Source organism: Dermatophagoides pteronyssinus, unplaced genomic scaffold (genome assembly GCF_027571235.1).
Source record: "Dermatophagoides pteronyssinus isolate colony J.1.1.1.1 unplaced genomic scaffold, Derpt_VIB-CSIC_2022.12 sq0001, whole genome shotgun sequence".
NCBI classification, from domain to species: Eukaryota; Metazoa; Arthropoda; class Arachnida; order Sarcoptiformes; family Pyroglyphidae; genus Dermatophagoides; species Dermatophagoides pteronyssinus.
In genome coordinates this window covers 2,218,260-2,422,430 of record NW_027461525.1, presented here as the reverse complement: position 1 = coordinate 2,422,430, position 204,171 = coordinate 2,218,260, and the positions used below count along the sequence as shown (strand labels likewise).

At 27.7% G+C, this 204,171-nt stretch overlaps 13 protein-coding genes across 22 annotated transcripts; 9 read left to right on the top strand and 4 right to left on the bottom strand.

Moving 5' to 3' along the window:
- The first annotated feature begins 33,638 nt into the window (after positions 1–33,638).
- LOC113793354 (uncharacterized) lies at positions 33,639–101,501 on the top strand. 3 transcript variants are annotated; one of them, XM_075823469.1, is made up of 10 exons: positions 33,639–34,389; positions 42,763–43,125; positions 79,521–80,474; positions 94,959–97,586; positions 97,654–98,204; positions 98,267–99,099; positions 99,176–99,602; positions 99,660–99,743; positions 99,809–100,127; positions 100,184–101,501. In XM_075823469.1, exons 2-10 carry the CDS (start codon positions 42,915–42,917, stop codon positions 100,732–100,734), a joined length of 6,558 nt encoding a protein of 2,185 aa, XP_075679584.1. In that variant the 5' UTR covers positions 33,639–34,389; positions 42,763–42,914; the 3' UTR covers positions 100,735–101,501. The 3 variants fall into 3 exon arrangements, with proteins under 3 accessions (XP_075679584.1, XP_075679579.1, XP_075679581.1); XM_075823464.1 differs by having other exon boundaries at positions 33,640–34,389; positions 100,181–101,499; XM_075823466.1 differs by lacking the exon at positions 33,639–34,389 and adding an exon at positions 41,009–41,150 and having other exon boundaries at positions 100,181–101,499.
- A 534-nt stretch (positions 101,502–102,035) lies between these two features.
- On the bottom strand, positions 102,036–103,864 carry LOC113793356 (uncharacterized). Its single transcript, XM_027343375.2, has 2 exons — positions 103,578–103,864; positions 102,036–103,526 (listed from the first exon to the last, which is right to left on the bottom strand). Exons 1-2 carry the CDS (start codon positions 103,744–103,746, stop codon positions 102,091–102,093), a joined length of 1,605 nt encoding a protein of 534 aa, XP_027199176.2. The 5' UTR covers positions 103,747–103,864; the 3' UTR covers positions 102,036–102,090.
- A 1,592-nt stretch (positions 103,865–105,456) lies between these two features.
- Positions 105,457–107,890, bottom strand: l(2)34Fd (nucleolar protein 10 lethal (2) 34Fd). The gene has a single exon (XM_027343284.2). The coding sequence runs from the start codon at positions 107,764–107,766 to the stop codon at positions 105,583–105,585; it is 2,184 nt and encodes a 727-aa protein (XP_027199085.2). The 5' UTR covers positions 107,767–107,890; the 3' UTR covers positions 105,457–105,582.
- A 3,335-nt stretch (positions 107,891–111,225) lies between these two features.
- On the top strand, positions 111,226–149,736 carry LOC113793122 (uncharacterized). 5 transcript variants are annotated; one of them, XM_027343096.2, is made up of 11 exons: positions 111,226–111,912; positions 113,558–113,601; positions 120,413–120,956; positions 137,886–138,244; positions 142,887–143,618; positions 145,241–145,390; positions 145,488–145,598; positions 145,797–145,946; positions 146,070–146,207; positions 146,272–148,676; positions 148,741–149,736. In XM_027343096.2, the coding sequence occupies exons 1-11, from the start codon at positions 111,819–111,821 to the stop codon at positions 148,748–148,750; spliced, it is 4,737 nt and encodes a 1,578-aa protein (XP_027198897.2). In that variant the 5' UTR covers positions 111,226–111,818; the 3' UTR covers positions 148,751–149,736. The 5 variants fall into 5 exon arrangements, with proteins under 5 accessions (XP_027198897.2, XP_075680713.1, XP_027198898.2 ...); XM_075824598.1 differs by lacking the exons at positions 111,226–111,912; positions 113,558–113,601 and adding an exon at positions 117,649–117,956 and having other exon boundaries at positions 148,741–149,735; XM_027343097.2 differs by lacking the exons at positions 111,226–111,912; positions 113,558–113,601; positions 120,413–120,956 and adding an exon at positions 122,239–122,641 and having other exon boundaries at positions 148,741–149,735.
- A 2,311-nt stretch (positions 149,737–152,047) lies between these two features.
- On the top strand, positions 152,048–157,751 carry LOC113793306 (putative ferric-chelate reductase 1 homolog). 4 transcript variants are annotated; one of them, XM_075823586.1, is made up of 8 exons: positions 152,048–152,196; positions 154,766–154,904; positions 154,965–155,385; positions 155,457–156,498; positions 156,557–156,672; positions 156,730–156,816; positions 156,878–157,172; positions 157,229–157,751. In XM_075823586.1, coding segments are annotated over exons 2-8 (2,127 nt in total). In that variant the 5' UTR covers positions 152,048–152,196; positions 154,766–154,902; the 3' UTR covers positions 157,393–157,751. The 4 variants fall into 4 exon arrangements, with proteins under 4 accessions (XP_075679701.1, XP_075679707.1, XP_075679706.1 ...); XM_075823592.1 differs by having other exon boundaries at positions 152,053–152,196; positions 154,995–155,385; positions 157,229–157,750; XM_075823591.1 differs by lacking the exon at positions 152,048–152,196 and adding an exon at positions 154,367–154,479.
- A 152-nt stretch (positions 157,752–157,903) lies between these two features.
- LOC113793132 (uncharacterized) lies at positions 157,904–159,827 on the top strand. Its single transcript, XM_027343112.2, has 2 exons — positions 157,904–158,526; positions 158,650–159,827. The coding sequence occupies exons 1-2, from the start codon at positions 158,091–158,093 to the stop codon at positions 159,267–159,269; spliced, it is 1,056 nt and encodes a 351-aa protein (XP_027198913.2). The 5' UTR covers positions 157,904–158,090; the 3' UTR covers positions 159,270–159,827.
- Positions 159,828–161,726: 1,899 nt separating this feature from the next.
- LOC113793500 (ABC transporter G family member 20-like) lies at positions 161,727–164,533 on the top strand. The gene is made up of 3 exons (XM_027343548.2): positions 161,727–162,435; positions 162,495–163,257; positions 163,312–164,533. Exons 1-3 carry the CDS (start codon positions 162,098–162,100, stop codon positions 164,326–164,328), a joined length of 2,118 nt encoding a protein of 705 aa, XP_027199349.2. The 5' UTR covers positions 161,727–162,097; the 3' UTR covers positions 164,329–164,533.
- Positions 164,504–180,761, bottom strand: LOC113793531 (uncharacterized). Its single transcript, XM_075823580.1, has 5 exons — positions 179,858–180,761; positions 175,382–178,109; positions 166,325–167,285; positions 165,219–166,240; positions 164,504–165,157 (listed from the first exon to the last, which is right to left on the bottom strand). The coding sequence occupies exons 2-5, from the start codon at positions 177,975–177,977 to the stop codon at positions 164,844–164,846; spliced, it is 4,893 nt and encodes a 1,630-aa protein (XP_075679695.1). The 5' UTR covers positions 177,978–178,109; positions 179,858–180,761; the 3' UTR covers positions 164,504–164,843.
- A 2,454-nt stretch (positions 180,762–183,215) lies between these two features.
- On the top strand, positions 183,216–184,694 carry LOC113793218 (uncharacterized). The gene is made up of 2 exons (XM_027343210.2): positions 183,216–183,934; positions 184,221–184,694. The coding sequence occupies exons 1-2, from the start codon at positions 183,928–183,930 to the stop codon at positions 184,586–184,588; spliced, it is 375 nt and encodes a 124-aa protein (XP_027199011.1). The 5' UTR covers positions 183,216–183,927; the 3' UTR covers positions 184,589–184,694.
- Positions 184,695–185,743: 1,049 nt separating this feature from the next.
- LOC113793563 (uncharacterized) lies at positions 185,744–186,733 on the top strand. The gene is made up of 2 exons (XM_027343612.2): positions 185,744–186,109; positions 186,176–186,733. The coding sequence occupies exons 1-2, from the start codon at positions 185,877–185,879 to the stop codon at positions 186,369–186,371; spliced, it is 429 nt and encodes a 142-aa protein (XP_027199413.2). The 5' UTR covers positions 185,744–185,876; the 3' UTR covers positions 186,372–186,733.
- A 132-nt stretch (positions 186,734–186,865) lies between these two features.
- Positions 186,866–187,814, top strand: LOC113793562 (uncharacterized). The gene is made up of 2 exons (XM_027343610.2): positions 186,866–187,088; positions 187,150–187,814. The coding sequence occupies exons 1-2, from the start codon at positions 186,934–186,936 to the stop codon at positions 187,652–187,654; spliced, it is 660 nt and encodes a 219-aa protein (XP_027199411.2). The 5' UTR covers positions 186,866–186,933; the 3' UTR covers positions 187,655–187,814.
- Positions 187,815–187,886: 72 nt separating this feature from the next.
- LOC113793561 (uncharacterized) lies at positions 187,887–188,954 on the top strand. The gene has a single exon (XM_027343609.2). The coding sequence runs from the start codon at positions 187,948–187,950 to the stop codon at positions 188,881–188,883; it is 936 nt and encodes a 311-aa protein (XP_027199410.2). The 5' UTR covers positions 187,887–187,947; the 3' UTR covers positions 188,884–188,954.
- A 1,181-nt stretch (positions 188,955–190,135) lies between these two features.
- LOC113793560 (vesicular glutamate transporter 1-like) lies at positions 190,136–203,879 on the bottom strand. The gene is made up of 9 exons (XM_027343608.2): positions 202,286–203,879; positions 195,872–195,931; positions 195,548–195,794; positions 193,369–193,484; positions 192,880–193,306; positions 192,653–192,802; positions 192,336–192,579; positions 191,897–192,024; positions 190,136–191,834 (listed from the first exon to the last, which is right to left on the bottom strand). The coding sequence occupies exons 1-9, from the start codon at positions 202,360–202,362 to the stop codon at positions 191,346–191,348; spliced, it is 1,938 nt and encodes a 645-aa protein (XP_027199409.2). The 5' UTR covers positions 202,363–203,879; the 3' UTR covers positions 190,136–191,345.
- Between the last annotated feature and the right edge of the window lie 292 nt (positions 203,880–204,171).

The following is a 204,171-nucleotide window of genomic DNA, read 5'->3' as shown; positions in this document are numbered from 1 at the left end:
GAATGTAGTCTATTAAATGATAACTATTTTCATTGAAAGTGTAAATAATAACTAATTTGCATTCATCATCATCATCATCATAATCATCGGAATTGAATCGAATTTGAAATGACATTTACATTTGACAACATATTGAACAAAATTAATTCAATATCTTCAATTGGAACAAATGAATCCAATTTCAACGTATGGATGTTATGATTGTTAATATAAATTTTGATTATTTATTCTTTTCATATACGGTCTTTTTTGTGTTGTTCGGTGACAATTCGATGAATTATTGATATTTCTACAATGATGATGATGATGAGGATGATGATAATGATGATGACAGCAGGCTATTTCACTGCGGTAGTCCATCCGTTATACCGTTTTATTTGATCGGTGGCAATAGAATAAGGGAAAAAAGTGTCGAATTTCTGTCAGAATATTGAAGAAACAAAACAAAAAAACAAGTGAATAAAAAAAGCCAACAAACACGACCATATTGCAAGAACAATGACAAGCCAAAAATCCAAAAAAAAACAAGAACAAGTTGATTTGATTTGATTTACCATTCGGTCATATATTTGTGTTCCATTTATTCCGATTCATTCGTTTTGATTTTGAGTAGAACCAGAAACAAACGGAAACACGGCAACGAATCATCATCATCATCATCAAACTGGTGTTTGACATCAGATTGATCCAAGTGCAATACAGTACAGTTCATGGAGGATGGTGTTTGTTGTTGTTTTTATATATATTCGATCATTGATCGAATAGAATCGGGAGCATCGACTTTTTGTTTTATTTCCGATCATTCATATTATCATTTAATATGTAGTATGGTGAATGTATGTTGTATTTAAATCATTTTTTTTGTTGGTAACTTGACATAGCCAGGAAAAGACATGTATTCATATATATAGCTAGTGAATGTATAGGAAATTCAAATTAGACAATTGTCTATCTGTAAATTCCTTTTGGGTATATGATGCTTACATCGTTGACAGATGTGTCACAGAAAAAATGAATGTTTGTGTATGTATTTCTGTAAAGTTTGTTAAAATCATTAGTCCATGTTTCAAAATGATTTATTGAATCATTGGTAAATAACTTTCAATATTTGAAAAGTTTGAAACATCATCAATTTTGAACAATCGAACAGTTCATATTACAATGATAAATGTTGAATAAATATGATTAAAAAATAAGATAAAAGTGATTTACTTAGAAATTTCAATTGTTATTCAAACTATCATAAGTTTCAAAAAAAATCTTTCATATTTTTATCATTAATAAAAATGAATATTGTTTGCATTGAAAATATTCATTCACCAAAATAATTTCAATAACAATGTCTTCATCCGACAATGTTCACACATCTATTTTATTTATGTCTTTTATTTTGCTTGACTTATGAACACAATCAGAGCACACAAATCTCATTACACATTTACCAACACAAAAATTGTTTATATTTCGTATTTTATAACGATTTAATGAAGAAACCAAATGCCCAACGAAAACAGATATTTGTTTCGTTATTATACAAGACAACAATTAATGTTTTTTTTTTTAAAAGATCTACTTCAAAAATGGACACCATTATCATTATCATCGTCATAAAACAAAGATCTGAAATTACCTCTTTATTTACTGTAGATGATGAGAATTCCATGAAAATACTATGAGGTTTTTTGTTGTGTGTGTGTGTGTATTAATATAATTTTCACATTTGTGTTTAGTTGATATGAATGAAGAACTAAAAGAAAAAAATAAATATAAAAATAAAATAAAGTCCATCGAGAGCATATTCAGGTTGTCATTACACACGATCCCATGGAGCAAATTTGTTATGTGTATATGCTTTTAGAAACAAATGACTCAATATATTTATATGATTCTACATTGTTCAATTTTAACGAATTCGATATTATCAGGCGAAAAAAACCTAGAAAAATAAATGATTAGAAAACGTACAAAACAAAAACAAAAAATCACCCATAATATGGCTCCTAAGAATTGCATTTGTTCATGTGTTAGTTTCGAAAAACAAATGGATTATAATCATTCCAAGTGTTTTTTATTTATTTATGTTTAGGCTTCATCTTGGCGATTGATCTTCGTTGGTATCAATGTTCATACATACAACCGGGTAGAAGAAAAGAATTGATGAAGAAAAAGAAATGATTACCCATCCCCTACGAACACACTCCATAAGAATTCTGATGGTCATTTTACCAATTGCAATTTTTTCTCATCACCACCATTCATTTACGTTATGATCATGGTATATTGTATAATATAATAAAAAATAATAACTAAACAGAATCAATATGGATCGCTCTATAGGATGCTTTTTTTTTGCTGAAATAAAAAACAAAATTGATGGAATCGATTATTTATAAACCCCAGATAGCCATATTCTTCCTTTTTCTCGTCTTTTATTCCATCATTTTCTTTAGATTTTTTTTTGTATACTATTATTTTTTCTCTATATTTTTTTGTTGTTCTTTGGTTCTGATTAGTTGTAGTTGTATTTTCATCGTTTCATTTTATTTTATTTCCCTACCGAATGCATATCGTTATCATGGTCAGAAAATAAGAATAAAAATGAATAAAAATGCCCGGCTCTATGTGTGGACATCATTTTCTAATATATAAAAATACCATTTCGGTATGGATGCTAATGGTCATTAAGGTCTATACACACACAAATCAACCGATCTGATAGAATTCAGAGCAGAAAGAGAACCAAATGAAAAAACTACTGGACATGAAATGGAAATGGAATAAATGGGCTAAATGACTATCATAAGCAATTCGGCCATTCATTCTATCTATCTCCCTCCCTGCAAATCGCAAACATTTCTTTTGCTAAATGAATATTTGTTGGATGCCATCAAATGAATAAATACAATATGGATGAATAAATAAATAAATAAACTAAACTAATTCAATGGTGATAAAATGACTAGCGGCATCTCTAATTCTTGTTGTTGATGTTTTTTTTGTTGAAAAAAATAACAGAAAAAAAACTTTTGTTTTTATACATTCATTCATATGATTCTTGGACATTCGATAATGATAATGCGGTACGTGTGGGCGTTTTTTTTTCTTCTTCTTGGTATATCGACACCGCCGTCGCCATCATCATCATTATCAACAATAACAACAACATCATCATCGCTTTGATGGCCAAATTTAATTATTCAATAATAATAATAATAATAATAGTAATATGCACGGACCAACGAATTCGACAAAAACAAAATCTACTGTATAAAAAAAACTAACAACAATAACACTAAATGTGAATATTTATAAAAATGGCATGTGTGTGTGTGTGTGGATGTTCAAAAACAAATACACACAAACAAATGTCGAAGCAGAAAATTCCTATTTTTTCTACTATTCTCATTTTTTTCTTTTGGATATTTGGATTCTTTGTTGTTGTTATTGTCGGAACATTTGATGACTAGGACGATTATTAATGAACACAAACGTACACAACAAATACCAACATCAACATACTACGCGACTAAATTACTAAATTAGTGAACGATGGCCACACACACACAAACTAAAAAAAGATAACGGAAGAAAAGGGAAAAATTACAAAAACTGAATCCAAAAATACATCCATAGCTAAGCTTGCAACTTATTGAAGCGAACGAGTTTCAAGTATTTTTGTGAATGCATTTTTTTCATGTATGTTTTATTAAAATTCTTTTAGAATATTCTTTGGCTTGACGAGTTTTTTTTGTTTGTTAGTTTGATTGGATTGACTTTGCCCCTTTATAGCATAAAATGCATTTTTTCCATTCTATCCCAACGGTTCAGTTTGACATGCGGTCATTTGTATGGATTTGTGTTGAAATTTGCTATTGGAGTCTTTTTTTTTGTTGGATTGTGCTGCATGGGTTATTTTTTTCCAAAACTTTGGTGAATCATTTTATTCATCCATTCATTTATTTTTTTGATTCAATTGCATTGAATATTATTATTATAATCATCATTATTGCTATGGTCATGTTGTTGTTGACCAACAATATGAATAAATGGAATTAAAAAAAACTGTGTAGATCAATTTGAATTCTCTTACAGCACAATCATCATAATAATCATTATCTCAGTGTAATGGTACTCGATTGAATCGTAGCTACAAATACAACAACAATTTTAATATGTATTGAATCCATTCAATTCAGAATTCGATAGATTCAATCTTTTTTTTTCGATCAATCTAGTCATCATAGTCATGATCGTTCAAGTTAGTTAGTCAAGCAATGTTGTTTTGTATTTCTGTTTCTGTATATTGGTACGTTCTCTAATATAAAATCGCATTTACACAACAAACAAACAAAAAAATCATCAAATTGAGAGAATGAATATAATTGTTTTATAGCTTAACTCGTTCGTTACTTGAACCACACACACACCATCCAAAACAAAACAAAAAAAACAAATAATCATAGCGAAATGGAAAAAAAGAAGCTTTGATCAGGGATATTCGATTGTTTGAATCTGTATAATAATAATAATAATCTAAAAGAAGTATAGTTATTATCGGATATTGGATATTTTTCTACCCACATTTTTTTGCTTATTTATTTTTCGTTGGCATTTTTTTTTGTTCATTCTTTTTTTTGATGATTATCATTATTTTGGTAAAGTACATTTGAATAGTATTCCAATGGTTTAGCGTTTTTCTTCAAAAGAATTCAAACACAGAAAAAAATGATCAAAAAAAATTGAATAACAAAATATTTTTTCGAAGATAAATTTGTTTGAATTGATTTCTACAAAAGCAATCCATTCATTTATTTATCTCATTATTATTCGATCCATTCATTTATGGTTTCCATTCATATACAAACAAACATTGAAAGCATCAATAATAGTTTTATTCAACCTTTTTTTTCGTACATCAAAACTCAGTTTTTTCTTTCAATTTCAAAAATGAGAACAAAATCAAAAAAAAACAAGGAAAATCATTAGACATACACGCACACATTCGATATTTAATATATATCGAGTGGTCGATTTCAGACATGGCCATCATTATCATCATTGTACGATTCTATGTGTATGTTTGTGTAAGAGAATCATATATATTAATGGTATTTGTACTGGTCGTACAAATGAAAATATTTCCAAATGAGATGCTTCTGAATGACCACATTTACTTTCATATAAACATCAGAATAAATGTGAAGGGTTTGGATAATAATTTGGACAAACATTTCCCAAAAAATAATTTCAGAAAATGGAAATTCATTTAGAAAATGAAACTATGTAATGAAACGCTTTGGAAAATTAATAAATTTTTTCTTTCTTTCTTTTTTGGTTATCGTCGTCGTCATCGTAGTCGATGATGATGATGATAAATCTAATCATTCAATGAAAATTCACAATTCCTTTAGGGCAGAATTTCTATTGTGGTCTGAATTTTCGAACAAATGTATTCTATAATGTTTGAGCAAATAAGAATCAGCTACAATCAGTTCAACAACAACGACAATAGCCAAAAAAACTATATATTAGATTGAATATCAAAAATTTTAATTAAAAATTTGTTTTCTGGATCATCATTTTTTACAATCATTTCTCGCTCTCTCTTTTGTGCCGGGTTTTTTTATCAAATTCATTTGTTCAAATAAGAGAAAAAGAAAAAATGTTGAAAATAATTAATTAATTTCACAAAAATTCATTATGTACACTGTGTGTGTGTGCGTATGGATGCTATATTTAATTTTTTTTTCATTCACTGATTATTCTACCGATTTATTTATTCATTCATAGCTGCTGATGATAACCATGGGCGTCCAAAGGACAAAACTTTGATAATAATCACTGTGAAAAAAAAATTCTCTAAAATGAATTTTTTTTTATATATTGCGACAATCAATTCTGCAAGAGTCAACAACATGGATGGATGAATGGGATAGTGCACAAACGAATAATAATGCAGAAGAAGAAGAAGAAGAAAAAAAATTCAATTTTCCGTTAATTAATTAAAGTCATTTTTCATAAAAAATGCTTGTGATGAAAAAAAAATTTCGAAACTACAGTCATAAAAAAAACAAAAGCATTACCGGATGGCCAAAACTATATTCTTTTTTTTCTATTGCCACTGTGTTTGATTCACTGATTTGATGGCATTTTGTGTCGTCGATGCAAATTTTTCAATGGCAAAGAGTTACTTCGTTTTTTTTCACTGATATTCTATCGAAACCTAAAAAAGTGTAAAAAACCAGCCAAATGTGTATAATAACAAAGGGAAGAGAGAAAAAAAATTCATTGAAAAATTTTGACTATAATCATTTAGGCATTGATTAATACAATTTGAGCGTAAATCAATTCTATCTAGCGAAAGTAAAAAAAAATTGAAAACGAAAATTATCATGTAGAATCATAAAATTCACGGTGTAGGGAATTCATCACTCCATTTATATAATGGCATATATGTTGATGATGTATTTTAATTTCAAATTTTTTTTTGCTTATTTTTTTCATATGTATGCAATGTATAACTCTAGAATTTTGTATACCAGAATGGAAAGAGAAAAAAAGATTCCGTTTAAAACGTAAAGCTAATCAGTCATCATGAATTTTTTCTCTCTTCCTCTCACTCACTCTTGCTATTCAACTTTTTGTTTGTTGGCATTCTTATTAGATATTATACGGTAGAAAGAAAGGGAAAAATTGCAACTATGCTCATAAAGCATTTATTACATTCGATCATCATCATCATCGTTTCAAATATAAATTAATATCATTGAAGCGGAATTCGATTAGGCGCCATTTTTTATGTGTTATGGCCTTTTATTGGCAATTTTTTTTGCTATTGTTCAATGAATGAATGATTTGACTTGTCTTGAATCAAGTTGAGTTGAGTGAAAAAAAGCAATTAATAATATTCAAGACCCGTTCATTCGTTTTATTAGATGTATATATGATGGGATTGATCGAAAGAATGGTTCGTTCGGTTCGATTGATTCTGCAAAACACATTCTTCAATATTAATCGTGTTTATTCGAACAACAAAAAAAATTTTGTTGTTTGATTCTGGATTTTTTTTCGGAAAAACATAAAAATGACACATTGCAATAGGGTCAAATAATGAATATAAAGGGAAAAAATCCATTCATCATCATTTGTTTTGATGTCAAAGATGAAATGAGAGGAAAAAAATCGAGAGAAGAATTTTCTTTTGTTCATATTAACGATGATAACAAGTAATGTTGGAAGAAATGCCTATTTTTTCACCATGGTATTGCAAATGTATCCATCAAAATTTTAAAAGTATACCAAATGATAAACAATGTTTTAATGGAAAAAAAACTACAACCCTTTAGACGATGATGAAATATTAATTCATCATACAATTACATATAATGGATATGATAAGAATATAATGCTATCACTCATTGTGCTAACAAATGATCATGATGTCCTAGAATGATGATGATGGACCGTTAATGTCATTGAAAGAGATGTATTTTTTTCTTCTCTTCATAGTAACTCTTTTTTTTCGATTTTCCAATTGGATTTGTGAGAAATTAGAAAAAAATCTTCCTATGATCCCCATTCTCCATGACATTCATGAATCGTTCATATCGAGTTGTTAAGGGGGTTGATTACGAGTTGTAGTTCATAATATGATTATAACATTTTTTTTCTTCATCTCTATCCATTTATATTTATATGAAAAAGTCCATGTCTTACATTAAGAAAAAATAGAGTCCATTTCATTATCTTTTTATCATCATCATTATTATTATGGTCGTCGTTGTCGTCTAAAACTAGAAACTAATGAAATTATTTTCTATGAAAAAAAAGAAGAAAAAAATGATTATAATCGACTCTGTCCGGTATGTGTAAGCTGTATATTCGGTCAGTCAATTTGAATGGCCATTGGTCTTTGCTGATTTGAAATGATGAATAGAATGGATAGAGTTAAGCTACGAAAATCGATAAAAATAAGAGAAATTTTTCTCTTTCTTATGTTTTCCATTTAGAATTATTTATTCATTTTGATATCATATATGAGGGATGATGAGTCAGTCAATCGCGAATGAATTTAAATGAGTTTACTGTAAGTTTCCATGTCCAATCAATTAATGCCAAACAATTTGGCACACGAGTGTATATATTATGTTTGTATGGTCGTATGATTATGAAACATATTGAATGATTTGAAATAAACAAAAAAATTATTCGCATAAGATTATTATGACCTCATAGATTATGACCGTTCATTCGTTATATATTCGATTGTAATGTAAAACAACCTAAAGCATAAAGATAATGATAACAACAACAACAACAATAACCGGCAACAATTTCACACTCGATATTGTTCCATGATTCCGGACCATTTATTCGCATAAAGAAAATTGAAGAAGGCCATACATAGTTTTTCTGTTTTCTTCATCATCATATTGAATGATGACGCCAAACAACGTGCCACGTGCCCTCAGATGATGATGATGATGATGATGACGCGTGTATTCGTTTTTTTTTTCTTTCTCTATATTCACTCGATTCTTGATTTTGTTGTATTCGTTTATTTTTTTCGAATTCACTATTGATGACACGCGTCGTTATTCGTTATATGTATGCAATGGTACGGGTGTTTGTGTGTGTTGATCAATAATAGTTCACACGTTTCAATATATGTATCAAATTTACAAACATAAATTGTCGTTCAATATTTATATACAAAAAAAATGAATCAACGAAAACAAAATATAAAAATGAACTTCAAAAATATATTTTTGCATTTAGAAATGCATCACATATTAAATTAGAAGGCTCGTCAATAAATGAAAATGAATCAAATTTGAAAAATATAATGTTCGAATATAACGAATGATTTTCTTTCATTTTATTTTATTTTTTTTTTGTCAGGAACCATTATTACCATTATTCGTTATTATTATCCGATTCGTTTATCATTTGATTCGATTAGTGATTCATGAAATGAAAATGAAAATGAATGAATGTTTTTCGTTAATATAAATAAATAAATAAACGATAGTTTATTCCAATGAAATGAAAAAAAGGAGAATTTTTTTTTTTTTTGATGAGAATCCCATAAGGCAAACAACAAAAGAGAACGTGTTTACTATTATTATTATTATTATCATCATCATCATCATCATCATCATCATCATCATCAGAGATAGATCCTTGCAATTCGATAATTTATCCTAAATCATTTATATTTGTTTTCCTGATTGAACCCACTTTTTGTTTATATTTTAGCGCCTAAAATAATACATCTAAAGAAAAAAATCCATAATGATTAAATGACTTTTTTTTCAAAACAAATTCTTATAATAAATATAGAGAAAACTTTTTCTATTCATTATCCATTGAAAAAATAAATTCTGTTAAAAATGCTGTAAATCAATTTGAAATTAAATATAAAAAACACATTGAAATCGGGAAACCAAATTTAGAAATGTGTGGTCATTGCTTTTCTTTTCTTTCTTTTTTTTTGTTGTCGCTTTTGACCACAATTATCATTACAACCAAATCATAGTTTTTTTTATGAAAAAAAACTTTAAATTGAAACCAACCAATCGACATCCGAAGTAGTTTCTTTGTCTATTCTTTGTGTATTTTACAAAGTATGTTTTGTGTGCGGGTCGTCTTTAGTTTTCTGTGGTCAAAATTGTTGTTTTTTTTCAATTTTCATTTGTGTTCTCACTTTTTGTTCAACATTATATAGTAATCAAACATTGTGTTTGAGATGTTAGGATTTTTAAATGATACCATTGTTATGATTGTTGTAGTTGTATATTCTAAAGTGAAGAGGATAAGTAAATTTAATTTTTAAATTGTCACTTACAGTCATCGTAATAGATGAATGGTCGATTTTCTTTCTATATAATATCTATCTTTTATTGTTGATGATGATCACATGTTTTAGTGGATAACAATTCAAAGTTGTCATTTATCGATTCTGTTGTTCGATTTTGAAAATTACAAAAAAAAGATGAGATCGAACTTTTGTTTTTGACATTATACCCTTCTCGGTGTCAAACCAGTAAAGAAAAACAGCCTTATTTTTCTCGAGATTGGTTTTTTTTGTGATTTGAACAATAATTTTTTTCCCTTTCATACTCGATCATTTCGAGATGCCAAATTTATCTGTTTTTGTTTGTTTATATGAAATGATCTTTTTCATTTTCATTTTAGTTTTTGTTGTTGTTGTTGTTGTTAGTTGGATCAATCCAATTTCAATATATAAATATCCTTTTCATAGTATGTGTTAGTGTTCAGTAAACAGTCTATACATCAATAGATTTCAACATATTCCATTGGGAAGATGAAAAGGAATGATGGTCAAGATGAATGATTCTATGGACATAGATGGGTGTGTACATTGTTCAAATGGATCCAGATGGAATTTAGCTAGTGTTGTTTTTTCCCCCAAATTTTTTTTTTCGTTTTGTTTTGTTTCTCGACAATGATGATGATGATGTTTATAGCGGTTGATTGTGATGATGATGATGATAATGATGGAAACTGTATTGACCGATTCCTTTGATTATGTGTTTCTGTGTATGAGTTTGAATATGAAATTGGACGCACCCATAGCTCATGTGTGTTTTTTTTGTGTGTATGATTGGCGCCCAATATATTACTACAAACAAATCTATATCGCATTTTTTGTTGTTGTTGTTGATCTGTTGAAATAAATGAAAGAATTCTAATCAACTTTGCCGATGCGCTATGTATCTATAAATTTACAATATTTATTATTTGTAATATTCAGAATTGATAGGAATACTTGTTTCAAATTGAATGCAACAAAAAAAATTGGTTGGGCAATCATGATCCAGGAAAAAAAAGACAATAATATTGAAGAATATAAAAAAAGCGGAAAAGAATGATGGAAAATGAAAATAAAAATGCCAAATGAAAAAAAAAGAATAAATGAGGAGCATAAAGCAGGAGGAGCCATCATAGTTCCTATGAACATTATGAGAAGGCGGTTTATGTATTTTTAACATCTCAACATCGACGAATAGTGTGCCATATACGGCCTATACAAAGATATGTATTCAGATAGATATGTATTCCTTGTTTAAGTAACATTAATACATAACTTGTTATTACCAGAATAGTAAGTGGGTTGCGTTGGCGCCCGCGAATGCGCTCATGTTTTAAATGTATAAATATTACTTTGAAAAGTATGGTTATTATTTTGAGTATGAAAATTTTACTTTCATACACATACATTTTTGTTTTTTGTCATTCATTGATGTACATAATAGGATTTATGTGAGCCCTGAAAACCAGTTTTCCAATTATAACTACAACCATCATCATCGGTATGATGATGATGATGATGATGAGGATCCTCCTTCTAATATGATATCTGATAAAAGAAAGCCAAAGAATAAAAAAGAGGGAGAAAAATCTGCAACAATAACAACAACAACAACAAAAATGTTTAAATTCCATAGATGGGATGGACCTTATATCTTTTTTTTCACTCAATTTTACGGATTAAAAATGGATGTCAATTAGTTTTTTTTCTAATAAAACAAACAATGGACTATAGTCAAATAGGCAAAATAATTAATTTCAAACAATTCGATAATTCAATGATGACTCTATCCTTTCGATACTCAATTGTTTGATTAGTTTTTTTTGTCATTTTTGTTCCTCGTTTTTTTTAAGGAAGAAATATCGATTCTCAGCAATCACATGATGATTATTTTATTTTATTTTATTTATTTTTTGTTATTTTTTTCATTGTAATTAAATTAATAAATTCCCCAACATTGATGATCAGTGGATTCGATGGACAGGAGAAAAATTCATTGAATAATTTATACATACGGACTTATTATTCACAAACAATCATTATTTCAAAATGAACAATGTTAAAGAAAAAAGAAATTAAGAAAAATTGAATGAATGAATTAATCTCATTCATTTACGATTTTTGTTCTTTAGTTTTTTGTTTTTGTTTTCTATAGTATCTGATAAAATAATGTCTTAAATGTCGAATATTCATCGAATGGATTTATTATTAGAATTGATGTATATTATTATTGCACAATGGAAAAATATCTTTATATTAATCGTATTTTTTTAGCTTTTCTACTGTTTACATTTTATTTTCATTCAGATTGGGTTTCCATATCTTTCAATTCTTATCGCAAAGACAGTTTTTCTTTCATTCATTTATTTTGGTTCGTTTTCATTATTCTTTAATAAATAAATCTAAAGCTAATCTTTTTTCTCTAATTTTTTTCTCTCTCCTTTTTTCCTAGATGTAATATTTGAATTTGATTCAATGTTTGAATTGTATATTCTGTAAGTATATTGGTTTGTGTATCTGTTGTGTGCATGGAACTAGAATGAATGAATGAATGAATAAATGAACGAATGTGTATGTTTGTTTATTTATTTGTGTATGAATCATGTTTTAGTATAGCACAATAAATTCATTCAAAGAATATCATGTTCATTTATTTGAGATTCGATATGTTTGATTTTGGATGCTGTCCAATGTCCACTATTATCATTTTGTGTTTGTGTATCTGTGGATAACCAGATTAGCTCATTTTGTTTTTGTTTTTTTTTCTTTCTTGTACACACACAACAACATAATAATTTTCCCAATTCATTCTTCAAACATTTTCGGTTGGTTTCCCGATCCGGGTTTGTTTGTTTATTTATTTTATTTTTTCGATTTTTATTCTATTTTTGATTCATTCTGATAAAGTTTATTTATATTATTCGAACGTGTCATAAATACAATCATAAACAAACGATATAAAAAAATATTGCAAAAATGAAAAACTTTGAACACTTGAATTGTAGGAAACAACATCCGATTATCTCTTTTTTTTCAATTAATATCATCGTTAATATTATTCATAACCAAAAAAAAAAAAATATTGATTCAGCAAAATAAAATAAGGATTTAATCGAAAAAAACAACAAAAATGGATACGTGTTTGATACCTTATTGGAAGGGATTTTCGTTCAATCATCATTGTGTTATTTAGATATGATTTGTGTTTATTTGTTTATATGATATGATGATTTGATGATTGAAAATAAAATGACAATAAAAACTTTCCACACCACACACACACACACAAAAACCGAAAATCCGACTATGAAAAAATCTGGACATTGTTTGTGTGGTCAAAAAGTGGCTTAAGTATTATAAATAAATCTACATATATAAGCTAGACTTTTAATCACACCATACAAACAAACACACAGACAAACATTAAAATGTTATATGATACAATGATATGAAAAAAATCTGTTCCATACTTTAGAATAAACTAGAAAAATACCAGAAACCAGATTTTAATTGTTTTTTTTCTCTCTCTTTTGCTTGCTTTAATTTCCATGGAATTCATATGGCACAAATTGTTATAATCTATGAATCTAATGGATATCAATGAAAGGATTCTTATTTTTTTCGGCAAAAACCAAGCCACCGTCGTTATTGTTGTTATTATTTTCGGTTGTATCATAAAAAATCGACATAAATGTTCATTTTCATCACCAAAAAGAATATTCTTCACAAATCTTATTTATTCGTTCGTGTGTGTGTGTGTGTGTTATGTAATAAATGAGAATTAATGAAACGAACATTGAAAACATCGATATTTGAGCACTTACAGAATGTTCACGAATGGTCATTTTCTATAAATAAAATTTATGTTATACAACAAAAAGAATTTCATTCTCACTTTTTTCAACAACAACAATAACGTCAACAAAAATCCATTGACCAAAATGCCCCCGGAATTGTGTGTGTGTTGGATGTATGTATCGAATACATTCAGTGGAAATCAAAATGGTGAATATAAGGTCTATTCTCATATATATAGTTTTTATCTAAATTAGTTGGTCGGAAAAAAAATTTACGTTTTTTTTCATTTTTTTCATTGGATCTTTTTTCTTGTCACCAAATTTCTATGTGAAACGTGCTTGTATGTGAATGAATTCGTTTTGTAGTGCATCCATATTCACATCTATTTGAAAATAGTAAGAACAAAAAAGAAAAAAAATAAAAGAATGGAAAATGAAATGTCCAAAAATGTATGAGGGTGGTGTGTGTTGATGGCCATAAATAAGAGGCAATCATTTGACAGTTGTCCAATATTATACACAATTTTGGACAGTGCTATAGACAAACTGTCACATCTTTTACACACACACAAATCGAAACCATTTTTTTTTCTTTGCTCCTTATTCTGTTTTGTTCAAAATATTCGCTACATTTCATTTTGATGACAAATAAAAATTGTTGATCTAATAAATTCATTTATATACTCAGTTTTTATTTGGACATGGATAGCATATATCTACAGAATTTCACAAAATGTACAAACATGTACATTTCCCATATAATAAATGTGTTGTTTGTGTTTGTGTATAACCGATTAGTCCAAAATATCGATTGAAATTGAAAAAATTGAATATTGAATGACTGTTTCGAAATTCTTATTCTGTAGCTTTATTCCTGGATGGATTCGAATGAATCTTCAATTATTCACTCATAGTTTCATGATATAATTGTTAACTAAGATAACAATAATCTATTTGAACTATCTGTTAGTGTTTTAAACTCGGAAAAAAAGAAATTGATCAGAATTTTTTTTCTTTGTATCTTTTAAAGTAATATATGATAGTCTTAATTACGATTCACAAAGAGTTTCACAAACAATGAAAGTAGTTTTTGATGATGTTGAATAAATTTGATTTGTCCTGTTTTTTTCTTATTTTATTTTTATTTTCGTTTTTCTATCACAAATTTTAGTGGACATTTATGTGGATGAAAAATAATTAGTTTTGCATGTCGTTGTTATTATTATTCTGTAAAATGTATTCTTTCGATATATTATATGGCTGACAAAACCATTAATATCATACACACACACAACTGAATGTTACATCCATCTTGTATTAATAATAGATAAATATGTTGATGCTGGTATAAATGTTGCCTTTTTGATGAGATGTGCCTTCGTTGATGATTCAAATAAGTAATAAGGGTTCGAATGCCAGGAATTCATATAACCATCAATGAAAGGGGAGAAATGTACTGAATGAACAACGGGCCAGTAAAAAAAGAGATCAATCCTATATGCATCATTAATCACATTAGGAAAAAAAGGAAGAAAAATAATTCGTATAACTATGATAAAACTATGGTGTTGTCCAGAACATTCTTTCAATGGGATAAATAAATGTCGATAGTATAGTGAAAGTAAGCGTGTGTGTGTGTGCATCAGCAAGAATCCTGATAGCTGATATTCACTATCACTTGTGTTTATAATCGACTACATACATACACAACTGAGACCTTGCAAGTGATTAGAAAACGGACCTAGTTTGGATTATTCTTGTATATTTATGTATGTGTGTGTGTGTTCGTTCTTGACCACTGATCTGCATCGTTTGATTAGAGATAGAAAGAAAAAAACGTTATTATTACTTAGGAAGGATATTTTAAGCGTTTCCAATTAAGTGGACATTGTCCATTTTATCCCTTGAATAAAAGAATAAATAGAAAAGAAACAAAAATCCCCCTCTCTCTCCCCAACAATTTTTTTCTCAGTATTATAACAATGAAATTGATTTTAAAGATGGTTATTGATATTAGTATTTGTATTTGTTTCATGGTAAATGATAACAATAACCGATACATATTATATTCATTGATGGGCGTGTGATGGTACGTGTATATCGCATTGAACATATATACTCGATAATGATAATGATGATGATGATCATCATCATCCTCATCATAAGAATCAGCTTGTTTTACGATTCATTTACGAAACATTCATCTATATGACAAAAACATACATCCTGTATTGTTTTTCTATTCATTGAATTTGAAAATATATGGACTTTGGTTTAATCATCATTGTGTTCGTGATCAATGAATTTCTAATAAATTATTATTTGCAATGGACATTGTCCATTGTAAAGTTTTGTTATTGTTGTTGTTATCTTATATGAACAATAATGAAAACATGACTTAAATATAGAAAGCGACAATTTTTATAATATAACCGAGAAGACCAAAAAAAAAGTTGTGTCGATTTATATTAAGTTGATTGAATCATAGAGAAGAATTTAAGAATCAATGATGATGATGAAGCAAAGATCATTTAATGTTCATGTACTATGAATGTACAGAAATTTTGACCATTAAAACATTGAATAAATGAATTCACAATCAAATATCATCTATGACATTGTGATTGATCAACAGTAGATAAAATAGAATAAAAATATTCATTCCTCTTGTCTATTATTGGTTATGAAATGACCATTCGTTATATTCGCTTTTTTCAATTTGACAATTATTTCAATGAAACATGAAGAACAGCATCAGAAACAAAAATGACGAATCTCCTGAGACAAATGGCAAAAAAGAAAATAATAATAATAATAATAGTTTGTCATGATTTGAACAAATATCCGATTCAAAAATAAAAATCGTTTTTTTACTATTCAAAATTTTGATATAAACTTTTTGATCAATTTTTATCAAAATGAAAATGCATTATTGACTTTTCAAAATGATACACAAAAAATTCTTTGTGTTTTGTATTTACTCTATTGCTTAAAGATAGAGAAACGAATCGATTTGTAATTAGTGGCTCTTTAGCTTTTTTTACTTTCAATTCTTGATGATGATGGCTATGATTGAATAACATATATTAAATGTATTCTTTTTATGTGTCATACACACACGCACAGCAGAGCAGTTTGCAGGGAAAATTGTTCAATTGATCCAAGATATGAATGATATTGGATGACAAAAGTAGAATCTTTTTGTTCTCTCCCTACATTGTTTATAATTAATTTTTTTTGGACACAATAGAAAGGCGTTACAGACCAGATCACATCATTGACAAATAAATCCATCTGTGTTCATTTCGATCGAATCCATACGAATGATTAATAACGCTAAAACGAATATGACAATTTTTTTTATTTTATTCCACATCAATTGGAAATTGAAATTTTCATCTTTGCCGTTTGTCTATTTTTTTGTTTTCGTTATTTCCTATCAGTCAATGATGAGCATCAAATATTGAACGGAAAACACATATGAGCAAATTGAATCCAACGTTGATCCTCGATTTTGTCTCCTCATTTTGTTTCTTGATTTCAATTATGTTATACATCCTTCGGAAAATCATTTTCGGTTTCATCTTCGTGCTGGTGGTAAGCCGTATATTAATTTTTTTTCCTTCTCCCCAATATATTTATACGCATTTGGCTATAATATTGGTTGTTGGTCCCTAAACTCATCATCAATATTAGTATTCGACCATGGCAATATTATTTGTAATGAATAAAATGAAAATAGAAATGTAATGAAATAAATGGCTTCATTAAAGCAGAGCGATGATGATGAAAAAAACACTAAACCATGGAATATCTATTTACTTTCTACAATAATCAATATAATCGGTGATATTCGGTTTTATTTTTTTTTGTTTCGTTTATAAACCAGAATAAAATTGCAAACTAAATTTGCCGTATAATAATAATACCATGAATTGCCATTAAATAGTATTCATTTTTTCCTCTCACTTTCTTTTCCATACAGGGTAATTGTTTAATTTTTTTTCATTGCTTCATCTAACGGCTTATTAGTGAATGTGTTTTTATATAACCGGAAAATTTTCGATTATGAATTTGATAAATATCGTTGATGATTCCCGATGGATAAAGAACAATAACGATGATTTATTGATCAACGTTGAAACAGAAAGAAAAAGAAAATTACAAAGGAAATAGAAATGTATTATATAATCAGTGTCAATACGTGATTATATCTATTGTATGGCAATTTGTGTTAAACCACAATTTCAAAAAAAAACAACTTTAATTAACTTTCTAAATTGATAAATATTTTTCCAAATCCAGTAGATGTCCTCAGTGTCACGTTTATTGTGTAAAATATTCATTCATTCGATATTTTGACCACTGCACCCAAAATGGTGTATGAAATGAAATTTTACATTGTATGGTATTTTTTTGGGTTGAAAAATGCATCTGCCATTAATTTTTCACACACGAAAGTTAGGGAGAAAATGTTTATTAAACCGTTTCATTTATTTCAGAAATATATGGTTTTTTTTGCTAAAGGTGGGATGGGAGGGAGGAAATATGTAGAACCATTGTATGTATGTGTGATTGTAATATTTGATGATGAATCTTGTGTTCAATGTAATCAGACAAAGATAATCCTTTCAAGTTGGATGATTCACAACAATATAATGATTTTCATTGGATTCAAATTTATTTCTCAATTTATTTTTATATGTATGTGATAGTAAAAATAAATCTGGTACAAATATAAAATGTAAAAGGAGGGAACAAGGTTGTAACGCCAATGTAATTTTGTACCATCATCAATATTGTTTGATCACACAAAAACAAATCCCAATGCGGACGAATATAAATCCTGAAACGGTGTTTTTTTTTGTTGTTGATAATATTCGTATGTGTTTTCAAAAATATTCAAACTCAAACGAACATTTGTCATAGAAATATTATTAATTTTAAATTTTAATCTCATACCAAAATCAAACATATTTAGATTATTTATGAATAACATATCAAGGTTATTGTTGATGATTATAATACATATATTTCAAATCATTTGAACCGAAATGAAAATGAAGGATGGACAAATATAAATGGGGGAAAAAATGTGGGGTATTTGGATGGAAAAAAAATTTGTGATCACAGCAAGTGATCTGATATATGGAATGAATGAATGTTTAGTTAAAAATATACAACAGCTATTGATGTTGATCAAGATGGCGCAAATAACAATTTAATAATGATGATAGAATTTTTATTTTTATTTTCTTCTTCTTGTTTTTCTATACTGTGAGATTGAAACCATCTGTGTGTGTGTGTATGTTGATGGTTCACCGGTCGACATTACCACCAACATATTTTTGTCCAATGATCTAATTTGATCACTATTGAACATTATTTATGTTCAATAAGCGAAATCTTGTCATTGTCATTGTTGTCGAGTTTAGGCAAAATATTTTCATGTGTATATCTCCCTCTTTCTCTCTCTCTCTACCGGATTCATACAACAGAATCATTTGAGCATTAATAACCGAAATTATTGTTGTTTGATGGATTTCAGTTTTATATTTGAATTTTTTATTTAAAAAAATGATGATTAATATCGATTACTAAGTGTACTATTTCAAAGAACATTATTTCATCTCAATATAGTTGATTGATTCAAACATTTAAGGATTGTTCATTGGTTATTGATTATGAATGAAAAAGATGAAAATTCTCATGGACAGCACTTTAATTGATTTGTTAGTTTCAAAAAATTCTTTGCTACAATGTTCTAATCATCATAGATCTTTTTTCACTGGTTGGAAATGTAGATCTTTGTTATAAGTTAATAATATTAAAATATACTTTCTTCACTACCAAATCTACTTTGATCGACATTTGAGAAAGGTGGTTAAAAAAATAAATAATAGGCCCGGTGGTTGGTTTGTCTATATTTCAATCTATATTTTTTCCACGCTTCACGCCATAATGAATGATTTTTTCACTAAAATATTTAGTTTTTATTTCATAATGTTTTAATAATAATCTTGATACATAGAAATGGAAAGAAAAAAGAGAAATAGAGATAAATGAGTTAAACTTTTAACTATTTAGTCTAGATTTTTTCTTCTATTTTCCACCTTTTTTTGTATTCTATCAATAATATAGCCATATATACCTGTCAAAAAAATTACAAGAGAAATATCGAAAGAAATAGAGGAAAAATAGAGACTTGCGTCTCCTTGATATCATAAAACTATAATTCATCGCTGGTTGTCTTCACAATTGACTTTTTTTTCGCTTGTTTGTTTGTTTGAATATCGATATTTTTGACGTTCACGTTAATCAACTATTCATTTATTCTATTCGGCATGCAAATGTATTCATAGCAAATAGCATTGGGGTTTTTATATTTCACTATTTTTCATTTCTTTTTTTTTGAACAATATTTGGCCATCTTGCCTGTCAATGTCATCAATTTTCGATATTAGATTTCAGATTTTTTTCATAAAGAAAATAAAAAAAATTCACATGAAAAAATATATAGTCAATATTCATTTTAGGTTATATGTGAATAGAGAAGACATTTTTTTCTCTTCTTCTTCACTGTTGTTATTTCCTCTTTATCTTTCTTCATTCACTACCTTTATTCATTTAGACATTCATAAACTCTGGCATTGTGAACATTTGTCATTTTTCATCCCATATTTTTTTTTCTTTGTTATCGTTGATCACTCTCCCCGTTTTTTCGTGACTTTATTTACATATATTGCAAAGGAATATGGTATTCGGTTGGATTTCTTTGCAGATTTTTTTACTTGTGCTACCTTTGAACGATCGTTTTCCTGTATTTTTTCTTAAACATTCAATTGGTTGTCATATTTTTTTTTCGTATGGTATTCAATCATAACTCTACTTATGCATTATGATTTTTGTTTTCTGAAAGAGAACAAGAAATTTAAAAAAAATGAAAATAAAATATGAAAACGCCTTTTTAAATACAAATGTAACCACCTCGAAAAAAAACCGCAGTTTTTTTTTACTCATTGTACATGATCATATAAAAAAATACTAATCATCATTAATCATAAATTTGTCAAATGTACACTATAATGATTATTATAATAATCAATATATGATATGGTAAAAACCACAACAACAGCTGGTTTTTACTTTAATATCAAAAAAAAAAAAAAAATCAATAAGCACAGCCTTCCTTCAAAACCGCAATATTATTATCGTGAGCTTGCGTGTGTGTATGTTGTTTCTGGTTTTGGGCACTGGTCTAGAATTATTTTTTTCTCTTTTTGATTGTGATAGAGGGAGAGAGAGAGCCTACATTAACTGGATAAAGGCAGTTATTAAAAACCGCAAAAATATTAATATACGGCTCTATATAATACATAAAGTGTATTGATGGAGAGAGAAAAAGAATCATCATTCTACAAGCAACTATTTGAAAGGCGGGAAAAAAGTCATTTTTTCAAAAAAGAAAGAGAGAGAATAAGAGGATGCAAGTTATGAAAAAAAAATTCTAACCATAATGACATGATGATGACTCTTGATATATATGATTGGACGGATGGCCAATTTCGGTTGAATGAAATTTCATAATGATTACTTGTGTGTGTATATGAGTTTGTATGATCGAATGAAATTAAATTGACTGAATGATTAAAATGGCGGCCATCTTATGATCATGATGATGATAATATCGGCGTCAAATTTATCGATACAATTATTGAATACTGTCAAACGTTGAATCAATGATTATTATTTTTTTTTTTTTGACTTAGAATTTTTTTCTTTTACAATAAGACATTCTTTTGTTTTGTTGAAAAAAAAGAAAATTTCCTGAAAGTTAAATCAAGCAAAACTTTTTCATTTCTTACATTGTATGAAATGAAGAGGAAGAGAGAGAGAAAAAAAAATTTAATCGTTATCATCATGTCATGATTCATTTTGATTGATTTTGGATTTTTTTTTGATCTAAAAATAATTACATCAACAACAAAAACAATAATAATGATCATAATAATAGAAAATGACTAACAATCGATAACAATAATGATTAAAAATTATATTATAATTAAAGTTTGTGTTTTTGCGACCTACCTGATGGATCTTATATACATCCATCTACATTCATCTATGTATCTTTACACAATACTTGTCATTTTTTTGATGTTGTTGTTGTTCTTGCTTATTGTGACTAAACTATGTTTGAACTCTAATTCAAAAAGGTTTTCCTCTAGTTCTCTCTCTCTCTCTATGATTTGAAATGAAATTTATGATGATATAATTATGGTATCATTGAACATCAAACTTTTTTGTTGTTGTTGTTATTGTTGTTTATGAAATGATTCAGATTGCGTATATAGAAAATATATCATGCTTGATTTTTCAATGAAAATTAATTCATTATTTGATGATGATGATAATGATAATGGTTCATTTGTGGAGAAAAAATGTTGTTGAATCAAAAAAAAAGAAAAGAAAAAAATAATTTTATAGCCATCAATATGTTGAAAGTTTTCTTTTTGTTTGTTGTTGTTTTCTGGTTGATATTCTTCGTTCACTAATAGATTTTTATGACTTTTTTTCGCTATTTTATTATTATTATTATATGGATAGATAGATGTATTACGTTGACAACATAACGATACATTTTCTGTATTTCTAATTCATACACACATTCCTGATGTTATTTAATTTACGAAATTCTTCTCCACATGAAATTCATTTCTTTTTTTTTGATCGCCATAACTTTGTTGCAATCATCTTTTTATAATACATATATGAGGTTACTATAGGGCAAAAGAATATTATTATTATTATTTTAGTGGTCGATTCTTTGATTTTTTTTTCTCCTATTCGCTCATCATAATCTATACTAGGATGTTTATAACAGAGTTTATATGGCTTATAAATATCAAGAAAGACAGTCGACATCATTCTAAATAGGCTCTTCTAATGTGTTTGATTTGATCATATCGGCTCAGAAGAAAAAAAAATTGAAAAGCGAAAAAAAATAACGATAATCTTTTAGCCTTGTTGTTCATGTTTAATGTTTTTAACAGCTTTCTCATGATTTTGTTTGTTGTTGTCGGCTATATCATGTTATACCTCGGGCAATAATAATGATGCTTATGATCAAAAGTTCAAATTCTTTAAATAATTATTGATCCAAATCAATGAATATAAGAAATTTTGACCTAAAATTTTCAAAATTATGACATTTTTTTCGCCGAATCAATTTTCAATCAATAAAAGATATTTTTCTAGTTGACATTAATTTGTGTTTGACCTATGCGAATTTGGATTGTTGAATAATAAAAAAATCGGTCGGATATCGATAAATGAGAATTGAAAATTGAAAATTTTGTCTATTTCAATTCACATTATTTATATATGGTGTGTTTTTTGGGAAAAAATTGTTGTTGTTGTCGTCCATTATATGAATATACAACCATATTGAAGGCCATATTTTTTTGGGAATATGCGGGGTGTGTGTGATGATCATATGAACAAAATAGTCAATATACGACTATTATTGATTTATTTTTCTTCTTCTATTCAATTGATTTTGTTTCAAACTAAAACATTATACTATCAATCGAGTTTAGAAGAAAAACTTTTAATTTTTTGTTGTTGTTGTTTATCGATTCCAAGTTTCGAAAACTTTTATGGCCAGATATTTATTCATCCAAGTATTGAGCGAGAAAAAAAACGAAAAATTTTTGTTTTTTTTCGCGACCCAAACTTTCTCTGACCATGACCATCATAACAATCCAAGCCAGTGTATATCCCGATTATTTAGCAAGGTTGGAATGAAGGCAGTTTTTTCACTCTGGTTCTTTTCTCATGATGAAAGAGATGAGTGTGTGATAAGCGATAAAGTTGATTTGATTTTTTGTTTGTTTGTTTGTTTGCATGTTTATTTCATAATAAATTTTTACATTAATATATACAGAGTGTATGAAAAGTTTTGAACAATTTTTCCATCACATTATTGATGAAATAATAGCCATTAACTTTTCAAACATCTTTATTTATAGATATAAAAAAAAGATGACGATTCTAACGATGAGCTTCAAAGTAGAAAAAAAACAAGAAAAAAAGACGAAAAGAAAATTCGATGCAATAAACATAAAATCAAAATCAAAATTAAATCAAATGGAACATTCTTTGATTATTTTTTTTCTTGTTCTGCAAATATATTTGCTTTTGATTCATTCGTTTTGTTTGTTTAATATGAACATAAATATAGAAATTCATTCCACTATACTTCTATCAACTTGGAGAGAAAAAAAAAATATGTGATGATAACAAATCAAATTAATTAGAATCAGAAAATGTGGCGCGACAATGATATAATCTGATATAATCTATGATTGAATAGTGAAAAAAACCTGTGAGAAATTTAAAAAATATGTCGCCAATTTGATGTGATAATTTAATTAATTTTTTCTGCTCATACGTTTATTTATTTTTATTTTTTTGTAATAATATTATCGAATGGGTTATTATATATTTCAAATCTTTGATTATCATCTTATACCTTACACTGGACAATCAATATAATCGGTCGTTGTCTCGATCCTGATCATCAACATCATGACGCCGATCATCAAGTTGAATTAAATTTTTTTTTTTTACTTTTCCTTTGTAAATGTTTATATTTTATTGGTCTTTTTTTTCTTATTGAACGACGAAATCTACTTGGGAACCAAAACCAACTTTCGAGGAGAAAGACAAAAAAAAAGAAAAAGAGAGAATATTAAAATCAAATCGGATAGTAAAAAAAAGCAAACGTCAACCAAATGTCTTTATAGTTTGTTGTTGGTTGTCCATCAATTTTGATTTTGAATATTTCTTATTTAACCTTACCTTATGATGATCAATTATCGATGATGGTTACAACTGGCAGCTGTTGTTGTTGTTGTTTAGTAATAAAAAATAAAACAAAAATGCAAACATTTTTCATTACTTTCAGTTTATGAATCTTTTTCTCTTTCTAAAGGGGGAGGATTGCATAGATGGATTGTAGGAATTTCAATCTCAAATCATTTTGTTCATCTCATTTCAATTTATTCAATTTTTCATTCTATTAGGATAGTTTTTTTGCTGGAGATGGAAGGGGTCTAAAAATTCTGTTTATCATTAATTTTAATCGAAAAATAAAATAAAATTTCTTTCGATGAATCTTAACCATCAATGTCACATACATACATTCATCAGTAATTGTATTCAACAAAATAGGCAAACGATTCGGGTAAAAAATTGACAATAATGATGAAGTCTGTTTATCATTATCTTTGGTTTGATTTTTTTTCGTTGTTAAAATCATTTAGTCAATCCATTCATCTAAATATGTTAAATGTTGATTCAGTGATCATATAATGATGTTGATGATTGTAAGGATACTATTGCAACAAAACAAAAGTTAGTAGAAAAAAATGCCGTATCATCATTAGAAGCAAATGGCAATTATTTTTAGTAAATTCATTCTTTTTCATTTTCGATGAAAGTAAAAGAATCGAACACACACGAAAAATTTTTTACCATTTTCAAATGTATTTTTTTCCCGTTAGATTTTGTTTTGTTTAATATGTGAATGTTTGTATAGATTTGAATTCAAAAAAAAAAAAAAATGGGAACAATCGACAAAAAAAAGACTTTAATCAAAATTGATAATGGTGATGAATATTTTAGTCAATGTGATGAAATAAATGTATGAAAGAGTAAAAAATTATTCTTGAAGCAAAAAGAAACAAAAAACTAAAACGGAGGTTTAAAATATTTAAATCGTACATATATTATTACTGTGCAAATGTCGATTTTGTTAAAATTCATGATGATGATGATGATGATTTTGCATCCTCGTGAAACATTGTTGAAATAATAATAATAATAATAATAATAATAGCAAATGATTATGGTGATTCCATACAACCAAAAACTCGTACAAATTAGTCTAATCATTTGCTAATATTTTTCCATTCTTTTTCTTTTTTTTTAAATTTTATATGCGAATTCATGTTATTTTGATTTTTGTTTTGTTTAATGTTAGCAATGACTGTTCTTTTTTTTTGATGAAAAATTGTAAATTTAAATTAATATCAGATCGAAAATGAAGATAAAGTCGGAATAAAATGTTTTTTTTCTGTTGAAAAAATAAGAAAGAAATAAACGTCAATTATGCTAATTTTTTTTAGATTCACAGAATTATTTCAAGATGCTTTGTCACTAGAATTTTATTTTATTTTTATTCATTTTGAATCGATTCAAACTAAATTGTATGATGATGAATAAATCAAAACAAATTGTCAGAATAAATTGATTCAACTTTTTGCAGTCATTTTTTTTGTTTTTGTTCATTTTTTTTGCCATACAATCCAAATGAATGGCGAAGAAGAAAAAAATTAAAATTCGAATCGTAATTTTACTTACAGAAAAAATTATTGACAACCAAATAGAAATGAAAATGAATTTTTTCTTCATTTTTATCAATGTTCGAATAAACAAATGATTTATTATATGGATTTGTCATTGGAACATCATCTCATCAATAAAAACTAAATTCAAAATAAAAATCCTCATAACACGATGATGACAAGATTAGAATGGATTAACATTTTTTATGGTTGATATTTTTATATCAATTTTGTCAATAATCAAGTAAGACAAAAATACGTAAATTTAATTTATTTCAACAAACAAACAAACAAAAAATGTAAATGAGATTCTTGAAATTTTTATTGCAAAAATGCTTTAATTTCTCATTGAAATTCAATTTTGTTTTAATTGTAACGATGAATCTACAATTGTTTTTATTCCTGCTATATAAACATCAATGATTATTCATGTAATAATCGATGAAATGTTAATAGATTTTATTACAATATTCTTGAAATTCAAGTTGAAATTCAAGTTAAGGTATTTCTAAGGTGAAATTCCATAGAGATTTATTCAAAGTGATTATCATCACAAATATTTACACTTAATTATAATAATAATTTCTTTTTTTTCTCGCTCGCAAATAGATAGTTCAAATGAATTGAATTAATTTCCGTGATTCATTTATCATTATTCATTCATTCGTATGATCGCGCTTGGACAGACAATATTAAATATGTTATTTTCCGGTCGGTAATATTATAACATACGCAAATATTTTTATTCATTTTCATCATGCTTAGTTGATTTATAATATTTTACACACGTGTCACAAATTTTCGAATATTTATTATTGTCATAATGGCCTCAATAATGTTCCTGATGATGATGATGATGATGACACAATGATCATAACAGTTATCATCATCAATCTGGTATACACATACTGATGAAGAAAAAAAAGGTGAAAGGTCACAAATAGTGAAGTGTCAAAAAAAAAAAAATAATCGTACCAGACATTATTGATGATCTGATTATTATGAATCGAGTGAATAGAGTGAGCGGGAAGAGAAAAATTCTATAAAAAAAATCTTTTTCTTTCATAAATATAATCAATTTGATCGAGAATGCATTCCTATTCAATAATTTGAGCTAAAACAACATTATCCAAAAGAATCATTTCAGTGTGAAATTATATGCAAATTGAAAAATGCCGAAATTTTTTTCTCTTTGTCCAAACAATACTTGGATGGATGGATGATGATGATGGTGACGAAAAGAAAATGGTCGAATAGAGAATTTATTAATTAAATCCTTTATTTTTTTGTTGTTGTTGGTCTTGTTTAGATGAAAAATTTTTCAATTTTTTTTTGTACTCTTGGACATGTCCTTGGGGTTAGCAAAAAAAAAATTTAATTCACAGGATTGTTGTTGTTGTTGATAGAAAAAATTGAGAGTGAGAGCAGATGTCTCATTTTTTTCTCTGAAAATCATAATTGATCATACGGTGAATTCAAATACATAAATACACAATACGGTTTCAATACTGTGTTCAAAAATTGTGGAAAAAAATTTATCAATTGCATCTGCACCCGAAAAATAATTTTTATTTTTGAAATCAAAAATAAAATTGAATTCGATCTTAATGTCTTTATTTTCAAAAAAAATTTAACAAACGTGTGTGTGTCACACGTACAAACGATGAACAAACAACAAATAATATATAAATCAATTAACGTGTCCAATGGGGACATAACAACCAAATATAATAATAATAATGACAAAAAAAAAGACAACGGGCAAAAAAAACCGAATGACCAACCTGGTCAATCGGTATTGGTTAGTGTTTGTTGGTTTTCATTTGTTAGAATTTTTGTTTGTTTGTTTGTTTGTTTCAAAAGATGGATCATGCCAATTATCCATCCATCCATATTGATCTGAATTTTAGAATTGGTTTGTTCCACATACACACACACACAAGATATTGATTTTGTACATTGACCCAGGTTGTCATTGTTGTTTAGTTGTTCATTTGCAGATTTTTATAATTTTATTAATTGAAAATAAATTACCAAAATGTGACTGTTATATTGACCAATGTCGAAAAGAAAAGAAAAGGTCACCAATATATGTTTCATTAATATTAGACATTGCATTATTTGAAATTGGATAAAAATTGAAATCTAATTTTTATTTTCAATTTGACCACTGAATTTTATTGTAAAAACTCTTTCCTCTTTTTTTTGAAATTTGTATAAAATTTTAATTTAGAAAAAAATAACGTTTCATCCATTCTTTCTTACAGAAAGAGAGAATTTAGTGATTGATGTGCGACAAACCTTATTTAAACATAACCAATATCAACCCCCCAATCACCCACATACATACACACAATAAAATAAACTATACAAAGGTCAAATGCAGCAAAAAAAAATGATCATTGCAATAATCAACATCTCATTTCCCAATTGGACATGGATCGATTTTTTTTTGTTGTCTCTGATAACAAGAACAATGGTTGATAAATTTTCTCATTCTTTTGCTTATTTTTCACTTTCACTTTTTTTCCACTCTCGGTCTCTATTTATGATACAACCAAACAAAATTTTTATGAAAGCTCTGGGAATAATTCAATACATTTTGCTGGATAGATAGAATTTATTATTTTCATATTACATGTATTATGTTTTGTTGTTCCAAATGCAAAATAAATGTTTGTGTGTGTGGGTGTATGTGTGATTTGGTTGATTTAATATTAGATAATTTACCAAAATGAACAAAGGTCAAAAACTAGATTATAATTTTATTTATTTTTCATTATTTGTTTTTTCAAATGAACATTTTTTAATGCAAACAGATTCTTTCTTTTTCAATCGATCTAAATTGGTGATGATGGTCATACATTTTTAAAGAAAAATTATTAAGAATTTATATTTATAAAAGTCATATATATGGTGATGGAACAAAAATATTATCATCAAGACCTACCGCCTAGTTTTTTTTCTCCTCTAAATTTGATTCTAGGCGGCTTCTCTTTTTTCTGTCCTTGTTTTTGGTTGAATGATTTCTTTTTTTTTTTGTATCAAAATGTACAATTTGATTCAATGTTTGTAAAAATGAAGTGACCTAATCTTTTGGAATCTGTTTCGGTTTTTCCAATGACTGAATGCCGTTCGTGTGCCGTCTATCAATTACTGGTGAATGATGATGAATGATGGATGCGCGATATATGATACATACATGACATATGATTCATGATGCACACACACACAAGTATTTTTTATTATTATTTTTTTAAAACTAACAATTACATTCTTTGTTATATCAAATAATTTGTGGATGTTGATGATGATGAAAAACTACCGACTAAATAAAATACAAAGAAAAAACTCAAATGCCACAAGTTTTTCAAGGCGTGATTCCGTTATCGTCATCATCATCATCATCATCATCATAAAGCACCTATTTGACAATCATTATACGCATTCAATGATTGTGTTTGTGTCATTGTTGTTTATCATTCGATGTAGTTTAATTAAAGTTTTCTGATGACACAATCATTATTGTTTTTTTCTTTTTTTTTTTTTGTAGTTACAAAATTTTTACCCATATATTAGATGTGTGGAATTTTTTCTTGTGGACAGCAGGAAGATGTTTGTGTGTGTGTGTGTGTGTGTGTGTGTTTTGTTGTATTGACTGTAAGCAACAATTATTTTGTTCAAAGTCTAGAAAATATATAAATTTCAATTGGATTCTTGTGTGTTAATCGATCGAAATCAATTTCAAAGTTGACTTGATTTTCATCAACAGCAAAAAAAAAAATTTATTTGAAATTGATTTATATTTGAATGAACAAATGGAATTTTAACATTTTGAAATTATAGCAAAAAAAACTAAACAAAAATGAACAGATCCGGAACTGATTGATGTATATTATCGAGAGAAGGGAAAAAAATACATAAATACAATGCAAGTGGCTATGCCATATGTTTTTTATCGTTGTTATCCACCATCTCGATGGTAATAGTAGTGACGGTGCTGATGATGATGGTAGTGGTGGTGTTGATCCAGATTTTTCTGGGTCAAATAAAATATTCTTGGCCAAATTTTTATGGTTAATATGTTTTTAATAGGCATCGTTTTTTTTATGACGATCGTCGCCGTCATGTTTACACCCAAGCCCATGTTACCGCCCAATATTTTTTTTCAAAAAAACCAAAAATTCATTATTTCTTTCACTATTGATGATGAGATCATGTGAAAAATTGAAATTCGTCAATGATAATCTATTTTTAATAAATGACTTTCTTTGACCGACATTTGAAAAAAATGAATAGCTTGAATAAGAATATTTCTATTTTTTGATATGAATTTTTTTCGTGAAAACATTATTTGGATGAAATTTTCTCTAATGATCACTGAATAATGATTATGATGATGATTTTTTTTTGTTTGTTCCATGTTTTTTATTTCATAATTCACGGATGACCAATAATAATAACGATAACTTTTGACCGTCTCTGGTCATATATGATCATTCATTTTTCTTTGATATACCATTGATTTCTTTTTTTTTTTGCTTAAATGTCATAGCAATACTACATATTTGTCTAGGTCATTCACTATTGTGGTCGCTATCGACAAATTGTTATTTCATGTGGTCATTCAGGCGAGAGAGGTTCAAGGCTTCAACATTGAATTGATTGACCATAGTTTATTCGTATTTTGAAGTGTATACAGATTGTCAATACATTCGATATCAACATCAAGGATGATGATTATTATCATTATTACTGTGATGAACATGGAAATAATTTTTTAATCAAAAAAAAAGAACAAAAACAATACACGATTTTGTAATTGTAAAAATTCTTTTGTATTTTCTCATTATATATTGACAAAAAAAAAGTAAAACACTAATTATTGTCAATTTTTGTTTCGATAAAAAAAGGGATAGAAAATCCGACAAGATGATGAAAAGCACATTTGGCTATTATTATCATTGTATAATCATCATCATCATCGATTGAAAATCATCAATTTTTCTCAACATCATTGGAGGTATTTTGTTTTCATTGATTTCGATACGATAAAATTAGAGCGAATCATTTCATAATAGAACAAAAAAACACAACCTTTCTTTAGAAAAATTGATAAACAAAACAATGAAAAGGAGGAGCATTAACTTCAAAAAAAAATCATTGAATTAATTTTTTTTTCAATTTGTTGTTGTCGTTGAATTTTTTTTGATTTCTCCCTTCCTTTCTATCGATTGTAATCAATCAACAATACAATTTTATAATGATAATGATGATATCATCGAATGATAATGATGGTTTTCATCTTATTGATCATGATGATGATGACAAGGAAAAAAATCAAGCCAAAAATAAAAATAATTTTAAATTATTCGGCTCATGATGATGATGATGACAATGGCATGACTGATTTATAAAATTATCTATTTTCTCATTATACAAAAATGTTAAATTTGGATAAAGTAATTTTTCTTTTCCTTTCATTTGTAGACTAACAATTAGCTGTAAGAATAAAACAAAACAAAAAAAATATTTGAAAATACAAAATGCAAATCGTGTTATTTTGCTGCAATAGAAAATGATTTTTTTCTTCTTCATTCACTTCTTGTTTGTATCATCGAAGAATCGAGCTTCTTGTTTTCTTTTTCTTCTTCATTTGAATTTATACAATTTACCTGTCATACTTTTTTTTCCTCAGTGATGATTTATCTACGATGATAATGATGATGAAGATAACAAAAAAAAAAGATAAATCAATGTTTAAATTATTTTTTTCAAATCAAAATTTTCAATTTCAACGACAATAAACAATTATTATAAAAGATTTTAATTGAAAAAAAATCTTGTACGTATTTACTTGTTTACTTAGAATTGTTTTCATAATGTTTATTATCTACAGAATATTCAAGATTCTTATAATTAGAATTCATTAAAAATCATCTTTTTTCCCAGTGTTTAGAATAAAGTATGTCGAAATTGATTATTTTGTTGCAAAAATAATCAGTTCAATGAAGTATTGTCGTAAACAAACAAACAAAATTCATTAGAATTAAATAGATCTCTTTTTTTCACTATTGATCATGAAAAAAAATCAAAGGATAAGTTGTTATTAATTTGATCGAAAGAAGGTAAAGGACAAATTCTACAATGAATGTTATTTATATTTTTTTCTGCATGAATCGTTGGATAACTGAATGAAAATTTTTCCAATGAACATTAAATATGAAATTTTTTTTTATATTGATCATCATATGATTATTTTTGAGAATGTAAAGACAAGAAACATATAAAAAAATGGCAAACACAAAAACAAACAAAAATTATTGCTTACTGTCTGATTGTCAATATCATTCAATCATAATAATAATAATAATAATCAATATAAAGGAATTAAAGTGGAAAACTTATTTTTCTATTTTAAAAATTTTCATTTCTGCATTAATTAATCATAAAAATTAATTTGTTTTCCTTTCTTTTTCTTGGGAAATTTTTTCTTTTAATAATTATTTTGATTCTAATAATGTATGCGCTTTTTTTTTTAATGATGAGGCCATTAAATGACAAATACGTGCATATTAGGATTTTTGTCCTTTCACTAACTTTTTATTGAATCAGTGTGTGTCTGATGATTGGTTTTTGGAAACAAAAATAAATCATATTTAGAAAACAAAAAAAAAATCTAAATTTCGTTTCTGATTAATTCAACTAGATGGCATTGTTGGACGGTTATTCTTCAAATAAAAATTCTCATTGTTTTTGGAAACAACTGAAAGGAAATGAAATAACTGAAAACATGACAATGGCATCCGTTTTCATTTGCAATATTTTTTTTCTTTTTTTTCTATTTTTAATATTGAAAAAAAGGGTAGTAGAAGTATGTAAATAAATTATAGCTAGAATATTCGAATATAGAATATGAGATGATGAGCAAATCATTATTACATATCATAGCCATGCGTCGAATTTTTTTGTATATGAATTTCCAAAATGAAAATTCTATGTTCAAACTGGACATGATGATGATGATGAAGGCGTCATATATTGAAATGAATGGTTTAAACAAGGGCAGTGACTTAGATACCACCACCACCACCATCACCAACATCATCATGCCAATCTGCATTCTTTATCCTTTACTAAAATATCTATTGTTCGCTTTGTAAAATCATTTTTTTCCTCTTCTTCATTTCGGTAGTCATCGGGGAAAAACCATCATCATTCTTATCCTCATCCTCATCATCACCCATTTCCCTTCTTACATCTTTTTCATTATCTCTATCTTTCCTTTCTCACTTACTTTTTCTCTCTTTTGTTTCGATTATTATTATTTTTTTTATTAATAAAAATGAATGAAATAAAAAAAGAGGAAAGGAAAAGAGCTACTTTTTTGCTAAAATAAGAAGACAAACAAAAAAAAATTGGGAAAAAAAAGAAAGAAAATTTATATTCAAATTGGTAGTAGCAATAATCAATGATATATGATTAGTAGGACGGGCTTCTAACTGTGAACAGTTGATTGGTTGAATTGGGCAGTCTCGGTTTGTCTGTGTTTGTGTTCATATGTTCCAACGATATCATCATCCTCTCCCTCTCTTTCATTCTTGTGTTCAACAACGAAGAAGAAGAAGCTGAAGGCATTCTATTCAGTTTAATTTGAAAAATCATACATTGAACACAAGACGCGCGCAAAAAACAACATTGTTTATTAATAATAATTTTTTTTATTAAAAATACCTTGGATGTTTTAACAGTGTTCATTGTATATTTGTTGATTCCAGTGAAATTCTTTTTTTTCCAATAAATTGTATGATTAATCATCAAAAATTGTCTATTGATATTGTCTTATTTCATTGAATTTGGCATCGAAATAAATTTTTTTCTGTTCTTGGTGTTTTTGTCATTGTTGTCGGTGTTGTTATTGTGTTTGTTACCTAATATTATAGTGATATTTTCATTTATGTGTGTTTTATATTAATTGATTGTCAATAATCATTCCTGATTCTGAAAGTTTGTGTTTCGTTTCTGTGTGTTCGTGTTTTTTGTTTTGTTTAATTTGTTTCAGTTAATGTAACAGGAATTAGTTTATCTTACCCGAATAGAGTTATGATTGAATAATTCATTTTTTCCGATTTCCGTTTATTTATTTAATTTATCAAAAAGAAATAAATTCTTATTTCATTCATTTTATTCCAGTTAAAAAAAACATCTGCAACATTTAAACAAAAATCCTTTCCAATCGAATTGTTTTTTTTTTTTGGATATTCATCACCATCGACATCAATATTTGATACATCTTTAAATTCGTTCATCTGAAAAAACCTTCACATTAAAAAAAAAATCAAAAGAAGTGAGTGTTTATTCAGCGACAATTTTGTTTGTTTAGCACAACATTCGACAAAAAAAAAATAATGATAATAATACCCAAAATGATAAATTAAATTCATTTTCTGGCACGTATTTTTCGTGCAAAGAAAACTATTTCCAGACAGGATTTGACCCATAATAATAATTTTATGTTTAAAAATGATAAGAAAATATTCATCATCATTTTTTCTCATTTATTTTTGTTTTGGTTTTGGTTTTTTTTGTCTGTGTCTATGTGATTTGAATATCATTTAAAGGTGGACCATAATCACAAGAAACCACAATTAAATTGTTTTTTTCGGTCGCAGAATTAAAAAAAAACAAACCTAGAGAATATACTCGAGGCCATTTAAAATGAAGAGAGAGATATAGCAAATTTTGATTCTCATACATAAGGTTTGGAGACATATTTTTCTGCCGGGTAATTTTGTAGTTGTTGTGGTTGATATATTCGATTTGGATATCATCATCATCATCATCATAATCTAATAATTGTCTTAGTGTTTGTATATGAAAAATTTAATTCGATCCAGGAAAAAAACAGCCGAAAAAAACCAAACTGGATTTTTAGGAAAAAATGATGATGACGATTTGCCATCATCAATTGCATGGGATCATCATCAACTACAAAACTAATAATTAAGCATAGTACAAATGCATATGCAAATTATTATAACATTCATATGGCGAAAAAAACCATTCGTTTTTTCTTTTCTTTTTTTCTTATCTGTTTTAATTCAATGTAAATATAAAATTTTTTTCATATTATTAATAACTAATGATAAAAATCATTATGCATCGTGTTTTGGGTATGTGAATAATAATAATAATGATAAATCGGTAAGGGAAAAAATGGCAATCTGAAATGATGGTAATTTTTTTCTAAATTTTTTTTTGTTTCGGTTCATTTTTTCAGGTTTGGTTTCTCTTATGATCTCTCAAGAATCATTTGTCGTTGTAAGAGAAAACACATTAACTATACGAACATTCAATTGCCAATGATGATAATGATGAAACCAATAATTTGTATTTGGTGGTCAATCATCACCGGCTCCAATTCTATGGTCAGATCATTCAATCATCATTTTGTTTATTGTATGTTTTTATATACAATTCATCTGCATTTATTCCATGACCACAACAACAAGAGGAGAGAGAAAGATGAAAACAACTAATTCATTTCTAACCACTAGTTGAATTAGACATAATCCATTTATTACACGTATATAATATACATTGTCTTACCTGTTGGCATTTTTTTCATATATTTTTTTCATCGTTCTCAATAATTTTGTTGCTGTTTATTTGTTGTACAATCCAGATTTTTTTTCCTAATGATGATTATGATTCAAATTTGATGATCATCGAATGACGTGTAACCATGTTTTGTTTGTGATCATTATTATTATTCCCCACCTCATCTTATCTAATCGATTTGATTTGAATTTATTTCGATCATTGTCAAAATGTATGCTTGTGTTTTATTTTTATACTAAAAAAATCTTGCTATTCCATCAGTGAATTTTAATTCGATTTAAATCATGATGATGATAACATGATGTACAAAATGATGATCATTGCAAAGGAGCAGCCAACAACAGCAGCATTTACACTGACACTACCTGAATTTTTTTTTAATTCAAATTTATTCCAACTACCTGAATTTATTATATAGTAGTCTATTTCAAAGATTACTTTATCATTGGTTGTTGATTGTATTTTATGATTGATTTTTGAGAATATTTCTTCTTTTTTTTGTGGTTGTTGTTATCATCAACATGACCAATCATAATTTTTCATTTTCTCTTTTAATCACTTTTGGGTGATTGTAATATAAAGATGAAAAATGTCTTAGGAATCACATAAAATTCAATACGATGATTATGATATTATCATTATCTTATAAGGCAAAAAGATGTTTGTCTTTTTTTTATTTGTTTGTGGGGTCAATGTCATATCGATTTGAATATGAAAATATTAGAAATATAAAGATTATGATATGGATATGAATATTGAAACATATAGACACTGTATATGTGTTAAGTTTTTTTTATGAAGATAAATTTGTCACACTTGATATTAAAAAATTTTATTTTTTCTTAATTTCATAAGTGGCCAAAAATTGATAATTTAAAAAAAAATGATAAATTTTATGTTTTAGCTACCAGACTTTATTGCTATCATCATCATCAGATATTTATCTTTTCCATTTTAAATTTTGTGATTTCAGTGCAAAAATAAAGATTTTTCTACCGAATAAATTTAAATTTTCATTTGTTTTTTTCTTTCGGTCAAAATTCATTAGCCGAAAATTTGATATTTTGTTTCTGGTTTAGACAAATTTTATGTTTGGATCAAATGTTTTTTTTTGGTGTCGCGTTTTGACGCTCGAACGCTTTTTGTACTTTTTCTTCCAAATCATATTTTCATATTGATTGATATTGATCTAAATAGGTATCGCGATTATCTTTAGGTTTGTCGCGTTTCATTATATGCAAAAAGTATTGGAAAAAATGTAACATTTTAAATTCAATATTTTCTCTCCTTTTCCAACATTGGTCTGCTTCCAGTTTATTTCATGTTGTTGTTGTTATATCCAAAAGCTACTTGGATGATGATGATGATGATTATCAACCATCTGAAAATTGAAAAAAATTACTGTTTTTTTCGTGGTTTTAATATTGGTTAGATTCAGTTTTTTTCCTGGCTATTCGTATCGTTGTTGTATGCTTGTGATTTAATACATTTTAGATAATGGGGTTCTCTTTTTTTTCTCACATATGATCATTATACACTTAGTAAGAAATAATAATAACAATGATAATAATAATGATATAAGTCTATGGTGGATATATCTGTCTAGCCTTTTTTTCTTTTGGTGTAAGAAAAACAAAAATACCGACAAAAGAAAAATTTTGTTTTTGCAATGCGCCGCCAAAAATACATTGAAAGAAGTTGGCTTCTTCTTCTTCTTCTTCATTCGAATAGTATTTGGAATATGAAAATAATAATAAAAATCTAAATCATTTTTTCATTTGTTTTGTGTGAATAAAAAAAAATTCAAACAAAACACAACACTTGTAGGATTTGTGACACACAGAGGATTATAATACTGTTTTGTATCTTCCGATTGAATGATTTTTTGTTTGAAGTTTTCAGAAACTTTTTCAATAAAGTTAGTATAATATTGGATTTTTGATAAAATGAAAATGTTTCATCATCGTCATTGCTGCAGAAGCAAATAATGATTATCATGATAATAATGACGTTCACAATTAATCAGTTAACAAATTGATCAAAAATTTTATTATAATCTTAATGAAATTGAAGAATTTTCTTTTCTATCCAGAAAAAATTTCTCAGACTCAAAAAAATCAAAGTTAAATGACCATACTGAAATTAGAACTGGCAAACTCATTACATGCCCTTGATCGGTTAGAACGGAATGTATACCTTAATTTTTGTTGTTGCTTCGACATCATGTCGACAATTTTTTTATCATATGGCTCCATCATTGAATTATCGGTCATTTTGGAAAAACTTCATCTTTATTACGTCTATAATTCAATATGGGTTATATTTTAATTCAATAATTCATCAATCGTTTGTTGACAGAATGTCATAGAATTCAAAATTTCTCCAAATTTTTTGTTGGTCATAAAAATTGAAATTTTTTTTTGTCGCAGGTGTTTATGTTATTGTAATTTTGTAGTTTTGTTCTTTTTTTCCTCAACTTACACACACAGGTAGATTTTTTTACATCTTTTTCTTCAAAATTTTCATTAAATCTTCATATTTGTCATATTTTCTAAGCAAAATTATAACATTTTTACAAATTATTTAATTCAATTGTTGTTTATTGCACCCAATTTACATGATTCTCTACATTCACCCATTTCTACTTTCTGTTGATTCAATAATTTTTATTGTTTACATATTTTATCATTTATGACATGTCATTCGTTTCATTTTTTTAGTTTTTTTTTGACGGCAAGTGATTTGTCATTTAAATTGTTATCACAATTGCTTAAGTGTCGAATACAACAAACTGGAATCTATGTCGATATCTATGACATTGACAATTTATGGTCTAATCTACTCATATATTTTGGTATCTATTTCTTCTTCTTTTTGTTTTGACCATACTAAAACGTTTTCGAAGGACACGAACACTCACTAATTGTTTATGGCTCTGAATTTTTACCGGCAATATTCTAGCTCTCCCTCTCTTCATCATCATCATCATCATCATCTTATCAAACAAATATATGTAAATGACCATTTTGTTCAAACATTTAGCTAGGCCATTAAGAAAACAAAAAAAATTTAGCTGAAAAAATATATGTTCCCTTGAACCATATCGGAAAAAAATGGTTCATAGCCAACCATATCAATAAACAAATATACATAGCTTCTGGTATTTATATTTATAAAATGAAAACTGACAAACGTAAAAAACGAAAAATGATAACTTGATTGTGATTGTTTTTTTTTTTGTTGAAAATGAAAAAAAATAAAATAAATTTCAACGAGAAATAAATATATATGACCCATGGATTTTGTATTTTATTATTGTTGTTATGATTTTGATTTTTGTTCAAACAATCCTGATTTTTTTGTTTTGTTTATGATGATAGCAGGTCGGTCCATCATGTCCGGTGTATTCATTTTTTGTTTTCAAACTCTCATTCTAACTTTGTTTGTGTGTGGCCGAATTGTCAAATTTCACTTTTTTTATAAAAATAAAATAATGATGAACACCGAAAAACAAAAATTCGAGGGCCATATTTTTGTTGTCAAAAAAAATGAAATAAATAAATAAAATGTCGCGGCAATCGTCGCCAAGAATAGTAGTTATTACCATCTTTCTTCTGAATTATTATCATTTATGTTTTTCAATGTCAATAATAATCTAAGAATGTGTGATAATAATAATTCACCAACATAAAAAAAATCATTTCGCAATCATGTTATAATGTAAATGTAAAAGATGATGACTTTTTTTCTGGTTTCTCCCTTAATCTTGTCAATTGAAATTTTCGTTTGCAGTTATGAATTTCATTTTTCTCTCTTGTTTTATATGTATTTATACATTACATCAATCAATTTGAATCTAATCGAATAAATACATGAATCTATTCTTAGCTATTTTGAATAATCAACCCTAAGACAACTTGAACAAATTATTATTATTATTATTGAAAATACGAGACACGACAAGAAATGATGGCCAAAAAAAATAACCATAGACCATTGAGAAAAAAATGTCTCTTGAAATTAGCTTATTGCTAGTCAGTTCTTCATTTCGAATTTTTGTTGTTGTTGTTGTTGTCTTTTCCATTCGCTGACTTTAATCACTTGTTGGCTTGCTTAATCTTCCATAGCAAGAGGGAACAAAAATAATATTCATCATTATGAATATTAATATAGACGGTTATGGTTTGGCTTTTTTTCAATTTTGTTCATCCTCATCATACATGATGAATTGAATGATATTTATATTCATAACATAGAGATTGAAAGATAGAAATTATGATCATATATGAAGAAAGAAAAAAATAATCAAACATGACCACCGTATTAAAAACATTTTTATTTGTTCCTTCTCTTTTCATCATCATCATCATCATTTTCTTCCTGTATTATACTGCACTCTACAATCAGTTTGGATCGAATCAACAATTGATCCTCATCGATTGATTCATACATTCATATGATGGCATTTTACATATTTGTTTATGGTTTATGCATCCATCATTTAGTTCATTCTTATTACATTTTTCTCTTTCTTTCACTTGTTATTCTTATCATGATGATTGAGATTGTTTTATTTATTGGTGGATTTATTTATTTGTTTTTAGCCACTCGCCATCGTTGTAATCATCTTTCATAAAACGATTTAATATGACAGATCATTAGATGGTTATTATAATTTTTTTATATATATATTCGGCATAAATTCCTATCCATCCATCTATCTTTTTTCTTCAATAAATTCATCATCAGTTAACTTTATATTTATGGAGTTGAATATTGTTGATAATCAATCGATGACGGTTATTATTAATGCGAAAAAAATCACAAAAATTTACTTCAAATAATAATGATCGATCGATCAATATTGACAACAATAATATATTGGACGTGTATGTTTGTGATTTACTCTGTATGAGATTGTCTAATCGTGTTTTGATCATCACCAATGATTTCTTTCCTCATTCTCATCATTCATAATCCCTTATTGTTGTCGATTGTATCAAGTAGGAAAAAAATAGAATATCATAAAATTTATCATATTTTTTTTAGCCCATAATAACAACAACAACAAAAAAGATGATTGTTTGTTTTTTGGAATAATAATAAATGTGCAATATGCAATTAGAAATTCTTGGAAAATATATTATCATCATTTATGATAACTTTACAATGATTGATTCATTGATAATCCTGTTTTACACACAATAGGTACACAATTTAAATCATACTAAATAAAAATGTTTGACATTAAGTGATATTTATAAAGATCATCATCATCATCATCGTCGTCATCGTTTTTTTCTACAATTTCCTGTCCATAATAATTGTATAACAAACTTTTCTATGCATGTGTGTTTTTATGTGTGTGTCCATTATATCATAATTGTATGATCATGATAATAATGTTCAGAACCATGTCATCAAATATTACCTGTATATTTGAAATATATTTTCAATAAAATACATCAATGATTATAAATATGATAGGTATTTATTATCAAAAAAAAAATTTTTGAAAAATATTCATTTTTTCTCCCGAATGATGAATGAATGCGTAGGTTTCAGAACATTGTTGCTATACGTTTTTTTTCGGTTCCGTGCACTTACACTCATTTAGAACAGTGAGAAATTTTTCATTTTTTAGATCTAAGATTTTATTGATGCGTGTGTGTGTTTGGGAAATTTAATCTTAATTTTAAAGAATTGAAATTCATGATGAATGGTCATCAGTAAATGGCTAATTTTTTTTCCTTTTTTGTCCTGGTGACATAAATGAAACAGTGTTATGTTTGATTTTAATTTCCCTTACAATAATTCTTATCAACATTCAATGATCAAATGATAAAATTTCTGGTTTATTATTAATGCTAAAGTAAACAACAACAACAAAAATTATCTAAATTATAAAAAATTGTCATTATATTTCCGTTAGGAGTTAATGTGATAATTGTAATGGACTTTTGTGTGTGTGTGTGTGTTATTTTATTGATTTTTTTCACATTCATTCATATTCATCCATTATTATTCTTTTCATTTGGTTTCTGAATTTTGACATTTTTCTCTCTCTCCCTTTTTTTTCATTTTTAACTTTATTTTCAGAAATTTTAATTCTGCATTTGTTTTTTGTCACAGTTATCACTAATTATGAAAGTGGGTTTTTGAAAAAAATTTGCAATTTCAATCATTAAACATGAAAAAGGGAAGAAAAAATAATTTCAATTTAATATTTTTTGTTGAAAAAAGTGGAATTTTTGTTTTTTCGTTGTCACCAGGCTGAATTGAGTGGTGTTATTCATCTTATTGCCTTAGCATTTGATGATGATTGAGGGTATTTTTGACACCTGGAAATTCGGTAGAAATTTTTGTTGTTGTTTTTTCATACTTTTTTTTATCATTGATTTTTTTTGTTCACTTTCAAATTTTCAAATTTCCATTTCAATGGGTAATTAAATTGATCATCATCATCATCATGATGATTTTATTTAAAAATATAGACAAAAATAATATGGAAATAATGTTTTCTGTCGTACTTATCACACGTGTTCTCACGTGGTTTATTCTATGCAAACATAACACGAAAATATACCATGCATGGACAAGATAATTTTCCTTGGGTACATATGCTTATACACACACAGACATGGATCGATTGCTGTTAGTAATTGCTAATTTATTCATTTTCAATATTAAAATTCAATATTTACCGACCACAAATTTATTATTTTTCAATTTTGACAAACATCTATAGGAAAAACAAACGAGGAAAACAATCATAAACCAATATTATTGTGGTTTTTTTTAATATTTATATTCCAATATATTCAATCTCACGCTTATGTGTTAATTTTTCACTTTACCATTTCTGTATTTTGTTTTTTTTTCTTTGATGATATTGGAAAAAATTGAATATTGAATTAGTGGATATTATCTTACATATTGCATGTGTGCTTCTTTATTTCGTTGTCATAATATTATCAATAAACATTGATGATTATATATGAAATTTTTTTTATTTGATTTTTTTCTAAGTATTTAAAAAATATTTTTTAATGAAATTTTAAATGATTTCTCTTTTTTCTCTTTTTTTTCTATTGTCCAGGTATATCATACTATTAATTGAACACTGATTGTTCGGATTCACAATCATATAAATCAAGGTTATGATGATTAAAATTGATCATTTAGAAAACGGTAGTTGACAATAATACAGGACACACAGAAAGACATTCATTAAGTGTTGGTCATAATTTGATGATGTCACGTCGTAAACAGCCTCGACCCAAACATTACGCAACAACATCCGAAGACGAAGAAGACGAACAGATTGAGCTTAATAAAATTAACGGAAATATCAATATCGACATTGATAACGATAAAATCGGCAACAATAAAGATATTAATAACATCATTATTGATTCAGACAATCCAAAACAACAATCAGAACAACATCCACATGATGCTGGTAGGTGGTTTTCCCATGATAAAAAAAATATAATAATTTAAAACAAAAATTTTAAATAAAATCCATTTATTAAAATTCATTTCGCTTACATTTTTTTAAAAAAAGTATTTAAATCCAAGTTTTTGATTTTTTGTTGTTGTTGTTGTTGTTTTCATACTTGTTGTTCCAGTTGTATATACTGACAATAATTTATGATCAAAATATGGTTAATAAGTGTGGACTTTTCCCTCTCATCATGATAAACACCATCATCATTATCGTCGTTATCAACCAACAACCACGATGATGATACAGAACGAGATGACAAAAAAAAATTACAATGGCATAAATTATTTCAAAAATAATATTTTGTCATGGCCATAATGATGGTTTGAAATGTTGCCAATCTTGCAATACGCCATATTAATTTTATCTTATTTTTAAAATCGAAAAAAGAAAAAGCAAACAAAATAATATTCATTTTTTTTGGTTTCATTTGAAATTTTTTTATTTTTATTTTTTATTTATTTATAAATTTTGCTAATGTTTCATGTGCATGTTTTTCACCTGTCATAATTTTCATACCTGTCATACACCAAACGTACATATTTTCATATTCACATGATACATATATTCAAAGCGTATGTGTTTGATTTCTGTAGAAAAAAATTTTCATTTTTTTCTGGTTTATAAATCAATGTGGACGCCTCCTCTTTTTTTTGCTTGAAAAAATCGTTTAAATTAGGAAAAGAATTTCATTTTATTATGAAATGACTGAATTTTTCATTTTTTAAAATGAAAAAACAAAATTTTTTATTCGTGTTCAAAGCGTGAACAATAATTAAACTTCATCATCGTTATTTGATATCAATGATGATGATGATGATGATGATATTTGAGCTATGTTTTTTGTTCGTTTGTTTGTCCACCATCACCAGAACATCAATGATATATGTCATGATGTATAATGACACATGACATAACTCATTCTATCCAACTAAAATTCCATATAAAAATATTTATCCACTGAATTGAATGGAATAAATTGTTTTATCATAATCAACAGCCATGTTTTTTTATATGTGTTGTTAATATCGATGAATAAATTCTTTTTTTTTCTTCTCTTTTTCTTTTCTTTCATTGCATTTTGTCGCCAAAAATATTACCACTCATCGACTTTTTTCCTTTGATTTTAATTATTTTGGTTTGTTTGTTTTTAAATTTATTTAGCTTCTTTAAATAATTGAAATATTATTTATTGAATTTGAATATAAATGAGAGAGGAAAGGGAAAAAATTGATGTGCAAAACATTTTAGTTTTATTTTTGAATTTAATTTTTTTTCTTCGTTTGCATGCATGTTTGTTTTTGAAATTGGAAAAAGAAAGGAGCCAATAAATTTTATGATGCCCATATGGATTCATTGGAATAAAGTTTGGAGTGGAAAAAAAAGAAAACAAAATTATTATCCTTATGTTGAAATTATTTTTCCATATGAAATAATAACTAGTTTTTCTTCAAATTTCAGGCAATCTTGTCTTGTTATAATGAGAAAATGATGATGATGATCAGTCGTTTTCGGAATGTTTTTTTCTTTTTCGATTAATTTCTATAAATCATTTCAAATATAATCGACAATTATTTCGGATTTTTTCTTCTTCTTCATATCATACACAATGGACAGCAGCAAAAACAACAAAAAGAATCCAAATAAAGTTATTGTTTTTTTTCCATCATTTGGCTGTTGTCAATTTACAAAACGAGAAGAAAAAATCTGAATTTGGAATGAAATCTACCGCACGCTGATGGTGGTCTTTACACGACGATAATGATCATGATGATAATAATGACAAAAAAAAATTCCATGGCATGATTTTCATTTTTCATTTTCTCACTTCATTTATACTTATATATACCGGTTACATTACCGAACCGGTAAATCATGTGAAAGTAATACTTTGTTCAAATGTTCAATGTTCATCAAAAATCAATAACACAATGGTATTTTGTCGGTATTTTCTAATCCAATCAAACACAAATAAAACCCAGAAAAAAAACGTTCAATTGTTTGGATTGATCAAAAATAAAGACGAATCTAAAATATTGATTTTTCCGATATCATTGTTTTATGATCAATCTCAAATTTTTTTCTATATTCCATATATTTGTGGATAAATAATTGAATAACTTTTCGCTATTTTGTTTCATATCGATGATGATAGTTTTGTTTTGTTTGGTTGAATCAAAAACAAAAAAACAAAAATCTGATTCCATAATAATAATAATAATAGGAAAAAAGTTATGATTCCATCATCATCAGCATCATTTATTGCCAGATTTTTTTTTGCTTTATGTTTCATATCATTTTGTTGTTGTTGTTGTTTTTATACAAGTTTTTTGTTTGTTTGTTTGTTTGCCAGGTCTGGTCGGATCATAAGCGGATGATTTTTTCTTCATTACTTTCTGGTTTTCTCATCAACATCATCATTATTATTATTTGTAGTAGCAGTTATTGTTTTGTCTTCATTATAATCAAATACACAACCGAATATATGAAGCAGTCGAAAGCTGTTTTTCTATATTTTTTTTCATAGTCCCTAAATAATTTATTATATTCTGGGTACATTGATTAAATGCCATATGAAAAAAATATATATAAACAAACAGAATAATCAAACATACAATGAAAACTTTTTTTTTCCATACATCCAACTTTTTTGTTGTTGTTGTTGTTGGTGTTCGTCCACCCAAAAAAATACCGCCTCTTAACAATGAAAAAAATCAGATGATAATAATAATAATAAGGATAGAAGTTAACTAAAATTAAATTGACTTTGATTTGTTTTTCTCACTTTCTCTCACTTTTATCATTTTTATTCAGTTCGATACTATTTTAATCAACGAACCCATCAAAAAGAAGAAAAAATTCTGATGATAAATACATTGTAAAGGCATAGCAAAATATTTTTTTTACCAAGATTCAATGGAATTTATAAAAACAGAAAAAAAATAGTAACAAGAGATCGGATCAAATTCTGCTTCTACGTTAATTTATACTGGAGAATGAATTGATATTGATGCTCAGTTTACAATAACAGTGGTGGTGAAAAAAAAATCTTTGAATATCATTGAAGTTTTTGTACATAGAGCTTTTTGATTTTCCCCAAACAGACATTTTTTTTGCTTGATGATCTGGTACTCTCATTCATTTTGTTTCTAATTAATAATATCTAAACAAAATCTATGATACGATGAACAAAAAATTATTTTTTATTATATTTAATTGCGTATAATCTCATAAGTTATAATTATTAATTGTAAAAACAAAATTCTATGAACAAAATAAAAACAAAAATCTTTTGATCCTGTGTGATCGCATCGTAACCATGCTTTTGTTGAAAGTTTTTTTTTCGATTCAAAACAAATTCATAATACAATATACTAACTATTTGGGATGAAATTTAATCCTGTTCATATTGTTTATATTGATTTTCATTTTAATTTGATGAAAATATACATCGTATTGGCAAAAAAAAATTTTATCAACTTTTTTCATGTCCATTCTCATATCTGAATATATATTGACCTCTATGAATCATCACAATGATGGTCATCATCATCATAGATTCGCTTGGGATTGTAATTTATTGAATTGAATAAAATGTTGCTTTCACATTCATTCAATTCAAATTGAAAATGACAATTTTTGGTGAACAGTATTACCCTTTATTCTTTAAAAAAAATTGAAATTGAAAAATTGACCATTCAAATTCATTGTTTGTCCGGATACACTTTATAATGATGCCGGTGGTCGTTGATAAATGTTATCCAATGTTCATATTTCAGTTTCTGCTGTCAAAAAAAAAAAAATCTATTCGATATAACCCATTTGATAGTTATCATAAACTATTTTTAATCTAGCCTTTCGATTTAGTTTTGATTTTTTTTTTTGCTTTTGAAAAAAACCCTCAGATCTCATTGATCTAATCATCTAACTTTGAATGATTCATAAATTTAAAACGTTTAAAATTGATGATGTACGTGTCTCGTGCACGTGCATCATATATGTTGTTCATTTTTTTTGTTCATCGTTCCGCTTCTATAATATTTCAATTTTTTTTTGTTTCTATGGCTTTTGTCCAAATCCTCTGGGCCCTGAAAAAAAGGTCAAACTATTGAATTCTGTCTTTGTCTATTTTTTTTCTCTCTGTTGAATGCAGGGATATCCTTTTGATCATTATTATTATTATGACGTCTATTAATATATGATTGACGGAATTGTGAATATGATCAAATCTTGCATCTACATCGACCATATTGATTGTCAAAATTAAACTGTTCAGTTTTCTTTTTTGACATTGTCACTTAATAGACTCGTTTTTTAACTGATGGCAACAATCACGGTTGATCGTCATCATAGAATAAAACGATCGTATGTCTCATATATCTGATTTAGATCATTGTTCGTAAAGGTGATAGGTCAACGAATGGCAAAAATGATTGATTGCCTTGTCGATGCTTCTGCAATTTGAGATTTTTATTTTTTGTTTTTTGTTTTGTTTTGAAACTGTTTTTATTTTTTATTATGTTATTATTATATCCACACCGAGTTAATATTTTGACAAGTTACTGACATCTCAATCTTTTAACAGATTTGATTTGATCACTCATCATCCTGAAATGAAAATGTTTCCGTTTCCTATTTTCACGTTTGTTCATTGATTTTTTCATGATAATTTATTGTTTGAAAGTTTTCATTTTTCACTTGAACAATCTTTTGTCTTTTTCTATGATTGCAAAAGAATCAAAATAAATGTTGATGAAAAATACAGAAACCGTTTTTTCTCTCGGTTTACTTTGTGTGTGTGTGGGTTTAAATTTGAAAAAATCTCCCATTCATTTATTTTGTATTTTTTCTTTTTTTGGCCCAAAACAAATGTTGGTCTGTGATCCATGGCCATTGGCATCATTTTATATGCATTGTCGTATAATTGCTCATTCTTTCATTTTGGCTGACCAACGGCCAGTGTGTAGAATTGATCAAAATTTAAAACAATATTATTATGTGTGTGGGTGTAGGGTGTTTATATTTGAATAGTGTAAAATATTTATCTGTTGTTTTCAATTAGCCATCTTAAACCGTAAAAAATACCGTAAAAAATGGCACGTGTTTCAATTCGAACGTGTCGAATACGTGTGTTTGTGTTTATATGTTTTTTGCCAATATCGCCCACGCAATCATTTTTTATTTTCATCATGTTTTTTTCAATCAAAATCGCTATTCAGATTCATTGAATCGGACATCGGACAGTTGTTGTTGTTGTTTTTTGTCGCTCATTGTTTATTACTTTTCATATGCCATTTAAAATATGAAGGAAAAAAAAAGAATAAATCCTCATTCCTATCATATAATTGAATTTATCTTCACTATATTTTCTCCATATATACATTTTGTTTCCTATGAATTTCAATAATCATTTGCATCTGAATAAATAATAATAAAAACATGAATGATAATATTATCATTCCAAACAAGAAAAATAATAATAAAGCAAATGAATTTTTCATCATTTATAGTTATTATAATAATAATATTGTTTTTGTTGACTCACCCCTCTTTTTTTTTTTTTGTTTCGATTTTTATGTTTTGGATCGAATCCAGCAGGCAAAGAATCTCTCTTTTTCTAGCTGGTGATTCTCATGAGAACCAATGAACTACATAACTTGGGAATTCAATTGACATCATATATTAAAATGGTCCATATTGTTCGCTTTTACTGTGCGTTTGTGTGTTTTATTTTTATTGAATAAAGTTAACTTGATTCAACTTTGACCTTCAGTTTGTTTTTTTTCGAAATGGAACGAATTTAAATATTTCATATAAGTAAATTATACTAATGATTTGAATATTAATTTCATCTTTTGTATAAATTATGTTATTAAATATGATCATAGTTTCAACAACAAAAACTCTTATTTGGATAAGTGATAATATTCTATATTTTGCACTAAAAATTCTATGACATTGATTAATATTCATCATAGAATTTCAAACAACTTGTCATATCATATTTATTTATTTTTATCATCTAAATGTTGATGGTTAGAATTTGATTTGTTTGATGATATTTTTTTTTCTTGGCGAACGAATCGTGTGTGCATTATGAAATATATTTTTGACGATTATGATTGCTTTATCATTGATAAATGGGATCTCTTTGTCTGGTTGTTTGAAAATCAGATGTATACAAAAGCAGATTATCTGTTTTTCTTTTTGACAATAACCATAATTTAATACTTTGCCAGTTTATTTCTATGTGAATGGTAATATCAATCTCGCGTTGACATTTGATTTATTTTGATATTATAGATGATGAAAATTGAAATGGAGAATGGAATCAGTATTACGATAATATCAGATAAAAGTGATACTATCGTTGTCGATGATGATGATGATGATTTTTCCCTTACATTCTTATTCTATGATATGATTCATAGCCATCCATAATGGCTTTATTCACTGTTTTTGTTGATATGAAAGAAAAAAAAATTTCTAAACAAAATGGAATACTTTCATTTTGTCATTCATAATTGGATTTATTTATTTTCGTGCCGCTCATACATGGATAATGATGGTGATGAAAATAAAATGGCCATTTTTATGATTGAAATATGAAGGGGACATTTAAAAAAAACAGAGGGAAAAAATTTTTACAAAGAATGAAAATTCTTGAATATGATACAATGTCTCTCTTATAATCATAGTGAAATTCAATTTCATTTCCATTTTTTTCTGCTTAGGTCAGTTATATTACAAAATGCTCTGTTTATTATGATCAAAATCATTCATAATCCATAGTCGTCATATTTTTGTCAATTGTAGTCCCCAATGGAGAATTTTGTTTTATTTTGTGACAAATTTTCGTATTCCATATTTTTTTCAATTTATTTTTATATACACATGAATTCAAAATGTAATTGACTATATTTTGAAATGCATGAAATTCATTGGAATTTGAGTTAATTTTTTTTTCTTTTGACGCCTCATTTTCTTTTCAAGTATAATAATACAGAATATTCATCGTTCATTCATAGCTTTTATATTATCGTTATCATCATCTGTTTGAATGATAGAATTTTCTCTTTTTTACTTTGTCATCTATTGAAAAAGAAAAAGTTTTCCCGAATATGATGATGATGATGATGATGAGGAAGAGAGAAACAAGCAAATCGACCAGCGTGACTTGTTCATCTGCGTATAAAACTAAATAAGATTCTCAATATGTTCATAGACAAAAATTAATTTTGCTGAGTGTGCAAAGCATTTTCCATACACTGTGGTCGTTCGTTTGTTTGTGTCTGTCTGGTCCCCAAAGAAATCTCTTCACGATGATGATGTTGATGATGATGAATAAAACCGAATACCATCATCATCATCATCATCTTTATCATGTTTAGTAGTTGTTTCATTGAATCAGTATATTCATATTTGTTGGCTATTGTTGGTTATATCAAAATAAAAAGATGAAAATTATTTCCCATCCATTCATTCATTCTATTCATACATCCATTTGGTTATTATTTGATGATGATGATCATCATCATCATAAAGATTGAATTTAATGTATAAAAAGTATATAATGTTTGTGAATGTGTTTGACATTAAACAAACAAACAAATAAATATCTGTCTATGTTGTTTGGGTAAAACCGAAACCCAGATTTGAGCTAATTCATACACAACACATGGATTATAAATGGATAGATAGTGAACAAAAATAAAAAGATACCGGCGTTTATAAAAATGTAACGCGAAAAAAATATGCTATGCTCAATTCAATAATAACATTAAGGAATATTTATTTGTGTATCATTTAATATATTTGTTTATAAGTGTTTGGATCATCATGTTCCGGATTGTTTCATCCATATTTTTATATATTTCTATTCGGAGATTTCTAATTGATTGTAACCGGCGAATTCATTGAAGTTTTATTTTTGGGGTCTTTTTGTTTTTGACTTTTTCATTTTTTTTTCTCATCTGGTTTGCCGATTCATTCAAAGCGAATACAATAAGATGTTACATATGGATAGATTTACGCTTCCATAATACGTGTGTGTGTGTGAGGTTATATGGCCGCACAAGTTGGATATATTATTAATGTTAATATTTTTCATCATTGAATGTCAAATATACACACAGGCAAATGAACAAAAATGTCCTTGTTGTTTGTGAAAACTTTTTTCCTTTCCATTCAATAAGGGTTTATGTTTTAAATCTTGGTAAAAATTCTCATTATAATTATAAACAAGAGTTGGAGAAAACTTTTTGTTGTCGTTGTTGTTGTTTTTGAGATCCATTTTCTCTATTTTTCGTTAATTAATTCATAAGAATATTTCATTTTCATGTTTTGAATCATCTGTCTCATTTCCTAGATCCATGTCGACCCATTTAGCCATAACGGTGGCAAATGATGTAAATGTATACGTTTTACACAAACACGTGTCTAGACCGTAAAATGTCTTTTCGGTCCAGCAGTGTAACGAGAAAAACAAAAACAATGAAAAACAATGTTCTCGATGCTCAATGTGTTTTTTTCCCCTTATCCTTCTGTGTGTTTGGTCGCGTGTCAATCAAATGAAAAGGAAAATAAGAAACTTTTCTATTTACCCATAATACGATTGCAAGAATATAAGCTTGATCACTCATCATTGTTCGTTATTTTTTATTTTGTCATAACAATAATTTCTATTTATGGAAAAAAATGGATTGTTTCATAAACATGCCATATTTGCAAAGTAAATATAGTTGATAGATCATGTTTTTTTTTCTTCTTCCACTTAAGATTGAAATTGGACAAATTTTTTTCAATTTTATTTGATCAATATTCAAAACACGTGCTCAATGAAAAGAAAAAAATTTCAAAAAATATGTATTTCACGATTTTGAATGAATGTAAAGGAAACAAAAATTACACAAACGCTTATTCTTGTGTTTTTCATATCGTATATATTTCACTCAGGATTATGATGACAAACTTTGATTAGCCTCAAGTCGTCTAGCTTGTGTATATTATCATCACATCGTTTGTCGTATAAAATAAATATAAAATATGAAATATGGCTCCGAATGTAACAGAAATTCGTTTGCCATCAACATCATCATCATTCATTAATGTTATTATTAGCAAAACCATTAAATATATTCATTTATGTATTTGAATTTGAAGAAACAAAAAAAATGATAAACATGATGATGACGGCGAAATAAATAATATATTCAAAACGGAAAAAAAATTCTTCTTTTTACACGATTCCTTAGTTGAATATAATTGTGACACTTTCAACAAGAAATTTAAGTTGACAAGAAAAATAATTTGAATCAAACAATCTAAAAATATATATTTATGTCACATACACACACACACACATATCATCCTCATCATCGTTATTATTATTATTATCATATTCATTTATGAGATATGTATCCTTGGATGATTTGGATACATTTTGATGAATAATATAAGTATATAAAAAAAAATCTTGTTATTCACACAGCCTGAAGCGACATTAAACGATAAAAATGCATAGAATAATTCTTTTCTACAATTTTTTTTTTGTTGAAAAAAATGATCTTTTCATCCGAATCGAATTCATTCTCTTTATTTCTTAGCATTCCATTTTCATATGATATCTGTCATTCTGTCTGTGCCATATATTTGTTTTGTTTTTGTTTTTATTCTTAAAAAATCCAGAACATGGAATAGAATTATGATGATGATGATGATCCGTATGATGATCATTATGATGATATCCATGTTATTATTATATTTTTTTTTTGTTGATATGTCATCTTTATTTTAAATTAAAATGACATTTTTTTTCTTGTGTAGTGTATTATGAATATCATTCTTCTTATTTCATTATGATTATTATTATGTTGATGATGTTAATGATGTGATAATATGCCATACGTACGACCCATATGTATGTGATTATATGTGAATTTAATTTTTTTGTTTTTCATTTTTCAACAATCTTTCTACCAGAAAAAAGAAAAAATAATTATGATGTTGACGATGATAATGATAATGATGTAAAAAATATAGAATGTTAAGATGATGAGGATAATTTTTTTTGTTTTGATTATTAGAATTGTTTGTTGACATTCAATTTCTTTCGTTTGTTTGTTTGTTTTTTTGATATTGAAAACTAAAATTTTCACATAATTCTAATTCATTTTTTTTATTAATCATTCATTCATCAAAGATGAAAAGTTTTACTTTGAAAATATTAATGAAAAATGATAACAACAACAAGATTTTTGTTCACTTTTCAACCGTTATTTTTATTCAAATATTTGATTCAATGTGCTCTGAATTTTGCATGTTTTTTTCAGCATTGTACAAAATGATTAATTGAGGTAAAATATTTTGCATTTTAAATTTTGTTCAAGTTTATAATATGACAAAAAGCTTTACATTTGATTCTATGTTTTCTATTTTTTTTATACTACCCTTTTACTAACGCCTTATTTTCATTATTCAAACATGATTTAGATTGCTTTACCATCACTGAATTTGATTGATTGAGATGATTTGTTTTGGAACCTGTCTACGTTGTATGCGAATCAGATTGAACCGAATTTCTTTTTCTTCATCATGAAAAGCACACGATAGGATAAATGAAAAGAAAATCCATTTCATAAATGGAATAAAAATATATATCAAAATCTGATGTTAGAAAAAAAAAATTCAAAGCAAAATGAAAGATGGATTTTTTTTTGTTGTTCATTTTTCTGTCATCATTTTCGCCTTTGATCATTGAGAATTTTGTCTATCTACCGCCGTCGTCGTCGATTTTGCTCTATGTGTTTGCCGAAATTCGCTTTCTTTTTTTTCCAATCATCTCAAATATATATCGCATACCATCTAAATTTCACTTTAGAAAAAATTATTTTTTTTTGACAAAAATAATTTAAGTAGCCCACTCTTTAAAGAAAATTATTTAATTATTAATTAATATATTCTTTTTCTGTATGATCCATTTCTTTTGGTGTTGTTTATTATGGCTCATTTTGTTTTTTTTTTTTTTGGGCGAGATAAACGATAATAAGTCAATTTTCCACCTGTTTTATCATCTATATGTATTTGTCTGTTCATTTTTTTCCTGATAAACACTAAAATAATCTCATTTTGATCAAATCAAAATACGTACGTCAATGATGGTGGGCCCATTATAATAACGTTCAATAACAAGCAATATATTTAAGATTTTTTTTCTTCTTGTAACAAATTTTCCATTAATGGATAAATAAACGATAATTCTATTAAGTTTATGATGGTCAATATTCTGATAAAAAGCTTTTTTTTTCATCGATTTGTTATTTGATATATGTATGAAACATAGAATTGACAAAATAACTAATTCATCATATTTTTTTTCAATAATTCATACTTGGATACACACCAGCATCACTAATCACAAATTGATTTCATTTATAAACTGTATATGAAAAATTTTCGGATAATATTTAAATTTTCATTTCCAACAACGTGTTCACAATTCAAATAAATAATTGATTCGATTTGGGTGGATTCATCATCGCCCCGATAATGATGATCATAATATATTTTGTACAGATGTATATTTTATATGTCTGCGCATTATTGATGTACATGATGAATCAAGATTACAATGAACTTAACTCGTTCAATCAAAATGATGATAGGTTGTTTGCTGATGTTTATGTATCTGCCTATGCATGCATTGATGCTAACATAACTATAACTAATGAATATAACAGAGATACAGATACTATAAAAAAATGTGATCAAACTCATCAATCAACATCATCCATCCTGTTTTGAATTTTTTTTTCCTTTCTCGGCTGTTTCGGAATGATAAAATCAACTGAATAATCTGATTTCTTCCTATTGTTGCTATCCATCTAATTTATTTAGTCATGTTGAGAACATTAAAATTAAAATTAAAAAATTAAAAAAAAATTGATGATCAAGGTTCTAATGACGATGATGATGAGCTTCATTGAACGAGGGAGAATGTTGGATAAAAATTGCAATCGAAAAAAAACATGGAGATTCATTTTTTCCAAGATTTTCATCCATTCGATAATGTCTATCATGACAGCTTCAAAAAAAAAATTCATTTCTTTTTTTCAATTATGCTGCACTCATTGATTCTATTACATTGACAAGCACCATAAGAATCTTGTCACTTAGTAATACATTTTTTTCCTATTTGGATTTTATTTCCCTCCTATCTTCAGGTTGATTCATTTTTCTTAACAAAAAAAAACACGATATTTAACTTGGATAGACTTTTATCCATGATATATATCATCTATTTTTTCATACATTCCATGTATGTATTTCAATAGTTTTTTGAATTCGATTAATTCTGACCATAAATAATATATGTGAGCGTTTGTATGTATGTTACGCTAAGAGGTGTAGTCTTTGTGCTTGTCGCCTGAACAATTTTCCTGTTTATTTGATAAAGTCGAATTTACTAAAAATCAGACCGACAAATACATAAACAGACAGATATCTTAGATATTTTTGTTTCTCTTTATATAAATCCTAAAAAACATAGGAAAGAAGATAGATAGATAGATAGCAAGAATGATAAATAGAAGTAAATTCACACACACACACACACACAAACATGAGATCAAGAATATTGCCTGTTTATCATGATTTTGAAAAATATCATATCCATTGTCCAGACGTTATGTATTGATACTGTCATAGACATTGCATTGAATGAATTTTCCACCTACTGGCTTTTTTTCATTTCTTTCATATTTGTTGGTTGGCTTTTCTTTCATCATCATCACCATCATCATCATCATCAACCAATTTTTCTTGTTAATTTTTTTTATACTTTGAATCAATTTAATTTGGTCACGTCTTTCATGTTGACTATTCTCTTCCCCTCCCATTTTATTTATATTCATACATTTCATTTCATTTCAGCTGCTTTATTTTTTTCCATTCATTTGTAACAGATAAATATCAATAGGAAGAAGAAAAAGAAAATTTTTGCACAATAAAAAAAACAACTTGTGGGTCAATGTTTAAAAAAATGAATGATTTAAAAAATACTAGCCACTTGTTTTTTTTGTACATTGAAATAGTCTATAGTTTTTTTTGTTTGTTACACAAAATCAAATGACAAAAACTAACTAAAATGAAATTAAAGTATGATTATTATTATTATTTAAAATAAAAAAAATGAAAGAAAAACGAATCAACAAGCACAAATCATCATCATCATGATAAATGTTTTTGAATGATGGTTAGGGTGATAACGACACAGAATCAACCATCAACATCAACATCAAAAAAAAAATTCAATGCATAAAGGAAACTTGTATTGATCTTATCTATGACCTTTGATGTGTATTTGATGAAAATGGTGCATCATCGTTGTGTTCAACATTTGAATTGAAATATTGTTGGATATAATCAAACAAACAAACAAACAAAAAAAAATTGAACCTATTTTCATTTTTTTTAAATTTATCGTTCAATGTTTTTTCTTATTATATTTATATAAATATTTATGCTAAAATTGAATTTATTTTCATTAAGTAACATAACATTCTGGTTATATAATTTATGTAATCGACCTTGTAGTTGACAAACAAATTAAATTCATTTTCAAAGGAGAGAGAGAGAGATATTTGGAATATCACTAACGTTGTGTTTGTGTCATTTTGATTATTTACCATGATGATGATGATGACGGCGACGAAGACGACAGAAATGAATTCTCTTTTCCTTTTCATTTTTTTCTCCCATTTTCAAATGTATTTGACGTTTTCGTTGTCGTCGTCATGTTGATTATGTTGGTTGTAATAGTGATAATAATTAATTAATTAATGAAAATTTCATTTCCATTTTCATGTTTTTTTTCTGTTACTTCTCTCCAAATGTTTTTTTTTCATTTTTTTCCCGTTGAAAGTTATTTTAATAAAAGTTCTTGTACCTAAGCATAAGTTTTCATTATGTCAAGTTTCATTTTTTGTTTTCAAATTGAAAATTCACTTACCTCGTTTACAGTCGTTCATTGACGCTTATATATGACTACGGTATACTAGAATCATAATAATATCGATTGATATTCCAAACTGAATGAAAAACAAACCCGGTATAATCAATTTGAAATGAATTTCTTTTTTTTAATTTCATCAATTCAAATTTTCGAATAGTCAAACTGTCATGTAATATATTCTCAAAACAAAAACAATGCCTTTCTCAATGTCAGTATTGAACCTGTCAACATTGAAAATCATCATCATGATGAATTTTGTCTGATGATGATGAGGATGCTGATGAGAAAAATTTTGAAGCAGCTTGTTTCGATTCGTTTTGGGTGGTATAAAAAAATTTGATCCATTTTGATTTCAACGTCATTGTCGGCTATAATATGATTCTGAGATGCCTACCGGGCTATAGTGGATCAGAATTGAATTGATGATATGATGTATGCACGCTTTACCAGTGGAATGGCATGGATCGGGTTACTACTAAAAGTACTGGTGTTTGTAATTTTTTTTGAAAATCTAAAAAAATGAGTGAACTATGGCCACCCAAATGCAATAAACTTCATCGTTACTGTTGTTGTTATTAGTATTCATTCTGCATGAATGACTGTATGTCTGTATTTCTTGGCTGTCTATTCGAAAGGATGGCTGCTGCTGTTTGTTTGATTGATGCCAGATATTTTTCAGAATAAGATTCAAAAAGAAAAATTCTTGAAAAAATAAGAATGAAAAATTACTGTAAGAATATTCAATAAGATCAAGTATGAAAGGGAAGACCACTTGAACATCAAGACCACACCAGATATTTTTCATTATGATGATCATTTTTGATGTTGATTGATTATATTTTCTTTTGTGTATATCCCCTTTACAATACAATATGTTAAAGAAATTCTTCAATAATCATACATATCTTGATTACACTAACTTTTTTTCAAAGCTAATCATTATCGCAATCATTGAAGGAATATGGTGCCATCCAATTTTGATCGATCAATCGATTTTGATCATGATTATTGCTTAATGGATCACCAAAGTGCTCAATTTTATGGAAAAAACAACAACAATAATAATAATAATAATAATAAATCAAGCCTGACCTTACCTGAAATTTTTTTTTTACTTTCCTATTTCTTCGCTATATTTATACACATAGGTTATGATTATTTTGTTGAAAAATTTTCTTTATGATCCCACACATCAGCACAAAATACTTGAGGAAGGAAGTGGGTGTGTTGTTTGTGTGTGTATGTGAAATACCTTATCATTATTATTATTATTACAATAAGATGTCATTGAAAATATTTGGATTCATTTGGGCTAGAAATGTATGGAAAAACGTTTCATAATTAATTTGAACAGTAATATTTTTAATGAAAGAATTTTGAACATTCTTTTCGTTTCTTTTTTTGCTCTAATTAACACTATACAACACCGATGTTTAATATCCGATGTCATTATCAACAACAACAACAACAAAAGCAGCAGAAGCAGTCTCGCCATCTCAGAATGGTGATGATGACCAATCGACCGTGTGTGTGTTTATGGTATTTTTATATTACATAATACAAGTGTTGGATGACTGCCTAAACCCTGTGTGTATATGTCATCGATATACAATGATGATGATAGTATCTCACAAGAACGGAACAAAATTCATCTATGTGTGAAATAGTTCTTGTTTCTTTCTATCATTCTTATTATTGTCATCGCTATGTGTAATATTAGCCATAACAATAGAAATGAGCATAACAACAACCGAAATTCACCTTCATCATAATGCAGTGACATTTTTTTTCTTTATTCTTCGATGATTCGAGAAAATGTCATCGATATTGTGAATTTTGATGAGTAAAATGATGACAACAAAAAAAATTTTTTGTCTTTTTGTTTGAGAATTTTTTTCTGATTCGTTTACTGTCACAAGAAAAAAAAAACAACAACAATACAAAACAATAGAATCAAAATGATGATGAGATTTATATTTATTCACAAGGTTCAATATTTGTCGTTTTGTATGGAAAAAAAATGATATTTTTCTATTTCTTATTTCTGATTGATATTTTGTTTGTGTGTTTGTGAAAGAGAAAACCAAAATCGAAGACAGGAAAAAACAAAATTCTGACAACAAATAATCATTGAGGTGGTCGATGCATTTAAAATATTTTGTTTGATGAAAAAATTGATCCCAATTTGATCGAAAAAATCACTTTGATCGAAATCATTTTGATATAAACAATATTGTTCAATCATCGATGATGATGATGAGATTGATATTTTTTTCTACAACATTCATTTGACACCATTTATATGCAATCAGTCATTCTTTTTGTTTCATGCCATATGATCAATCAAACTATTGTTGTTTATTATTATTATTATAACAATAATTGGAATATTCACTTGAAACTAAATCTAAACATACATAAATGAGAATCAAAACTAGAAAAAAATAACAAGAAATATGTCTATACAATGTCAACAATTTTCAGAGTTTTCAGTTTTTTGATTCATTTTGTTACCACCAGATTTGTATATGATTTTCAAGTTGATTTGATATTTTTTTTTCTTTGAAAGAAAATATCTCAGATTATTATTTTTTCCAAGAATCGCTAGCCTACGGGATTTTTTTTTGCTCTAAAAATCTATTGGCCAGTATCATTCATTTGTTTATCGTAATCAGCGAAACAACAATTGACAGACGATGATGATGACGGTTGGATTTGAAATTTTTAAAGTTTTTTCTTGCTTTCCACATTTTTTTCTGGAAAATTTTAAAAATTGTTCATGTTAAAATTTTTGATTTTTGACCAAAAAAATAAGTAAAAATCTTCATAAATAATTAACATTGACATGAAATTTAGTACCGTTTTCTTTTTGTTTTTTGTCAGAAATCGTTTTTGTTTTTGGTCTTCGCTATCGTCGCCGCTGTACATGTGTATGGTGTATGGCACAATAAATCTTTTCATTCCAATTGATCATCCGCTTTTTTTCTGTTTTGGTCAATTCTATTTTGTTTTTCATATGTCTTATGAACTTGTCCATTATTTCCTGGTATCGTCATCATCATCATCATCATCATAGACATTGATTGAGTGGCATTGTTTCTTCTTTTATAAACTAAAAACACAATTTTGATGTGAACATTTATAATTCAAACAAATCCTTGTTGAATGTTTCAGAAAAATTAAAGAAACAAACAAAAAAAAATGTATATTTTTCTGTTAATATTCATGGTTTCTAACATGGAATTGTGACAACAACAAAAAGTATTGACCTAAAAAAACTAGATCATTTGTCGTTGATGATAATATTTATCGCCATGTTTATGTGTCATCATTTCTCGCTTCATTTTATTATTATTGCCTTTGTGAATAAGTGTCACATTTCATTCTCGAGTAATGAAACTAAAGGAAATAATCTAAATCTCATAGCATTAATGATTGCTATAATTATCATTATTATTATTATTATTATTGTTAAAAATCTTTGATTGATGTGAAGATCAATGTGAAAATAAATATTCATGTTTATCGTGCAAAGAAAAAGAAGAAATTCTTACCTCATGTTTCGATCATAAAAACATGTCGAAAAAAAATCGTTATTCTTCTCAACTGTTATGATAATGTTCCATTATCATGATCATGATCATGGACAACATTATAGTGTTTTCGTTATGGTCATTTCGACATTTTTATGTAGCCATTATTATCATTATGGACATAAAAATATAATATGACCCATGCATATTTTTTTTATGCATATGAAATATTATTTTGTCCGGTCAGTTGTAGTCCTATAATGTCATGTAACGAGCATAATTCAACAAATAAATTTTTTTTTTTGAGAAAATTTCCGAGTTGCATGTCAAAATGATGTTCCCCAGATTTTTTCCCACTTCTATTCTCTCTCTCTCTCGTTCAATCTCTTTTGTGTCTTAAAATTTCATCATTGCAAAAAAACTCTTGGTATCGAATCCACTAATGAACCTAAATGCGAGAGTAGAAAAAAAATATTCATGTGCACCAGTTGTCATTATCATAAAACGAATGACCTTTATTTTCGGCCTGTACATTTTTATATCGATCATTTCGATATATGCTATCGTTCTTCAACCACCATCCATCCTCTTGATCAGATATTTTTCCGTTTCTTCCAATAGACAAAAAAAAATCAAAAATTTTTTTTGCTATGATAGAAAAATAGCTTAGTAAGTTTTTCTGACCAACTTTTTGCCAAGATATTATATGTACCAATAAATTTGACTTTTATGATTAGACCGAGTAGCAACAATCTGGTCGGTACTTTTTTTCACCCCAATTTTGAAATCTAAACGATTGGTCAGTTTGGATACAAAATTTTTGTTTTGTTTCCATTTCGTCAAAAAAAAGTCAAAAATCGAAGATGAACGAAAAAAATTAGCCTTGCTTTTTTCGGTATTGTCGAAGCCAAGGTTTTTTTTTGTAAAAATTTTGTCAATTCACAAAACATTCATGGTTTAGTTTTGTTGTTGTTGTTGTTTGTCCCCATATGGTTCATTGGCCATCGAGTGACTCGTTTATTTGTGTTCCAATTTATTCAATTTTTGCTTGTGTAAATCATCGATTGAACATTGAATAAAATTTTTTTGTTGTTGTCCATTTTATAGTATATCTGACAGATACTTTTTTTGATAAATTTCAATTTGAAAACCGTAGGAAAAGTATGATTTCTTTTTTTTGAGTAAGGGGGAGGTGAATAGGAGGTTGTCGACCATTCGATAAAATGAATCAAATTTAATCAAATTCAATAAAGTTTGTGAAAGTTATGATTTGAAATGCTCTCGATGTTCATTGACGCGCTTGATCAAGGTTTTTTTTATTATTTTCGTTTCTAACTTTTATCAATCACTATAGGTATAGTTGTATAATATAATGTTTAGATACGCCGATTATTTACCGAAAAAAATATTCCAATATGGCCAAGATTGAAATGATCAATGATTGGCTGACCAAAACCAGTGTATTCTGAAGAGAAGGAAAAAAATCCTAACAAACAAATATCATTGTTAAAACATTTATGATAAAAAACCAACAACAGGAAAAAGAAAAAAAAATGTCAAACTAAACTACAATGATCAATGAGAGCAAAATAGGAGAGCAAAAAAAATCATCAAATTTTCAAGAAAACAAAAATTTGACAGCAACTAAGCTACATCTATTTGCAAGATTGAATCACATTTTTTCAAATATATCGTGCTTGTCATTGTAAAACTTTTGGAAACTTTTGTCTGAATTGAATAAATATTTTTTTGCACTATATAATATATGGATTGTATCAGATGATGATGATCTCTATCTGTCATTCAGTGATCAGATTTTTGTTCTTTTTTTTTTCTTTTCTTCCGAGATATATACCCAGAAAAAAATGAAACTTGTTTTTTATAGTATCAGATTCATTTATTATACATGAAATCATAATTTATAGAAATGTATAGAAAAGATTTATTGATCTTTACAGCAACAGCAAAAATGAATGCATATGAGATTGACCAAATTGTGAGTGTTGGTAAGGGGATGTGTGGGGGGTTTCTAAAATGAATTTTTTTTCAGTTGTCATTGATGTTGATGATGTTTTATAAAATAAATGGCCTTAGATTCCAATGATAGATCCTATCTTTTGCATTGTAGATGTACACACACATACACATTCAACAAAATTTACACTTTGTAATTTTGATTAATAGTAAATTTCTTGTGACTTGTGTATTTTTTTATATGATTAATCATACTTAGTTGGTTCATCAAATGATTTTCAGTATTAGAAAAAAAGATTTTATCAATTTATTATATGTATCATACATCATCAAGGTGATGGTGTATAATAATATTTATTACCATATTATTATTATAAAATATTTTTAACTGATGATGATTTTTGTCTTGATTTTTTTTATTTTTTTTCCATTCATTTACGAAATTTCTGATCAACCATTATATGAATGATTATGATGATGATGAAAACTAGAATTTGAAAAATAAAAATTATTGCATATAAGTGTGAATTTTTTTTCAATCATTTTTCAAATTTTTTTTATTTTTTGTTCAACAGAATTTTTACATTTTTGTTATCCGATTGAATCATTCATTCAATCTATCAGTTATGATGGGTTGGCCATCATTATTGTATTATGAATGAATGATGGAAAAAAAACAAAATCCAGATTCGGTCGTTCAACTTGGGATTTGTTTTTTCTCTATTTTCATTGATTCAATGATTCAAACAAAACTTATAATGTTTAATAACAGAGTTTTATCAACATGAATTTCCCATAGACTATAGATTCATGTTGCTGATGTTTTTTTTTCATTTGATTTCTGCATTTTTGATGATGATCATCAATTAATCTTTCAGTAGCTCTTGTTTGCTTGCAGGTGTATTAAATATATATAAATAATTGTGTCCGGTTTGATCTTGTGAATTAATAACGTTTTGCTCGATTTTGGATTCTGATGTTAGCCAAAATTTTTTAAGACCAAAATTTGTGATTTAAAAAATCATTCGATTGCAAATGAAATGCACGTGGTTTTCTGTTGAATTTCTGTATCAACTTGATTTGATTTATTTGTTGACGAATGAGGGTGTCCATGTGTAGACAGCTTGAGATTGTTTTCATGATCATTCATTTCTTTGAATGTTGGAGGTCATCTTCCATTGAAAACTGTCAAACATATAGAATAATTTATGTAAATTTTTTTAAAACAACATTTTTTCTTACATTTTTGAATTCAATTTTCTTTCACTAATTAGTTTTAACAAGACAATGTTGAGAATTTTCGTTTGCTCTTATTTTTCTTTGTCTATGAATGAATGATTAATTTGAAATGAACAAAATGATTTGAAAAATATATCTGATGACAATCTTGGTTTGGAAAAAATAATAAAAGCAAAACTAAATGAAAGGCGGTTATCGTCTCGTTTTTATGCTATTTTTAACTCTTTTGTTGTTGTTTTCGTATTTGGTACGGCTCATTTTATATGCACTGGTTAAATTTTGACCATAAAATCGATTAACAAACAACAGCAAGCTGGCTACATACACATCTACAATCCATACTCATTATGATGATGAACATAATTATTCCTATTCAACTAATGTTTCAGGTTAGAAAAAAAAATATTGGTTAAAAACTTACTGTTTCGTATAATTTGTCGTAAAGTAAAAGATAGTGAAAGAATAAACCCGATTTATGTGTTTTTTTTTGGTTGTTGTTCATGTGGTTTTGCTTGGTTGAACGAATGGCTTTTGTTTGTGACATGGCACAAAAAGAATGCAACACAATCATAGGTCAGAGGGATGGGCTCTAATCATAATCATAACATAACTAATGCTACAATAAACCAATAGCTTTAAACCACTAAACAACCATCATAATAATAATCATCATCATGGTAATAATTATGAATTACATATTTCTATATGTACATGGGGCGAGGTCAAATCTGTTGAAAGCCACTCCTTTTTGTTCTACTTTTACATTTGTTACCATTATTCTGTGTGTGAGTGTATGCTGTGTTATGAATTTATGAATTATGAAATTCTACATGCGCGTAGTTGATTCTTCTTGATGCGTTTTTGTATATATATAGTTTGCTTCTATGTACGGGCGTCATTCATAAATATATTATATATATAAACTTTTAAAATTAATATGGAACTGATCGGATTTTTTTTCACAATTTTTTCTTTCTGATTAGTTTCCAATGAAAAATTAATAAATGTATGCAGTGATTTTGATGATAATTCATAAATTATTATTATCTACAATAGCCTAAAACAATTTAAATATGGTAATGATTAACCCTGAATAACCCCATGATTAATTTGTTTTTCATTTGTGGAGAATAAAAAAAATTGATGATGAGAAATGATATTGTGGCTTCAAGCCAGATTGGAAATAATTACAGATTTCCTATCATTCCATCATCTTCATCATCAACAAATTATTAATGTTTGTTTGCCTTATTTCGCGATACTATTCAATCATTTTGTTGTTGTCAAACTTATTGGCTGAATAATTTGTGAACACAAATGGTAACTACCGAATAATGATGATGATTATGGTGAGAAAGATAAGAGAAAAAAAAACACATACAACAACAAAACCATGTTTTTTTGTGTTTATGAATCTCATACAACATATCAATCAGCCAATCATTTCGAATACCTGGAAATGAAAATATTTTGAATGCAAATACAGGTGAATTGGTAAAGAAATTGTGTTTTTTTTTCATTCATCTTTCATATATATGATTAATAGTTCGGCAGCCTATACAACACCAACCAACTAAGGCTGGTTCATTTTCATTGCCTGATATAAAAAAAGACAAGAAAAAATTATTATTATTATTATACAAACACTCAAAATGGAGAAAAATAAAAAACATTGCCACTTTTGCCAATCAACCAATCAGCCGAACATGAATAAAAAATGAACATGGGCCAAAAATGAATGCAAAAAAAAATATGAACAGGTTTTTTCTCTTGTTTTATATGCGTATGAATGAATTTGATTTTGTTGAATTGAACGGGCTGATTTTTTTCTTTTTTTTGTTTTCTCGACATTTATCATCATAGAATCAAATGAATGAATCGTTCAATCGTGATTCATTTCAATTGATGGCAATGTACTATCTCATCGGGCGTGTATGTGTTTCTAAGTCGGAAAAAATAATAATAATCAAAAAAAACATTTTTACCAAACGAAACACAAGACCCACACATCAAAAAAAGAAAAAATGTATGATTATTTAAAGAAAAACTAATTTTCACCTTGTAAGGATCGTGTATATAAGAAAATATGTGTGCGTAGGGACTATTTTTTTTCATACTGGTTAATAATGTTGGTCATAATTCATTGCCATTCCGACAATTTCTTATTTTTTTGTTTTGATAAATTATTGTTTAAATTTTCAAACGATTTCATTCATACATTACAAGTGTGTATACCGAAAAAAAATTCAATTAAAAGAAATTCACGAATCTGTTTTTTTTCTCGGTTAAATGCCATGTCCGTTTCTTTTTTCATATTTTTGTTCATCCAATCATTTCTAATAGTTTTTTTTTCAAACATGATCGGATTAAGAAACGAATTCATTTTTCCGATTCTGATTTTTTATAAATAAATGCTATTTTTTTTTGCTAAAAATGTATGATTTATACTTAAATTGTTCTAGTTTTTTTTTCATTTGTGGATATTATTACTTTTATTGTTTGACAATTGTCAACAACGATGACATACGACAATTGTCGACAACGACAATTGTTGTTGTTGTTGTTCATTTTCAGAAACATAATAATTATTTGACAACTCAATTCAACAATCTTGCTTTCTTTTCATACAAGTCATTTATTGTGTGTATGTCATTGTTGAAATTATTGATGTGTCATTAATGGGAAATGGCTGCTGCCTTTCATATATGCTATATTTATTTTTATTTTTTTTAGATTGTTTTTGTTCCATTTTCATACATGAATTGTTATTATTAATAGATTTTATCCTGTATAGAATGTTTTAGTCCAAAAAAAAGAAAAGTCCAGTTAGATATGAAATGAATGTTATCTTCATCAATGATGATTCTATCATTTGTATCTTACACACACACACTATTAGTTTAGCTTTCAGGAAGCAGTTTTTTATCCCTAGTTGACTAAAGTTTTTTTTTGTTCTTTGAATTCTTCATTTTGTTCACTTCTTATTTATTCATTCAAACATAGCTTCAAAACAATTTATTCTGGCTTGATGAATTATTATGGCTCGCGTCATCATCATCATCATCATCATAATAATCATCGTCGTGTGCCATAAATGTTTAGACCAGTTTCTTAGATGACAAGCATTTTTTGTTTTGTTTGTTTGATATTTCAACCAAAGACCGGTTATGATGATGATGGTCAACAATCATTATTATTATTATGATGACTGTCCATATAATGGATAATTATCATCCAATAAGAAAAAATAAGAAAACTAACAAAGTAGCCATTTTGAAATTCTGCTGTGAATCTATAATTAGTGTACATTCTACACATTGAATTAACATGACATGACATGATAGAATTAGAAAAACTTTTATCGTCATAAAATCATTACCATAGATGGATACAACAATTATGGATAAAAACAATTTGTTTGAATGGAAAAAACACTTGGAACTTTAGAAAAATATAGCAAAAAAAAAAAGTTTAGTTTAGCTTAGCTTTTAATATTTGTCATAAGAAATTGTTCAATCATGCATTCTTTGGAAAGAGACTTATTTTTTGCTCATATTTTTTTCCTTCTCTCATATATCTTGTCATACATATTTGATTCGATTCATTTTGGCTTATTGAATTCTTACCAAAAAACAAACCATAAATGTTGTAATGATGATGATAATATCAAAAAAAAATCAACAATCGGTGTAGAATTGAAAAATGTGCATTTTTTTATTCGATATTTTAATAACTATAATCTGATTAAAACGATTCTTTGCTTCACTTATAACCAAAAAGCAGACAAACACATTCACATACGCATTTTTTGTTGAACCAAAAGTATTCTTCGTTATACAACACATTCACATCATCATCTTGATCAATTGACAAACGGGTCATAAATTTGCTTTATGATGCAATAAATTGATGATTTATCTTTTGCCTGGATTTTTTTCTTTCTCTCTTTATTTTTTTTGTTTTTGATTCTGGTTTTATCATCATTATATAGTTTTCTGTAGGTATGGTTGAGTGGTTGGTTTGAATATCCAACCACCATCATCATCATTTTAATCAATAATTTTTAATTGAAAATTTTTATTTTTTTTTCAAAAAAAATAAAGGTAATTCGAAAAAAACAACAAATGATACAAACCGATGGCGACCTGATGACGCCTGAAAATAATGATAATTATAAGCTCTAAAATTTAGACTTTTGATCATGATCATAATCATCATCTATGCCAACCAAAAAAAAAAATCGTTATTTAGCTAATTTTGTCATCATCATTATCATCATCCACTATTAATAATATTGAATAAATTCATTTCAGTTTATTATTACATTGAAATTGAATCAAGCAAATGATGAAAAAAAAATCCTAAATAAATAAATGTGCATAGTAAACAAATAAAAAACGGAAAAAAACAGACAATGAAACAAAACAACATTTTATTTTATTTTGCCATCGTATACGATCAATTTGATTTTGATGACATATGATCGTCATCATCATCATGGTTTTATAAATATCCAGATGATGATGATGATGATGATCGTTTCTATGCAAACACACTACGATGGAATAATTTAATAATTTTACATTTATTTGCTTTTTTTCTACTCTCAATAACCCTTTTTTTCCTATTCTATCAAAAAAAACGATTATGAGGTTTGTATTTGAGGTTCTCGATTTCAACCCTCTTTCTCTCATTTTTTCCCTATTTAATTTGTTTGAAAAATTTAATTTTAAAATTTTCCAAAAAAACGACTAAATCGTTTACAGATTTTATTTTTTAATAAGCTTCGTTTATCATTATTAATATCACATCATAATAATTGCCTTAAATTGCTATATTCAGAATTTTTTTCTAATTCAGTATAGTTTTTACTCTTATAAATTGTTTGGATTCAATTCATTTTCATTTAGTTAGATACGAATTTTGTTGCTACTATTTGATTTGTATTCAAAAAGTAAACTATGAACATGATTAATTTATTCAATTTTTTTTAGATTTCTATTTGATTCATACATTTTTTTCTCCTTCCTTCTATTCTTGAAAAATTGAATTTTTTCTCTTTTTATTTTGAACTATTTTTCTTATAATAATGAAACTAAACGCATCCAAATGTTTTTTTTTCATGATTCGATCATTGGATCACACACGAACAATATTCACTTGTGTGCATCAAATATACACAAACATTTATTATTGGATAAATTTGTTTCACTGCTACTGTATGCTCATTCTGTTCAATAAATGAATTACACACAAACACACATAGGAATGACGAATCAACCATTTTTTATTTCGGTATAGTTACAGCAAACACACATTCACAAAAAATAAACGTAGATGCAAATTATAAATGTAAATAGAAAAATTAGTTAATATATGTTTTGTTTAAAAAAATAATATATAATATTCTCTGATGTGGTCCGATTGAATTGGTTTTTATCATATTAATACAATAGTTTGAATGCATATTCAAAAATATTAGCCAAGCCAATCAGTTTCATCAATGGTTTGTGTGTATTTAGTCGGTTGAAAAAATAATTGCTCCCAAATTATCTTGTGTGTGTTATTTCGATTAATTCATTCTTTCATTTTACATCATTCAAATTTGAATTCACCGTTTCCATCATCATCATAATAATTTTGGTATAGGAAAAAAATTGATTATAATGTTTGTTTCGCTATGTCTATCCTATTTTCTTTTCTTTCTTTTTTTTCTATCAATTCAAACTAAACTTATTCATTCGAATGAATATTGTCTTTATTATTTGCATACTTCATATGGATAAATAAGCACACATTAATATATAAGTTATATAAATATATGTTTTTCTCAATTTAGACTCTTTTTTTTGAATATTATTCGACATGTAACATCTTTTCACTATTATTTTTTTTTATTTTTTCTGTTGACTCATTTTTTTCCAACTGGAACAGTTTTTCTTCCTCTTCCATCACTAATCAATAAAACAACAAATTATCTTTTTCGTTTTTCGATTATTTTATAATAATAAAAGAAAATGAGTGCAAAGAAGAAAAAAAACTAATCATATTGAAGTATAGCAAAAAAAAAGATTGAATGAATGATAAGATAGATAGATAAATACAGGCTGGCTAAATAAATGAATAAATGAATGAATGAATTTGGTTTATGTATGTATGAAGAGAGTTGTAGAGAATATTACATACATGCAAAATGCATTTGCACATCCTGTGTCTGTGTATTAATTTATGTCAAAAAAAATAACCTAAGATATTCTATTAGAAAAACAAGAAGATGAAGAGCAGAGAGAGAGAGAAGGAAACTTCATGAAATTATTCATCATTCATGAACGTCATCGTTTTGGTTCTCATGTTGTTCTTATTCATTCAAGTTTCAATTAGATTCTGATTCATAATAATAATAATAATAATTTGAATGCAAAACAAGGACATGGATATTTTCATAATGGATCCTGCAGTATGCTTTTCATTATTATACTTTGTCCTTGTCAAATATATAAGAATCTTTCATATGAACAATGGTCAGTTATTATTATCAATGGTCATCATCCATCATTCTGTGAAGTAGTAGTAGCAGTATATACGAACATGATTGAAATGGACAGCAAATGCCATCTATGAATGACCATGTTCATTTAATTGATAATAGAACCTGGTTCTAATGCTATATCATAATATTTAGGATGAATATTCTTCATTTGATTGAGTTGTCAAAATGGAATAATATTTTCCTCATAATTCTCTTCTATTTTCGAAAACATTTGTTAGAAAAATGATAAAATCGATGTTGATGAATTTCATGATGCTGTTTTATCAATTCTATTTTCGGATAATAAAAATGATTCAATTGACAAAACGTGCCATATACGCGACGCGTGTGTCCACTTCACCCTGTTATTTTATTTTCATTCTGTTTCTAATTCATTGTTTCAGATTTCTCATTTTCATCCCCCCTCCTCAGCTTATGATGAACCCAAAATCCATATATGAATGTCATTATTATTATTATTATTATTATTCACACACTATTTGTGTGTGTTCATATACCATTTATGTTTATGAAGATTTATATTCACCTAATTCATATATCTAAATGTGTACAATAGAGATTCACAACCGTATGAATTAATGTGAAACGCTAAAATATATCCGAATCATTACACTGACATCATATACTTCACGTATATACATAAATAAAAAAGTGTGGGAGTTTATGATGAGGGGATGAAACAAAACAAAACAAAAAACTTTTTTTTATATAACAAATTTTTCTTGTATTTTGTTGGTTGTTCACCAACCAGCCATCATAGCAACGATTTTGACGCGGTAATCTTATAAAAAATTGGTTATGGAAAAAATTCTGGATTCTCTTTTTTCTTTTTTTTTTGTTTCTAACTATTCAACAATCGAGAATTCATGTTTATGTAGAGATGACTATTATATAATAATAATAATAATAACAGAATGAAAAAAAATTGAAACGACTATAGAATTGTCGTCATAAAAATTTTTCTCATTTTTTTCATCTATAGGATTAACTTCTTTTTTTTTGAATGATAGTGATGGAAAAAAAGGATTTTTTTCCTGGTATCATTGTCATTGTCTATGTGTTTGTGAGAACAAAACTATGAAAATGATTCTCTTTCCCTACAAAAAAAAAAAAATGAAATGAAATGAAATGAAAATAGACTCGAGAGACTATTTCGTAAAAATAATAATAATGATGATGATGATGATAATAATTCTATCTACTGTTTTTCCTTTTGTATTGTACAAAATTCTTATATTTTTTTTATGCCAAAGAACAAAATGAAATGAATTTTTTTTTCGTTGCAGAAAAAAAATTTGGGGAAAACTGAGAAAAGTTTATAGAAGAAAAAAAAATTTAACCCGTTTATTCATGCATTGTATTTGATCATAAAAAAAACAAATGCAAAATACACATACACAAACAAACAAACGAAAAAAAAATTCCAACAAAGATGATAAAGATGATAATATAATTATTATAATAAAAAAAAACGAGAAAAAAATAGAATTTTCTCAAATATGTGAAATGATGATTTATTCAATGACAACAACCGCCATGTATGTTTGACAAAGTTGACCTTTTTTTTACCTTTATTCGAAAATTCAGTCCTAGAGTTATTGAGGTGCTTCTTTCATGTTGTGATTGTATTTTAATTACTCAACTTACACACATAAAAAAAAATTTCAAATGAAAGGGTTAATTGTTCACTTGTTTTCTCATCATGTTTTTTTTTAACAAAAAAAACTTTCATCATTCGTTGAATTCAATGATACTTGAAGTTTCTAAAAAAAATGGTGACAATTCTTGAAAAAATGGATGAAAAGTTAAAATGGTCATAAAATTTCATGAAAATCATGATTTGAAATTTTCAGTGAAGAAAAATTCTCATTTTTTCTTTACTCTGGATTAATTGTTCGGTTGTACCGGAATGATGATGATGATAATGATGATATTGACGAACTAGATAGCAAAAAAAAGACAATAAGTAAGAAGTAATACGAATTTAAAGATTTTATTATTATTTTTATTTTGAAGATGGCCATTTTTTTCATTGTCATTGACATTATGTTACCACATTTTAAAACATACTTGAATTTCGAGCATCAATTGATGTTCTAATATGTTTTATATTTATAGATGATGATGACAATAATAATAATAATAATAATGTAGAACATCTGAACATATTTTTCGAATAAAAGAATTCAAGTGACTTGTATAGCATCATCATCATCATCATGGTAAAATGGTTATCGCCAACGACAACAGATCTAGCCATAATATAGCTTTTTTCATTTAGCAGATCATAAATAATAATTATGATGATGATGATGATCTCCCCATGAAAAAAAACCTTTGGATTTTTGTTTCACTGCTTTTATTCTTCATCCATTTTTTCTTCATTTTCAACTATACGATGTGACAAACGTTATTGTTGTTGCCAGTCAACCAAACGATCCAAGCCAAATAACACACATCATCAGTTAATAGCTTTCCATTTTCGGATAGCCCTAAAAACGATGAACAAAAAATAATAATAATAATAATAACAACCAATCTAGCCAGAATGTAAGAAATGAATAGGCTGAATGTATGTGTGTATATGACAAGGAGAAAAAGAAAGCTTTAGCAATAATCGCTACCGTTGAACATTGTTCAATTCCGGTAGCTATCCAAAATGAACGAGAAGAAGAAAAAAATACATACGTTGAGAATCCATAACACTTCTTCTGTATATATGTCGTCATCGTTAATAAATTGGTCGGTCGATATATATGGTTGTTGTCATCATTTTTTTTCTAGTGATCCAGAAATAAAAGCAGAATATAATACACACAAACTTATACCACATACGACCACGATAACGACATACTATGGATTTTTTTAACACGAGACATTCTTGATAATTTATTGCTCATTTCTGAGGGTTAAATGCTGCTGTCGATGATGATGATGATGTGAATGAGTATCTTTTTTTTTGCCTGGACACACTTTTATTTATCTATCTATACATAGTTGTTGTGTGTTAATGTGAATAAATAAATGTATATTTCGACACTCAATTGGTGGTGCCAATTTATGGTGGTCATTGTATACATATAAATATATATCGATGGTATCCATTGTCCATCGATGTATTTGCCATACTAGACTAATGGTTCATTTAACCATTTTTTTCTCTCCATCTGAAAACCTAGATTTGTGATAATATAATGATGATAATGAAAAAAAAAGAAATGAATAGGAAAAAAATGAAGCTTCACATCATTACAACAGTTTTTTTTGGTCATTATTTCGAAGGGACTCACACATCGATAACAACAGCAAAAAATTATATGTCACTTTGTGTGTGTATATTAATATTGATATAAATTACATTTTTATTTAAAGATGACTTATACGAATGAAAAACAAAACAATATATGAAAAAAAACAACTACATCAAGCAAGTTATATAGAATCAAACAATGAAAAAAAATCATTGGGGACATATATCCCTTGCCGGTTTCTTTGTAATGATTAATGATCATCCATTATGAACCATTTTCGATTGTCTCCGGTATGATGACAATGAATTGTGACGCTTTGTGTATGAGTTTATGTGTATCACATTTGGCCTTTATAATCGTTGATGATGTGTATTTATAAAAAAAAGGTCGGAACATAATTAATATTGATATCCGGGCTTATGAAAAATGAAAATCATTTTTTTCTCATTATCTCATTGATTCAATAGTAACACAATAAATGATCACCCAGATTGTCCAAAATAGATGGACAAACGAGCGAAAAACAAAATTATTGAAAAAAAAATCAATTTAATTTTTGTTTGTTAGTTTTATTTTTTTAACTTGATTTATAATTTTAGCTGTAATATGGTTTCGGTTGTCATTGAAACAACAATTTCATAATCATCATCATCAACGTTTTTATTTGATTATTATTGTTGATATTTTTTTCTCTATGAACTCTGCCTTTTTGATTTTAAATCTTTTTTTCAAAACAGAGAAATGAAGAAATGACAAATTAAATTGTAATTTCAAAATATATTTTTTTTATGGAACATTTGATTCAGATGATGAAGTTGTTTATGTTACTGTTGCTGCTTTTTTATTACGATGAAACCAGAAAAAAAAACATTATTCATGACATGGAATGATATGTATTTTATTATTATTATTATTATTGAAAAAAATGTTTGTGATTGCATATTTTTTTTTTGTGTTTTCATTTTCAACAAGAATAAAACATTTTTTTTTTGGCAGAATACAATTCACATACATATTTATGTATGTTTGTGTGTTTGGATTGTTTATAGGAATTGAAAAAATTTTGTTTTTTTTTCTTCTTTCAATTCTTCATTCCTAAATGATGATATTTATATTATTATTATGATATTTTTTGAATTTTAAATTTTTTTTGATGGTAAAAATTTTGTTTTTTCTTCGTTTTGACTTTGGTTGTTCTTATTTTGGCTATAACAACAACATATTTGTCTGTATGTCTATGTTTATGTTAGAAACTTTAAGATTTCATTTGTTTTTTCAATCGTCGATAATGATGATCGTTATTATTTGAAATGAATAAATTGTTATATATGATAAGCCGACAGTTATGGTTCATCATCATTTTTGATTTAAAAAAAATAAGCATAAAATCATGAGACTGGATGAATAAAAATATTTGAAAATCATTTCAAAACATTTGAACATTCTGTGTTTGATTTGATATGAAAAATTTAGCATACCAAAATATCATCATCATCATCATAGGATGGGCAAAAATAGCAATTTTTTTGTTGTTGATCAAATAGTTTTTTATGGCTGTTTTCTTTTTTGAATAAAATTACATTTGGATCATATTCAAAATGATGATGGTGATGATTTTTTGCCTTCGTAAATTCTTTCATCTAATTACCCAATTTATTTTTATTTTGATTACTTTTCAATTGCTTTAATAATCAAAGATGATGGAAATTTTTTTCTTCCAATTCAACTGTTATGGGAAAAATCGATTGCAATTTCTATGTCAAATTTTCGATGAGAGAAAAAAATCCATTTTGATCATGATGATGATGTCGATCAAAAACAAAAACAAAATCAAAACAAAAAAAAATGTAGAATAAAACTCAACGAAAAACATCAAATTCCTCATTCGCAATAATCAAGACAAAACATAACTTAACATACAAACAAACCAAAAAGGACGAATCAAAATTATTTTTGTTTCAGATCATGAATTCCTTTTGCAACAAAATTGTGTGTACAAAAATAAAAATGCTAAAATTCTTTGTCGAAAGTAAAAAGAATTGTACAAATGATGATGTATTTGACATATATTTGATTACATCATGATATGAACATGATAATAATTTCATTTGTGTCAAAATTTTTTATCATTTTGTTTGTGGTAAATTATCACAAATAAACATATATTTGAACAATGATTATATAAAATACAGTAGTATAGTTAATTAAATGATGAGAATAATAATAATCTACTGTTGTTGTTTCTCTGTGAAAAAATTAAATTCATTCTGTGAATTTCGTTTTGTCTTTTTTGTTTGTTTGTTTGCTTATTCTATTCAAGCTCTAATTAGCTCATCTTGGTTTTTTTAACGATTATTATCATTTATTTTGATATTTCTTCACTTTTTCTTATCTATCATCTCGATGTGTAATTATTGTTTACTAATTAAATGAAAAAAATGACAATCAATTTATCCAGGAAAAAAAATTGAAATCAGATTTTCATTTGTTCAATTGAATCCAACAAGAAATTTTTTTTCAGTCATATGCCTCTTAACGGACAATTCTCTTAATGTTCACAATGCTTTCACAAATTTCATGAATACAATACAATAGAATCGAATTCGTTTTCTTTTTTTTTGTTCAATGTCCGATTTTTTTGTCATTGTTGTTGTTGTTGTTGTTGTATAAAGATTATCATTCAATTTCAATTCTGATTCATTGCATTATTTACATTGTAGTGATATGCCGATTCTCGATGAATTGTGTATCATTGTTATATCACTAACAATTCAACCATTATTAAATGCAAAATGTAATCATTTATTTTTGCTTTATTTTTATTTTTACCGTCAACCGCCCCCGCATCCATGAATGAAAGAAAAAAAAATATTCAGCCGCACACTCAATGTCTGTTTTCCAACAACCGAAACAACAACAACAACAACATAGAGATGTAGTGTTTGAGAATCAGTGAGCTTGCACACAGGATATATTGTTGTATCGAATGAGAGAATATTAGAGAGGAAAGCAAAAAAAAACAAAACAAGTAAGGAAGCTAAAAACAAGGGAAAAGATGGCAAATTAAAATTTACGCACGAATACTTCAAGTATTCATTCAACATCGTATATTTTTCAATTCATTTTTTGTTACTATCTACTGTATTTTTATTCTTGGTTGATAATATATTCTCTATGCTTTCGGATTTTTTTTTAAAGTTAAGTTTGATTCATTTCTTGAAAATTGTTCCGGACTATGGTTGTTTTTCATATATGTTTGTATGAATTATATGACACAAACATAAATCCATTGTCTCATTCATTCATTTATTTTCATCTTTTTTTTTGGCTGATATTATTACTATTATTATTATTATTTTGATGGCCTGGCATCATTTTGATCTTTTTCTAGTTTCATTTTGGCTGAATCATTTATTTGATAGCTTATAATAATAATAATATTAATTCCCTCAAATTAAAATCCGTTTCATATGTTTTTCTCAAAATATTTTTAATAATAAATAATCAATATCAGTCAAAAAATATTGAGATGAGAATGAAAGAAAATGAAAGATGAAATTATTTTCCAATATACTTGAATCATAACTAATCAATTTGTTTATATTTGAAAGAGTGTGTTTGGTGGAAAAAAAAATTCAAATCAAAATTCTCCATGTCTCTAAATCTATATTTGTTTAAGGATTATTTTTCATTATATTCGTGGTCGTTTGTATGTGCAAATATTTTATTAATATTTACCAAAAAAAAAAAAAAAAAAACGGAAAATCATTTAATTTTTATTGAGATTTGCAAATTCACAACATTCACGTCGTTGGTTTCATGAAAACATTTTTATATTTGCATCCAAATAGATTTGAATTCAATCGACGATTGACTGCCGTATAACATACACACACACGAGCTACACGTGTCACACATATACAATACGTTACTTCAAGCAAATTATATTATACCCTCATCGTTTAAATTGTTTGGATCAAATTCATTCACTTTAACAAATATTCTTGTTTGCTTTTAAAATCTTTTCGTATTTTTTTTCATTTGCACTAATATTATAACAACCAATGTTGTCCTTGTGCATGTGTATGGTATTAATATTGATATTGATGAATCAAAAAAAAAGTTTGCCAAGCTGACAGGAATTTATTTTAATAATAATGTAATGAAAAATATGTCCCGGATTCTCATCATCGTTTACAATCAATTGACATCTTGTTGCATTTTATTTGATGATGACTTAATAATAATGATAATCATCATCATCGTTTTTTTTCCACCAGAATTTATGAAATTTTCCGTTTGTATTCAATGTGTCAAATATATGATAATGTTGACATCTAATGATAATAATGATGATCATATGAAAACAAGAAGAAAAAAATGCCGGAAATTGTCCGTTTCTATGGCTTTTTCTTTTTCTATTTTTCTCTGAGCAGGAAAAAATTCTCTGATCCATATCGATTCTTTTCAATATCAATATGCTTTGAATTGATTGAACATGTCATTATTATCATCATCATTATCATTTTTTTTCTCTTGACTTTTCGGGTATTATAATGATCAATTTTTATGATATGACTTTTCTTTTTTTTTAATGATTATCACTGATATATACATTACCGAATTGAAATTAAGATTGATATTTGTTTTCAATCTTTATTATTTTGGATACAGTACATTTTTTTGTGTTTCTTCATTTCGTGATCATCCATGATTGAAGATGACTTTTGGTGCCAATAATGATGATGATGATGATGAGAATAGTTATCGGTAGCCCATATAAATACAATGTCTATGGTATGTTTCCATTTTTAAAACGAAAAAAATGCATTAAATATTTGTTCATCATCATCATAATCATGAAATTGAATGAATCAATAGATAGATAGAATAAGAATCAAAAATAGCCCAAACAAATTGTGGCTGTGGCCATTATAATGCTAATAACAATTATATGTAATACGAAAATGTTTATTGGGTTTTCTTTCACAATTCCAATTCCACAATGATGATGATGATGTCAATATCATATTATTATTATCCAAATATATCTGGATCCCTTGGCAATATATACCAACACACACACACACACACATAAACAAAAAATACATGTAATGGTACACATACAACAATTTGGAATCATCAAATTCAGGTTCATAAAATTGACAATTATCTTCATCATCATCACCATCATCATTATTATTATTATATAAATAGATTGATAGGAAGAGATGGATTCTATAATTATGTTTGTATGTATGAATTGTAAAAAAAATAGCCACCTTTCTGCCAACACCAATCCGATTTCCTCCCCCAACATTTAATATAATGGCGTCAACAATAATTGCCAACAAATATATTTATCCTAAATATAAACATAGCGTCAATATTGATATTAAATTGATCTACGTTATATCATTTTCATTATTATTATTATTATTTGATACCGTAAAAAGTTTTTATTGATCAAAAATTTCATTCTATCCTTGTCTTCATTCAATTTTGGTTTATGTTCATTTTTCTTTTGATTGTTTCAATTATAATCATTATATTTTGTTATTGCAAGAATTATCGTCATCATAAATTGGTTGTTGGATACATTTTGTGAAATTATCCATTTTGCTTTTCCCTTCTTTTTCTGGCTCGTAATGATCTAATTATTGATGACCATTGTTTGATCGTTTAAACAACAATTTTTTCTTTTTTTTAATAACTATTATATTGTTTGTTTGGTTTCAAATGTTTTTTTACTATTGTTTTTTTTCTTTTATTTTCATTATGTCTGTTTATAGATATAATCGGTCATTCAAAAACAAGCAATGACAATAATAATATCGTAGCCATCAAAGATAAGCAAAGTCAAATTTTGGAAATCAACGATCAACATCATTCTCAGCCACAACTACAACAACAATTGCATTCAGTCGATACATTGCTTGAAGGCAATCAATTGAACAAACATAATAATAATAATAATCATCATCATCAAAACCGTAAACATAACCAAGACAAAGGTCATCATCATCATAATATCGATAAAAATATTGATGATTTCATTGAAGAAACAACTAATAATGAAAATTTTGATAGTGTTAATTTAAAACGATTCAAAAAAGACAAATCAGCAGCTAATTTGCCACTGGTTGTATTAGATACTCATGACTCTACAAATGATAATCATAATGATAACGGCAATGGTGAAGATCTTAATCTGATCAAAGATTCAAAAATAACGTCAACAAACGATTGTAAATTAATGAATATTCATTCATCTAAACAGCAACGAATCGATGGCGATAGTGTTGAAAACAAATTAATATCACCTGATTATCATCATCTTAAACGATCATCGATTGATTTTATTACACGAGAATCGATAACAGCTTTTGAACAAAATGTTCGACAAGAATCGATTGATAATGGTCAAAATGGTAATAGTTGTTGGCGAAAAAATTCATTAGAAACAAACGGCCATCATCATCATAATCATCAATCGAACCATACACCAACAAAGACATCTACGAATCCATCAACGACTATCAATCACTATTCACCAGCATCAATGTTTGATGTCAAATTTAAATCCTATCATAATAGCAAAAACAATAACAACAACAATCAAGACAATCTTTTTGTATCAACATCATTGAACAATAATATTGGAAAAAATAATTTTAGTCACTTCATTAATTGTTCACCAAATAATAATAATAATAATAGCTTCAATAGTTCAACGATATTGAACGGTAGGTTAATTTTTGTTATTTTTATTTATTCAATGTTTCTTTTTTTGTTTGTTCATATGATACATAAATTTTATTTTTGGATCATTGTTACAAAATACTTAATGGATAAAATAGACAATGTAAATGGCTTATATGTAACAATTAATCCTAGGCTATAATTTATCCAAATTTTTTTTTTCATTTGATCAAAATTATTATTTTTATTATGATCATCATTTTGAAACAATTTCAAAATAGTTAAGGATTGTTTTTGTTGTTGTTGTTGTGTCAATAAATAAGCCATGTTTTTTCTTTTCTTTTTTTGACCATTAAGATGATGGAATGAAATGGTTATATTTTTATATTCATTATAACAATTTTTTTACCAGATAGATTATTTCATGTAAAAAATAATCATATATACAGTGTATCATAGATTAGAATAGTGTCCAGTTTTTTTTTCTCAAAAAATTGATGTACATTTATAATTTATGTATCCATATATATTATTTGTTGTATTAAATTTTCTTTTTTACATTTTATGTGTTTCACTTATTTGTCGCTTCAATAGATTTTCGATTGTTTGATAGAGAATTGCTTTTATTTTTATATTTTTTCATATATCATTCACTGGTGAACAAAAAAAAAGGATAATCATAGTGATGATTGAGATTGGCAAGTAATAATGGAATTAATAATAATAATATGTAGTATCCATGGGTGATATAATCATCGATCTAGGCCAAGAATTTTTATTGTTCATAATATCACAAAAAATAATGAAAAAAATAACAATAATTGTAAATTATAATCATATTGGTCGCATACGAATTATGGATCATCATGGCTTATATTTATTTATTGATAGAATTTTTTTTGTCATGTTGTATATGAATTTGAATGTAACCATCATAGCATGAAAGTTATTTTATATTATATTTATTATTATAACGATAAAGTTTTCGATATCAATTTTTTCATCATCATCATCATCATCATCATTTTTAGATGTGCAAAAGGAAACAACAACAGTAAAACTAATTCTCAACAACATTATCAATATGAAGTGAATGAAAAAAAAAGATTTAGATGAGATTAGTTTTATATGAAAAATATAAGATATGTTCAATGTTGTTATATACTACCGTATGTGTGTGTGTGTGTTTGTGTTTGTATTTAAGAATAATATCAATGCCATAAAATTATTGATGCATTATAATTATGATTTGACGATGATGATGATGATGATGGGTCATCGGAATCCTTATTTATGCTATCGTTGTTGTTGTTGTATCGTTGTTTCAATCAGTACAAAAAAAAAAACAACAACAATAACAATTTCGTCATTGAAATCTCATTCGAATATCATCATTTTATTATAATAATAATGTATCTCAATCCTAATCATCATCACATCTTGTTGTTGGTAAGGAGAAAAAAAATATTTATTTATTTTTGTTATTTGTTTGTATTTTGGTTATTTCAAAGCATTTCTTCTTCTTTTTTTTCAATCGAATTTTGATGATGTGAAACACACACAAAGACAGAGTATGTTGTTGATGTTTCACGATATCATCATCATCATTATCGTTATATATTTACTTTGATTTATCAAATCGGGATGATCCATTCATGATGGACTTTTTTTTATGCCAAAAACAAACGAAAAATAAAACAACAACAACAACAACGCTCATTACATTGTACATCAGGTACAATCATTATCATTGATATGGCCATAATGGTAATTATTAATGGTGATGATATTAGATAATGGCCACTAGTAGTATAAACTCGAAGCTTCCTCTATTCGGCATTTTTTGTTTTTTTTTTTTTGTAAATGCTCCTATGTATTTATAATGCCATTTTCATAGAATAATAATAATAGGTAGCCATTATTTATAATAATAATTCCAATAGAAAAAATGATGATCATCATCATTTTGAATTGTGTATGCATTTGTGGTTTTGGCTACCTGTATTGTATTGTGTTTTTTGTTGTTGTTGATTCTATTTCATTATGATTATAAATGGTGGAACAAAAAACAATCGAACATATGTATCGAATGTTCATTGATTTGTTTTATTAGTGATTTAGTTTGTATTTTTGTTTTCATATGGCTAATGGGGATGTTTGTTTGTTTGTTTGTTCGTTCTTGGTTAACTAAATTATTTTTATTTAATCCTCTTTTTCTTTGGCTCTTCCTTAGATGATGATGATAATGATCATTATCAAATCAAAACCAAAGTGATCAGTCTCATTATCAATTAATTACTACTATAGAATAGACTGATTTGTTTTTTGATCCTTGATGATGATTTTTTCTCAATGATAGTTAGAATAAAATTGCCATTGAGATTTGGATATGTCATACATCCTTATGGATAATGATGATGATCAGTTAGGATGTTGAATTTTATTGGGAAAAAATTAATGAAAAACTACAAAACAAAAACAAAATAGACAATGCAAAAAAAATATAATTTTCAATTTACATACTGAATTCGTGATCGATTCATTAGTTTGCATGTCTACTTTTTTATTGTCAATGATTCAAAATTAGAAGAAATAATTAGTTTTTTTCCTTGATAAATCCTCGAATTTTTTTCTCTATTTTGTAAAAATTGATACAATTGTTCAGGAGAAAAAAACCAGAGAAATTTTTGTTTCAATCATTCATAAACACGACCTTTGTTTCCGTTTAAACAAAGAAAATTAAATTTTCATTCAAAATTTTTTTCACGTTGATGATAAATTGACTTTAAAATTATTACTTGTCAAAATACAATCATAATATTATTGTAATTGACTTGGGAATACAAAAACATTAATAATCAAAACAAGCATTATATTTCAATTTAAAAAACAAAAATAATTGGCATCTGGAATAGCCAATAATTCGGCTATATTTATTTATAAATTACATTTTGTTTGTCATTGATGAAGTTTATTAATGATAAACAAAATAATAATAAAGGCATAAAGAAATACAGAAAGCAGATTAATTTAATATATGTCAGTGCTCTGCTTTTATACATGTCAGAGCAGCTGACCTTTGACCATTAAACATCAACTAAGAGTCAATATTTAATACTTCCCCTCGGTTCATCAGTATCAATAGACTGTTGAACCGACCTGGTGGTGGGTTTTTAGTTAAAATGTCAGCGATCTGGTTTTCAGTAGAGATCCACTTGATGATAATATTTTTGTCATTAATATCATTTCTTATAGAATGATACTTGATTGATATATGACGTAGTTTTGGTGAAATCGATTCGTGATAAAGTTGATAAACGGTGGAACGGTTATCACAGTTCAATACGGGTATTTCGGTTTCAATACCTAGTTCGATAAGTAAATTCCGTATATATTTAATGTCCTTTGAACATAATGATGCAGCGATATATTCAGCTTCACATGTATTATCAATGGTGCATCGTTGAAGATGTGTCTTCCATAATATTGGACCACCATAATATACGAAATGTCCAGTGGTAGTTCGACCATTTATTTTATCACCTGCAAGATCGGCATCGGAATAACCAATAATATGTTTTTGAATGTTTCCGCCAACAATGATACCATTCGATCTGGTTCCATTAAGGTACCTGAAGAGGCGTTTTACAGCTCTCACATGAATTTCACGAGGATCATTGGTGAAGCGGGCCAATAAAGATACTGAATAAGCGATATCGGGTCGTGTTTTGCACGAAAGATATAATAATGCGCCAATGGCTTGCCGATATGGATAATTTTCATTAGGTGGTGATTCAGTATCGTATGGATTGAGACCACAGGCAAATGGTGAATCAGATTTTCTTGTTTCGTCCATGTTGAACGTTTTTAATTTGTCAATAAGATACTGTTGTTGTTTCAAAATGATGGTACGATTTCGATAATTACGTTCATATTCAATGCCAAGGAAACGAGATGAATTTACTTTACGGATTTCAAATTTGTTTGATAATTTATTATAGATCTCGTTTGGTTTGTTTTTATCGGTGGATGCAATAATTCCATCATCAACGTAAATGATCATGATTGTAAAAACGTTATTTTCTCGTATAAAATAAAAACAAGGATCTAAATTAGTAGGTTTAAAACCAAAACTACGTACGGTTTGATCGAACATAGAATTCCAAGATTTTGGACTTTCACGTAATCCATATAGACCACGAGCCAGTTTACAAACTCGACCTGAATCATCTTCATATCCAGGTGGCTGGCGGATGTATACATTACCCGTGATGTGGCCATTTAAAAATGCACAGGATACATCGAATTGGATTAATGACATATTGAAGGAAGCGATAATCGAGAAGAACAATCTAATGTTTTCCATACAAACAACAGGAGCATAGCAATCATATGATGATTTATCATCTTGTTCAAAGCCTCTGGCCACTAGGCGTGCTCGATATCGACCATCTTCTTTTATGGTGTAGACCCATTTTACCGAGATGATTCGTGAATTTGATGGTGGATCTACCAATTTCCAGGTTTGATTTTTCAATAATTGATCAAATTCATGTTGCATTGCCTGCTTCCACTTGAAGGAATCAGAACTATTGATCGCTTCCCTGAACGTAATTGGTTCACTTCCAGCAACAGCAATAATTGCTTTACCATCAACATCTCTTGGTCGTAATGATTTGATTTTGTCAATATTTAATTCATATTGTCGATTAGTGGAACCAAGAGGACGTCCAATATTGGGTCGTTGGTTCACTGTTTCGTTGATTGCAATATTTTCGTTGATTACAAAGTTTTCGTCGTTAACAATGTTTTCGTCAATATCGATATCGTTAAGGTTTTCGTCGCTTCCCCTGGTTTGGGTATTTGTATTGTAGTCGACATCACTTCCCCCGTTGACGTTATCGATATTTGAATCAGAATTTGTGATGTTTGCATCAAATTTGTAAGAATTAAATGATTCGATTGATGTTAATGATGCATTTTTGTTGTTGTCGTCATTATCGATAAGAATTGATTCATTAACATTTGTTTTGGATGGAGATGTATGGCACTTAGCCTGTTCATTAAACTTAACATCACATGCAAATTCTACACGACGATTTTGTGGACAATAAACACGATACGTGTTACTTGAGTGATATCCAACCATGAAGACCTTTTTGGTTTTAGATGAATATTTATGACGATCATTTTTGATTAAAGCATATCCGGTACAACCAAAGATTCGAAGATTTGATAAATTTACTCGTCGACCAAAATATTTTTCGAATGGAATGATGTTATTTGAATTTAGCATGCGATTGATGATGTACACACTGCTGTTAGTTGATTCATCCCATAATGATAATGGCAAATTTGATGATGAAAGCATAGAAATTGAATGATCGACAATATTACGAATGGCTCTTTCTACTCGCCCATTTTGTTGAGGTGTTTTGACAGTAGCCAATTCATGAATGATACCACGATTGTTGATAAATGATTTAAAATCATTACTAAGAAATTCAGTTCCATGATCTGTTCGGATACAAAGAACATCATTTCCAGTATCAAGCTTCACTTCGGTGACGATTTTTCGAAACTTTTCTAATGTTTCTTGTCGATTTTTCATAAAAGCAATTTTAATAAAACCAGAAATTTCATCAACAGCGACTAAATAATACTTGTTACCATGAATTGATCGTGATGTGTAGCCGCCGATATCCAGGTGAAGTTTCACTCCTGGTTTCAAATATTGATGATTTTGATTTTTCGGGTGGTTGGTCGCGGTCATCTTACCAGCTTTGCAGGAGACACAGAACGACATATCATCATCAATTTTGTTTGGTACGCCATCTACCAAATGTTTATTTATCATTTTTGAAATTGTTGCGGTTGAAAAATGCGCGCAACGTTCATGCCATATTGCCATTGAATTTATGGATGAAGCTGCTGATGCTACAATATTTTGTTTTACTCGAATTTTCATGTCGAATAAATTTTCATAATCTTTTGACCAATCAGCAACAATAATGGGTTTGCCCATTCGATATACGATCATACCATATTCGTTGGTGTTGACTTTGGCACCTTTTCTACAAAGTTGGCCTGTTGAAATCAAATTAAATGGTTGATTTGGCACATATGATACGTCAGAAATTTTGCCGGGTGTCCATTTAGTACCGTTGAAAAATTCACAATGAAGATCACCAATAATATTTACTTTGGTACTTTGTTTAAGGCTAGTGATGGTACGATCAGTGTGCCGTTGATTTGATAATAAATTCACGTCATTGACGATATGGAAACTAGCAGCACTGTCGGCCAAAAATTTTGGTGATTTGTTGTTGTTGCTATTCGATGCTATTAATGACATTGCTGACACAAGTGTTGTTGCAGGATCAAGATGATTTTTGTCGTCGTTGTCGGATTTTTCATTTTGTTTACGATATGATTGGAAATTTGAATGACGTTTCGAATTTGCAGGTTTGTTACGATGTTTCCTGCGACAGTCTTTTTCTACATGATTTTTAAGACCGCAGAAGTTGCATTTCATGGCAACATTCTTTTTGCTCGATATTAACGTTGCACCAGATAATTCTTTTTCCGGTTCACTCAATTCACGTTCACGACGTAAAAGCATCGATTCAAATGTATCACTTGAGATACTGGAATCTTCTTTAATATTTAATAGCTCGACTTGTGTACAAATGTCACGATATTCTGATGGAAGAACGTCGATTACTTTTGCAACAATGAATGAATCAGGCATTCGCAATTCTTTTTCAGCCATTTGGATGACATTCCTACGAACTTCTGAGAATAATTTAGAAACATCACCATCGAATTTTATTTTCTGGTATTGTCGCATTAGATCGAATATGTTGCTTGTTTTTGATGACCGATACTTATTTTTCAATTTATCAATCATGGCTAATGGTGTTGTACAATTGAAAATTGTTTCACGATCTTTATGTTTGACTGATGATTTGATCAAATTAAGGCATCGATTGATGTCCTGCTTTTGTTTCTTGGTTAAACCATTTGTTGGATTGAAATTGAAATTGGTATCAATATATTCCTCGCAGTCCATAGCTGTCAGGCATTCTTTTATTGATTCAAGCCAATGATGAAATGGGGCATCACCCAACGTCAGATATTGGACATTGTTCGGATTAAATTGTGTCATTTTAAGCAATTAAGATGATGATGATTTTTACGACAAAATAAAGAAAATAAACAATGATGATGATGATCACAAAAAAATAATTTTTAATTATTCGCAGTTAAAAGCCGCTCGGACCCATAACCTGATGAAGTTTATTAATGATAAACAAAATAATAATAAAGGCATAAAGAAATACAGAAAGCAGATTAATTTAATATATGTCAGTGCTCTGCTTTTATACATGTCAGAGCAGCTGACCTTTGACCATTAAACATCAACTAAGAGTCAATATTTAATAGTCATTTTATGCCCCTTTTTTTATTTCTGTCAGTTAATCTAACATTATCAATTTAATCTAAACAGGAAAAAAAATCTGGGCATCCCATTCACTATTTAGACTCTTTTGTTCCATTAACTTCTTTTTTGTTGTTGTTAAATGAATTCAAAACCGGAACACACATATAGCCAAACAAACGATTGTATTAAATGACAAACATAGAAAGAAGAAGAAAAATGAAACATTCAAAAAAATGGATAGAAATCATAACATCGAATTGTCAATAAAACATACTGTTCAGGGTTTTGAAATTTAAGGGATATCATTTTTTATCTTAGCTATGTATTTCTATTGTGAATAAATGAATCTCCCGGTATACATTTAAATGCAAATGAATTTCATTCAAACAACAACAAAACGGGTAGGGTCGTCGTGTCAATCGAATATATATTTTTTTTCTCTTTTCATTTTTATTCGTATTTGAATTTTTTTTTCCATTGCTCTGCATCCATGAAAAAAATGATTCTTTCGACTATATGAAATGCTATTATATTATATGAATTTTTTTTTCCATTGATATCACATTTGGATACTATTTTCAATATATAATGATAATATTGATTTGATTGAAAAATGTTTTCAACATATCGATTCATAGAAAATAAATAAATAAATATCAATTGAATTTTATGACTTTGCCAGAAAATAAAACTTTAAACAGACCGTTATGAAGTATACATTATTGAATCAGATCGTTTCAGATCATCAATTCATAATTTTCTCTATCACTCTCCCTTTCCAATCATTTTTTTTTTTCGAAAAAAAAGTTTTTTTTTGAATTCAATTTTTTTCACATTCTGCAATGTTTGGAAGCAAACAAGAAATACCATTATTTTTTTTGTATGTAAAGTTTCAAATGAATATGTTTTTCATTCAGTGAATAATAAGTTAAATATTTTTGAAACCATTCTTTGTTTTCATTGCTTAGATTGAAATGATTTTTTTTTCTTTTTGATTAAATAACTAGGCATTCATTTTTTGCTTTCTTAGATGGTACATTGTACATTTTCATTATTGGATTTGTTTTCGTTTCATTTGGACAAATTTGTTTATACATTCTTTTGACCGAAAGCGATAGTTTTTTTCCGTCCAAAATGAAGATTCTTCTAAAAATAAATGATTTTATTTCAACAAAAATTTTGAATTTTTCATCGTTTATCATACCGACCGTTCATTAATCCAATCCATTCATACTGATTTGTATTTGAAGTGATGAAGAAAACAAAATATTTTCTAAACATTTTACGGTTTAAGATTATAATTAGAAATTAAATGAGTCGTATCGACTAAATGTTAGTTTTTGTGTGCGAGGAAGAGCGATAGAATATTTATGGTTAAAATTATTTTGGTTTGTTGGTGCGTTTTAGATAAGATATATTGGTGAATGAATGAACAATTCTTCATAAGTTTTTTTTTGCAAACATTCTTCAACCCTCCAAAATTCTATATTTATCAAAATCTTTAAATTTATGATCATATGTGATTTTTAAATCTGCAAAAAAAAATTTTGTGTAAATGAAATATCAATTCATTTTTGTTTCTTTAAAAAAATAAACAAAAAAAGCCAAAAATTCAATGTAAATAAACATTTCTACATTCATTAATCGTAACGAAATCTGTTTTTTTTTGATGAATAAATTGTATTCTAACAGAATTTGTTACAATATTACCTTAAATTTAAATTGTTATGTAAGAAATTTGAATTTTGTCGTTGTAAAGAATTTAATATCATATATGTCATCATCATTGTCATTTTTGTTTGAAATTAGAAAAAAAGTGTTACATTGAAAATCATTTGTAAATAATCGTTTATTAAAATAAGCCGTTATTATTACTGACAATTCTGGCAGATGAATAAATAGTGATTATATTTTCTTAAAACATGAAAAACTGCTGGTATTTGTAGTAACTCATCTTGTACACTACCGACTAATGATTGACTTACTGAATATAACATACACACATTTATGGCTTGAACATCATCAACATGTTCAATGTTTGTCATTATGCTTTATTGTTGTCATAAAATTGACATTATTTCACATTAAATGGACTGATTATATTCTCTCTTTAACAGAACTGTTTTGTTCGAATCATTCGTATACATTTTGAATATATATAAATGTAAATGGAGAAACAAAGTTCCATATGATGATGATCATTAAATGAAAATGATAGAAAAAAATGTTAAAAATTTTTTCTAAAATTTCAATCATTTTTTTTGCCCACAATTTCATTTCAAATACATAAAATAAAGGAATAACAGAACAAATAATAATAAAAATAATAAATGAATACGATGTTTTAGTGAAAAAAAATTACAACAAAAACAAAAACTGAAAAGACAAATTAAACTCTGTCATGTGGAAGCAATGTATTAGATCAGAGAATGACTGGCATATGAGAAAAAAAAGGAATCCAAGGATGAAAACTGTTTGTAGGAAAAAAAAAGAAAACTTCATCCAACATGGCATTAATAACATGACATGGATATGGCGACTTGATCCATCCATTTACATAGATACAATATAGCTATATATATGATGGTGCCAATTTTTCATTTGTTTGTCATTTATTTTATTTTTTTTTCATATCATCCATACTTTATTTTTTGTTCATCATTTCCATACGCGCGCATCCATCATTTTGGCTGCCTCATCTTTTATAATATTGAGTGAATATTTTATTATTATCAATTTATCAATTTTTTCTTATCTTGATACATTGATTTTCTTTTTCATATCAAAAAAAATCTTTTGAAAAATTATTATTTTGTTGTTGTTTGCTTTAAATACAATGCCATTTGCTATAAGGATAGATTTGTATTTTCTTTTAATATTCATGGCCATCATGATAATAACTTTTTTCCATTTCATTTCAAACAAAGTTTTCTTTTCTTGAATCTATAATAATTATAATTATATTAAAGAGGAATGGATTTTAATAAGATTTTCATTGTATTCGAAGGTTTCCTTTTCACCGTACAAGACATTCGACCCTTGTGTCTACATATAAAATTTGACAATAATTTCTAACCATAAAATGACGCCATTATTATCAAAGTCATATTATATACCCACATACCCATGTCATTCAACGTAGTTATTTTCTCTCATTTTCTAACTGCACTCACTTGTTTTTTTAATGGCGCCCATTTTTTATCGTTTTTCTTCATTTTTTATGCTATCGGTTCTAGCCTACAATGTATGACAGCTTTTGATGATGACTTTATTCCCTCCCTCATCATCATCATCATCATTTCTATACAGCGCAAAAAAAAATATTTTTTCATCATTTTACTTTTCCATTAAGCTACGATCGGGCTCTACTTTTTCATATTTTTTTGTTTGATGATTGGTTGGTTGGTTGATGATGATGATGATGGAGCCATTACATTCATTCATTGACTGAAACTAATGCCCGCCTGTTTTTTTTTTTTCATTTTTTTTACTAACCATATATTTTAGTTTGTTTGGTAGTCTATATGCATTACATAATTCATATGAAGACTCATATCATTCAATTCAATTCATACACATGTAATGGTGGTGGTACACACTGACGCCATGGCGTAATAGACATACGAATATTCTACTTCTGTTTGATCTGCTATTATTATGGATATCATATTTTGCTATATTTCATATCAAATGATTATAACCATCATTTTATTCCATTTTAATGAAAAATTTCACAAATTTTATTTTTTTATGGATACCTTAGACCAGTGTTTCAAAATTTGAGCCGACTCTGCTTAAACATCAGATCCATGTCAGAACTTTGGATTTTTTTTGAAACAGAACCGAAAAAAAATGAAAAAATAATATTACCATTAAAAAAAATACCAGCCCTTTGGACAACTACAGTTATGAGAATATATATTTTATTATATAGCAAACTCATACGCATACACAAATATTTAATATCAAGATCAAATGAAAAAAAAATTATTTCTCCTGCTACTGGTGTAAATGATTAGTCTGATAATAACATGACAGGCGCCTTTGAATATACAACAACTTCAGTGCAATACCAAAAAAGTTTCAAGTTTTTTTTTTTGGTTGTTGTTGTTGAAAAAAAACTTGACAAACCAAATTTTGAGTTTTTCTCCCCTTTCTCCATCTCAAACTCTGTCATCTTATTTTCATAGAGAATATTAATAAAATTACTAAAGTTATTGATGCATAACATTTATTCATTCATTATATTCTAATCTTAAATTTTCACTATCTTTATATAATATTATATCAAATTTTATATTCCCGTAATATTACAAATTCATTGATTGTAGGCTATGTAAACTTTTTATTTGAATAAAAAAAATTCAAATTTCCCATCCTCTTTAAGTTTGATGTATGATTCACAGTATGTATTTATGTTTTTTGTTTGCACTTATTCTGGAACAACTACGACGAAGAGTTTCAAACTTGAAAACAAATATTTAATAACAAAAATAAATGATACAATTTTTTTACGTTGTTGTTTTCATTGAAGAAATTTCAAAATGTTTCAAATAAAATGTGAAATTCATAATAATATCTCTACATTTGAGAATGGAAGAAATGTAGGAATTTTTTTCGCAAAAAGAATAGATAGAAAAATTGTCTCAATTATCGAATCGTTGTTTCCGTTTTTGGTTTGTTGTATTGAATGAGGAAGTTTTTTTTGTCAAGAAAAATGTATCGTTGACTTTTATTTTTGGCTATGAAATTATTTCCCTGCTTTATTAAATTTTTATTTTTTATTTTATTTTTATATTTTCATTACAATCATAGTTATATTCGAGTAAACAGAATAAATTATTCATAAATTGAATGTTTGTTCGATATTTATACATTATTTATGTATTTTATTATACTTTTTTTTGTAAATAAATAAGTGAATCAAAATATTCCCCACTTTCTGTATGTCAATAAATTCAAGATATGAATATATAAGAAATTGAAATTCATTTTACAAAAAAAAAATTGACAATGTTAAGAGACATATAAGAATAATGTTTTTGAATCACATGCTTTTTTTTTGCTTTATTTTCAACATTATCAAATTATTTCTTTTTATTTTATTTGGCTATAATGAGAAAAAATCAAATGGTAATAATAATATCATCATTATTAATGATATATAGGTTTTGATTTTCTAATGAACAAACATGAAGATCATGGAAATAGTTTATTTTTTGTTAATTAGTGTTTTTTTTCTACTTGAATTCTTCATCATCATTTGCGTAATCATCATAGATAATGTATTAAAACTATCTTGTTTTTGTTTTTTTTGATTTGCATTCATAAAAACAAATTTGCATGTCAAATACGCATGACCATTTCGAATGAATATTCATGTTACAATTGCCCAATGGCTAAAATAGTGGCAGTATCGTTTGCATTCAAAATAATTGATTTGATGTTCATTTCATATTATATACATAGATTGATGAATGACAACCTAAAATATCCTGTCAATTCAAGTGTGATTTATGTGAAATTTATATAGCTTTATACATGCCATCAGATCTCATATCATGTTATATTCATTGCATAAATCAAAACCATCCTTATCATCATTTATTTTTATTTTAATGGATTTTTAGCTCACTTTTTCATTCCTCAAACATTTATTAATTCTCATTACTCTCTCATGAGAGAGAGAGAAAGAATCGTTCCATTCGCATATATTCTCGTGAGTGATGATTTAAGCTTTCATTTTCACCCAACAACAACAACAACAACATGATGATGATTAAAAATTGGAAAGAAAAACAATTAGAAAAAAGAACCAGTTATCAGTTATATAGAATGTCAAGTGATTAAAATCAGTTGAATAATTTCTTTCAATTTCAATCTTTTCATGGTCCTTATCAAATATAAATATAGGATTCATTTGTACCAACTAACTAACCTTTACGATATATATCAAGTTAGGAAAAAATACTGATCTTTTTTTTCAATGAAAATCATTTTAATTAAAGTGATTCTAATTAAATATTCTAACATATCTATACATTTTAATGAATGAATGATGACAAGATGAAATGCATAAACATATACGAAATGGTTACATTAGATTTAGAAAACTGTCATATTATCAATGATATTGAATAATTTCATGTGACAAACTCATATCACTTTTTTTCTGAGATAATCCATTATATTAATTATATATTATCATCGGTCATAGGCATCTTTTCTATGCAATCAATTTGATCCTGGATTTTCTTTCAATTTTTTTTGCCTTTTTCCATTCATTAATTATTTTCATTATTATTATAATCATCATGATTGTTTGAATGTTTTTAAAGTTATACATTTTCATATAAGCTTTGGATTTTATTTCCACGAATATCGCTCAATAAGTATTAAAGAAAGAAATATAAAACTTATCAAATGCAACCCTTTTTTCCTATATTCTTATATACAACCAATATTGTAAATAAATCTATCGACGATAAATTAGAAAAATTCCACTTTAATTTTATTCTCTCTTTTTTTTGTCTCATTTATTGAGATTAGTAAGATTTAACCATCATAATAGTAACTGAAAAGGGGGTTGATATAACTGATTAATGTTGACGAATTTGCAAAAAAAAACTTGAAACACTAATTTGATGTATTTAAACCGATTCTAGCTTGACTAATTTCACTATCTTAGTATCATCATCATCATCATCATTATATTGAATCGTATTAAATTAGACAGACCAATTTACAGTTGTCTTCGTTTTAATTTTGTGTTTTTTTTGCTTCTATTTTCTTGTTGTTGATTGCTCGTTAAAATACAGATTCTGTTGAATCGTAAGTTTTCTTGTGAGTTTTTTATTTGTGTGTGTTTGATGTTTAGCTTTCAGTCATTCCATGCAAACAAATCGATTTCATTTGTGGAATTGTTAGTTGGTTAAGAAAGTAGAAATTTTTCGAAATTTTTCCCAATGGAAAAAACAGGTTAATCATCATTGTCATTCGCATTGTTAGTTTGGAGTAAATTTTTTTGTTTTGATTCATTAATTGATTATTTATTTATTTATGTTTTTTTCATTTTTTCAAACAGTTCCTTTAATGTCGAAAACAATGAAATCACATATAACACCAAACGGGAAGAATTTATGCGATAAATGTGGTGGTTCATATGCTACATTGGCAGCATTAATTAGTCATAAAAAATCGTGCAAAAGTAAGAAAAAATTATCCACCACATCGACAACGAATACGACATCGAGAACAATTTCAGATCATCATGGATCATCATCCTCATCATCAGTATCTCGTAATCATATCAGCAACAACAACAATAATACCGGTGATGATAAATTACTATCGAACAACAGTGGTGTACATGATTCGGATCCTACATCATTCTTTCAACATCATCATTCACATTCGCATCCACATTTACTTTCTCATCATACATATCCCTTACTTCAACATCAACATCAATCATTGTCGGATGAACATCAACAGAATCTTAATAAACTAATGGCATTTGAAAGTTTGGCTGCCGCCGCTGCTGCTGTCGCCATGGAAAACTCATCCACTGTTAATCAACAACAAGCCACAAGTCCATTGAGCGCATTATCAGGACATTGGCCGACGACTAATGAAATGATGATGAATTCACCGATTTCACAAGCAACAACAACGACAGCACCATCGTTCTCTGCTGCAACTTCAGATATGAATGCTTTTATAGAATCATTAACACCGTTATTTACCGGCGGATCAATTCCATCATCATCAACACAACATCAACCGTCCGAACGTAATGAATCATTATCGGCTAGAGAACAACAACAACAAGCAGCATTATTTACACAGCAAATGATGTTGTTTCATATGTTACAACAAATGCATCAATTACAACAACAACAACATCCAGGTACATCATCATCAATTCCACCATTTCCATTGATCGCTGCTGCTGCAGCAGCTGCAGCACAACATCAGTCATCACAACAATCAACATTACCACCATCATTATCATCATCACCATTGATTGCAAATAATAATAGGTCAATTTCATTGGATCAATTAAATGATAATGAAATTGAAGGAAAAAAATCACCGGTTCATCATTACCATCATAATTTAAAACACATATCGCGAACATCATCATCAACAAATCAAAATTCAATTAAAAAAGATACTCATATCGAATCATCATCGACGACGATAAAGTCTAACAAAACAAAAATATTATCGTTTGATCATGAACATGATGAAGAAAAAAGTGATCTCGAGGATGGCACACATCGACAATGTCAGCCATCATCATCATTATCACCAAAAAGTGACCGCGAAAATGAATCAATTACAAATTCAGCTTCAACTCGTAAGCTACTTTCATCGATACTGGATTTAAAAGATACGAATCCGGATGCACCATTACCACCAATGATGAGCCCACCTAAAGTCGATTCTTCCGAACCAGTATCATTTAGCGAACCAAATACACTAGAATTGTTGCAAAAACATACCGAACAAGCATTACAGAATACAATGTCTGGAGGTTCATTTCTTCTGAATGGGCTTTCATCAACTGATAATAATGAACTACTTAATTTTCGTAAAGGAAAAGATGGTAAAGAAGATCCGGCCAATAGACATCGTTGCAAATTTTGTGGAAAAGTTTTCGGTAGTGATTCAGCATTACAGATACACATTCGATCACATACTGGTGAGCGTCCATTCAAGTGTAATGTTTGTGGAAATCGTTTTACTACGAAAGGAAATTTAAAAGTACATTTTCAACGTCATAAGGCTAAATATCCACATGTAAAAATGAATCCACATCCGGTACCCGAACATTTGGATAAATTTCATCCACCATTAGAACCACCATCAAATTCACAATCGCCACCACCTCCACCACCGCCTACCACATCATCATCATCATCATATCCATCACAATCAAATACTTTACACATTCCAGCAATATTCAGCTCTACATTGATTCCATATGCAAATGATGAGGCAATTAACAATAAATCTTCGAATAATAGTGATAAAAACAAATCAAAACCAAAAAGCCTATTTGATTTTGCAAATTTCTATAAAAATAATAAAGAGTCTGGCGTAAATGAAATTGATGATGATAATGATAATGAAGATGATGACGATGATGATGATGATGATCATAATAATGATAATGACGATATTGATGATGATGATAATGTTGATGATGATGATGTTGATGATGATGATGATGCTGGTGACAACAACAATGACAATGATGTTAATGATTCAATCAAAAGTGACCATTCCGATATCAGTAGTCATCATACAGATCAAGAAAAACAAGAAGAACAATCAAAACAAAATAAAAAGAATCAAAAATGTAAATCAGATAAAACAACATTTTATAGTTCTGATACCGATCTGGATACTGATGATTGTGACAGTCAACGACGCAAACCATCATCCGAACAAGATAAAAATAGAAAACAAAAAAACAAAGACCATGAAAATGAAAACAATGAATATAATAATCAAGATAATCATAATGAACCTAATAATGATTCAATAAAGAAAGAAAATGAAAGTAACAGAGATGAAAATATGGATCAACAGAATGAAATTGATGATTTGGATGATATCGATGCTGATGATGATATCGATGATGTTGATGGTGTTGATGAAGATGATGATGATGAATTATGTGATGAATTTGGTATTCCATACGGTAAGTTCATAAATCAAAAACGAAACTTTTTCAAATTCATCGATTTATTCATATAAAATTATCTCAGGTTTAATATCATCTAAACATTCATTACATGGATTGATGGGATTGCCATTCAATATGGATGCAAATGGATTTTCCAATTCAGTCTCTTTACCGGCTTCATTGGCTGCAAATAATTCATCCGCCGCACAATTTCCACGAATATCTGATAGTATGAGTGAATCTGATCTAGTAGAAGGTGCTTCTAAAGATCCGGTTCTTTATCAAAATCTATTACCTAAACCAGGCAGTACTGATAGCGCATGGGAAACATTGATGGAAGTGCAAAAAGCATCTGAAACAGTCAAATTACAACAATTGGTTGATAATATCGAACATAAGCTTCAAGATCCCAATCAATGTATCATTTGTCAACGGGTTTTGAGTTGCAAAAGTGCATTACAAATGCATTATCGTACCCATACTGGAGAAAGACCATTTAAATGTAAGATATGCGGTAGAGCATTCACGACAAAAGGAAATCTGAAAACACATATGGGTGTACATCGAGTAAAGCCTCCATTGCGTATGCTGCATCAATGTCCAATTTGTCATAAACAATTCACAAATGCTCTGGTTTGTATTCAAATATTGTTTTATTGTTTGTAATAATCACAATCAATTGATGAATTTTTTAGGTTTTGCAGCAGCATATTCGGCTACATTCTATAGATCCTAATGGATCGAATACTCCAGACATCACACCTGAAATGTTGAATGATTTGAAAAATAGCAATATGAATTTTCCTCGTTCATTTTTTCCGATGGGTTTCAATGGTCCATTTCCAGCATTGCCACCAGGAGCAGCACCGGGCTTATTCTCGCCTAATTTTCTTTCGGAGATGGCAGCAAAACATTTAAACCAGAATTCGAATTCATTACCAATTAATATTCTTAATCCATCTAATTTCCATCAAAATCAATCAAATGAATGTTCTAGTGTTGATCTAGCCGAGAAAGATAATGATCTTGATACCACCGATTCAGATACATCAAAAGACAAAAGAAAATCCGATATGGATATAGATGATAATAGACCAAATAAAGTTTCGACAAGCGCAGATGATATTCGATCGATTAGTGACACGACTGAAATCGAAGAAGAACTACTTGTATCACCAATAAAAAAGAAAAAAATTGATGATGAAACAAAGAAAAATGAAGAAAACACATTGAGTGCTTTGGAGCATCATGTGATGAAATCGACTGCAGAGATTAGTCCGCAACCAAGATATCAATCGAGCAAGAATGAAAATGAAATTGCTTCCAATTCAACCCCGAAGACTGATATCAATAATGAACAACCATCTAAAGCAGACAATGACAGGTCTAAACCATACCCGAATACACCGTTCGCTGGTTTGCCTTATCATCCTACCGGAAGGCCAAACACCACTTGTCGAATTTGTTTGAAAACGTTTGCTTGTTTTAGTGCATTGGAAATTCATTATCGTTCTCATACAAAAGAAAGGTAGGTTGTCGATTTGATTTTAACTTGAATCTCAATCAAAAAAAAAAAACTTAATTATATGTTCATTCAAAAAAAGGCCATTCAAATGCGAAGTTTGCGATCGTGGATTTTCTACCAAAGGAAATATGAAACAGCATATGTTGACACACAAAATTCGTGACTTACCCCAAGAATTGTATTCTACAATATCACCATCCGATAATACGACTTTGGGAAATTTTCTTACAAGTAATAGTATAACAAAAATAATTGGAAAACAAATGAATTTTCAACATCACCAAAATAATATGGCTACATCGTCAAATAATTCAAACAGTAGTAGCCGAGTAGCAAGTCCACATACACCGAATGAAAATTCAATGGATTCTGATAAATTTCGTAATACTGAATCTCCTGCTACCGAATCGAGTAATAATACAACACCTCATTCATCATCATCATCATCAAATAAACACATGTGTAACATCTGTAATAAACCGTTTTCTAGTGGTTCGGCTCTACAGGTAATTTTGTGAAATTAATTTTTCAAATGAAAATCTTAATTTTATATTCGTGATCAGATTCATATGAGAACACATACCGGTGACAAACCTTTTAAATGTCAAGTTTGTGGACGAGCATTTACGACAAAAGGAAATCTAAAGGTAATTTTAATTTGATTCTTAAAATCTTATATATTTGGATTATTGATTTAAATCCAATTCATTAGGTTCATATGGGTACGCATATCTATACGCATAGTAATCCATCCAGACGTGGTCGACGAATGTCTATTGATTTACCAAATTTGAAACTATGTGAAAATATTATCCAAAATAATTCTTCTGCAATGTCTGAACAATATCGAAAAAAATCTACGACTGAAATTCAATCATCTCAACCATTAGTATCAACAGCAACAGTACCAACAACACCTCCTACACCAACAACGGCTACTTTACCTGCTACAGAAATGTCCGATTCAGGAAATCATCCGAATCCAGATCCTGATCTTTTTCTTAGATTTTTGAATCCTCATTTTCTAAATAGTAAGTTTATCTTATTACTACGAACAGAATTTAATCTAAATGTTTTAACATAGCAGCAGCCAATTCAGAAGCAAGTCAATTGGCATTACAGCAAATGATGTTGATGAAAATGATGTCAAGTCAACATCACCAGCAACAACAACGATCTCCATCATCACAGATTCCTCTTGAATTGACCGAAACTTCTGATAAAACACCTTTAAATCATGATGACAAAAATATTGAAGATGATAATGAAAACCAAAGCTTTATTGGCAATGAATCCAAAGAACTTATATGCGAACCAGAAATCGATCTCAATAATGATAAAAATTGTGGAATCAATAATTCCACATCTAATCAACATAGTGATGATGATGATGATGATGATGAAGTCGAAAAAGCTTATGATGAAGATGAAATGGAAAATCATTCATTTCGTTCCGATCGAAGTCATCAGGCTAATGATGATTGGTCAAATAAACTACTGAAATGTACGTTATGTAGCCAGGTATGTCATTCACCAACGGATTTCGAAGAACATATCAAAGCACATTTACATGCTGCTGCTGCTGCTGCAAATTCAATGTCGGCTTCGATCAAAACCACTGCTGATGTTGCTTCGTGATATCAACAATGGCATCGAATCAATCAAATTAATCGGATGGCCAATGTTATAAAACACATTCTTTATAAATAAGACCAATAGTCTTGTTCTGATTACTTTAAACTGACTAGATTCACTTACTCAGCGTCAACAAATCAATCAATCAATAAACAATCGACAATTCATTTGGCTTTAAAATATTGGACATAATTCTTTCCGCACCATGTCTCTATTTATTGATATTTCTCATATTCTCGAAGCTCATAATCATCACATCATCATCAAATTTATACATAGAATATTTACAGTGATAAATTAAACACTGGAAAAAATTCATTCATAATTATTTGATAATAATTCAAATGTCTGCAGACATTTATGGCAATCTCAAATACCAAAATTCATCAAATTCTCTTTCTATCAATCATTAAATTATAATCATGGAATATACCTAAACATACTTATTCATTGATATTTGATATATGAACATTATTGATGTTTGATTTTATTACCTGCCTCTTCTTCTTGCCCCATCCTCCACATCGTATAAAACGAATTTGTATAGGATCATCATCATGAATTCATAATTTCGAATTTATGTAATTCCCACTTTCTCGCTTATTTGGATCTCTCTCTTTCTTTCTTTCGCTATCTCTCTGTATTCTCATTTATTATTTGTATAAATCCCATTTCACTATACACAATTCAAACTGGAATCTGGAACACACAAAAAAACACAAATTCATCTCTTCAAGTATTACAACAAAAAAAACATTTTTATTTCTAAAAAACATTTGCAATATTACAAATCTTTTTCTTTTGTTTTTTTAGTAAATTTATTATAATTATATATGATTTCAAATTGAATGATAGTGGTTTAAAATTCATTATTTGATCATTTGCAAACACACAAAAATCAAAACGAAAAAAATATTCCAATTGTATATCTGATACGAAAATAAAATCAAATGAAAATATTTGTGGTTTATTGGAAAAAATGAGTTGATTGAAAATTGATTCTGAATTTACGAAAGTATTTTCCTGTTATCTCCGATAATGGGGGTAAATTCAAACAACATGTTAAAGCTGTTTCATCGTGTAATACAATGATTCTTGTTATCCATGATACAAGTTCGAAAATTGTTATCTTCTGAAGAATCAGAATTTGATTAAAATATGTTTTCGCACTTTTCTGTTGATGAGCAATCACGTGTTTGATTGTCTGGAATAATCATAAAACATTTCGTCGATAATATTCTTTGTTTCTATCATTTTATCGATCATTTGATTCTCTTGTTCTGTTTCAAATTACACCTAATTGGTGGAGGTTAACATAAATAATTTATTTAGAATCATAACGCAATAACAGTTAAAATTTTAAGTATTGATTGTAGTTATATTCTTAGTTGTTGATGTATTGAGAACATTTTCGGCAGTTATTGTTCGTTTTGTCGATGGTTCAATAGGCTGAAATGCAGAAGATTTTGATGGTAATAATTGCCGTTGCGATGTAGTATCTAATGTTTTATCCAAATCATCTTTTAATTCTTGATTAGCTTGTTGCACGGCTTCCATGAAACGATTCAATCGGTTTTTATTCTTTTTCTTATCATGCTCATGATCTTTGATTGAGAATACATAGGTTGGTATCGGATATAAACGTTCATCGTCGTTAGGCTGCTGAACATTTATCTCAGTTTCAGCAACATCCATTATATTAGTTGACTCAACAGCATCATCATTTTCGGGACTCACTTCTATCATTTGATCGGCTTCTTTAGCGTCAGCACTTTCAATTTCAATTTCAGTGGTCAGGTGATCATCATTATTACATTCTTCATCATCACCATCATCATCTATATCATCATCATCATCATCATCATCTATACCATCCGGAATATTCATATTTTTAGAATTAGAACTTTTCCTGCCAATAGTTTCATTCCCAGAATCCGCAACGGCTAAAAATACATTATAAGATGACGGCTTCACCTGAGATGTCATCAATTCTAATTCTTCAATATGAGTTAGTTTTTTCGTTTTACATTCTTCATTATTATTCGATAATATTGATGACAATGGTGTTTCCGGCGAAGATTTCCGTTTGTTGACAGCCAATTTAGTTTGTAAGTTAGAATTAGTCGAACTATATGAACTTAGGATTTCGTTGTTACGAACACGTTTTTTAGGAATTATGAATTGATTTTCATTATCTAAAACATTTGTACTTCGTTTTAAAGTTTTATCATTTTTATTGTTGTTCGTTGATGTTGTGGATGAAAGTCCAGAATCTATATCTACATTTGCTTCATAATCATCATCTACATGATAATCATCTTCATCATGATTGTTTCGAGATTTCTTAGTACCTAGATCTTCATGATCATCAATTATCGGTCGTTTTTTGCTGTTAGAAGCACCCCAATTAACAATTTTGATTGATGATGCTTCTTTTGCATTTGAAACAGTAGTTGAACTTTCATTAATTGAGAACTCGACATTTTGACCAGAATTTATCGAATCATCATTTTCTATAGATTTTACAATTGCCGAACGGTTGGTGAAAATATTTGATGACAAAGTTTCCAATGGAAAAGGCGATAGTTTGACAGTAAACTGTCGGGTAGCTTTAGGTTTTTCATTTTTGAAACTATTACCAATTTTTGATGGCGCATATCCATAAATTGAATGCGGCGAAATATAATTTACTGGTGAACTTCTGAACCGAAAACGATTATGAACTAGATTATTATCATTGGCTTGTGATGAAATGCCATTTTTTGAAACATTGTTAGGCGAAAAAACTAATGAATCTATGAAAAAACAATAGCATGAAAAAGGGCATCTAATTTAATTGTCATTACCATTAATTAATGTTGTATCTAAATTATTTTGATTTGATTGACGAACGATCGTGGTCTTGAAGCATTTTGTTTGACAAAGATTTCGTTTTAAGTAATAATATCGATAATAAAATGATATAATTATAGCAGTAATTAATATAAACAAAGTAAATACAATGAAAACAAACATTTTTAAAAATACGGGATAATTTTATCTTACAAAATCTAATTAATTTCTTTAAATTCTAAACATAAATAATATGAGAATTTTCGCGAAACAATACACTTTTAACGCGGACAGAAAAAAACATGCTTTGAAACCTATCAAGTCGAAATGGTTGCCTGGATCGAAAAAGACGCGCGCGCTTTTTTCATCATAGTGTATTCATACGTTGCAAACACTTTATTCGATTTTTTCGTTCCAAAAAAGAATTGATTCAAATTCTGTTTTTCAAAGTGATAGGCAGGATAAAAATAATTGCAGAAATAATAACGAGATTGTTCATCATTTGAGGATTAAAATAATAAAAAACGAATTCGATAAATAAATATCAATCAAAGCACATTACTCTATATATTCTTAGATTTTTATTTTGATTATGGATGATCTAAATTTAGGTATTTTTTTTATTCATCTATCGAATCTTACTTAGATCATCATTATTTATCAACTTTGTATCCATACTATTTTTTCAAATTCCATTGTGATAATAATGGACAATGAAAATCAAAAGATGTTTGTATGAATGAAATTTGAACTGAATCCAAATTTCTCCTTTTCTTTATATTTTGTTGTTCAACAACAATGTTGAGATTCGAATTGAAAAAAAATTAGACTTTACTTTACTGTATGTAATTAAAATCAAATCTAACAACAAGAATGGCACAAAGATCATCATTGTTGTCGACAATAGCAACAACAACAACAATGATGATGATGGCCATAGGTTAAACTTAAAAATAACTTTCATTCGTATAAAATAAAATACATGACATCGAAAATTTCATGTACATATCAGGTCATGCCATCATTATTATTATGGTCGAGTTTGATCTGTAAAAAAAAGAAGAAGAAAAAACTCCAAATCTAGTTAAACATTAAATATTAGAATGGATTCGATTCAAGTGAGATAACCGTATCGAACTTTAAACAAAAAAAAATGAAAGAGACAACAACAAAACGGCAGGTTATAATCAACTCTTTTTATGGTTGCTGACCAATAAAATCAACATAACCACCATCAATTGTATCGAATCAAGGAAAAAAAATTTGGCCAATATTTTTTTTCCCGAAACATAAATCAAAATGGACTCCTGTCATCATTCATTCATTGTTTGTTCAACATCATCATCATCGTTCATCATGTTTCATCATAATTAATTCTAATCATAATAATTATCAGCCTACAAACAAAACAAAACAAAACAAAAAGTTGATTAATTTTATAAATTAAAAAAATTGTAATCATCATTCGATCCAATTCATTACTTGCTGTGTAAATATATATAATATCAGGAACTAACATTTTTTTTCTTTTTCATCAATCGATCTAAAACAATCTTAGATTTAATTTTCTTTTGTTTTCAACTAAACAAATAAATAAAATAAAAATCTGTATAGAAGTGATTAGAATCTATCCGTATGTTGGCAATCTAGATAATAATAATTGAATTTTTCATCACGCGTGATTGCAATTAAATGAGAATGAAAGGAAGAGAAAGAAAAAATAAAAAAAATTTAATCTATTACTTGAAAATATTTTGATTGAATTTGAAAAGAAAAAATAACATTCATTTCATCAAAAATCACGACATTAGCCAACAATTTATTTTCCCCGAAACTATCATCATCATCAACCGGCAAAATAATTTTTTGGAACAAATGCAAGAGAAAACAAAATTCAACAAATATTCAATTTTATTTTTGTGAGATAAAATTACAAATTTTTCATTCTATACAAAATAATCATCAAAAAACGTATTTGTCATTTTGTTGTGTGAGAACATTCAGTGTTTTTTTTTCTCATCAAAAAACATTTTTATTGAATTTTAATCCCGTAGTTTTTCTCACCAATTTTTTTCGCTGTTTTCTATGTTCAATTTGACGATTATTGTTAACTTTTTGTTCTTCATCTAGGTTTGTTTTTCGTTGTTGTTGTCTTGGAACAAATGTCATGATACGATTCCCATTAATACCACCACTACTACCTTGTAACAATCGGTTATTTTTATTTTCTTTTTCTAAATGTTTCAATCGTTGTTCAAATGTTTGACTTTCAATTTGTTGATTATCATTATTAGGATGGTTATTGCTATTCCTATTTTTGCTATAAAGATCATCAAAAGTTTTTCCCGATTTAAGATGATATAATTTTGTTTTCACTGTTCGTTTTGGTACAGTACTTTTTTCCTGTTCGTGTTCGCTATCATCATCATCATCATCATCATTATAATCATCGTCATCACTATCTGAAAATTTTTCATGTTTATTTTTCTTTTCATCTTCATCTTTATGTTTTGTATCGAATATTAGATCTTCATCCGAATCCGTTGTACTATCATCGAGGACATCATCTTCTTCAAATATATCAGCATAGATTGGTTTAGTTTGTCCATCATCATCATCATTGACAATAGTTGATTTCGAATTATTTTTTGTTAATCGTGATAATACTGGATTCAAAAGACGAAATTCATCACTTGTTTCATCGATTTCAAAATTTGGATCATCAAATAATGCAGAAAATCGATCATCTTTTAGAGGATTAGGTTTGTATTTAACTGTTTTATTTTGTTTCTTCTTCTCTTCCATTTCTTTTTCCGCCACCATTAATTTTTCCGCTAATAAACGATTCACTTTTGGTAATTTATCCGTAATCTGTACACGATCAATACGTTCAGAATCGATTTTTTCCTTAATTTTCTGTTTGCGATATTCTTCATAAACAAACGGTTTGGATATCTCTAAAGCTTTGCGATATAATCGCATATCTATAAAAAATCCATGCATATAAGCTCGCAATAGATTTGTGCCAATCAAATCACTAAGACCAAGTTCTTCTAATTCATGTTCGGTAACGAATTTATAATCATCATATATGACATTATCATTTGATTCTTCCAATTCTTCGGTAATACGATCCAAAAATGAACACCATTTTGGTGCCGGACCAACAGCTGGTATGTAATAGGTTAAAATTTTTGGTGATTCATTTGCTACGAACATCATGCCCGAATTAGGATATGCTGCTAACATATTGAGATCATTGTCCGCTTGAATAGCGGTGAATGGTGTGCCATCATTTCGATTCCATAGTTTGATTATTTTAGCATCAAGTGTTGCAACTAGATTCAAAGGACCATCGATAAATTCAATAGTCTTGATTGGTAGGCCATACATGTGATCCTTATTTAAGAATGGTTTATTGGCACGAATATCGTATAGTAATATCTGACCATTAGATGTTCCAACGCCCATCGTTAGACCATCACGATACTTAATTGTGGTGATTGATGGAATTTCGCTCACTTTTGCAGGATCATTACGCAAACTTTCCAGAGCACAATCTAATGTGCCAACTCTTTCACGAACTCGTGGATCCCAAGCTTCGACAAAACCTTCTTGTGAGCCAACAACGATTAGATTATGTTCGGGATTAATTGATATTGCATTCAATGTTGAACAATTTGTCTCGAATGGTTTCAAAAATGTACCCACACTCAAATTAAGGCGATATATTTCCGAACTATTGCCAACAAACAAAGCGTCACATGTGGCAGAATTGTAGGCAATATCACGACCAAATTTCGGTATGCGTGTTTTAAAATAAAACCCAGCTTGCGAATGAATTTCGATCCATCGATCCGCTTCTAATAATAATAATTTTCCATAATCTTCAGAGAGGATAATGCATTTGATCACTTCAGAATCTAAACACCTTTCGAATTTCATCGCCAACTGTTCAACATCAAAACATCGAATTCTTGGTTTATAAACACCCGTCGCAATGATATATTGTCCATCTGGTGATACATTCACTGTATTGCTAACTATGGGCATATCGAAATCTTGTATCAATTGAATTCGTCGTCGAAGATCAACATCTTTTTTTAGCAGCAGACGCCGTTTTCGATCTGAAAGCCATTCGGGAATCGTTTTTCCCTGGCTTAAATTATAAGTTTTTACATCATTCACTTCGGCCACTTGCATTTTACTTGTCAAATAATTGACATTTAAAAGATAAAATGATAAAAATAACAATTAACTAAAAATTCAAAAGAAAATTCTTATAAAACAAATAATCATATGATTCTAATATTGAACGAACCACGTGTGAAAAAGAATTTCTATTTCATAAACAATGTTACCGGAATTTTAGTGATTTTTTTGTCTAATAGATGTCAGTCTCATCTTTTCTATTTTTTCAACAAAAATTATTTTCAAAAGAATAAAAACGGAAACCGGTCATAATATCATTGAATTAATTTGGTTAAAACAAATAACAATTCATGAATGAGTGATCGATCTAAACTTTTATGTTCATGTTTAAACAATATATTCGTCATTTATCGAATTAAATGTTGATCATTCGTCGTTACAGTTTACTTTGGTTGTGTTTATTTATCACATATATCCTATATATAGAATCGAATGTAGTTTGATAATGTATGATGAATGTCTAATTGAATTAAATCAGCAACTTTAAGTACAATTCGATATGAACATCATTGAACAACAATGAATTGGATATCATCAATTTGTAGTGGCCATAGTCAAAACTTTATATGTTGATTATTTACTTAGTGAATGAATGAATTCGATTCAAAAAAAAAACATTTCTTTCTTTCGTATACATGTTCACATTGTAAATATTTTCGATCAAATTTTTACATGAGAAATATATAAACAATAGCTTTTATGAAAATGTGTTTTCATGTTACCTATTCAATACGAAATCCAAAATTAATAAAAAAATTATGATTAAAATAAATTTAAAAAATAGAAAATCAATTGTATAGAGGTGTTTTTTTGTATTTGGAATCTAAAGAATTTTCATTCAAATATAATTGACTTTTATTTTCAATTTTAACAGCCATACACATAATATTGATAAACGATTTGAAATAAAATCCATCATATGCTAATCAGAAAACTGCCAACAAGAATCAGTAAAATTATTCGTCTGCCAAAACCAAATATTTATTCTTGTCGTCCTATGATATATTGTTACATAAACTTTGGTAAATTGATTCGAATAATAATTATTTTTGTTTTTTTCAGTGAAAATTCCTGAAAAAAAAAACAATCATGAAATTATTTTTATTGTGGTATTTTATTTAATTAATTAAATGTTTCCCTTTTCTTTTCATCAATTTTCTTTCGATTTTGATGATAAAATCATCATCATTAAAACATGATGAATCAATTTTTATTTCTAAATCGATTCGTATTGATTTAGGATTTTATTCATTCAACAATTTCAATCGAATCGGTTTTTTATTTTGGTTGAATCTCAGATTTCATTATAACATCATTCAATGTTCTCGATTGGTGATGATTGTTATTCGATTGATTTTCGGTGACAGGCAATTTCATTTCATTCCTGCCATTATTGATTAATGCATTGTCTATTTTTGTGAGTGTTTTCTTTCTGTTTTTTTTTGTATTTTCGATAATTGTTTTACCCACCATAGCCGACTATTCAGAATAATCAATATCTATACCCGAAAACAAAAAAAGTTTTGTTATTTTATATAATGAAAATGAATGAAAATTTTCATTTGATGATGACCATGATGATGACGGAATGTCTACAATACGACAATAAATTTAGTCTGATTTTGTTCAATGTTTATGCTCTATCTAATGAATCTATTTTGGCAAAGAAAACTTGTCTCTTTTCCAATTCGTTCGCGATGAATGAAAGAGTTACCAACCAACAACGACAATATTGTTAATAGTAATACATAAATGCCTTGAAATTGATGGTGATTTTTTTTGTTGTTGTTGCTTTTTATACTCATCATATAAATGGTTTATTCATCCGAATAATCATCAATCAGACTATTTAGTTAAAGACTTGATCCATTCATCTTGGCTGATTTTATATATTGGAGGAAGCAATGTCTTTTCGCTCACTCTCTTCTTCTTTTTGCAATACATTTCATTCATGGATTAAATATAATCTTCTAATTGATTTATAGTTATTTGTTTATCAATTTGTTTATCATCATCTTGTGTTGAATCACAATCTCAATTGTATTAAAAAATCCATATTGTCATTGATGTTGTTGTTTGGAATTTTTCTTGTTTGGCACATATGTCGGTTTATATATTCATAATAAAAATAATAATAACATATAAACAATATACATCATCATACAATCATTTTGAATGACAACGGCACGTAAAAAATATTTGAAAAACAAATGATCATATCAATTGCATATCATTCATCTAATTTTTTGTTTGTTTGTATGTTGATTATGATCACATTTTTTTCATCATAAAAATATATATTAGGTGTAGAGTATATATGGAGCTGATGACGATCAACAAAATATTAAAAAAAAACTGAAACACTAAAATAACAAATATTAGTTACGTAGGCCCGTTATGTTCATCATCCTAATTATTTTTTTTATATTTTATGAAAAGAAGAAAAAAAATTATACATGATTCACACACACACACCGCCATCAATATAGCTAACATTCTGTTTCATTTATTTTTTTTAATTTCGTTTGTCAAAAAAAACTTTTTCTCCTTTGATGAAATGAATTAAAATTCTGATGCCAAAAAAATGCAAAAGTTTTTTTTTCGCTTAAATCTTGATGCTTGTCAATCTATCTAACTTTTGCGTAAGTGTGTGGATATGAGATTTTTGTATTACGTCGATTTGGTTTAATATATTTAAACATTTGCTTCTTTTGCATTCATTAGACAGCAAATATTATTATTTTTGTATAATATGGAATATGGATTTGTTCCGTCGTTGGCATCTCATCGATTGCGACGAAATCCTAGAATCTAAATTCTGTTTGTCGTGTGTAGAGTGTGGAGTTTTGCCGAAGATTTTCCTTGTTGTATAATCTTGATATCTCGATCATTCTCTTGAGAGTCTGTTTTTTTTAATATTCTCTTCCCGCTTGTGGTATTCATTCATTTAATCCACTTTGTCCTTTCTTTCATTATTATTATTATTTTCTTATTTCTTTAGATTCTGTCGCATAAAAACAGTTTTGTCTTACGGTTCAATTGTTGTGTATAATTTTGGTTGCCCAGAATCAAAAAAATTGTATGTGTATGAAATAAAAATATTCAATGAAATAAAATAAAAAAAAAGAGAAAGCCGAACATAATTCAATGATGATGAATACTATAGAAATCCTATGCACGTATTGAATGTAATAATGTTTTGTAAGTGAACATCTAAACAGCAGTATATGAAAATCAACAATGTCAACAACTGTATGCCGCGTTATATATTTATTTGAAAATGCAATGAAAAATGTTGAATTGAATAGCATCATTCATCTTTTCTTTTCGATTGTGTGTTGTGTGTGTGTGTGTGTGGTTTATGTGTTTATAAATCATATTATTCTTTAACAATTGTACTGATGATAATCCAAATAATGAACATAAAAACCAAATTCAATGTCTATGTCAATGTCTAATGTGTATAATGTGTTTCGGTATTGACTTCGATATTTTGTTTTATTTATCCCTTTTATTTCGAATCAATGGAAATTTTTTTTTGTCTGTTTGTTTGTTTGTTACTTGTTTCCATTTACGAATTTCATTTTATTTATATTTTTTCTGTTATCCTGATATTATTATTTAATTTTTTTGTGCTGTTGTTGCATTTATTTACAATTTTTTTTCCTACTGTTTCTATCTATCTTTGTGTTTATCATTTCAAATTTTATTTTTCATTCATTTATTTGTAAATTGATCCGGTTCGAATATTGTTTGACCGCTGAAATACTGGGAATTGTTTTCAGTTAATTTTTATTATGTTTGTGTTTTTTTTGTGATCATCAATTTCATTATTATATCGAAAACAAAATTTGATGGTTCAGGCTAAATCAACACAACAAATAGACCAGTGATTCTCAACCTTTTTGTTGTCGCGGCACAATTTTAGAATTTTTGAATATATAACAGTTGCATTTTCAGAATTTCGCGGCACACTAAAGTGCCGCGGCACACTGGTTGAGAATCACTGAAATAGACAAATAAAAAACAAAAGAAATAACAAAATGTTTCAACGATCATCGACAAAGCAACAACAACAATTAGAATCGATTTGTTCGCTTAGACGAAGCGATTCTTCGCCAACTTTTACACGAAACAGTAAGTTTTGGCTTTTTTGTTGCCTTAAATCGAAGGATTATGATTATGGAAATCTCTATAAACTGAATCATTTCTTTTTGCAATATTTTGAACATAAATTTTTTTTTGTGATTTAGTGAATGATTGAGCTTTCCTGTTCGATTTAGGCTACGGTTGTCATTCCATCTGTTTTATTTGCTACGAAAAAAAATTCATTTTGTGTGTGTTGCCTGTTTTCAAAAAGAAAAAATCATATCCGCTGTTTTGTTTTTGCTTTTCTTGTATTCGATTTAAAAGCCTTAGATATTTTTATTCGGATTATTATCTTGTTCATTTTCTCCCTTTCTCTCTTTTATTGACAAATTTCCAAATTTCCATACCATTCCATTTAAACGGAACTATGTATAAGCAAAAATAAAAAAATAATACAAACTAATCAGATTGATTGCCAATGTTTGTGAATAAAAAAATCATTTATATTTTATATTAAAATAATATTTTCTTTAGAAACTGTTTTACATTTTTTTGTTTTTGTTTTCTAAGGTTTCAAACTGACAAAAGAAAATTAGAAATTAGTATTCTGTTTGAAATGAAGAAAAAAAATAACAACAACAATATCAGAATCTATCTAAAATTATGGTGTATAGGAATTTTTAGTTACTAACACACACGCACACACACACCAAACAGTGAAATGGATCGATCTAATAAAGTGTTTCTGTTTTCTTTTTATTTATCATTCATTCAATCGATGGTCACGCCAAGTCAATCATTCGATAATATCGATTCGACACACCTACAATATAATAATTATAGTAACAAAACAAAATCAAATTCAATGTTGTAACGTTTTTTTTTCGCAAGCGCATTCAATTTTTCTTTGCTGATCAAAATAATAAGAATCTTTTAGATATAAATGTTCAAGTTTGGGTATTTGGATTGTGTATCTGGTCAATAAATAAGATCAAAAGAGAAAAAATAAAATTTGTGAGAGAAAGAATGATGAGAATAGATAGATTAAAAAAAGAATTTAACTAAAATAATATTTTATTTGATTCAATTATATTGATTAGATATGGATTCTTTTTAAAGATGATGTGCAAAAATATTTGTCTACGATGAACTTGACATTGTCATTGCGAAATCAAAAAAAATGTATTCAAAAAGAATCATATGAATTATCATATTATTCTTCCTTTATGTTTGTCTTTTGTTTTACACACACACACACACATTGTTTGTTCTTCTTACTTGTTCTACAATTAATCTCGTATACACATCACATCAAATCAAATCATCATCATCATCATCATCCTAGTCGTCATCTTCATGTTGAATCCTAACTTTTTTTTTTTTGATGTTGACGTCATTTCATTTTGAATGGTAACAATCATGATGTTTGAACATATGAAAGAATTCAATTGTCTCAATATTTGCATTATCATAACAAGTTGTTCTATGATTATCATCATCACTATCATTATTATAATTATTGATTACTGTTTTGCTTTGTCATTTTTTTTCAATCAAAATTTTCAAATCTTATATTTGATGAAGATGTTTGTCATTTTCAATGCGTTTTAAAACGGAAAAATTTATTTTTTTCACAAAACAATTCTTAATCAAATCACTAAAATCTTTGTTATTCTTTTTTTTCTACTTACAGAAGATGAATCACTTGTACATAAATCAAATAAGCCTGGTTTAATGGTAAGTCAAATTTTCAATTTTAAAAAAAATAAATTCTTTAATTTTTTGTGTTCTGCTGTTTACCATGGTATTCAAAAGATGGCAGTACAATCCGAATGACTGCCATTGTTATTAATGTTTTGAATTGAAAAATTATTTTTTGTGTTGCAGAATATTCGCACCGAAAATCGTTTAAGATGAAAAGATTCATATATCAAATTTTTCTAATGTAGATATAATGAATGTGGAATAAAAAATGAATGATTTTTTTCCTGCCAATATATGAACAACAAAATTTAGATCGCGTAAACAAATTCAAAACGGTTATTTTTTTCAAACATTAATCATTAATCGCCATTTTGATCCAGATTCAATGATACGTAAAATTCGTATGATTCTTTAAGTCGGATTTCTTTTTTTTCAGTTTTTCGATTTGGTTTAGTTTTGTGTTTTAACATTCATTTGAAAAAACAAACAAAATTTTTCAATGATTGATTGAATTTTTTTTTGAATCCTATGATATCGATTATGAATGTTTATTTTTCATCGAAAAAATATCATGTCCAGTAAAAAAACGAAAATTAAATCAAACAAAAGATTCATTCTGTCTTTTTCAATTGTATATGTTTCATTGGAAATTTCAACTTTTTGTTGTTGTTTTGTTTTGATTTATTTAGGTTAGTTGAGTAGTGAAAAAAATCGATCATTTGCATTTTTGTTGAATCATTTTTTTTGTCCGGTCATTTTCGTTTTGTTTATTTATTTACAAACTTTATAAACGAATTCAGATTGTGCAATTGGAAGGGAAAAAAATTGTAATTTTGTCTTTCATAAATGAATCATTTTCGATTGTTCAAATCGATTCTATTCATTTGTTTTCACTATGCTGATGATAGTGATTCCAATCTTTTATTTTTGGTTGTTTGTTGAAAATTTTATTTGCTGATTTATCGTTTTTTTTTCTTCTTTTGCTTTCTCTCATTCACATCTCAATTAATTTATAATTCATAAACATTACATTGTATATTATTTTCTTTGTAAATTTGGTTTCAACAATGTAAACAATTCAGGTAGATGAACTTTAATGATAAAAACAATATTTTCAAGATCATCATCATCGTCTTCGTCGTGATTTTTGAACATTCAAACAATTTTAATTCATGTAAAATTGTGATTCAACTTTGATTAAAGAAAATTTCACACTAGTTCCCTCAAATGTTTGCTAGATATATATGAATGAATGGATAAAGGAAAGAAAGTGAGTGAAAAAAATACAATGAGTTGATTTTTCAATAATGTAAATCTCTCCTCTACGGAAATACTTAGAAAAGATTTACGGCAAGTGAGGCGGAAAATCTCTTCTTTTTTTTATTTTGAAAAAAAGTGAAAAAACAATTTTTGAACGAAAAATTCGTCTCACATTTTTTTCCGACAACACTAGATGCCAAAAGAATTCATTCTATTCAACATTGATATTTGATCTTGATTTTTCTTTTCAATTGAAAAAAAAATAAAGAATGAAAAAAACTGTATCGTGATCATATTCAATTTTTTTTCATCATCATCATCATTGTCTGTCATTCATTGAAATTTTGGTTGTTCGCTTGACAATCATAATCATAACAATAATAATGGAATGTTCTTTTCAACAACAAAAAAAAATTTTACCAAAATTGAATTTACTAAAAATGTTGAAACCCATTTATTCGGTGTACCAGATGATTATTATTTGTGTTACGTTCTTGATTTCGGTTTTTTCGATGATGATCGAAACGAAAGAAAAAAGAATGAAAAAAAAATGCAAATTTTTTTCCCGGTTCATCATACAATAACAATTTCATGATTGATTTTTATTCAAAATAATGATAATAATAATAATGAAAATAGAATAAAATCCAAACCACATGATAAAATACAGAATTTTGAATATAAATTCAGGAATAGTGCTCGTAAATATTAGAAATTCCATTCGAATGATTAAATATAGGATTTTATTTATTATTTTCATGATTGAATTTCCATGATAATCGGAAAGAGAAAAAAAATCCAATGAAATAACATCGGAAATAATTATCTATATCGAAATATCCTAATATTTTAAAATGAAAACCTTTTTTTCGTTTCAATTTCTAATCAAAAACTAAAAAAATATTTTTGTTTACAATTTTGTTTTTGTAATTGTACATTGAGTTATTCTGAGAAAATCAAGAAAAATAGAAACAGGAAAAACAAAACAAAAATTCTTAAACTTAGCAATGTTGAAAGTGTCAATTAAATAAATGGCGTTTTTTTTGTTGCCTTTGAAGGGGTGTATGTTGTGCATCATATCGTTGACCATCATCGTCATTGACAATCAATTAGAGTTTGCTTATATATCAACGAAATACACTCCCCGAAAACAATGTCAACTGAACGATCAAACATCAATCAAGCAGCAGCAGCAGCAGCTACCAGAAACAAAAAAAAACTAAAACGTCAAATTCTTTTTCATTTTTATGGATTGTCATCAAAGTTAGAATGGATCGGTAGAGAAAGTTATCATTTTATTTTTTTTTCATTCTAAATTATTTTAGTTTTTTTTTATTTTTGCTCAATTTATGCCCAGTATTTTTTCTGGTCAACAAACAGAAAAAAATATAACGTGTCATTAAATGCATTCTTTTTTTCTAGTGCTTAGCTGCAGAACCAGACATAAAGACCAAAAATGATGGTCAATTTTTTGTTGTTGTTGTTATTATTGTTAAAACTTGAAATAGGAAACTATGGAAGTTTTAGTTTTCTTTTTTGGCTGAAAAAAATCATCAAAATCATAATGGACAGGCGCAAACCAAAAAAAATGAAACCATTTTTTTTCATCATTATCTTCAATCGGTTAGTGAAAGCTATTATGATTTTAGTTATCGAATGAATGTCAAGCAACAATAACAAAGGTAGTGTTTGGTGTTTGGCTTTAATCTAGATTTTTTTTTTACTTTTATTGGTTTTTATTAGTTTTTATCGCAATACCTATTTGTTGTTTGTTTGAATTTATTTACAACATATAAAATGTTTGTATCAATAAACCGATAATAAACATCATGATGATTTGAATGTAGAATTTATCCGGCAACATATATTTTATATATTGGTGCAAAATTTTGAAACATGATTGCTTCAAATATAGTAAACAATGATAATATAAAGTTCAATTAGGATACATTTTTACTATTATTACTATATATATTGGATTGTTTTCACCGTAGATAGATAGATAGATAGATATCGATATTTATGTAAAAAAACAACTTTATGCAAGTGTATGCGCGCGTTTTGTCAATACATACAATACAGAATAATAACGATTCTCTATCGTTTGAACCAATCGGTTGATGACAGTAAGTGATCTCCATCATCATCACCGTTTAAATCCGTCCACTACGAACTTGTCGTTATAACCAGAATTGCGTATACGCCCGATCAATTCAAGCGTTATGCGCAAATAACAAATTTTTTTTTCTTCAATTTTTTTATATCCTTTTTTCTGCCATTATTATCCATTCAAATTATTGATTCTTTACTTGCAGTATCAAAAAGAAAAAAAATTTATTGTCCAGTTATTTTTTCTTCATAGCAATCCTTTTTTTCTGGTCATATATAATGTTGATGATAATGATAATAACAAGCAACCTTTTTTTCAATTTTTATTACAACCAATTTTAATGATGGAAGAATTTTTCATTTCAAAAAATTTTGTGATTCAACTTTTTATGTGTGTTTCTATTCCTTTCATTCTTTCACTGACTTGTTTGTGTTTGTGAATAAAATTCTGATTTTAGTATATGACCGTTTGTTTAATTGAATACCCAACATTCCATACATTTCATTCATTTGTTTGTGTTGTTAACTTAATCGACTAATTAATTTTTCTTCAAGTATAAAATGAAATAAAATTGATATCCTTTAAACTTTAATTTCAAGCTGTTATCAATTTTTTCTTTGAAATTTATTACAAGTGATAATTCATAATTCGAACGAAAATTTCGAAATTAAAATTTTCCGATTTATATTATTGGTGCAAAAAAAGCACTCAAATCTGGCGTGAATCATCATCAAAATCATCATCAACCACTGATACAAATCCTCAAGAATCATCACAAACGCCAACATCGTTGTTGGCGCTAAATCCAAGTTTAAATTTCAATAATAATAATAATAATAATAAAATTCATCAAACGATTAATCATCATCTACAGGATTTTGATGGCCGAGAGGCCACCTTTGTGGCACTCCTGGTGCCTGATGATGATCACTGTGGTCAAGATGATGATGATTATGGTGATGATGATGATAGTGGTTTGCAAAGTAATGATTTTCAAAATCATAACACTGATTTTTACGTAAGTACAAGTTTTCAACCTTATCTGGTCATATATGCAGCATAAATCCTGACAAATTTAATGGATTTTTCTTTTTCTCTTTTTTCATTCGTTGAGTTTGCGGTTTATGTGTGTTTCTATTTGAACTTAATAATTAATATCATTGCTTTTTTTCACCCAAAACATCCAACTTTGAGATAGAAGATATTTTTCAAAATTTGAATTAATTTTTTATTTGTCCAATGTTGATTCATTTTGGTACATCATCATAATGGCCACTATAAAATTTATGGAATTCGTATTTTGTTTTGTTTTCTTTTTTTTGGTTTCTACCAATTAATAATTTTACCTCATCATTCAGAAAAAGTTATGAACAAAAAAAAAAAGACAAAATGAAAATATATTAGGTGTAAAATCTGTATGAAAGACCTTGGTCCCAGGAATGTCCGGTATTTTTTTTCTCTGGTATTGTTATTGTCATGGTTTCCATTAAATGAATAGAATGATCGCTTTTTTTATATTTAATGAATAGTGTTCGTGTCGTACTTTTTCCGGTCATCTAATAAATATGATCATTAATGATGGAAATATTTTTTGATAAATATCCATACAGTTGTACAATTGGTAAATCTAGTTCACTTTTTCTTCTGTATTCAACATACCAATCAATCTTGATTTTTATTCTAATAATTTTTCTTCATTCTTCTCTGATTCCGATTCCTGGAATTTTTTTTTCATTTGTTCGTTCCCATTTACCATTTTTTTATTGCTTGTTTCTATCAGTTGTAAATACAATTCACAGTTACCGTTTTTTTTTCTTCACTTCCAAATGTTGATGATAGAATTAATTTCTGGTTACCACATAATCAAGTCTAAATGAATACGGTTTTGATCAACATTTTTCGGCTGATTTTTTTTTCATTATTCCAGCTTAAATAAAAGAATCATATCGTTATATTCATACCTTACCAGTCCATATGAATAATCTTTGATAACTAGGACATGTGACATGTGAAAAAAAAGTTTTCTCCATTTCATTATACATTCAAAATAATGTTGACAATGTAGAATGGAAGATAAAAAAGAAAATAAAATGAAAATCATGCAATAGGTCAATGTAATGTCCATTGTCGAATGTAATTATGACTTTTTTTTATATATTTTCATAAAATTCATTAGAAAGATTTTCGATTTGAATGAGAAAAAAAGGTGTAACTTTTTTTTGTTGTGTTATGCCTAATCATCATCTGTTATTTGTTGAATTTTTAAACAAAAAACAAATTCTAAAATTCATATTTTGATATAATCCCTTGAACTATTGCACGGAAAAAAATTTTTGTCAACAATGACAAGTATTAGATGAGTAAAGTAAATTAATATATATTGCCAATATATTGAACCATTGAATAATAAATCCCACTAATTTTTCTACCTCGAATTTTGTTTGTTTGCTTTTGCTTTTATTTGTTATAGATTGGTTGAATATAATGAATTACCAATGAATTCATATTTTATATTCAAAAAAAAAGTTTTCATATGTTCAAACAATAGTCAATTTTCATTTGTGGTTCACATTGGGCAACAACAATATCAACAAAATTTGTCGGTCATAATGATCATTATATAACAAATAAACATATTTGCAATATGATTCTCTTATTATGGATCATTAATCTTATCTTATTTTCATCGATTCATACATTGTTAATATCATTGATTTTTTTATGGATATGAAAGAAAATAATAAATATTACCTGATTAGAATTCTTGTTGTTATACCTTTATTTTGTTTTGCAATATAGTCGTCCCCCGGAAAAAAAATTCAATAATTGATTACAATAATTGATGACAGTTTTTTTTTGTTCACATCATTTGTGTTACAAATCCTGGGTTAATGATAATAGTAGTATTTAGCATTGTCAGCAAATTATTCAATGGATGTTTTTATTATTATTATTATTATCAGTCACAATAATTATGTTGATGATCAACAATAAATAAACAATAACAATACAAAAAAACAACAACATTGTTTTTCATAGGGACACACACAAAATTTTCTGACCTTATCATGATGTTTTTATTTGAGAAAATTTTTATTGTTATCATTTTGATCAAAATTCGTTTAAACAAATTCAAACGAAATGATATTGTTTTCGATCAATTTATTTATTATGTGTATGTGTGTGTGTGTGTGTTTATAATAATGTTCCAGAAGAATGAAAATAATGGTGTCAACAAACAAATAAACAAACAATGGTTGACATTTGCATTTTTATTTTTCACACACCTACTTTGTCGATCTTTTATTACTAAGCTTTATCGGTTGACATTTTCATACAGTAAATTCAGTTGAACTTGATAATGAATCGATAAAAGTAAACAAAAAACTCAGATATATTGTTCAATATAATGATTGAACATTTCGACCTGAAATCCATGATGATTTTAATAAATGTTATTTCTTTTTCTTTCAGGAATCATTATCAACATCATCGATTACTGGCTCATCCGATAATCAACAACATCATTATCCGCAACAAAATGAAATCAATGTTCAATCAAATAATGCCGGCAGTAAATTAACTAGAACGGGATCAAATCCAAATAATTATAATGCTAATAAAACACGACGTTCATTTCGTTGTTCAGTAGCCAAAAATGATGTGGAAATGAATGAATCGAATCATACACTTCCGTTATCAATAAAGCAATCATCATCATCAACAACAACAACAAATGAAACAGCAACAACAACAACAACAACAACAACAACAACAAATTCTCGTGCCTTGCAACCGCATTTATCGAATGTTCCTGCCGTACCGTATCGTCGTGTTCCTTTACGACATCAAAGTAGTCTGAATAATGATGATGATAAAAATCAACAACTTCAACAACAACAACCACAAAATCAACATGAAATGTTGAAAAAAACTTCATCATCATCATCATCAACAACAACAACATCATCATCGACGACTATTTATCAAACACCGAAACAACAATCTTCAAGTGGTCGTAAGTAGTATAATTATTTGTTTTTTTTTCTTGTTCATTATATTTGCAATACTTTTACATATTATGTTTTTTTTTTCTATTCATTTTCGAAAGTGAAAAACGATTTCATAAAAAATTCATTTTGTATCTCGTTTTCTGTTACAAACAAACATCAAAATTAATGATAATCTCATTATTATTATTATTAATGGATAAATATATACAAAAAGACAGGCGTATTACATATTAAATTCAAAAAAAAACAATCTGTTTTGAATGAAAATTTCCGTCTGGCACCGGGTATAATCAAACGTATATCATAGGCTGATGATGTCTGTTTTCACTTGTTATTTATTTTCGCTTTTTTTGATCTTTGATTCTTAACTTATGTTTATGGTAATGTTATATTTTTGTTATGTTTATAATCACCAACGGATGTTATAAATATAATCATAAGAAATAATTATTTACCAAGAAACAAAACTCTAAGGAAATATGTCTTAATTTTTTTTTGTTTTGTTTGGCTTTACGATCATCAACGATGCTAAGCATATGACATGAATGTGCAAAATATAAAACAGAATAACGGACAAAAAAAAACAATAACCTCATAAAAGGACAAAGAACTATTTGCTGAACTGTTTTGTTGATATGACTATTTTGTTTGGTTTAAAAAAATAATGTTTTCGAATTGAATTCTCTCCTCTTAAGCGTGGGTTACAATTCTTCCACACAATGAACTCAATTTGGTTTCGCTTCTTTTTTTTGTTGTTGTTGATGTGGTTGTTTGAAAGAACAAACCAAACAATTACTATAGTGATGATGATTATATAAGCGCCATATAATATTGTTTTTTTTAAAGCTACCGGATGGACGACAACGTCGTCATCATCATTGTAACTGGTATTTTTTTTATATTAAAATTTTTTTTCTCCATTTTAATTCACTGAACAACAATTTTGAGGCTATAGCAAATTTAAAATAATGACGAGTATGTGATGCTCATCACATTTTTTTTCATTCATTCTATATGTGTGGATAGTGATTACCAAAAAAAAAAAAAAAAAAAATTGAAATTATTTAAAATTGTTTCCGCTGCTATGATTTTTTTGTTTTTGAAGGATATTTTTTTCACTATTTTTATTGTTAAAATTATATTTTTTTTCAAAGCAATAATTATAGTGATTACAACTTAACGTCATTTTGTTTTTTGGTTTGCGATACAAAACTCTTACCAACGACAACGATCCATATTTATGTAAATTAATTTGATTCGAATTGATTGTTTTTTTTTGTTAATTGAAAAATTTTAACAATCATGCTTTTTACTAATATAAATGGTCAAACTCATTCAATTCCCAAAGTTAATATATCGGAATTTGTTGATGATAATAATAATCATATTGATCTTAATCATGATGATGATCATAATAAAATTGTAAGACGCCATCATCGTCGTCGTCGTGCAAAAAAATTGACCCAAAATCGTCATTCACTATTTACATTTCCAAATGTTCCTGGTTCATCATTTATACGACGTTCATTAAGTCCATTTAGATGGCGCCGTAGTTCTCAAACGATGATCGATCCAAATGAATCCAAATATCATGATGATATTCTAGATTCGAATTTTACATCACCATCATCTTCATCATCATCATGCGAGTCTATAGGTTCCTTGGAATCATGTTCCTCATGTGCTTTGAGTAAGTAGTTATGACATTTTGTAATAATTTTTTTCTTTTATTAGTTTTTGCTTCTTTATTCTTGTCGCCGAAAAAAAATCGATCCAAGTTTCTTGTAACATTTTTTTTCTTGTTATTTTTTTCCGGCATCATGTTTGTCGTTAATGATTGAAAAGAATAATGTCGGAAGCAGACTTGAATAAAGAATTTACCAACAATTTTAAATCATTGACATTTAGGAAATTTTTGTTTTGTTTCCACATTACCATTTACACTATTCAGAAAATATTTTTCAAAAAAAAAAAACATTACAAGTCACGAACTTTTCATTTCGATTTACAACCAATGAATACCATTCAAAATTAATCTTAATTTATTATTTCTTAGCAATAATAATGTTGTTGTAATAGCTGTAAAAAACTGAATACATCTTTTTATATAAATGAATGTCGGAACCTCTCTCGTATTATATCTCTTATATTTATTTTGAACATTATCATTTGTACGTGTGTATTCGACATTGAATATCTTTGGCGTCGACATTGATCAATGTTAATGTTCAATGTAAATAACTTTTCAATCAAATATAATTGAATTAATAGAAAATAATAGGCAAATATTTTTCTTTTTAGACCATTCATATTTATTCTAAAAATGATGTTGATGATTATTATGATGATGCCAATTGTTAAAATAAATACCATAACTGATTAAGTTTTTCCATAATATATTTAGATTTGGCTAATTTAATACTTTTGTTGTATACGCTGTTATGTATGTGTTGTTATTTGTTTACTTTTCTAATTGATTAATACTTCATATTTCTCATTTGATCGAATGTGGTTCAATAATGATCAATCAGAATGAACATCCTGTTTGTTGATTTGTATGTTGTTTATGTTTGTAATCACGAGAATCAAAATATTTTCATTATTTGCTAAACAAATAAACTAATTTTGTTTTGTTGAAAAAAATTTCTCACTTTTCATTAAAAAAATAAACATGATCATCATTCATCCATGATCATTTTCACCTGTCTAAAAGTCAGCAAGAAATTTTTGTTTTTTCATCTAAGAAATTATCTACTTATTTCATTCATTTAAATCGGAATCCTTTTTGGATGACCAACGACAACGAAAATCTGTTTAAATTCTGTCATTGTTTGGTTGTATTGTAAATAATTTTGTTTTTCTTTTTAATATTCATCGAAACTGATTGTTTTGTTGTTGTTGCATATGTCGTGATTCTTATTTTTGTTTTTGTTTGATTTATTTCCTGATATTTATGACATACACACAAACACTCGACCAAACACATCTATGGCAACAACATCCATATTAAAAATAATAATAATAATAAACACTGGCTATATTTTTATCAGAGAATTTTTCTATATTCAATGTCAATGATATGTTTCAATGTTATCATTTGTGTGTTTTGATTGAAAATTTTCTCCATTTAATTATATTTGATTTCATTTTGTTTTGTTGTTCTCATTCTTTTCTATCTATGTTAATATGTATTTATGTTACAAGTTTAGGGTCCCTGTCCTTTTGAAATTGTGTATGTCTGTGTGTTTAATATATGTAATCAAATCTAATTTGTATAATGATTTATGATTCTGATCGCTAATGAAAATGGTGATGACGATTAAATTATGACGTAAAAGAATTATGTCAATATCCATTGTTACCATATATTGATGCTTATTAAATAAGATCGAATAATATCGATAGATTGCTATTGATGATCATAATCTCATGGATAGTTGATCTTAATTCATTTCTCTTTGTTCATATTCCTTTTCATTCTCTATATTCTTTTCTGTTATTCTCCATTCATTCATTTATTTATTCATTGAAAATGTTTTCTCCTATTATGAACAATTATATAAGCGAACAAGCTACTTTTGTTACATCAAATCATTTAAGAATACCAACCTCACCATCATCACCATCATTATATTCATATCATTTACATCCTGATGTATCAACATCATCATCATCATCATCATTTTTGGCGACATGTCGACGAAAAAGTCACGATATTACCGGGCAATTTAAACATCTTATTCAATTATCTTCAACAACATCATCATCCGTAAAATTTTCATCCAGTTATCGTCGACCTAGTCTGCCGGCAATTTTGGTTTCTATACGTAAGCAAATCCTTCTCAAACATCATAGTATGAAAAGGGAAAAGATCGATTACACACATACACACATTTACATTGAGTAGTTTTTGATTGTAACTGCAAAAAAGCCGATTTTCTTTCGATACCGTTTCAATCAATTTTTTTCACAGAAAAAGATTCATTCACAGCTGACATTTTTTTGATTATTTTTTTCGATCATTACAATTTATCATTAAATTTGAAACATGTTATTGCCAGAAGCATATATAAAAGTATTGAATAGTATCGATAATGTTACAGTATTGATTAATATATTTATTTCGGAAAGAATTTTTCATATTTTACTTTTGACAAAAAAATGAATAAAATGTCATTATGGTATGTATAATTTAATATCTTAGCGATGCTGTTTTTTTCTATTTTCCATGGAAATTATATCATAAATCTATTGTTTCAATTCGGTTAAAAAAAAACCTTTTCGTATCGATTTTGATGAAACTAACAATGTTTATTTTGTGGTAATTTTATTATTGTTATTATTAATCCTTTGTAAAAAAATTTATTGATTTTCTTTCCTCTTCTCTTTAAAATTGATTATCCGACATTGAAACTATGGCAATCAATTAGAGATTGCTTGGATCTGATTTTGTTTTGTTTTTTTTAATATCAATCATTTTCATAATGCAATTCATTGCAATACTTATTAAACAAACATATAATTTTGTTTCAAATAAAAATAGAAAGCTAAATGTATCCAGGAAAAAAAATATTCATCATTGAAAACAATAAGAATTTCTTAATTATTAAATAATGTCAACTTATAATGAAGGCTTTTCATTATAATTATATATCGTCATGGTGTCTATATCTATTATCGACAACAATAACAACAACAAAACGAGATAATTATTATTATTATCATTATTATATATAAAGAATTCAATCATATATCATTCTTGTTTAAACATGCAAATCTAATCTTGATATTTATGGCTGTAAAAATAATAATAATAATAAATAACATGATGATCAAAGATGAACGTAAAAGCGCAACGCACCCATTTTTCTTTTCTTTTTTTTGACTCATCATTCATCATCATTGCGCTTAGCTTAATATTTGCGAATAATAATTGTAACAAATTCTTATGACAATAAACAACGTTTATGATGATGATGATGATAATCATCATCCACACACAATGCATATATTTGTTATAAAATATTAGGATATCCATATTGTCATCGAGGTTGTTTTTTTTAATGATTGGGATACATTTGTCGTCCTTCATGTTTAGGTTAGTGTTTATGTTTATGTTTATGTATCTGTATAATAAGATTCAATATTTCTCCCAATCTATTGTTCTGGTTGTTATTCTAGGTGTGTAAGTGTATGTAATATATGTCATTTGTTGTTGTTGTTGTTGTTTTGATTGTGGCTACATTTATAATATCATATATTAAGGATGATTATTTTTATTCAATATAAAAATAAATCGCCCAATGAATTCATTGAATGAATTTGCTATATTGAAGTATAGTAAATAGTATACATATGTGTGTTTTGATAAATAATCTCGATCTTGATCTATTTTTAGTATGAAAACTTTTTTCTCAAATAATATATTTTGCATATCTTGTCTTCATATTCAATTTTTCTTGCCTTGTTTGTTTCATCATCATCATCATCATCATTGTCTTGTCAGAAAAAAAATTGAATGGCAAATAATTCTGTCCTTTTTTGTTGTTTTTGAATTCGATCATGAGATGTGCGCCATCTTATGGATATACCATTTTCAATAAAAAAAATTATGATGATTTTTGTTTATGACTATACCTATCCAAAATCATATACAGATTGACATTAGATTGACAGAATGATTTCAATTCATTTTGATTGGATTGATTCACCCATATACAAAATTTGAAAACAATTTTCATGAAATTCAATTTAGAATTTTTTTATACCTCTTTGGCCTCAAGGTTAAAATCAACATTTTTTCAGTTTAGCTATCAATATGAATTGGGATTTACCCAGTTTTATAAATATGAGCTGTTAATTATTCACTTAGGTTAGATTGTTAAATCAAAAAAAAAGAGAAGAGAAAAAACTGGTAAACTATACCATCCGGAAGAAGGTAATTAAAATGAAGAGAGAGAAAGAAGGAAGTGATAGATACATTTATTTCATACTTATTTTCTATTTCACGAACAATTCTTTGTCGATGAAATGAATCGATATTTTTTTCATATTTATTCATGTAGAACATAAAGAATAAAGATTTTTTTTTGTTTTGTTTAAGAATTATGATCATCTTATATAGTTAATCGGTCAGGTAATAAAAATTGTATTTTTTTTTCTTTAAAACGATTGTTGCTGATGATGATGATGATAATCTCTTCATTTTAGCACAGGTGTTGTGGCTATAAATTTTCCGTTTGATTAGCATTGAATAAAAAAAAACATGAATTTTTTTTACCACTATATTTTTTAACCTAAATTTCAATGTGTTTATCCTAAATAAAAATTTATTCTTTATAAAAAACTAAACAAAAAGAACTAAACAAACAAATAATCATTATAAAGAAATAGAGGAAATGATGATGATGATGATGATGTTCAATAGATTTTGTTTGGTCAAACATATACTAAATTTACTATAAATGATATCAATCAAAGACAAACCCGAAGAAAAAACAAAAATGTAAAGATTTTTTTTCAGTTGTTGCTTACCTCAACAAAAAAGGATAGGAATTTTATTTTTTCATTCAAAGATTGATTACAACTAATCACAACATTGTTTGTTTCAATATTTTTTTTTTGTTTTGTTTCTCTTTCACCCTGAATAAAATAATAAAATAATTTTACACAAACACTTTGTTTGTGTGTGTGTTTGTTTCCCGAACTTATGAATCGTGACCACGAATTTTTTTTTTTGAATACCCGCTACCAGAAAAAAAATGTTAATAAATATATGAATATAAATCGATCATGAAATGTGAAAAATAACGGTACTTTTTTTGTACTGAACACTTGAACATCAATAATATGCATGAAGATATTTCAATTCAATGTTATAGCCTTATTTCCTATTGGGTTGACCTCAAAACAAAACCACAACAATAACGATAGTTAAAATGAAATAAAAATTGTATGTTTCCTGAATCATGATTTTTATTTATTAGATTTTTTTTTTTTTTTGATCAATTTCATTTTGGGTTTTGTTGTCGTTTTTTTTCAACTGTTTAAATTTTCTTTGATGTCGTAATTTTTAATTATGATCATCTAATCAAATAATATTTTCTTTTCATGATCTTTATCATCATCATCATCGCTATTGACAATGTCATTGTTATTGTCATTGAATTCACTTTCTTTCTTTTTTATTCTGGATCAAAAGATCTATTATAGAAGATGGAATTATTTTCAATTCTTCGGAAATTCCTATACTAATGAATTATATAATTATATTTTTTGGGGTCTAAATTTGAACCAAAAATAAAAATGAGTTTTTATCAATCTTTCGTTCGTTTATCATATGACAATAAATCCCTTCTTTTTTTTCGGATAAAAATTCTTTACTAATAAAAGCTATCATAAACAGATATTTTATTTATATTGATTAAGTTTGGCTTTTTTCAACAAACAAACAAAAAATACGTTAAGCCGTTTGCAATCGATTCGAATCGAACCAAAAAACAAAAAACAAAACAATCTTTATGAAATCTTTTCATATTGATAGGATTTGGTTTCGTTAGAATATAGATCGAATTTTTTTTTGACCAAATGTAACAGCTTGATTATGAAATTCTTTCAATGAAGAAAATGAAGAGGAAGAAAAAAAGATGTTTTTGGTTTTCTTGAAGAAACAAAAACGACAAGAAAAAAAATTCGATTTTTTTTTCTTTTCAAATATTATTCTGCTGTCAATGTTTGAATGATTATGATATTTTCGATTTTATGTTTATACAATAAATTTCATCTGGTGTATGGTAAGTTAAATATTTTGTTTTTCTTCTCGATAACATCTCATTATCAATTCAGATGTTTTTGAGAGTGAGAGCGAAAGAGAGGGGTATTCACATCGGAAATGACAACTCCATTATAAACACTGTCATTTTTGAATTTTTTTTTTTTTTGGTTTTGTTTGTAAAGACTTTTTTCTTTGATGGAAAAGAAAAGGAAATTTTTTTAACATTCGTTATTTGTTTGTGTGTTTTTTTCATCATACATTCATTCAATAGAATTTCCATTGAAAACTGAATTTTTCAATAGAAATTCTTTTGTTGAAGATATAAATTTGAACAAACAAACAACAAAAAATTCGCCATTGTCATGATGATGATGATAACGATCATCGGTTTTTTTCACTTTGCTTTGCTTTGCTTGGATTTTTTGTTTTTTGTTTTTTGTTTTGTTTATTTATTTTTCTTTATTTCCTTTTAAATTTTATTCAATAATACACTTTGAATAGTTGTTGTTAGTTTATGGTAAAATGAAACTTGTAATGTTGATGACCATAAAGAAGCATATAGAATATTTTATGAATGTACAAAAAGAAAAATAAATAAATAGATACAGTCAATAGTCTTGGCATCAACATCATCATATGACGATATACCATAACCACAACAATTCCAACAGAAAAAAATTCAAACGACCAATGATGATGATGAGTGGTGGTGGACAATGAAAGTAGACAGGGAAAAAAAGAGAGATAAATGTTCTGGTTCATTAATTTGTTTGTTTATTCTCAAAAAAATTATTCAGTAAATTTACATTTTTTTTATCATCATAATTTTCTTCGTTCTGTCATGACGACGACAATGATTTTTTCAACAATCTTCCATAGAATGGACAAATATTTGCCATATTTTTTATTTATTGGTATATAAATGGTTGTTGTTGGTGTTTTTTTTCTCGAAGACATTTGATGCTGATAAAGTTGATGGTGTCTGTTTTTCAATTACCCTCAAAAAATGTTCATAATTTTTGTCAGATTTATTCATTCATTTGTTCATTCTTCCTTCATACATTCTTGGTTACGTTTTTTGTTGTTGTTTTTTTCCTATTTTACCTTTTATTATTTATGATTGTTAATTGAGGTTAATTGTACCCATTCGACTCTTTTTTTTCCTTGTCCAACGACTATCTTCATCATCATCATCATTATCATTAACATTATTGTTCTGGAATTTTTTTCATTCTTCGACTACAATACAATTCGACCCTTTTTTTGGCAATCTATTCAAATTCACTTATCAATTTTCTATCTTGATGAAAAAAAATAGAAAAAAACTTGTTTGTTATTTGGTTTTGGAATTTTTTTTCTGATCGAAAATTTTCAATTTTTTTAAATGATGAATATCACACGACATTTATAAACAATCATTATCATTATCAATATTATTATCGATAAAATAGTAGCCAGAAATACAGTAAGAATCGATAGGACGGAAGAAAGAGAGAAAAAAATTAATTGAAATTTTTTTTTTAAAGTCGACAAACATGGGTTGCGACATTAGTTCATTTTTTACCCATCTTTAGATTTGTGTTCAATGATGTGTGTTTGACCTTGATCGAATCTAATATCATTCGATTTTGAATGTAATCAACCCATCATCATTGATGAAAGGTAAATGATTTAGGAAATTTTTTTTTACAACTCATATGTTTATGCAATCGATCATGATTTGTTGGAATTAATTTATTTTGACACATCAAGTATGGCAACAACAAAAAAAAACTGTTTAAAAACATCTAATTATTTTGTAATATGACCATCCCGTAACAATCAAAATCAATTCGTATACATTAGATCGAAAATTTATCAGTTCGTTTGATCAGATATGAGATTTTCGTTGTGTGAAAAATTTTTAATTACCCATTGTATCAGGGAAAAAAAGACTCAATCTAAAATGATTTTTTTTTTTTTTTGACAAAGATAATAATGATTTTTTTATGTGACCCATTTATATATCAAAACTGGATGAATTCATACACCTACCCTTTTTTTTAAAAAAAAAGCTTAACCTAATTGATTATCATGTTGTAGTGAAAATTTATTTTGTTCATGATTTCTACCCATCAATCGTTAATGAATATTTCATTTTTTTCGAACATTTTTTCTAAAGACTTTTTCCTAATGATTAATTATGGTGATCAATAACTGTTATATCACATCACATGTCATATCACAAATATGTCTATAATATTCATGTATGATTATATTTTTAAAAATCAAATGAATTTTAAATCACCATAAAAAATTACCGTTTTTTTTTCTCTCTCTCTCTCTCTCTCTTAGAGATGGTATTATTATCCTCTATCTTTCTTGTGTTGTGCTGTTTCCTGTAATTTCTTGCAAAGTCAATGTAAACAAAACAAAGATGATTTTGACAATGATAATGATAATGGCATCTTTTTAAAAAAAAACCAATCGGAATAACCAACCATGGAAAGATAATATTAAAAAAAATCTAATGCCACTCATTTATTAAATTGTAATGAAAATTTTTCTATTTGTGTTCAATGTTAATTTTTTTTAAAATATAATCCTAATTTGTCGTCGACTTATTTTGTTGTTGTTGTTGTTACTTTGATAATCCATGTTTCTATTTTGTTTTAAATCGATGTATAATAGAGAATATTATTTATTATTTATTAGAGCAAACATTTTAACTCTTATTTTATTGTTTATTTTTCTAACACACTATTCGTTTGCTGTTCTGAAATGAATAAACCAAAAATAACAAATGGAAGAAAAAAATTCCGCTTCATGAATCAGTAATCGATTTTAACCATTATAGTTTAAATCTAATCAGCTTATGTACAGGAAAAAAAAAGAAATTCTAATTTTTCATCTATTAAACACTTTATATATCAATGCTATCATCATTATCATCATTATAGTAATCGTTTTTTATTTCCATGTCTTCGTTTGCTTTATCTTTTGCGTTACAATAATGACAAAAAAGAAATTTAGCTAAAATCATCTGATTTATTCATTATTTAGTCATAAAGTTTACAATCATTTTTGTTTGGTTTTTTATCTGGTCGATTTTGTTTTATCACATGATTTTTTTTGATTGTAGAATTGAATCACATTTACAACCAAACAAAATATATTTGCCACATAAATCACAATAAATCGAATGAAATGATACAAATTCACCTGGTTTTTTCTTTCTCTCTCTCCCTCTCTTTACCTACTTGTTTCATTCATTTGTCTTTTGAAATGTATGGCATTTGATTTCGTGATTATCATCCCTGTTGTGTTCCTTTTTCCTTGTTTTTACTTAGATCAAAGATCAAATAATCTAACATTTTTTTTTCGTTGATATTTATTTGCGTGCTCATTCAGATGTCAATGTTTTGTTGTTGTTGTCGTTGTATGTCTTATTTATTTGGGCGTAGATTGGTCGTTAAATTTTTTAATACTTGTATTTTTTTCGGTTCATACAACTTTCATTGAGACTATCTTAATCATAATGGGTTTGAATGATTGAAAATGTCTACCTATTTTTGTTTATTTGTTTGTTTGCTTGTTTTGTTCATGATCTCAATTCATTACCGAATCGACACACACAAAACATCATTGTGACAATTAAACCAGAAAAAAACGATACAATCTTACCGATTCTAATTTTGGTTACGATCAATTTGTTAATTATGGTCGACCAAAATCTTAGATAACTGCTTTTAAAAGTTTTTTCTATTTACTTTTTTCAAAATTTTATCCTAAAATTTTTTGGAATTTATATGATTTTTTTTCTTCATTATTATAAGTTAAAAAGTTATAATTAATTAACCCTAAAATAAACACATTTTTATCGATTTATTTTCACCGAATCGATCGTCATGGATCGATTATTGAATCATTTTTTTTCACTTTCCTTGTTTTATATAATGGTCATAACCCACATATAACACTAACTTTTTTTCTGGTAAAAAAATGATACAAAATAATCACCATACACATTTGCTTTATGCTGGATTCGACATCATTTTTTCCTCTCTATATTTTCAACCACAAATATTCACACATCATTTTCAGTGAGGATGATGAAATGAAAATGAATTCCTATTTGAAAATGTTTAAACATTATTTAAATGGAAATTTCAAGACTTTATTGTTGCCTTTATTTTTGTTTTTTTTGTCTGTTATTTTTTTTTAATTTCTCTATTATAATGGATGAATAGATTCTTTTGTATTATACTCTACTCTTTTGAATTTCCTATTCACTTTGACATTTATCTTTTGCATATTCTTTGGATATTGGTATATTTCTTTTATTTGGTATGACAAAAGTCTTTTTTTCTCATTTACTTCCATCTTTATTTGCCAGTTCTTTTTTTCATCAAAAAAAACAAACCAAAATGATTCGAATCCGAAAAAAAGAGAATGTCTGTATAAGACAACGTTGATGAAGAAAAAATCCAGAACATATAACAGGAAAAAAAGAGTCTCTCGCGCATATCCGAAATACAGTGTTTGAAAGAGTGTTGGTCTTGTGTATCAGTCTTTTTTTTATCATCGGCCATAACATTAAAAAAATTTCTGTTTGATGAATAAAAAACAAAATAAACATCATCAGATGCTATTTAGCATTACAACAGTACAGTGGTTGAAGGATTGAACTGATTTTTTATGATTGGATCAAAATTCTCTTCTTTTTTTGTTTCTTCGATCACCAAACAAAAATGACAATGATATTTCAAAAAACATTGATGCATAATCGTTGACAATTTTCATATATTGTGACCAAAACCATCGTGTTCGGAATGTTTGTTCTTATTATTTCCCATAATAATAATTGATAACGATCACATTTAAAACATCTTGATTGATTCAAATCGTGAATTGAGTTTATTCCATTTTTATCGTATGTATCTTATCTTTTTTTTGTTGTTGTTTCTGTTTTCGTACGACAATGTGAAAACAAAAAAAAAATTCAAATCGATCATTGTGTGATTGTCTCATCGACAATTTTGTCATCTTTGTCGACTATTATTTTTTTCAGTTTTCTCAAATTGATTGATTGATTGATTGATTGATTGATTCAATAAAAATTTTAACAATATTTTTCTATTTTGGTTTGTCTTATTACCCTGAAGAAAATGACAAAAATATTTATCATTGAGATATAAGAATTTTCTGTTTCTCGATCAAATCGACTTGTTTTTTTTGTTGAAGAGTCCAGATGATCAACCTAATCAGTTAACAGTCAATTTGAATTATATAATGATGAATCATTTGATGACTTGTCGCTTAGTTATGACTTAATATTTGTCGTTGAACTTATAATTGATCGGTAAATAACATGACATGATGACATCTACACCCTTCTTTATATCATTACTTTTGCAATTCAATAAATGATGGATGGAATTCAATGCTAGAAAGCATCAATTTTCATTTCACCTCAATTTTTCTTGTTTTGTTTGCAAAAAATGAAAAATTCCCGCGAATAATCAGCAAGAGAAGCAAAAAAACGATCCTAATCTTCTTGCGCAATCAATTAAAGGAAATGTCTTTTTCTTACATAGAAAAAAATATCAGATCAAACTTCATAAGTCATCAAATGTTAAACACATTTTGATAAAATCAAGGATTAACCTTAGTACGTTTTTTACTGCTAATCTATATTTCATCATTAATACCCTATTATCATCTTGAATCGTCATTTTAGTTTTCCAAATTTTTTAATATGTGTTTGTGTATAATAATTGTTTTTTAGGATTATGCGGAACAAACTAAAATATCATTTCAATTCAATTTATTTCAAAAATCAAGCTTTCAACATTTGAAATGTGCAAGAATTTTTTTTCTTTTCCACTATTCTTTATTTATGTTTTATTTTTCATCCAAATATGGCTGTCATGATATTATAATAAAAAAGTTAATTTAAGTTTAGGTTTTTTTTTGGTAGATTTTGTTCATTCATCCCAGATACTAAACAATATTATTTTTACCAAAACAGAATTCATTTATTGAATTTTAAAAGTTCAATGTGATTTAGAGTTTAAATTTGTGTTTAAATTCACATGACTTGAACTTTGATGAAATTTTGTTTATTTTCATCTTGATTGCATCCATCAGAATTTATTTCATTTAAATCATATGAATTTTAAAGTTCAAAGAATTGAATGCAACACTAATCAAACACAACATATTCTTATTATGAATAAATGCATTGGAGCTTTAGTTTTTTTTTGAAATAAAAACAAATTTCATTATTCTTATTAGTCTAATAGTCAAATATTTGTTTCTTCAGTTGCTATTCAAATTCAATTTTTTGAATCATTTTTATTTGAATTTATTTCGAATACAAAATGAAATGGATGCTTTTCTCATCAAAGTAATATAAGTTGTTAATAAATAAATAAATGATTTTACAAGAAAATTTCCATCAAAATCAGCTTACCGGAACTGAAATTTGATTAGAACTACCTATTTGATCTATTTACCATGCATTTATCGCTGTATGTATGTTGTATAATGTTTATCAAAACAAATAATCAATGACATTGCGTTGACTACAAAAGTTATCTTTTCAAGATTATTGCTAACAAATGATACATTCAAAAAATTTTTCCCTTCAATCCCTATCCCTAAATTTATCAATCCTGACTTTTACACAACACAATTTTACACAGGACACGGTCACTTTCAAAAGTACCTACACAGAATACAGAGATCAAATACAGACACTTGTACATGCACAAACAACACCCCACAAGATTCAATACATTTAATAATACAATGTCCACACTACACCAACATAAGACACGAATTACAATTACACAACATAATTTCACCAAATCAATTTGTACAAAATAAACAGACATACACAAAATTCAAATTACTTTGTAAACATATTTACACACATCTACACACACTTTCTTTTTAAATTTTAAAATTAATTTTAAAAATTTTTATTTGACGTGAATATCCGAAATTTCGGATAAACGTTTTTCAATAAATTGAATTGAATTGAATTCAAGATTATTGCTTATTTGCTTAATTCAAATATCTTTTTTTTTCATCTTCTTTGCAACTATATCTTTGAATCGATGCTTAATCGATCGATTTGCACGATATTCAAACTTTTAACAATTTTTCAGTTGTTTATTTAATACATTCTTTTTTTTCCTATCGGTCACATTAACTTGGTCAAAGTAAAATCCGATGGTCAAATATTGTTCTGTACATATCAACTTGATAGACAAATCAGAGGATTATATAAATAGTTTAAAATAATATATTCATGTCACATAATACATATCATTCGTTCATAAAAGGAGATCAACTGATATGATGAAATGAAAATGAAATTGAAAAAATAAACTAAAGAAAAACAAATGTTTTTTTTTCATTAAAGTTTGCTCTTATACCGAAGGATTGCTTTTATAATGTTTATTTTTATAAGTTTTTTTTTCATCAAGAAAATTATTACTCTTGAAAAAATGGTATCTACTTTGATTAAATATTGCACGTATAAGATCATGATAATGAAGATTATTATTATTATAATGATGATGTTCGGCTTTGTTTTGCAATTTAATTAATGATTATTAAAAAGTAAACTATGGTTTTAGGAAAAAAATATGTCAAAATTTTTTGAAAAATTTTCATTCTATAATTTTATTATTATTATTATTCAGGATACATAATAATTAAGAATGACGATGATGTTTTTAATCTTCTACACAGAAAATGGATAAAATTTGTGTATACGTTACATAATCGTTTATTATCATTTATAATTGTTTTTGTTTTTGAATTTGTACTTTTATTGTTTCATGATTCAGTATTGTTTTCTTTTTTTTTTTGATGGATAAAATTCTTGTTTTTTTTCCTAATTCAAATTAAAATTATAAAACTAAATGATCTCATGGTTGTTACATTGCACAGGAAACTTTTCTTAATTAAATAGACTAAATGTTCTTATTTTATACCAACAAATTTTCAAAGGAAAACATTACTATAGTCACATTGATAGTTGTTTTTAGATTTTCCTCATCACAACGTATTGTTTACATACTATTATCTCATTTCATATCTTATTATGGTTGTTTTTTTCCAATAGTGAACGTAGATCAACAATCTATTATCAATATAGAATATAAATATATTAGAATCTAACAATAATAATGATAATTATCATAATGATAATAATGAGTAATGCAAGATCATAAACAGCAATTTTTGTTTGTTTGGCTGTAAGATTGTTTATAGCAAATTATCACAACAAAAAATGATTGATTTAGAAGAAATTTTTTGCAAATGAAATAAAATCTATACTGCAAGTTCTCTTGAATGATCACATTCATCATCATTATTATCCAAAAAAAATAATCATCAATCTCAGCAGCTGCAGTTTTGTTTTCACTATTCTTGATAGTTTAATTCACAATGCTTTTACCTATTCCTTATGACATTCGATTATTTCCGTTTCAAAATTTAAACAATGATTCGGGCAAAAGTTCTGATAAAAAACAAATCAAACTCATCATCAAAACAATTAAATGTATGAGTATTTTTTATCTTGTCTTTTTTTTGAATAATAATAATAAAAAATTATGTTTCATGATGAATAATCCAGAAAAAAAGAAAGAAAGCGAAACATTTTATACGCCACCTTGCACATAATTCATCTGTCACGATTCTATTGATATTGATTTGTTGTTTTTTGTTTTTGATTTCAGATGAAATAGAATCAAGGCTAAAATTCATTGCCTATTCATTGTATAATAGAATTTGTTGAGTAGAAAAGAAAAGTATTTTTTCTTTACAATTCTGTTTACCTTATTTTTGCGTTGACATGCACTACTATTGAAATTCAATGAAATTTTTTTTCAAAATATTGATAGTGGGCCGCATTCGTACATAAACCACAAAATATATCATGAAAATATGGTAATAATTGTTGTCATTTAGATTGTAATTCATAAATAAATGCTGCTGTTTTTTTCACTTGAATAATTTCTCTTGAAACATACACTTTTATCATATTTATTGTTTGGCTGCAGAACTGTAACCATACAATCATTTCATTTCATTACATCACCTGACCATTTATAATTTATTTTGTCTTTTTTTTTTTCTTTGTATTTTCTGTTTTGTTTAGGTGAAAACGATGGAACATTCGACGCTGGTGAATACCATAATCAAACCAAAATTGATACTACGAACACGACCGACAATTATAATCGTAATAGTGTTTATAATATCAATAATAAACAGCCTTCGAATCATTCATACAACAATCAAACAACAAATTCACGTGAAAATTACCTGAATTTTTCAACATCTACCGAAACGAATACGAATAATAATAATAATAATAATAACAATAATTGCCATAATAGGCCATCAGCTTTTCGTAGCAATTCATCTGCTAGTTCATTATATCAATCATTGAATTCCAACAATAACAATACACAACCGTTAAATTTATCATCATCACCAACTAAATCATTTGCTGGGGTATGTCAAATCTTGAAACATCCTTCACCCGAAATCTAATCTAACACTTTTTTTGGATTATACATTCTTTTTCAACGAATATTAATGATATATAGTGATAGAAAAATGTTATATATGGTGATTGATTGGGTGTGATTTGCGCCCAATTTGTAATAAACAAACAATAAAGAATCATTCATTTGATAATTTCATTTTATTTTTGACCTTGACATTCACCGCCAATTGCATTTGAACAAATTTCATAAAAACACAAAGCTAAATTGTTCAGAGAATATTGAACTTTTTTTGTTGTTGTTGTTGTATACAACACAATACGAATATTGATTGGATGCAAACGATAAAAAAAACAGTTGAAATGTCATCAACAACCATCCATCTTATCTCGAATTTTTTTTTCTTCGCTATAATTTCATATAAACACAAAAGAATTGATAGAATCAAATTATTGTATGTGTGGTGAATGAACCGTCGTTCTTTTGGTTGGAAAAAAATTTACCTTTACCTAAAGATGAAAAAGTAATGAAATTTTTTTTTGTAGATGATGATGATGATGAAGATGACTGTACAAGTCTCATCATATCACTGTGAAAAAGGTCAAATCATACATGCTATTTATGATATTTCTTTTTTTTTCACCCGTTAGATCGTTATTGTATGATTTTTTCTTTTTCATTTTTTTTCAAATGTGAAAAAAAATTAAGGAAGTAATATTTTGTTTCGTTCAATATGAAACCTTGTGTTGAACAATGAAATTGTTATTGAATATTTAATAATAAAAAATAACAAAATGATACAATAGATATCAATGCATCACCTGTCACCTTCAGAAAAGCAGAACCAGCTAGTAATTTTTTTCTACATATTTTATTTTGATTGTATTCTGAATCTAAAATGGACACTATTTTCTTAGCGATTTTTTTCTCTGCTCAAAGCTAAAGCAATCACAGGTAGTTTAATGAAGTAAACCGTTTTTTTTTAATTTTATCATAGCCCTAATGATATTATCACATACACACACTCACATAATACAAAAATCTACGCATAATGTTTTTTCTTCTGACCATCAAATTATATGATGATGGTAATCATTATCATCAAGGTTATTAAAACATTCAATTATATTGATGATGATTTAGTATTTAGTATGTCTAGTCTACTAGTTTATATCACACTATAATATATTTGATGATTATATCCGGTTTTTACTTCCTATTTATATCTAAATAAAAAACAAAACAAAACACAAATAAATTAAATCAACATTGGCTACCAATTTTTTTTTCTTCAATGTTTTTATCAATTCATGATTGAAATGTATCAATTTTTTTCAGAATGAAAAAAAAATCTTGAGAAATTCAACGAAAACAACAACAACAAAACTTGAATTTATTTTGCATAATTTGTTTTTGTTTGTTTGTTTGTTTGTTGGTATTCTCAATCAACAATCATTTGTTTTTTTCGCAATCATTTTGTAGAACATTATAAAATTTTTGTCGTCATCAAATTTTTTGCTTTTTCATCAGCAATGTTTTTTGTTTTTTTGTCTTTTTTCAATGATCTTGTCGTATACACCTCGTATATATGGTTGAATGAACATATATCATTCCTCTTTTTTTCCATTTCATCCTAAATTTACATTATTTCGGTTTTTTTCGTTGTTGTTGTTGTTGTTGAAATTGAGAAAAACATGACAGTATAGAAAAAAAATTCTTTTACTTCCGCTCGAATTGTTTTTTTAAAGATATATTATTTACATCATGATCGATATTGTAAAATGATTTGTTTGCTTCGTTGATCAATTGCATTAGATTCAAGGAGAGACGATAACATCGGCATTGTTTTTTCTGACTTTATCAATTTTTACATCAAAATTTTCGTTCATATAACAAATGAACAAAAAAATAATGAATGAATGTTCATCTTGATTTGTCGTTTTTTTGGATTTTTCTCATATTCATTTTTCTCGGTCAACTTTTTGTTTTGTTCCGTTAAGTAATTATTCATTCATTTAAAACATTATTTAAGATATTTACATCATGTTTTTTTTTGCTTAAATATGTAACTCAACACCCACATAATTTGGCCTAATTTATGAAAATTTAGGTGTTAAAGATGATCATCATCATTGTATTAATGATGATGATGATAAAAAAAGTTTATTATTAATTAATACTAAAGAAAAAAACCGTAAGAAAATCAGTTTTTTCTTTCGAGATCAAAATGATAATGAATACAATGAATAAGTTATAATAATTTATCCATATTTTTTCTTTCTTGTTTTTTTTTTTGGTTTAGCTTACGGGCTTAGCTGAGTGAAAAAAAAGATTATTATAATAATTATTTTTTTTTTTGTTCAGAATAATTCATTTATTTGTAACAAAATATGTGTTGTTATGTTGTTGTCATAATGACCCATAATAAAATATTAACCAATTCGTTGCCTGTATAAAATAGGGAACAGGAGAAGAAAAAAAAGAATTAGGACATCATTATCACATGTATGTCAAGGTTAATCGAAGTTGTATCTTAATTTTATTCAGTAAATTTTTATGATATTCCATTTTTTAAATGTAAAAATGTTGATACACAAACATCAAATATTGCTTTAGTTTTGTTTATTTTTCTTATATTGTTTAAAATTGTTATAAAATATCATTTAGAAAGTTTGCTTAACGATGATGGCCAGATAAAAATGTCAATATACTTTTTGTGTTTGTGTTTTATTATATCATCATCATTTGAATATAATTCTTTCAATTGATAAAATAATTTTAAATTTTACATCTGCTTTTGTGCAGTTTTTTTTCGCAAACTTTTATGCTTCGTAATCCTATTATCTGATAGTTATTGTATTCTAAATCCATTCGTAGATCAAACTATTCTATTCTCACTATTCTGTGGACATTATCTATCTTAAAGTTGATTTTTTTATATATTAAACCTTAGATTCAAAGCTCACAATTGAAACAAAAACGATCAATATTGTGTGTTTATGTGTGCTAGAGAGTTAGAGAAAATTTCTGACCACAAAAATAATTTATTGTCCTGTATTTACAAAACACGCATCCATATTATGAATGTTGTCTTTTTTTCCTGCTGGTATTCCAAAAAAACAGCTAAACCTTGGATAACAAAAAAAAAAAAAAAATTAAATTAAATTAAATCGGATTTTGGATGCATGAGAATGAATATTGTCAAATACATCAAATGGGAATTTTTATGAGATTTTATGCTGTTGTTTTTTTTTGTTGTTTTTTTTGGCTGTCACCATTTTCCACATTGTATGTCAACCCTGCAATCATATCCTGGTATTTTACATATTTTTTTTTGTCATTTCCCATATTTGTTTGTTAGTAATATACATTATTAAATTGAAATTGGTACAGCATTTTATAGCCATGTATGAATGATGAGAGAGGGCAATGAAAAGAAAAGAAAAATCATTAACTACAAATGTGATTCAATTTTTTCCATTTTTTTCCTGTTTGTCAATTCTATTTTCATAGCTTTTTCTCAAAATCAGATCGAAAATTAATTTCATCTTGTTCCAAACAACCTTGTACATGTATTTATCACATTATTCATAATTGATTTTTTCCATAAACATGGTCATCATCATCATCGCCATTTTATAATGATAAAATAAGACAAGAAATTACTGCCGGAATTTTCGTTACATTTTTTGTTTTCCTTGTTTCGAAAATATAATGTAAAAAAACTATGACCATCATCATCATCATCATCGTAGAGGCTATTTTAAATCACATCAATTCAATCTAGATTCATTCAATCTTTCCAAAACAAGACAACTATAAAAGTGAATTTGAATGTTTTAAAACTCACGACAAAAGATAATTCATAAATGATTTGATGTGATGGATATTTCATCATCTTCATTTTTGTAATTTATTAGTTAACTTTAGCTTTTTTTTCCTACTCAATTTTCTGCAAAATTTAGAATTTTTTCAAAAAAAAATTCAGATTGAGATTGAAAATGCATTTTCATTTTCTCCGACATCCATATTTTAATCAAAACAAAAAGTCCACGGAAAAAAATTAATTTACAAAATACCGAGTTATATAACATTTTTCATGTTTTTGAAAATAAAAAAATATATTTTTCATCAGCATAATAGCAAAAAAAAAAAAAAAGAAAATTGGCCATGTATACTTGTCGGATATATGAATATATATGCTGTTCCTTCTTTTGTATGATATGTAAATTTCTTTTTCGTATCACTCCTATTACCATACATTTATCTCTTTTATGATGATGTGTTGACATTTTATTCTATATAAAAAACATAACAGAATTTTCTTTTCGATTAATTATTTTTCATTTTAGTTTTTAGTTTCCGAATCTTTTCTCTTTTTTTTCACACTTATGTAAGAAAGAAATAAAGAAAGAAAGGAAAAAAATCATCAGAAATTATCCATATCATTTTTTTTCATACTTGATGACAAATCTATATTCTATTGTTAGGGTTTCTATCTTAGTATCTTCGTTTGTATTATTATATGATTTTGACAATCAAGATTTCTTTTCAATATAATTTGATTGTTCATTAATATTAATGTCTTTTTCTTTCGGTATATATTCTTTTTTTTTGTTTCATTCATTGCTTCTATCCAAAATGAATAGAGCCCAAATCTTCGCCAAAGACGTGGTGCAATGGTCTCCTGTGACAATCTTTTAGCCGACAGTCATGAACTGTTTGGCGGTCTTGGTGGTTCGGAAAGCACATTGAAAAATTTAAAAAATTCAAGCCGTAAAATTGGTGGTATATTTTCTATACCATTTAAAAGTGATACGGAAAAAATGGAACAATTATCCGATCTGTTAAAACAATATACAGAAAATGGTATACCAGATCCTAAACATTTATCATTCGTTGCTAGTACGAATAAATTAAATCATTTAAGAGCATTATCATTATCAATATCAAGTATGTTTACTGGTGGAAATATTAGTCCCAATACATCAACAGCGATAAATTCGACAACGCCTACATCAAATATGTCATTATTATCGACGGCTAAAACTTCTTTATCAACTACGGATCTTCATCGTTTACATAATAATCATTCCAATAATAATCCATTAACAATATTATCTCATCCACAACAACATCCAGGACAAATTTTATCATCCACATCATTTGATCAATCGGTTGATTCATATTATTATTTAGAACCAGAATGGCGTTCAATTGTCGATAATGCTGATCAATTATCCGCACGTATACAAAGTCAAAATGAAGCTATATGGGAATTATTACAAACAGAAGTGTTCTACATTCGTCGCTTAAAAGTCATCAATGATGTATGCATAGCCTGTTTATTGAATCTTCAGAATGAATGTCTTCTCACTGAGGTTTGTTGAATTTTATTTTCATTTCTTATTTCGGAATTTGTTAGAATATTTTTTATATTCATTGCCTCAATCACCATTTTAAATAACCAGTTATGAATTCAGAATATCTTGAAAAAATGTTTTATTGCTTGAAGCTAGTTATTCATGAAAAATTTCATTATTATTATTATGATTTTATTTATCACTTTCTTTATGTTGTAAACAATTTTTATTCAAATCTCAATAAAGTCATTCGGCTGAATATTCTAACTTTTCTTTTTAAACATCATATATAGTCAAAAAATGATGATTTCAATCAGTTAAATTATGACAATGACAATCATGTAAATTGTTTTGTATCATTAAACACGTAGGCGGAAGAGTTTGTTGTTGATCTACAGATATACATAGAACATTAATAACAAAAAAAACAACCTTTTAGCATAATGAAGATGATTGAATCACAGATCACGTATATCATAAAATTTTAACATCTATTGTTGCTCAATCAAATCATATCAATTTAAATAGGCGAATGAGATTAAACTGAAAAAAATTTCACTTTCTTATTCTCTCACTTTAGTGGATCCTAATCATTTAAATGAATTATCATGTATTACTATCTATCACGAATACAACAACAACAAAAGAAAGAAAAGATTTTTATTCTCTAATCTTGATTCCGATTAATACAAATTTCTCTATTCATCATCGTGATAATGATGATGATGATAATGATGATAATAGAGATTATTTTTATGTTCAAAATAATAATTTAATGATGCATATGGACATTATTGTTATTTAAACGAAAATAACTATTCTAATCGCGTAGGTGCCTAAATGCTATTGTTTGTTGATCCAAATAAATCACATGCATGTGTACATGTCATTGATTCATTTATCATTGTATAAGGAATTTCAATGATGATGATGATGATGAAATCAAAGGTTTGCTTTTCATTTTATTTGCTTTTTGTTGAGCCCAACATGTTATTTAGAAAAAAGTGAAAATATTCATCTAACTTTATTTGAATATGTTATTTGTGTGTGATATCAATGCATCCATTGTTTACATCGACAATGAACAATTCTGTTTGACTTTTTTTTCGATCTTAAATTATGTCCATTTTTTATAGTAGAACAAAAATCTTAATAAAAAATCAAATAACGATCGAGTTGACACAAAAAAATAGTGTTTTTTTTCTTATTCAGGAACAAAAACAATACATCAACAACAACAACAACGACGAGGATAGAAGAGTTATGAGAATAAATTATTTCCCGTTTCGGTTTTTGTATTGTTTAGAAACAAATTTTAGCTTTATTTGGTAACATCCTATAGATATTTCATTATCCTGGAGAAAAAAAATTTTTTCTTGTTTTTGTTTATAATCATTGTTAATTTATTTAAATCAATGTTTTTTTTCTTTTCACTAAAACAATCACTGACATTTGTAATTGACATACATTGATAATCGATATTCTCAAGTGTAGAGATAGTGCATGTCATATCATTATTGTCTTTTTCAATTAGAATTGATCAATATTCATTTCAATTACAGTGACGTATTTTAATTGATTTTTTCTTAATATTATATTCATTCAATTTAAAATTGTCTTGATCGATTTTTTGTTTGCAGATCGATGTATACAACGTTTTCAGTAATATTGGCGAAGTATACGAAGCAAATCATCATTTTTGGATGCGTTATTTGTTACCAATGTTAAATCATAGTCGTGAAACAAAGACACCATTGAATCCGACAATGTTGGAAGAAGGATTTCTTCAGGTAAACAATGATACAACCATTATATTTTTTTTTGTTTGCATTTTTCAATTTATGGTGATTTCATTAATTTCTATTTTTTCAAATATAAATTTTATAGTTTGATCAGATATTTCGCCCATACATTCGGTATTGCTTGGAGCATAGTAAATGTTTACATTATTTAAAAGAAAAACGAAAATCAAATGCTTTATTCGAAGAATACATATCGGTAAGTGAAATTGCATTTGTACAACAACAAAAAAAATTTGCCTATGTCGAATCTATTTCCGAGTGTTGAAAGGTTTCATTGAAATCATCATTTCTTTGAATATCTTTCATATTTCATTGTTTATCAATAACTGATATATAACATTTTGTTTCAATTTGTTTCCATCTTTTTGTTATTGGTTATATTTGTTTCGTGCAGTGGTGCAGAAAACACAAAGATTGTGAACGACTTGATTTGATGGGCCTATTGGTGAAGCCATTCCAGCGTCTAACAAAATATTCATTGTTATTGAAAGCAATTCTAAATAAAACTGACAATGAAACGCATAAAGATTGCCTCAATAGAATGGTAAATGATTGACAAAAAATTAAATTCAAATTGAAATCTGGAATATGAATTGAATGTTCCAGATTTTAGTGTTTTTGTTGTTTCTTTCATTTTTGTTTTTTATTTTTTATTTTCAACAAATAGATACATTGTGTGGATCGATTTGTAAGTGGAATTAATGCCTCAATGTCAAGAAAACAAGAATACGAAGCATTATCTGCGGTCGTTAGCCGAATCGAAATTTATGATGCTATTGAATGTAGCAATGATGAAGCTGAAAAGGTTTGTTAATCTAATCGATTTTCGATATTAAACTAATTACAAAATAATTTCATTTTTGTTACAGTTTCTTAAAGAATATTTAGATCTTGATCTGATGCAAACAATGCCCGGATGTGCACCACAAAAAATTCGGCATCTATATCTTGAAGATACGCTAAAGCTAAAAGATTCTATCACTAACAAACAAGATGTACATTGTTTTCTTTTCACTGATGTATTTCTTGTTTGTAAACCATTAAATAAAAAAAGCAGTGATAGTCGCATGAAAGTCATTCGACAGCCATTTATTATCGATAGATTAGTGGTTCATGAACTGAAAGAGAGTAGCGGATTCTTGTTGATCTATTTGAATGAATTCAATGTGGCTTGTACTTATATGTTATTGTTCACATCGGAAACACGAAACTGGGTCGAACAGATTAGAAAAGCACAGGAAGACTATCGTAGCTTTAAATTTTCATCTGTCGAACCGGAGCATTGTACTACATATCAGAATAGCTATGATGATGATGTGATCTACGGAAATGATCATCATCAATTATTCACTACATCACCACGATCATCGAGCCGATCAAGTCTGATTCATTCACACAGTGGTTCACAGGATATGAATGATCAGCCAATACAAACTACCAGCCAAACAATGGTTACTAATGCTCCACAACATCAAGTTACTTGTAATCAGCTTTCTATTACACAACAATCGCCTAGAGCTATCAGTTTTGAATTAGGTGATCTTCGCAATCCTAGTTTAGTAGTCGAAGATACCGATTCTTTTGCACGTTCACAATCATTTGATAATCGATCACCGGTTGTTACGATCACATCACCACGACATGAACGTCGAGCTTTTCTATTACGAAGTCAACAACAACAACAGCAACCGCAACAATCATTGCAACGACAAGGCGTCAACAACAATAGTGGTTGCGGTAATCAAACCAGTGTTGATAGTAACGGTTCATCAAGTTATCTCAACCAAAATAGTCTTTCAGTCAATGTTCCTTATGTTCAGCCAGTCAATTCTGTAACGGTTCAATCACGCCAAACTCGAAGATCTGTACCAAATATTTCGAATATGAACACCGGGAACCAAAACACTATCACATTGAACGAACCTATTCCTACTTGTCAATCGAGTCAGAATAGCCCACCAACAGCAACCATTCAAGTTGCCGTTCATCCGCCACCACCTTCTCCATCACCACCACCACCAAAAAGATCACCGACAAAATCAATTACGAATCGACCATTGCCACCATTACCACCTCATGTCACAACTGTTTCACCACCTTTACCATCTTCTCCGCCACCACAACCACCACCATCATTGATGTCGATTAGCTCACGAGGAATACCTAATCCAATGACAATGACTGTCAATAAACCACCATTGATAAAAACGAAAAATATATCGTATGGTGCTTCCTCAACGCCTGAAACTAAATCTGTCGAAGATGCTAATAACAATAACATGGTACACATATCAGTTAATCAAAATAGCTCTTCCGATAAAGAATCGCCATCAGCTACATTATCATCAGAATTAGCTGGATCCGATAATAAAAATGATGAGATGAATAACTGTGACAATGCAAATGAAGACGATACAAAAAACAATCGTAGTCCTCAACAAAAAAGAACTTATCGACCAGATCGTCGTTATCACACAGCTGATTCAATCGATCATCTCAAAAAAGAAAAAGATAATTCCATTCATAAACGTTTGTCATGGAATTATGGCAACCAACACCAAAAACAGCAAAATATTCAGTGCCCTTATCATCATCATCATCAACATCATCAGCAATCACAAAATGGACAACAACACTGTTGTGGTGGCTGTAATTCTGCTCATAATTGTTCTTCCGGTGGTCAACCATTTCAATCTCGATCACTTGCATCGTCTCATCAACAACAAAATAAATGCCTTAGTACAGAATCTGTTTGTTGTTCGAGCGGCTTTAGTAGTACCGGATCAGTGCCATTAAGTGTAGGAAGCGTTGTAGATAATCAATGCGATCATTGCAACTGTTGTTCAACTGTTCATCATTTGCAACTACATGAAGAAGATGAGGATATAGATACTGATGTGGTAATGAAACGTGATCATTATCATCGTAAAGCTACAAGAAAACCTTCCACTTCATCGGATCGTGATTCGGCTCTTCCAATAAGTCCTTCATTGAATGAATCGTGTGGAATTCAAAATTCACCTTCACCAATATGTTATCAAAATGAATATTCAAATTCACAATGTAATATTGTTGATCAATGTGGAGCTGAAGATATATCTAAGTCACCAGCAGATAGTCCCGATATAAAAATCGATGTACGTGAAATGAAAGATGGCATATCATCTGTTCAGATAACATTGACAGGTGGATCAAATACAGTAACACGACCATCAAAAGCCGATCTTAAACGTATGAAAGAATTCATATTTTCAAATTGTAATTTGGAATCCTCGTAAGTTTATTTGATTGACATTTTCAGAAATTTTTTTCAATTCTATTCTTGTTATTTATTACAGGGAAGTGTGATTTCTTGATATTGGTTATCGCCTTTTCAATTATTCATTTATATCCGACTCGAAAATTGGATGGAAATTTAACTTGATTCATGTTTGTTTACTTTTAAATGAACATGAGTGGAAATATTTGGATCGTATTTTTGGATCGGATGCCTTCACGTTTAATCAACGTTTTCAACGGAAAAAAAGATGCATTTAAATTTCTTCGTTTGTTAATTGTTGTTGTTTTTTTTTGTATTACTTGGCAAAGTTTTTATTTTTGGTTAAAGATATGTAACAACAACAAAAAATGAATCAAATGGTATTGATGTTATTCAATGTGAATTGTTTTTGAAATGAAAAATGTTAATCGAATTACACACACGCACATTATACTCATATAGATACAATTACAAATTTCATTGCTTTTTTGTTGTTGTCAGATTATACCTCATTAAGATTTGATTGTTTTTTTTTCGTTTCATTTATTATTTTATTTTTTAAATACATAAATTTTAATGATTATCTCAATGAAATTATTGTTAAACAAAATTAAAGAATATTATATATGAGCTTAGTTATATAAACAAAGAAATGCCATGAATTTGCCTTTGTAGTCCTAAGCCAGGCTCTTTTTTTATTATTATTCACAGAATCATTCATGAAATGATTCAGAAAATAGTAGTTCTGACATTCCACATCATAAATCAATAGCAAATTATTTCTATTAGGGATTTCTTTCAGTTCTCAATGTATGTTTTGTTTGCAATATATACGATTAATTTGTCACCAATAATACATTAATTTAATAATTAGTTTGGACACACCCGACCATCGGATTATTATTATTATCAATAAACACTGAATTTACCTTCTCACGCACACACACAAAAGACACTTGTCCATGCCTAAATTATTCTCAATTTTTTTTTGTTTCAAATCATAATTATTATCACCTATTGTTGGGGAGACATTTTTGGTGTCCAGATATTCGAAAAATTTAATTAAATAAAATTTCAAAAAAAAATTGATAATTTTTATTGTTTTTTTATTTCTGTCATTAGATGGCAGTGTTGATTTCAAAATTCAATGTCACAGCGACATCTTACAACAACCTAACAACAACAAATAATTTAATTATTTATCTTGATGAACATCACACCTTGGATAAAAGCAATTAAACTTCACTGTTAACATTAATAGCTGTTGAAGAATGTTTATCTAACTAAATAATGTTTTCTGAGGGGCTTTCATTCATATACGTTAATTATAAAAGTTAAATGAACAAAATTAGAGTATTTATCTTAAATTAGTCTGAAAAAAATCGTCCATTTCGTTCCAATGGCTGCAATTTGAATGTGTGATTTCAAATTTAACATACATCAAACATAGTTGGGATTTTTTTCTTCAAAAATTTTAAATTTTAGATATTATTCATTAATGATCAGAATTAAACAACCAAAAAAATGGAAATTAGTTGTTGTTAGTGGGTAAACAAAATTATTTATCATTAGTGTTTTTTTTTGCTATCTGGATATTAATGGATTTTCGAAGAAAAAGTTCATACCAATCACATAAACAAAGTTCATAATTTTTGGAAAATATCGAGCCATACATTTGTTTTTGAAATTGACAAAAAAAACAACAAATATTTTTCTTTTTCAAACTATATCCAAATTCATGGATTGTTGCACACGTGTCCATGAAGTTTTGTCCAACTAACTATCTTATACATGGAAAAAATATTTAAACATTGATTCGAAATGAAATTGTATGTATAATTGTTTCCCATTGAATTCAATCTGAATATCAAGATATACTACCACCTTCAAAAACCGATTATATCAATGTCAATTTAAAATAAGTTAAATGTCATTGGTCGATGACGATCATATTATATTCTCGTTATAAATAAAAAACAAAATGTTGTTATCAATAAATGATTTCAACTATAATCGTACCAAGGTAATAGCTGCTATTGTTTTGTTTTTTTTTTTGATTTTCATGAAACAAAATTGGACAAACTAACCGGCCGCTAACAACTATATTCACCAGTCACCAATAATCACCATGACCAAAAATTTAAATTTTTTCATTTTTTTTGAAATTTAAATTCCCAAAATAAAATGTAATAAGATAGGAAATTAAGTTTGAAAAGAACAAAACAAAAAATTTGTTTCAATCCAATATTATATCCGGTACGACAAAAATTTTAGGTTTTTCCTGGTATTATATTAGATCATTTTTTTGGACAAATATTTACATCAACTTGCTGATGATTTAATAACTATGATGGAAATAATTGTTTGTTTGCATATGAAATTATCGTTAATTAATGCATGTATCATATCTCAACAAGGAAAAAGTTCCCGAAAATTTGGTTGCAACTTTCAATTTTCTAAAACGGATATACTAAATGCAGTTGATTGCTCACAGTTGAAATATCTCTTTTTTTCAAAATCTGACAGTAAATAAATAACATATCATGAATAGATTTCGATGCTATTGAAAGTCTCATTTCGATACATCTTAATTAAAGTTTTTTTTTCTAATTTGTTCAAATTACTAAGACCCTGAACCTTTTGTTTTTATTCATTTGTTGTTTTACCTTAAGGGGGAAATAAAACCAGCTCGTTTTTTTTCATTTTAGTTCTGACGTTCATGTTCATGAAACTTAGAGTTTACTTGAAACATTGATTCATTTCATTTGCGATCCTGAAACATGTATGTATTTAGTGAAAAAAAAGAGAAAAAAATGATTTCTATATTAATGAAAACAAACAACGTATTAATAAATGAAACAATTTTTTCTCTACAAAATGAAAATAAAAGAAAAAAAGAGAAATCTGTTGGACTTTATCTAAATTGCTATTAACGGAATATGTTTTTTTTTGTTCATGTGATTATAAACATTTATAATCGACTATTATTGCCATTATCATTATCATACATATTAATTTTTGTGTTCGTGTTAATCAGTGCACAATCCAATTTTACCGATCACATTTTTTTTTTGAAAAAAAAATTATTAGAAAAAGACATGATTATACGTTTGAAGTGAAATATTTTGTTTTTTGGTTTAGTTTGTCCAATCTTCAACAAGATTGAATTTAGTTTTTTTTCCTGATATTCATTTGACAATCAATGAATTTTGCTGCAAACAACAATCATCCTGAATAAAAAGATCAATTCTGTGTGTGTTTGTCGAATCGTCTTTTTTCCGTTTCCATTTTTTTTTAAATATTTACATTGATTTTTATGAACGAATTTCGAAATCTTTTATCATGTGAAACTAATTACTTGATAGTTTTGATTTTTTTTGTTTTGTTTTTTTTCGTTCTACAATCATATAAATCAATAATCTAATTTTGCTTTTTTTTCATTCGAAACGGCACACGAACATCGATTATCAACAAAACATCAAAATACGAAAAAAGCACATTCATCTCTCAAATGAATTTTAGTGAAAATTTCAAGGTAAATTTAGCCATGATTGACGTTTTTTTTATAATTGTGCATATTTCTTTTTTATATCCTGAAATGACAATCAAGCAATCAATATATTTATCATGATGTAATTTTTTTTTCATTGCCATGAATGTCAAATTTCACACTGTTGATCAAAATAAAATAAAATTTTCCAATCATATAATGATTACATTGTATTCGTTACAATTTTGATTGGATTAATTTCCCCTTCTCCCCTCTGTAGATATGATTGGTTTTGAAAAAAAAACATTGAATTCTCATTTTAACGAGATTCTATTAGGTTTTTCAAATTCTTTAATTATTTTCAAGTGTGAAAATCAAATATTTATTTTCCAGCAAATTTTCCCAATAATATTGAAGAAATCGAATGGTTTTTTTCTTGGTTGTTTATGGCTTATTAATATTATCCAGCATCAAACAATAGTCATATGATTTATCTATTGTATATAAATAGATGATTTTCGTAATTTTCATTAAATTGCATAAAATCACCATTTAAAAAAAAGACTTTATGTATTTAGACAAATCTATGACTTTTCACAACCACCATTCTATTTTAATTTTTTTTTCGCAGATGTTCATTGAATAATGATCATTATGATCTCTTATTCATGATGACAATGATGATGAAATGAAAATCGGTTTATTTGTCGTTTTATGTAAATATTTTTTTTTCATCTTTCCTGAGGATGATGATGTCGATAGACGAGAAAACACTCACCTCGATATTTATCGAAACACATTGATGATGTAATCATCTTCCGATTATACATGCTATGATGAACGCGATGATGATATCTGAAATAGCGACATGTCCATTTTTATTATCGTCACAACGAAGGCTTAAAAGTGGAATTTTTGTTGTTGTTGTTGTTGTAATAGCATTAAATGGATGAAGATAATAATTATCTCATCATAAAGACACGATGAGATTAATCTTAGACTAAATCTCCAAAACAAAATTCTAAATTTCGACATCATGCATTATTATTATTACATTAATGATATATGCAAAAAAAATGAAAACAAAAAACAAATCAAATTCATCGATATACAATCAATAATTCGTTGCATTTTCATCATTTTGTTTTTAATAATAATTTGCCATCAAGTAGCTTGGTGACTATAGTCGTTGTTTATTTTTGAAACATTCAATTGATCATCATTTTATACAAAGTTTGCGAATAATATATGACTAGGATATCCCAATACAAGTTTATTAGCATTTTTACAAAATTTTCAATTTTTCTCGGGGAATAAAGCAGATGATAGCACACTCTTGACCATATTTCGTAATGTTTTACATGTTGAATCAATAGAGTGTAAGAGGCGTTAAATTATGATTTCTCAATTTTCAATCATTTGAATCGATTAACGCTTTCATCTGAATGTAAAAATAAAATTAGCATTCTTTCTATGAATTTTGATTTCGAACGTTCCATGTAAATCATATGAACAGCTGTCATTTTATGATTTCTTTTTGAATTTTAACCGTTTTTTTCCTTAAAAATAATCTATTGCATTCATTGTTCAATTGAATTGTGACGATTGAATATCGTCTGTTTTTAATTACAATTTTAATTGATTCGTTATTCTTTTTGGCATGGTTTAAATAGTAAATCAAATGAAATAAAATGATGCTCAGTTGATAATGGAATAGACAAATATGAATCAATTTCCTTGAAATATTCCACATTATAATGGAATGTAGAACGACGATTTAATGGCCGTAACAAATATTAATAAATGTTGACAAACGATTCTTGTCACGAAAATTGATATCACTGTTTTGATTTTATGTAAAAAAAATGATTGAATTTTTATTTCCTTTATTCAATAGGACAAAACTATGAAGAGCGACCAAGCGTTTCGATATATTCCGCAATCCTTATTATCAATCAAAAAAAATTGATAGATTGATGATATTGAACGGTCGTTTTGAGAACCTTGAGAATATGGGGAATAATTTCTTGTGTGAGAGGGGGAGACCAGCTGTTTGTTCAACACTTGTTATTATGGTCGATGATTTCCTTTTTTTTGATACTACTATTCTTCTATTTCAAAACTATGTTATAATTTTCACTGTCCACTAATTTCATATTGTCAACTTGACACAATTTCCGTTTGTTTTTTGTTTTTTGTTTCAAATATGATGATTGATTCGGCTGACTGACTTAAGTGTTTTTTCATCACACACACACACAAACAAACAAACAACTTGATTGTGAAATATCCTCATTCGCACGTCCGTTGCTCCAATTGGTATTCATGGTACAAATGAATGTAGAAAAAATTTATAAACAAGCTAATTGGTTGGTCACCTTGAAGAATGTAGTGTTTTTTTGTTGTTGTTGATTTTATTAAAACAAGAAAAAAATCATTATTTTTTTTTGCTATGCAAATTTGATTTATTAAGTTGTCATTATTTAAGAATACAGATACCATTACTTTACAGTAGAAATGAAAGAATGACCGGAAACTGTCTCATTATTTATTTTATTATTAAATTATATTTGTTTTTTTTTGTTTTCCCACTGTTTTCATTTTGATCAAATAGAAACAGAACTTGAATAGAAGTGACAGTACCGTTATTGTCGTACGAATATGTTCGATAATTGGATTCACAGGTGAATTCACACAAACAAACACAAATAGCCATTCGGTTTTTTAGATATAGATTTGTGAACAAAAAAAATGTGAGTATAAATCATAATGATTTATTGAATGATCGAATTCGATACAAACATATTCATCAGGTCTGTAAAAATTGTTCTTCAATTGTTTAGATTTCATCTATTACGTCATAGATTGATGTATCATTATTCATCATCACATTCCAGAATGTTCATCTCATATTTATTGTTGTTGATTTATATGATGATGACCACTGTTACCATTATTGATGCATATAGTAATGGAGCACCGAATGGTGAAGCATGTCGTACATTATATCCTGGTCATGGTGTTGATAAACAATATGGCCGTTCATCTTATCGAATAAATGCATCAAATCGATTCAACGATTCAAAAATAGTGGTAACATTATATTCACCATCTGATACATTTCTTGGATTCATTATGCAAGCTAGATTACATAGTGATAGAGAAATGTTAGTAAATGGACAATTCTCTTCAAATGAACATGCACAAGCATTGGATTGTCTGGGTGGTTATCAGGTAAACAGTTTTCGATGCAATTATAAATAATCATCATTTATTCAATTTTTATCATTTTTCTATATGATCAGAATACTTTAACGCACACAAATTCATTTCCAAAATATAAAATTGAAACCGTATGGACCCCACCGAAAAATTTCATCAGTGATATTGTATTTCGTGTGACTGTTGTACAATCAAAAAATGTCTTCTGGACAGCTATCGATTCGGATATGATTGAATTATCACCAAATCCATTAGGCGTTCAATATAATCCGAATAGTTTGAATGCATTCAACATTCCCAATGATTCACCACAAATTCCAAGTGGATTTGTTGTGAATAAAGATAGCGATCATCATCATCGCCGTTCACCTTATCATGTAGCTCTATCATCATCAGCCATTACACCACCATCACCATTTCTAACTGTATCACATCAACCTTTAGTTCAGAATTCACCAAAACATGATCCAAGCCATAGTACACATGATCTTATCTATTATCTTGATTATAATGTATGCAGCCGAAAACTTTGTTTTGGTTTGCCACATGGCTGTCTTCGCCGACGTAATTGTATTATTTTAATGACTGCCGGCTTTGTCTTATACACAGATTCTGTAGTGGAATTTGAAATAATCGCAGATCATAAATCGGCAATGACCAGTAAACGAGCAGTAACATTCGGATCAACATCACCCATCATGTCTACCTCTGCCTATTATTCGATGGCATTATCACATGATAAAATAATGGGCAATGATAGTGTTACCGATTGTATTCTGAGCAATGGTCGACCACAAATACTGAACAGTATTAATGTGGGAAAATCAAATGAAGAATTGTCTGAAAGTGAATTTCATGGTGTAACCGTTATGAATGCTACATATAATAATGGTATTCTTTTTTGTAAATGGCGTAAACGGCGTCGTTTTACTTTACGTGGTACTCGCTATGATCTTCGAGATGATAAATATCATATTATGCTGGCTTTTGGCCGTCTATCTCCCTTCAGCAATTTTCACCGTAAAGAACCACATTTCGATAAGATTGTTTCCGATTCGATGGTCGATTTTCGAATGACAGGTTCAATATCAGCATATTCAAAAATGTTTTTGATCAAATTTCATGGTATGCTTTTTAGTTATGATTTTATGTGATTATTAATTTCTCTGTTTTATCTATACAGCATTCTTTATGATTGTTGCTTGGGTTGGTTTTGCCAGTATCGGTATTATTACAGCACGTTATCTAAAACCTTTATGGCTTTCGCATTCATTGTTTGGTGTTCGTATTTGGTTTGCGGTAAGATAAATTCATTTTTGAATTTTGAGTTGATTGACATCTAATTCATTTGCACAGATTCATCGTTCTAGTATGTTGGCTGCATTAATATTCGTCTGCATCGGAGCTATTTGCATTTTCCTTCACGTTGATGGTTTTACTATTGTATGTTTTTGTTGAATTAGAAAAAATATTTTTAAATTCTCATTCTTTTTCAATTTCATAGGGATTTCATCAAATACTTGGAATGATTGCCATTTTATGTGCTGTCCTAAATCCAATTGGCGCTGTATTTCGGCCTGAATGTGAATCAAGTAAACGATGGATATTTAATTGGATACATTGGTTAATCGGAAATATTGGCTATGTTTGCGCTATCGGTGCCCTTTTTATGGCATTTCAATTGAATTCTATACATTTATCTACCCCATACTTATGGTCAATAGCTTTCTATTTATTCTTCAATCTAACAGTACATTCATTATTACAATTGTATTTTTGCAATTGTCATCATACCAAAGGTAGATAATCATTATATTATTACGTTTGAAAGTTTTTAATTTATATTTTTCTTCAGAATCAAGCGACATATCTGATGGATCATTACCATCAACATCAAATACTAATCAACGAATAGATAGCCTTGCGGATACATCGTTTTTACGATATTTTTTTATCTTATACATTTCCGTTATATTAATCTTTGTGATCACAATCATCTCAATCATATTAATCAATTAACTCTTAAAGTGCCATGTCACTCATGTAAGGATGACAGCTCATAAATATTTTTAAAGAAAATTTTTGGACACTTTAAGGGTTTAACTCATTTCTTTCACTTGTAAATATTCACATACATATAAATAGATGATTTTCAAGGTTATTATTGGGACCAGATCATTATCATCATCACGAATCGAATTTTCACAATAAAACTGTTACACAATTCTAAACGTTCACAATACTCACTCACATTTATATTTTTTCAGTCAAAAAATATCACCGATTTCTTTCTCCCTCTCCATTCTATTATAAGTCTGTCTAAATACATTTTATTTTGATTATTGTCTTATCGGACGACATTTTTAATCGGTTTTTGATGAAATAATAAAATTTAACTAAAAAAAATTGAATTAATTTTAATTGGGCCGCTAACAGCCAAAATAATAAATACCAAATATTGATATCCTGAAAGGATATGACGACAATAATAGAATTTTGCAGCAATAGTTGACTTGAAAACAAACATAATCATTGACTTTCCGCTTTTGATCATTACAAATGACATTCGTAAATCATTGGCGCAAGTACATCACACGTTGGCACACACACAAAAATGCCATTCAAATGGTGGCCATTCGAATTTCGTTATTCATCCTAATTATCATTATTATTAGCAATTTTTCAGCTTTTCCAAAAAAAAAAATTTCATTTATTCGATGCATCATTTAAATATTGAAGCATTGCCATTGATTCTTTATTTTGGCTCTGTTTCATTATTATCATTGATGTATGGTGTGCTAAAATTTTTTGAAAAATATCAACATCGTCGTAGAAATGTACAGGAACAAAATAATGATTTTGTTGATAATGAAAAAAAACATACAATCGAAAGAGATCGAAAACGATCATGTCAGAAATTGCAGCAACAGCAATCAAAAAGAAAATCTCCTTTCACGAAATTGTTTCGGAATGTTTTCCTTAAATTACGTTTCACAAGTAATAATCATAAGAATGAATATTTTCCATCAGAACAGGAAAAACGTTGTGGCATTGCCATACGAACTGGGTATCAACAACAACAACAACAACAGAATGTCAGCCCGTATGTTTATATCTCCGGACATGATCGGGATTCGCAAAATTTAGCACACGGTATGTACGATACATTTAGCACGTATACCAAAATTTCTAATTGGTCATTGCCTCGACTTTTCGTTGAATTTGCCTGTACTTTTAACTAATATTATTTGACATTTCTTCCTTATACTATATTAGCAAATATTAGCCCGGAAAGTTCAAAGGTCGATCTTTCATCTTTAGCTAGCAATAATCATGGTGAGGATCAGCCATCGATGGTGAACGGTGGTATAAAGTCACGTTCGCATCAACATCCTCGTTATCAACGAAATAATTCTTCATCAAGATCTTTATTGCAGTTAGAAAATGGTGGAAGCCTAACTAGAGTTGTAATCACTGAAATTGAACACCATCAATTTCAACGAAATAAAGAAATCGAAGAATCTAATCGACAACAACAACAACATTTGGAACAACCAGAAAATATGAGAATTGCTAATAATAAATTGAATGCTGCATTTGATTATCTGGAAAATGAAACATATTCTGATCCCATATATGATGTACCATCATCACGTTCATTAATCAATTTAATCGATGTAACCAAAGTCAATTTACCGATCAAACAACAAAGAGGTCAAAATAATAATAATGAAATTATTGCTTATTATCATACTAGTACGCCGAATCTTTTTTCAATCAAATCGGGCGTTAACATTCATTCAAATGGCAATGATGTTCATGGTGATTATCATGATGATGATGATGATGAAGAATCCATTTATGATACACCAAAAAGCCGATCATTTGTTGCCTGATCATATCATCCTTGTAACCATTTCGTCCTTTCCTATTCGATTCGATTGGTGTTGGATCTAATTCTCTTTTCACTTACTCCGGAAAAAACGAGTTATCGCACATTGACACCATCGTCATTGCCATATAAAAATGAAATTATGATGACATTTTTTTCATTTAAAAAAACCCCGTTAATAATGATGATATTGAAACAAGAACAGTTTGTATAATTATACTAAAAATTGTTATTAAGACATGAAAAATCAATGAAATCTTTTATTTTTTTTATGTATAAAATCGAATGATATCGATAAGATTGTAGCTGGCGGCAACTTTTCTTTTGCACCATTGCAATTTGGTTGCAATAAATTTTGTTTTCATATCGATTCCTTTATTTTTTTGAATTGAAATTTTTAGTGACATCTTTGTTGTTGTTGTTGTTGTTGGGGTAACCTGTAAAACTATAGTTTGATCATATCAAACATGTTGCGATTGCTTGTTTATAAATATATAAATTAATAACCAAAAAAATTTACAAAAAAAAATTCTCATTTTCGGTATTGGAATAAAAATCCGAAAAAAATAAAATGACTATATTCGTGTATGAAAAATATTATTTCGTACTTTTTTTGTGATTTTTGTTGTTGTTAAAATGTTTGTCTGCTTATACAGATCTGAAACTTGTTTTCATTTTCAAAATAAAAACAAGTGTGGGGAATTTACGTACAAATGTTCCAAGTTTTCATTCTTTCTCTTCCAATAATAAATATTGAAATCAATGGTTTAGTGTTACACTTTTTTTTTATTCGTGCTCTCACAAAATAGGTCAACCATCGCTTTATTGGTTCAAACATCTTTCATTATTCGCGCTAAAAAAATCATATTGATAGTACATATGCACAAATAGAAAGGAGATAGTATGAACGATAAACAAAAAAAAAGTGATCGAAAAAATATAGAAAAATTTGAAAAGAGAAAGATATTACACATTTTAAGACCGATGGAATGGAAATAATGGAAAGAGATTTGAATTTTCGTATTTGATTTTTTTTTCTGTTCGTTGTCGCGCATTCACACACAAATACTAGCCGAAAAAAAACAATTTTCAAGTGCGCTAGCTATTCGATTGGACCGCAATAATTTTGTGGTCGATGTTTAATCATTCGATGATGTTCGATTCATACATATTATCTATCGGCATTGCATTTACCTTTATAAATATGATATACAGACAGAAACAGACAAACACACATCTATAGACTGTACAACCTCAATGGTTAAAGTTGTCAACTTTTTTTTTGCTTTCTGCAAATCCTGAAGATTTTAATTTTTTGTTTTTGTTCTTCTTCACCATCTATAAATTCACCATCATCTACTTCAAAGTTCTTCATCATCATTAATTTGTTTTTTATGTTCTTGTTTTATTCATTCGTACTCCTTTTTTTTCTTGTTGTTCATTATCATTGTCATATATGTGAACAGAACGAAAAAAAAATGAATTTCTCTTTTGATTTCAGTTATCCTGTATTTCATTAGACCAAAAAGTTTTTTCCCTTTCTTAGGTTTATGTATGTGTGCTATACCTATGGGTGAAAGTTGAATATTTATTTGATCGACCTATTTCTTCATTTTCTATTTCAACAACAACAACAACAAAAAAAATCATCGTTACTGATCAATTACTGAATAAGGAACAACAATAAACGTGTGTGTATCCAATAAATTTGAGCTTATTGTGTTGGAACAAACAAAACAAAACAAAAAAATTCATTGCCTCATTGAATACTGTAAACATTTTTTTTTGGATTGGTTTCGAATGATTGAATGATAAAGAGAAATAAAAAAGAAAGAGAGACAAACAAAGAAAGAAATTTGACATCCTTGATTCATAAAAGAAAACTAATAAGAGACGAATGACCATTTTATTGATAATATCATCATCATCGCCTTAACACAGGCAAAACTTTTCTCTTTTCTCTAATTGATCATCAATCGCATTAGTTGTTGTTGTTAAAAATTCTACACACTTTTTTCGTCGTCCTAATTTAATACTACCATTAAAAACAAAAAATATTTCAATATAGGATGACATTGAATTTTTTGGAAATATAATTATAATTACCGGCCATCAATATTATTTATTTATTATTTCACCACAATCACCATTATCAATCAAAACAACAACAGCAACAACCAGTAGTTGAATGAATGAACATCGATTTGATTCAATCGATCCATGTTCATTTCCATTTATAAATTTACAAACGTTTTGCATCATATTTAACTATATAGTCATATTGACTGAATGAATTTTCCATTAGATGAATTGCCACACTGAATTTTTTTTTTAAATTAATTTTTTCATTTATTGGTTTTTATGTTTGTGTAAATGTATAGCTTAAAAAATGTAGTTTATCAAGAAGTGATCAATTTCTTAAATTTTTATGTATAATACTTCCTCAATATTATTTTCAAAATACTTCAATTAAACCTAATATAAGTGTCTACCTGTGTTTTGTGTATGTGTTAATGTGATTTAATGTATTTATAAAATTTCAAGCTAATTTTAAATAAAAATTCTCTCATCTTTTGTTTTGTAATTTAATTAATTATGATGAAAAGATTACTGAAACAATCAATCGATTTAGATTGCCATTAAGATATGACAATTTTTTTTCACTTATTGAATTTATAGTCAAAATATGGTATAAATAAAACAATCAAAAAGTGATTTTTGTTTAAATTTACAACAAAAAATTTTTTCTTTTTCGAACAAATTCAATCATCAAAAAGTTATTCGAAATTATCTCATCACATTCTTTCTGTCAAAATCAATTTGAAAATAAAAATGTCTGCCACAGATGCGGTCTATATTCGTAATGTCAACTTTAGCTATGGAAATAATCAAATTCTGCGCAATTTTTGTGCTCGAATTCCATATGGACAAATCTATGCATTATTGGGTCCAAGCGGAGGGGGGAAAACCACATTACTCAAATTAATATTGGGACGATTGAAAATGCAACAAGGTACAATCAGTGTGCTCGGTATGACACCTGGTGAAGCAAATTCAACAATCAGCTTTATGCCTCAGGAAGTTGGCTTGTGTGACAATCTAACCATTAATCAAACGTTAAAATATTTCAAATTAATATATCGTATTTCAAATGAAGAATTTTACGCCAGGTATAAGTATTAATTTTGAATTTATTCCATTTAATTTTATTAATATTTAATCATCAAAGACGCAAAGAATTGACTACATTGACCAATCTGCCAAATGGAAACATGCTGGTTCGTGAACTTTCTGGTGGAACTAAAAGACGATTATCTATTGCCGTTTCGTTGATCAATAGTCCAAACCTGGTCATATTAGATGAACCTACAGTCGGTATAGATGCATTGCTTCGAAATCAGATTTGGGATTATTTGGTATCAAAGGCAGCTGAAGGAATGACCATGATTATTGTTACCCATTATATTGAAGAAGCTGTCAATGCTGGCCGTGTTGGTTTGATGCGAAACGGTGCATTATTGGCCGAAGATAATCCACAAAGATTGATGTCCATTCATGGCGAAGCAAATCTTGAAGCTGTTTTTCTTAAACTCTGTTGTTATGAGGACAAGGGCCTTAATTTATCCACTTCAGATCTACAAAATCAATCATATCAAAATCAAAAAACAACTAAAATCAATCCATATTTTTGTCCTCATCATTATTCAATAGCTAATCATCATCATAATCCTGACGAAATATTTATCATACCAAATAAATTCGACAAAAATTTCGAATGTTCAGTTAGTAATTGTTCATCACTATCATCAACTCCATCTTGGAGAACATTATTCAATACAAGTTTATTGACAATCAAATTATGGATATTATTGACATTGATATATCGTAATTTAAACAAATTCGCATGCTCTTATTTTTCAATCATCATTGTCTTGTTGCCGGCAACTCAGGCATTGATATTCTGCCTGGCCGTCAGTAAAGATATTACATTGGTAAGTTTTCAGAATAACATTTGAATTATTATTTATATTATGGTTGCATTATAGATACCAGCAGCTGTTTATAACGAAGAACCGAATCCTGGATATGGAAAATTATTTATCGATGCAATGAAATCTGTTCGAGGTCATCTAATTCAACCTAAATTTTATAATTCATTAGAAGAGGCAACAAATACAATTCAAAGACGTGAAGCAATCGGTGCAATTTGGATATCGGAAAATTACACCGACGCAATCGATATAAGAATTGAAGACGGATTATCCGCCGATAATGAAACTATCGAAGATTCAACTATTCGAATTTTCATTGATAATTCATATTATATTCTCAGTATTGAATTCTACACTACATTGTTGCAATCTTTTGGGGACTTTTCACGTCAATTATTTCATTCAAAATATATGGACTTATTAGAGGTGCCGATTAAAATGGAAAAAACTGCTTTATCTGAAGATTATCGTTTCAAAGATTATTTTATGCCCGGTTATTTTCTTTTGTTTTTGTATATATCACAAATCACTATCGCATCATTGACATTGAACAAAGAACGTAAAGATGGCCTATTTGAACGATCACTTATTGCTGGTGTATCACATGAGCTTGTTTTTTTCTCACACATCATCACCAGTCTTGTCATTTCAATTGTTCAGCTATGGTTTCTTGATATTATCGCATTTGCATTATTCGACAATCCAAGTAATTCAAGTTATTGGCTTAAATTTAGTCTATTATTATTGGAAAGTTTAAATGCAATGTCATTGGGATTCGTTATTTCATCATCAATCAATTCGGAAATTTCCTGTCTGGTATTGGTATGGTTTATAACTATTCCTCAATGTCTTTCAGCTGGTGTATTATGGCCATTAGAATCATTATCTCAACCATTCAATTATCTATTCTATTTATGGCCATTAAGCATACCGGTAAAAACAATTCGTCATATAATGCTTCAGGGTTGGGATCTATCTAATATTCATGTACAATATGGTTTTCTTTCGATTGGTATACCTATGATTTTATTTTTCTATATCGCATTGATCATTTTCAAACGAAAACAATAATGCTATCTACTTTAACAATTTCTTTCTTTTTTTTTTGATTATTCTTTTCTTGACGATATATACACTTTTTGATAAAAAAATCATTCAAATTAATTTATCAAGAAAAATGTTACATAAATCATCAGGTGAAGAGATATTCTAATTTCGCCGACAAAAAAAAGTTGACCACTGTATATACAAATAAAATACTTCCGTTTATATCAAATTTCGATTTTGAGGATATAATCATTAAACATTGGTTGTATGAAAAAAAAGAATGAATAGATGAAAGATTTGTTATTTAAAAAACATGTTCCGTGTGTGTATCATGTGCGTATGTGTATCTTTCTTTTTAGCCAAATAATCATGGCTTTTATATTCAATAATGATCATAATGAATGAGTGAATGAATGAATGAATAGATTATTGAATGAAAATCTTCCTAAACTTAAGACATTTTTTTTTGTTGTCACAATTCATGTATATTTTGACTAGATGAATGTTTTCATGAAAAAAATGCTAAATCAGGAAGCCAATTAATTCATTTGATCATCAAAATCCTGAAGATAGGCTTGAGCTCCAGTAAAGATTACATCCATCCATATACGCATCAATTCCGGAGTATATGTAGAAAGGATGAATTTTCGATTAAATGTAGCAGTAGAAACGACAAATACACGACGGGTGCCATCCGGTTTAGTCGGATTAGTTAGAGCTCCTGGTGATCCATGTTTGCCATTGTGATTAGAAGATGAATTTTGATCTGTTCCAGAATTTGATAGAAATTTTTTCATATTTATACGAGTATGGTCAACATAAACGTCTTGGATTTCATCGAAAAATACGCCACCTAAATAGAAAAAACGATTTAAGTATTATTTTTGATTGATTTGACATTCAATAATATTTACGTTTAGGATGTCTCATCTTTTCAAAATCTGATCGATCATGATAATAAACAAATACTTTACGCATACGATCAAAATGAAAGTATCGTTTTCGCCATTTGCCAACACCGCTTGTACAATGCTTATATAAATAACCGGAACAAGTGTATGGAGTCAACAGTAAATGATTAGTTACAATGGATGATGTCAAATCGTGGCCTAATGCATGCAAATGAGTGATTAGATTGATTTTTTGATTGGGCGCTGGCATGTATAATGTTAATGGTCGTTGGCTGCCACCAACTGTTGTGCTACTATTGGCTGAAATGGCCGAATTTCTTTTCCGTAGTACAGGAGGCTGATCACTATGCGTTGATAATTCTTCTTGTGATTGGAGATTCGATGTTGATTCAATATTATGACCAGCGGGAAACCGTGCAGAACGTTGCCTTAAAACAATAGAATCGCTTTCAGAATCTGTAGCTGTTGTTGTTGATTCAAGCATTTCATTACTGATACTCGATGCATTCATAATGTTTTGTTTATCACCTATAGTGTTTAAATTATTTTGTTTGTCAAAATCTAGTTTTTGATATACTGATTTCAACATTAACATGTCGAAATTTCGTTGATAACCAAAATGTTTCATTCGACAATCATGAAGAAGTTCATTGTCATATTGACTTGTACGTCTTATCAATGAGGTATTCTGTTCTTTGGGTGATTTTATTTCATTCACAACGAAAGACTCTTGTTCTTTTTCACTGAGATCATTGACTTTTTCCAGACGTGTTTCAATCGATTCATGTAGTAAATCATCCAAACTTCTAACCAAATCATTTTTGCTGACATTTTCATTGTTTGTAGTCGCTATGTTCAACTCAATAGCTGCCTCGTTATTAACAGAACCATCATCCGAATCATCGCTAAGATCTATTTCATGATTTTGTTCAATCGAATCGTCTTTCGAATCACTTTCATCATTTTCCGATTCAGCTAATGGTGCCAATGAAGGTGACTTAGATTTCAACAACGAGTTGATATTGCTAGGTGGGATAGAAAAGAAAAAAAGATATTATCATAAAAAATTGATTAATTAAAAGGGCAAAGTAATAGAAAAGATTGCATACTTTTGCACTTCTTGCTGAGCTTGATTCAATTGGCATTGTTCATTTAAATAAGACGAATTCGATGCCGTAGTTGTTGTGGCCATTGTTGCTGTATCAAAGTTGTCCGTTATTTTTTCGACAGTAATCGACTGTTCTAATTTGTCTTTAAAATTTTGTATTTGTTTTTGAACAAGCTGAAGACATTTACGTAGTTCGGACAATTTAATTTCTCGTTCGATACGTTGAAATTCTAATAGCTCTTCATCCACATCTTCATCATCTGTTTGTTTGTTTTGTGAGTCGGTAGTTTTAGTTGGTTGTTGTTCTAGCTCAGATTGTTCAGATTCTAATTCGAATATTTCTTTCAGCAATAATAATTCTTCCTGTTCCAATGAATTCAGATGTTGTGAATGGTTACCGTTGAGAAAACGTTCCACTTGATGAACATCATCAGGGTTGGTTGAATTGGGAAACAAAGGTGAAATGGTTCGACTTGATTTGAACGATAGGCTTGGTGATTTTCGTGAATCTTGATGCTGTTGTTGTTGTTGATGATGACTAACAAGTTGATTATGATGATTAAAATGATGTTGATGGTGTGAATGTGATGAATAATTTCGATTATGATGATGATGATAATGGCAATTATTATTACTATCATCAACAACGGTCAATTTTTTCGATTCATTTATACGTAGATGGTGATCATCATCGTCATCATCAATGTCTTCATCATCATCTAACACGGCAGGATTTTCAATACCTTCGTCTGATGAGCTATTATCACTGGAACCAGTTGGACTTGTTTCATCGGCAACAACAACTTCTTCTTCGACTACAACCAGAACACTATTCGGATTTGAATCGACTGCAACACCGTTATCAGGACACTTAATTTTATTATGTTTAGTGATTATTTTAGCCGATAGCGATGATTTTGATTCATTATGTACATGTTCATCCTTGGCAATGGCATTCGAATCTGAATGAAAAAAAAACAAAAAATTAATATTGTAAAAAATAATGATAGACGAATAGATCGAAACGGTCGAAAATAAATAAATAAAACCGACCCATTGTATCGTGAACACTAGAGATAAAATTCTAAACAAAATTTAATTCAAATATCATCAACAGGCGAATGGAAAATAAATTCAACAACTAATAGCAATGAAGTGATGAATTAATCATGTTTGTATTTCATTTAAGAAAAAATCATCCCAAAAGATCATCTCACATTCTCATAGCACATGCAAAACAGAAAACATCATCAAATTACTGTTTGTATATAGTTTTTTGGATTTCATCCAAATTGACAAGTCGACAACCCAAATAAATGGATGATGTTCATGAAGATTTTCCATCGTTTAATGAATAAACTAAAATTTGATTCTGATGATAGCCATAGTAGTAATTAGAAGTTTAATATTTATTTTTAGCTTCTATGATTCTTTCGTTTACAGATGTAAAAACATAAAAATATGTACGATAGGTCATTATTGAATTCACAAACACAGACATCAGCAACCCAACAAGGATTTTTATGAATCAAAAAATTCACTTTTAATTTATATATAAAAATCATTCATTCTGGTTGATACAATGTGTGATGATGATGAACTTTATGGATCGAACTTGGACTTTTGAAAGACAAAATATCATAATGATAGTTTCTTTCGAATCAAAATCTGTAACTCTTTTCATGATGTTCCAACAAATAACTTTCTCTTTAAGTACGAAAAAGTGTTTATTCTCTTTTTATTTTTGTTGTTGTTTATATTGTCTCTTTTTTACCAACTTCATCATCTATTTCCCTGTAGATTTTTTAATTTCATCTACGTTTGCTAATATCATGCATATCGACTAGGATCGATTGTTTTGTAAATGGATTGATGGTAGTGGCCGGAGATATGGAAGCGAAAAAAACGACAAATGAAAACTTGTTTTTTTAATACAAATTTTTCATTGATGAAAATTGCCGCGTGCGTGTTGATTACTATTCATCTTCATTGCCATTACCTGTCTTTGAACATCATATATGCATTACAACACATAGTTCTCGAACGAATACACAAAAAAAACAACATAAAATTTTATCTATTTTCTTCAAAGGAATGGAAATTATTGCTCCAGAGGAAACAAGTATACAAGAGACACATACCGAAACGAATGGTGAAAAAAATGAAATTTCAAATTAATTTCAATCTAAACAATAATAATATTCCCGAAGTTGTTATGATGACGACGTTGTTGCTCTGTAATAAATAAATGATGGTCGCATAGACCATGGAAATTACAACCATTGACAACAGTCATCATCATCATCAGTATGCACATCATTATTTGTCAATCTGTTCCTGTTTGCCATGATTGAATCGATAATATCTCCGAGGCATCATCATCATCATTATCATGATTATTATTATGGTAATTGATAAAATAGTAATGAATTTCTAAAAAATCGGATTCCATTCTACTAAAATCCTAGAAACTAATGAAGGATATTTTCAACATTCAATGATAGATCAATAAATTCTGTTGTAATTCAGTAAATTTTTCGCAATACTTGTTAAAATCGGAAAGAAATTTCATTTTTTTTTTCGATAAGTTTGACAAACTAGAAAAAAATTTCAAACACAAATTGCCATATATAGAAATAATTCAATAAATCAAATCAATATTGTCATCATCATGCAGGTGTCAAGGTTGACAAAAAGAAAAAAAAATTATAAAATTCAATCATTCGAAATCGATAAAAAAATGAGGAAAAAATTGAAATGAAAAAATATTTCATCATCAACATTGACGTATATGGAAATTGAAATGCATCAATAGATTGAATAATGAAAACCGTTTTCATATAACCAATCTGATTGTTTAAGATTTAATTAGTTGTTCATTTAGATATTAAGACAATCCTATATTTTGGCCAAATATTTTATAACGACGAAGACAGCAACAAAAAATAAATAAACAAAATTGAAATAAAAATAAAAGCTATTTGATAATTTAATGATGATGATAATTTATAATGAAAAATGATATCTTTTTTTCAATAATATTTTCGATGTAATAGTATACTGAGATTTTCTTTCATTTATCCTACTCATCATTATCATTCAATAATTCATAATGTATCATAATATGATAAAATACGATTTGTGTTTTTTTTTGTTTTGTTTTCATCGTACAAACATAAAAGCATATACGGATATAAAAACAAAACAAGAGAAAAAAAGGAGACAATATTTAGGTCATTATATTTTGAAAAGAATAAGCGGTGGTAAAGTTTTTTTTTAAAATGACAAAAAAATGAATAAATAAAAAGCCACAATATTTAGCAATTTAAATAAACAGTGATAAAAAACGAAAAACGGCTAGTCAAAAAAAAACATTATCAAAATCCAAAAAAAATATCTTTTTCTATCTAACCATTTATATATTCATTCCCGAAAATGGACAGGAACATTAGTTATTTGACAATACCAACAACAACAACGAAAACAGACAAATAAAAACGTGCAAAAATTGATTTTATTTTCATCCATTTATCATTCATATTATGAATGAAATGAAAAAGAAATGGGCGCCACAACTCATCATCATCCACAAAAAAAAATCCGAATGACCATATACGACGACGAAATTGATGGAAATAAAAACGAAATTATTTTCAACAAGACATACATTTGAAACAATAAATCGATTTGGATCGAGTAAATAATCTAATCAAAAGGTCATATTTCTTATCAAATTTTGAATAAATTAATTTGAAATCAAATAATTTTTTTGTTTTTGTGATTCCAAAATTACGAAATTAAGCTTTTATTCGTATGAGATAATTATAAATGTAAATTTGACAATAATAAAAGCTTTTTGTAAATTGGTAATTAAAGTTGGTCTTTGTTTTTCTGTGGTTTTCTTGATTGATAGCCAATAATAAACATTGTCTAATTGCAAAATCTACATTCACAAACATAGAAATATATAATCATTACTGTTTCTTGGCTACCCGCAAAAGAAAAAAACAGGTGTATTTTACGCATGAATTGTTAAAAATTTCATCTAATCTATCAAAAAAAATGTTGATTTAAAATTTCATCAATTTTGTTCCTTTTTGAAAGATTTTTATTCATATAATATTCGTTTTGTTAAAACCTCAATGAAGAAAAAAATTGTCGTTTTTTTTCAACCAAAATGTTTAAGAAAAAAAAAAAATAAAAGAGAATAGAAAGTCAAAAAATATATTGAACAAATAATAGGTTATAATGCAACAGGTGAAGTATATGCTTGCATTCACGGAAGTAGCGAACAGAAACATATTGCACATTGTTTTTTTTTGTATTTGTTTTGTTTAGTAACGAATAAAACGAACTACAATAATGAATCGATTGTTTTTTATTATTATTGTTTCGGTCGAATAAATAGTAGGATGAACAAAATTAAATATCGATTAGATTTTTCTTTTCTTTTTTGTAAACTAAGAATTTCCAATTATCATAAATATTGAATAATTAAAATTTGGAAAAAAACGAATTGTTCTCAATCTGATCTCATCGGCAATCATCAAAAACAGTTACCATATGCGTGTGTTTTCTTTTTCTTGATTCAAAATTCCTGATTTGATGTTATGAATGAAAGATGGCTTTATCATCATTTTTTTGCAAATAAAATCATAAAATGAATGTAATTTGCATTCAAATTGAAAATTGAATGTAAAATATAAGCTAATGAAAATGTCGGCAATCTGTTCAACATCAATCTTCATTCGTTCAATTTTATTCAATTCAAAAAGTCAAACGACCGCCAAATTAACCGAAAACGGGATTTGAAATCATTATGCAAAGATTGAAGAGAAAGAAAGAGAGAGAGGAAACATTAAGTAAATCAATTTCATCATATTAGATTTAATGGCATAGAGTCAACATGACAAATATGTCCAAAATTGGTATGAATGCGAATGATGAGAGTGTTTGTGGTTCATTGTTATTAGGAAAAAAATACAATTTATGCTATCATCTTAAATGGTTGGATTATGATGATGGAATTAATATTTTTTTAAAAATTAATTCCAAATTATATATTGTGAAAATAGAGGATTTTTCTTTTCACAATATTTCGATTTAATACATTAAGGTCAGGGGTTAAATTTTAAAAAGTTTTTCAAGAAAAAATAAAGGAAATAAAAATTTTCTCACCAAAAATAAGATTTTTGTTGTTGATGAAATTAAACCGGAAGAGGAACAATAAAAATACAAAAGAAATTGTTCATCATCACCATTGACTTGTCAAAATTTATCAAATATTATCGATTCAATTCAATTAAATGAAATGATCTTTTGTTTTTTTTAGGAAAGAAAAGTCACATAAATGAAAGAACAAAAAAAATCTTTTGTTCTTTTTCACTCATCAAAAACGATGCTGGAGGTGAGATTTTCATTAACCATCATCATAATCATAACAAGAAAATAATCATTATCATCATCACACACATACAAATGATTGGAAATGTTAAAAATTTTAGAATGCACTCTATTCTAATAATTGTTTGCTTGTCATTCATATGAGAACGAAGGGAATAAAATATTTTTTGTTGGCGGAAAACAAAAATATCATTCTTCTTTACTATAGAATATTGATAGAATAACAACTTGATTATTGTATGGCAGGTCGACTAAAATTAGTTTCAAAGAAACAGTGAAAAACAAACAAAAGATCATAATATTTGTGAATATGATGGTATTAAAGAATATATGAACATCATAAACTCCAAACTATTCAAAGTGTTTGTTTTTTTTGGCATTTTTTTCATTTTCACAATAAACTGAATGAGATATATCAAGAATACACGAATGAATAAGATGAAAAAACAAATGAACAAGATAGACAAACAGATGTAACATCTTTTTGGCAATATTTTATGAAACAAAATATTTAAAAGTCAAGAAGAACAAAACAATGTAAACTTTTCGATACTTTTTATCCTGTTTTTTTTCAATTCAACAGCTTTTCAATGATTAAATAAACAGACGAAAATTTTGAATATAAAAAAGAGTCTATAAGTAAATATTAAATTGCTGGACAATGTTGATCAATTCATGATCAAATAAATATTTATTTATTTTGTTTACGAAATATTATTTTCTTTACCATTTTTCCCATCAAGGTGATCGATCCCGATTTAAAGAAAGTATAGAAAAAAATCATTATCGATCAATAGAAAAATTCATAATATTTCTGTACCACCTGTTGTTATTTCGTGCCGAAAAAAAACAAATTTAATAACATTTCTTTCGTAATTTTTTTTTGGAAAAAATGAATCAATCGAAAGTAATGACATCTGTCGTTATAAGATACAATGTTGATAAATGATTTGAAAAATTATACTGTTTTGTTTCATTCAAACAACAAACAAAATTGAACGGTAAACAAACGTGATATGGCCATAAATATTACTGAAGATAACTTTTTTTCATTTTCTTTTATTTCCAAAAACATCTCGACATATAATAAAAGAGAGAAAAAATCCGTTTCAACGATAATTGCACATGATGATAATAAAACGAAAACATAAATGGACAATCACCGAAAAAAACATGGAATTTTTTTTTGTTGTTGATAAGATAAAAAGATGATAACATTATTATTATGATTAAATTGGATAAAATACAATGACAAAATAGAGGGAAACATTATTATTATTATTATGACAAACGATTATAGTTTGAAATTGAATGTATACATTTCATTTTCGATCCAAGAATACAAAAATGACCCACAAACAAAATATCAAACCGAACAACAACAACAACAACAATAAAGTATATTAAATATACCTGATAACAAATAGCTACAGGTCACGACGAATAACAGACAAACAAACAACCAACCAAAAAAAAAAATTTTCATCAGTAATACAACAATTAGGTTATTGTATTATCATTATTATATATAGCTAACCATTCTATCTATTTATCTTTCTATAGACTAAACAAATTTTCATCATTTTCACAATCTACATCGAAAATTATGATTAGTTGTAATGATTATTGTCTATTAAATGTGTGTGTGTGTATGAAATAGACATGATAATAATAATGGATTTTTGTTGTTATTCAGGTACAAATAATAATAAAACTAGATCAATATATCTGTATATTGTTGTTGTTTGTCGTCGTCGTCATCGTAGCCGATGAACCTTGAGAAGACCTACCGAATAGATCAAACCATATGATGATCATCATCAGGTAATAGTAGTAGTAGTTGTTTTGGTTGTTTATATAGATATAATCGGATTATATTCACAGATTTATATAAATATATAAGAAGAATGCACGCAAATCGTGTTGATGATAAGATTGTGTGTGATTATTTATGATACCAGAAAAAAATTGGCCTACCATCATCATCAATAATAATAATATTACACCGTGATGAAATAAAGACTGGAGAAGAAAAAAATCTTTATCCTATTTATAAGTTTTTAGTGAACCTAGAAAAAAATGTAATCGACAACCAGATTTGTTTGTGATGAAGACAATATTTTAAAAAAAATCTGGTCAAACATCACACATATGAGGAATGGATTATGGCCGACCATCATTCAGATACCACTGTATATGATGATCATCAGCTTCAAAAACAAAACAAAAAAATCTTAATTGTTAATGAGATAAAATAGTCTTTATGATGTATAGAGTTGATTATTCAATTCAAACAAAAATTGATAATGAATGAAAGGAAGTTGTTCATATAGCTAATGTTTTTTTACTATTGAAAAACAAACAAATGATGAAAAAAACAGATTCCTTCAGATGTTTTGATTAACATATTGTAAAAGAAAAGGTTTTATTTGCAAATTTGTTCACAAAAAAATGCCGCCGATATAAATGATAATCTTAGTTCGGTTAGTGAAAAATAAACTGTAACAGCATCCTAAACAAACTAAAACAATCTTGTTATCAAAATCATCATTTATCAAAAAGCATTCATCTAATTGATAAATACAACATAAAGGAGGGAAAAAATTTAATCAACTCTTCTTCTTTTTTTCAATGTCTTATCATCATCATCATCATCATTCAAGCAATCATGAGAAAAAATTACACGGACTTTAATTATATAAAAAAAAAGAAGAAAATGAAATCAATTCATCTAATTATTTTGACCTCATCTCTAATGGAAACAATACACAAACTATCTCAATAACCGATGTGTATATGTGATCTAATTAATACAACGATTTGCCAAAACAAAAAACAAAATTTATGTTGTTCCAAAAATAGCCGCGAATTAATAATCGAGAAAACATCAAACAAACAAAAAAATTGTTGATTGAAATAACAAATTCAAAATAATATATCAATCAGAAATGATTGTTGTTTGATGAAATTTGTTTATATATTTTTGTTTTCGTTTTATAAAATGATCAAAGATTGTTCTCGTTTTGTTCTTGATGGTTGATGCTGTTATTTCACAATCAAAAGAAATAAATAAACAGAACAAAAAATTTAGTGATTAAAATAGAATCTTTTTTTTGTTGTTGTTTAAAAAAATTTGAATAATGATCTAATACAATTTTACCTACAAGATTATTAAACATTTTGAATATCAGATGCAACGTCATGATAAAAAAACATTCATGTATAATTGAAAGAAATCTCAATCATCAGACAAGGCTTATTGCACCTACACACAAATACATACACACGTTATTGAAATTTCAAATAAAGCCAAATCAAAAAACAAAGTTTCAACAATCATGATTTTGTTACGCGGTATATAATGCAAATCATTTATCATTTTGATGATTAGTAGAAAACAAGAAAAAAGTGGAGGATGATACGAATTTTGAGAAATTCAGAATTTCATTAGCAAGCATCTAAATCTATTCATACATTTTTTTTCTCTCATTAAAGGCTAGATTGAAAAGATACATCATCATTTTAGGTTGATGATGAGGTCAAGTGTATTGCAAAAAAAAATAATCAAAACTGAATTAATATCAAATGATTTTGGCAACGATCAATTGATTGGATTTATAAATCATAACAATTTTTTTATATTAATTCGACTTACCAGATAATTCATTCTTGACTTGTCGTTTGTTGGTCGATGACAGTGGTATCAAATTAGCAATTTTCGATAGATCAATGCCCAATAATTTATTGTTACAATTGTGCATTGTATCCTTACAATAGGAACTTGATGTATTCGGACAACAACAATGACAGCAACAATAACTTTGACATTTTTTGTTATCATTATCATCATTATGATTTTTGTTGTTATTCATCTTTTCAATTGATTTATTGTTATTTGATTCGGTTGATTGATCCTCCATGCTTTTTTGGTCTAAATTAGTTATTTGTGTTGTCGAAAATCGATTTGATGATTGTTGATGTTGCGTTTGAACAATCGATGTAGGTTTCGTGGCATTTACAATAGATGGTGAATCGGTAATTTGCGTAGATTGGTCGTTGATTTCATCATCATCTTTATTATAATAATCATTGATATTATTATCGATAGAAGAGGATATAGCATTTGTGGTATTAATCGTATCATTGGTCAAAATTTGATTATCACCACGTAAACCGTGGGATTCAAAATCTTTAATCAAAAATAATGAAGTGGATTTTTGTGTCGCATAGTTTTCATCAAAATTCTCACGATCACAACAAGTGTAATCATTCGAAAAAGAAATGACGTCGTTGATGTTGGTGTCGTCTTTTTTCTGATTATCGTTTAAAACTGTTGATAATTTAGGTGACAATTTGTTGAAGTTGATTTTTTCATCGTTGTCACTACAACTAATGCTGTTTGACAGACCAAAGGATTTATCTTCATTCAATGAAGCTGGCGTAGATAATATCGTTGCCGTAGTTGCTGTGTTAGGAGATAAAGTAGATGATAACAAAATTAGAGATACAGGCTTCGGTGGCGGTTTAGGTTTTAGTTTCGATTTAGGCTTTGTTGTCGATAATGGTGATGTTGATGAATATAATGGAAGTAACGGTAATTGAATAGCGACACGTTTGTCATTTTCGTTGATGTTGTTGTCACGATTTAAATTACTGAGTTGATCATTATTATGTATGATAGTATTATTTTCATTGTAATTATCTTCGTGATCATTACCATCATTATTGTACTGTTTCAATGAAGACGTCCGTAACAACGTCGTCGATGATGCAGAATGTGTGGAGGATTTTTCTTCGAATTTGGCAACCAACTTGGTAACAACTAAACGATTACTATTGTTAATAATGCCGTTGCCATTCGATGTTAGGACGTCATTATTGCTTTCACTGTTATTATTATTGATGGCCACAATATTGGCTGTGGTTATGGGTGCATTGATATTCGAATACTGTGAAATAGGAGGCAATGTAGGAGGTGTCGATGATTTTGTTGAATTCAGTTTAAATTCAACCGTTTTGTTTTCCAAATTGATTTGATGCTTTTTGCTTTGCCTATCATCATCATCATATTGTTGAATTTCCATAATGTTATGATCATCAATTAACACTTGGCATTTAACATTATGATCATCATAAACATGATTATTATCGTTATGATGATTAAGCCTAAGGTCATTGATCAATAATGATGGTGATTTTTTCGTATTTGCTTGCCGTTCATGAGGTTGAGGATTAATACTTTCGACCGTCAAGTTGTTATCACTAATAAGACCAGTTTCATCAATACCGGCTTTGGTCAATATTATTGAAGTATGCTGTTGTTCACTATGCATGATTGATTCGTTATTTTTATCAATTTCATGATTAGATTTTATTGTCGATGATTCGATGGAACGCCATTTATCATTTGTTTGATGTGAATAATTTTGATTTGAATGTTGAAAATATCTTATACAATCATCGCTACATCGACATTTTGGCGATTTATTACATGAAGATGATGAACAATGATATTTATCAACTGCTGATGATGATGGTGTTAGTAACAAATCATTCATCACAGAACCCGTATTATTTATATATGATGATGATTGTGCTAGATTTGGATTCTTTTGTAATGTTCGACAAAGTCGTATTATTTCTTCCAATTGAGCTGTTGCAGCATCTACTATAGAATCGGATGTATTGGGCTTATGATTTGAATTATGATCATTATTATTATGATAGTGGTGATGGTGATGATAATGTTGTTGTTGTGATAATCGCATATCTAAATGTATTCCATGATGTTGTTTATGATGATCTGATGTCTGGTTTAGATTATAATAATGGTGATTATGATGACAGACATCATTAATACCAGTATTTGAGCAACAAAAATTATTTTGAGCAGCTACTTTAGCCAATAATTTTTCGGGTAAAATCAATGTATCCGGTGTAGCTAAATATTGTGATATGTATTGTAATGATAATGCAGATGCTTGTGCAGAATGACCAACTAAATGTTGTTGATGATTGTTCGATGATAAACAATAACCCTGATTTTGATGATGAGAATTTTTACGGTATAAATTATTTCTAGCGATTGAACTCATTCGAGGTAATGAATTACGACGTTGACAAAGTATTGTAGATGGCCGTTGTAGCTGTTTGGATAAAGCTATTGTTAATGATGGTTGATGATGATCACCTATATTACAGCAATGATTGCTGTTGTTATTTAAATAAATCATTGATGTTGTCGTACTCATTGTAGATTCGATTTAATTTGACAATCAAAGTTAGTTGATTTATTGATTCATGTATCCAAGATATTTTTAACAACTTTGATGAATCATCAGCAACAACGGGTAAAAAATCGATTGTAGTTGATTGTGTGTAACCTGACAAATGAAATGTAAAAAAGAGAAAAAAAAAGAAATTTAAAATCCAATTAATCCAGTTGACTTTAATGGTCATAAATCTAGGTCAAATCATTGATATCAGGCAAGGTTTAAATAATTTTTTTTTGAGAAAAATCCTTTTTAATGTAGCATCATAATGATGATGATGATTGGTCATAATAATAATCATTGTCATTAAAATATCATCACTATGATGATGAGAATAAAAAAATTTAATAGTGAATCAAAGAAATTACCTATGACTTTTGTTCATAGTAAATTTAAAAAAAAAAATTATCAATGATAAAAATTTAACGAATGAAATTGAATAATTAGAATATTAAAAGAAAATTACAAGTACAACTGAATTGCAATCATATTGATACAATACATTTGTTGTATTATGTTACTTCATTATGTAACTTTATAAAAATCCGTTTGTGAGAAAAAAAAAGAGCTCAATTAAAATCAATTCAGAAAAAAACCTATAGCCTTATTTTTTCAACGATAATAACAACATAGCAACAGCAAACAAATCAAGGTAGACAATTAAACTTAATTAGACATCTTTAAGTTATCATGAGGTATTTTGTTTGTTTAGTATGAACATCTGGAGCTAAGAATAGTAGAATGATAGATTTACCATTCAAATTAATGTTTTATTATCAGGATTATAAATCTTTTTTTTTGTTGTTTTTTGTTGCTTCAATCATTGAAGCGATCACAGCTAACCCCTAAAACAGTGGTCGGTAAAAAACATACTTAATAATCGAAATATTTTCCTATAGGATATTATCTCTATCTTATTGTATGAATGAATTATATAATTATACATCTAATAAGATAGATAGAAAGAAAATTGAATTGACTTTTTTCCCATTAGTTGTTCAAACAATAATAACATTCAGGTTGACATTGATGTTAAAATAGTGTTCCGTTTTTCTTTTCGGTTCGGTGTTCCCAAACATGATAATAATCTTTTTTTTGTTGTTGTTGTTTTTTTTGTTGTTCCTTGTTCATTAGTGTGAGATCTGTGAGATTAGATTGATGATAAGCAGAAAAAAATAATTAGATAAAAATCTAAATTAAGCTTGAACAAAAACAAAAAAACTGACCAAATAATATCATTTGGTGGTTAATCATAATTTTTATCTTCAAAATAATCATCATTTTTAATAACGAGGATGTCTAGTGAGGGGAAAAAAGAGATCATATCAATGATGAATTATTTTTTTCCGGATATTGATCAATGTACATAAAATATTTCAAATAAATGATGTAATGTGATTGATAATAATTTGTGTATAAGTGAGATAGGGAGAATTGAAAAAGAAAAAGCGATTTCATTATGATTATTGAAAAAAAAGATGATTTCGTTTTTTAAGGATGGATTTTTTTTCCGAAAAAATCTACATCAAATGAAAGCATTCCAATTAAATATCATTCATTCATTGATCAATAGTAAAATGATAAAGATGCTATGAGGAAATAAATTCGAGCAAAATTATCAAAGATTAACAAACAAATCACATATATCAGGTTTCATATATAAGATTTGATTTGATTTTTGTGTTAATCAAAAAGAAAAATGATAACTGGCAAATATTATTCAACAAAATTAATTGGCCAAATGTATGAATGTGTTGATTAGATCGATCTTCAAAACAAATCATCAATTTTCCATGTATCATAACAAAATGAAATTAAAAGTTTTTTTTGTCAAAGATATTTTCGTAAATAGAACATACCTTGTTCGTAAATGTTAACAGAATTTATCATTTAAATCATTTTACGCATGATAAATATAAATCGTTAAATTTTTCGACATTCAATGAATGATTCATCCAATTAATCAGAGAAGGACAAAAAAAATCCGATGAACAAAATCGAGATCAAAAAATGAGTTTTTACTCAAAAATTTGGTATGGTGTTACGATTGATGATGATAATGTTGACCATTGATTGGTGATTGGTTAAAATTCAATTGGACACAACGAAAATCATTTCCATTGATTTGATAAACAAATCAAGACAGCATGAGATATATAACAAACGACGTCACAAAATGTCCAACACTCATATGAATACGATACAGACAAAAAAGCATGTTGTGGTTACAATGGATTATTATGGATTGGTTGAACAGTCGTCAGTTACTCAAAAATTGGAGAGAACTTGCTTCTGATGATGGAATACCAAAACATATACAAGAACACAATTGTTTTTCAACGGAAAAAACAACAACAATAACAAGTTGTCTTCGTAGTTGCTCGCAAATCAACCTTAACCAACAACAACAACAGCAACAACAAAAACAATGACAACCGAATGAAAGATTGTTTTTATTGGGCGGTTGCCTTTGCTTCTGTTATACAATTTATTTTACTTGGCATTTTTGGGGCCGTGGCCATTATCATTGTCACAAACACGCACACAGCACATAGCATCTAAATACAAACGTTGTTTTTAATGTAACATCACGTATTTGTTGGTTCGGGTCGTAGTGGCAATAGTTTGTTTTGGATGCTCAAATGGATCAGATGACATGTAGAATACAAAAATGGATTGGATTCAACTTTGACACGAAAGCAACTATATAGACTGTGATTGGCTTGATCATTCGAACTCGAATGAATTAACATTCGATTCTTTTATAAAATTGACAAAAAAAAATTTACGATAACGATTGAATGAATCATAAATAAAATAACAAGTTTAATGTCTAATGGAAGGAAAATTGTTTGCTTTCAAGGGTCAATTACAATTCACGGCGTGATAGAAACATAGAAAATCTTCGTCCGTATTCGACGATCAAATGAATGAACAATGAATGAAAAGAGTCCATGAAGAATCGAATCGATCATCCATCAAGTTTCACTGTACATGCTATCACAAACTAACCATAGGTTCTCTATCATTACTCAAATCTTTACATAATGAAAAAAAAACGATTTCTTGTTCTTCCACTTGTTGCACACACACACATCCAGAGCACCAAAACGAACTACTATGGCGTTGAACATTTATGATGATGGAATGATCAACTCTTCAACTATCATGTTTGGTCAGGCTCATCGTTGCTTTCTCTCTCTCTCTCCCTCTATCTCAGTGATTCTCAACCTTTTTGTTGTCGCGGCACAATTTTAGAATTTTTGAATATATAACAGTTGCATTTTCAGAATTTCGCGGCACACTAAAGTGCCGCGGCACACTGGTTGAGAATCACTGCTCTATCTCTTTCTTTCTATCTTTACCTTTTTTTTTTTGCTTGATCCGATTTTGTTCATCCGCCCCTTTTTTCAAACTTGGATGATCATAATATTTCGAACACAACAAAAGTTTTTTCGTTCCCATCTGCAAAAAAAAATAATAATTCTCGATAAAGGAAATGTTTTCATTTTTTAAATTTTAAGTAATAGCTAGTAATGTTTTTTTCACACCTGTATTTTATCAATGTATCAACAAAATTCGGGTAATTACACATTGAATGGACGAATAGTTGAATCAAAAAAAAAAATCGAATTCATTTTGTCCTTCTATTTCGACATTATACCTTTTTTTTCTCAACATGTTTTCTAATTTAACGAAAATAAACAAATATTTGCTATAAAACAAGCCCCGAAGGATTGTTTCACAAAACTAATATTTAAAAAAAAATGAAATTAAAATTAAAATTTAAGAAAAATGAAAAAAAATAACATTTTTCATCGTTTTTTTGACACCCATCATAATCATAGCTTTGATGATTATTTATTTATTTATTCATAAATCCATGTTCAATTTTGGAATTGATATTTTTATTTTGGCATAAAAGGACCGCGAATAATAAAATATTTTCCTAATCTGGGAGATTTTCTATTTTTTTTTGCTCATCATTGGCAATTGCCTGTTGAATTTAATTTAACTACAACATTACGGATACAGTTATATGGCAGATAGAAGCTGCAAACAAAAAATGTCAGTCAATCAAAAAATTGGAAGAAAAAAATTGTTTGTTTCTAGGATCCAAAGCAAACATCTTTTTTTTTGTTGTTTTCCTAGTCGAAATGAACAAGAAGCTAACCGATGAACATCAAATTTGAAGGAATTAATATTAAAAAAATCGGCACACACCATCACTATTTATGGTATGTTAGTTTTTTTCAAAAATCTTGGAATTCAAATATCTTGAAACATGTCGTATGTCAATCAATCAATCAATGAATCGATTGACTATTCGACAAGCTACATTATCATCATTCAATCCGATTCAAAATCGTCTCGATATGTGGTATTCAATTAGTGTTTAGCTTGTCTTGATCATTAATCGATGATGATGATGATGATGATGATGATAAAAATACCATGATTTAATCATCATTAACAACAACAAAAAAAAGAATATCTGGTTCTGATTGAATTTATTTTCATTTTGTCCATTACCGAAAACATCTTTTCCAATCAATTTAAAAAGAAAAAAAAATTTTCTATTTAATCAATCAATCAATCAATGATTTTTTTTTGGTTGTCTATTTTGAAAGTAAATAATAATCATCTGTGAATCGGTAAATATTCCAGTATTGATTTTTATTTCAAGCTAAATATAACTTATTCGATTTTAACCCAAAATAGATTATTTAAGCCCCCCTCCTCCCAAAAAAAAACTTTGGTCTATAGACAATTAGAGCAACCCAATCTTGTAACAAATGAAAATGAAAATTTTTCCTATCATGTTCTCGGGAATGTTATTAAAACAACCAACCAACAATAACCGTCATTTTTTTTTAATTTTGTGAATAAAATCGTGATTCACAAGTATCAAACAGAAAAACAAAAATGAAGAAGACTTGGTTTCGAAGACTTAATATTATTGATTAAAACAAATTATAGTATAATGATTCGAATGATGATTTTTTTTTCATTTTCATTTTCGATTCCGAAACTAAGTAAAAAGTTCATACAGAAGAAAAAAAAGATTAATGTGAATGTACAAGCGATATAATCAAGTACGGAAGTTAATCATATTTTATCACTTTAAAAAAATCTTCATCAATGGTTAAAAAAAAGAAACTATTTCTGTGTTAATAAATAGAATCAAAACAGGTCGAAATAGCATCGAAATTGAAACTGAAAAAAAATCAATAAATATAGAAGATATTTTTTACGGATTGATAAAAAACAAGATCATCATTATCAATAACTGCCTAATGACGATTAAAAGTTTTTGTTTTCAAATCAATATAATTAATGACGAGGCTTTTAATAAAATAAAACTTTAAAAAAAATAAATCCATTTGTGATTAGCCTGAAACGCAAATTGTCATTTCGTTTTTCGCCAGTCCGGTTTGATTTGGTTTTTGTTGTTTACTACCAAAACAAAACCGATAGCCAAATCTAATGTATTTTAACAGAGTGCTGGTTTTTATCGACAAGATCTCTGTCGCTCTCTCACTGTTTGGGCATATACGAATTTTATCATAATCGAAGATAACAACGTTATCGACAATATAAACAAAACTAAGGTCATTAAATATGATAGAACAAATTTATAGAGTACATGGAACGTGTTCACCTGCACGTAATTTTGTTATCACCACTATTATCGATCTGGTCAATACCAGCTTGTTTTGTTTTTGTTTACAACAATATTCAATTCTAATATCAATATAAAAAGACCAAACAAATGATCGACAATGCAGCCACACAAATCATTCGTATTCGATTATCCTACTTGACGGTTTGATTTGATGAATTCCTTAAATTTTGTCTATTTTGTTTAGTTTGAAAAGAATTTCAATAAAAAAATTTTTCACCATCACATAATAATAGCATCATAATCATGAAAGGTATGTAAATAATGATTTACATACACATTTACAAACACTATGATTAGCATCATCATTTTAAATATATTTCTTAAAAAAAATAAATCCGAAGCTCGGACATTGACGCATCCTATAATTTCAATTCAATTTTTTTTCTAATATACCTGATTGAACCATTTTCTCTTTTGGTTATATTTTCTTTTATTGATTTTATTATCCATACCACAAAAGAGATATATTTTCTACCATAAGCATTTTTACTATTTTTTTCCGTATTATTATTATTATTTGTTTATCCGATATATAGAAATAATCAAATCGAATAAGATGATCATTGGCGTATCGTTGTTTGTTCTGTTGTTAATACCTTCATCAACATTGGCATTCAATTTACCATTCGATTTAGCAATGCCTGATCTGCATAAATTATATAAACCGCTCATCGATTATAATACACATGGTGCATTTAAATTTTTACGCTGTATGGGTCCAAATTTTGCACATCAATGTTCAAAACCAATATTGAATTGTTTACATCATGATGAACCGATCAATTGTATTGAACATTTAGAATGTTGTCTGAATAATAAGGCAACCGTCACTTGTATACATCATCTAAAATCATCAACAATCTATGATAAATTATTTCACGTTCCAATTGTTAAGGATCGATGAATTTTTTTTTCCTATCTCGTTTTCTTCATTAAAAAAAACCCTATACACATTCCATCTAAATATATTGATTTTTTTCCAACCAACATTTTTTGTAGATAAAAATAAAAACCGAAAAATTTTTATTCATTCAAATAGTTGATTATATAATGAAATTCAAATGAAGACGAAAACAAAAATCAGTATTTGTTTTTTTTTCAAATTTAAATATTCATATATTGATATTAGCTTAATATGATGATTATTGTCTGAAGATGACAATAATAAGTATGTTGATTATAAGCAAAAAAAAGAGAAAAAATATTGTAAAATTGCCTCATCATTTTTACCTTAGTCGCATAATGAAATGAAATTATACAAGGCAAGAAATCTTATCCTAATTTCTAATATCGATAGCAATCATCATCATCATCATCTTGATGAGGATTATTTTCATGATGACGATCATCATCAACGACATCGATGATGATGATGATGATGATCAAAATAGCAAAGAAAAAACACAACGCCATTTACCTGTGAAAAGAGATTTTTGTTTTTGTTTTTTTTTCTCTTGTTGTCCATAAAAATCATCAAATAGATGTACTTATTTACCAAAAAAAATGCGTTGGCCTATTATCAATTGTTTATGATTAATAATGAAAATCTCAAATTTACATGACATACATGAACGTTGATTATGATGAATCGTATTGACATGAACACTGTTCGACAGGTATTAGATTAAAATGGCCAAAGCTTTTTTCCTTTTCTTTTTTTTGATGAGATGCACGACTAAATCGCGGTTGATGATTTGAGTTATAGCAAAAAAACAACAACAATATATCTAGATCATCATTCTATGATGATCATCAGCGATGGATCAATGATCGATGATTATATAGGATAAAATATAAAAGATAATGATGATGATGATTGACCGGTTCGAAAATAAAAATCGAAATTCATTGATCTTAAAAATTCCCCGATTAGTTTATTTCCTGATCACTAGATGGAAGACAATTACAAGTTTTCGATTTTGGATTTTTCAAGGATAACAGGCTTTGTGTTTTTTTTCTTTGATAATTTTTTTTTAAAATTTTGTATTTGTCGTTATCGATATCGTTAACATTTATAGCTCAACAGGATTTTCCAAAAATAATTCGTTAATTAGAAAGAAATCATACTATGCAATATCTAACTAAACATTTGGATATTTCATTCATTGAAGAAATGTTTATTCCATCTTCATCTATCAACAACGACAAGAATTGTATTTTGTTTGTTTTTTTCGAAAAATAAAAATCCCACAATGATGATTAAAATTCCTAATCTCGATAAGATTAATTCATCAATAGTCATTTTTTTATTTTTGGTTTCCTCGTTATCGATAACTATGGCACAATCGAATGATTTATTCTCAATGATACGAAATTTTGATCGATATATTCCAGTGTTTGGTTCTTGTGATCGAATTGTTTATGCTGGAGTAGCTAATTGTATGAGCAATTTTGGCCCATCAAGATTTTCGAAAGGAAGCTGCTGGTATGTATTTTATTAGGCTTAATATTTTGATTGTTTTTTTTTGTTTTATCGATTGTCATCGGTTAGTGCTTCTCGAAAATATCGTGCCTGTATACAAGGACTTAAAGATGGTCATAGTTTTGCCGTTGCACGTGATCGTTGTCCACCACGTTCATTATCGATGCCAGTCGTATGGGCTGTATCTGATCGTTTGATCGGTTTGCCATTGAGTTCCTGTCCAAAAAATTCTTGTCGTAATAATAAGCCATCACAACGAGGATAATGTTTGATGCATTATCTTTTCGGAATTCATTTTCAGCAGTTTTCTGATAAAAATCATTGAAATAAATACACTTTGTATTTTATTTACACCTGATTTTCAAATAATAATCAAATCTAATGAAGTTGTTTGCCTAAAGGCGTTTGATTGGATGGATAAACAACCAATTAAGTTTGAATATTAAATTGTCAGAGTTGAAATGACCAATTCGGACAAGCAATGATGAACAAACACACATATATTCGCCTCTTTTTTTTTGATTTAATTTAATTTCATTGATTTATGCAATACAAGTTATTTTTTATTCTTTTTTTCTATATTCAATGTCGATAAATTGAAATAAAACAAAATTGAATGTTTTTTTACGGACGTGACGTATTATAATCATTAATACGAACCACTCCATTACTGACAATGATAGTTGTATTGATGATAATAATGATACTTGTTTTTTCCTAAAGAACTACGCCGTATTTTTCAGATATTCTCGTTATAAACATATACCCCTTTCATGTAATCTTCATTTTAATTTGATTTCTCGACAAGCAAAGTAAACAAAAAAAAAATGGCTAAGATTTTGATGATTTCATTATTTGTGGTTATAGCCACTTCAATTGTTTCCGCTCAACTTGGTATATTAACTTGTGATTCATTAATTTTGAGTGGAATGCGTGATTGTTTAACAAAATTTGCACCAACCAGAGATTCTAATCCATGCTGGTAAATGTATTATCGGAAATTTTTATCAATTATTCATGAAATTTTTCTTTCATATACATAGTGCTTATAGAAAATATCGAGCTTGTAACGCTGGTTTACGCAGTGGTCTAAAAGTAGCCGGTAAACAAGCAGGCTGCACAAATTCATTATTAGCTCAAGCTCATCTAAATTCTCTTTCTGATCGTTTGACCGGTGTTCCATTGAGTAGTTGTAAAGATGCTAAAAAAATATGCCGAAAATCATCATCGAAACCGAAAAGAAAACCCACATCTAAAGTTGCTTCATCGCGGCCATCATTACTTGGTGATTCATCTTCATTTTTGCCATCCGGTAGAGGTGGAAACAGTGGCAATCCATTAGCATTCGTTCAAGATTCGATTTCATCTGCTGTCGATTCATCACGATCATTGTTATCTGGTGGTCTTGGTAATCTTGGTGGTGGTGGTGTTGGCGGTTCACCATTTTCATCATCCAGACGAACACGACCCTCAATATTGGGAAATAGTTCTCCATTGGATTCAGTATTCAGAGGCAGTGGATTACCAATTGGCGGAGGATTATTGTGATCGATTTTATTGCCATCATAATCCGTGACCAAAATTCAAAATAAAAATTTTACAACAAAAAAAAATATATTTAATACATGTTTGATTACATTCGAATTATTTACATTTATCATAATCGATTGATCGATACGAAAATAAATCAAACTTTTTCCCGTTAAAATATTTACATGATATCGATGTTTCATTTGTTTATTGTAATCAAAGAAATTTTAAATAAAAATAAAAGGTAGAGTATATAAAATGGCCAGATATTGATAATCATTAGCAAACATTAACGAATTGTTCAATCAATCATGTTTTTCATACAGTCAATCATATTTTCGGCAATTCTGCTTTCATCGTTCTTTACTGTTTCTATTTCTATTAATAAAAAGAATGATTTAAAATATATTCCACAACATCAACCATTGACATTGATTGGTCAACATGTACCACAATTACCTGCCTGTCCATCAGGTTTGACCTATTCACCAAAATATTATCGTTGTATGCCCAATTATGTGTCGGCACCTGCACATGTACCAGCCGTAGCTGAAATTGAGATTCAACCAACTTTTGTAGCTGCTAGCCATCCGAATCCATATGCAGCAATAGCATCTCCGGAAATACCAGTTTTAGCTACAGTTGAAGTTGAACAAGAATCAGTAGCACCTGAAATCGAGCTGCAATTGCATGAAGATCCTATGACCAGTTTAGCTGAATTACTCAATCTCGTTTTAATTAAATTTGATCGTATTGAAATGAAATTAGATGTAGCTGTGACCGGTGTCAATGCATTAAGTCAAGTAATGGTTCAAGTTTTACCACAATTGGCCCAAACATGTCAAGTTAATGGTGAGGGTGGCTTTGCTTCTTTTTTACCATTTTTTGATAAAATGGATTCCGATCAACAGAATGCAGCAGCTGCTCTTCAATCAATGTTAGATCATAAAATGTTTGAAGCTTTTGATTCAGAAGATTCGCAAGCATCATTTTCTGATAAAATGGATTCGACAAATGATAATGAAAAACAAACGGAAAAAATTGAAAATAAATCAACAGAAAATGAACAAAAGCAACCGGAATCACTCGAAACATCAACGAATGATCAAAAGAAAACCGTTAATCTCAAACAAAATGAGCAATTACGAAAAGAGCAAGAATTATGGCGAAATATTTTGGAAAAAATTCGTCTACAAATCAGCCGTAACAGCGAAAATCTAAAATCTAAAATCGAATCAAAAGACTAAATTTTTATTTGAAAAAAATTACAATTAAAAATTCTATAAATTTGAAATAAATTAAAATTCTTCATTAATAATTTAGATAAATTTTTTTCAATTTTTATTAGAATCATTTTTTTCGCAGAATGATTATTTAGTTAATATAATAACATTCAAAATATTTGTGTGTGTGTGATTTATTTTATGGATTTGATGATGATTGATTGATTGATTGATTGATTGATGGATTCAACGATTGAAAAAACGTTGAAGAAAACTGTAATATGATTTGTTTTGCAAATTCAAAAAGAAAAATTCATTACAATCAAAACAAAATAGAAAAGAATTATTTACATTAGGAACAACAACAATTACAACAATCCAATAATAATTTTAACAGGAAAAAAACTTAAACAAAAAAAAAATATCAATAATAAGAATTAGATCAAAATAAAATTTACAGGAATATTCTATTAGAAAAAAGTTTTTGTTGTTTCATCATGATAAAATAAATACTCACTATACAGATTTTTGATAAATAAAATTCACACACACACACACACGCAAAACAAATTAAATTTTTTGTTTTCAAACAAATTCAAAGAATTGCTTTTTTTCAATAGAATAAATAGTGAAAAAGGTGGAAAAAAATTGAATGATATTATTATTGCTTGTTTGTATGTTGAATGTAATGAATCATGAATCAACTTGAAAACAAAATATCAAACAATATAAGGGTTCAATAATAGAATGATGGTGATGCTTGTTTTCTTTTGTTTGTGTAAGTTTATATCTAATAACAAAAATGATTCAAAAAAAAAGATTGATTGTCCACAAAATTTCTAATCATTATTGAATCATTTTTGTCCAAATGTAATTTATATAGTAACAACATAGTGTTGGCAAGAATAAAGAAAATTCAATTGATGATGATTGTCCATGAAATTCATTATCAAACATAGACAAGTAAATCATTCGAAAGAAAATTGAAAGTAGAAATAAATAAATTTAAGTAACAAACGTTTTACGGACACAAACAAAAAACAATAATAATTGATTGTCCCATTTCAAACAAACTTTCTACCATATCCATACTACATTTAGTGTTCATTTGAACACGCAATCCATTTTATTCCCTTTAAAAAATAAAATAAAACAAAACGAAAAAAAAACTGATAAAATAATCTAAATATATTTTTTTTTGTTGATTGTAATTCATGTTTCGATTCATATATACGAAATGTATGAACGAAATGTTAAATGATTGTTTCATCGCATCTTATTTTTTGTTTGGTATAATTTGTTTGGAAAAATTGGGAATCGATGTGTGTGTGTGTAGGTGTGTGCGGGGGTTCGTTTTGGAAAGAAATTGGGATATTTTCTTTTGAATTGATAATTTGTGTGAATATACTCAAACACAGTTGACAACTAAAATCAACTAAATAATTATTGCTCCATAATTATTTTTGTGATAATGATGATGAAGAAGAGAGAAAAAAAAATATATTTTTTCAATAATAATAACAAACAAACACACAAACAAACAATAACAATTTCATGATTTTAGCATTATCTACAACGAATAAGTGAATAAAAGGCTTATGTTCCATTGATAAACGGATTAATCGAATTATGAATTGAATGAATTACATTAAATGATGATATTGTAATAAATAAAAATCATTTTGTTTTGTTTTATTTTTGAGCTGATCATCATCATTATTCTTGTTAATTTAATCGATCAAATAGTGACAATCAAGAGAAAAAGAAAGAAAAAAAAATGAAACCAGTGTTTTATCTGAATAAGGGTGTTATTTAACTTTATCGTGTAATGTGTAATCTTTGAAAAAAAATGATAGCATCATTCTTTTTTTTTGTCAATTTTTATGTTGATTGATTATGTTAATCCTAAAGAAAATTTTACATTTTGTATACACAAATCCTAGATGATGATATTGATGATTATGATAATTTTTTTGTTTTGTTTTAAATAGAAAAAACGACTAAGGGCGTGTGTCCTTGTTTGTGTGTGAGTGTGTTGCGTTCATTTTTTAATGAAATTATGATAATATTTTTTTATCTATTTTTTGTTATGACGATTCGAAAATGATTTTTGTTTTAAGGGTCGTTTTATGGATTCCATTGAAATGATGTTATTTGTTTAAACCAAATCCAAAATACAATTGAATGAAATTGATTTGGTTTTTCATTTTCAACTATGTATTATTTTCTCTAAAGGCAGCCGATATTTATTAATTTAATGTATGAGAATCAAATTGATATAAGATTGTCGTTGAATGATGAATACAATATCTACAAATGTTGATGTGTAAATTCTGAAATATTGATAATCTGATTAGTTATGAATCATTTTTTTCGGACAAAGCCAATTTCACAAATACAGATGAAAACACAAGCAAACACACACACACACAAACAAACACAAATTCACACTAATAATCTATATATATGATTTGATGATTAGGCTATCAATATCCTGATCCAGGTTGTACATATTGAGCACGAGTCTCATAAAATGTTGCTTGATTATTATTATCCATCGTTCCATAATTGGATGTGTTTGTTGTTGTTGTTGCTTGAAAGTTATTATTATTTGATTGATCCCAAGCTTGATTTGGATCATAATTAGGTGCTGTTGCTGTACCGAATGGATTTGTATTACTACTATTAATAGGAGCAGCTCCAGTACTATTATCCCAGTTTGGATATGTTGATTGATTTGTTGAATCATCCCAACCTGCTGGTTGTTGTTGATTTATATCACCTTGATAAATACAATCATAAGCAGGTGGATGTGTTCCTGGTGGTAGCTGTGTTTCTTCTAATTGTAATGGATCATCTTTTGAAGGTTCAGACCATGGCTGTAATTCACCAGAAGCATAAATTCCATAGAAAATAACGCCACCTAAATGAATTACACCGGCTAAAATGAAAACATCTTGCCATTCGGTATGTGTCTGTAATAAAGTTTATAAATATAAATTGAATCAATTATTCATAATTAGATTCAATAAGTTACCTTTTCTTTGGTCATCAAATTGACTACGATTGGACACAGCATACCAGCTAATGTACCGAAACCATTAGAAATTCCCATCAAAATGGAAGCATATCTTGGAGCAATATCCAAATGATTAACATTGAATCCTATGACAATTTAATACAGGTTATTTTATTTCAAATTTATTTAATCATCATTTGTTTGTCAAAAAAAAATCACAGTAAAAATTGGCAAACTAAATTATGTAATTGAAAATAAGTTCTTTTTTTCAATTCTGACACTAGGTCAAAGGTCATTGACAAAAGTGATTGTCGACACAATGACACAAGTCGAAAGAAATAGGCACTTTTGACTAGATATTCAAAATGTTGACCATTTGGTGGAAAACAAAAAGAAAAAATTGTTGGTTTTATTTCAGATCAATTTTTATGAGAATTGGTAATATGAAATTACTTACCAGAAATGGCGAAACCGGAAAATCCAACAGCCAATGTAAGACATACGATTGCGATTGTAGTGTTATCGGTACTACCGACAAGAATGAGAAAAAACGCCTCCATACCAAAGCCACCACAATTGAATGCCTTACGTACGTTTGTAGTCGTTAGTTTTCCAGATCGACGAAGATAATCTGCAAGATGACCACCGAATGGTACAACAAATGTCATGCAAAGATGTGGTAATGCACCCAAAAGTCCAGACTATATAAGAATTTAATCAATTCACAATATTATCATTATGGTTGACATTTGACATTTGAGATCGAATACAAACTTTTTCGACATTAAAATTGAATACTTCTTTAAAATACATTGGTTGCGAAATTAACAATAGATAGAATGTCCATGAACGGCAGAAATTGGCAACAATGATTGCATATACGGGCTTCGACTTAAATATCTCAATCCAGGGTGTTGAATAAAGCTATAAGTTAACAATGAAACAGAAAGTTTTACCAGATTAATTATCAATGTAAACAAAAATAACAAAAAAAAACTTACGGTTGGTGGTTTACATGTGACAAGACCAAGACTATTTTCAATATATACCAATTCTTCACGAGAAATAGTTGGATGTTTGGACGGTCGTTCAAATGATAACCATAACCATACTACATACCAACCAATGCCTAACATTCCATAAAAATAGAAACAAGTTTCCCAGCCGAGATGTTCAGTTAGAAAACCGGACATTGGTAGACCAACAACAGCGCCTGCATAAGAACCACAAAATGCTAATGTTGCAAGACGTGATCTTTCCATTGGTGGTGCCCAATGTCTCCATATACCATGACAAGCTGGATATGTAACACCTTCAACTAGACCTTGTAGAATACGGACAAACATTACATAACCTGGATGCATTTTGGCCGCACTAGGTAATAACATGTTAAGAAATGCTGACATTGCAATAGCAGTACCAAACACTCTGTATACGATGATAATTTAACAATGCATCTGTTTCAATATTAATAGTTTAATATATCATACCTGTTGGCTGGATATCTAGCGGCAAGAAAACCGCCCGGTATTTGAGTGACAATATAACCCCAGAAAAATGATGAATCAACAACACCGATTGTTTCGGGAGTCCAATCGAATTCTTGCTATTTAAATCGATGATTAAAATCAAAATTAGTTTGAAAAATATTGGTCAAATCTAATATTAAAGAATAAAGTTCATTTTTTGTTTGTATAATTTAATCTTGTTATGATCAATAATTTACTCATAGCAAATAGCAACAATAACAACAACAAAAGAAAGAAAGAAAAAATCAATTTTTCGTGCCTAGATGAGAATATGTTTAATTTTGTTTTTTTTTCGTTCATAAATTCTATTTATTTTATTGTCCTTTTGAATGTTGAAATTAAAATTCCAAATGTGTTTCGTGATGTGCGTGCTTATGTCAAAGTTTGGTTGGTTAGCTGTCTTTATCGTTAAGTCATCATTGTTGATGTTATTTTACATTACATAGTATCATTTTTTTTGATGAAATACAATATTAATCAATCATAATATCTGTCCGTTTCATTACAAATAAATGAAACAAAAAATTTAAAAGAATTTGTTACACAAATTGCCTATAGCGATGTAACAATTCTTATTTTTTTTTCATTAAATTTTGTCAAAAAAATTCCTTCCTCATATATGCTATGCATCATCGATTTTCTACAGAAGCTTTTATATGGTGATAATAATAATAATGTCTATAACTGAAATATAGTTTGATTTAATATTTTTTTTATGCAAGATATGATGTGTTGAATTGAATTGAATTGAATTGAATTGAATGGATTCCAACATACAAAAAGTAATATAAAAAAATCATTACAATTTGAGTTTGTTGAAGCTTGAATTCCGAATTCATTTTATGAATGATTCTGACAATGATGATGATGTTAGTGCAATAGTCACATATGAATAAATACAAACAATCTTTACAAACACAATTCTAATGATTATTGTTACTATTGGAAAAAAATTGGAATTGCCAAAATAAATAGAAAAAAAATTTGACAGAATTGATAATGGGAAAAAAATTGTATGATTCATTGACAGAATATGTATGGAAAAAAACTAGTTTATCATAAACACTGACAACACTGAAAGTCACGAACTACCGACAGAATCCATTTCTTATACATCACAGTATTTATGGGATAAAAAATATTTCAACAGCTTTTTGGTTACGGCTTTCATCATTTTCAATTTTATTTTTTAGACAATAAAATTACTGATTGAATAAAACAAGCTAAGTTTGAACAACAAAAATTACAAAAAACAGTTCGTTTAAAATCTCAAAGTATTGGTTATGTTTAGTGTAATTTTGTTTTTGGCACATTTTATCTATTTAGTATTCATTTATATCAATACTAATATTAATGTTTCAATTCAAAAAGTGGAATTTTTGTTTTCTTGTTGGTTGTTGTTGCAATATTTGTGATGGAAATAAAATTTCCAATGGGAATTTTCCAATGGCCCAGTATACACAGAATAGACCAACAACACCAAGTCGATTGATGACGATGTGATGTCAATAATGAGCAGAAATTTTTATTTTTCTTTCCGTTTGTTTTTTTGTTTTTTTTCTGCATTATGGTCTAAATTGCCATGTATGAATGTTTTTTTTTCATTCACTATATTTTGCTTGATGGAAAAATGTGAATTTTCTTCATATGATAGTAGATGTAATATAATGAAAATCATTCAGTTAATACTAACAAAAAAAAAGACTGTTTTCTAAGATATAAACAGGATAGTGTACATTGGCAGCGAAAAAAAACAACAGACCCGAATTAGTAGAAAAAAAATTATATTAGAAAAATCAGGAAATTCAAATGTTTGCTAACAAGAAATAAATTAAGTGCTACTTTGTTCATTTGAAAATGAAGTGAGTTGTTGTTTTCCTGTTTTTTTTTATTCTCAAAGATTTTTTTTCCTGTCAGATAGTTTCTGTTTTTTTTGTTTATAAATGAGAATAGAAAAAAAATCAGTTTATCATAATTCAATTCACAATGATGATCGTGATGAGTGAAAAAAGACAATAAATGGGAAAAAAGTTTGCTTCACTGCCATAATTTGCTATGAGATATTTATTGATGTTATAATTTCAAAAAGTATTGTTTGTTTGTAAGTAAATATTCTTTAATAAAAAAATTAAATACTTACAACACCAGTCTTATTACTAATCATTTCAACAATAGCAACACCCATATTACAACGTATACCAAAACTAATCAAAAAACCAACTGAGCTCAATAGTGCTATTGTATAACGTTTAGATAAATCAGGAAAACATGGACAATTTGGTTCAAGAAATTTTTCCCATCTTTCACCACGTCCTTTAAACATTTTATGATTTGGATCATCATATGGTTGTTGATTGTTGACATCTCGTTCATTTTCTCCCAATTTGCTATTTAATATTACAAAAAAAAATGATACTCATTAACATTATTATAAATTGAAATAATAGCAAATAATAAAACCAACCTAATGAGATCCGGAGCATCACCACGTGTATGTCTTATATCATCATCGTCGAACATACGTCTGAATAATATAGGAGAAAAAAAAAGAAAAAAGAATAATAAGAAAAAATTGTTTATCTTTTCAATTATGATTTTAACTTCATTAGTTATTTGTTCAATTCTTATCACATATGAAAATATTTTCAATGTTGATACTGTACTATAATTATCAATAATTCAATGAACAAATATTTGGAAAAATATCCATGTTTAAGTTATCATTAATGGAATAAGAATTTATAATTTATTAATTAAACAATGGAAAAAATGAAACAAAATATAATGAAAAACAATGAAAATTCATAAATTTTTTTTCATGCAAATTTGCCTGAATTTAAAAAGTAACGGAAAGAAAAATCTCAGCTCGAAAGATTTTTTTTTTCTATATTTTTCCCAGTTTCATATCTTCTATATGCGTGTTTGTGTGTGAAAAACAAGAAATCTTATTTCTTTTCTTTCAAAGTTATCTGTGTAAACCAAGAGAAAAAACTTTTTTTTCCATGAATATCGATTTATTTACCGATCGATCGAATTAAAGAAGATGGAAGGGGATCGGTATACATACATGAAGAATATGAATAAAAAAAAATCGAATGAAATAAATTTATCTTAACTGGAAAGTAGGAAAAAAATAAGAACCCTCACAATAATTTAAGCAATTTTAGCCGCCTGCTGCTGCTACTCGATTTGATCGATATCGATTGAAAACTTTGGTATGGGTGAATGAAAAAAAGACAAAGAGAGAGAGAAAAGGTTATACAAATATACATGTATTTATTGAAATTAATAACGGGTATCATTCCATTTTCATTTAATTCGCAGAATAATTCTCATTTCGAAATAATTGTTATTGCAAGAGCAAAAATGGAATAGTTTTCAATTGTAGAGAATGAAATTCATTGAATGAAAAATAATTATCAAAAGAGAAGATGTAGCGAAAACAAATGAAATTTCGTTCCTGGATTATTTTTTTGTTTTCCACATTATGAAGTGATAACAAGCTAGAAATTAACAGACGTGAAAATAATTTATCAAGAATAAAAATAAAATGAAAAAGAAAAGTTTCATTAATTGCTTTGGCAATAAAGTTTTAAGAGAATTTTGTTGTTGTTGTTTTCTCTTGACAACAATTTTTTTCCATAATTGAGAAATAGAAAAAACTTTTTTTTTGGAATCATTGATTGAGACATTGATGATGATATTATTAGTATTCAAAAAAAAAGTTTAAAATTAATGGAATGCAAACTGACAAAAAAAAATCGATTCTCTAATATAAATCATTTGACCAGAAATCATTAATTTGAATTCAATATGATAATGAAGAATTTCTATTTAACAAGTAAGTTTTCAATTGTGTGTGTGTTTGAATCAATCATTTTTTCTACTTCTTTTGACTTTCGATTATATATTGGTATTCAACGATGATTTGCAAATTGTTCAATTGAAAATTCTGATTTATTTTTTCTTTTTCAATTATTTTTCTTATACAACATATATAAAATGCAAACTTTAATTCCTTTTAGATAGAGATAACATGTTCATAATGATGATGAAGAATGATTGGGAAAAAAAAGTAATTTAAAAAATAAGAGAGGATTTACAAAGCTCTTATCCTTCGATGTGTATGTATAGGTTCAAGTGGACGGCTCAAGATTTTTTTTTGTTATACTTCATTTTCAACTATAAGGTACAATGAAAATATCTGAATTGAAATCATTATGGAACAAAAGAAAGAAAAAAAAAGATGAATCGTTCATATGATGAGTGTGTCTTGTATAATTGTCAAACATTTTTATAATGTGTAATTTGAAGGAGAAAAAAAAGAAGAAAGTACTAAGCAAAGAAAAAAATGATTGAATAAAGATAAGATCAAAAAAAAATACAAACAAAACAAAATAATGGCTAACACACACTGGATTCGGCTGATAGCCACTTGAAGATTTATTCGAATGCGAATTGATTTATAAATATATTTTTTGGTTTAAACATAGCAATGTTATTGAAAATAAAGAATAAATGGAATAATTGATAGATTTTTTTCCCTTCTTAAATTTCAATCATTAAAAGTCTATTTGCTGTTTGTTATTTATCGACTTACGAATGTAAGTTACGATTGATTCGAATCGCGAAAAAAATATATTTTTATTATAGAAATTCTTATTCGCTCACACGATTTATTTTTTTGAACACAATTCTATGGCTATATGATCAAAAATGATAATCTAATTGACAAACAAATGATAGTCATTAAAAAAAACAACAACAACATCATTTTTGAACATTTAATTTCATTCGACAAACGTGTATGTGTTTAAAACAAAAGCAACAAAAAATTTTGTTATGAATTCTATATTCTTTCCATTATAGTTTGTTTTTTATTGTTGTTGTTGTTGTTGTTGTTTAGAATTTAACAATAATAAAAAAGCTATTCAATAATTTATTTAAACAGAAGCTATAAAAGTTATAATTTTTGTTTTTTGTTTTCAAAGTTAAAAATATAAAGGGCATTAAAATGGCAATTCATTTCATTTTAAGTAATTTCATATTTTCAATCATAATCATCCATTTTTTATTTTCTTAATTTATTTACTTGACAATGATTTTTTTTTATCAGACAAAAATTTGGCGCATCGTTATCTGGGTTAATGATGATCATTCTATTACATAAGTATCAGATGATGTTGTTTTTTTCTATCAAGTTATCGCACAGGAAAGAGGAAAGAAAAACACATATGATAAAATGAAAACCTTATTATAAAATGAGAAATTTTTTTTTCCAAGAAAATTGAAGTAAATATATTGAAGAAAAGAAAGATCAAACCATCAATCAGAAAATGAATGAAATATTCGTGATGATGATCTTCGTTAATGTTTATTGTTATCGAAAATATTGAGCTCGTTAAGAAAAATTGTCGGAATTGGAAATTCTGGTTATTTTTTTTTTTTTTTTAAGAAGACCCAAAAATACACTCTCTATCTAACAACGAAATTACCAATAATCAGAAAAAACTTGCTTGTTTTTTTTTCTTGATTATAACAAGAAAAAAATACTTGAATCAACTTGCCAGCAGCCTTATGATTTTTTATTGAATGGTTTCTTGTTCTTGGAAAATTCTCTGCTTTCATATATCTATTGGTATGCATTCTGTTGTTTGGTTATTTTTTTCTGTATTTGTTTCCAAATGTATGATGATGATGATGATATATAACGTAAAGTTGTTTTCATCATCATCATCATCACGATGTTCCATGATGATGATGATGAAGCCTCAAATGTAATGGCCTTGCCTATTAGGCATCATCTATTGTTGATTGGTGTTATATTTTTCTATTTTTTTTTCTATTTGACAATCAATCCAGTTTTGCTGACATGTACAGAAACATACACACAACGGAAAAATATTTTTTTATTACGAAGTTGACGAAAATAGCAAAGAATCAATCATTCTTTTAGATATAAAGAATGACCAGAGAGAAAAAACAAGTTTTTATCAAACTTTAATTTGAAAAAAAGTCAAAAAAAAAATGTAAACTATTTTCTCTTCTTTTTTTTGACACTACATTTAATTTGATTCGTTTGATTAGCGTAATGGGTTTCAATCTGGATTGTATGTTTAGTATTTTTGTTTTGTTTGTAATACGAATTTGGTTGTTTTTCGTTTTTTTTTGAAAATTCAATCAAAATAAAAATCCTTATAGCCTTAGGTTGTGCATTTGAAAAAAAGGCTATTTTGATTGAAATCTTGTGTTGCAAACACAATGAGTTTTTTCATTTCTCTCTTTCTCTCACTCGGATGTTCAATTTTTGTCGTTTTGTTGTTTTGTTTTGGTTGTTATATTAATCATTCACCATTAACATGGTGCATCTTTAAACAATTTTCAATATAACAATAGAATTCTTTATTTAAAATCAAATGGTGAACAAAAAAAAATATAAATATAAAAGCAGAAAACAACATTTTTATATTATTTGTTAGTAATTGTCGCCTATGGGCTCAGTTATATCATCATCATCATCATGTTTTATGATGACAATCTTTTCACAATCATTGAAATTTTCTATTTTTATTTTTATTCTTTGTTTTCTTTTTCTTTTTTCAATCATTTTCTTTTCTATTTTTGATTTTGCAAAATCAAACAAAAAAAAACAACATGTTGTTTTTTAATCAAAACATAACATGTATGACAAAATTCTATGGAATTTTTTAGACATTTTTTGTTTGTTTGTTTATCATTATTATCTGTAGAAAAAAAATTCATTCATTTTCAATTATGAAAGAAAAAAATAAACATTTCCCATTAATTTATAACCATTCCTATTCTCATTCCCATTTACATTCTCATTTCATCATTATCATCGCTTATAGATTTAATTAATCCTTTTCCATTTATTATTATTATTGTCGAATCCGGAAAATAAATTTCTATAAATTCTAATTAAAATTGATTAGTGTCTTTAATTTTACCGCAGCCGCCACCATCATTATGAAATAAATAAAAAAATAAATCTTTTATTGCTATTAAATCAACAAGATTTTTTTTCACTTTTTTTCAAATTTATAGATGATGGGAAAAAACGTTAAATTTTCAGACATGGTATTTTGAGAAAAAAAAATGAGCAAAAAAAGAGATAATTCCTTAAGCAGATTTAGATTTTATTTTTTTCTTTACATTTCTTTTTATTTGGAAAGAATCCTCGCGGTTTTTTTTGGGTGCACCAGTTTTTTTTAATGTAAAATATAAAACAAATATCAAAATTTTCCACAATTTTTGCTTCTTTATATTCGCTATTTGAACATTTTGATATTTTTTGAATATTCAAACTTTCGATTATTATTAATATTATCATATTTTTTCCCTCCACTACAATGGGAATTTTCAAATACACATCATTTCTGATTTTTTTTTATTTCTTTCAAAACTGTTCCTTTTATTAGCATTTTCTCTTGTTTATAATGGCTGATCCAAAATAGAATGACATTTTATTCGAAAAGAATGTGTATATATTGACAACAGAAAAAAAGTTCCCGAATAACGATTCCATTAAAATAAAGAATGAATGAATTTCATTTTCTATATCTATATTGGAATCCAAAATGGAAATGAAAATGAAATGCTCAGGCAAGCATAGGATATATAATAATAATGATAATAATAAATTTAATTACCAATTACTAATCATATCAATTCTATCATCATCATCATCATCATCATTCCATTTCGGTTGTTCTATATTTTTACACTCATAGATATGGAATTCAATGAAAGAGAGAAAACAAAAATTAAGATGGGAAGAGAGAGAGAGAGAGAAAGGAAATCATTTTATATACGATTATTAATATCATTACCGAACTATACCCAAAAAAATTTTCCGCACTTTCTCCCACTCTCTCTCTTTTTCAATACAAGATAAAATTATATTAATTATGGATTGCGTTGTAGACAAATCCAAAAAAAATAAAGATATTGAATATTGGAAATTATATCCAATATTAAAAAAAATTCCTAATAATTTATATTTTATTTTCTACAAATTTCATTTCCATTTCGGAATTGAAAATAATCATTACTTCAACGAGAGAAAAAAAAACAGACCTCTACCCAAAATGCATTAAATAATTTTTTTTTCTTCACTATTCTATAGTTTGGACTGATATTGTTGTTGTTGTTGTTATTTATTATCTGATATAATGGACTACTATGGAAAAATCGGAAAGGGTTTTACCAGAAAACCAGATTTTTTTTTCTTGTTACATATAACAGATTCTAATTTTGCTACGTAAAAAAAATCAAATGTTGAAAATAAAATTACATCATCAACATCATGATAGCCAGAAAAAAAATATACATGACTGAATTATTCATGAAATTTGATGTTTTTTACATTCGCCTACACTGTTTGTGTGTGTGTTAGTCTATGTACTCTTAGAAACAAGCTAAAATTCTGTTTTGATATTCTGCTTCTGGAACAAGTTTTGCATACAATGAATGAAACAAAAACAAAACAAAACAAAAAAAAACAGAATAAAAATAAACTGAATGCAGCTGGAACACAAGTTGGTGTGTGGGCGCAATTTGTTTGCGTGTATATGACTCGTTTTTTTGTTGTTGTTGTTGAAAAATATAGATCAAAAATCGAACCATAAAAAATGATAATAATATTGATGATAAATTAAGGTGTATAACGGTGGCAGCAATTTTTTTTATTATATTTAGTCATCGATATCATCAACATAATAATGATGATAATGATTAAATAAAATCCATATGCATTATACTCAGGTGTTAAAATTATAATTTTGTTTGTAGCTAAAAAAAAATTTAATGTTCCGGAGGAGTTCCGGAGATTTTTCTGTTTTGTTTTTATTTTACTCACTCGGCTTTGTCACGGGTACGAAAACGCGATATCGTTTGCCGTGCAACGGCATATGCATTTTCAAAATCGACCGGCATTTTTTTTTGTTTTGATTATGATGATGATGATGATGATAATGTTGAGAATTATGGAAGAAGAAAAATGTCGATTTGTCAGCGACGTATTATTGACTAAGAAAATAATTAAACAACAACATTGAAGGGAAAAACAAACAGAATTTTTTTTTCACACGCACACAAAATTAAAAAAAGAATCAAACACTACATAATGATGAATAGTGTAAAGATTTTTTTATGATGGAAATGAATGATGAAGATTATGCTAGATTGATAGAGTATTTTTTTTGCGAAAAATTCAAATTAAGAGAATTTTAATGGGCAAAAAAACTTTTTTTCGTAAAAGTTTTCATCAACTATCACCATTTGATGAGAGACCGAATAAACCGATGTGCCGATATATGATGATTTAAATATTGATTCGATTATAACAGAAATATAATGGAAAAAATTATGATGATTAAAGAATTTTTATTTTGTTTTGCTTTTTTTTTCATTTGACATTTAGGAAATTTTGAAATCACAAATTGAAATTTAGGGCTAATTAATGAACCAAGGTTTTCGATTTGGTATGATAGGTATGATTTTCGATTGTGGTTAACGGATGTTTTATATATGATATTTTTTTTCTTTTGAACCAAAATAGTGATCAGATCACAACATTACATCGACAACAACAATATAAAAAGGCACTGCTAAAATGATGATGATGATGATTTGATTGTTAACTTGGTAATTTGGTTGAATGTTGAATTTGTTTTATTTGAAACAGAACAGAAATTTTTTGTCATTTAATTATTGATGAAATGCGCGGCAGTTATATCAGATGATGATAACATTGATGTAATGATTATTGTGATGATGATGATGATGATGATTGTAACAAGAAATTCTTTAAACTTAAAAAATGATTATAAATGATGTGTGTGTGTGATCTGAATCACAATCAGAAATATGGATTAGAATTTAAAAATTAATGAAATTTTTTCTCTATTTTTTTTTGGTTCATTAATTTGGTTCAATGTTTTTTTATCGATACTCTAAAGGAAATGAAAAAAAGTCAAAATTTTTCACAATAAACCATGGGAAAGTCCTTGAATATGAAAACATTGAAGAATTGACTTTTTAACATTTATTCACTATATACGAGATATGAGATAAAATCAAAGTGACATGAAACAAAACAAATTTGATCAAACATTCTGTAAACATATAAACAAAACAACTGATTTTTGATCATTGAAAAAACAAAAATCTTCTTTAAATGTCAAATGACAGAAGATATTAATATCAGTGAAAGGCTGATCGACCTAAAAAATACATTTAAAAAACAACAGCATATAAATACCGATTGACTAACCCAATCGACCGACCGACCGATCAACCAAACATTGCGGGATTGAATGTGAATTTCTGGAATAAAACTGAATGAACCATTTCAGTCAGTCGAGAATTAAATGTCGAAATGAGATTGGGATGAGTGAAAGAAAGAAAGAGAGTTGTGAAAAGCAAAATGAAACTGCGTCGCGCGCGGGCAACACTATGGCCTAATGGCGCCCGACAAGTAGGATCCATACTCGTTCTTTCATTATTCACTCTATGGCACATTTTTCACAAGACTGAAAATATCGTATCGTTAATACCCGCATGTCTGTATATTTGTTTGGTTTGGTTTTTTTTAGGTTTTTAGGTTTGGGTTTTCTGGTCTTTTTTTTTCCTTTTTTTTCGTATTTTTGGAACCAAGTTTGCCAAAGGAAGTTTGTTCATTTGTTTCTAACATTTATACTCTGCCAAAAAAAAAAAAAAATAAAAACAAAAAATTCTATCTCT

Coding starts and splice junctions, on each gene's coding strand:
- LOC113793354 (XM_075823464.1), top strand. CDS start 42,915: ATGATGTCACGTCGTAAACAGCCTCGACCCAAACATTACGCAACAACA. Junction 80,475..94,958: donor TAGTTCAACGATATTGAACG/GTAGGTTAATTT, acceptor TTTTTCAAACAG/TTCCTTTAATGTCGAAAACA. Junction 99,603..99,659: donor CTAGTGGTTCGGCTCTACAG/GTAATTTTGTGA, acceptor ATTCGTGATCAG/ATTCATATGAGAACACATAC.
- LOC113793562 (XM_027343610.2), top strand. CDS start 186,934: ATGGCTAAGATTTTGATGATTTCATTATTTGTGGTTATAGCCACTTCA. Junction 187,089..187,149: donor AGAGATTCTAATCCATGCTG/GTAAATGTATTA, acceptor TCATATACATAG/TGCTTATAGAAAATATCGAG.
- LOC113793563 (XM_027343612.2), top strand. CDS start 185,877: ATGATGATTAAAATTCCTAATCTCGATAAGATTAATTCATCAATAGTC. Junction 186,110..186,175: donor TTTTCGAAAGGAAGCTGCTG/GTATGTATTTTA, acceptor GTCATCGGTTAG/TGCTTCTCGAAAATATCGTG.
- LOC113793560 (XM_027343608.2), bottom strand. CDS start 202,362: ATGCCGGTCGATTTTGAAAATGCATATGCCGTTGCACGGCAAACGATA. Junction 193,485..195,547: donor TTAGTAATAAGACTGGTGTT/GTAAGTATTTAA, acceptor CGATTTAAATAG/CAAGAATTCGATTGGACTCC. Junction 192,025..192,335: donor TTCCGGTTTCGCCATTTCTG/GTAAGTAATTTC, acceptor AAATTGTCATAG/GATTCAATGTTAATCATTTG.
- LOC113793531 (XM_075823580.1), bottom strand. CDS start 177,977: ATGAGTACGACAACATCAATGATTTATTTAAATAACAACAGCAATCAT. Junction 167,286..175,381: donor AGTCAAGAATGAATTATCTG/GTAAGTCGAATT, acceptor TTTTTCATTCAG/ATTCGAATGCCATTGCCAAG. Junction 165,158..165,218: donor AAAGATGAGACATCCTAAAC/GTAAATATTATT, acceptor TTTTCTATTTAG/GTGGCGTATTTTTCGATGAA.
- LOC113793356 (XM_027343375.2), bottom strand. CDS start 103,746: ATGTTTGTTTTCATTGTATTTACTTTGTTTATATTAATTACTGCTATA. Junction 103,527..103,577: donor AGATACAACATTAATTAATG/GTAATGACAATT, acceptor GTTTTTTCATAG/ATTCATTAGTTTTTTCGCCT.
- LOC113793561 (XM_027343609.2), top strand. CDS start 187,948: ATGTTTTTCATACAGTCAATCATATTTTCGGCAATTCTGCTTTCATCG.
- LOC113793306 (XM_075823586.1), top strand. Junction 155,386..155,456: donor ATTGTCTGGGTGGTTATCAG/GTAAACAGTTTT, acceptor CTATATGATCAG/AATACTTTAACGCACACAAA. Junction 156,673..156,729: donor GTGTTCGTATTTGGTTTGCG/GTAAGATAAATT, acceptor TCATTTGCACAG/ATTCATCGTTCTAGTATGTT.
- LOC113793132 (XM_027343112.2), top strand. CDS start 158,091: ATGCATCATTTAAATATTGAAGCATTGCCATTGATTCTTTATTTTGGC. Junction 158,527..158,649: donor TTCGCAAAATTTAGCACACG/GTATGTACGATA, acceptor ATACTATATTAG/CAAATATTAGCCCGGAAAGT.
- LOC113793500 (XM_027343548.2), top strand. CDS start 162,098: ATGTCTGCCACAGATGCGGTCTATATTCGTAATGTCAACTTTAGCTAT. Junction 162,436..162,494: donor AATGAAGAATTTTACGCCAG/GTATAAGTATTA, acceptor TAATCATCAAAG/ACGCAAAGAATTGACTACAT. Junction 163,258..163,311: donor TCAGTAAAGATATTACATTG/GTAAGTTTTCAG, acceptor GTTGCATTATAG/ATACCAGCAGCTGTTTATAA.
- LOC113793122 (XM_027343096.2), top strand. CDS start 111,819: ATGTTTCAACGATCATCGACAAAGCAACAACAACAATTAGAATCGATT. Junction 113,602..120,412: donor CAAATAAGCCTGGTTTAATG/GTAAGTCAAATT, acceptor TTTTTCTTTCAG/GAATCATTATCAACATCATC. Junction 143,619..145,240: donor ATGAATGTCTTCTCACTGAG/GTTTGTTGAATT, acceptor TTTTGTTTGCAG/ATCGATGTATACAACGTTTT.